The 288358-nt window shown below is 36.1% G+C and overlaps 1 protein-coding gene, 1 long non-coding RNA gene, 1 other non-coding gene and 2 pseudogenes across 3 annotated transcripts; 2 read left to right on the top strand and 3 right to left on the bottom strand.

The window, feature by feature from the left end:
* Positions 1-71162: 71162 nt before the first annotated feature.
* Positions 71163-85257, bottom strand: LOC120879480. The gene is made up of 3 exons (XR_005724798.1): positions 85247-85257; positions 82172-82182; positions 71163-71245 (listed from the first exon to the last, which is right to left on the bottom strand). It is a non-coding gene; the product is annotated as an uncharacterized LOC120879480 (long non-coding RNA).
* A 7110-nt stretch (positions 85258-92367) lies between these two features.
* Positions 92368-204775, top strand: LOC120879479 (cadherin-10). Its single transcript, XM_040262496.1, has 11 exons — positions 92368-92720; positions 151818-152112; positions 153621-153740; positions 154164-154331; positions 176107-176294; positions 177591-177844; positions 182672-182808; positions 188104-188225; positions 192566-192674; positions 196478-196729; positions 203716-204775. The coding sequence occupies exons 1-11, from the start codon at positions 92490-92492 to the stop codon at positions 204204-204206; spliced, it is 2367 nt and encodes a 788-aa protein (XP_040118430.1). The 5' UTR covers positions 92368-92489; the 3' UTR covers positions 204207-204775.
* TRNAR-ACG lies at positions 193388-193459 on the bottom strand. Its single transcript has one exon. It is a non-coding gene; the product is annotated as a tRNA-Arg (tRNA).
* A 59610-nt stretch (positions 204776-264385) lies between the features above and the next one.
* Positions 264386-271807, bottom strand: LOC120879256 (annotated as a pseudogene).
* A 9787-nt stretch (positions 271808-281594) lies between these two features.
* Positions 281595-282763, top strand: LOC120879478 (annotated as a pseudogene).
* The last annotated feature ends 5595 nt before the right edge of the window (positions 282764-288358 follow it).

The raw sequence follows: 288358 nt of genomic DNA, 5'->3' as shown, positions 1-288358 counted from the left end.
AAGAATTATCTTAGAAGAAATTTTTCCTGAGGACATGCATATGGAGCATTTTCCAAACTGCTTTAGTTAAAATTTTATTGAAAGAAAATTATTTTAAAAGTTTATTAGTATTAACCCTTCAGAAAATGAGTAGTACTTTTATTATGATAATAATATTGAGTATACAAACATCTGAAAATAACTCTATGCTTAAATACAGGTCTGCTATAAGAATATTGTACTGAAAAATAGTTTCATGTAAGTCTCTCTAATTCTTAACTCTGTGTGGATTAAAAAAAAAAAAAACTGAAACATAGGGAAAACAACAAACAAACAAATCCCCAAATTTGAACTAATAATCTCCCACAGGTCTTCATTATAGCTTCTAGCTTCTTCATTCAGTCCAACACATTAGAAACTTTCAGAACCTAGATTTGGGTGAGTTTTCTTAGACAAGCCATGAAAGTAAAGAAACTCGGATCAACCACCATTGGCTGCATTCCAGTTTATATATGAAAAATAAAGGCCAGTGTCCTCTTAAATTCTTCATTTGTTACTGTTGTTTCTTGTGTGTTTGCTTTTTTTGGGCGGGGCGGGGGGGAAGATGCATTACCTTAAGATAAAACTCCGTATTATTTTTGTTTCTTTATGGACTTATTATTCTATGTTTAATGATAAAAACTTCTTTAGGGAATTGAAAATATCCTGCACAAAAAATAATACTTCAAAATGCTATTTCAGGGGAAAATTATCGTGATGAACACTACTTTCTAGTACGTTGACCCATGTACCTTAACCTTTGCCAAATAAGTTACAGCTTACAGAGCCACAATAATTCTGCATAGTACATAAACACTGGTTTTTCAGTTGGCGAGGTCACATTAAATCAAAGCTAAACAGCCGAGGTCATTGGTTTGATTTCTACTCTCCCATTAATTTCACCCATCAGCTATGGAGCAGTACCCTAACATTGGAAACTGAGCTTGAAAGTGTGAAATACTTTTTCTTCTTAAATTTGGGGAATGAGGTAAGAGAGTATAAATGAAAATGTACAAATAGATCATCAGTCTTTCATTGAAAAAAAAGAGAGAGCTAAAACTGCAAAGTCTACAAAGGGGGTTGATGAGTATCACTTCAAGGACTCTACAAAAGTGTGCATTATTTGCACACACACATGGTCTTGAAGACTTAATCCTATACTTCAAACAGATGACTCCAAGTTGGCTTGTGCTTTAGACCCAGAGGACGTGTGATTTAGTGTGCTTTTAAATAATTCTGTGGTAGCATGCACAAGAATAAATAAATCCTAAAGTATCTGGTTGTTTGGTAGGTCTTGATTTTATTAAAAATCAGCGTTTTAATATCAGGCAAGGAGTAATACTTTGCTGACTCTGCTTATTCAACTTTCAAACAATAATTTTGGAGAGGCTATCTCTCAAGGTTCCCACTCAACCTAAGATTTTATGGTTTAGTGAGTTAGTTAACAGTTAATATGATACAAAGGAGGTCATATAATGTAGTCAAAGAATAAAATTAGAAAAAAAAGTAATCATGTAGGAACCAGAGAATATTTAAGTAGCACAATTAGTCCTTTCTCAAAAGACATCAGGAAAATTTTGAGTTAAAGTGATAGACAGATGCTAATATAAAAACTAATGATTTAATCTATAACTAAAAGGCCTGTCACAAATATATGGAATAAATTAAAATTAGTAACTTCATGATTTAGTTTGGTGGAAAAAGACCTATACAGAACAATTATTAATTAAATATTTAGAGAGCAAAATTGACCATTTTAATTTTGATATCACTAAATTTTATTTACAGGGAAAGAAAAGAAAAAACCTTGTTGACTAATGATAATCTTAACGTGGGTAAAATTTTGGTCTCCCTCTCATGGTTATTGATCACTTTTCACATTAATTTTTAAAACAAAATAAGGTAAAGAGAAGCTATTCTGGGTTATTATATTTTTAGATGAGTTCAACAAATTAGCAGAATGATAATTTAATTCTATTATTGAATTATTGTTTTAAAAGTTCTGAATTTTGTAGAATATCGATGTTTTGTGGTGAAACAGAATGAATTATTTTTTGGTATAAATTATAGTTTTATACTTAGACATAAATTAGTGAGCATATTTTACTATTATGTTATTAATTCAGTACTTAGATAATGATTCAACCGCTCAGTTCAGTTCAGTCGCTCAGTCGTGTCTGACTCTTTGCGACACCATGAATTGCAGCACCATCACCATCTCCCAGAGTTCACTCAGACTCACGTCCATCGAGTCCGTGATGCCATCCAGCCATCTCATCCTTGGTCGTCCCTTTCTCCTCCTGTCCCCAATCCCTCCCAGCATCAGAGTCTTTTCCAATGAGTCAACTCTTCGTATGAGGTGGCCAAAGTACCAGAGTTTCAGCTTTAGCATTATTCCTTCCAAAGAAATCCTAGGGCTGATCTCCTTCAGAATGGACTGGTTGGATCTCCTTGCAGTCCAAGGGACTCTCAAGAGTCTTCTCCAACACCATAGTTCAAAAGCATCAATTCTTCAGTGCTCAGCCTTCTTCACAGTCCAACTCTCACATCCATACATGACCACAGGAAAAATCATAGCCTTGACTAGACGGACCTTAGTCAGCAAAGTAATGTCTCTGCTTTTGAATATACTATCTAGGTTGGCCATAACTTTTCTTCCAAGGAGTAATCGTCTTTTAATTTCATGGCTGCAGTCACCATCTGCAGTGATTTTGGAGCCCCATAATGTAAAGTCTGACACTGTTTCTACTGTTTCCCCATCTATTTCCCATGCAGTGATGGGACCCGATGCCATGATCTTCATTTTCTGAATGTTGAGCTTTAAGCCAACATTTTCGTTCTCCTCTTTCACTTTCATCAAGAGGCTTTTTAGTTCCTCTTCACTTTCTTCCATAAGGGTGGTGTCATCTGCATATCTGAGGTTATTGTTATTTCTCCCGTCAATCTTGATTCCAGCTTGTGTTTCTTCCAGTCCAACGTTTCTCATGATGTACTCTGCATATAAGTTACATAAGCAGGATGACAATATACCACCTTGACACACTCCTTTTCCTATTTGGAACCAGTCTGTTGTTCCCTGTCCAGTTCTAACTGTTGCTTCCTGACCTGCATACAGATTTCTCAAGAGGCAGGTTAGGTGGTCTGGTATTCCCATCTCTTTCAGAATTTTCCACTGATAGTAATATTTATTATAAACTGTTTATTGTTTAATAGAATATTCTTTTTTTTCCATCTATATGTTGCTCTTCTTATTATATACTTATAAGAATTCACCCAGATGTATATGCTTACATGACATCATCAAAGGTCAGTGAATCTTATACAAATACACATGAGCCTACAGAAGGCTCACATGCCCAAGTAAGGAGAATATTATTGTTTTTCTTTCCTATAAGAACTTCTGCACTCTAGATACTACTTAGGATATTTGATGATAATCTACAAAATATACAATCAAAATAATTTCTTATGTCATTAAAAATATTTTCTCAATTGATGAGGCAATGAGTATTTATGTTGATCAGTAAATGTTTAAAAATACTAGTTTACTAAAATATAGTAAGAAATATTCACATTTCAGTTACATTAAAATAAATCTTATTTCATGCATAATTTTTAAATTTATGTCTATGTGATTAGGTACTACTATGTCTACGTGATATGGGTCTGGAGAGAGTTTACTATTGAGATCTGTTTTTCAACAATTGACAATTCTTGTAGCTGTTTTACTTAACTACAAATTACTTGTGACTTTATTCTGGTTAATTTACTATTTAATAGTAACTTTGCAAATCTGAGGGCTTTGCAGATGGCTCAGCTGGTAAAGAACCCACCTGCCAATTCAGGAGATGCAAGAGATGCAGGTTTGATCCCTGGATCAGGATGATCCCCTGGAGAAGGAAACTGCAACCCACTCCAGTATTCTTGTCTAGAAAATTCCATGGACACAAGAACCTGATGGACTACAGTGCTTGGGGTCACAAAGAGTTAGACAAGACTAAACACATATGCCCACATGCATGCATGCAAATCTATGCCAACCACTCCTAGTACAATATTTTTGTAACATATTAATATAATGCTGACATTTTAACCCATGAAAACAATAATAATTATTTTCAATGTTTGAAACCTATCTATCACCTAATAGGACAAAAATGCTCATTCTCACCTGGTAACCAATTGCCATGGCTAACAAAATCAAAGAGAAGAATTTTGTAAATCTGTAATTTTTCCCAATGAATGTTCATATACCTTCAAGTATCATCTTTATTTAGACTTTCAAATTAGTTTTTGTCTAAAAAAGCTTTGACTGCAAACTAATCAAATGAAAAATGTATAATTTGCAGGGTGGTTAGGAAGACAAGGTCAGCCGAAAATGAACGAACTTATGAATTTCCAGGTGAGCAGTGCAGAAAGGGTGCATGCATGCATGCTCATTCGCAGAGGAAAAGACAGATAAATGCAATATATGTGAGGTATGGAAAAGAATCATGTAAAAATAACAAAACAGGCATTTTCAAATATTTTGAAAGGCCCCAAATCAATTTTTCCCTCAGTTCTCATCTCAGTATGGCAATTCTATTCTTCAGCCAGAGTCATCTCTCTTTTATTTTTCCTAACACTAGCATATAATTCATCAGCAAGTCATATTATATTTATATTGATAGTCTATGTAAAATATAGCTGTTCCTTCACGATATTGTCATCTTCTACTTGAATATCATCAAAGTCTTTATTTGTCTCTCAGTTTGACCAGTTCTACTGTTTTCTTTCCTACAGTCTGTTCTCCATGGAATGATCAGAATGACTCATTTTAAAATCTAATCCAAATGGTGTTTTTTCTCTGCCCCAAATCTTCAAAATCTCCCTATCTCAGTTAAAATAAAATGCCTGGATGTAACCAGCCCCAGAAAACCTGACTCCTTGATGTCAGCAGTTGTCTCATCACAGAGTTCTTTACTTTCAACTTACTGCTTTTCAGGCCTGATGGTCTCCTTGCTATTCCTCAAACAGCTGAGCAAGTTTCTGCTTCTGGGCATTTGCACTGGCTGTTCCCACCTGGAGAGTTCTTCCCACATGTGGTCAGATGGCTGGCTTCACTTCATTCAGCACTGCTCAAGCATCACATCATCAAAGACTCCTTCTCTAACAGTTATGCAAAAAGTCTCTCTTGATTGCCTGTATTAGTTTGCTATCACTCCTAGAGCAAAGTACCTCAGATCTGATGACTTAAACAACAGAAGCTTATTATCTCATATTTTCCATAGGTAGGAATTTCCACATGAGTCTCACTAGACTGAAATCAAGGCATCAGCAAGGGTTGTGTTTCTTACTCTCTAGGAGAGAATCTCTTCTCCTGTGTCTTCTGGTTTCCAGAGGCTGACCACCTTCCTTGGCTTATGCATCTTCTCATACCACCATCACACTGGTTCGCTTATTCTATTTTCACATTGCTTTTTGAGCTGTAAAATAGTCTCTGCTTTTAAAGGCTCATGTAACTATATTGTCTGCCAGAAACATTCAGGATAAACTCTGCATTTCAAGATCTTTTAATATAAGGTAACATATTCACAGATTTCAAATGAAATGTAGACATCTTTGAGTGTCATTCTTCTGGGTGTCTTATTTTTACCTATGGTACTTATCACTATCTTTGGCATTTTTATATTCTAGTTTATTTGTTTACTTTCTTTTTCCCCTTACCTGAATGCAATTTTTTCTTTTTTTTGAGAATAAACCTTTCTATATTTTCTTTACTGCTCTATCTCCAAGTCCTAGAAGAGTCCCTGGGATACTGGAGGCATTAAAGAAATACTTGTTTAATGAATAACTAACATAGATATTTATAAGCAGGAATAGAATATTTGATTTTGAAATTAAGAAATATTACTCAAGAAATCTGTGATTTATTTGAATCTAAGAACAGAATTCCAAGGTAAAGTTAAATAATATATATTATATATATTTCACTATAACAATCTGCCTGCAAACCACCACTCCTCCCATATCTATTCAAGGAATGGTAGGCTAAATACAGAAAAATGAACAAATCTCATATTGAAAGTCAGCAATCAAATGACACTTTCATTATGTAAGAAGAACAAAACACACAATAGCATATTAACCACTAAGCTAGATGGTACAACAAAGATACTCAATTATAAATGGATAGGTAGTAGGGTCACTGGAGAACAAAAAATGAAGTCTAAACATTTCATACTACGAGCATAGAACCTCACTGTCTTCTCATTGAAAAGTGTTAACACTTAGTAAAATAATTATCATCTGAACTTTTCCACTTTGGCTGTAATTATAAATCTATTTCAGATTTTATCATTTAACTCTTGATTATATTTTATTTTTTGAGAAATTGCATATAAGCAACATTATATTCTTGAGAGATTGAATGTAAATAAACAAAAATATACATATTTATTTCTATTGGTTTAAAAAATGGGCATTTATCTTACTTGTGCTGTACATTGTAAGCTAAGAACATAGACTAAAAGGTAATAATATTATGGGAAAAATTTTCAAAGCTCTAGTATTAATATTTGGAATGTATTTCCCTTTATGACAGCAAATGGCCATTTATATGTGACTGTACATTGTGCTAAATTTAAAAACATTCATATATTATATACAGTTCACCTAGCTGTGTCAATACTACTAAAATAATAAAGATTTAAATTTTCTAATCTGTATGTGGTTACCAATTGCATAACTGTTTTAGTGGCTTCTATTTGTGTATAATTTTCTCCCTTCACAGAAAAAGAAAATTAACTAAATGACAGAGTATATTGATCAGAGAGACAGAGATATTTAAGAATGTATGTAGAATGTTAAGATTAAATGCTAGGATTAAATCCTTATTTTAACTTAGTCCACTTTTATCCTATATCTTGGTTTAATGAGGGGAAACAGCCCACTGTTGTGGTGACAACCACCAGTCCCAAGCCAGGACCAGAAGCCTCCATTGATGATGCCAAGTTTGGACGCCTCCTTATCCTAGGACTTTGATTCAAGCAGTTCTCTCCCATTTCTAGGCCCCTGCTTATGCTCCTCAATTCACGCCTTCTCACATCACTACAGTCCTCTCTTAACCCCAGTGCAAGATATAGGAGCTGAAAACATCTAGATTAATTAATATGGCAGCAATCGGGAACTTATTCAAAAATATATCAAACAGATCTGGAAGACATGAAGGGAGGTCTTTGGGAGAGAGAGAAAGGCAGGATTAAAAGAGAGGAAGGAATTCTTTTTGATAAATAAAAATTAAAGATAATAAAGTTTAAACATACTTTGATGATTCAGTTCAGTTCAGTCACTCAGTCATGTCCGACTCATTGCAACCCCATGAATCGCAGCACGCCAGGCTTCCCTGTCCATCACCAACTCCTGGAGTTCACTCAAACTCATGTCCATCAAGTCGGTGATGCCATCCAGCCATCTCATCCTCTGTCATCCCCTTCTCCTCCTGCCCCCAAACTCTTCCAGCATCAGAGGCTTTTCCAATGAGTCAACTCTTCACATGAGGTGGCCAAAGTACTGAAGTGTCAGCTTTAGCATCATTCCTTTCAAAGAAACCCAGGACCAATCTCCTTTAGAATGGACTGGTTGTATCTCCTTGCAGTCCAAGGGACTCTCAAGAGTCTTCTCCAACATCACAGTTCAAAAGCATCAATTCTAAATATAAATTTATTTATTTGAATTGGAGTTTAATTACTTTACAATATTGTATTGGTTTTGCCTATATTAAAAAAAAAAAGTATCAATTCTTTGGTACCCAGCTTTCTTCACAGTCCAACTCTCACACCCATACATGACTACTGGAAAAACCATAGCCTTGACTAGATGGACCTTAGTCGGCAAAGTAATCTTTGCTTTTCAATATGCTATCTAGGTTGGTCATAACTTTCCTTCCAAGGAGTAAGTGTCTTTTAATTTCATGGCTGCAGTCACCATCTGCAGTGATTTTTGGAGGCTCAAAATATAAAGTCTGACACTGTTTCCACTGTTTCCCCATCTATTTCCCGTGAAGCGATGGGACCAGATGCCGTGATCGTCGTTTTCTGAATTTTGAGCTTTAAGCCAACTTTTTTCACTCTCCTCTTTCACTTTCATCAAGAGCCTCTTTAGTTCCTCTTCACTTTCTGCCATAAGGGTGGTGTCATCTGCATATCTGAGGTGATTGATATTTCTCCCGGCGATCTTCATTCCAGCTTGTGCTTCTTCCAGCACAGTGTTTCTCATGATGTACTCTGCATATAAGTTAAGTAAGCAAGGTGACAATATACAGCCTTGACATACTCCTTTTCCTATTTGGAACCAGTTTGTTGTTCCATGTCCAGTTCTAACTGTTGCTTCCTGACCTGCATATAGGTTTCTCAAGAGGCAGGTCAGGTGGTCTGGTGTTCCCGTCTCTTTCAGAATTTTCCACAGTTTATTGTGATCCATACAGTTAAAGGCTTTGGCATAGTCAATAAAGCAGAAATAGATGTTTTTCTGGAACTCTCTTGCTTTTTTCCATGATCCAGCAGATGTTGGCAATTTGATCTCTGGTTCCTCTGCCTTTTCTAAAACCAGCTTGAACATCCAGAAGTTCACGGTTCACATATTGCTGAGGCCTGGCTTGGAGAATTTTGAGCATTACTTTACTAGCGTGTGCTGCCGCTGCTGCTAAGTCGCTTCAGTCGTGTCCGACTTTGTGTGACCCCATAGACGGTAGCCCACCAGGCTCCCCTGTCCCTGGGATTCTCTGAGATGAGTGCAATTGTGTGGTAGTTATGATGCTGTAATTCTCACTCGTGTACAAACACTTTAAAAGCATTAGGGCTATTATGATCCCATTTAATATGAGTTCATGCTAAAAGTCACAAATAAATCGGCATTTTAAATCATTCCTATTGTTTCGGAATTCTATGTGTAGCACTACTTATTTTATTAAATGGTGTCATTCTCTCATTTTTCTCAAATATTGATTATTTTGTTTGTACTTCATTTTACTTTATGAAAGAGACCATTTTACTTTATGAAAATGATGACAAATAACAAAAATAAAGTGGATGTAGAATACACATAAAAAATATCCACTCCTGTAGCAGTATTTACAGAAACAATTAGGAATTTCACAAGTAGTCATTCTTATGCTTTGATTTATTTTGTTTCTTAAATTTGAATTTAATACTTAAAGTAGGCAGTAATTGAATTGCTATTAATTTTAACAAATCACGTAGAAATTGCTTTTGATTTTGTATTCTTTTGCAATGACATTGAACCATTTGCATTAATTGAGCTAGGATAAGAAATGCAAAATGTTAAGCAAATGTACTTAGCTTGAAATCTTGTATCTAGTTGAATAGTTGCTGTATCAATTAAATGAAGAGATTTATGAAATATAAGTCTCTATCTAAAAATAAAACTCTTCTAATCAGGGTGCATTTATTTTGCTTCTTGGTCTAACCGTAGGCTGAATGAGATTGTGTTTTTAAAAATCTAAATACTTGATAAATCTTGGTGATTTTTTCAGCCAAAGGATATTTTGATACACAGATCATGGTATCAAAAGTAAAAAAAATCTTCACATAAAATTAAACAATGGTATAGTCACTAGATGAATGAATTGCCCCAACACAGATTTTTTTTTCCTCCATGATTTTCATAATATATGATCTGACACCCAAGAATTAACAAATGGTTCAATAGATGTTTTGCTTTTGTTTTTGTGTGTTGTTTTGCTTGTGCTCAAAAGTGGTTGAAAAGCTGGCAAAGATTAAAGTACTCCTTTGGCACGTTGCAGGAGCTGAATATGTTTTGTTCTATTTCAATGACCTATATTCCTGGCTTCCTTGGTGGCTCAGATGGTAAAGAATCTGCCTGCAGTGCAGAAGATCCTGGTTCAATCCCTTGGTAGGAAGATCCCTTGGAGAAGGGAATAACTACCCACTCCAGTATTCTTGCCTGGAGAATTCCATGAACAGAGGAGCCTGGTTTGCTGCAGTGCATTGAGTCACAGAGTCAGACACAACTTAGCCAATGAACTTTTTTTTTTTTTTTTTTACTTTACAATTCTGTATTGGTTTTGCCATACATTGACATGAATCCACCACGGCAAGGGCATGAGAGTGTCCCCTTCTGGCCTCCTGACTATTTTGACCTAATGACTCCTAACATGATGTTCTTAGGTCAACAAAAGGGACACATATATGCTTAAAATGTCTGGTAAATTGGGAATCCTTTGTCGCTGTAGTGGTTACATATATCTGCAGTAAGGAAATTACTGATACTTGGCCAGTTAGGCACTAGAAGGGGGTGATTTTTAAGTGTCACCAGGCGGCCCATACAATGCTTTCTTCTAACAGTCAGTATAGTAAAGGACATCCCCTCATGTTTCTAATTTCACCTCAAGCCTCAACCTCATCTAAGAAATGTCTCTGACCGTCTTTCTAGCCCTTGCCATTTAAGATCCTTATAAGATGCAATAGAACTCTGTCTTCTTTCATAACACTTATCACAGTGAATAGTAATATAATCATTTGTGAGATTAAACAATGATTCTTTTTTATACTAGAGAGTGAGCTCTGTGTAGTTGAGAACTGAATGAGCAATTGACTGTTTCACCAGTGATAGGAAAAATATATGACACCTTGTAGTAGCTCCATAAGTAGCTGGAGAATGAAGAGCTGCATACAGGGAGGAATGAAATTTCCCTACTGATATCTTTGAGGCTTGATGCCGGTGACTTGACACTAGAGAGCAAATGTCAAGCCCAGCTTAACAGGAGTCAAGTACACTTTATTGTCCTTGTTTACTAGTGGCAAATAGATTTATTGATGTGTTTGTCTGTTAAATGTCAACACTGATTACTGTTCAAACACTCACCTATGATGGGAACTTCTCAGTCATGAATGACATCATAATGCATTAGAATTATAAGTAGTTCAGCTGCAAAATCATGGACCACAGAGCAAAATGAAAATGTGGAACCTTTTGTTCAGCAATTATCAAGGAACTCAAGACTGTACTGGCAGGGCATTAAACCAAGTGTGTACTTCTTCTAAGCATAACTACACAGGATACATACCCACAAAACCAGCCCTCTGTATAAGGAAGAAGATATTTTCAGTTTTCTTTAGTTTTGGAATCTGACTTTATGAAACTCCTCTTCCTTCCCCTGTTTCCTCTCCTTGTTTCCTTCCCTCTTCTTCTTCCATATTTTCACAAGAAGGATTACTCAGGGCTGAGTGTAATCACAAAAGGGACTGAAGTAAGAACAGACATTTGTATGTGGAGCAAGCTACCATCATCACTGGAGAGTGTAAGAAGAGAGCCCAGAACCCCTCTTCCTCTGTTTGTTCCCCTGGCAATTCTGGTGGGACTCTGTTTAATCAACACGCTGCCAGGATGGAACATCATCACCATGCATTTTCACCACCATCCTCACCCTAGCATGTTGATTGCTGAAATTAAAACCAAAACTGACATTTATCAGAGTTGTAATACTATATTTTGAAACCTCGAGAGGAACTACTTCCACATTCATCACACACTCGGCAAAGTTCCCCCTTTCTTCCCCTTCATTTACTTTCCTGTATCACTTGTCTTCATTTCTGTCTCTCTCATTAGATGGTTAAATCCTTATTTAGCCAGGATCATGATTATAGCTCTTCCCCACACTCTCATAAATAGCACAATGTTTTGCAGTGCTTCTGCATATAATATATATGTGTTAAAAATAATAAGTGATTGCATAAACAATTCTCTCATTTGTAAATCATGAGTTTTAAACTGGGGTTTCTTTCTTTCCTAGACTGCTTTATAGCAACACTAAGTCAGTGATTCTCAAATTTCAGCTTTCAGAATCACTTTAAGACATTTGAAAACATGGAGTATTGACCACCCCCATAGTTTCTGAGTCAGTAGGTCTGAGACAATTAGAATCTGCCTTTATAACAAGGTTCTAGGTGATACTGATATTGTTGGTCCATAGACTATATTTTATGAACTGTTGTTCTAGACATTTAAAGAAAAGAAAATTGCTACTTTTCCTCCAGTTCTATTGATGTGTAATTGGCATACAGCACTGACTAAGGTGTATTATGGCATAATGATGTGATTTGCATATATCATGAAATGATTACCATATTAAGGTTAATGAAACTTCATCATCTCATACAGATGCAAAATTAAAGAAAGAGAAAAAAAGTATTTTCTCCTGTGATGAGAACTCTTAGAATTTACTATCTTAACTTTCAGATGTAATCTACAGCAGTCTTCATTATATTTATCATGCTGTACATGACAACCCTACAACTTATTTATCTTACAAAGTTTTAACAGAAAAAGGTATCCAATGATACTTGATAAAGTACAGTAAAGAAGTCTTTATTCAAGGAGGCCATCAAGATGGATGTAGGGACCACTGCAATGGAGTCTGCTGTGGAGAAGAAAAGTTGGGCTTAACTCTGAATATAACATGTCTCAGTGTGTTCTTGCCTTCAGAATCCCAGGGATGGGGGAGCCTGGTGGGCTGTCGTCTATGGGGTCACACAGAGTCAGACATGACTGAAGTGACTTAGCAGAAGCAGCAGTGGGAATTATAGCCAATGAGCAGGATGAGGCTGGGAGATGGAAGATTTTAGGAAAGAAACATCAGGGATAAGTTGGAATTTGGGCTAAACTGACCTAGTGGGATTCTTACTGAACGTAGAAAAGACTAATCAGACATCACCTGAGGGATGATGGAGCATGAAGAATGGAATAAAAAATTGAGGGCGATCAGGAAATGAGGGTGGAGATTTTGATTAAGCTGACTCAGCAGGATTCTTGCTAAAATGGAATAATGCAGAGATGAAATCAGAAGTCCAAAAGGCAGGGCTGGTTGTAAGAGTTCAGGGGAGCTGAGTAAAGTCTGATGAGTGATGGTCTTTGTCACAGGCCACATTGTTGATTCTATAGGAAGAATACCCGGTCATGTGCATAAATTTCCTAAAGACTAGGGTGACCACATTCTCATACAGGTGAGCTTCCAGCTGATATTTCTCATTGAATCAACAAATACTAATTTTGGAGACAATTTTCCATATGTCTCTCTCACATTTTAGAATAAACTCCCTTTTCTTTATCTTCAAAAGACATTTGTACAGAAATATCCTTGAATCATGAGTTAATGTTCCCACCAGCGTAGAGGGATTTGCATGCTGTATAGCAACATAAAGGCAGTATCTCCCTTTGGAGTTCAGGCAGTTTTGCTCACAGTGCTTTATATAAAAAGCAGGGTTCCCTATACTTGGTGTCCCTCAGCTATAATGTCAACCCACTGCCTGTGCAACATCCACCTGCCCATCTTAGGCATTGCCCAAATGAGATGTGGGATAAAAACAATTGACACAGATAAGTTGGCTATGCTGTTCCTTGTGCCTTTTGTCTCTAACTTAGGAGTCTTGTTCTTCTGTCAATATCCATCAAGCTCACAAGCTAATTTGATAACTTACATATAGGGTGAAATATCACAAAATTAACATTTATTGACAAATAATAAGGAAAGGAAGAGGAAGAATGAAATATTTTGAAAGAAGAAATAAAAAAGTAGTTGTGATTTTTCTAGGCTTTTATAACAGATATTTATTTTAAAATAATACCTTTTCTTCAAAAGATTCTAAGAATTCTTAGAATGGCTTTGCAGAGTGAAAATATTAATTATTAAAATGTAGTTTTAACCACTCAGACCTAGTGTCTGTATTAACTACACAACATAAAATCTAAACATATGAGATATTTTTGTTCATTAAAAACAATTGCAAACATATAAGAATTGATTATTGTTTTCCACTTTTTTATTTGAAAGATTTTTCCTTTATTTACTTTCTCAGGCATGAACTGAAATCACAACTAAACAATGGATAATTCAGTCGTGGTACTTCCATTTTACCAATAATTCAAAATGTAAATAAGCCACTATCCTTATTCAGGTAGAGATGGAAGCAGTCAGATTAAGTAAGAATTTACTTTTCAATCAACATGAAAATTATTCAATCTATTTTTTTTCTGCTTTGCAAAGATGATAAGATTCAATTTATTTGTAAACCTCTTCATATGTAACCAAAATTTTTTTCACTAAAAATACTTGAAAGAAAATCAAGTAATGCAGTTCAGATTTGATCTAAGAAAGAAAATCAGCCCTGACCTTTATACCTAAAGCACAGAACACAGAGGCTTATAAACAGAAGAGGTTAGGAGGGTCAAAATAAATTTTAAAGTAGATGTTCTTTCCTTAACTCTTAATTGTTTTTCAAAATAATTACATTTTTGGAAACATAATTGGCTATGTAATACCTTATTTGTCCCACTCCCAAATTAAACAATTTAAGAAATGTTGACACATGGTTAAAGAGTAGTAACAGAAGTTGTCATTACCAATGGCTGTTAGTAACAGTTCAGTTGCAAATAACAGAATCCATTCAAGTGAAATGCCTACTTCAGGCAAACTAACTAAATAAAATAGTAATAACAATTTTATTATTATTTCATTTTGAGTGATAGATGGTAGTTTACAACATGAACAGAGAGGACTAGGTGAATATGAAGAGCACTTCTAGCTCCCAAATCACACATCCATTGCTATGGTTCAAATCGTTGCCTACACTGCCTCAGGAAGGGTGACTGCAAAACCATGCTTCTTCAGTTATTATCTGCGGTGGCTGAATCAGTGCCTCTCACCTTACTTTTCTCTTTATTCACTTCAATTTCTAACTCAAAGATAATTAAGGACATTTGAGTAAACAGAATATGAATCACCCTAGACCACTCATTGCAGGACACTGTGCTTTAAAATTTTCCAGCCTCTAAAGTCCAATAAGCCAGACTGGTAAGAGATAAGAAAAAATGTGTCAAACATACTGTGCCAAATTATTTTTCTGCCAATGTATTTGTGGAGAGTGAAGCAGTGTAGACAATCTCTATTCTCATTTCATAGCTGTAGAGAGAGAACCAGGTTTGATTAACCTCCTGTTATAGTGGCTGCTGATGCCGCTGCTAAGTCGCTTCAGTCGTGTACGACTCTGTGCGACCCCATAGACGGCAGCCCACCAGGCTCTCCCGTCCCTGGGATTCTCCAGGCAAGAACACTGGAGTGGGCTGCCATTTCCTTCTCCAATGCATGAAAGTGAAAAGTGAAAGTGAAGTCGCTCAGTCGTGTGTTATAGTGGAAATTGATATAATCTCTAACTCATTAAAATAAACCTGGAAAAGGTGACTGAGAAGCTATTGTTGTAAAAACAAGTATGTAGCTGTTTAGCAAGTGGCACTTTAAGGATTGATGCTTATTGTTTAGTAACACTGAGACAATTTTTAGGCATATAATTCCACATGGAATGGAAGGTTGTTTTATTTAATTGGTTTTAACCAAAATGTGTCTTTTACATTTGCACTGAAAGGGATCAGCCTTCAGAGGGTCCCTTATTGTAACGGGGGTAGCATGCTCTTCACTTTCTTGAGATTTTACAGGTATGTAAGGAAGTAAGGAATTTTCTGTGTAATTTAACATTTAGCTTTAAAAGTATGGAAAAATATATATTTTTAAGTTTTCGTCAGCTCATTTGCTTATAATGGTCATGTGGCCTTTCCTCACATTGAGGGATACTTTTGTGAGGTATTGACTGATTTGTCCCATTTATACAGAGTTTACTATTCCTTTTTCTGACTTTCTATGGGGTAACATTTCTAAGGTTGGTGACCATAGGGAAGCTTTACCCAATTCACAGGACTATGTTACATAACATTTCCAGAGATAACAAAAGAAAGAAATTTGCAAAATCCCAAGTGAAACCACTTATAAAAAGACACAAAGAAAGGGAACTGAAAATGATATTGCTTAATAAAACAAAAACTATCAGAAGTTTTAATTTTTAGCCAGTTTTGTTTATGCTTTATTTTAATTTTTATTACTAAAGTTTTATTCAATAGGATAGCTTAAGAGTCTCTCCTGCACAAGGAAGGCATTAAAAAAAAAAAGGATAAGTTTTAAAATACTCATTGTTCAAATTCTCTCTCTTTCTCTCTCATATCTGCTTCTGTACATCCTGAATTTTAGGATATGTGGATGTTGTGTTTATTATTTATTTATTACAGTGAAATGTGAAAGTGAAGTTATTCAGTCATGTCTGACTCTTTGGGATCCTATGGACTGTAGGCTCCTCTGTCCATGGGATTCTCTAGGCAATAATACTGGAGTGAGTTGCCATTTCCTTCTCCATTTAATACAGTAACTGACCATAAAGTGGAAATGCAATAACTGGCAATATCATTGTTTCAAATGACAACCCACTCCAGTATTACTGTCCACAGAGTTGCCAAGAGTCAGACATGATTGAAGTGACTTCACACACACACCATTGTTTCATACTTCAAAGTTCTTAAATGTTAGTAAAATGCATATTGCAGTGGATACCATTCTGTAACATCATGACCAGATTTTCATTTTAAACCAAATTTTGTTTTACTTCTCTAAATACTTTAAAAATATGCTGCCATATGATACATAGATATGGTGGCACTGCTGCTATTTTATCCAATTCTGTCATCTTCTCTAATAGTATGAGTGACTTTTAGCTGATCAAATAGCTTTCCAGAGTAAATACTGTATTTCCAAGCCTCCCTTGAAACAATTTCTCATTTCCAGCAAATGAAACCGTAGAAAATTCCAATGAAGAGGGCATCTTTTCCTTCTTTATTTTAGTCCTCTTTCTAGAAAGCAGATGTGGGTGTGATTGCTATTGTATCAAATATATGAGTTCAAAAGAGTAGTTGAGCATTAAGAGAAAAGTAACACAAATTTCTGATGACTTCACAGAGCACAGAAATCATAAGGACCCAGAAATTTATGTAAGAGAAGAATAAACTTCTATCTTGTTTAAATAAAACAAAACAAAAAGACTCTTATTGGGGGAATACATCATTTCAATATGTATTTTCATTAATAAATGAAATGGTTATTTTTCTCAACTGGACCAATTAAAATGTAATGTAAGCAGCTCCTCATACTATGCAGTCATTTATTATGAAACTAAAAACAAATATACAAAAAATAGTTAATCTAGTAAGAGACCATCATGGATGCACCTGACCTGTTGCATTTAATTAAACACTATAAAAATTTATATATGGACTAAGAGATTCTATAGTTTCTCTTGACAACCAATTTTAATATGTCAAAGGCAGTATTAGATTGAACAAACACATACATCATATTAACACAAATATATTACAGAAAAAAAATGAAATCTTTATCTGACTCTAAGTTTAGCTGGTGGTGGTGGTTCAGTCACAAATCTATGTCTAAATCCATTCCATGGACTGTAGCACCGCCCCCCACCCCCACCCCCCGACCCAGGCTCCTCTGTCCATGGGATTTCCCAGGAAAGAATACTTGACTTGCCATTTCCGTCTCCAAAGGATCTTCCCAACCGAGGGATCAAACATGAGTCTCTCATCACAGGCAGATTCTTTACCCCTGAACCACCAGGGTAACCTCAAAAAACTAGCTGGCTACATTAAGTGAAGTTGCTCAGTCATGTCCGACTCTTTGTGACCCCATGGACTGTAGCCTACCAGGCTCCTCTGTTCATGGGATTTTCCAGGCAATAGTACTGAAGTGGATTGCCATTTCCTTCTCCAGTGGATCTTCCCGACCCAGGGATAGAACCCAGGTCTCCCGTATTGTAGACAGACCATTTACCTTCTGAGCCACCAGGGAAGTCGTAGCAGGCAACACTGGTCCTATCATAACCTTGTAGTATACTAAACCTTCTTTGAAATCTTATTTATTAATAGTATCCCCATACCCTCTTTCTCCCTCAGATTGGGTTGCTTTCCTTTCCCATTATGCTAATTTTCTAAGGGGCCTGCAGCTTCCCAGATGACTCAATGGTAAAGAATCCTATCAAAGTAGGAGATACAAGAGACACAGGTTCAATCCCTGGGTCAGGAAGATCCCCTGGATTCTAAAATGGCAACCCGCTTCAGAATTCTTGCCTGGAGAATTCCATGGACAGAGGAGCCTGGCGAACTGCACAGTCCAAGGAGTTGTAAAGAGTCCGATGTGGCTGAGCATCCACACGCACACCTACAGATGTTGGAATAATAAAATATGTACCCAGGCGGTAGTATGACATTTCAGAAACAGCACTAAACTGAAATTCTAAATACACATAAGTATCTATGTTTATGTTTAATATGTCTATATAGATATAAAATATGTACTGTCATTCTAGTTTTTACTCTGTCACGAGTTAGCTCTGTGTCCTTAAGTATATCATTTACTATTTCTGAGCAGTAGTATGTATTCTAAAAAGTTATCTTCATAATCTTCCCTCAGCTTTACAGTTATTTTTATATTATATTATTATTTTATAGTATGTTAATGTAATTTGCTTATTTAAAAAGGAACCTACATGAAGCCAGAAAAATATAAAAACGCTCATTATTTTGTGGAGTTATACTGACATCCTTTGGTAAGGTTTTGGTTGATCCCAATTTAATGTCGAGATAAATAAATAGAGCGATAAACAGTTAGATGGTTAAGTAAACAGAACCACCCAAATGTATATCTGCCTTCCTCCCCCAACGTTTGGGCATGACACTCGTTTCTGAGAAAAAAAAAAAAAAAAAAGTTTTTTTTTTTTTTTAAAAAGAAGAAGAACAAGAAAGGAGACGATGTCCAGCCCCAAATCTAAATATTTTAATAGCGTTAATTGCATATTTACATCATGAATAAAATATTCTATCTATAAAATCAAAAGGCAAAGCAGGTAAGATTAAGCAGACAAGACTAGCTCACGAACATCCCCAAACGACGAGCAATGTATGTTCTCCTATGACCATAAGCGATTAAAAAAAATAAGATATTTGGAGAACCAAGGAAAAGAAAGTTCACTGAAAGCAAAAATAAATAATAATTCAAACCGCAACCAAAATCACTCCGGTAACGATTCAGATCTGGTTGCAATCTGACTTGGCACTCGCTTCATGGATTTCGGCGATCTGGAGTTAAGGATGGTGCAGGGATATATGTGTCAGATGAAGAAGAAGTATCTATTAAAAAAGAATTGCGAGAAGCAGTCCTGTTCTTGAGATTGCATTGCGGACACAGCCGGATTAGATCGGGCTGATTACCTTAGCCTTGAAACAGAGAGTCTTTCTGCCCTGCGGGGGAGGGGACGCCTTTCATCCGAAGCCCTCCTCTCGGATGCGCCCTCCCCTCGCATTCACTTGCAAATCGCTGTGTGCGAGCAAAAGCCAGCACTTCCCCAGTCTCTAACCTTCCCATGGCGAGTGCTGCAGCTCTATCAGCAGAACCTTTCTCTCCGAGTGAGGAAGGGTTTTTCCCCCCTCCTTCCTTTTCTTTTCTTTTTTTCCCCCCCTTAATCAGAAGCACTGAATGAAAGCCAATCAGAGAGAACTCGCCCCCCGGTTTCTTCGGTTCCCTGCCGTCCAGAGTTAAAAGTGATGCTGAGAGAAAGCTTGAGTTAGATTGAAGTAGAATCAGTAATAGGAAATAACAGCCGAAAACAAACAAAAAGGGGATATAGTGACAATTTCTCCAGGGTTATTTTGGCTGGAACCAACTTCCGTTATCCAGAAGCTGATAAAAAAAAAGGTAGGAAGACTTCATCTCTCTCTCTCTCTCTTTTTTTCTAACTCCCTTAAGGTCTGTTATTTTCTCTCCCTGGGGGAAAATGTTTGTTTTTAAGTTGTATTCGGCAGTTATTTTCAAATAATTATCTTTAATATGTTAAGAAATTACTAAGCATAAAACTATATATTGTATTCTAGAAACCACTGCTTTGAATAGCTGAAGAGGTAATGTGAAACTGGATAAATTACATATTTATGCTCAACAGTGGGTTATGTTGTTAGAGTTTGTGAATTCATTCACTCTGATCAAATGCTAAAAATATATTATGGAGGGTAATTTGTTATGTTCATGCTTGTTCATCTTAATGTTAAAAATCCCTTGAAGAGAAGATTGTTGCTTTGAACTCTTATCATTGAACATTACTTTGCATTCCATATGAATGGATCCCCTCTGCACTTATTTATAGTCATAGTTCATTGTAGGTTCAATATAAGGAGAAATGACAGGCAGAAGACAGATTCCTTGAACCTGTCAATGGTCACTAAGCATCTACATAAATAAGAAAGATTGGCATTTATCAGAAATAGAATAGGCATAATTCCTAGATTCGCATTTTGTGTCTGAGTCAGAAGTATGAAAGAGGAAAGATGAAGAGGGGAGATGAAATGCATATAGTCAGCAGTTGCAGCATTTATTGTCTCTGCTGCAATAAAATCCATATTTTATGTGGTGTTAAATTAATGCAGCACATTGCAAGACTAAATGCATGTCCCCAACAAGTAACTATTGATAGCACTGTAAGTATGGGCAAAAGCAGTAGTCCGAAAGTGTTTTCCTGCCAATGCAATAAAAACCACCATCTCCTTATCATTAAAAAGAGGAGTCTACAGGTGCAAAGACAAACATCAATTTAAAATTGACCTCTCATCTTTTGCTTCCAAAAAACAGATCTATTTCCTGTAATTGTGGTTCTTTATTCCAGTAAAAGCTTCTATTATCCGAAACTGCACATGTCTTACGCTCAGCTGTTCGGAGATGCATGTTTTCTTTCTTTCTTTTTTTTTTTTTTTTTCTTGTTGTTGTTGTTTTCTTGAAGGATCTCTATTAAAAACAGTCTGTCCCTCTGATGCTGGTAAACCTCCATGTATATGTTAGTAGACTTTCTCCCTCCACAGCATCTTCCTCTGGGTCCTCCTTTAAAATGTAACTACAAGAGCTTCTCTGTGGTGAATAACACTTGGCAAGAGTGTGCTCATTTTTTAGGTCTGGTATGGTGAGGATTTTTAATTAGTAGAACTTTCATGAAAACATTATGTCACTGACAAGAGCTCTAGATTCATTTTTAGTTAAAGTGATGAAAATAGGAAGAGGGCTATATCACAGAGAAAGAGGTAAATTTCAAGTTGTATAGCTAATCTTCTTGCCTCTCTCCCTACAGCATAGTAAAGGTGGCACGTTTGTATTCAATGTGTAATGCATAAGGAAATAGTGATTTATTGGGAGTGGGGTGGGCTGTGGAGTGAAGGCATTGGAGTGTGCTCCGATCTAAGCAGAGTGTGTTTGTGTCTTAGGAACGTAACAAATACAGATCCATTCTGATCATGAAAACATAAAGAAATGCTTCTTTAACTTGCTTTCACTTTAAAAAAAATTATGTGTTTTTAAAGTATTAGTCAATGTCTGCTTTCATTAAATCAGATACTTCTTTGGTTTCAAATACTTGCTGCTAACAAATTGACTTCCCTAGTGAATGCATATATCTTTTCTGACTCCAATCAAAGAATAGAATTCCATACACTTAGATGCCTGAAAAGGGGGAGAAAAGAGAGAGAGAGAAATCCCAGGGACTTAAGAAAGGAACACATAATCTGTATGGCATCCACATAGGCATGTATATGTGTGAAGTCAGTGGTCAAATTGCTTGATTCCTGATTAATACTTCAGGTGATAGACCTAGATGTTTATAAAACCTAGCTGTTTATTGATAAGAATGGTACTATACAGGTATCGAATTTAGTATTATACTGTTATATTTCCACTTACACTAAGATTTTCTAAAGGAAGAAAAAGGATAGAAAATTGACTTTCTATCTAGAGAGATATACATTACTGGCACAATATTAAGAAAGTTAGTGTATTGGAAAGAGGCTTTTTTTTTTTCTTGAAAAAAAGACTGTTTGAGACTGAAAAGGTTAATTCCAGCTGTGTGAACTCTGTTCAGAGTCTAGAATACATCTTTTGATCTTCATTTAATAACACATGTAAACAAATGACTGAGGCAAAGTATGTATTATCTGGGGGATACTGGATATATGACTTATTTCATGTTTCTTAACCTACTTTGCAGCAAGTGATAAGCCAGTGCTCCTAGAATATGTCATTTTTATACCAAATCATTCCGCTAGGCTGCAGCACAGGAACAGCCTTCGCCCTAATGATGCTGAATCAGCAGCAAAGTGAACCATATTTTTAAGTGTTATTATCAGTAATAGCGTTGCATCGTAAGCAATTAATACAAAGCAGGGCTGTAAAACCAACTACCTCTAGTCTAGCCCTTGGGTTTCGAAAGCATTGTCCATAATTTAGTCTTTTTTCTGCCATGCAAATTACGTTCTAATACTGTTGCCACATTAAGAAGTATTCATAAAATACTGAAACAACAAAGTATTAAGTAGAGAAATATACAACTGATTTATGCCAATCATAAGTTATTATATGCAGCTATTTGGTCTCCAGGTTCCAAGTCTATTTTTGAAAACTCTACTTTTGATTAACCCAAAATCGTATCTGGAATAGGGCTTCAGAAAAGTGACTTCACTCACCATATTATGTTTAAAAGCCGTGTCTGAAACAGGCTGAAGTTAAAACCCAAGTAGCAAGAAAGGTGCCCTTATTCTAGTTAGGCTTATACTGAGCAATGGTAGACTCAATTAGGCCTTGTATTAAGTGTGTGGTCCTTATTATGAATATTTTGGAAAAAAATCTGAGTCCAAAGAATAGCTTATGAATTTATAATTGAGAAATGCAAGTTAGCATAAAAATGATTTTCCTTTTCTCCACAAAGTGAGTTCATGAAGAAAATTTTATTTTTTCATAATTACAATAACCTATAACAGGCACATAGAAAAGCCCTGAATTTAAGCATTTTAAAGTCTGACCCCCCCCCCATTAAAGCATTTGAATTATGTCTACAGAGTAGTGGTATAACAGCCCATGCTTTTACATCTGATAATATTCAACACTCAAAATTACAGATTTTTTTTATCACACATCTGAATGAAAAAAATTTCAATCAACAAGGAGTGTCTGTTTTCTAAGATAACGGTATCAGCTCGGGGTCACCTCCTTCCTCTTCTAGTCTTATCCTACAGCAGCTTTTCACCTTACTTGATGTTTCAGTATGAGACCTCGAGCCTTGTTATAATCCAGTTGTGCTGTCTTTCGTAAGGGTATCTAAAACCAATGAGGCCATTTTTGCCTTTGCCACACCTTCTTTGTCCAAGGAACTCAAGAGGCAGGCATTGTAAGACAATCACATCTATCACATTAAAAGATATATATTTCTGGGAATGCATTATTTTAACGTCATATTAGCACTGATTGGTTAAAATTATGTTTCAGCATAACTTTGGCTTAACTCTTTATTATCAGTGCAACTTCTCACAAAAAAGTAACTTGATTTCTTTTTTTTAAAGAATAAAGGTGCTTTGTTTTCACCAAAGTCTTTTTACTTTTATCCTACGTCTCTCTTGCCATACATGTGATTTTCTCTATATCACTAAGAGACATTTGTTAAATATCACCATACTGGTGATGGATTTAAAGAGAGGGAAAGCTGAAAATTGAATAAGAATGAGTAACATAGCATTACATTTTATGATATCAAGTGTAACATTCCTTGAGAATAATGACTGTGGGAGGCTGAAGTACCTTCATATAGCAGTCCCTTATAATAGAGGGAATATATCCTTAGAGAGTTTGTCAGTAGCAGTATAAGCACTTCATCAAACCATGTGATCTCAGTGTTAAGCACCCCCTGCTTTTGTTGTTTTAGGAAGCAGCCTTGATACTACATACTCTACATGATGCAGAAATATAGTTTAACAACACTTTCAGTTTCAGGACAGGATTAAGCAATAGGCTATCTGGGATAATATAACAACATTGCTTCACAACAGGAAATTTAGTATTAAAGGATGTGTCAAAGCATTTCAGAGCCCTGCTGGTTTCTCTTCTCCATTCCCGCCCCCATCACCTCCTTCTCCCTCTCCCATTTCTTCTCCCTTCCTGCCTTCTCCTCTTCCTCAATTTATGACAATTACAAACATCTTTGAATGAGTTTTCTCTTGAGCTTTTTTTTTTTAATATCCTATTGGAAATACAATTTCTGTAAATCTTGTGATTTTTATGGTCAGTATTCTATCATCTGCCACATTATACATTGGATTTATTATATTATCCTTTGCATTATACCATAAAGTATATGACAGTTCAGTTGACTAGAGCGTGTCCTTTCAAATGAAAGCAATTTTTATAAACATTATAACACCTAGACACTTAAGGAATTGAAATTGGCACCAATGTAGTTTACTGCAGTAGCAAGCAAACTATGGGAATTCAACGTTTATTAATGAAATGACTTCTCCAATGTATCAGAATGTGGAATGCATAGGCCTGAGTTATTATACTCAGTGCATCACTTATTGATTGGTAATCTTTGTTGATTTACTGGAACGGAAGATATTGAAACAGTTTGAAACAGACTTGATTTTAAATGTAAATTAAACATCAATTGCATTCATTAGATGTTGGTTCTTCTTTGTTGCAAAATAAAGATATTACCAAGGTGGAATGTGAAAAAGTGTAAGCTGATTTAAAAATGAGCAAATGTCTAATCTAGACATTGTAAAGAATTATCATTGTTCCTACTTCTTTCCAGTTGAAAGTCTCGGAAACAAAAACCATAACAATAATCAAGGTCTTCCCTGTTAGCTCAGCTGGTAAAGAATCAGCCTGCAATTCAGGAGACCCTGGTTTGGTTTCTGGGTCGGGAAGATCTGCTGGAGAAGGGATAAACTACCGACTCCAGTATCCTTGGGCTTCCTTGGGCTCAGCTGGTAAAGAATCTGCCTGTAATGCGAGAGACCTGGATTTGATCCCTGGGTTGGGTAGATACCCTGGAGAAGAGAATGGCTACCCACTTCAGTATTCTAGCCTGGAGAATTCCATGGGCCAGTCCATGGGATTGCACAGTTGGACACAACTGAGTGACTGATCAAATTAAGCCTATCATGTAGGGGATTTAAATAGTAAACTGAATAAAATAAGTGTTTTGACTTGGGTTATTCTAGTAATTCTCTGCTATGTTCACATGGTATTTATAAACACAAGAATTGAAGTTGAATTTTGACATAGTTATTTAAGTAGATCAAAGGCTATCAGTGTATTTGCCTAGGCTACTGAGTGCATTTTTGCATAATGTTAGTATCATAAGTTTAAAAAATGTGATTGATTCTCCTCTTTTTTGCGACTCATCTCCTAATAAAATCAGGTTAAGTCAACTCCATTTGATACCCATTGTAACTTCTGGGATTTTTAAAAGGAAATGTAAAGAATGTTTCCATAACTCTTGGATCAGACTTCAAATTTAGGTGAAGTACCATAGTGTTTCTTGATAATTTGACTTCTTAGCACTAGGTTGAAATTAATAGCCTCATATATAGATTGACTTGAAAGCATTTGAATTATCTAAGGGCCTTTAATGGTTTTGTGTATACCATGTAAATCTAAGTGTGCTGCTCAGTGGCATTTGACTCTTTACGGCCCCATGGACTGTAGCCCGCCAGGATCGTTTGTCCATGGGATTTTCCAGGCAAAAATACTGGAGTAGGTTGCCATTTCCTTCTTCAAATCTGAGTGTATAGTATATTAATTAATTATTTTATTTAAAATATTTGCTTTAATTTTAAATATTTAAATATAAAATTATTTACATATAATTTAATATAAATATTTAAATATGAAAATATTTTTTAAAATAGACCAGAGGTTAAGATTTATGACCTCAAATTTACTGGTTTCAATCTAATACTAATAAAATAAAGACTATGAATTGCATATTCTTTTCATACTAACAGTGATATTTATTTGCTTTAGCAGTGACACAAAGAAAAGGTACCATTGGGATAAAATCAGGTGTATATCAACTTATTTCATCAAATTGAGTACACAATGATTATTAGCCTAGTCAAATATAATATTTTGTTTTACTTCTTTCTGAAGCATTCTAAATTGGAGGTTGTTCCTGTTCTGTAGCCTTGGTGCCAGAGTGACTTTTTAATGTGTAGTCTCAGAGAGTGAAAACCAGAAAGGTTCACATTTATTCTGTCTGCATCTAGCTTCTTAAATTTGAATAAAATCCTTTCCCAGTGAATAAGTACCTATGGAAAGTCTTTATTGCTTTATCCACTCCCTTCAACAAGGCTTCAGTTAGTCTTTTGGAGATTTGTTGAAAATTGAATGCCAGCTCCAGGCAAAGAATACTTAGAAGTACCCTTTTCTATTTCCTTTTTTTTTTTTTCTTTTATTTATTTTTTCCTGATTGAGTGAAGAATGGAGATTTTCTATAGAATTTCTATATTTTAACCTACGTACCAAGTTTTTGGATACATTCATTTTAAAGAGAACTATGTTTTTCTAAAATTCTCTTCTGTCTTTTAAAATATGCTCTAATTTTTCAGTTATTACTAACTAGATCATTCTACATAAAATACAAGTATTCATTTTAATATTTAAAAAAAATTACTTACTGGGGAAATGAAATGTCCCTAATATCTAAGTTAAGAAACATGATTTCTTGGCTAGACTTAAAGTTGGATTGTCCTTCATAATTGAGTATCTGAACAAAGTAGGTAAAAAAACATGTTTTCTTTTTTAAGACAAAGCTATGCCGGAGAAGGCAATGGCACCCCACTCCAGTACTCTTGCCTGGAAAATCCCATGGATGGTGGAGCCTGGTAGGCTGCAGTTCATGGGGTTGCTAAGAGTTGGACACAACTGAGTGACTTCACTTTCACTTTTCACTTTCTGCAGTGGAGAAGGAAATGGTAACCCTCTCCAGTGTTCTTGCCTGGAGAATCCCAAAGATGGGGGAGCCTGATTGGCTGCCATCTATGGGGCCACACAGAGTCGGACATGACTGAAGTGACTTAGCAGCAGCAGCAGCATGTCAGTGTTAAGTATATGACCTCTCCTGGACATCCAGTCTAGTGGAGATGTGAAGTCAGAGAAATGGCAACCAGAACCTTGACCTCAGAGCAAAGACATTAATTTACCATTTTATAGGTAAAGTTTGGATCCAACCAGATTCTAGGTTTCAAGATGAAAAAAGTGTGAATTATAAAAGCCTTATCTCCTCTAGAAGCAAACTGAAGCACACATATAAACCACTACCCCCAAAAAAATTCTTAAGAGAAATGTTAAATTGTTAATAGTGTTAACAAACTAAATTATTATAATGAAAAATTCACAATCATTATTATTATAATGAAAAATTCACAATCATTAATTTAACTGTTTTGATTTTAAGCTATCATATATACTTAAAATATGACTTTCTTGTACATGTATAACATTTTTATTTTGCCTTTTACTCAATAAATCTAAATGATCTCCTGGGTATGTAAACAATCACTTGCTCAATCTTTTTCTTAGCTTCTAAGTAACTATATTCATTTGGGGGGAAGTTCTATCAGCCATTCCCTTAGTGCCACACCCAGAGGCTAAATCTAATATAAATTTTGTGCCTGAGGAAAAGAGGTTTTAATGTGAGATGTTCACAATAAATATCTTAGGATTTATAATAGAAATATTAGTATTTATGTTCTCAATGTGTCAATTATTGTGGAAAAGTGGTAAATTAGCAGAATGTCATTGGGCAGGTTACCTATTCCTCCACCTAACAGATTCTCTAGTTTTTATTTTCTTTAATACAAACTACCTAATAAACTTCTCAGTATCTTATTTAATTATTTAATTTTTATGTTCACTATTCTTTAAGTGCCTACCATGAGCCAGACTGTGCCAGCAGCCAGAGATACAAGATTGAAGAGAGAGAAAGACAAAACAAAACCTTTTTTGCAGTGAGGTGGGTTGTGCTGGTGGTTCAGATGGTAAAGACTCCATCTGTAATGCTAGGAGACCTAAGTTTGATCCCTGGGTAGGGAAGATCCCCTGGAGGAGGGCATCTCAATCCACTCCAGTATTCTTACCTGGAGAATCCCAGAGACAGAGGAACCTCACAGGCTATAGTCCATGGGGTGGCAAAGAGTCAGACATGACGGAGTGAGTGACACTTTCACTTTCATTGACTAATTACATTATTTGGTATTATATTCTAGATTTGATTAATATAAGAATGATAAGTATCAATTACTTTTCAGATGATAATATGAGGCTCTAATCTCATTTACTTTTTTAAGCCATATTATTGTATTCAAGGCCACATGACATCATTCAGGAAACTATCAAAATGAGTAAGTAGATTAGTCCAAGATACATTTTTGTGGTTTGACAGAAAACAGAAAAATTCTGTAAAGCAATTATCCTTCAATAAAAAGTAAATTAATTTTAAAAAAAGATGCATTTTTGTGTAGCCTCAGGTTCAGTCACTGGAGGCCTGAGGGTGGGTTCTGAGTTGGAGCTTCAGTTAGGGGCAGCCATGGTAGTTGGTGATCCATGTTTGAGCTTTATGTGTACAATAGCCAATTGTTGTCTTGCAGCAAGGCCTCAAATTTGAGACTAACATTCCAATCCCAAGCAAGAAGCCTAAATGAAAAGCCAGTATATCTGAAAACTGGGTAAATCCTCAGATTATATTGCTAAAAATTCTTAGGAACAAAAGTTTCCACACCCCCACAAGCAATTAAAATATTCACTACATAGAAGCCATTGAGTTTCAAAGTTGGTCACTGTCAAAAAGTTTGTTCCATATAATATTGTTTAATAGAGAGATAACACAATCATAAGGCTATATGCCAGAAGCACTGAGATTGCGTTTCTTAATAAATATAGTAACTCTTACCTAAATATACTCACAAAAACTTTTGATGGATAAAAACATGAAAGGTGGCACCCAACTGGATTCAAATCCTCTGTCACTTACCCTGTATTCCTGGTAGTTTTTCAGCTGTAAAGTGGGGTTAATAATTGAACTTCTGTGATAGTACAGTTGCCATGATGGTAAGAAACAATAACTCTAATGTACTAACAATTCGTGTCACATATAGGTGTTCTAGTGCTATGTATTATTATTACCTATTGTTCTATTGGCATTGTTATGACTTATCTGTAAATTTATGTGAAAATTTTGTTTTTCATTGAGTATGTTTTATTTTAACCATAGCATATGATGCAACTTGTATTTAACATGTATCATGTAATGATAATTTTGTGTTTATGTTGAGGTGAAAGCTACATAGCATTTTAAGTCTGATTTCATCACTAATTCTGCCGCCAATATCATAAATTTCTCATTTCAGTTTTTTGTTTGTTTATGAAATGGGAGTTTGAACCATATAATTTCCAAGGACACAGTTTATCTGTTGTTCCAACTGGAAAGGGCTAATACAATCTATTGTTGAAACTGGAAAGGACTCAATATATTACTGTTAAAATGCTGACATGCCCTAATGATTGTGAAAGTGTCGAGAGAACATAACCTGAAAACTTAAGCTCATACATTCTTAGAGTCACATTCAGTTAACTTTGTGAACTAGGGAATTAATGGATACACATTTTGAAAATGATGTGAAGGACCTAAAAAGGGGACAGAGGAGGGAGAAAACAGAAAGATGGACACTAAGTGTTGTGAGTTCCATAAGCCACATAAACTCACTCAGGTGAAACATGAACCGTTTCTGAATATACTGCAGTAATGGTTCCTTTCACAAATTCTCCTTCTTGAGGTCAGAGTAATGAAAATTAGAACGAGAATGATGAACAAAGTCAGTGCATTGCAGAAATAATCCCATTAAAGATTTGATACCTATAAATCTCAAGAATAGTTCTGCAGTCTGTATTACAAGCTGAAAGGTCAGTGGGTCAGAAAGACTATATTACAAGCTGAAAGACTAGGTTCAAGAAACCTTGTGATAGAGACAGCATCTGCTGTAAAATGTGAAAATTTTATTTTACTTATATAATTCATTTTTTTTAATTCTTCACATTTAAGGATATATAAGAATCAAAAGTAACTTTTTTAGGCCTTTTTGTGATTCTATTTAATATGGCTATTAAAAAGTCTCTGGAATTACATAAAGAAATCAGGATATTAAGATTACAAATTACACACCTCTGTAAGGCCATAAATTCATCTTTCTTTAAAAATTCATTTTAAAAATCAAGAATTACATCACATTTTTTTTCAGTTTTATTTATATTTCAAGATCAATTATGTTTAATTTAGAAATTAACATATTTAAAGAATAAACTTAGCACTTTAATCCATCCACATGTAGAGGTTAGGTGAGTCATAATAGAGACTACTAAACCTAGCCAACAAATACAATTTTGTGAACAAAGTAAAGATAATTCTCATTTTTTATCTTAGCCATATATATAAATTTATTACATATTTCTTTACTATTTAATCAAAGTCACAGTTTTCATATCATCTTTAATGCTATGGTCACTTAATTGTTTTGTCATGGCTTCACTATAATATTTGACTAAATGATTTAACTTATGGCTGATTAATTAGAATGGCTAATTTAAAATATTCTATTAATAAGATATATTTTATTTTACTAAAGGGGGGAATATTAGACCCAAGGGCTAAATATTAGGCATTATTTTCCTTTAGTTGTAAAATTCTTTATGCAAGAGAAAAAGTTTATTAACTTGCATATGTATTTCTTTTTACTTAATTGGGAATCAAGTGAGAATAGAAGCGTGCAAAACTATAGCATAAATTAATTTTAAAACCTAAGAAATGAAATGTCATACATGTCTATAGACTAAATCGTTTCCTTTCAAAATCCATCAAATTCTTCAAGGTTTTCAGCCATTTAATGTGTTTTGAAAGACTTCATTTGAAAATAATATAAATTCTACCTAAAAATTTAATCAAAATGTTGAAATGAGTTTATTTTTCTGAAGTATTGACCCATTTTTAGGGTAAATTGCTGCTTATTATTTCTGGTAAAATTCTGTTCGCCTTACAAGAGGTAAAACATACTTAGGTGTTTGGAGCCACCTTGTGGCTGTCTCATAGTATATTAGGGAAAGTTCCCTTTCCAGATTCTCTCCAACTGAAGGTTGCACTTGGGAGCATTGAAATCAACATTGTGAACTTATATTACGGTCTTTACAATAGCATTACAAATGGTTCTTGTTTAGGCTGATGCAACTTCATATTTACATGTCTACATGAATTACAAAAATATTGTTTTTCAAAAGTCTAATGAAAATATTTTAACCAACCCTTTTGAGGCAATATATAATTTTTAAACTAAAACATATTTACTGTGCAGCTGCAAGTCGACTCTAATGACTCCTTACACATTTCACATTCTCAAAGGAAAATTCCATCCAGCATCCCTTGGTGCCCAACACAAAGAAACCAGGGGCTATGTTATTGTGAATTTTGCATTTTGTATAACTTAAATGTAAATATTCAGCCTGCATGAGAAGCATGGGACTGCTGCCAGTAACCCCTGGGCATTGAACGTGTTTTTCAGGAGGCTCACTGGAAATTCAGAGGGGCAAATTGTTTGCTCTCATTTTACATAAATATTAGGATAATTTATAATTTATATGGTGCAATGTACATATTCACCAAATGTATCTTTTTATAGGTTTTTTTTGTAACCTAACACAGGAGAGCAGGGGCCATGGTTACTGCTTCTCTTATAATTTTACAAGGAAGTGCCTGAATTTAGAAATAAAACAATACTATTATTTGCTTGAAATTCAGAATAGTCACTTTTAGAGTTTTAAATCCAGAACTTTCATTGATTTCTTACATGGTCTTACTCTTCACTATGTAATTTATTATCTGAGGGTAAAAATTAAAAAAAAAAATTGATCACCCATAGCAGTAGATGAGCAGAAGAAGTTCTCTGATTTATTGCTAAGTCTATAGCTGTTTCTCCCTCTCTCCCTCCCTCACTCCCTCCCTCTCTCTCTTTCCATCTATCTCTCTAGACATAGTTTACAGTTACCATCGTAAACTATTACTGTTCATCATCATCATCATCATTAAAACCTCAGTAAGACTTCAGTTCCAAGACTGGACAAGAAAGAGTCTAGTCACATTTACAGGCTCCAGTGTGAACAGCTCCTAAATTGCCTCTCTTTGGGGGCATGGAGATGATTAACTGATTAACTTTAAATGGAGGGAGATTAATGGAAACTGAAGACAAGCTGATAAAATAGCAAAACTCTTCTGAATATTATCTGTATGTTCTGCATTAAAGCCATGAGTTGTCCATCTTTATAAAGGAAATCATTTTCTCTATTTTGAACATGCTAGACTGCCTCTTAATGTAAAACAAGTGGTCAGAGCACATCATTTCTCATGCACAGCCCAACAGTCTGACTGAAAGCAAAGATTACTTTGCTTCCCAGTAACCACATTCCCTCTGTCAACAAATGTGCTTCTACTCTTAGAGAAGAGATATTGCTGTTGATTTGCTTTATTCTCAAAAGACTGATAAGGTTTTCATTCTATGCAATGGTTCACACTGTGTAATTTAAAAATATTAATATATAAAGTATACATTTCAATTCAAAAGGGAGACAGAAATTGAAACGGATATATTTGAGAGATTAGAAATGTTTAAAATTTAGAAGAATTCTTGTGATGATGTCATATTCATTCACATTTGATTTCTAGGTTGGGAGGATTCCCTGGAGGAAGAAATGGCAACTCACTCCAGTATTCTTGCCTGTAAAATCCCATGGATAGAGGAGCCTAGTCGGCTACAGTCCATGCGGTCGCAAAGAGTCAGACGTGACTTAGCGACTGACCACAGTTATTGCTTATGGCAAAGTCTTTTTTGCAAAATGAATAGTAAATGGACAATCATAGATATCAAAAGAAACATATAGAACTCTCTCTGTTGAGTAAGAACCAAGAATTAATCCAAGACACTTTAGCCACATTTCTAAATTCCTTCTCATTTTTAGTCTAAAACATAGCATATCTATTTACCCAAGATAATTTAGCCTCAAGTGATAAGGGAGATTTCCGTAATTAACCATCATCCTGAGATGATTTTTAAACCTCTTAAAATTTTCTTCACTGTCCTAGAGCTAAAAATTCATTGTCAATGATCTTGTCTCCTCCACCCCCAATATACTTACTTGATAAATCTATTTAATTCTAACCATATAACAAATATAAAGTTGGTGTTTTTAAAATTTCAACTCAATACTACAAGAGAGGTTAAAATTACATCTTTCCTTCACAATTCAACCATATTTTAGATTTCTTAATACATATTCCAGGGTTTGCTAGGAACTTTGAGAAACAGTTGTAAATCACATGATCCCTTCCTCAATGAGATGAAAATATTGTAGGAAAGAGCAACATTTAAAGGTTAATATGTTGTAAATTGCTTCCTTGGTGGCTCAACTGTAAAAATTCACCTGCATTGCAGGAGACACAGGAGAGACAGATTCAATCCTTGGGTCCGGAAGATCTCCTGGAAGAGAAAATGTCAACCCACTCCAGGATTCTTGCCTGGAGAATTCCATGGACAGAGGAGCCTGGTGGACTGTAAATTAGTGTTTTGCTTGTAGGATGGGTGAAATTTTAGGGGAATGTAGACAGGGGAACATGGAAATTTAATCCTAGGGGAGGCTTGAAAGGTGAAATTATTTCATTGCTTATTAAGAGATGAAATTAATGAAACAAGAAACATAACTTTCTGCATATCCAGAGACCTCTTAACCGTTCTTCTCTTTTTCCTCTCTGAAAGTCAAAGTATCAGTTGCTCAGTTGTGTCCAACTCTTTGCAAACCCATGGACTGTAGCCCACCAGGCTCCTCTGTCCATGGAATTTTCCAGGCAAGAATACTGGAGTGGGTAGCCATTCCCAGCTCCAGGGATCTTCCTAAAATATATTTTTATTAATTTATTTTTCATATAATTGTTAATTCAATAATACTTATCAGTTTTCCATTGTGGAGAAGGAAGCATGTTTACAACCAAGAAGTGATGGAAAATAAGTCATGTTCAGACGTTTTGACTTCTTTCTTCTTCTCTACAGAGCGACAATCAAAACAGAAGCTACAATATAACCTGGTACTGGCAAGGAACAGTGTCAGCACAGGGCACTATGACATTAAAGATGTGGGCATATGCCATTGTTTGAGTACAAGAAAGGGCTCTTTCAGGGATGAGATTAAAACTAAGCCCTTAGAGCTTTAACATTCTGTGTATGTGATCAATAGCTCAAAAATTCTTCTGCACAAGTTCATTTTGAAAGATATTGTTACCTACTGGTAAATTGTTCTCACTCCAGAGTTGGGCGGATGTATGTATTCTGTCCTACTTGAGAATCTTGGCCAAGATATTTAATCTAGCTAAGCCTCAGTTTCCTTGTCTAAAGGATGGGATCAAGTGGCTACTTCTTAAATCTGCTGAAAGTATTAAATGTAACTATACTCATAAAGCACTTACTAGGATTAACAAAGAAAAGAAAAGAACACTTATGGAATGAGAGAAACTGTTTGCAAATGATGTGACTGTCAAGGGGTTAATCTCTAAAATATACAAAAGTTCATACAACTCAGTATCAAAACAACAACAAGAAAACCAAATCAAAAAAAAGAGAGAAGATCTAAATAGAAGTTTCTTCAAAGAAGACATATAAATTGCCAAAAGGCACATGAAAAGATGCTCAACATACTACTTATTAGAGGAATAGCCATATATATTTTTAAATTTTTGCTGAATGATTTGAATGTGCACACCAGAAAAGTAATTTCAACTAGAAATTGCTATACTATTTTTTATGTCTGAATCCATACACTAATTCTAAAATCAATTTTTAAAAAGTTTTCATAAATACATTTTAAATATATTCTTGAAGGCAGGTGCATTAAAGGGGACATTACTCATTTTGAAATATGCAGATTCTTATTTCATTCCTTTTGACTCATTTTTAGTTTTATAGTCACTTATTGGAGAAATGGTAACCCACTCCAGTATTCTAGCCTGGAGAATTCCAGGGACGGAAGAGCCTGGTGGGCTGTCGTCTATGGGGTCACACAGACTTGGACGTGAGGGAAGCGACTTAGCAGCAGTAGCAGCATAGTCACATACTGGTTTAAGCACATATGTACAGAGTTTTATGTTGTACACTGAAATAAATATAATCAGCTCAGTTCAGTCGCTCAGTCGTGTCCGACTCTGCAACCCCATGAATTGCAGCATGCCAGGCCTCCCTGTCCATCACCAACTTCTGGAGTTCACTCAGACTCAACGTCCATCAGGTCAGTGATGCCATCCAGCCATCTCATCCTCTGTCATCCCCTTCTCCTCCTGCCCCCAATCCCTCCCAGCATCAGAGTCTTTTCCAATGAGTCAACTCTTCACATGAGGTGGCCAAAGTACTGGAGTTTCAGCTTTAGCATCATTCTTTCCAAAGAAATGCCAGGGTTGATCTCCTTCAGAATGGACTGGTTGGATCTCCTTGCAGTCCAAGGGACTCTCAAGAGTCTCCTCCAACACCACAGTTCAAAAGCATCAATTCTTCAGCGCTCAGCCTTCTTCACAGTCCAAATCTCACATCCATACATGACTACTGGAAAAATCATAGCCTTGACTAGACGGACCTTAGTTGACCAAAGTAATGTCTCTGCTTTTGAATATGCTATCTCGGTTGGTCATAACTTTTATTCCAAGGAGTAAGCGTCTTTTAATTTCATGGCTGCAGTCACCATCTGCAGTGATTTTGGAGCCCCCAAAATAAAGTCTGACACTGTTTCCACTGTTTCCCCATTTATTTTCCATGAAGTGATAGGACTGAATGCCATGATCTTCATTTGCTGAATGTTGAGCTTTAAGCCAACTTTTTCACTCTCCACTTTCACGTTCATCAAGAGGCTTTTTAGTTCCTCTTCACTTTCTGCCATAAGGGTGGTGTCATCTGCATATCTTAGGTTATTGATATTTCTCCCGGCAATCTTGAGTCCAGCTTGTGCTTCTTCCAGTCCAGCGTTTCTCATGATGTACTCTGCATATAAGTTAAATAAGCAGGGTGACAATATACAGCCTTGATGTACTCCTTTTCCTATTTGGAACCAGTCTGTTGTTCCATGTCCAGTTCTAACTGTTGCTTCCTGACCCGCATACAGATTTCTCAAGAGGCAGATCAGGTGGTCTGGTATTCCCATCTCTTTCAGAATTTTCCACAGTTTATTGTGATCCACACAGTCAAAGGCTTTGGCATAGTCAAGAAAGCAGAAATAGATGTTTTTCTGGAACTCTCTTCCTTTTTCCATAATCCAGCGGATGTCGGCAGTTTGATCTCTGGTTCCTCTGCCTTTTCTAAAACCAGCTTGAACATCAGGGGGTTCACGGTTCACGTATTGCTGAAGCCTGGCTTGGAGAATTTTGAGCGTTACTTTATTAGCATGTGAGATGAGTGCAATTGTGCAGTAGTTTGAGCATTCTTTGGCATTGCCTTTCTTTGGAATTGGAATGAACACTGACTTTTTCCAGTCCTGTGGCCACTGCTGAGTTTTCCAAATTTGCTGGCATATTGAGTGCAGCACTTTCACAGCATCATCTCTCAGGATTTGAAATAGCTCAACTGGAATTCCATCACCTCCACTAACTTTGTTCGTAGTGATGCTTTCTAAGGCCCACTTGACTTCACATTCCAGGATGTCTGGCTCTAGGTGAGTGATAACACCATCGTGATTATCCGGGTCATGAAGATCTTTTTTGTACGGTTCTTCTGTGTATTCTTACCACCTCTTATAGACTAAGTAAAAAGCATCGTTATTGATAAACACAATAGCACAGGCTGTGAAATCTAAGCATTAAAATGACTCTAAACCAGTCAGTATTAGGATTCATTAGTATAAGTCAGAAAGCTGAAGTAATGGGGGAGAGGAAATTGTTATTTTGACCTTGTCTTGGAAGATGTATAGAGTGTGTGTAAAGGGCAGGCATTATAGAACTTATACCTCTATGAGCAATGGTAGGAACAAACATGGGGGTATGATTCACTGAAGAACCAAAGTGGGTCTATGCTGAAGAACTATATTTATGAAGAAACATATATTGGGTTAAGGAGTTTACATATGATTTAAAAGTTCGTTAAAAGACCCTCTTAAAAGTTCATTTCAAAAGATATTCTTTTACCGTTAGCTCATTGGGATGAATAAAATTCAAAAAAAGAAAAAAAAAAACTCAACCATTATTCTTAGCATTTTATATGTCTCAAATGGTGGGGTTGATATATATCCAAACGTTTCAGAGTTAAGCAAAAAAAGTTGTCTTCCCAAGGAAAGCCAACCTGAGAGTGCCAGGATAATTGTGCTAATAATACCATATCTGATTCTGCCCATTCTCCATTCCTAACAATAGTGCTCAGTTGCTCAATCATGTCTGACTCTTTGCAATGCCATAGACTGTAGCCTGCCAGGCTCCTCTGTTCATGGAATTTTCTAGGCAAGAATACTGGAGTGGTTACCATTTCCTCCTCCAGGGGATCTTCCCAACCCAAGAATCATACTCACATCTCTTGCATCTTCTGAATTGGCAGGCAGATTCTTTTACCACTGAGCTAATTTTCTCATGCTGCTACTGCTGCTGCTAAGTCGCTTCAGTCGTGTCTGACTCTGTGCGACCCCATAGACGGCTGCCCACCAGGCTCCCCTGTCCCTGGCATTCTCCAGGCAAGAACACTGGAGTGGGTTGCCATTTCCTTCTCCAACGCATGAAAGTGAAAAGTGAAAGTGAAATCGCTCAGCAGGCTCCTCTGTCCATGGGGTCTTCCAGGCAAGAGTACTGGAATGAGGTGCCATTGCCTTCTCCGAATTTTCTTAGATGTGCTCTCAAATACATATATGCTGTGAGTTATCATTTGATGTCTGCTATTGTCCTCCACTTTGTATATAGTTCCTCAAGTTTGATTGCTCTCTAGCATTTTCTCCTACTGATAAAAATGTAATTTTCTCTGGTCTATGCTTGCTTATAATATTCCGATGTCTAAAGCTGATGGTCACGCTAATGAATTAGCATCTCTGATGTATCAGATAGTTTTGTTTAAATATAAGCTTATTTGTGTGATGGGATTATTTATATCAAACTCCATTTTGTTTTGTTTTATTTCCTGAGAAAACTTGTTCTTAGTCTCATAACTAGTTATTGGCAAAATATAAAATAGAACTTTGTTATCATTAAAAGGTTATGGGAATAATCAAATATTTCCTTACTTCAGAATGAAAGCTCAGACAATATTAATGTCATAATCTTACCTTTTTTTTATAATTAACTAAGGTAATACATGCAATACAGTGTTATATGGTATACAGTACATACTCAATATAATAATTAAAGCTATCATTGTAACTTCACTATAATGATTATTTGTAAAAGATGATATGTTATTACAAAGTTTTAAAGCAAATGATTAAATATTGATAATACCTGTAATATAGATAACTGTCATTTATTGAGAACTTAATAAATGCTATACACTGTACAGAATGGTTTACATCTATTATTTCTTTAAATGACATGATAAAGGAAACAGGTAATCTTATAACCTCCATTTTATAAATGAGAGAACTGAGGCACAGAAAGTTTATATAACTTTCACAAATTGCAAAGCTAGTGAGAGACCGAGTGCAGACTCTGAAAATATGGTCCCTGCTCTTCTATTCTTCACCTCTACCCCATATTTATGTAAGTCATGTGTGCATTCCTTCAAGGAGATGTATCATCTTATTTCTACTTCTATTTTACTTTTTATAAAATTTCTATTTATTAATAACTTAATTCTATTACTTCAAAAATATGTTTTCAATAAGATAAGGTGGCACTCAGTAGTGTCCAGTTATTTACCCCAGTTCAATTCCTGGGTCAGAAAGATCTGCTGGAGAAGGGATAAGCTACCCACTCCAGTATTCTTGGGCTTCCCTGGTGGCTCAGCAGGTAAAGAATCTACCCACAATGCAGGAGAGCTGGGTTCGATCCCTGAGTTGGGAAGATTCTCTGTAGAAGGGAAAGGCTACCCACTCTGGTATTTTGGCCTGGAGAATTCCACCGACTATATAGTCCACGGGGTTGCAAAGAGTCAGACACAATTAAGAGACTTTCACTTCACTTCACTTCAAGGTGGCACTAGTGGTAAAGAAGCTGCCTGCCAATACAGGAGACATAAGAGATACAGGAGATGTGAGTGCGATCCCTGGGTTGGGAAGATCCCCTGGAGAAGGGAATGGCATCCCACTCTACTACTCTTGCCTGGAGAATCCCATGGACAGTTAGAGCCTGGAAGGTAGCAAAGAGTGGGACACGACTGAAGTGATTTAGCATGCACACGGCCTAAAAATAAGTAGGGTTTAGGATGTAAAATATTGATACAACAGATGTGCTGTATTTTAAGCACTATTCTAATAACATGTGTAATTCAGTTGTCAAAATTTGTGGATAATAAAAACTTGCCTTCTAGGTCGGAAAAAGTTCACTGAAACAACTTAATTACTTAAAATAACCATAGCTTACAATGTAGCCATAAATTTCTTACTGGATTTTTACAACATTCTCTTAGCATTATTTAGTAGTTTTTTTTAAATGCTCCCACTTGGAGAAATAAGGCATATAGTGATGGTTTTTAATTACATAAGGTATTTTTTCAAGTATACATAGGAAATAGTCACAGCAATTGCTTCTGTGAAGAGAGGTAAGGGATTCATATGTTGATAGAGAACCATTTTTATTGTATACACATAATTTCATTAGAAAATATTATCATAAAAGTGGAATAATTTTGGAAAAAAATAATTTTAAAAAACCTTGTCACTTATCATGAATTGTATTGAGTATATGAAAAATGAAAGATTCCAAACTCTAAAAATTGTTTTTATAGCATGTTAATCTATTCATTGTCTCTATATAAAGCAAAATAAAATAATAAAAAACTAGCAAGTGCTTGTATATGCAGATACTAGTCACTGAGTTTTAGTAACTGAATAGAATAGTTATTATGATAAAAGCATTCGGTAATATTTGTTATTCACATGGCTTAATCATAAGATTTTATGTAGTTATTTTAAATCACTCTGATAAAATCATGTTAAAGTTGTGACATGAACCAGTTTTTCTCAAACCTGATTCAGGCTATATGAATTTGAAAGCTGTGAGATTTGTATGATAATTGAATATAGTTCATATAATAATATATTTAAGGTGAATAGCTATCTTATAAGAAATACTCATGTTATTTCAGTGTCCAGTTTTCTGTTGTGATCATTGTTGCTTTCATATCATTATTTTCTAAAAAAAGCAGGTAAAAATATTTTATATCTTATAGACTTTTGCCAAATGGACTTCAAACAATATTGCAGTGAATTATATGAAATTTATTTGAAAATTTTGCCACCTAAAGAAAACTGAACCAAGAGGTTACTTCACTGTATGTGTATTATTCTCTAAATAATTTTTGTTTTAATTCTGGTGCCATATCCACTTATCAAGCACTTAGTTTTGGTGAACCAAAAGTATTTGTTACCCAAAAATAATATTAATTTGAATGCTATTAGTTTTGAGAGTTTTGACAGTTATTTATTTTTTATGTTGTATTGTAGACACAAATATTTATCATTTTATGAAAAATGTGTATAAGCTCTTATGGTTAGTTTGCACATGTTCCAGTATCAGTATTCCTCAAATCATCACATCAGTGAAGCAGCAAGTATCATGATACAAGAACAAGATTCAACATAAATGCCCTTGATAAATTTGAGGTGATCTTTCAAACTTGGAAAATGTTTCCATTAAAAGATCACTGAGATAAAGTAATACATAAGGATGGTATTTTATTCTGCACATGAAATTTAACATTTAAAAATGTGTTGGAATGCATGGTATAAGAGAACTTGATAGATTCCTAACAGCAAGAGACTAAGATGCTTCAAAACAAACCTCTCTGTGTACCAAAATCTAGAATGTCTCTTTGGTTGAGATAGCCTTTAGTACATTTTCATGTCTGTGAAATTTGTGAATATATGTATATATATATGTGTGTGTGTGTGTGTGTGTGTGTGTGTGTGTGTGTATACACATACACACATCACATGTTCATAATGCTTATTTGGAAATTTTACCTTGGCTGCAGAAAATTAATTTCTTCAACAGCCAATGGGTCCTTGTTATATGTAGAACATGGTGCCCATCAACTCTTACTATTTAGCCCATGTTACTAAGACACTTGGTTCTTTAATTTTAGGGTGAAAATGTTCAAGCTCAATCACTTAAAATATAACTATGGAACAAGGATAACCCTGTACTGTGGCAAAGATAAAAGCCATATTAATGGCATATTGGGCCACTTCCCTTGAATAGTCTAGAATTGATTTATTGTATGTTTTTTATCTAAAGCTTTTATGAGCTTATTATATTCTCAGCCTGTGTTACTTCCATGAGCACTCCACCTAATAAATAAAGTAGTATGGCACTTTCCATTATTTGTCCTAAATTTATCTCTTTTAAACTTCAAAGAGTGCCCTCAGACCTAGTATAACTGAAGTGTGTAGAGAGCTTTGTGTTCGCACTATCCACCTTCTTCATGATTTAATAGATGTCAGAGTTTCCACATTGAAGATTCTAATCGTTGCACTCTTCCTATACAGAGTGGTTCCACTTCTTTAATGATAGTTCAGTTGTCTTTCTATGAGCATTTTCTAGTTTATTTGTATTTCCTTAAAGTAATGCAGTCAGCATTGTGTGAGAACATTTAAGCAAGTGTTCATAGCAGCTCATAATAGAAGGAGTAAACTTTTCAAAGTATGTGTCCTAATTCTGCCCTTGTCATCAATCAAGGACTCTTTAACATTTATCTTAATAACTCTTGAGTTTATTTTGCTTTCAACAAAAATTGGGCATTTAGAAGAGATAACTTCTAAGTTCCTTTCCAAATCTGAAATCTCAGAAATGAAATTACAAAATTATTATTTATTAAAAAGAATAAATAATTTTTGGATGTAGATAATACAACAAAGAATACAATGAACTGATTTAGACTTTGCCTTCCTTTAGTGGATAATATGGAAATACTAACACAAGTTCGTGTACTGACATAAGAACTTCATACCTCAAACTATCACCATGGTGGTGGTGTTATTTAGTCACCAAGTTGTGACTGACTCTTAAGTGAAAGAGGAGAGTGAAAATGTTGGCTTAAGGCTTAACATTCGGAAAACAATTATCATGGCATCCAGTTCCATCACTTCATGAAAAACAGATGGGGAAACAATGGAGACAGTGGCAGACTTTATTTTTTTGGGTTCCAAAATCACTGCAGACAGTGACTGCAGCCACCAAAATTAAAAGACATTTACTCCTTGGGGGAAAAGTTATGACCAACCTAGACAGCATATTAAAAAGCAGAGACATTACTTTGCCAACAAAGGTCTGGCTAGTCAAGGATATGGTTTTTCCAGTGGTCATGTATGGATGTGAGAGTTGTACTATAAAGAAAGCTGAGCCCTGAAGAATTGATGCTTTTGAACTGTGGTATTGGAGAAGACTCTTAAAAGTTCCCTTGGACTGCAAGGAAATCCAACCAGTCCATCCTAAAGGAGATCAGTCCTGGGTGTTCATTGGAAGGACTGATGTTGAAGCTGAAACTCCAATGTTTTGGCCACCTGATGTGAAGAGCTGACTCATTGGAAAAGACCTGATGCTGGGAAAGATTGCAGGAGGAAGGAGAAGGGGACAACAAAGGATGAGATGGTTGGATGGCATCACCAACTCAATGGACATGAGTTAGGGTAGACTCTGGGAGTTGGTGATGAACAGGAAGGTCTGTCATGCTGCAGTGCATGGGGTTGCAAAGAGTTGGACACGACTGAGTGACTGAACTGAACTGAACTGTGTCCTACTCGTTTGTGACCCCATAGACTGTAGCCCACCAGGCTCTTCTGTCTATGGGATTTCCTAGACAAGAATACTGGAGTGGGTTGCTATCTCCTTCTCCAGGGGATCTTCCTGACCCTGGGATCGAACCCATATCTCCTGCATTGGCAGGCAGATCCTTTACCACTGAGCCACCAGGGAAGCCCAGTTACTATTGTAACTTGTACTTAATGTGTCACCTCATCATAGCTGTCTTTAAATGCCTCCAATAATTTATGTTTTCCTTCCCCATTGCTTATGTTGTTTTCTCACTATTTGATTAAATAATCTTAGCAATATTTGATATTTTCATTGATCCATTTAAATATTGATTGAAGCAATGGAAAAAAATCCATATATAAAATAAACTAAAATCTATAATTCTACAGACTTTACATTCCAAAATGGGGTTTAGACTATCAAAACCTGAATAACAAAATATTTATTATGGCTGATTATAATAAATGCTGTGGCAGAAACAATGCAGAGAAGCTGGTATTATTTGATCAGAACTGATTTATTTCTTATGATAGGATGCTGCTTCTTTATGACTGGGTTTTTGTCTCTTACTATACCTTGGAGGACCTAGTGAGTTCTTTAAAAAAAAAAAAAAAAGGTTGCTGTATCATTGTCTCTCTACATCCTGTTTTTTTCCTTCTAGTTGCTCCTGTACTTTGATAGTGAAGAAATCTTACAGAAATGTATTTCTGAGAAAAAAAAGAAAGAAAGAGGACTTTCATTCTCACTAGATAAGGTACAATTCAGAAAATGCAAACAAAAAATAGTTTTGAGTGATACATTTTTCATTTTCATCACTGATATAGTTGACAGTTGGGTGAAGGGAAAAAAAAAAAGACATGAGCCGTGAGACAAATCTCTAAAAACACATATGTGGTTATTTAAAAGTACAGCTCACCCTGCAATTGCATTTGGAATTCAGCGTTGCCTTCTGCTTGCTTTGTTGTTGATAGCTTTCCTTTTCCGCAAGGTAAGAGATACTCTGACCAGAGGGTTGTTTGCTCTCATAAATATTTTTGTTCATATGATGCTTAAACATTGTTGAAAAGCTCCTGTCAGACCTGTAAATCTCTCTGTTTGGGATTTTCTGATTCTCTGTTGCTAACTTTGCATCATTTTCCATTCATGTAGCTCCGAGGAGATTGAAAAGAGAGCGTTTGTCTGATTGTTTAAATTATTTCTGATTTGAAAGAAATATCTTACTAGAAGCATGCTCAACGATGGTTCTCTTTCAAAATTTGTTATGCAATTTACACGTTTTGAACTGTCACTGCACATTTGTTCTGTTGTATATTGTTATTACCTTTGCTCCTCATTGCATGACATATTTTATATGCAATCATCAGACACTTTCATGCTCAAGTGGTCGTTAGCTGTGTGCTCTCCAGCTGTTCAAAACTGTTAAATAAAACTAGTCCTCCTGTCAGGAGTGTACGTGACTGCCTTCGCTGCGTCTTTAGGAACCACTGGCTGGGAACTGGCTGGGAGTGAACACATGCTGCCCGGAGCCAGTAGCTCTCTTTCTCAGTCCTGAACCTGCTTCCTGTGTGACGCAAAGGAAAGGTGAAATAATACTCACTTCTGGCAGAGGCATATCATTTTCTTTCTTTCTTTCTTCTTTTCCATACACTTGACATTATAAGCACTGCACACTTTGAAGCTATCTCTCATTTTTTTATGTCCTCAAACATGCCAGAGCTAAGGTCAAATAGGCAAGTCACTTAAATTTATTTGGCTCAGAATCCTCTCTTTGAACTCAAATAATTAAACTGGATGATTTCTGTGTGTTTTTTTTTTTCTTTTCTTTTCTGAGTTTTACAAAATGAAATGATTGGAAGCAGATATTTTATTTGAAAAATATGAAGGTAAAATACAAACCTGACGTTAGAGGGATTTGTTTTTCCCCAACTACCTGTTTGTTTGTTTGTTTTGTCATTAAAATACAGGAAGCTGTGTTTGGTATCTCGTGAATATTGAGAGATGCCATACTCTCACTTCCAATAAATGCCTCTTCTGTCCTAAAATTTAAAGACCTGGGAACCTGAAGAAGAGTTATATACAGTCTGTGTCCAAAAGTTGATGTTGCCAAATTTAAAGTTCATCATGATTATCACTGTCAAACTGGCAAAGATTTGGGATGATAATCCATAGTATATTCAAAAGCAGAGACATTACTTTGCCAACTAAGGTCCATCTAGTCAAGGCTATGGTTTTTCCTGTGGTTATTATGGATGTGAGAGTTGGACTGTGAAGAAGGCTGAGTGCCGAAGAATTGATGTGTTTGAACTGTGGTGTTGGAGAAGATTCTTGAGGGTCCCTTGGACTGCAAGGAGATCCAACCAGTCCATTCTGAAGGAGATCAACCCTGGGATTTCTTTGGAAGGAATGATGCTAAAGCTGAAGCTCCAGTACTTTGGGCCCCTCATGCAAACAGTTGACTCATTGGAAAAGACTCTGATGCTGGGAGGGATTAGGGGCAGGAAGAGAAGGGGATGACAGAGGATGAGATGGCTGGATGGCATCACAGACTCGATGGACTTGAGTCTGGGTGAGCTCCGGGAGATGGTGATGGACAGGGAGGCCTGGCGTGCTGCGATTCATGGGGTTGCAAAGAGTCAGACACAACTTAGCGACTGAACTGAACTGAAATGAATCCATTCTCTAATCAGAAACTAGAGTTATTTGGCTAAAGCACATTTCTGATTCTGCACATTCTCATCCATCCTAATGTATCCCAAATTTTGCACCTGACTAGAACACGTCCTTTGGTATCAACAGAGCTAATGAATCTGATGTAGCTTATCTAGGAGAATGTTCCTTCTTTCTTCATACTCCTATCCACTCCCTCCTGGAAAATTCTCACAGCCTTCTTATGATTAGGATCTTTTTAACCCACTATGTGTACTCTTGCCAACAACTTTCAGAAGCAGGATAAATTTGGTCATCAGTCATTCACCAAATCCCTGGAGGAGGGTATGGCAACCCTCAGGCTCAAGAATGTATGTAAGGCTAATCTTTACCTTTGAAACAGAAGTAGGAGTCTTTGTGACTAATGTATTGGATCCCTCTATGCTATAGTTGGGAGTTCCCTGGTGACTCAGACTGTAAAATATCTGCCTGCAATGCAGGAGATTGGGGTTCAATCCCTGAGTCTGGAAGATCCCCTGGAGAAGGAAATGGCACTCCAGTATTCTTGCCTGGAAAAGAATGAACAGAGGAGTGCTGGGCTTCAGTCCATAGCATTGTGAAGAGCTGAGCATGACTGAAGTGACTGAGCATGCATACATGCATTCACCAAATCAAGAGAAATGTTTTGTCAAAGGTCAGCTGTTGACTCCTGATTTTGAGTTTGTGCTGACAATTTCTGGAGTCTTTGTCCTGACTCAGTCAGTCAATTCAGTTGCTCAGTTGTGTCCGACTCTTTGTGAACCCATGGACTGCAGCACGCCAGGCCTCCCTGTCCACCACCAAGTCCCAGAGTTGATTCAAACTCATGTCCATTGAGTCAGTGATGCCATCCAACCATCTCATCCTCTGTTGTCCCATTCTCCTCCCACCTTTAATCTTTCCCAGAATCAGGATCATTTCAAATGAGTCAAATCTTCGTGTCAGGTAGACAAAGTATTGGAGTTTCAGCTTCAACATCAGTCCTTCCAATGAATATTCAGGAACTGATTTCCTTTAGGATGGACTGGTTCAATCTCCTTGCAGTCCAAGGGACTCTTAAGAGTCTTCTCTAACACCACAGTTCAAAAGCATCAATTCCTCGGCACTCAGCTTTCTTTATAGTCCAACTCTCACATCCATACATGACTAGTGGAAAAACCATATCCTTGACCACACAGAACTTTGTTGGAAAAGTAATATCTCTGCCTTTTTATATGCTTTCTAGGTTGGTCATAACTTTTTTCCAAGGAGTAAGCATCTTTTAATTTCATGGCTGCAGTCACCATCTGCAGTGAGTTGGAGCCCCAGAATATAAAGTCTGCCACTGTCTCCACTATTTCCCAATCGATTTGCTATGAAGTGATGGGACCAGATGCCATGATCTTAGTTTTCTGACTGTTGAGCTTTAAGCCAACTTTTTCACTCTCGTCTTTCACTTTCATCAAGAGGCTCTTTAGTTCTTCTTCACTTTCTGCCATAAGGGTGGTGTCCATGTCCAGTTCTAACTGTTGCTTCCTGAGCTGCATGCAGATTTCTCAAGAGGCATGCAGGTGGTCTGGTATTCCCATCTCTTTAAAAATTTTCCACAGTTTGTTGTGATCCACATAGTCAAAGGCTTTGACATGGTCAATAAAGCAGAAATTGATGTTTTTCTGGAACTCTCTTGCTTTTTTGAGGATCCTGCGGATGTTGGCAATTTGATCTCTGGTTCCTCTGCCTTTTCTAAAACCAGCTTGAACATCTGGAAGTTCATGGTTCATGTACTGTTGAAGCCTGGCATGAATTTTGAGCATTTCTTGACTAGCGTGTGAGATGAGTGTAATTGTACGGTAGGTTGAGAATTCTCTAGCATTGCCTTTCTTTAGGATTGGAATGAAAACTGACCTTTTCCTGTCCTGTGGCCACTGCTGAGTTTTCCAAATTTGCTGGCATATTGAGTGCAGCACTTTCACAGCATCATCTCTCAGGATTTGAAATAGCTCAACTGGAATTCTATCACCTCCACTAGCTTTGTTCATAGTGTTGCTTCCTAAGGCCCACTTGACTTCACATTCCAGCATGTCTGGCTCTAGGTGAGTGATCATACCATCGTAATTATCTGGGTTGTGAAGATCTTTTTTGTATAGTTTTTTTGCATATTCTTGCATCTCTTCTTAATATCTTCTGCTACTGTTAGGTCCATATCATTTCTGTCATTTATTGAGTCCATCTTTGAATAAAATGTTCCCTTGATATCTTTAATTTTGATGAGATCTCTAGTCTTCCCCATTCTATTGTTTCCCTCCATTTCTTTGCACTGAGGAAGGTTTTCTTATCTCTCCTTGCTATCATTGTTACTGAATAACCTCAAATTGATCTAACCAACCACCAGATAGTTTCTGTTGGACTTCTAGATGGTGACCAATCTTGGAGATTTCAAGGGGATCAGATCACTTCAGTGGGTTTCTTTCTCCTCACTACTGCTCTAACACTTTTCAGTTTTCTGGGTGAGGGGTGAGTGGCCAGGGCACTTATGGACCCCCTAAGGAGTGGCTCCCCTGACCTGGAACTTCTTAGTTTCCTAGAGTAGACAGCTGATATTGGAGGCTCATTCCTGAACTGCATTCATCAGAGCTACCAATATTTGCTACATGCTGGCAGATATATCCTAGTTTCAACCTCAGACTATTAAGTCAAATGCTGATAGGTCCAAATGTCTTGTATATTATGCTGGCAGCTAGACCTTGATGATAGGATGAAACTAAAAAAGAGTTTTCCATAAGCCTTCAAAAGTTAAAGCAAACTGTCCAGAGCTAGTCAGACAGTGGAATTGATTGCTGCTTTATGGGGTTTGTATATTTTTTCTGTGCCTCTTCTGTCAACATTCTTTATGTCTAATATGAATACAGACTGCTACAGGGACCATTTACAAAACCATGGCAATGAGAGAGAAAAAAAAACTTTTTCTTTGTTTCTTAGCTCTGATAATATAAAACTGGCATACTCATAGTTGATTACTGAGAGTAATTCTAAATAATATATAAAGGTCAGAAAAGTCCAACTTTGACAACTTTTTGTACTGTCCTTTCTACTCACCTTAAAAAATAGTTGGATTTATATGATTTTAAATGAAATGCAGTGTTAATGTGCTTCTGCATTTTAGAGACTGTCCCTCATTCAAAGGTCAGATTTTAAGAAGAATACCTTTTATATATTATGCAAGGTGTTTTCCTATCATAACTGGTTTATAAATAAAGCTTCCTCATTTTAGACAAAATGAAGAAATTTGCTTTTTAATACTATTATTTCTCTGTGTATTTGGAGGCTTGATTATTAAAAAAAAAGATTATTCATAGCTTATAGGAGTGTGGAATCTTCTTGTAATGTACATAAATCTGTTAAAAGGTAATAGATGTAAATAACTAAATACCACATTTTGAACTGTCTGACAGAAAGACAATAGGAAAAAAATCTAAATTCAGGAAAATTAGAAAACCTATTGCTATGTATACAGTGGGGAAAATTTAGTGCTAGCATCTGTGAGAAATAAGGGCTTTATGTTTGTGACAGTAAGGTAAGATTGAAAAGAAAAGAAATTACAGTGTATTTATGGAGAAATGTCTGTATCGATACGTTAGTATACTTTATTTATTTTACTGCTGCAAGTGTAGTGCTAATGAACAAACATCAATGTCCATTCCTCAACAAAGATTTAATCTCAACAAAGACTTAGAAAATAATAATAGTAATCCCAGTATGGTATTATTTAATTGGAATGAATACAATATTAAATTACATAATTTTGGATATACAGAGTTTGGTAAAAATAGAAAAAGATGCGTATAAACACATGCAACTTAATGATGCTGGTTATTTGTAGGAGAAGAAAAATAAGGCTTGGAATAAGGTTTATTTTGATTTATTAGAAAGAGACTTCTAAAGCAAATATGCTGCTTTCCTAGCATGTCTAGTAAAACATTGTTTTTGGTTATTTGAAGTTTTGTTGCAGCATTTGCTATATTTAAAATATAGTCATTAGCATAACCATACTTGAATGAATGAACAATATCATATTATATTTTTAGAAGTTGTTTCAAAATTTTTACTATTAAGCATTCCAGATATGTATAATTTCCTCTCCATGTATATTATTGAGAAGAAATTTCAGATTTTCCTTTTTCCAAAGTATTTATGCTCACATATACAAGTATATTATAAAATTGTATTTCTACTTAAAACATAATTTGCTTTCTAGATACCAATGCACATCCCATATTTTAACATAAAATATTACCAATATTATAACCACTTATACTCTGGTATAAATTCTAATATTGATATATATTTTTTCTTTTTAAAGGCATAAAAGGAGAAATATTTATAGCTTTTAAAGTTGCCTTCTTTTTAATTAATTAATTTATTTACTTTTTATTTTACTTTACAATTCTGTATTGGTTTTGCCATACATTGACATGAATCCACCACGGGTGTAAAAAAAAAAAAAGATGTCTATTAAATATAATTGGTTTATAAAAAAAATAATAAATAAAGTTGCCTTCAATTTTTATCTGAGAAGAATTCCAGATGCTTAAAGATATTAAAACTTTTAGTGATTTGTGTGTGTGTGTGTGAGTGTAGGGGTTAAAGTCATTGACAGTAAAAGATTATATCCTTTGTACCTTTATTTCACTTTGTACTATTATTATTTTTCCAGATTTTTTATTCATAAATTTTTACCACTTGTTTTAAAATCCTTTCAATTAACATGATATTTAATTAATAATTTAAATATCACTATTAAAACTCTTATGACTATACTGTTTTTATGTGCATGTATTAAGTGGATAAGCAAGAAATCATTAGCGTTTTTTTTTTAACTTTATATTTTCATTAAAATTCTAAAATTTTATTAACTTTATCTTTTAAACCCTGGCCTTATTTTGTTCTGACATAGTAATTTCAAGGGGATACTGGTCCACCTAACTGATAATCATCTAACTTATTAAACAAGTGGTCAGTTAACTAGTCTGGCCACTACATAGAATCACAAAGGAGAACAATTATATTGTTTAATTATCTAAATAATATTTGAGTATTTCAGCAGTTAAATCAAATGTTTGTCCATGGTCTTGGAACTTAGTGTCTACAGGAACATACCCTTTTCTTCAGTTGGATTTCTTGTTCCTTTGTAGAGGTTATTTTATATGGAAATTAAGTGATATATTTATAAGTATTTAGAGGCATTTTGTCATGCCAGTGATAAATTCCCTATCATCTTAATCATCCTCAATATGTATTTGATAAAATAGTTACTTGATTTTCAGTTATTTGCAAACTTCAAAGGCCTCTGTCAAAAGTGTGTTGTTGTTGTTGTTGTTCAGTCACTAAGTTGTGTCTTACTCTTTAATTATAACTTTCGTAATTGTTATTCTTTGTTTTAGTATAGGATTGTTCAAACTTAAAAATAACTCAAAGCATGAGTTTATTTTTGAATTGATGAGATCAGTTATATAAAATAATAATGCTAATGTTCTAATCCTTAAATATTTATTTGTTAACTTACATCTTTAAATTGAAAGGGCAGGAACGCAGGAAAATATCTAAGCACCATTTGCACATTTTAGCAAGATGTGCATTACACTCTCTTCTATGAAATTGAATATAAATTATATGTGAGCATGTAAGTTTTAGGAAGAAAACATAAGCATAAATTATTTAACTTAAAATAGCTGTCACTGTGTATTAAAAATATGAATTTTATTAATGAACTTGTAGGATTTAAACTGCTGGCTGGATAAAAGTTGTGGTTTAAACTTAGTATTCAAATATCCAAAGTTTCAAGTCCTCACTTATGCCTTTTTAAAATTATTTTTTAAATCTTCAAATAACAGGTTAAAACTAGGACAAAATGTTAATAAGTCCACCAATAAATTTAAAAACTTTCACAGAATGTCCTGGGAATAAATCTTAATACTACTGGTTCTAATGAGGTAGATATTACCTGTATTGAAACACATCCTCAGAGATTCAAATGGCAAATTCTTAGAAAGTATTAATCCCACTGAAGTGAACATTAAATGTCATTGTGGCTGGAAATTTATTTAGAAAAATCTTACACTTGCCAAGTAATTAATGATATTAAGATTTTTTTTTTCAAAGTATTATGTTAAGATGGCCAGCATTCTTTTTACTTAATGAGAAAATTGCTTTCTTGTGAACAGAACTTTAGGAATTTTTTGAGAACAAAGGAAAACATTCAGAAATTAAAAAAAAATAATAACTATTTTATATGGAGCTAAACTAACAAAGATTGTTTTCTTTCCAGTTATACATCTGTAGCTTGTCACGGGAAGTTAAAATGATTTGTTTTCAAGTTTTAGTCATTCTCCAGGTATTGAATGTAGTTAGATTCTTAAGAAACCCTATTGGATCTGTAAAGTAGAAGGCCAGAAATAGGTTAACTGTACAGTTGCTGAGAGTAAGGATTCTGTGCTAGTCAAGGAGAGGAGTTCTTCTGGCTCTGCTCTCTTCCACTCACAATTCTGAATTCCTCCAGTGATAAGACCCTGGGATCTATTAACCAGAGATATCACTAAGAACAGCTAAGATCCTTTCAGAATCCTATGCTTAAATCAGTCAGGATCTAAGGACATGAAATTATAGGAATCTATAGATTTCAATGTGGTGAAGTCTCTGCCTGTGAGACAGGAGCTGATGTGGTGTAATAGACAAAAACCTAAATATGAGATTAAGAAAGTGGTAAAAGAATGAATGCTATCTAGCTGTTGGAAACTTTCTTCTAGTTTTTGAGCATGTTTATTCCAATTAACATTCCTAGAAACTGTCACCATTGCTCTTGGATTGGGTTTGAGGCCTCACTAAGTTGACCATGAAGTGAAATTTAGATAAAAAGACCACTTTAACATATTGATCCGTGTTGGGAAGATCCCCTGGAAAAGGAAATGACAACCCGTTCCAGTATTTTTGCCTGGGATATCTCATGGAGTTAGACTTGTGGGCTACAGTCCATGGGGTTGCAAAGATTCAGACATGACTGAGCAACTAACACTTTCAGCTAATGCATCCAAAAATCTTTTAGGTACCAAGATATTATCACTAACTTGAAACTTTTATTAACATTCTCAAAATGTCCAGTTTTTTCTGTCTCCCTAGTTCATAGTTAGCCTGGAAAATGTCCACAGTATCATTTAGAAATCTAGGGAGCAGATATTTGTACTGTTACCATGTTTATCACTCAGATGTACATAAATAGTGAATCATTCCCTGGACTCTCAATATTTGAAATGACTCAGGTCCACAATTTGGCTGAAGAGCTATACATCTTTGTTTTAGTTGGAGCATCATTTTTTCTGCCTGACCAACCACAAGGTTTTCTTGTTATATAAATCATGTGAATTTTAGAATTCTGCACATAGATTTCAGTTCTAGAGACTCTATGGTCAACCAGCCATTGAAAAATGCACTCTCGTGGCACCACTATTAATTACAGAGATTACATTTTGCATCTGATGGTTTATTGATATTATTTGGTCTCAACACCCAAGAATCTCATTCTGCCATGGAATAAGTGAGCCTATTTACTGCAGAATCTCTTAGCAGCAGTTGTAGCTAGGAGAACAACCTCTACAATACTTTTAAAAGATATTGATGTGCCATCATCCGTGTATTTCTAAATACACAGGATAGAAAGCATTTGACATCTTCTCTTAAGAGATTTAAAGAATAGGTTAAATGAATTACACACAAGAAATCCACTCTACCATTCTTACTTCTGTAATTAAATGACATTTTTAATATACAAAATGTCAGAGTTTGGGGTTATCTCAGAGTCTTCATTAAATCCATATTTTAATTAGCTAACTAAACAACAAAGCAAACCTATTTATGTGCTGAGGTTAGCACACCAATTCTAAATTTCTGGGAAAGACAACCATATTAATAAATGTTGCATTCTAAAATGATGTACGGCAGTCTTTGCTTTAGTACATTCAAAATGTATTCCTGTATATATTTTCTAGATTTCTGTTGATACAAATCCAAAATTATTACAATGTTTTCATGCTTCATCATCTCTTCTAGAATTTGAGTTTGTAATTGGTTCCCTGCGGCATGTTGAGTTCTGATTCTAATTTAGATCAGGAGATAATTAGAAGTGGTGGAGGATGGGAATAATAAGAATAGTTTTCCCTGTTTAGGTAACTCTTTCAGATTAGGTTGTTATTGGATTTTAAGCAAAAGAGGCCTTCTTGGACTTGGAAAGAAAGGCTGTTTCTGCTAATAGGGAAGACTCAGAGACGTTTGGGATTTTGGGGGACACTGAGTCATCTAGATCCTACCACATTTTTCTGCTCCAGTATTCAGAATCTCTCTTAGTCTATATCAGTCCATTAGCTTTCCTATACTGTGGTGGTAGGGGCATCCCAGGGGGTGCTAGTGGTACAGAGCCCACCTTCCAATGCAGGAATCTTGAATTCCAGCCCTGGGTCAGGAAGATCCCTGGAGGAAGGCATGGCAGCCCACTCCACTATTCTTGCCTGGGAAATCTCATGGATAGAGGAGCCTGGGGGGCTACAGTCCATAGGCTTGCAGAGTGGGACACAACTGAAGTGACTTAGCACTTAGCATGCACGCATACTGCGGTAGTAATGAGACTGTGTATGCAGCAAACTTTTAAATTTTATAATTGGTAGGATTAAACATTTGAGTTTGGAGTTCTGAGTTAAGTCTACAGTTATAGGTGATACAAGATTATTTTATCAGTCGTAAAATTCCCATGGTTTCTCTGTCTTCAGCTAAGACTTAGGGCTTCATACTTGTGAATTGTTTCCTTCAAGCTGTCAGTATAGCTTGAAACAACAAATTCACCTTCACAGTTTACGCATCCCTTCTGCCCTTTAATATTGTTCTCTGAGAACAGCCACCTGATCCCTCAAAGTTCTGTGGCTCAATGGGCATTTTACTCTAGGTCATAATTTAATTAACTATTTTGCTACTGCAAACCATAGGATGATTACAATTTTATTTTTAATTTCAGCCAATTTTTTGTTTTGTTTTGAGCCATCAGCTGTGTCTTGCCTTGTAATAAAGTGGACATTTCTTCTATTGCCCTGAAGTTCTGTTGCTGGCAACCATTCCTACCAGTGTGTGTATCACTGAGAATTTTGATGCATCAAGTTTGTAGAGACGAATTCACGTATGAGTTTCCAAACTGTAAAAGAAGCTAAAGAATCTATTGTTTGGAATTCTTCATTGGGAGTCAGGAACTATAAAGCAGGATATTCAGCCTACATTGGAAGGCTATTTGAAATAAACTTGTCAGCAAAAATAATGACAAACATATAATACTCTGATTCTTAGCTTTCCATTGGGCATTGTCTATTTATTTTTTACTTATTTTTTCATTGTGATCCTTATTGTTTTTTTCTTATTAATTTGTCAAAGTTCATTGAATGAATTACAAAGTCCCTTAGAGATATGATCTCCTTTATCATATATTTTGCATGTATTTTTTCCCAGTATGCACATTGTTTTTAAAATGTGTAGGCTTGTTATTATTAAAACTTTCATATTTACTATCTCCTCAGTTAATGTATTAAATTTTTCTTTAAGACCTTTTAAAACTCCCTTAACTGTATTTGTGGTATGCTATTTTCATAATTATCTTTTGATTTATTTTGATTTAGATTCCATTAAGATCCTAAGTTGTGTTATGTTCTTTTCTCCAAATGTCTCTTAAAAAGTACCAGTCATCTTTTTTCTACTGATATGAAATTAATATATATTTGGAAATATAGCCAAAGCTTATTTTAAGTTATTTCTTTGTTGTTTTTGTGTAAACAAGACAAAATCCTAGTAGTTTTCTTGCTCCTTGTTCTTAAAGGCAACTGACCCAAACAAGTTGCATGGCCAAGATGAAAGTGAGTGGCGTGAGGATGTGGGTGTTATTAACCCAACAACTTCTCTTTGGAGGTAAATGGCAAAAGGTAGAGATATATAATCCTAATAGAAGAAGCAAATGAAGACTTAGAAATGCTTATTTCTTTATTCCTTTGTACCATCTTCCTTTAATTTATAGCTAGATGTTTCTCTATTCTTTTGTTCCATTTTCATTCTGCTATTTGAAAAATATTAAACAATATTTTCCTTTTACTCTTTTTTTCTACCATTTTATTTAATCCTACCATTTTATTAAAATGTAATTGACACAGCACTGTGTAAATTTTAGATGTACAGCATAATGATTCAGATGTACATCATGAAATGATTATCACAGTAAGTTAGAGAATGTCCATTATCTCATATGTATACAAAATAAAAGAAAAAAAATTATTTTGCAATACTCTCAAAATATTTCATGTACATTTACTCTTTAAGTCATTTGGATGTTGTTGACATTCCTAGGTGATGAAGATCTAATTTTACTTCAAATTATCAACTAATTTTATCAGCCAACTTTGCGTGTATGCATTTTTCATGCTTTAAATTAGTATCAACTGTTTCTTTTTGAATTTGGGAAGGCATTTGTGAGTATTGAAAAATATCAAATAAACCAAGATCACTTAGTCATCAAAAATACCACAAAAGATATTTTAATGTCATTATTCGCCAACACCAAAATTCAATAATTTTTTACTTGTTGAGTAAATGCATTTCAGTGAAAATCAAGATGAAAATAAGGATAGAGACTGAGTCAGGATAAAACCTCTAATAAACGTATTCTGTATGCTGTTGCTTACTGAAGGTCACTGAAAGAGACTTTTTGGACCCCTCCTAACCTAAAGCATTCTTGACTCTGCCTTCTCCCACATAAAACTTCCTGTCAATTTTTGCAGCTTGTGTCTCTGCCAGTTAGAATAGAGCCTTACTGAGCCTTAACAACCACACACTGTAGTGTAAAGAAACTTTTTAGTATTTTTCTGAGTTTTGGTTCATTGTATTCCTGGAGAGATCCTATGTGTAAGCTTGAGAGTATACAGAATGTTTCAAGGATTTCAGTGTGAGACTGGTGTCTTGAGTTTTGGATGATTGGATTAGCCATGCTAGTATGAGCCTTTGGGGAATGATGGCTCATATTTTGCATTTGTACAATTACTGATATGGATTAGATTAACCCTGAGGTCATTTTGAATTACAAGCTTTTATGAAAATAGCTTAGAAATGGAAAAATAGAAAAATATGCTATAAAAATATTGGCTTCTCTTGTAAGATTGCATACAAATTAATTAGCAAACGTATGCTTAAGGCCTATTTCTTTTTAGGACTTTAGCCAGGTGCTGATTTCAGTCTTCTTTTTCCTTTAAATGTGCACATTTTGCTTAGAATTTGCTTTCAGTGCTTAATTAAATTATCCATCTAAATATAAATATTCTAGGCAACTTTGCAATCTTGTGGTTCTTAATGGGGGCAGTTTTCCTCCTCCTCCCCCAGAGAATGCTTGGCAGTATGTAGAGAAGGCAATGGCAACCCACTCCAGTACTCTTGCCTGGAAAATCCCATGGACAGAGGAGCCTGGTAGGCTGCACTCCATGCGGTCGCACAGAATGGGACATGACTGAAGCGACTTAGCAACAGTAGCAGCAGACATTTTTGTCTGTCACAGCTAAGCAGGGGGCATTGCCACTGTCCTTAGGGTTTGAAGGCCAGGGATGCATTCCATAGAATGGCCTCCAACAACCAAGAATTACTCAGTTCAAAATATCACCAGTGCTGTTGTTGAAAAACTGCTATAAGTTCTCTAGGCATACACAACTTGGCATTTGCAAGGAGCTGGATTTGCCATTCTTTTCAAGAATGGCCTTGCACAAAAGGGATATGGGTTTTAAAAGGATGAGATCCCTTGGAGAGATGGGATGGGGAGCAGAAGGAGGCTATCGAGAGAGCAGATGTACATATAATTATAGCTGATTTGCATTATTGTTTGGGCTTCCCTGATGGCTCAGACAGTAAAGAAACTGCCTGCAATGCAGGAGACCCCAGTTCAATCCCTGGGTTGGGAAGATCTCCTGGAGAAGGAAATGGCAACCCACTCCAGTATTCTTGTCTGGAGAATTCCATGGACAGAGGAGCCTAATGGGCTACAGTCCATGGAGGTGCAAAAAGTCATACACAACTGAGCAACTAAGCATGGAAAGGTATGGCCGAAACCAACACAACATTGTAAACATTTGAAAACTATATATATGTGTGTGTATATATATATGTGTGTGTATGTGTGTGTGTATACTGCATGGCATTTAAAAAGAGAAAGACATTGCAATTAAACTACTTTTTTTTTTTTAATAAAGAAACTCAGAAAAAAATAAAAGGAGATGTTAAATTAAATGGAATCATAATATAAGAGATTTGTGTTTTTCTAAAATCACTGTCTTGCTTAGACATTCTTGAAAAAGAAAGCATTCTCATAAGAGAGATGCTAGAGGAAAGAAAGATGCATGTACTCAGCATCAGTGTAATCTGTGGTCATAGCATAGAGTAAATTTAGCTGACATACAAATAGGTAAACACAGGTTTTGGCCTTAGTCCAGTGGTCTATTTGATATATAAATTTGATACTTTTGTTTATCTGGAATCAATTAAAGCATCTGAATGCCTACCAAAACATTCTGAAGAACAAATTTCATTTTGTTTCACACCAAATTCTCACAAAATAATAATTGATCATATAATGCTTTTTTATTAACATGGAAAATATTAGTTAAGTTTAGATTTTCCAAAACAATTCCAACCTAGTAATCAGTCTTACACTCTAGTGACTTCATTGATATTTATCAGTGCTAGACTGGTTTTTATATTGATTTATTGTGTACTTTCTTCTCCTTTGTTTTATCATCTTTCATCTTTAAGAAATTCTCAAGTGTAGAACATGTATTCAGTGTGCTTCCCCTAAAATGCAAAAAAAAAAAAAAAAAAAAAAACCTCTTGAAAACCATAATACTAACCACAATACAAATGTAGTGCTGAAGAAACGAATTTCTGATGCTCATTATCCTCAGAAAACACATAAAATCATTCTCCTTTCAGTAACTTAGTCAAGTAGTCAGTCACTCAGTCATGTCTGACTGTTGCGACCCCATGGACTGTAGCCCGCAAGGTTCCTCTGTCCATAGGATTCTCCAGGCAAGAATACTGGAGTGGGTTGCCATTTTCAGTAACTTAGTGAACATTTAAATATTGCTTGCAGCAGAAAAATGAGATGACTAAAGTCTACCTTTTTACTCAACCTGGATAACTATTAAAAATTACTAAAACTAGACCCTCCCTCTTTTTTTAACTTGCCAAAGAAAGCTTAAGTCAATGCATTGTAATGGAATACATACTTTTTTTTTTGAAAAAGTATAACAGATAATTATAAGCAACATTTGTATTAAAAAGTATAGTTGCCATGGATATAATCTGGAGTATTTAAAACAGAAAGTGTGCTTGTACCTTGGCAATGTGAAAAGATAAATTAAAAACTCTATGCTGCTAAGTCACTTCAGTCGTGTCCGACTCTGTGCAATCCCATAGATGGCAGCTCACCAGGCTCCACCATCCCTGGGACTCTCCAGGCAAGAACACTGGAGTGGGTTGCCATTTCCTTCTCCAATGCATGAAAGTGAAAAGTGAAAGGAAAGTCGCTCAGTTGTGTCTGACTCTTAGCGACCCCATGGACTGCAGCCTACCAGGCTCCTCCATCCATGGGATTTTCCAGGCAAGAGTACTGGAGTGGGTTGCCATTGCCTTCTCTGAAAAAAAAAAAAAACCTCTATAGTCAAATCATAATCTGTATTTGCCAAACATTTGGGTAGTGAATATCTGCTATGCCCGATCACAGTAAGAACCACTTATTGCTTCAAGCCATAATTTCCAAAAGATATGGCATACTCAAACTTGACCACTAAGCTTAATTACATAATGAATCAATTTATCACATAAACAGTATAAAAAGAATCAGTCTAATGGGTAGACTTGAAAGTGAATCCACACTTAATCGGAAATCAAATGAAGACTGAGGCCTCAGAAAGCACCATCCATAATAAATATAGAAAGTTTCAGGGAAGCTCCCAGGCCTTAGAAAATAATTAAATTTATTCTTCCTTTGGTCTTATTTGATTTGTTGCTAACAGACATTGTTCTGCAAACGTGCCAAGACTGCTCTGTGCCTTGTGGCTGAAACAAAACATAATAAATATTAGTTTCTTGTATTTGTGTAGAATATATTTTAGGGACAGATAATACATAAACAGTAGACCAAATTAACAATAATATTACCCTGTGATGAAAAATATAAAAGTAATGAATGATATGAAGTGAAGGAAAATGTTTCTGAGGGCTAGTTTTAAGTAGAATCATCAGACATTTTTGAGAAGGTGATATTTAAGTTGAGATGAGAAATGTGAAATGTGAGGTGTGTGAAATGTGAGTAGAAGAACTCTCAGTACAGAGGGAACAGCAAGCGTAAAGATCCTGATACGAAAATGGACTTGAAGTATTGGGTGAAATGAATGGAGTCCACTGTACTAGAAGAAGATCAGTCAGTACAAATACATGAGAAATGAATACAGAGAAATAGGCAGGAACTGTATTATAATGCATTGTGAGTACTTGACTATTCTGAGAAGATGGGGCAGGGGAAGAAATGAGGAGCTGTTTAATGGGTATAAAGTTACATTTATACAAGATGAGTAACTTCTAAAAATGTGCTATACAGCATAGCGCCAACAGTTAACAATGCTGTGTTGTGTACTTAAAAACTTGCTAAGGAGGCAGAGAGCATGCTCTAACCACTTACACACAAGAAAAGCAAGGAGACTAGAAATCTTTTGGAGGTGAAGGATAGGTTTATTATCTTATTTACAGTAAGGATTTCATAGATGTATGCATATGTCCAAACTCATCAAAATGCATGCATTAGATATATGACATTTTCTGTCTAATGTGTCCTCAATAAAATTAGTTTAAAAAGAAAGCAAGCAGAGTTAAGAATGAATGTTAATGAGTTGTGGAGGTGGTCACATGTACATGACATCAGAAGGTGCAAATACCTGCAGATTTGATCCTACAGTTGAAGGTGACCTGACGGTTGACGCCAAAGACCACATCTTCCTCAGCTATATTTCTAGGCAGTAGGAAAATGAGGGAGAACGCTACAGAAAATGAGCCCTATTATTTTCGATTTTCACAGAACCAGCCAGTGGTGAAATGAAAAAATGAGAATGAAGGTAAACATAAGCTTTGTGCTACACCTCAGTTTAAACAAGTTCCCAGGATCCATCTGCATATACAACCTTTTAGTCTATTAGGCAGAGAGAATTAATGTAGACATCATTAGACTTCTCAGGTGGCTCAATGGTAAAGAATCTGCCTGCCAATACAGGCGACACAGGAGGTGTGGGTTCGATCCCTGAATGGGGAAGATCGCCGGAGAAGGACATGGCAATCTGCTCCAGTATTCTTGCCTGGAAATCCCATGGACAGAGGAGCTTGGCTACAGTCCATACGACTGCAAAGGGTCGGACATGACTCAGCTACTGAGCACACATGTGCCTGGTTCTCTATTTATGTTGTCTGAAAAACAAAACTGAATTCTTGCTTCCTCAGATGGTGACCCCAACAATGAGAAGGTTGTGAAAGGCAACAGCAGAGAAAATATGGTGAGATTGATCCTGACCCATTTCATAGGCTTCTGTAACTGTCAAAAAAAAAAATGGTGAAAAAAAAGTTCATCTGTGCTGTGTATTGTATCTTCATAAAAGACTGACTCATGAATGCCATTAAATAATATGCCTCCAAATTAATTTATTTAAAGCTTGAGATAATCACCAGGATACCATAGGTAACAACATTGCCTAATTCCTAAATACCAAGAATGTCTTCACCACCTACCCCCGATATTTCCAAAGATATTCTTTCATTTTTTTGTGGTAGATTAAAGCTATCAATCCTTTTTTTCAGTGAAGAGGATGCTTGCAAACCAAACAATAGAAGAATACAATGAAAAAAATTTTGAAAACTGAAGAAAAGAAAGCACATAGAAAATAAAGATGATTTAGTCTTTCTCTTTGCAAGAAAGGCTATAAAAGTGAATCATACTGCAATGAAAATGAATCTTATCTAACCACCCATTTTTTTATACTTGCTCATAGATGTATTAACAGCAGCAAGTACAAATGTATTATTTCTCCTGTGTTATTCCAAGGTACTTTCACTAACTGCATAGTCAAACAAAACAAGTAGTAAAGATTTGGTGATGATACCTAAGCAACTCTCCACACATTTTCTACTGCTGATTTGCACTTCAATTATCCATTTTAATTTTGAGAAACAAACATCTCCAGTAAGAGTAGAGTGAAAATCACTGTATTGCACTCTTTAGCATTTTGTCTCTATGGAAAAGCTGCAGGATTATCCTAGATGAGGACAGTGAGTTCCACCATCAGTTACTTGCAGTTTGTCTCAGAGCAGTAGATTTGAGTTATATCTCTCAGGGGTGTGTCTTCAGGCTTTGCAAATAGGTACTGCACAGTCCTGATAAAGAAATCCAATCATCCTTTTAAAAAGACTCAAACATATAAGAGTAGTATTCCATCAGAAGGTGTTATTACTGCATGTGTTTTTGATGGACTACAAAACTATCTTATTATTCCCAAAGTTCAATTTGTGTCACATCAGTTTCATTATATTGATTAAATGGGACCACACCAATATACCTTAACAAAGGCAAAAAATTACTATTTAAACTGCTATAAGAAATATGTGTATAAAGTTGAGGGCTATATAGTTTCAGGAATTGATTTCTTAATTTCTAAATGCCATTGTTTCCATGAACCTTTTTTTTTACACTAATATTATACAACTACAAAGAATATTGAAAATGTATATTAACACATTTGTAAGTTATTATAATTCATCAGATGTGTGAGTACTGTTATTTTGTGTTAATTGAAAGAGATTTTCTGTGTTCAAAGATGGTAAAATGTGAAAAAAAAATGCATCTTTGAATTGACTGGATGAATCCATAAGAAATGGAATTTATACTCAAGGAATTTTTGTTTTTAAAAAATGGCACACGTTGCAATTGGAACCACAATAATTATAGCATTTATTGGGGTTTAGGAAACTATTGTTACTTCCAGTGGGCCACTAGGACACTTTGTCTCTTTCCTATTTTTGTATAATCATAAGCAACTGAATAGATAGTTGTTGGCAAGATTCAGTTCCTTACTGGTTATTGGACTGAGGGTCCCAGGTTTTTGATGGTTACTGGCCATTGGCTGGTGTCAGCTCCTTGCAAATGATTCTTCCCTTCATGGCAACTTAATGATGCAAACATGCAAGCAGAGGAGAGAGTAGAGAGAGCCTCTTGGTAAGACGTAAGAGACAATTTTTGAAATTAATATCCCGTCATTTTTCCTGTATTGTATTGATGAGAAGCAAGTCACTAGGCCAAATCACATTCAAGAGGAAGGAGCAACACATGTGTGTGAAGACCAAGAGGAAGAGATCTTCAGAAATCATTTAGATGCATACCTACCACTACTATTAACAAAAAAATGTACTCTGAAAAATAGACAGGAATTTAACAATTTGTCTAATGATCCTGTTTATTCTCTCTTTTATGTCTTTGTTGTTGTATAAGTAATAAACAGTCTAGTGTTAGAAGAGAGTATAATTAACAGGAGAGAATGACTTTTAAAATCTGAGTTTTGTTATTTACTAGCTGTATTGCATTAGATACATTAGTTAATTGGTCAGACTTCTTTATCATCCCTCAGACTTCTTTATCAAGTCAATGTGATTAATATTTAATATAACTTAGTTGTAAGTATTCTATTAGGGAAATACATAAAGTATTTTGTACGAATTTGTTGAGTGACTATGTATTCAAAGATCCATGCTAGATCTTAGGGATAAACATTAGAACAGTAAATAATCTAAGATAAAAACAGCATTTAAACTATGTAGAATTGTGTTTGGCATATGATAGCACTCAGTCAATGTTGGCTCTGAAGAAGCTTTTTTGTACTTTTTCTGCTTTCTTTTACTAAACACTAATTGTTGATCCTTCAGTGACAGCAGAGAAACAGTTAGCATACCTTGAGATCAGTTAAAGGCCCAGCACCCGCCCTCAATCTCACCTCTTAATTTACATTTCTTTACCTCTTTATCATTTCCCATCTTTCTTCCCTACCCTCTAAGTACAAGTAAGTACAAGGCACTTAAAATCTTGGGGTTTTGAACTGGGAAAAAAAAAAACCTTGAAAATGAGAATATTGCCAGGAAATATTATTGATGTTAGTGTGAAGACTTCACCAGAAATAAATTAAATCAATATAATTTTTATATTCAGGGATCCTAATTCCATTTGGTGGATCTATTTAACTTTGCCATTCAGAGGAAATGTAATGTTTTATTCATAAGTGTTTTTGAAATAGAGGCCAAGCATTCATATTTATAATATGAAAAAACATTAATATTTAAATATCTATCTCTAAATTTAATCAAATGCAATTAGCATAATGGAAGCAAAAATACAGATGACCCTGGTTAATATTTTCAGATGGACTATAAAACTACTGTTTATTGAAATTAAGATTATATAATTCAATTTATATTTAAGAAGCTATTTAATATGATGCTATTTTCTGTAGCCCAACTCATGTATCTTGAAGATTCTTTGCCTTATTTCTCTGATTTGTATAATTAGAAATTAATTTACAGTAGTTTAAGAATGAATTGAGACTTCCCTGGTGGCTCAGATGGTAAAAGCATTCTGCCTACAATGAAGGAGATCTGGGTTCCATCCCTGGGTTGGGAAGATCCCCTAGAGAAGGAAATGGCAACCCAGTCCAGTACTCTTGCCTGGAAAATCCCATGGATGGAGCCTGGTAGGCTACAGTCCATGGAGTCGCAAAGAGTCAGATACAATTGATAGCGATTTCACTTTCACTTTCTAGCACTTGTGAAAGTACCTTGCTCGATAGTTAGCGTATGATAGTTCAGTTCAGTTCATTCACTCAGTCGTATCCGACTCTTTGCGACCCCAGGAATCGCAGCACGCCAGGCCTCCCTGTCCATCACCATCTCCCAGAGTTCACTCAGACTCACGTCCATCGAGTCCGTGATGCCATCCAGCCATCTCATCCTCTGTTGTCCCCTTCTCCTCCTGCTCCCAATCCCTACCAGCATCAGAGTCTTTTCCAATGAGTCAACTCTTCACATGAGGTGGCCAAAGTACTGGAGTTTCAGCTTTAGCATCATCCCTTCCAAAGAAATCCCAGGGTTGATCTCCTTCAGAATGGACTGGTTGGATCTCCTTGCAGTCCAAGGGACTCTCAAGAGTCTTCTCCAACACCACAGTTCAAAAGCATCAGTTCTTCGGCGCTCAGCCTTCTTCACAGTCCAACTCTCACATCCATACATGACCACAGGAAAAACCATAGCCTTGACTAGATGGACCTTAGTTGGCAAAGTAATGTCTCTGCTTTTGAATATACTATCTAGGTTGGTCGTAACTTTTCTTCCAAGGAGCAAGCGTCTTTTAATTTCATGGCTGCAGTCACCATCTGCAGTGATTTTGGAGCCCAGAAAAATAAAGTCTGACACTGTTTCCACTGTTTCCCTGTCTATTTCCCATGAAGTGATGGGACCAGATGCCATGATCTTCGTTTTCTGAATGTTGAGCTTTAAGCCAACTTTTTCACTCTCCACTTTCACCTTCATCAAGAGGCTTTTTAGTTCTTCTTCATTTTCTGCCATAAGGGTGGTGTCATCTGCATATCTGAGGTTATTGATATTTCTCCCGGCAATAATTTGTCATATAAAAATTGGTTTTCTAGAACTGTCTCAAGACAAAACTAGTTCTGGAGTTTCTTCCTCACAATATGCTGTTATTTACAGCTCTCTGAGGCTAGATACATTCTTCATTTTTTTTTTTTTGTTTTTTCTACCACCCAGTCTGTGCTTTTAACTTTTCCTCCATCAAGCCTCAAGGATGTTGACTTAGTCATGGAAAAGGATGAAGGTGCCAGGGGCCAGAAGACTGACACTATTTGACCACTGGCCATTATACATTCTATTTCTTATCATGGGAGCCATTTTTCAGAATCTATAGTGATCTCTCCCTTTCCAGTGATGTGGGAATTATCCTACATTTTATCATTAGTTCTCTCTACACTGAGGTAATTAAGAAAGCTTTGCAAATACAATAATTACTGACTTTCAAGGCACTTATTTTGCAAATACTGATGTTTTTGCTGAGGAAAAGACAATTTAAAATTCCATGCTAAGTATTCACAATCTTATTCTTTCCACACTCTCAGAGCCTGATACCTGAAATCTCTAGCCCAAAGAATAATGTTAAATCATTTGGGGTGTGGTAACAAGGACATGTAATGGGAATTTTTTAAATGCTCAAAGTTTAATAACTTTAAAAATGCTGCTTACTCATTTTCCTCTATTTTCCCTAATGAATTTTAAACATAGATAAAAAAGTATCATTATACCTTTTAAATCCTGATTACTTATCACAGTATCTGGTTTTTACAAGATATGCTATTAAAGAATTATTCATTAAAATGTTTAAGTAACAGAATGATGAAACTGTTAATGGTTTCTTTTCACTGAAAAATCAGAATAGTAAAATTTGCACTATTTTGAACTTGTTTGCTAAAAAAAAAAAAAAAAAACACACACACAAAATAAAATAAGTAAATTAAAACATTAGAGAGCAACATGTATTGATGATAAAGAAAGTCAAGAGAGATGGCTCAGTTTCCTAACAAATCAATTATCATTCCATACCTTTTCTCATTAGCACTCTTTTCTCATTAGCCTTGGTTTAGAATGGGATCATGCTGGGGATTTCCATGGCAGTCCAGTGGTTAAGACTCCACATTTCCAATGCAGGGGACACAGGTTCAGTCTCTGATCAGGGAACAATATTTACCATGTGGTACAGCCAAAAATTTTAAAAAATAAAAGGAATGCCTTTTTAAAAACAGGATAATTCTGTCTACAATTTACTTTCTTTTGTAAGAATATGTCCAGGTTAGTATTACAAAAATACAAAACATTACCTCATACACACTGTTTAGTAGTTTCCTGTCTTCTAATAGTAGCATTTCTTTATTTTTTATTGATTTTATTTTTAAATTTTATTTATTTATTATTATTATTTTTTTAACTTTACAATATTGTATTGGTTTTGCCACACATCAACATGAATCCGCCACCGGTGTACATGTGTTCCCAGTCCCGAACCCCCCTCCCACCTCCCTCCCCATACCATCTCTCTGGGTCATCCCAGTGCACCAGCCCCAAGCATCTTGCACCCTGCATAGAACCTAAACTGGCGATTTCTTTCTTTTATGATATTATACATGTTTCAATGCCATTCTCCCAAATCATCCCACCTTCTCCCTCTCCCACAGAGTCCAAAAGACTGTTCTATACATCTATGTCTCTTTTGCTGTCTTGCATACAGGGTTATCATTACCATGTTTCTAAATTCCATATATATGCGTTAGTATGTTGCTGCTGCTGCTGTCACTTCAGTCGTGTCCGACTCTGTGCGACCCCATAAAGGGCAGCCCACCAGGGTCTGCCGTCCCTGGGATTCTCCAGGCAAGAACACTGGAGTGGGTTGCCATTTCCTTCTCCAATGCATGAAAGTGAAAAGTGAAAGTGAAGTCACTGAGTCGTGTCCAACTCTCAGCGACCCCATGGACTGCAGCCTACCAAGCTCCTCCATCCATGGGATTTTCCAAGCAAGAGTGCTGGAGTGGGGTGCCACTACTGTATTGGTATTTTTCTTTCTGGCTTACTTCACTTTTGTCAGAGTATTTCATAGCAAACTGAGGGTTCAAACATTATCAAGCAACTAAAGTTTCCATTTGATGTTATCAAATACAAAACAAATGAATAAAAATTGAGGGCTTGCTTTAAAAATATAAAATCATCTTTACAATAATACTGAGTAAATAATTTTTATCACCAGATAATCTTTAATATTTAGGTCAGGTTATGAGATAAAATATTTAAAGTATTACAACCCTTTAATGAAAATTATCACAGAGATTTTCTTTTGCTTCAGTATAAGCAAAGCTTTCATTTGTATGATCTTAGGTGAAAAGCCTCTCCTAACTCTGTGACTGATATATAATTCAACATCTTTTGAGATATCATTCATTTGACTTTTTTGAACATAATTATAAAAGATAAAACTAACAGATGTCCTGAGATAACAAAGTGTAAAGTCCAACATATGGATTTCAACTCAGAGGTCTTGAATTTTTCTAGGATTTACAAGGAGTTGTTAAAAAGCTTAGCACATAAGCCATAAAAATATTATTCCTTCTTCATAATTTATGTTAGAAATTTATGTGGGAATAAAGTAGGAACAATAGAAGCCTGGTGGTGTCTTTTATAACTTTCGTTCTTGTAAATAATGCAACTGTGTCGAGTTCATTTCCCTAGTTGGCCGCCCCTACAGTGTGCCTGTTCCTATTTTGGTTCTGTCCCATCAAATACTTGTAAATTGAAAATACCTTTGAGAATAACTCTCTCGCCTTTATGTCTATCTCCAAGGGAAATATAATCTTGCTTCAGTCATCTAATTAGCAGTAGGAGTCTCTGTGCTGCAGGCTGCAACATCAACACAAGTGTGATGAGTCAGTGTGCTGACATCAATGAACACTTTATTAAATTACACACTCCCCTAAGCAGGCATGGGCTTTCAGAGCCCTCATATTTTATGCACTATTGCACTGACTCCCTCATTTTGGAAACTGTGAGTGTCCAGGTCAAGCTGAGGAAATAAAGTCCTGAAGAGATTATGGAGGTTTCTTTCCAAAAGAGATTTGGCACAGTTAGGTGCTAGGTTTAAACTGTTGTTTTGACAACTGATAACTAGCTAGAGTAAAATAGTAACAGGAAGAGAAATGGGGCATAGAATTTAGGACTTTTTTTTTTTTCATAATGCCAGCCTCTCAAAGTAAAATAAAGGATCCATTGATAAGAATAAAATTTCAGAAATTATATACCTTTCCTAAAAATTGAATATTTAGATGTATAAATATTATGCAGCACTTTTTTGTCTCCTGAATAATTTATACAAGTGTACATTCTTAAATGCTTAATTATTAAAATATTTAATAGCCCATAAAGGAAAGTGCAATAAAGGTGAATATCCTTTTTAAAAACTGGCATTTATAAAGGTATTTATCCTTTTAGATAATAGGCCTCTTGACAGGTGTGAGGTGAGATTTCAATAGTGGTCTTGATTTGCATTTCCCTGATATTTAGTGATGTTGAGCACATTTTCATTTGTTGGTCATTTGTACAAAGATATAATTTGCAAACAGTAAAAACCATCCTTTGTAATATAAAATTCTATAAAATTTGACAAGTATGTAGAGACTTACAACAAACATAACAGAATAGAGAATGTTGCCATCATCATCAAAAGTTTCCTGATGTCAACTTGTGGTGACTATACTCTAGAAACCATTATTAATCTGTGGTGTTATGTATCTCTAGACTTTCACTTCTTCAAGAATGTTATGTAAATGATTTCATGTACTATATATGTATTTTGAGGCTGATTTACTCTACATAAGTCAGTTCAGTCACACAGTCATGTTGGATTCTTTGTGATCCCATGGACTGCAGCACGCCAGGCTTCACTGTCCGTCACCAACTTCAGGAGCTTGCTCAAAACCAGGTCCATCAAGTTGGTGATGCCATCCAATCATCTCATCCTCTGTTGTCCCACCCTCCTCTTGCCTTCCATCTTTCCCATCATCAGGGTCTTTTCTAATGAGTCAGCTTTTCACATCAGGTGGTCAAAAGTATTGGAGCTTCAGCTTTAGCATCAGTCCTTCCAATTAATTTTCAGGATTGATTTCCTTTAGGATTGACTTATTTAATCTCCTGGCAGTCCAAGGGACTTTCAAGAATCACCACAGCTCAAAAGCAGATTCTTCACTGCTCAGCTTTCTTTATGGTCCAACTCTCACATCCATACATGACTACTGAAAAAAACATTGCTTTGACTAGACAGACTTTGTTGGCAAAGTAATGTCTCTGATTTTTAATATGTTGTGTGTGTTTGTCATAGCTTTTCTTCCAAGGAGCAAGCATCTTTTAATTTCATCACTGTAGTCACCATCTGCAGTGATTTTGGAGCCCAAGAAAATAAAGTCTGTCACTATTTCCATTGTTTCTCCTACTATTTGCCATGAAGTGATGGGACTGGATGCCATGATCTTCATTTTTTGAACGTTGAGTTTTAAGCCAGCTTTTTCACTCTCCTCTTTCACTTTTATTAAGAGACTCTAATTCCTCTTTGCTTTCTACCATAATGGCAGTGTCATCTACAGATCTGAGATTATTGATATTTCTCCTCACAATCTTAATTCCAGCTTGTGCTTCATCCAGCTTGGCATTTCAAATGATGTATATAAGTTAAATAGGCAAGGTGACATATGTCCTTGATATACTCCTTTCCCATTTTGGAACCAGTCCATTGCTCCATATCCAGTTCTACTTGTTATTTGAACTACATACAGATACCAGGGTGGTCTGGTATTCCCATCTCTTTGAAAATTGTTCCGCAGTTTGCTGTTATCCACATGGCCAAAGGCTTTAGCGTAGTCAATGAAGCACGAGTAGATGTTTTTCAAAATTCCCTTGCTTTTTCTATGTTCCAGCAGATGTTGGCAGTTTGATTTCTGGTTCCTCTTCCTTATTTTAAATCCAGCTGGAGCATCTGGAAGTTTTCAGTTCATGTACTGTTGAAGCCTGGCTTGGAGAATTTTGAGCATTTCTTTGCTAGTGTGTGAGATAAGTGCAATTGTGTGGTAGTTTGAGCATTCTTTGGCATTGCCTTTTTTCATGATTGGAATGAAACCTGACCTTTTCTGCGGGGGGCACTCCGCAGAAAGAGAGAGGCAGTGGAACTTCTCTCAGCAAAGCCGAGAGGTCCCGAGGAGAGGTGAGCCTGCTGTCCGCCAACCCAGCCCCTCGGTGAGCGAGAGACAATCAGACGCAACAGGGGTTCCGTCTAAGCAGTTCCGCTTTATTGCTGCAAGCTCTTGGTTTATAAAGGCAAGCAGGGAGGGGTTTGCGAGGGACTTTCCATAGTTGCACCAATCACATTAAAGGTCAAATCGTCATGTGCCATCATTATAACAGAAGTCTATGGTGATCACATGCTGTCTACGTGCACAGAAGTCAAGAGAGCCAATCAAAAGTTTTGACAGACAACTTAGGCCGCGCCCTCATCTCTTCCGCCAGGCGCCATCTTAGCTCTAAACCGCAAAGCTAGCCCTTCTTTTTTAAGGTTTCCCATTTAGGGCCCCACCCTTTTCCAGTCCTGTGGCCACTGCTGAGTTTTCCAAATGTGCTGCCATATTGACTGCAGCACTTTAATAGCATCATTGTTTAAGATTTGAAATAGCTTAGCAAGAATAGCTCACCTCCACTACCTTTGTTATTAGTGATGCTTCCTAAGGCCCCCTTGACTTTCCACTCCAAGATGTCAGGCTCTAGGTGTGTGATCACACCATCATGATTGTCTGGGTTATTAAGATCTTTTTGTATAGTTCTTCTGTGTATTCTTGCCACCTCTTCTTAATCTCTCTGCTTCTGTTAGATCCATACCATTTCTGTCCTTTATTGTGCCAATCTTCCCCTTTGTATCTCTAATTTTCTTGAAGAGATCTCTGGTCTTTCCCATTCTATTGTTTTTCTCTATTTATATGCATAGACCACTTAGAAAAGCTTTGCTCACCACTGGCTACGCAATATTAGGAAGCCCTGTCCATAGTTCTTCAGGTACTCTGTCTATCAGATCTAATTCCTTGAATCTCTTTTTCACTTCAACTGTATAATCATAAGTGATTTGATTTAGGTCATACTTCAATGTGGAGAAGGCAATGGCACCCCACTCCAGTACTCTTGCTTGGAAAATCCCATAGATGGAGGAGCCCCATAGGCTGTGGTCCATGGGGTTGCTAAGAGTCGGACATGACTGAACGACTTCACTTTCACTTTTCACTTTCATGCATTGGAGAAGGAAATGACAACCCACTCCAGTATTCTTGCCTGGAGAATCCCAGTGACGAGGGAGCCTGGTGGGCCACCATCTATGGGGTCGCATAGAGTTGGACTTGACTGAAGCGACTTAGCAGAAACAGCAGCAGCAGCAGAATACCTCAATGTTCTAGGGGTTTTCACTACTTTCTTCAATTTAAATCTGAATTTTGCAATAAGGAGTTCATGATCTGAGTCACAGTCAGCTCCCAGTCTTATTTTTGCTGACTGTATAGAGCTTCTCCATTTTTGGCTGCAAAGAATATAATCAATCTGATGATGGTATTGACCATCTGGTGATGTCCATGTGTAGAGTTATCTCTTGTGTTGTTGGAAGAGGGTGTTTCTCTGAGCAGTGGGTTCTCTTGTCTAAACTCTTGTAGCCTTTGCCATGCTTCATTTTGTACCCCCAAAGCCAAACTTGCCTGTTACTCCAAGTATCTCTTGACTTCCTACTTTTGTATTCCAGTCACCTATGATGAAAAGGACATCTTTTTTTGGTGTTAGTTGAAGTAGGTCTTCATAGAACCATTCAGCTTCTGCTTCTTCAGCATTAGTGATTGGGGCATAGACTTGGATTACTGTGATATTGAATGGTTTGCTTTGGAAACAAACAGAAATCATTCTGTCATTTTTGAGATTCCACTCAAGAACTGAATTTCAGATTAATTTGTTGACTATGAGGGCTACTCCATTTCTGCAAGGGGTTCTTGCCCACAGTAGTGGATATAATGGTGATAGCTTATGGTGAATGTTGTCAGATTTGTGATTTCCAAAGGAAAGAATTTTGCTTGAAGACCAGGGACTCAGCTTCAGTCACTCAGAGCTTTGTGTGGCAAAAGTTATATTACAGTGTATGATACAGAAAACTTCTGACAAAGACATCAGAAGGGGGTGGAGACTGACTCACTTACTAGTTTGGGTGGGGCTTTCTATACTTTTTCAATGGGTTACTAGCAATAGAAAGGTCTTACCAGACCCACTCTCACATATACATCTTAAGATAACAGGATTATTCTGAAGTATCTTGTTAAGAACAAGAAACATGTCCTCCAGTGAGATACATTGTTGTTATATAATCATTGTGAGTGAAAATCACTCAGTCGTGTCCAGCTGTTTGTCAGACCCATGGACTGTAGCCCACCAGCCTCCTCTGTCCATGGAATTTTCCAGGGAAAAATACTAGAGTGAGTTGCCATTGCCTCTTCCAGGGAATCTTCCTGTCCCAGGAACTGAACCTGTGTTTCTTGCATCTCCTGTACTGGCAAGCAGATTCTTTACCACTTTCACTATCTAGGAAGCCATGTGGTGATAGAAGTTAGGAAAATAAAATGGCTCCAAATGGAAATGCATGGTATATAGTATTGATACTTCTTTTGATTAACTTAGTCTATCAGGGGCCATTTACGGCACACAGACACACACACACACAGACACACACACACAGAAAACAGTAGGAAAATGCGTTTCCTCAAGATGCAGAATACCTATTTAGAGGAATGATTTGAATGTCAGGATATGTGAAATAGAAAGCCAGTGGGAATTTGCTATATGACACAAGGAGCTCAAACCTGGCACTCTATGACAATCTAGAGGGGTGGGATGGGGAGGGAAGTAGGTTCAGATGGGAGGAGACATATGTATACCTATGACTGATTCATGTTGATGTATGGCAGAGAATAGCACAATATTGTAAAGCAATTATTATCTAATTAATAATTTTTTTAAATCAGGCTATAATGCCATATAATAAGTAACTTCATGCAAAAATTCAAATTTTTCATGTCCACGTGGATGTAGTATACATAGAAGTTATACCAACTATCCCAGGGACCTAGGAAAGGTTGAGTAGCACTCTGCCTTAAAATAATATTTTGCAATTAACTGAATAGACGGCATTTTATAGATTGAGTCCTAATGGTCCAGTTCTGATGTACTGCCTCTTTTCTGACACTAGTCTTAACCCGCTGAGTTCTTATTGAAATGATGAATCCTTCTGGTTCCCACAATGATTGTGACTGAATGTATGTCAAGTATATAATTGTTTCAGGGGCCAGTGCATAACCTTTTTTAATGTCTAAGAGCTTATGGCTTTAGTACCTTCAATAAATATAGGGATTTTTGTTATACTGATTTTTTTGCATTGGATTTGGATATCAAATGATTCAGTGAAGCTACTGTAAAGGTTAAAAATAATTGCAGGTAATAATTTCCCCATTGATGTTTCCACTACCAAAAAAGTGATATATACATATGCAGACACCAAAATTTTCAAAACTGGGTAATCATAAAACTTATTATGTGAAATATTGCAAGTTGTATTTCATTTGGAATTCCAAGAGACCTAGGAGGGGATTGGTGGTAAGGCCAGGACCTGAATATGAGTTAGTGAGGACAGGGGATACCAACCTCTGAGTGTAATGGTGCTCTTAAGGGAAAATTTCAAAATTCTGCCCTTTTTTGTTAATTTTTATTGGGATATAGTTGCTTTACAGTGTTGTGTTAGTTTCTATCGTGCAGTAAAGTGAAACAGTTATATGTAAAAAATCCCCTTTTTATAACTACTTTACAGTCTTAACCAATTCCAACTTGCTTTCCAGAGACATATTCCTTAGAAAAGAAAAATTATCTGTTGAATCTTTGTTCTCAAGGGGACTTGAATAATAAATTTATACATAAAATTCAACATGTCAGTGATGTATTTCAAGTTAAAAGCAATCTGTAGAATTTATAAGTCTTAACACAATATTATAGTAACATTTTAACTAAATATTCTTTAGGCATGGCAACCCAATCCATTATTCTTTCCTGGCAAATCCCATAGACAGAGGAGCCTGGCAGGCTACAGTCCATAGGGTCACAAACAGTTGAACATAACTGAAACCACTGAGTATGCATGCACTCACCCAGAATCTTACTGTATGTGTCCCGATACATCCACGGTCTGTAGTTCCCACACCTCCTGCGGTGACAGAAATCTCCCATTCCCAGTGGATCTGTCTTACTTGTGCTCAGCACACTGGAAACTAGCCAGGGTGTCTTCTAGATAAGAGCATTAAAAGTGTAAGTTTTAATCATAATAACATCTATTCATTATTAAATGATGCAGGACATTTCAGAACAGTGCAAGGGAAATCTGGTGACCTGAGTTATATCTCTGGTTATGACAGTAACTCTTGGAGACTGAGCACATCACATAGCATTACTCTTGAAATTGTTTCCCTATCCATCAGCTTAAGTTCTAAGAGAAGAAAATTATCTCTGAAGTTCAGTTTAAAAGTACTTGATCATATATTTGCTGCTAAGGTCAGGGTTGATTTCTCCATTAGGTAGAATAGGAGGGCTACAGTCCATAGGGTGGTAAGAAGTTGGACATGACTGAGTGACTAAGCACACTACGCTGGTGCACTGGAATGACCCAGAGGGATGGATGGGGAGGGGGATTCAGGATTGGGAACACGTGTACACTCGTGGCGGATTCATGTTGATGTATGGCAAAACTGATACAATATTGTAAAGTAAAAAAAATAATAATAATAAGCACAGAGTAGGCACAGAGCTTAGGATCCTCATTATTTTGGGGGAAGGGGACCTTGAAAAATGCTTGTATTTTTTAAGTCAAACGAAAAATTAAATTTTAAGTCAAAGATAATACTTCAATAAATAATATTAATATGTGTGTCTTTATTTGAATGCTGTTGAAAAATAAATTTTCTAATATTATTTTATCAACAAAGAAGCCCTTGAAGGCAAACTGTCCAGAGAAGTCATAACACAGTCCTAGCTATGGTGGAGAAAATTGTGGCTGAAAGGTTAGAAGATTTGGAATTCACATTGTACTAGACCTGGGCTTAAATTTAGATTTGAATTTAGTCGTCTTAGAATTGTGTCAAAGAAAGTGAAATCGTTTCCTTTCATCAGTGCACAGTCTTCTTTTTTCCTCTGAGCTTTGCACATTTTCCCCTTATTCATGACCCGTCATGTACTTATGACCCATTTTTCTAATTCCTGGAACACAATTCCATCCCGTTGTGTTCCCACAACTCAGTTTAATTCCTGCACTTATCTGCAAACTTGTGTGTATGTGTGCTCACACAACATGCAAACCCATACACACACAATGACACCCTGCTTCCTTTTCCCGATGTCAGCTAAACCATGTTTTCCTCCAAAAAGATGTCTCAGACCACCTGTTTTTAGATTAGATGTTCCTTTCACCCATCCACACTGTTCTTTCTTGGATACTGAGAACCATCTAGCTTCTCACTGAAATGTAACAATTTTCATATTGCAAAATATAAGACACAGAGACAATATTCCATAAACACTGCCAAGAGAATAATTCTGAACCTCAGTAGCCTCATTTATAGAATGAAAATTCTAAACCTACTCCACTCAGATGGGTAAAATCACATACATACCAATTTCTGTGACTAGTTCATTGACGAGTTCATCATAATATCACCTACTATTCCAAGGATTTAAAAAAACCAATAGTATGCTTTAGTCTAGAGACTATACTTAGGCACTGATAGCTTTTTAAAAAGTTCAATAAGTATGAGAAGATAAATCTTATATTCTCTTTTTGGTTCAGTTGAAAACTATGATGAAATTACTACTTAGGATTGAGCCAAACATTATGAAAAATGGACATAAATGACGACTAGTCTCTTTATGTCCTCAGAAGTTGAAATATAACTGATACAATGCTATGCCAGTTGTATATTTCAGCTACAGATATATAATTTTGGAGTTAATCCTTTTTATGTAATGGGCCTCCATGTAGAGGTAATGTAGGCTATCTACAATGGCCTTTCTGCTGCTGCTGCTGCTGCTGCTGCTGCTGCTGCTGCTGCTAAGTCGCTTCAGTCATGTCTGACTCTGCGCGACCCCATAGACGGCAGTCCACCAGGATCCACCGTCCCTGGGATTCTCCAGGCAAGAACACTGGAGTGGAGTGCCATTTCCTTCTCCAATGCATGAAAGTGAAAAGTCAAAGTGAAGTCGCTCAGTCGTGTCTGACTCAGCGACCCCATGGACTGCAGCCCACCAGGCTCCTCCGTCCATGGGATTTTCCAGGCAAGAGTACTGGAGTGGGCTGTCGTTGCCTTCTCCAATGGCCTTTCTGGTAATGTGCAAATACTGAAGCATGTTCATGGTTAAAAAGTACTGTTGATAAAATTTACTGCTTCTTTTATTTAAGCCTGACCATCTATCTCATCAGTGCCACCAAGATCTATCTTTTATCAATGTGCTTATACTCATGTAATAACTATACTTTTATGTTAAGTATATTTTATTAATTCTTAGTATATCTCCATGTGTGCACTAATTTGGACTATTTTTCACAAATGAGTATCAGGTATAGTTTTTTCACTTTCAAGTATAACAATAAGAACTCATTTTGCATTACTCAGTGAAGTACCTGTGTCACACATTCACATAGTAAAGTAAGCTGAAGTAAGCAGGGCCTGTTTATACAGTATTGGTGCATGCACAGAAGGTCTTTATAGAAACAAATTTGAATGGGAATGATGCTTAATGGGTTCTATTTTCCAGCTATGGATATTTTTTCTTACATTCTATTAATAATATGAAAATGAGAAATGACACCCATCGTGGGTAGGAATTCCTAATCAAACTCCCAAACTCTCTCTCCCTAACTCTTCACTCACTGATTTTTAGAAACAGTTCAAGTCCTGGATCAGAGAAAATTGGGTACCAGATGGCTTTTATCCTAACATCTTCAAGTTACCCTGAAAGCATTCTTGCTACCAATTGCCACATAATGAAATAAATCCTACTACAGCAGAATAAGACTTCCAGGAAGCAGCAGGTGTAATGTCACAGCTGTATTAGCAGTGCTAACTTGTTCGTGGATCAGGTTACGTCTGGGACTGTCATGCTGGCTGTTGAAGTTAAAAAGACTGCTGAGAAGATAGCAAAAACTCTTGGGTGCTATTCTTTACCTTATTAGCAAGAATGTTAGAGAAAAGTGGCCTCACCAAGTTACGTGTTTCACTCGGCAGTGCTTCTCTTTACCCCAGCATGAGCTTTATCCAGCCATTGCCTAGGATTTATATGGGTTATATCTACTGTTGCAAATTATCTTGTTAAGATGTTAGCATGTATAGCTAGAGAAGTGTATTGGTGGTTTATGTGCAAGCCATATGCCTGGAGAATAAAATTAATTTGGAAAGATCTTGCTTGAGTGGGGAATCTGTGAAGATTTTGAATCGGAGAAGTATAGCAAGGATCAAGCTTCTTGGAATTCTGTGTTGACGATAATCCTCACAATGTTTGGTAATTTATCTGAGACTAGCAAATCTCAGAGTTTATTTTTCATTCAACAATGATATGTCGATTGTCTATTTGACTAATGTCTTGTGTGAGGGCTGTGGTGTTATATATAAAGAGAATATAAGCATAAAATGGTATGGTCCTCGACATGTGGTTGTGATTTTTTTTTTTTTTTTAGAGGGAGGAACCACGTTTCCCTCTCATTGAAATATTCTAGAAAAACAATAATATTCAACCCAGTTCAAAAAAATTTACTGAATCCTTGTGCAATCTCTGGGCTTCTCTGGGTGGCTCAGTGGCAAAGAATCCACCTGCTAATGCAAGAGACACAGGTTCCTTCACTAGGTCAGGAAGATCCCCTGGAGAAGGATTTGTCAACCCACACCAGTATTCTTGCCTGGGAAATCTCATGGACAGAGGAGCCTGGTGGGCTGCAGTCCATGGGGTCACAAGAGAGAGGGACACAACTAAATAGCAATTGTGCAATCCCCATATTAGCAACTATGAATGCAAGACATAGATTCTGCTTTAAACTTACAATCTAAACAGAGACACATATGCAAATACATACTTAAAATAGAGTGATAAATATTCAATGTAGAATTATGTATTTTCTATGACATTAGAGCACAGTAGGTAATGTGTAATGAACTCTTGGAAAATATGATCAAGCATATGGACTCATATTATTTGAGTCCTTAGTGTAATGCTTTGATTCAATTATCTCACAAAATGCTTCATACTAGATGCATAAAATGGTATCAGCTGCATAAAAAGGAAGTATTTAGTATGCACTGGCTCATTTTAATTGTATAAACACACCTGAAAAATGTTCCTTTATTTCTCAGTGCTGAAATTTCATTAGATTGTATTGGTGCTATGAAACTCTAAAAGGATTAAAATTGTTCATCCATGGAGGCTTGGGTTCGGTCTCAATAATCTTTAGCACTTTCTATTACGATTATAAATGGTAAAATTAAAGGGAATAAAAACCAGAACATTAAGATTCTAATCAACATAATCAACTGACTTGAAGAATGACTAATTCCCTTTATTAAGGATGGATTGCAGTTTAATTGATCACCTGTTATGTGTGGAGACCTAATTAATAATTGAGATAAGTCAAAATGCCTATTTTATTTTGTGATCTGATGTTCTTGGCTTCCTATGTAATAAAATTAACATTCTATAGAGAAAATAATGGTAATGATAAATATTTCAGAAGAATAATAAAGGCTGTGATTACAGAGATGAAATACTATTCAATAGGACAAATGCTTTAAAATGTACATATAGAGGAAAGCATAGTTTGTAGTATGAGAATAATTGCTGTAATGTGTGTAATGTGTCTGGTTTGAATCAAACAGATTTTTCTAGTTAAACATATCCAAAAAATGATTGATTATTTAGAAAACGTGTTCTGATCTTCCTACAATTGAAAAACAACATCTTATGTGTTATTTTTATTTTTCCATCAGTGTAATAAGCAGCACACCAGGCCTATAAAGCATTAAATAGGAAAAAGTCAAATGTTTTGATGATGAACTTCCAAGCAGGTTCAGCTGTATTGACATTACAAGGGGATTGTTAGAAATGCAAAATCTATGCCTCACCCAAGACATGCTGAATGAGATCATGGATATTTAATAAAAGCCCCAGGAGATATGAATATGTATTAAAGTTTGAAATTGTGGGAAGGCAGAATGCTAAGGGATGCTAATGTATTGATCTTAAACTTCATGTGGTATTTGTATTAAATTAGTTTTGAGAGTAAATAAATGTAGTTTTATAAGAAGTTCTTCAAAATAAAATATGTTAACTAAATATGAATCTATAGAATTTCATTAATTTTTAGCATTTTTTAACACCAAGCAATATTTCAACTGCAGTCACAACCCAATTGATTCCTTCTGATTATAACTGTTTAAAATTTCAAACAAGTACAGCTTCTTTATATAATATTTTTATACTCTAAATTTAGCTTTAGTTTTTTACTGTGAGTAGCCCAACTTATTCAGAAAGGCTATTTTATAAACATATGAATTACTTAATTCAAGAAATGTTTAAACACACACACACATACATATATATATATGTACAACAACATCCTATTCACCAGTGAGGGAAATTCAATAAAGTATAATTACCTCAGCAAAATTTAGAATTGTGTATTAGTGGAAGAGTAGTTTATATACATAAAACTTAGATGTCAGGCTTGAAATTAAACAATTGAAAATAATGTGAAATAAAATTTAAAACTCATCTGGTTCAAGATATTGCTACTAATTAATGAATTATCAAGTACAGGTATTATCTTCCCAGTAGCAGACTCATTTTAAAAATGTTGATTTGGGTCTTGATGAAGTGGGTTTTTGAAAATTAATTTAGCTAATATCTTGTATGATATGTTTTAAATAAGATAAGATTAAGGTTAAGAAATCTGTTACTAGATGTTCATTCATTTGTATGAAATGATAATTTAAAGCAGTGCTGTTGTTCAGTAGCTCAGTCCTGTCCGACTCTTTGAGACTCCATGCACTACAACACATTAGGCTTCCCTGTCCATCACCAACTCACAGAACTTGCTCAAACTCATGACCATGCAATTATCTCATTCTCTGTCATCCCCTTCTCCTCCTACCTTCAGTCTTTCCCAGAATCAGGGTCTTTTCCAATAAGTCAGTTCTTCACATCAGGTGGTCAAAGTATTGTAGCTTCAGGTTTAGCATCAGTCCTCCCAATAAATATTCAGAATTGATTTCCTTTAGGGTTGACTGGTTTGATCTCCTTGCTGTCCAATGGACTCTTAAGAGTCTTCTCCAACACCACAGTTCAAAAGTATCAGTTCTTTGGTGCTCAGCCTTCTTTATGGTCCACCTCTCACATCCATACATAACTATTGGAAAAACCATAGCTTTGATCATATGGAAATTTGTTGGCAAAGGACTTTGTTGAAAAGTACTTACTCTTCTTTTTCATATGCTGTATAAGTTTGTCATAGCTTTTCTTCCAAGGAGCAAGCGTCTTTTAATTTCATTTCTACAGACACCATCTGCGGTGATTTTGGAGCTCAAGAAATTAAAGTCCGTCCCTGTTTCCATTGTTTCCCCATCTATTTGCCATGAAGTGATGGGACTGGATGCTACGATCTTCATTTTCTGAATGTTGAGTTTTAAGCCAACTTTTTCACTTTCCTCTTTTACCTTCATCACAAGGCTCTTTAGTTCCTCTTTGATTTCTTCCATAAGGGTGGTGTCATCTGCCTATCTGAGGTTACTGATATTTCTCCTGGCAATTTTGATTCCAGCTTGTGCTTCATCCAGTCCAGCATTTCACATGAGGTAATTTGCCTATAAGTTAAATAAGCAAAGTGACAATATATGACCTAGACCTACTCCTTTCCCAATTTGAAACCAGTCTGTTGTTCCATGTCCAGTTCTCACTGTTGCTTCTTGATCTGCATACAGATTTCTCAGGAGGCAAGTAATGTGGTCTGGTATTCCCATCTCTTTTAAGCATTTTCCACAGTTTGTTGTGATCCACACAGTCAAAGGCTTTTGCATAGTCAATGAAGGAGAAGGAAAAGTTTTTCTCTGAAATTCTCTTGCTTTTTCAATGATCCACAGATCTTGGCAATTTGACTTCTTGTTCCTGTGCCTTTTCTAAATCCAGCTTGAACATCTGGAAGTTCTCAGTTCACATACTGTTAAGCCTAGCTTGGAGAATTTTGAGCATTACTTTGATAGTGTGTGAGATGAGTGTAATTGTGCAGTAGTATGAACATTCTTTGTCATTGCCTTTCTTTGGGATTGCAGTGAAAACTATCTTTTTCAAGTCCTGTGGCCACTGCTGAGTTTTCCAAATTTCCTGACATATTGAGTACAGCACTTTCACAGCATCATCTTTTAGGATTTGAGATAGCTCAGCTGGAATTCCATCATCTCCACTAGCTTTGTTTGTAGTGATGCTTCCTAAGGCCCACTTGACTTCACACTCCAAAATGTCTGGCTTTAAGTGAGCTTCACATCATTGTGGTTATCTGGGTCATGAATATCTCTTTTGTATAGTTCCTCTGTGTATTCTTGCCACCTCTTCTTAATATCTTCTGCTTCTTTTAGGTCCATATCATTTCTATCCTTATTGTGTCCATCTTTGCATGAAATGTTCCCTTGGTATCTCTAATTTTCTTGAAGAGATCTCTAATCTTTCCCATCCTATTGTTTTCCTCTATTTCTTTGCATTGATCACATGGGAAGCCTTTCTTATATCTCCTTGCTATTCCACATTCATATGGATATATCCTTCCTTTTCTCCTTTACTTTTCACTTCTCTTCTTTTCTCAGCTATTTATAGGGTCTCATCAGAGAACCATTTTGCCTTTTTGTATTTCTTTTTCTTGGGGATGGTTTTGATCACTGCCTCTGGTACAATGTAATGACCTTCTGCCCATAGTTCTTTAGGCACTCTATCAGATCTAATCTCTTGAATCTATTTGTCATTCCCACTTATAATTGTAAGGAATTTTATTTAGGTCATACCTGAATGGCCTAGTGGTTTTCCCTACTTTCTTCAATTTAAGACTGAATTTGGCAATAAGGAGTTCATAATCTGAACCACAGTCACTTCCGGGTCTTTTTTACTTTTTTGCTGACTGTACAGAGCTTCTCCATCTTCGGTTGCAAAGACTATAATCAATCTGATTTCAGTATTGACCATCTGGTGATGTCTATATGTAGAGTTTTCTCTTGTGTTATTGGAAGAGGGTTTTTACTATGATCAGTGCCTTCTCTTGGCTAAACTCTGTTAGACTTTGCCCTGCTTCATTTTATACTCCAAAGCCAAACTTACCTGTTACTCCAGGTATCTCTTGACTTTTTACTTTTGCATTCTAGTCCCCTATGATTAAAATGACATCCTTTCTTTGGTATGTGTTAGTTTTAAAGGTCATGTAGGTGTGGTGGCACATTAAGTGGGAGATTGGGGTGGGAAGAACTTAGAGCCATGGAGGGAAAAAAAAAAGCAAGGAACTATATTGACTGACCATGTAATAGGTGTACTTGGTGAAATGGAAGCATCAGTGTGTGTGTGTGTGTTATTCCATCAGTCGTGTCTGACTCTTTGAGACCCCATGGAGTATAGCCCTCCAGGCTCCTGTGTCCATTGGATTCTCCAGGCAAGGATACTGGAGTGGGTAGTCATTTCCTTCTCCAGAGGATCTTCCCAACCCAGGGATTGAACCTGCATCTCCTGCATTGGGAAATCAACTCTAAATATTCATTGCAAGGACTGTTCTTTTGGCCAACAGATGTGAAGAGCCCACTTATTAGGAAAGACTTGGATGATGGGAAAGATTGAAGGCAAAAAGAGAAGGGGACAGAAGAGGATGAGTTTGATAGATAGCATCACTGACTCAATGGACATGAATTTGAGCAAACTCCAAGAGATAGTGGAGGACAGAGGAGTCTGGCATGGGGTTGCAAACAGTTGGATGTCACTTAGCAACTGAACAACAACGAACTGGAATAATTATTATTTGTAACATTTATAATGAAGGAATAAGGTTTTGAAAAATTTAATAAGTAGGTTTCTAGCAACATAGAACATAACTGGGAAAAATTAACATTAAGCAAATTAACCTGGTTTGTTTTGCTTAATTTCCTATTTCTATTTCATTTTGTGTGTGTTTATGAACTGCTGATATTTTTTGGAGTAGTTTTGTGTTTCCAAGAAAATTGAGAAGATGCAGAGTCTTCCCATATACCCACTGCCTCCACAACTGCATGTCCTCTCTCATTATCAATATCTCTCTCCAAAATGCAACATTTTTTTTTACTGAGGAGGGACCTACTCTAAACTATCCTCAAGGTCCTTAGAGTTCACTCTTGGGTCCTGTGCATTCTGTGGATCTGAACAAATGTTTAAGGACAAATGTATAAGCTTTTTGAAGATCCTGTGGATACATCCTTTTGTTCAGAGATTCTTTCCTCAGCCAAACTGAGTCTACCAATAAGCCCATCAGATGTTCTCTTTACTTATAGTGTTTTTTGTCTCTCATGTTTATTTTTAGGATTTCCATGACTCTGCTTATATTGATCATCTGTTCTTACATGCTGTTTATTTTGTTCTTTAGAGTCCTTAGAATATTAATCAAAGTTGCTTTAGATTTCTAGTTTGATAATCCCAACACTCCTGCTATGTCTCATTCGGATGCTTGCTCTTATCTCTCCAATTTGCACTTTTTTGCCTTTTGGCATGCTTTGTAATTTTTTGGATAACAGGATATGATGCACTCAGAGATGGAGCTGCTGTAAATAATCCTTTAGTAATGCTAGTGGAGGTGATGGAATTCCAGATGAGCTATTTAAAATCCTAAAATATGATCCTATTAAAATGTTGCTCTCAATATGTCAGCAAATTTGAAAACCATAGCAATGGCCACAGGACTGGAAAAGGTCAGTTTTCATTCCAATCCCAAATAAAGGTGATGGTAAGGAAATTTCCAACCACTGTACATTTGCACTCGTTTCACACACTAGCAAAATAATGCTCAAAGTCTTTCAAGCTGGGCATCGACAGTACATGAACCAAGAAATTAAGATGTTCAAGTTGGATGGAGAAAAGGCAGAGAAACTAGAGATCAAATTGCCAGCATCTGTTGGACCATTAAAAAGGCAAGGGGATTCCAGAAAAGCATCTACTTCTGCTTCATTGACTATGCTAAAACCTTTGACTGTGTGGATCACAACAAACTGTGAAAAATTATTAAAAGAGATGGAAATACCAGACGACCTTACCACATCCTGTGAAACCTGTATGCAGGTCAAGAAGCAACAGTTAGAACTGGGCATGAAACAAACGACTGGTTCACAGTTGGGAAAGGAGTAGGTCAAAGCTGTGTATTGTCACCCTGCTTATTTAACTTATATGCAGAGTATATCATGTAAAATGTTGGGCTGGAAGAATCACTAGCTGGAGTCAAGATTGGGCAGAGAAACAGCAAAACCTCAGATATGCAGATGACGCCACCCTTATGGCAGAAAGTGAAGAGGAACTAAAAAGATTCTTGATGAAGGTAAAAGAGGAGTAAAACAGCTGGCTTAAAACTCAACATTCAAAAAAAAAAAATGACTATGGCATCTGGTCCCATCACTTCATTGCAAATAGATGGGGAAAGAATGGAAACAGTAACAGACTTTTGTTTCTTGGGCTCTAAAATCACTGCAGATAGTGACTGTAGCCATGAAATTAAAAGATATGACAATCCTAGACAGCATAGTAAAAGGAAAAGATATCAGTTTGAAGACAATGGTTGATATAGTCTAAGCTGTGGTTTTTCTACTAGTCATCTATGGATATGAGAGTTGGACCATAAAGAAGTCAGAGAGCCAAAGAACTGATATGCTTTTGAACTGTGGTTTGAAGAAGACTCTTGAGACTCCCTTGGACTGGAAGCAGATCAAACCAATCAGTCTTTTAGGAAATCAACTCTGACTATTCTTGGGAAGGACTGATGTTGAAGCTGAAACTCCAATACTTTGGCCACCTGATGCAAAGAACCAATTCTTTGGAAAAGACTCTGATGCTGGGAAAGATGGAGGGCAGGAGGAGCAGGGGTCAACAGATGAGAGGGTTGGATGGCATCCCTGACTGAATGGGCATGAGTTGAGCAAACTCTGGGGGATAGTAGAGAACAGGGAAGCCTGGCATGCTGCAGTCCATGGGGTCATGAATAGTCAGAGACAACTGAGCGACAACGTGATAGATCTTCCCAACCCAGGGTTTGAACCGGGATCTCCTGCTTTGCAGGCAGAATCTTTACCAGTTGAACTGTCAGGGAAGCCTAGGGGTGGGGCAGGAGAAGCATTCTATAGTCTGTGACTAGTTCTTAGTCTTTCAGTGATTCTGTGCCTCACTCCTTAGGTGGGCCAGAATGTATTTCCTCTTTCCCTATGTAAGGTGGTACTAGTGGTAGAGAACTTGCCTGCTAGTTCAGGAGACATAAGAGACATGGGTTCGATCCCTAGGTTGTGAAGATCCCCTGGAAGAGGGCCTTCCAACCCACTCCAGTATTCTTGCCTGGAGAATCCCATGGACGGAGGAGCCTGGTGGGTTACAGTCCATAGGGTCGAAAAGTCACTACTGAAGCGACTTTGTACACGGGCAGTACTCCAGCAGGTTAGGCTCTGGTTGACTAGTTTCCCCTGAGGGCTGGCCTTATTAAGAGCAGAATGATTTGATGGATGTAAAAATGTTTCCTTTACCCTCTCCCTGGAAAAACACAAGGGGATTTTTCTCAGATATTTACTGTGGAAACTTGGAGGTGTTCTTGACGGTAAATTGCACCGTGTTGAGGACTTTCCTCTCGGAGTTTTTAAATCTCCGAGTTATACTCACTGAACCTTCATCAGTTTATCAATTATAGTTCAGGTTTGCCACTCCATTACTGGTTCTGACTGATTTCTGCTCATGAGTCTCTGGTCAGTTAAGCCACTTCCTTCTGTTCATTTATCTATCTTCAATCTTGGAGGCAGTAGTCCCTGAGTCCCCCTCCATTGTTATGAATCCAAGAAGAGTTGTTAATTTTTTAAGTCTGTTCAGGCTATCTTTGTTTTTAGGATGGAGTGGTATTTTTTAAGCTCCTTCCTTGCTTATGAACTTAAAATGTCATTCTTTTTTAATCGCTTAGTAACATTCCATTGTGTGCATATAATACAATTTGTTCATCTATTCACCTGTGACATTGACTTTTCTCTAGCCTTTCCCTATGCACATTTTAGATGAATATCCTTTATTCCACTTGCATAAATGTCTAAATCTGCTTGTCTTACTGGTACTGTAACAACTCACAAACTGAATGACTTAAAATATTACAGATTTATCTATTAGATCTCTAGAGGTCAAAAGGGCTTCCCAGTGGCTCAGTAGTAAAGAATCTGCCTGCCAATGCAGAAGACATGCACTTGATCCCTGGATAGGAGAGATCCCCTGGAGAAGGAAATGGCAACCCACTCCATTATTCTTGCCTGGAGAATTCCATGGATAGAGGGGATTGGCGGGCTACAGTTCACAGGGTCACAAAGGAGCTGGACAAAACTTAGCAGCTGAACAGCAAGAGGTCAAAAGTCTAAAATCAAGATTTCTGACTGGGTGAAGGGGAAGATGATGCTCCAGGGGAGTATCCATTGTTTGGCTTCTTAACCTTCCAGGGTGGCCTGTAATCCTTAGCTACTGCACTCTTACTTGGGACACTCTAACCTCCAGCATCTGTGATCATCTCTTTTACTGACTGATCCTCCTGCCTTGATTACCTTGTATGTGTGTGTTCAGTTGCTTAGTCATGTCCACAGTCGTGTTCAACTCTCGCAACCGCATGAACTGTAGCCCGTCAGGCTCCTCTGTCTATGGAATGTTTCCAGGCAAGAATAATGGAGCAGGTTGTCATTTCCTACTGCAGTGTATCTTCCTGACCTAGGGATTGAAACTGTGTCCCTTAAATCTCCTGAATTGGCAGGCAGATTCTTTAGCACTGCACCACCTAGGAAACACCTGTGATCATATTGAAAGAAAATGAAAGTGCTAGTCACTCAGTCGTGTCACAAAGTGACTCTTTGTGACCCCGTGAACTGTAGCCCCAACAAGCTCCTCTGCCCATGGGATTTCCCAGGCGAGAATACTGGAGTGGGCTGCCATTCCCTTCTCCAGGGGATCTTCCCAACCCAGGGACTGAACCCAAGTCTCCTGCATTACAGGCAGTTTCTTTACTGTCTGAGCCACCACTGATTTTGTCTAAATGATCCAGGATAATTTCCTAGATCCCCAATATTTTCAGTGAATCATATCTCTAAAATTTCCTTACCCTGTAAAGTAGCATATATATAGATCCATATTTTAGAATTCAGGATATAAACATCTTTGAGGGGCCATTTTTCAACTTACTACACTGTTTCAAAGAGTTTATCTTATTTGACAATCCCATCAAAGGTGTAAAAGAGTTCTCATTCCTCCACATCCTCACTGACATATGCTTGTCATCAGTCATTTTAGTTTACATTTCTCAAATGATGAATGATGTTGAATATCTTTTCATATATTTTTTGCCCTCTGTCTTCTTAGATGAAGTGTCAATTCAAATCTTCTTCCAATTTTTATTGGGTTTTGTGTTTTTTGATGGTTGATTTTGAGAACTCTTTATATATCTGGATACAAGTCTATAATCAGATGATTTACAATCTGTTATCATATACTCATGCCAGACTAGGATGTGTCTGTATTTCTGCTTAACAATGTCCAAACTCATCAAGTTGTATACAATGAATATTTCAGCTCTTTGTATTTCAATCTCACCTAAAAAAAGTGGTTAAAAACAAAAATGTGATAAAGTGATAGCATGAAAAAAATGAAAATACTCGGGTTATATTTGACAAAGGTGGACAAAGCTTATGTACTGAAATCTGCAAAACATGGCTGAGAGATACATATAGTGTTCATAGTTCAGGAGAGTCAATGTCGTTATGATGTTCATTTTTCTCAAATTTATCTATAGATTCAATGCAATCTCCATTAATATCCCCACAGATTTTTATATATAAAATGCAAGGTAACTATAAAATTTAATGGAAAATGCAAGAAGTTCTATAATATCCAAAAAAAAGAAAATTAAAAAACTAAAGTTGGAGGACTAAGATTATTTGATTTCCAGACTTACTAATTATAGTGATTAAGACAGTGCTCTATGGGTATAAAGACGAACAAACAAGCAAATATATATGAGTCCAAAAATATATAAACACACATAGATATACAACTGATTTTTGACAAAGTGACAAAAGCAATTCAGTGGAGAAAGGATGCACTTTTCAGCAAATGGTGCTAGAAAAATTGGATATTCATAAGCAAAACATCAAACTGCAGTCCATATCTTGAGCCATATACAAAGTTTGATTCAAACTGGACCATACATGCTAAGAACTTAAACTATAAAACTTCTAAAAGAAAATACAAGAGAAAATGTTTTGACCTTAAAGTTATGCAAAAATTTTTAGATGAGACCAAAAGCACAATCTATTAATGAAATAAATTCATATATCTAATTAGTCATGGTTAAATGTATTTTTATTTAAGCTTGTCATTGCTTGAGATGGTTTTATCAAATACATTTATGGAAAATATATTTAAATATATTTTATTTATTTTCAGTTCACTTCAGTCACTCAGTTGTGTCCGACTCTTTGCTACCCCATGAATTGCAGCATGCCAGGCCTCCCTGTCCATCATTAACTCCCGGAGTTCACTCAAACTCAATGTCCATCAAGTCAGTGATGCCATTCAGCTATCTCATCCTCTGTTGTCCCCTTCTCCTCCTGCCCTCAATCCCTCCCAGCATCAGAGTCTTTTCCAATGAGTCAACTCTTCTCATGAGGTGGCCAAAGTACTGGAGTTTCAGCTTTAGCATCATTCCTTCCAAAGAACACCCAGGCCTGATCTCCTTCAGAATGGACTGGATGAATCTCCTTGCAGTCCAAGGGACTCTCAAGAGTCTTCTCCAACACCACAGTTCAAAAGCATGAACTCTTCAGTGCTCAGCTTTCTTCACAGTCCAACTCTCACACATCTTAAATCAGTATTAAAATTCATTTAACTATATATTTTTCAGAAAATATTTTATGAAATAATAGAAACTAAAATAATAAGTGAAGTCGCTCAGTCGTGTCCGACTCTTTGCGACCCCGTGGACTGCAGTCCACCAGGCTCCTCCGTCCATGAGATTCTCCAGGCAAGAATACCAGAATGGGTTGCCATTTCCTTCTCCAGGGGATCTTCCCGACCCAGGAATCGAACCCAGGTCTCCCACATTGCAGGCAGACACTTTAACCTCTGAGCCACAAGGGAAGCCCCCAAAACAAAAATGGTATATATATGTATATATATATATATATCTCCAATTGTTTACTAACAACTTTTAAAAATGCAATGTCCTCATCCTCCTTCCTAAAAATATTGATAATTAAGCTTCTAAACCAATAAGTAAAGTTATATTGTATTGAAAATAATCAATATAGCAAGTGCTAGCAAATAGTTTTAAATTTAAAAAAAAGAGTTGAAATGAGAATCTTGCTTCAATAAGTTTTAAAGCTTTCATAGAAGATAAAAGAAAGCCTCAATTATACAAACTCTCCTCTAACTCTTAGGAACAGTACAAATTTCTGGAGAATACTGTCTAGAGTGTTCTGATGCATTTAAAAGGTCAAATATCATTTTGGTAAATGTTCCTATTACTTAGAATCCAATCAATCTGAGTTTCTGTAAAGTCAGTACTTTGTGATATAAAACCATTTTATGCATCAGATAATTTCTTTTCTCCCAAATATAGCATTACGTGACAGATTTTAATACAGGTTATATCTGTCATGTTGAATGCTTCATGTGCTGTAGAGAGTTCCACAGTCATTTAATACACTCTGGAGAAATACTGCTTCATCATTAATCTTACTTCTGAAGCATATTTACATTAACCTTTAAATCATCTGAATAGTAAAACAAACACACAAATAAGTAAATATATTGCTTAAAAATCTTTGTGAATGAAACCATACATGTAAATGCTGGAGCACTTTAGAATACATTGTCATATTAAAGAAATGAAACTCAATCCTCTTGGTCCTCCAACCACTTTTTATAACATTTTTGGTCTCCCAACCACTTTTTGTTGTATTTTATCATATCCTGAAATAAAATGCATACCTAACTGAAAATAAAAAGAAAATAGGAAATTTTAAATAAAAATAGCCTAAGAATAATATAAACAAAGAATAAAAGTAATTATGATTTGAAAATATTATTTTCATACATAAATATTTGGGCTTAACTTTATAGAGGAGTTAATGATGCTGAGATGTTTGAAACAATTTATAATTCATGCATTCATTCAATCAGATTGTTTAATGAACATCTACCATATACAAGATTCTGTTCTAGGTACTGTGAAAACAATAGCAAAGAGAAGAGGAAAGTTCCTTTTTTACATGGGATGATGTCAGGCAGAATATGTGCACAATAAATAATAAATAAAACACATGTATATTGAGATCTAGAAAATATTAGGGGAGGTTTCAAGAAAGATCCAAAGGAAGCAGGGACTCTACCTATGTGGATAACTACATGGAAAAACATTCCAGTTGGAGAGAAAAAGTAAAGAGGTCCTGGTTGAAGAGAGGGGTATATGAGATATATTGCAGGCTGAAGCAAGAGGGACACTTTGGCTGGAAAAGAGTCAATTTTGAGTAGTGACCTGAGGGACTGAAGTATAGCATGAGGTCAGAGAGGAGACCAGCAGTTATGAAAAGGAGTACTCAATTGTAGGTCTTTGTGAGATGCTGGGTTTTAATCAAAACAAGGTGCAAAGCCATCAGAGTGTTTTGTGCAAAGTTACACGATCTGATTTACATTGTAGTGGGATTACCTGAAGGACTTCTTGGGTAGCTCAAATGGTAAAACAAACGGTAAAGAATCTGCCTGAAATGCAGGAGACTTGGGTTCGATCCCTGGGTTGAGAAGATCCCTTGGTTAAAGGAATGGCAGTCCACTCCAGTATTCTTGCCTGGAGAATAACATGGACAGAGGAGCCTGGTGGGCTACAGTCCATTCGTTCACACACAGTCAGACATGACTGAATAAGTAACACACACACACACACACACACACACACAGGATTTACCGGAGATACACTGCTGAGAAAAAATAATTGCAGTGGAGAGCAGTGAGAAGGCTGGGGCATCATGGAATTTCAGATTAGCATAGGGGCAAGTCTGTGGTGATACATTGTGCAAATGTATCAAAGCTGGAACTTTCAGCATGATTAAATCCTTATACACAGTAGTGTAAATTATGTCACATGTTGATTTACTGTAATTGTGATTTTTATTGTCTGCTCTAGGAAGCTCTATTTGTTTCACAGATCTACCTAAGAGAGGAGAGAAGAAAAGTCTTCAGCTGAAGACACTCAGATTTTTTTTATTTTGGCTTTACTTTTGTCTTTGAGGTGGATGAAAATTGAAGAAATTGTGCTCCTGTTTAAAAAAAATTATTTAAATATCATTGCATTGTATGATAAGTGCCTATTTCCTGTAGTTATTAAAATCACTATTTTGTTTTCAAAATTTTAATTTATGTTAAATTACTCTGGGAAAGTTGACATGTAAAATTAACGACATCTCCACTCTATACAAGGGTTATAATTCCTAAAAACTAGTAAAGTTCCAAAAGGAAAAATTAATAATAAGGCTTAATATGTCCTTTCTTTGGAATTTGTTTGAAATTATTTGCAATCATCTATTCTTATAGACATCTTACTAGACAAGTCATGTCTCCAAAACTAGCAATTACTCTATGTAAGAGAGGGAAGGTAAATATTTTGGTTGCTATCATTAATTAATCTTTGTCACAAATTTAAAGTGACAGGTAACATTCATAATGTTGTTAACTGACTTTTTTTTATTTGTTTGTTTGTTTGAAGCTTTTGGAAACATGTCCAAAACATTGATGAAATGTTGGAAACCAGTTGAAATATAGTAAAATTCGACCGAATAAAATAAGACTGCTTTTTCTTCATCCACGTTGGAAATTGTCAAGAAGTGAACTATGACAATATATCAATTTTTGCTACTATTTCTACTCTGGGTATGCCTGCCACATTTCTGTTCTCCAGAGATAATGTTCAGAAGGACTCCTGTGCCTCAGAAAAGAATTTTAGGTGCACGTGTACCAAGGAGTGATGGCAAAATACTTCATCGTCAAAAGCGTGGTTGGATGTGGAATCAATTTTTCTTACTGGAGGAATATACAGGATCTGATTACCAATATGTCGGCAAGGTAAGTCTGTATTGAAATTGCAAATATTTACATTCTTATATATATTATATATATATATCATAAGGAATACTTGAACTTTATAAAAATTACCATTCTTACAAATTTTATTCTTTAAACATTCCTAAAGCAATATTTGATTATGGAATACAAATTATAATTTTAAAACTATGTAATGAATATGGAATGATAAATATAGGAGTTCGCTTACTAGAATTAATTCTGCCTACTACCTCGTGAATTAGAGGTAACAAAATTGCAATTTCAAAATTTGTATTTAAAAATCAATGATTGGAAGAAAACTATATGTCAGTCTCGTCACTTAAATTGACAAGGCATGAATATTACACATATAGTCTCATTGCTGTTGACTTTAGTGAGGAAGAAAAGATGTATTTAGAAGTTCTTTGATATTTTGCAGAATGAGAAAGCAAATGTCATTAGAAACATGACCTAAGGCCAAAAAAATGCTTACTTATAAGAAAATGTATTCCAAATATTAATGTTACTTATTTTTCTAAAGTCCTACCACAGGTACATTTATGTAAGGGAGAAACAAATGGAAAAAGTAGTTTTCTAATCAGGATATGATCATATGAGGAGATTTCATGCTGTTCAGTTATAAAAGTTTGGGAAGAAAATGATCTGTGGTTAGGAATGGAAGGATACATGTGACAAAAGTAATGATGAGTGTTTTTATACACTGGGTTGTATTAATTTCAGTTTTCTTTCTTGGCACTATCTGAATCTAATCAAAATTAGGTAATTTCTTAAAGAAAGAATTCTTTTAATAATGTTATTATTTTTATGGACAGTTTATGAAGCTATGTTATAAGGAAAAAAAAGTTAAACACACAAAAGGCAAATAGATATAATCACATGTTCTTATCGCTCAAGCGAAGACTATAAAATTATGATAGCTCCATGATTGTGTCAGCAGTTATTGCATCAACCTAATTAAAATCATGCTTGAAGTTTTTGTCTTCTAAGAAAAAGAATTTGAGAAAATATACATTCATTGATTTTTAAACATTTTGGTATGTTTTTTCATGTTCCAGTTATTTCAATCCTTTTAAAATTTCTGGCAATATAAGAATGATGGCATTAAAGGTTAAGTGTCATATTGACTGCAAGGAGAAAAACAGAAATGGCAACCCAAGCAATTTTACCAGAAAGCAAGCAGTAGTGGACTTATCACGGGTGTCATTGGATCAGATGCCTGAGATCAGAAGGTGAAGGCAAATTTTATGGTTGCTGCAATAGGCAACTTTCAGTTTATGAAACCAAACACATGAAAATATAATAACTGAAATTTGATCTGTATAAATTATAAATGGTTTCATTTGGTTCTTCCTAGACATAGCAGCTATTTGCATAGATTTTCCTTCATCTAGTCCTTAATGAGTAATAAATGTTGCTAAATTGATTATTATTGCATTATGTGCTCTTGTGATAGTCAAGCTACTTTATGTGCTTTCATTTGTACTCTCTCCAAAAAATATCAATAACTTGAAATCAAGAACTTCATATCTCCTTTTCTAACTCTTAGATTTTAATATTTAGCTGATTGGATTAACCTGAGTTGTATTGGACTGAATTCTCAGAGTGGTGGTCTGGTACCACTTAGCTCTTTCGTGGGAAACACTAATGTAGAATTTACATTCCTATGGGGTATTAAAGCCGGTAAATACTTAAAATACATATGCATTTTGATAAACAACTCAAGTGCTGCTTCCATAGTCTGCTCTATAAAAGCAAGTCAGAAAACTCTTTAATAAGTAGAGTCATAAGGAAGTTAAAGAATGTGCTCACTAGTTTCTTCTATGTGTTCTGAGCTACCAGATCAACAGAAATAAATATATTCGATGCTGTAACTCTGACTTTACTTCTGATATTCAGAGCATCTGTTATTTAGCTTATATTTCAAGTCCATTTTGTATTTCTATCATTTATTCATGTAGTGACCTACAAGTATGTATGCTTGGTCTCAGTCCTGTCTGATTCCTGCAAGCCCATAGAGTGTAGCCTGCCAGACTCCCCCATCCATGGGCTTTTCCAGGGAAGAATACTGGAGTGGGTGGCCATTTCCCTCTCCAGAGGATCTTCCCGACCCAGAAATTGAACCCAGGTCTCCTGCATTTTAGGTGGATTCTCTAATGACTGAGCTACGAGGGAAGCCCAACCTGTGAGATATCTATCTTTAAATTTCCCTTGTCTATAGTATATATGTGTATTATATATACTTTATATATATATAATATATATATATTATATCACCTTATATAATATAATATATATAGTATATGTGTGTATTATCATTGAATGTTTATATTGCATTACTTACTTATATAAAGATCTTATTTTAGAGATAAACATATCAATGTGTGTATGCAAAAAAGAAAACATGCAATATAGAACATTATGTGCATTTTAATGAATATAATAGGGGCTAAGATATATTCTTTTCATGAGATATAAGTTTTTTTTGAAATTTCCTGGATAGTCTTTCCAACATTACTTATAATAAATGTATTACATATTCATTCTTTCAGAAATTCTGGTTCTAGTTTTTACTTTGTTTAAAGTAAATATGTGATATTGATGCTAAGTGATTCAACGAATAGTTTAGTTTAGAAGTAGAAGTTATAATTGTCCCAAATACTAGACACATGGGAAGACAATGACAGACACTCCATTGTTGTTGCAAACATAGTGGGAGCTCTGAGTAGAGCCAATGAAGAGACTTACAATGGGGAATTGAGGACAAAACTGAAAAGCACATGCATAAACAGGGGGAACCTTTAAATACTGAGCAGCAAATGTGAGAAAATGAGAAAGTGAAAGTCGCTCAATAGTGTCTGACTCTTTGAGACCCCATGGACTATGCAGTCCCTGGAATTCTCCAGTCAAAATACTGGAGTGGGAAGCCTTTCCCTTCTCCAGGGATCAAACCCAGGTCTCCTGAATTGCAGGGAAATTCTTTACCAGCTGAGTCACAAGGGAAGCCTGTAAAACAGCCAATAGATCCTGTAAAAAAATGGATGGCAAGTAATTTCTTAGATAAAAAACTCATTACTGCTTACAGAATTAAAGCAAGAGAAAGAACCCCTTGTCCTTATTGGGTTAAAGCAGAAGAAAGCTTAGGAAAAACATGTAACTGCCAGTCTAAACACTCATATATATCCTTGCTACTGCCACTATTTTTCTCTCTCAGTGCTTAAATCAGTTAACTTCTTCTGGCCTTCATTTTCTCATCTATTGTATGATCATATCAGTGGTTTTGCCTTATGTATAAATGTATATTTATATTTATATATTTACCACTGAGCCACCAGGGTAGCCTATAATGTACATTATATATACATCAGTTCAGTTCAGTTCAGTTCAGTCGCTCAGTCCTGTCCGACTCTTTGCAACCCCATGAATTGCAGCATGCCAGGCCTCCCTGTCCATCAACAACTCCCAGAGTTCACTCACACTCACGTCCATCGAGTCGGTGATGCCATCCAGCCATCTCATCCTCGGTCGTCCCCTTCTCCTGCCCCCAATCCCTCCCAGCATCAGAGTCTTTTCCAATGAGTCAACTCTTCGCATGAGGTGGCCAAAGTATTGAGTTTCAGCTTTAGCATCATTCCTTCCAAAGAACACCCAGGGCTAATCTCCTTTAGAATGGACTGGTTGGATCTCCTTGCAGTCCAAGGGACTCTCAAGAGTCTTCTCCAACACCACAGTTCAAAAGCATCAATTCTTCCGCATTCAGCTTTCTTCACAATCCAAATCTCACATCCATACAAGATCACTGGGAAAACCATAGCCTTGACTAGACAGACCTTAATTGTCAAAGTAATGTCTCTGTTTTTGAGTGTGCTATCTAGGTTGGTCATAACTTTTGTTCCCAGGAGTAAGCGTCTTTTAATTTCATGGCTGCAGTCACCATCTGCAGTGATCTTGGAGCCCCAAAAAATAAAGTCTGACACTGTTTCCACTGTTTCCCTATCTATTTCCCATGAAGTGATGGGACCAGATGCCATGATCTTCGTTTTCTGAATGTTGAGCTTTAAGCCAAATTTTTCACTCTCCTATGTATATATAATGTACATATTATATTAATGTACAACATTATAGGCTACCCTGGTGCCTCAGTGAGAATCTGCCTGCTAATGCAGGAGATGCAGGTTCAATCCCTGGGTCTGGAAGATCCCCTGCAGAAGGAAATGGCAACTCTAGTGTTCTTGCCTGGGAAATACTATGTACAGATGACCCTGGTGGGCTACAGTCCATGGAATCACAAGAGTTGGATAGAACTTAGCAACTAAACAACAACACATGTACATTATATTTTTAATTTTATATGATTACATTATAAATATGAAGTATATAAGCATTTAAAAGCCCATTTATTAAGAAAAAATAAAAAGAATAAGAAGAAATAAAGGAAGACAGAAAAAGAAGAAGAAAGCCAGTGGCGGAATTGCCACTGCCATGGCTTTTATTAAGAAACTAGCTAAACCCATGATGAACTCAAAGCATTTCTTTGTTCACCTCTCAATAAGCAAAAAAATATTTTCCTCTAAATAATTTAATCAAATGTATTCTAAACCAAAATACATTTCTCATAAGTTTTTTTTTTCCTTTTTCAGTGAAATAATCACAATATTGACCTTTAAGATGAGATAGTGTCTGCTAACCTTTCTTTACCTTCCAAAACAAGGGTTTTAGAACTTGAACTTCAAATATCTAGTTTGCTCTATGCTGCTTTCATATCTCAACTTCCTATGAACATTTTTAAATTCCCCAATTTAAGATTTGAGAAACATTGTGTTTATCAACTATTTTTATTAGTTTAATTTTTTTTATACATAGCTTATCACAGATTTCCGTTGCCTGTTTCAGTTGCTCTTAATAATTTCAAATTTCTAGGCTTCCAAAAATTCAAATAAATAATGACATTAAGCTAGATATGCTTGAATTTACTTTGAGCTGTAATAAACACCCAGTTCTAAGTGAACTACTAATTCTATACTGTCCAAATTTTGCACAGTATATAATAATGATTCTGAAGTTGAGAAAAACATGTTAAAAATAGATTTTTAATCAAAAGCAGAGAATGAGAAAGATTCTCAAACACTAAAAACTTAATAACATAATTGAGCAACAATAAATCTGATTCTGAGTCAGCATAGTATCAATAAAATAATTCATTCTAGGAAGTAAAAACATAATAATTTTAATAAATAATTAGGGCAACTGTCTTAACTTATTGACTTAATGTAAAAACACACCATCTGGACACATGAAAGAGATTCTTGGGGCCTCCAAGTGATTCAGATCTGATAGTCTCATTGATGTCATCATTCTCTAAATATAAAATACATTTAACACATAGATTCTTTTTTTTTCCCCAGTGATAGATTATTATTATTGTTATTATTATTATTATTATTGAACTATAGTTGATTTACAATGTTGTGTTAGATTCAGGTGTTTAGCAAAGTGAATATATATATACGTGCACATATATATTCTTTTTCAGATTCTTTTCCCTTATAGGTTATTATAAAATATTGGTGTGTGTCCTACATCTCCTACATAGAAACCGCACAGACCCCAAAAGCCTGAAACGCAGCAATATTTGGCACTTGCTGTTTTGTCTGAGGCTTTTGGGATTTGTGCTCTGTCTGAGATGAAAAGAGTCTCATAACTTTTTGTTATCCTGACTTAATTTGAGATTTGCATTACACTAATCTATGCTACTAAATGACGAGCCTGGAGAGGCAAGTTATTTTTATTTGTCTGTTTATTTCTTTGGAAGGGGCTTTTAATGTGCAGCAGTTTATAATTAAGTTATTACTGGAAATTTCTAGAAGAAAAGTCTTCCAAAATCTGGAAAAAAAAAAGTGTTATTCATAAGAGAATCACCCAACTTTAAACATTCACAAAGTCAGAAAGTACCAACTGCATTCACCAAATTAGATTGAATGTGTTTTGTCCTTAATAATATGGGTACAATCAAATCAAACCTAGTTGCAACCAGAGAAGGACTAGTTGGAACTAAGGTAGAAGAGACTGTGCTGACCTCCCCACTGCAATCTTCCTATGGAGGAAGAAGTTCTCAGGTGAACTTGTGGAAGAACTTTATATCGGAGTTTAGAGAGTTAGAAGCACTCACTTTGACATTTTAAAAACTGTGATGTTGAGGCCAAAAGTTCCCAGGTGATTTTTCTTTTTCTTTTTTTTTTTCTTTTTTTTAAATACAAGCATGATGAAGAGAACCTACATAACACACACACACATTTAGCTGTTCCATACATATAGGCTTGCTTTAGTGCTGAGATGGGAGAAGGAACGGTCTTGTGATAGAGTTATTTTCTATCTGAACCCTAGTAATGAACACCATAAAAGGATTGAGCACAAAACAAATTAATACAGTGAGTGATTTTAGTTGGAAAATATCCTGGAAGAAAATAAATCAGAATGACTTGATAGACATCAACAGAAAATCCTTTAGATTAAATGATTAATGAAAACCTTCCTGATGAGATTTGGATTTTTGAGGTGAATATAGATGTCCCTGGGTTGGGAAGATCCCCTGGAGAAGGAAATGGCAACCCACTCCAGTATTCTTGCCTGGGAATCCCATGGAGGGAAGAGCCTGGTAGGCTACACTCCACGGGGTCTCAAAGAGTAGGACATGACTGAGCTACTTCACTTTCACTTTCACGTAGACATTATTTCCTTAACATAGGTAAGGGGAATTTGCTCAATCATGCCTGGCTCTCTGTGACCCCCATGGGCTGTAACCTACCAGGCTCCTCTGTCCATGGAATTTTCCAGGCAAGAGTACTGGAGTGGGTTGCCATTTTCTTCTCCAAGGGATTTTCCCAACCCAGGGATCAAACCCAGGTCTCCTGCGTTGTAGGCAGACACTTTATCATCTGAGCCACCAGGGAGTTTAATATAGGTAAAGACCACAATAAAAAAAAGATGAACCTGAATTAGAATTTATAAAGACTCTACTAATCCTCAAGTATTTTTAAATAAAGATATGTCCTGCAAAACCCTGATACTGTTTTCCAGGCAGACCACCTTTGGTTTTTCATTTTCAGAATTCATCCAATGTCATTATCTCTCAATATTTCAGCTAGAAGTTACATTGGAAAATTATGATCACATCCTTAAAGCTCACTATAACATTTTAACAAAGTAGTTAAATTCAGGAAGATCTTAAGCTATGTTCCAGATATGCGTGGTAGAAGTTCAAAACCACCCATAAGTGGTTTAAAGATGAGAGGCTGTAAAATAGAATGTGCACCTAAAATTTTGTAAGCTTTTTTGGGAAGCCATACTAATTCATGTTAACTCATAAGTGATCAGGTAACACTGATTTAAGCATTTTATGTATTAATGTTATAGCATGTTATTCTTACATAGAGATTTTACTATGTTTTATTTACATTTTTAAGAAATTGGTTTTGAATTTGGGTTTAATGTGTAAACATTCTATTTTTTCCCATTTGAACTAAGGGGGAATAGACTTCTTATTAGCACTTTCCAATAAAATATCCAATGCCAAATATTGAATTTAAAAAAAGATAAATGGAATTAAGTATGGGATACTCATATATAAAAAACAACTTCAATCATTCTTTTACTTAAAAGTTCTTACTGGTAGTAGTGACAGTATACAATTACTAAACTCTTCCATGAACTTACTTACATAACATGCTATATCTGTATAACCCTCCCAAAACAACAGTACATCCACATCACCTCAATAATTTACCACGCTCACTGCCCTTACTGTACTCTAGTGATTTGTGGGAAGTCTATCTTTCCACTCATCTTTATACCCTTGATTTAGTAACCCAGAGAAGCTATATTTCCATCTTTTGTTTCCCACCAGCCTTATTTTTATATACCCCTCTCTTGGACTTACCATTTTATAATCCCCTCCACACAGAAGCTCTCTTGTCTCTTTTTTCTGCTTCTTCAGTTTGTCACCCAGCATCTTTTAAAATCTACATCTCTATGCTGTGTCCCCTGAATTTATTTTTATTGGAGTATGTCTTACATAATAGATAATTATAGTTTTTTTATAAAAATATTATTTCTATGCTTTTAGACCAATTAATTCACAAATATTAGTAACAGTTGGAAGTAGATAGAAGTACTTTGATAATAATAATAGATGTGTAATAATTTTTTTTTAAATGACTCAATTTCTCTGTGCCAAATAAACTTTTAAAAACATTAGCTATTATTTAAAAAAATTAAAGTTAAGAAAATTTAGATCTACAATTTAACCCATCATTTTTCAAATACAGAACTTTAAGAAATATAATAATCTTCTAATGAAGACTGTGTGAAAATTGACTCAGACATTTGGCTAAAGTTTGAGAGAAATCTCTGTAAATGAAAAATGTATTGAAATCTCACTTAAATTTGTTCTGTAGAAAGCCTCTTAGTACAATTAAGCAGTAAGAGGTGAGTGTATAATGGCCATGAAGCTAGAAAATTATTATTATGGCATTATGAATTTCTACCAAAGCCCTCTCATTTTCTTTCTTGGAGACAATGTACAATTATATAGTCAATTAAATTTTTGTCCCCTTTGTACTAAACAATAATGTTCTTTTCAGTAAAGAAAATGAAAAAAGGGGATGCATGTTATTATGCTTGCTCATCAATGTCTCATACTTGGAATATGTTCAAATATTCAAATTCTCAGTTGCTTCTTATGAAAACCTGAATAGAAAAGGACAGTACACTTCAATAAATTTTCTGAAATGAATTCTTATATATTTACAGAATATAGTTATGTCTGACTCTTTGCAACCCCATGGACTATACGTTCCATGGAATTCTCCAAGCCAGAATACTGGAGTGGGTAGCCTTTCCCTTTCCAGGGGATTTTCCCAACCCGGGGATCAGACCCAAGTCTCCCGCATTGCAGGCGAATTCTTTACCAGCTGAGCCACAAGGGGCATCCAATATAGTGAAAATTCTACTTTCATTTTTATCAAAGAATATGATTTAATCTGAATTTTATTATCATTATTAATATTGTTGGTGGTTGTATTACTGTGTTGCTAATTGAGTAACTGCATTTCATGGGCTCCTGGTAATTATAAATAGAAGTTAAAGAAAAGCATATTCGTTTGCAGGTAGATGAACTAAGTTTAGAAAAGGGAACAATGATTTTGCTGGGATATAATATACAAATCTTTGGTTTTCTCCCTAGAACTCTAATCTACAGGAAGCAAAAACACTTTATGCAAATTTCAGATTGTCTCTGGTAAAATTCTTTCACTAACCTCACTTTTAAAGCTATACTTTATGCATTTATAGATTACGTAAAGTTATTAAATTTAGAATTTTAAGTTAAGATATTAAATCTCAATCCAGGATTATAGTTATTTTATCAATAGGAAATTAAGCTATAAGAATGTGTACTACTATAGCATTTATCTCAAGGAACATCTCCTATTCTGACTGCTGTTTAGCTTAAATTCCCTCAGTGAACTCCTCAGTTCAGTGTTGTATCTCCCAAATACCCCCCAAAAACTCTAAGAAAATTGAATTCTTCAATTTTCCCTGATACTAGTTCTGCCACTATGTACAAAAACATCATCAGCTTAGCACCAAATCTAGTTTGTAAATGTTGGGTTATCCTGAGATCAGAGGAGCAGAGGGATACTGTTGTGAATCATGCACTGAGTGTATGCATTCCTGAGAGCTGAGCTCCAGGAGTGCAGTGATGAATAGGTTACCTGACTTTCTTTTCTGAATAATATCAGCACAAAACTAAAATTGCATTGGTAACAGGAATATTTCTACTGCTTCATAGAAAAGTCAATTTATTTCTGTAGTTGTTATATGTTTGTTATTTAATTTATATGTGGAATTGATAATGCATGCATTTTGCATAAAATTTAAAAGGCAAAATAGGGTGTATATCACACGTAAAACTACCACTACGACTCCCACCAGGATCCATAGTTCTCTTCCTCAGAAACTGCATTGATCAGTTCTGGGTTTTGTTTTGTTTTGTTTTGTTTACATATATACTCCAAAAGATATTATAGAACTACTTTAAAAGTATTTACTGTTCTGTTTTTATATAAATGGTGGTGTACTTTATACAATGTTATAAAACATGATTTGTTTTTTACTTAAAAATGTAACTTGACATATTCCATTTCAGGGCCAAAAGATACACTTCATTTTTTAAAGCGTTTAGTAGCTTTATAGTATTATTTCCAGTGAATATATTGTAATTTATGTTACCATTTCCTTCCGAAGGACTTTTATTCTTTAAAAAATAATTAAGTAATATAACAATATGTTATTTCACACAGTGCTGGTATAGCTTTAAGAATATGACTAGACTTGAAATGTTAAAGCAAAGTTTGGAAACTTTAAACTTTCAGAGGTATTGCTAAATTGCTCTCCATTAATGTTGTTTGAATTTATCATGCCAACAGCAAGGTATGTAAGCAACTTTTATTGTTCAGTTGCTAAGTCATGTCCGGCTCTTTGTGACCCCATGGGCTGCAACACACCAGGCTTCCCTGTCCTTCACTATCTCCTGAGTTTGCTCAAATTCATATCTATGTAACTATTTAATTGTTTAAATCTCTGTACTATCAACATTTGTAATAGTTTTTCAATCTTGTAAATTAAAACACTTCTCATTTTAAGTGAGAGTGAACATTTCTTGACGTGTTTAAAACATTTTCTATTTAAATTAGTGTTTATGTCCTTCACCAAATTTTCTACTGTTAAACTAGTTTTTTTTTGACCTGTAAGTTCTCTTTATTAATTGACCCTTAATTCTTTTTTTATTTTCAATGTAATACATGCTGAAATTTGAATAAAACATACATATAAACTTTAACAAATAATTGTATGACCTCAACCCCAGTCAAGAAATGGAGAATTAGTGGTCCCTAAGAACCTCTGTGTGTCAGTCTATTAGCAACAACATCATTTCTCCTTTATAAAAGTGGCAATTACATTCATTTGGGGTTAATAATGCCTTGTGTTTCTTTATAGTGTGAGCCAGTCATAAAGAACATGCTGAGTTTTAAATGTTTCTGAAATTTAAGGTAATCATTGCTCACATATTCTTTTGTGTCTTTTGCCCAAATGGGGTTATGAAATTAAATCATATTTTGTGCAGAGGATCTCTGTGTTTGGATTAATTTTACATTATTATAATAATGGAGATACAGTGTTGTCCCTTCACCTGAGTTTGGTTCTTGCTCACAGTACTTCTGTGAATGTTTCTGTTCACGCACTCTCTTGCTTATGTACATTGAAAGAGTATATAATTAGGAGTAAATTTGCTGATCTTTACTGTGTGCCTAGCTTCAATTTTTCCAAGTATTGCCATTTTAGTTTCCTCGATTTTAACCAGTGCATACTCCCACTGTCAGTATACAATGGTTTCTTTTATTCTAATTAAAGATTCAATTTTGTTATTTTTAGACTTTTCTTTTTTTAAAATCTGATGTTTTACTTGGCATTTTCCTAAATAACAATGAACTTTGTGTGTGTGTCAACAAGTTTTTCAAGTGTTCTATCAACCATTTCTTCAGGTCATCTATTCCTTGCTTATTGGTTGTTTCATTCTGAAATCCATAATAGGTGTGGAGCACTTATTATTTTTAGATACACTCTAGGTTACCAGGTTACATCTCTGAATAAAAGACAACACATCCTGCGTCATGAAGCTCACTTTTTTTTTTTTTCTGGTGGGAAATACAGGAAATTAAAAATAAATATAATAAATATAGTAGTCTTATGATATGCTACATGATAAAAGTTGCTATCAGAAAAGAAGAGAGAGGTACTTCTCTGGTGGTCCAGTGACTAAGACTCCATGCTCTCAATGCAGGGGACCTGGGTTCAATCCCTGGTCAGGGAACTAGATTCTATATTCCACAGCATAGATAGGGAAACAGCGGAAACAGTGTCAGACTTTAATTTTTGGGATCCAAAATCACTGCAGATGGTGACTGCAGCCATGAAATTAAAAGACGCTTACTCCTTGGAAGAAAAGTTATGAGCAACCTAGATAGCATATTTAAAAGCAGAGACATTACTTTGCCGACTAAGGTCTGTCTTGTCAAGGCTATGGTTTTTCCAGTAGTCAGGTATGGTTGTGAGAGTTGGACTCTGAAGAAGGCTGAGCGCCGAAGAACTGATGCTTTTGAACTGTGGTGTTGGAGAAGACTCTTGAGAGTCCCTTGGACTGCAAAGAGATCCAAACAGTCCATTCTGAAGGAGATCAACCCTGGGATTTCTTTGGAAGGAATGATGCTAAAGCTGAAGCTCCAGTACTTTGGCCACCTCATGTGAACAGTTGACTCACTGGAAGACTTTGATGCTGGGAGGGATTGGGGAAAGGAGGAGAAGGGGACGACCGAGGATGAGATGGCTGGATGGCATCACTGACTCGATAGGCATGAGTCTGAGTGAACTCTGGGAGTTGGTGATGGACAGGGAGGCCTGGCGTGCTGCGTTTATGGGGTCGCTAAGAGTCGGACACGACTGAGCGACTGAACTGAACTGAACTGCAGAGTTCACATGCTGCAACTATGAGATCCCACATGCTGCAGCAAAGACCCAGTGTAGCCAAGTAAAGAAAATATTTTTAAAAAAAAAGAAAAGAGAGAAAGCAAGGTAATAAATATTGAGGGGTGGAACAGAGCAGGTGATGTTGGTCAATACTTCATCACTAAAAAGGTGATATTTAAGCAAAGGATTTGGAGGAAGTGAAAGGGGTAACTAATAGCTATTAATGGAATACAGTTTTCTTTCTTTCTTTTTTTTTTTTTTTGCATCAAGATGAAATAGTTACTACAAACATTCTAAATCAAGAGATTCCCCATGAATATTCAAGGAAAGGCAAAGAGGTATGTGTGCCTGGGGCAAAAGAGGCAATAACAACAATAACAACAGAAGGGGAAGGCAGAAAGTTTAACAGTATGCACAGATCACAGAATGTGGTAGACAGAATAATTCCCTCAAAGACTTGTTATTGTTCAGTCACCCATTTATGTCCAACTCTTTATGACCCCATGGACTGCAGCACGTCATGCCTCCCTGTCCCTCACCATCTCACAGAGTTTGCCCAAGTTCATGCCAATTGCTTTGGTGATGCCATCCAGCCAACTCATCCTCTGACATCCAAAGATATCCACATCCTGAGTCTCAGAATTTGTGTATATGTTATTTTAAATTGCAAACAGAGACTTATAGCTGTAGTAAATTTGAAGCTTTGAGATAGGAGAGATTATATCCTGGATTTCCTATGTGATCCCCATGTCGTCCCATGGTTCCCTGTAGGAATAAGGCAAGAAGGTTAAAATCAAAGGAAAGCGATGCCACAATGGAACCAGAGATTACAGTAACAAGCTTTGAATGTGGAAGAAAACAGGGGCCAAGGAATGCATAGACCCTCCAACAGCTGGAGATGGCAAAGAAACAGAGTCTCATCTGGAGCCTCCAGAATGAGCAGAGCCCTGCCAACACCTTGCTTTAGACTTCTGACCTCCAGAATTGTAAGAGGATAAATTTGTGGTGGTTTAAGTAACTAAAGTTTGTGATTTTACAGCAGCTATAGGAAGCAAAGACATAAGATACTGTATTTTGTCTTTGACTATGAGTTGAAATGGGATGATATTGCAGAATTTTTAGCAGAAGATTGACATTGGATGAAATAATTTGTTAAAATATCAGTCTGACTTCTGGCTTTAAAGTTGGCACAGTAGAAATTGGTGTAGTTTCATGCATAGATGTTAGGGAGCATTGTTACAGATGACTCAAAACATTTTGGGCTGAGCAACTGAAAATTGACTTGCTTTTATTTGCAGTGGTAGGGCATTAAGAGTAAAACCTCGAGTTCATCTTTGGATATGTTAAAATAAATGGAATTTTGTGATTATGTGAGTTCAGGAAAGATTTCTAAACTGGTCTCTAAAAAGTCATCAGCATATAGATGGGAGATAGGACTGTAAGACATCAAGAAAGTAAGTGTAGTCATAAGTGAAATAAAGCTGCTTTCAAGAACAAACCCACATTAAGATGTGTGTGTGAGAAGGAGGAAGATGTGGGACAAAAGAACAGAAAATAACAAATACAACCAAGAAAGAGTATTCTTTGAACTGTGAGGAAAACTAAGAGCTTGGAGTGTCTTAGAAGACTGGCAAAGAACATATTTGGAGAGGAGTCAACAGCAGCTAAGTCAAATACGTGGAGAGTCCTATTGACTTTAGTTTCATGGAGATTCTAGGTGAACTTACCTTTATGGTTCCAATGATGTGGGTTCAGAATTCTTACCATAGTGGATCTTAAAGGGGATAGAGAGAGAGAAATTGTAAAAGTCACACACAGGGAACATTAGAGTCTTGCTATGAAGCAGAGGGAATTTTTGTAGCACTCTCTGATGGGGAGAGTGTGAGTTGGATCAAAGAAAAAAAAAGGAACAACTTTTTTTTGACTTGTCTTTCTGCATTGAAAAAAACTCCAATAGAATATTGAATAGATGATATGAGAGGGACTATATTTTGTTCTTAATTTTAAAAAGTGCTCAACAGTTCAGTTCAGTCACTCAGTCGTCTCCAACTCTTTGTGACCCCATGGATGATGGCACACCAGGCTTCTCTGTCCATCACCAGCTCCCGGAGTTTACTCAAACTCATGTCCATTGAGTTGGTGATGCCATCCAACCATCTCATCCTCTGTCGTCCCCTTCTTCTCCTGCCTTCAATCTTTCCCAGTATCAGGGTCTTTGCACATGAGTCAGCTCTTCACAGGAGATGGCTAAAGTAATAAAGTTTCAGCTTAAGCCTCAGTCCTTCCAATGAATATTCAGGAACGATTTCCTTTAGGAAGGACTGGTTGGATCTCCTTGCAGTCCAAGGCACTCTCAAGAGTCTTCCCCAACACCACAATTCAAAAGCACAGTGCTCAACATGTTATCATCAATTGTGAAGTTTCTTAAGGTTGTTTTAAAAGATATTTTTATAGGACTAAAGAATTTTCTTTTAATCCTAGTTTGCTATGCTTTTAAATCATAAATGAGTATGAAATATTGTCAAATATATGTATCCATCTGTTGAATTGTTTATTTTTCCTTCAGTATGTTACCAAAGGATTACCTTATTTTTCTTATTTGAACTAAACTTGAAGATTTGGAAATAGGCCACACTGGTAATGATATAAAGCTTTATATTGTCAAATTCCATTTGCTCTTTCTTCATTTAAAATTTCTACTTTTATAAAATCATTCATTTTCTTTTTTTTTAATTTAAATTTATTTATTTATTTACTTTACAATATTGTGTTGGTTTTGCCATACATCAACATGAATCCACCTCTGGTGTACACGTGTTCCCTATCCTGAACCCCCCTCCCACCTCTCTCCCCATACCATCCCTCTGGGTCATCCCTGTGCACCAGCCCCAAGCATCCTGTATCATGCATCGAACCTGGACTGGTGATTCATTTCTTATATGATATTATACATGTTTCAGTACCATTCTCCCAAATCATCCCACCCTTTCCCTCTCCCACAGAGTCTAAAAGACTGTTCTATACATCTGTGTCTCTTTTGCTGTCTTGCATACAGGGTTATTGTTACCATCTTTCTAAATTCCATGTATATGTATTAGTATAGGGAAATGGCAACCCACTCCAGTATTCTTGCCTGGAGAATCCCATGGATGGAGGAGCTTGGTGGGCTGCAGTCCACGAGGTTGCAAAGAGTTGGACACGACTGAGCGTCTTCACTCTCACTTTCATACTGTATTGGTGTTTTTCTTTCTGGCTTATTTCACTCTGTATAATAGGCTCCAGTTTCATCCACCTCATTAGAACTGATTCAAATGTATTCTTTTTAATGGCTGAGTAATACTCCATTGTGTATATGTACCACAGCTTTCTTATCCATTCATCTGCTGATGGACATCTAGGTTGCTTCCATGTCCTGGCTATTATAAACAGTGCTGCGATGAACACTGGGGTACACGTGTCTCTTTCAACTCTGGTTTCCTCAGTGTCTACGCCCAGCAGATTTCTGGATCATACTGGAAATAAAATCATTCATTTTCATACAAGATATCACTCAGTAAAATTATTGTTCCTATTATACTTAGACATCAAAGTTACGACAGTCACATAAAATGAGGCAGAAAGTATTACCACTTTTTCTGCTACCTTATATATTAATAATTTGTGTATGCAGTATTAATATTTTCATGAATAATATCTAGAGTTCATTTAGAAATTTCTTCTGTACAATTGTTTTATTATAGGGAAATGTGGGCTATTGACTTATTTTCTTTAATGGTTATAGGACTTCTCAGGCTCTTTCCTTCTTGACTTAGTTTTTTCTAAATTTCATTTTTGGCATCTGTTAAATATTTTGACATATATGCTGATGGGCTAAATCTAGAAGGCTTCTTAGCTCATGGTCTAAAAAGAATTTATATGTTTTTAAGGCTAGATATTTTTTTAAGAGGAAAAAGAGAAAGGCTATGGTGCAGATATTGTGTGTAGCCCTCAAAGTTAAAATATTTATTTTCTGCTTCTTCACACAAACACAAAAGTATGTGGAGCCTGTGTTAGAGGCTTTTTAAGGAGGAACAGCACAGAAAGTTCTCTTTTTCTATGGTCATATGGGACTATAAAAAGGTTTGTGTAAGCGAAACCATGCAATATCATTTTAATAATGAGGAAAATTAAAACTGTTCTGTTACCTTAGAATTTTTTTTCAAATCTTCAAAACCTATCTAATATTTGCTATTAATGTACAGGAAATAAAAAATATATAAAACCCATATTATTTAGTATGCTATAATTTAAAAGAAATTACACTATAATTTAAAAACATTGATAATTAAATAATTTTATTTTCTAAAGAAAGAGTAGCTTGAATAGTGCTTACATTCTTTTCCTTATATACATGAACTTTTTTTTTGTGCCTTGACCAGATTCTCATATTCCTTCCTAAGTGTTTTTCTTGTGAAACATCTTTAGAGTTCCTTTAATATATAATGTTATCTGGAGGCTGAATTGTAAAAATACCACAGAATATTTTATCACTGTTTACTTCCTGTCCACCTGACTTATACTGTCATTGACTTTTATGTTCCTTATTTGTTTGGATTTATTCACACATTTTACATTTGCTTCACTATTTCCCCCTTATATATTAGACTTTCAGTGAGAGATCATCTGACTTTGCTATGAAATAAGTATATTCATTAGTATATATGCTAGTGATGGTATCTTCAACTTTATTTTATCTGAGGGTATTTTTAGCTTTGTGTTAAAAAGTTAATTTTTGTGGTTACAGAATTTGAAAGAGATAGCCATATCAAGTAGCATTTCTCTGCTCCCTGGATTATGAATGGATTGCTGTTTCTGAGAAATCAGCTGAACCTCTGCTTCTTCTTTGAAGATAATTCACATGTTTCTTTCTGACTTCTTTCAAGTTTTATCTTTAAGGTTCTCTGGTTTACTTAAAAAAATTAATATGGCTCAAAATATTGTTGAGGCTCATCTTGTCATGATCAGTTTTTTTTTTTTTTTTTTTTTTACCTTTAATTATTTATGCCTTTTCCCCTCTATTCCTCCAGGTTTGCTTACAGTAAGGTAATTTTCTTTCTAATTCTATAGCATGAGCAACTGGTTTTAACTGTTAAGTGTTTGATTGTTGAGTCTACATCTTTGGCCTTGAATTGTGTACCTGTTACACAAGAAGTGCAACAAACGTGAAAACCAAGTTTTCTCTTATAAACATATTCACATAGTAAAAGCAGCTTTATGATTTGCTATTCTACTTACAGACATACGTGACCTAGGTTGTTGATTTCCCATTACGCATGGTTCTGTCATCTCGTCTTATCTTTATTACTTTAAAAGAACTGTTGTTTATATTCTCTCCAGCATTTCAAATTGTTTTTAACATAATTTTTCCAACTAATTTCTCTACCATTTCTGAAAATGAAGGTCTCTTCCTATGAGTTTTATTAGGAATTGCAAATATATATTCCCTAGTATAAGCAGTGTTTTACCATTTGAATGTGTATCTGTAAATAAATTATTCAGTTACTTTTATGGAGTTAAATTATTTATTTCTTTTGTTTTCTAAGTTGTTTCCCTCGTTCTGATCTCTTCTTGGAAGCAACTTCTTTCATTCTTTTCATTTCTCTCTAAATCATGTTTTTCCAAACTCAAGTAATTTAGTGTTTATTTCCTATATAACCGCAATATACCATCAAAATCAGGAAATTAACACTGGTGCATTATAGACATTACTTCAGACTCCATTCAAATTTTGCCACTTTTTCCAGTATCATTCTTTATGGAAAATGGAGGCAGTTCACAATCATACATGGTGTTTAGTTGTCATGCCTCTTTTGTTTATTTCTGTTTTCTGACATAGTTCTCAATGATTCTTTGATTTCTTGATCCTGACACTTTTGAAGATTACGAGCCACTTATCTTCTGAAATGTTCTTCAGTTTGTGTGTGCCTGATGGTTTCTCATGATTAGATTTGGGTTATGCCTCTTTAGCGGGAAATCACGCAAATGATTCTGTTCTCATTGCCTCTTATCAGGGGGTGCAAGGTTTCAAATTGTGCCATTCTTGGTGATCACTATGATTATTGGATTAAAATGGCATCTTCACTATAAAATTATTCTCATAAATTATTTCCTTTTTATTTAAATTTGCTTTTTTAAGCCTTTTCTAAGAGCAGGTATAGGTTCACAAAAAGAGAGGGAAGGTGCAGATATTTTACATATATCCCTTGCCTTGACTTGTGCATACCCTCCCAGTTATTAAGATCCCCCACCAGAGCGGTGCATTTGTGATGACTGATGAACTTACAGTGACGCATCATAATCACTCCGAGTCCATAGTTTACTTTGTAGTTGACTTTCCATGCTGTACATGCTGCTATGAGTCTGGGCAACATATGATGACACATATCATTGTGATGAAATCATAGGGACAATACTCTCCTTATTCATCCCTCCCAATCCCCTAAATATGACAACCAGTAACCTTTCACTCTCTCCAGTTCTGTCTTTTCCAGAATGTTATATAGTTGGAGTCACACAGTATTTAACCTTTTCAAATTAGCTTACTTCATTTAGTAATATGAATTTAAGGGTCTTCCTTGTGTTTTCATGGTTTCATAGCTCTTTTTTTTTGTGTGTGTGCTGAATGATATTTCTTTGTCTGGATGTGTCATAGTTTTATCCATTCACCTACTGAGAGGTATCTTGGTTGCTTCTGAGATTTGACATTTATAGAGAGAACTGCTTCTAGGTGTTTTGTGAACATAAGTTTTCCATGTCTAAGTGTTTTGTGAACATCCATGTGTACATGTTTTGTGAACATAAGTTTTCAACTCCTTCCTTGAAATAGTGAGTTGGATCAAAATGGTTAAACTTTGCTTAATTTTGTAGGAAATCAACAAAGTGTCTTCCAAATTGGCTGTACTATTTTGCTTTCCCACTATCAAAATATGAGGCTTCCTGTTGTTCCACATCCTCACCAAAATTGGGTATTGTCAGTGTTCTAGATTTTGGCCAGTCTAACAGATAGTGGTATCTCATTGTCATTTAGCTTTGTATTTTCCAGATAACATATGATATGGGAAATCATTTCATATATTTATTTCCTATCTGTGTATCTTCTTCAGTGAGGTGTCTCTTAAGATTTTTGACCTATTTTATGCTTGAGTTCCTTGCTTTACTGTTGATGTTTAAGTGTTCTTCATGTGTTCTGGTCCTTTATCAAAAACAGCATTTTCTCAAATATTTCCCTCTGGTCTGTGGCCTGGGTTCTCATTCAATTGCCTTTCTCTTTCACAGAACAGACATTTTTAATTTTGATGGAGTCCAGCTTGTCATTTATTTATTTCATGGATGTGCCTTTGGTATTATATCCAAAATATATCACCATATCCGAGGTCATTGAGGTTTTCTTGCATGTTATTTTCTAGGAGATGGATGGTTTTGCAATTAGGTCTGTGGTCCATTTTGAGTTTGGTTTTGTGTTGGATATATGTCTGTGTCCAGATTAATTTTTGCATGTAGATGCCTGGTTATTCTAACACCAATTTGTTGTAAAGACTATCTTTATTGTATTGCTTTTGCTCCATATCACTGACCAGTTAAATATATATGTAAGTCTATTTGTGGGATCTTTATTCTGCTCCACTGATCTATTTGTCTCTTCTTGCACAAATACTTCCCTATCTTGATTACTATAGTTTTATAATAAGTCTTAAAGTCAGATAGTGTCTGTCCTTCAATCTCATTCTTTCCCTTAAGTTTTGTTTTGGCCCCAAGGCTTTTGCCCCTCTATATAAACATTGTCATTATCCATAAAATAACTTGCTGAAATTTTAATTGAGATTGCATTGAATCTCTAGATCAAGTTGGGAAGAACCAATATCTTGATGATATTGATTCTATCCATGAACATACAATTTCTCTTCATTTCTTTAGTTCTTATTTGATTTCAGGCTTCAGAATGTTTTTAGTTTTTATTCTGTGGATTTTGTACGTCCTTTTGAGATTTATATATAGGTTTTTAATTTTGGTAATGATACTGGGGCTTCCCTTGGGTCTCGGTCAGAGGTAAAGAATCTGCCTGCCAATGCAGGAGATGTGAGCTTGATCCCTGCATCAAGATCCCCTGAAGAAGGAAGTGGCAATCCACTCCAGTATTTTTGCCTGGGAAATCTCTTGGACAGAGGAACCTGGAAAGCTACAGTTCCTGGAGTCCCAAAAAGTCAGACACAACTTAACAATTCAACAACAACAACAACAACAAATATAATGATATCAGTGTCCTTACTTTCAGATTTTACTTACACATTGCTGGTGTATAGGAAAATTATTGACTTTTGTATGTTAACCTTGTATCCTGCAACCTTGCTATGATCACTTATCAGTTTTAACAACATTTTGTTAATTCTTTCAGATTTTCTATATAGTTGGTTTTGTCATCTATGAATAATGCTATTTTTTTCCCTCAATATGTACACCTTGTATTGCTTTCTCTTGTCTTATTGCACTAGCTAAAATTTCTAGTATCATGTCAAAAGGAGTGGTGAGAGGAGTCATCATCTCACTGTACCTGATCCTAGTAGGAAAGCTTCAAGTTTTCCACCTTTAAGTATGATGTAAACTGTAGGCTTTTGTAGATAGTCTTTATTAGGTTGAAGTTCCCCTCTACTCTTTATGTACTTAAAGTTTTTAACATGAATGGGTGTTGTATTTTGTCAAAAGATTTTGTTCATATATTGATATGGTCATATGATTTTTGTTTTTCAGCTTATTCTTGCTAAATCTTTTTTACTTTTTCTAATTCACTTTGCTTTCTTTCCAGATATAGTCTTCTCTTTTATCTACTATGTTTATAGCAAGTTCTACTGTCTATTTTATTTCCTTTATTGTTGTCCCATTTTGCTCTCTTCATTCTTTTTGCATGAATTCTATTTATATTTTAATCCCTTTCTCTGTTCTTAGATTATATAATATCAACTTTTATGTCAATATTTGGACTCTTGTTTCTTGAAACTGATTTTCTGTTACTTTTTCAAAAATAATTAATTCCTGCTATCCTGAATGTTGTGCTCATCATTCTTATATGGTTTAAAATAATTTATTATGTAAATCATTATCTGTATGGTATTTTGGAATTTCACATAAATTGCTTTATACTTTGAATTGTTTTCATAAAACAAAATACATGCTTGTTGCACCATAATATCCTGATAACCACTTTTTGTATTTGTCCATTGATCCTATTTTTTGCTCTTTTTTTCTTATTCTAGTGCAATTATTCAGATTTAAAGCTGGTCTATTTCTACTAATCAATTATTATAATGTTTGTCCTAGTCCAGTTATTTACAGGCAGTATGTGAAGCAGAGATAAGAGTGCAAGTCAGTAATTCTGTGTACATGTGAGTATGATGTGAACAAAATGTGAGTGTGGTGTGAATAAGAGACAAGGCTTTCATTTGTTTAATTTTACTTCATTGTAGCCAGCTCAAATTAGTGGCTCTCAGACTTTTCAAAATATAATTTCTTTTCCTTCATCAGTCTCATGCTAACATAGTTTCCTCCAAATTATGACTTTCTTGTTTGATTCATCTTACCTGCCATTTATGTGTCAAGACTAATCCTCTTTACTCTTGTCATTAGTCCATATAGCCATTCCCTTTTTGCTAAATAAGAGGGTCTTGATTTTTTTTTTTGTCATGTAATATCAAATATTTTGTCAACTTGAATTCTGCCAAAATTTTCTTAGATCCTCAGCTCCAAGTATTCTTTCTTAGTGTCTTTTCCTCCTGTCAGTTAAAAATTTACCACATATGGGTAACTTTAGGGCATTCTTTGGTTTCTTTAAACATGAGGCTGGCATTTTTCCTTCTTGATCTCCTAGATTTCTTTATGTGTTTTATTTTATTATTATTATTATTATTTTTACTTTACAATACTCTATTGGAGGGAAATCCTCTCTACATATTGTTCTTTTTAAACTAAGAGTTGTGAAGCAAGTTTCAAAAGCTTCATTCTGGATGTCCAGGGGGTAGTGGATTTTATTCTTCTAACTCCATTTCTTGGGTTTCTCAGGTGATTTTAAGCCTTTAATTAATTTTAACTTCTAGCCCAGCCAGAGTACTAGGAATATATGATTTCTCTACCCCATTCTAGCAATTTTTTGTTTTTTATTTTGGTTTTCCTAAAGACTGGTTTAGTAAAAATATCATGGAGTTTTGAATCAGAAAAGCTTTACATAAAGTCCACCCTTGTCTGCCTGGATTTATAATTCGTATTTATGTTTTTCACTTTTAAACTAGACATAGAAGTAGTAGTATGCTGGAGTTAATTCATGCCTACTAGATCCCATGCCTGCTAATGTCTTGGTGGTAGTTTTAAACTGAGCATGGTATGGTATTTACAGCATGGAAATTGGCAGACTGTAACAATCAGGCCTCCTTCCTCCAGAGAGTTAGTTGCTAAAGATTACCACTCAGCAGCAACATTCTTTTCATGAACATAGTATTGAATATATTAATTTATGGAATATATTAAGTGTTTTCTGTCATGATATAAATACTCAATAAACATTAGTCATTTCTTGCTTGCTTGCTTTCCTATTTCTGTACTCTAACCAGTGTCTTAACTTCAGTTCTTATGGATCTCATGGAATTTCCTCTTAAGTTTTTCATTGTTCTTATACTGACTTTGACTCAAAGCTGAATAATAATGCTTGCCTGACCTCTGACTTAGTTTATTCTCCTTTCATATCATTGTTCACTCTTTCCTTTCTCTGAAGTGTTTTCTTAATGCTGACCCCTATGGCTTTTAGCATTAATCAAATTTTTTTTTTTAGTTTAATTAAAGCTGTTTCTGTTACTTCTCACATCTTTTTGTCCAACTTCTTAAAATCTTTCCCTTCATCAAGGTTTGTCAAGGTTCATCATGAATTTCACTGTAAAATGTAGTGGAGCATATAGCTTATTAATATACTTACCCTATATATGCAACCCACAACTGACCACTGAAATGCTAATTATGATGAACGCCACAATAAAATGAAATAAGATTGAATAGTGATTCTCCTCCCAGACTCTTAAACTGGGTCTTTTCTGATGCAAAATTCCTCTTCCAGTAATTTGCAACCTCTAGGAGATGGAATGAGCTAATGGACACTGCTTCTTTTCTTCTTCTCAGAACACATTTTGAAAAAGGCTAGATCAGAAATAGATCTTTATTAAAATAGGTAATAAGCTAGTAGGATTTCAAAATCAGCAGCTATGAATAAATTCTTCATCTCACACTACCATGAGTCTGGCCAGATCATAACTTCCTTTTGCAAAATCAATATTATTTCAAACCTTTCAAAAGAGTAGTATTGTTCCTTATTGGAAAAACTTAAATGGTTCCAAAGCAAATTAGATGAAAAACGTATCCCAAGCAGATATTTTCTAGATATTCTCTAGAAATGGTCTTTAAATTTTGGGTATGATTAGATAAAAATGCAGAGAACAGTTTACTGTGTCAATTTTAGCGGTAATCAGATAACAGTCAACAATAGTATGTATTTTACATGTTGCATGAGATAACCTTTCAAAACATGTGTGAGGAGTTTCTTAGGCATAAACACTTGTGGAAGAGAGATGTGAGAATGAGGAGAATGAAGAGAATTAGTAAGTGATGCAGGCCCTATCACCTCAGTCCACATCTTGGGATCTCTGGAGTTTAAATATCCCATCAGCTGTAGGATTGAAATGGCTAGGCCCTTACACCTCTGTCTCCATCAGATTAGGGATGTGAACTTCCCTCACAAACGTAACTTTGGGTGAGATAGCTCTCTGAAGTTGAGACAGTTCTTGAAGGTGATTTCACACAGTTGGAGCAACATTCCCTTCTTCCAGGCAGAACTGGGCTGATGACTCTACACAAACCCCACATAAATATTTTTAGCCTTATTGTTTTCAGTGAAAACAAAATTGAATACAATGACTTCTGTCACTGTTAAAAACATAGGCAAAAATTTCTGCAGATTAATAGTTCTAGGAAAATAATGGATTCACAGTGCAACAGAAATTTGGATCTTTTTCAGGCAAAAATATATTTCAAAGAAAGCAGACATCTGCCCACATAAACATACACAAATGACAATAGCCTCACAATAAAGAATAACAATTTGGGGGGGAAAAAAAAAGGTAGGCATTTGAAATATGTTTAGTAAGTCTACTAAAATTTTGTAACAATAAGTAATTGAAATTAGGAAAAGGATGGAGTCATTTGAAATAATATAAATGTGCACAAATTATTTTAGAAATTACTCTAATGGTTCTGAGGCAAAGCTGTGTTTCTGACAATAAAAGTTAATTTCAAAATATCTCAATAAAACTTTAGAAGCATACATTTATTACATTTCTTTTCACATAAGTATAAGCAGCATTACATATCAGCTATAATAAAATTAGTATACTAATAAAAAGTTTCTAAAATAATTTATTTTATTATTGTGGTAAAATATATAACATAAAATTTACCATCTAAATATTTTTAAGTATACAAAACAGTGGCCCTAGAAACATTCATAGTTTTGAACAACCATCATCAGTACCCATCCAGAGAATTTCCATCAACCTGGACTGAAACTCTGTATCTATGAAACAATAATTTTCCTTTACCCTCTACCTGAGCCCCTAGTAATCACTATTCTATTTTCTCCCCGTGAATTTGCCCATTCCAGGCAACTCATATGAGTCACACAATATTTGTCCTTTGGTGTTTGGCTTATTTCACTTAACATAATGTTTTAAGGTTCATCATATTGTAACATGTTTTGGGAAGCCATTCCTTTGTAAGGTTGAATAATATCCTGTTGTACGTACAAACCATATTTTATTTATCCATTCCTCTGTCAGTGAACATTTGGGTTGTTACCGCTTTTGACTATTGTGAATAATTATTTTATAGAAATAAATATTTGAGACTCAGCTGTCAGTACTCCTGTATATATACCCAGATGTGGACTTTCTAGATCATGTGATGAATCTGTATTTAATTTTTTGAGGAAGCAACATATTGTTTCCACAGGGACTGTATCATTTATACTCCCAGCAACAATGGAAAGTGGTTCAAATCTCTCCACACTGTGCCAACAGTTGTTGCGTTCTTTCCTGTTTTGTTGATAATAAGCATCCTAATGAGATCTCAGATGTTTTGATTTGAATTCCCCTAAGGACTCCCAGGTGTTTGTTGTTGCTTAGTTGGTAAGTCCTGTCTGACTCTGCAACCCCATGGACCTTAGCCCACTAGGCTCTTCTGTTCATAGTATTTCCCAGGTAAGAATACCAGAGTGGGTTACCATTTCCTTCTCCAGGGAATCTTCCTGACCCAGAGATCAAACCCACATCTCCTACACTGCAGGCGGATTCTTTACCCCTGAATTCCCAGGTGGTGCACTGGTAAAGAATCCACCTGCCGGTGCAGGAGACAGAGAGATATGGCTTGATCTCTGGGTTAGGAAGATACCCTGAAGTAGGAAATGGCTACCCACTCCAGTATTCTTGCCTGGAAAATTTCATGGACAGAGGGCCCTGGCCGTCTACACAGAGTTTAGGTTGGGTTGCACAGAGTCAAACATGACTGTGCACAACACAACACAGCACAGGATTTAGTAATGTTAAACATTATCTCATGAACTTATTGGCTCTTTGCATATATTCTTTGGAGAAATGTCTATTCAATTTATTTCCCCCATTTTTAACTGGAATGATTAAAATGATTTCATTTTGAATTATTTTTATTTTCAATTAAGAATATATTCTCTATGCTCAAATATTAATATTTTTACCTTTGATTTATATTCTATATTCTTTATTTTTATAATATACCTACTTTTTAAAAAGGTTTTTGAAATTGCTTATGCTAAACACAAGGGACTTCCTTTGTAGCTCAGTTGGTAAAGAGTCTGCTACAGTTCAGAACACCTGGGATCGATGCCTGGGTCAGGAAGATCTCATGGAGAAGGAAATGGCAACCCACTCAGGTATTCTGGCCTGGAGAATCCCATGGACAGAGGAGCCTGGCAGGCTATGGTCCATGGGATCACGAGAGTCAGACAAGATTTAGCGACTAAACCACCACCATGCTAAACACAAAATTAAAAAATACACAGTTAAGACAAACAACCTTGTAGGTATTTTTAGGGAGAGTAGATCACAAGAACTATGTTGAAATCCATCTTCTATAACTAATTCCCTGTATGATTATGGGAAAATAATTTAATTCCCTGGGTTTCTGGTTTTATTATCACTAAAATTGCATTATTTGGCTTAGAACAAATTTCAGATACCATTACATTCTATAATTCTATATTAACATAACTGATAAAAAGCAAAGGAAGAAACATATATACATAATAACATGATTATAGGAATGGGGAGATAATATTTGTTGGCATATTAGACTTTATCAATAAATCTTAAGAAAAGCATTTTTTAATTTTAAAGTATTATTTACTTACTTATAGCAAAACACATTGACCTTAAATATGATTTGATGAATTTTGACAAATGCACCTACCTCTGCAATCATATGAAGATGTAAAATATCCATCACCCTGGAAAATTTCTGTGTTACTTCTTAGTCAACCTCCTACCCACAGGCAACCACTGTTCTAACTTCTTTCAACAGAAAATTGATATTTCCTCATTTAGAATTTTATGTAAGTGAATTTATAAAGCAAATATTCCTTTGGATGTGATTTTTCTCAGCATAATATTTTTTGAGTTTCTGCATGCTAATCAGTGGTCTGTTCTTTGTTACTGCTGAGTGGTGTTCATTGTACTAGTATGCCACATCTTGTTTATCCAGTCACCTTCTAATCAGTGTTTGGGTCATTTTGTGTGTACATGTTTGAGTGTGTCTCTGTGTGTGTGTGTGTGTGTGTGTCTGTTTATGGGTTTGGCAAATGCATAGAAGTGAGGTTCCTGGCCATGGATTAGGTATATGGTTAACTTAGTGAAAAAAATTCTAATTTTCTGAACTGATTGTATATACTATTTTAAACGCTTAGCACTAAGAGAGGAGAAGGCAATGTCATCCCACTCCAGTACTCTTGCCTGGAAAATCCCATGGATGGAGGAGCCTGGTGGGCTGCAGTCTATGGGGTCTCGAAGAGTCGGACACAACTGAGCGACTTCACTTTCACTTTTCACTTTCGTGCATTGGAGAAGGAAATGGCAACCCACTCCAGTGTTTTTGCCTGGAGAATCCCAGGGATGGGGGAGCCTGGTGGGCTGCCATCTATGGAGTCGCACAGAGTTGAACACGACTGAAGCGACTTAGCAGCAGCAGCAGCAGCAGCACTAAGAGAGGTTCTATTGTTCAATGTTCTGGATGACATTCGTGTTGGCAATGTCATTGCCAATTGAGCCATTCTGTAGAGTGTGCAGTGAAATTGCAGTATGGGCCTTTATTTCCATTTCTCTCATTTCCCTCAGGACAAAGAATGTTGAGCATCTTTACTGGGGCTGCACAAAATGGTTAATGATTATATAACATACATATAATCCCTTTATGCAGTTCTTTTCTACTTTTGCCCACTATTTTATTAGGTTGTTGAGATTTTATAATTGAGCCTTGAGTTGTTTATATTTGCATGTAAGTTTTTTCTCAGATATATAGTTATTGAAAATAATTTTCTGCCAGTTTCTGGTTGGCTCATTCATTTTCTTTATGTTAAGTTTCTAATTTTAATGAAGTCAGTTTTATCTTTTTGTTTTTCTTTTTTTATGGTTAGTGCTTTCTGAGTCTAACAAAATACTGATTACATTAAGGTCATAAGATTATTCTTCCCCCATATTTTCTTCTGGTAAATGTATGGTTTTATATTTTCCATCTCAATCATTTATACATTTTTGTGTATATCATAACACATAAAATGTAGTTTTTTATTGTTTTTCTTTTCCATATGGAAATCTATGTAATGAACCAGTTGTTCTAGCATAATTTATGAAAATACTTTTCTGTTTGAAATGTCATCAGTTCAATCAGTTCAGTTCAATCACTTAGTCATGTCCAACTCTTTGCTACCCCATAACTGCAGCACGCCAGGCCTCTCTGTCCATCACCAACTCCTCGAATTCACTTAAACTCACATCCATCGAGTCAGTGATGCCATCCAGCCATCTCATCCTCTGTTGTCCCCTTCTCCTCTTGCCCCCAATCCCTCCCAGCATCAGAGTCTTTTTCAATGAGTCAACTCTTCACATGAGGTGGTCAAAGTACTGGAGTTTCAGCTTTAGCATCATTCCTTCCAAAGAACACCCAGGACTGATCTCCTTTAGAATAGACTGGTTGGATCTATATATCCTTGTCATATGCCTTAGTTAAAACTCAGCTGACCATATTTAGTAGCCTGTTTATGATCTATTTGTATATTATTGATCTATTTGTATATTATTTGATCTATTGTATATTATTGATCTATTGTATATTATTTATGTTATCTCACTTATTGTGCCTTTAAGGTAAGTTTGAAGTCAAGTGCACCAACTTTGAGATGTGTAAGAGAATTCACTTGTTGATAAGTTAACAACTTAACACTCAAATAGCTAAGAAAAAAATAATTTTTTTATACTGTAGTTCCAACTTTCTATATTTCTGTGTTTAAAATGTTTTAACAAGTATTTCTTTTGCAGTTAGTACACCTGTGACTGTATTTTTATTTATGATTTGTGATGGTTAAGATCTTCAGTATGATATTAAATGGAGATGATGAGAATGGAAAATTTCCTGTTTTGATCTTACAGTTAAATCATTATGCATTTTCATATCTTATGAGATATTAACCACAGGAATTTTGTAGAATAAGTAGAAATTAAGGTTTTGAAGCTGCTTATAATGAAAGAATAAAGTAAAAACACACAGTTAAGGATAAGAGTTTTATAGCTATTTTTCTGGAGAGTGTACTATGAGACATGTTGTACCCATGCTCTTCCATAATTATTATGATTATGGGAAAATCATTTAATCCATTGAGTTTCTGGTTGCATCTTGACTAAAAGCAAAATAAGTAGGTGAGGTTAAATTTGAGACATGCTTGCATTTTGTAATTCTATATTAACATGCTAATAAAATAAGAAAACCTACATTCATAAGAAGAAAAGATAATAGCTCCACTTATTTTACCTTTCTCTATAAATCTTTCCCAGAGAAGGCAGTGGCACCCCACTCTAGCACTCTTGCCTGGAAAATCCCATGGACGGAGGAGCCTGGAAGGCTGCAGTCCACGGGGTCGCTGAGGGTTGGACACGACTGAGTGACTTCACTTCACTTTTCACTTTCATGCATTGGAGAAGGAAATGGCAACCCACTCCAATGTTCTTGCCTGGAGAATCCCAGGGACGGGGGAGCCTGCTGGGCTGCCGTCTATGGGCTCGCACAGAGTCGGACATGACTGTAGCGACTTAGCAGCAACATAAATCTTTCCAATAAAATTATTTCCAAATTATTGAGGTGTAATTTGCATATTCCATGTTCCTAATAAAAATCAATATGTATTTTAAAAATATGTGTTATTTTTAAATATACTATATTAAAATATGAATTAAAACATATGAATGATATTTTGTTAAACTAATTACACTTATTTTTTCTTTTAATATATTTTTATTTTTAATACGCAATGTATTTTAACCATTTATAATATTATAAGGTAATATATAATATATAATTATAGTATTGAATTTAACTGTTTAACAGTTGCACATTATTTCATTGTATGCATCTACTAAAATGTAAACAAAAATGACAAACAATCAGCTATGCTCAGAAAGATTTATATTCAGTTGGTCAACATTCAGTCAGATGTGCTTTATGTTTGCACTTTTTTTGGTTTTGTTTTTTAAATTCCTATGCAACATTCTGTGCATGGAAATAGAAACATGAGCCTGGCCTTCCCTAAAGTTCTGAATCTCTATTTTTAATTACTTATTGTGGTCATTGTTTCATGCCTTTAAAATACTATGATTTGTTGCTTCAAGCTTAAGCTTCTTCAGGATTTGTTAGGGATGAATTAATCTTAATGTCATTTTATGCTGTGGTATTAACTTGCTTTAATTTCCCATCATAGTTTGGCCACCTAATATAAACAGCTGACTCATTTCCTAATGCTAGGAAAGACTGAGGGCAAGAGAAGGGGGTGGCAGAGGAAGAGATGATTAGATAACATTACTGACTCAGTGGACATGAGTTTGAGCAAACTCTGGGAGATGATGAAGGACATTGAAGCCTGGCTTACTTCAGTCCGTGGGGTCGCAGAGTCAGGCATATCTTAGAGACTGAACAACAACCTAGCAAGGATATCTTGGTTGCTTCCAAGTTTTTTCAATTACAATTGAAGGTTCCATGAACTTCCACATGCAGGTATTGTGCGGACATAATTTTTCAGCTCCTTTGGGTAAGTACCAAGGAGCATAATTACTGGATCGCATGGTGAAAGTATGTGTAGTATTGTCAGAAACCTTCAACTGTCTTTCAAGTGGCCGCACTATTTTGTAATCCCAGCTGCAAAGAGGTGGAGTTGCTCTACATCTTCACCAGCAAGGTTGTTGTTAGTGTTCCAGATTTGGGGCATTCGAATAGGTGTGTAGTGGTATCTCAAAGTTATTTTAATTTGCATTCCCTGATAACATATGAAGTAGGGGATCTTTTCATGTGCTTATTTGTTGTTTGCTTCCTTACTGTTGATTTTAAGATATCTTTTATCAGATGTGTCTTTGCAAATTTTTTCTTCCAGTCTGCATTCTGGCATCTAATTCCCTTGACATTGTCTTTTGCAGAGCAGAAGCGTTCGATTTTAATGAAGTCCAGCTTATTAATGTATTCTTTCATGGATCATTCTTTAGATATTGTACCTTAATGTTATTAACTAACATACCCAAACTTCTTTACAATTTCTCCAATACTATATTCTAAATGTTTTGTGTTTACACTTAGATCTGTGATCCATCAAATCAAATGCAGATTTATATAAAATACATATCTCTGAAGTGACTATAGTCATTTCAGAAATTTATCTTAATCCGCCTGAGATTTTATTTTTTACTTTAAAATGACATGAATTTTCTGTTCTATTCATATTTTACTATTTGTATAAATACAATGTGTGCTGTGTGTGTGTGCTGAGTCCCTTCAGTCATATCTAACTCTTTGCAAACCTGTGGACTGTAGTCTGCCAGGCTCCTCTGTCCATGGGGTTCTCCAGGCAAGAATACTGGAGTGGGTTGCCATGCCCTCCTCCAGGGGATCTTCCCAACCCAGGGATTGAACCCAAGTCTCTTATGTCTCCTGCATTGGTAGGTGGGATCTTTACCTCTTGCACCACCTGGGAAGCCCATAAACACAATATTAGCACTATAGTTACACAAATGAAATATATGTAATATGTTTAAGCATTAAATAATAAAAATAGTACTAATTTCTGTTTATTATAGCTTCTTGACCTTTTAGCTAAGATTATGATTAATATCTGTTCTTATGAGTTTAATACCATTTATTGAGGACATAATGTATGCTAGTTATTGCTAGACAACTTACATACTGTAATTTATAAACAATTGCAATACAAAAGATTGCTGTTCCTACTTTATCAAGAGGAAACTGAAGCTTTGAGAGGTGAGTTATTATATCTAGTTACTAATAAATTTCCCAGCTAGGATTCAAATCTGGTACTATCTTATTCTTTACCATGTGAGCCACCTGGGAAGCCCATCTTATCAAGAAACTTGGATTAATTCACTCTAGTACAATAACAAATCAGTAAATAGATGTAAAACATCAGAAAGAAAATACAACTTCATTGTATTTTATTTTTGCAGGTAGACTTCTTATTGAATACATAAATCTGTCAGCAATAAATTTCAACCTGAAATTGCTTTACTCTTAAAATAGTGATAACCATTTATAGAAGAAAGAACCCTGGAGTGTCTACTTCAGGGCACATTATCAGCCAAGATTCCTTGAAAATATGACCTAATCTCCCAGAGTCTCAGTTACTCTATTTTTAAAGGAAATAATAACATCTATTTATGTGAGTTATAATTTTGGAAATCAAAATTGGGAGATGAATATGCAAATTCTTTTAAATCTGTCAAGCTCCTTTCAAATGCATAGTATTATTGCAATTTAGGACACACATTAATGAAAAAGCACATCAACTTCTAATGAAAGCATATTTAATTCAGTGCAGTTTTAATTACAAAATGAAAAGAGGAAGCGAAAGGAAACACCCAGAAATGGAAGCGGCAGCATAAGTAGTAATTACATGTTGACCATGTGCTGTGTTGCTTGTTGGGTATTCTTCCCAACATACTTTCCTACTGGCCTGTTTAATATGCTGGAAACATGGAAACCAGAAGAAATGTGAAGAGTATTGAAATACACGCAGATACAGAATTGGAAATATTTCCAAATGAAGCATCATCTTGTTTTTAATTTAATCAACAGAAAGTAAAGAAAATCTTGTCTTTAGTTAAGCAGCTGGAATCTTAGATTACTAAAGTAAAATCATACACAAATGTTACATTAAAGGCAAGACAGAAATAGTTAGACGGTCATAAATTTGGAGATAAAGCAATGAAAACTGGTAAGCCCTTTAACAGCAACCAAATGAAATTAACAGAATAGTAAAAAGTCATATTTTACCACATGAGTTTAAACATATGTTAAAATACTTTAGAAGCATGAAATAAATGTGTGACTGTAAATTTAATTTGTTCTCTGGCCAAAAGCAGTATAGCAAGTGAAATCTGGCCTATAAAATGAACTGTGGTGTTTTGTTTTTTTTTTTTTCATTTTTAAACAGTTCCAAATGGAAATTTTGATTCTCCATTTTTTGAACAGCAATTTAAAACAAGACTGTAATAGTTCTCTCTTAGGAAATTCAGACCTTGTTCTCAAAGCCTCACTTGCAATCATTTTTTTGTTTCTTAAATTTACTGTTTTGTTTTCAGATGCGTCCATATTTTGTAATATTGTACCCAAAATTTTAAGAACACACTCTCTTTCCTGCCCCTGATATATTTTTAGTCAACCAGAAACCTTTAGAGTTTTCTTTTCCAATAAACACATTTCTTAAAGTAAAGTACTAAGGTCTGATTCAACTCAGTACTGAATTGTTTGAAGGAAGTGTTGTTTGCTGATTAAATATTGATCTAAGGTCAATCTATACATGTTGTAGCCCTATGTTTTTTTTTTTTTTTTAAGGGTAATTCATTAAGATACTTTAAGTGCCCAGATATATATTTATGTACACAGATTAATAGCTAAGAAATGTCACAATCAAATAATTAATTTCAACAGCTGTCTATTACTAAAATTGGATGCGGTATATACCTTGGTTAAGTAAGTTTATAGGATGAATTGCCTGAAGAGTCAAATGACCTCAGCTTTCTTTCTTTGCCAGTTTATTTCTACTAAACAAGAGAAAAATAATTCCATTAATACCTAACAGCATGTTTATTTGTGTGCCCTAGTAAAACAAAATAAGGAATCAAATGTATGTTTTTATGAGAACCGTCTTGCTAAAAAAGACCAGTTAAAACAAATGTTTCATACTAGGTAAACCCTCCCAACTACACACCTTAAGCAAAATGTTTGCTTATAAAGGATAAGATTAAAAAAAAAAAACAATAAATAAATAAAAGAAAAGTGCTAGGATGCTGAATGAGGTAGAACTAAGCTCATGAGAAAATACACTGTATCTTATAAAACATAAATGCAAAATATTTTGATAACTAATATATGTTATCTTTCATATTGACAGATCCCCACAGGGTAAAAATGAAGTCTTCTCTATCATTGAACACCTGAATTCTAACATTGCACACATGAGTTTACTGAACCAAACTGATATAAATTTTAATAATTGGGATATCACTTCTTATAATATTTCTTTGATTTCTTTTCTTCTCTGCTCCTTTTTCTATTCTACTTTTTATGCTCACATCTTTATTTCTTGACTCTGATTTGTTTTCATTGTTCAATCTCAGAAGCACACCCTGTGAAGGGTCATGGATTTTAATATCTCTTAAAATATACACTATTCCTTTGGAGGATTAAATAGTGTTGTCCATATAAGTGTGGTCATCTAAAATAAAAATATATTTTTCTAAATTAGTCCTCTAGACTAACTATGATTTTTAAGTTTTTCATCCCAATAGATTTTATTACTTTACTTAAATTATTATAATTATTTTGTAATAGTGAGCTTACTTGCTAAATATAAGTAATAATTTGGAAGAATATTTGAAATTGTGAACATTCTAGAAAATTCAGAATTCCAACCATAGCTTATAACAGTGAAGTTTCAAACAAAATTAGTGATGTAAATTGTACATTATTTTTCTATAAACAATATCCTGAAATGATAAAATATATTAACATTGTATTAAACAGTTTCAGTTACAAAAAAATTTGTCCAGGAATGTAAGTAATTCTCAACCTTATTTATTGAAAGTCTTACAGATTTTTAACATTTAAATAATCTGGTAGCTCAGTGCTTAAGCAGTGCTTCTGCCAAACAGAAGACTCAAGTTCAATCCCTGGGTCAGGAAGATCCCCTGGAAAAGGAAATGGCAGCCCACTCCAGCATTCTTGCTTGGGAAATTCTGTGGACAGAGGCACTTGGTGGTCTGTAACCAATATGGTCTCAAAGAGTTGATAGACTTTCCTTTTTTTTTTTCTTTTCAATCTTTGGTTACACTGTACATTACTTTCAGTTTAAAAATTATAATTTGTCTTGTTTTTCCTTTTACTAGCTTATTTTGCTTGGCTTCCCTGTGGCTCAGCTGATAAAGAATCTGCCAGCAATGTTAGAGACCTGGGTTCGATTCCTGGGTTGGGAAGATCCCGTGGAGAAGGGAAAGGCTACCCACTCCAGTATTCTGGCCTGGAAAATTCCATGGACTGTATAGTCCATGGGGTTGCAAAGTGTCTGGCAGGATTGGGTGACTTTCACTTTCCTTTCCCATGCTTAGTTTGCTGAATATCACATACAAGTCTAATAGGCACAAAAGTATTTTATTTGCATACTTTCCCTCTTGTTTTTTAAAAAAAGAATCTTGAATTCTAGGGTTGGTTAAGTTTTAGCAAAATATAAAATTTATGTAATGATTTCTCATAGGAGTTAAAAACAAGTTAAATTCCTGCTTGAGAAAATCGCTAATCATCATTAGTTACATGTTCAATCCATTCCATTCATCTTATTTTGTTTAGTGACTGTAACAATTTTTAAGTAATTGTTCAATTCATTTGGGAATGTTTAGTTGGGACGTCATCCAGTTGCTGCAGAAGCTGAAGTAGTTATTTTTTCTTAGAGACAACCTCAGGTCTTTTTTTAACTGACTAGAAATAAGCTCTGTAAATTTATCTCATTACCTTTTCCCTTGACTAATGACTAAAGGATGCAAGCAAATAAGTTAGCTGAATAATGAAATTAAACTATGGAATTTTAATGATGTGTTGCTTTTATTTTAAGGTGAAAAGGATCACAAATGAGATTAAACACAAAATTACACAGATATATATTGAACCCTTTATTCAAGCAGCATTCAGTTCTATTTTACTAATAACAGAATGGCTATAAATTGAAAACAGTGCAGTGGAAATAGGAATGATAATTTAATATATAAAAATAAGAGAACAAATAGTGAGCCTTTTGTAAGTGGCAATAAAATCAAATTACAAGTAATGCCAAAAAAGCAAAAAATTTCAACTTAAACTTTTTTTAGAATATTAGTGGTAAATAGAAAGCATATCTAAATTGAAATATAGAAAATAAAGTATTAAATGCAAAATAAAAAAGGAATGCTCCTGCTATGTGCATGCTCAGTCGTGGCTGACTCTTTGCAACTCCATGGACTCTACCCCTCCAGGCTCCTTTTTCCATGAGGAATAGATTTTAATAACTCCATTCTGGTCTGTGTTCAAAGCTGTACTATACAGTACTAACACCCAAAGGCCATCCACTCTGTCACCATATCACCACCACAACTATGCATTAACATTTTCACAGGATTCAGGCAAAGGAAATGATTTAGGCAAACTTGAAAAGAAGAATACCTTCAAATATAGCTTATAGTTATGATTTTAAAAATAAAAACATGAAAATATATTGAGATTAAAAATTTATCACCTTGGTTTTAAATCATTTCAGATATGTGAGAGCATATATAAAAATATGTTTGTGATTAACTCTAGAAAACAAGTGAATGTGAAATAATTATGAATATGTAGCAATAAAAATAATATTCAATTAATAAGAGATTGTCACATGTACTTTCATATGTTGATCTCTATTATAGACCAATGAGCTTCTCTGTAATAAAGATTTATTAAATATTCTATTAAATTGTATTAATATTTTAAATCTATTCCTTATAATTTTTATTCATTAAATTTTTAGAAATCTTTCAAGTAATTATTATTTAATAAACAGTTCATCAAAAATTTTGTTAACCATTAGTGTTAAAGGGAACTTTAAGAGATTTTTCAGTAAAGATGGAACATAATAGTTTCAATTAAACCTTATGAGAAAGACCTCTTGAACTAATCATACAAAACAACTACATTTTGTATTTTAAATATCCTTCAAATTTGGAAATTCTACAGCAAAAAATAAAAATTAACACAACCTTCACAGTTATACTTTACTCAATAATATAAAGTAAACCACAATTATTTGTGGAGCAATTAGAGCCTACAGTTTTCATTTGACTCAGTATAATGCACTATTTTTTCAAGGTAAGTTTCCTTCAACATGATATCCTCAACACTCTTGGTTATTTCCTTTCCCATATAAAGAAGAAGAAAGTGAAATGATGTGTGTATGTAAGAAACACAAGGAATAAACTGATGAGATTTCAGATGAACAAAAATTACTAAACGTGTAGTGTGTCACTGCGATAGGCCCACCTTATCACCAGAACAGAATGTCCAGAATGGACACCATTAATGTCCACACATTAATGAGAGCACTAGGGAGAAATCTGAGATGGAAGTATTATTTGAAAGTATTATGCTTTCAACTTTAATTTGGACTCATTGGTTAGTTTACTTCTTTCTGAACAATCTGCTGCCTTGGTGTCTTCTCCTTCCTACCCCTTCACCTCCCACCTCTACTAAACAGAAGCAAGGCATCCAATAAGATATCTTTCGAGAAGTGATTATGGCTCTCAAATTGGGCATTACTAATGCCTAATATTTATGTACAGTAGTGGAGATGGGAGCTCCTCACCTACATGCTTCCCATTTGCACAGTTTTAAATTTCTCATTCCAGATAGATTGTATCCTTGTTGGAAGACCTTTTTTTTTTTTTCTTCCATAAATCCCTCATGTTTCTTCACTTCCCCATATTAACAGTCAATTTGCTTAATTTGTACAAACAGAATAGTACATTCTAGAACAAAATAGAAAATAGCTCACTCCCCAGTGATGTTCCAGGAGAGTAGTTAAAAACCTCTGCCTTTCATTCCTGATGAGGATTTTCTGACATCCCAAGGAAATAAAGGTAGTGCTAGAAATCGGGGATTTCCTGTGACACAGACCCACTATATGCACAGTGGGTCTGTGATGCACCATCAGCCCTTGGGACCCGGTAAGCCAGGGGAACTGTATAAGCCTGAAGTCTAAGCTGTCTGCTCTACTTACAATAGTAAACTGTCTAAGTCGATTTGGGCTCATCATGTCCTTAGTGGCCAAATTTATAGAAGTGTGGCAAGGCAACCTAGCAGCTGCCACCATGCACAGCTTGCAAACAGTTTGGCTGTCTGACAGTCCTATTTGGACAGCGTGTAGTCCTCATGGTCAAGCTTGTAAGGAAGAAGAAAAGTCATTTAAGCCTCTAATGAATCTTTTACAGAAATGTAAAAGAATAACAAAATGTCACCAACACTTTAGAAAATCCCACAACACAAAGAAAAGAAGAACCTCATTTAATAAATAGAGCATCAATCTCTGGGGGAACAAGAAATAAGTCAGAGAAAAGTAAAGAACTTTAGAATAATCAAATTATCTTCTAAGAAAGTGGGAAAATGTAAGATGTTTTTATAAAATGACTTATTTGAAACAAAAAATGTATTTCAAATTGTAAATAGTCAAACCAAATTTAAAATTTATTATTTGAATAAAACACTCAAGGATTAATCCAGAATGTCTGATAAGGTTCTAACAGAAAACCTAGAACAAGAAGAGAGAAAAGGACAGAGAGAGAGAAGAAGACAGAGGTCAGAAAATATAGAGATAATGAAATATTAGGCAATGTAGTATTTTTTCACAAAGCTGAGGAAAAATATCAATGATCAGACTGAAAAGACCCCATAAAACATTAAAGTGAAGGACCTTAATTTCTCGAATTATTATCACATGATTTTAAAACTACATGGACAAGATCTTCAGTGTAAATACCATATAACCAGATCATTTTTTTTCTATAACTAAATTAAAATCAGGTCCTGAGTAAACTTTTCATTAACAGTATTGAGTGTTAAAAGAAAATGTCACAATTTCTAAACTTTTCTGAGAGAAAGATTATTTGGAACATAACATTATATATTTAGTTAAATTATCCATCAAAACATTTGAAGAAAGTTGTTACTGTAAATCATAGAAAAATAAAAAGAGAGAGGAAAAGCAACTTGAAGTTAGAGAATGTGTAAAGAAAAAGCTCATAAATAAGCACCAGTTTCCAGGTATGCAGACTTATTATATATTAATTAACATGTTTCACTCATAAAATAGATTACCTTTCTGGCTAGCCATTGCTGCCTGATACTAGAAAACTTAATTACCATGGCAACAGCAATTTTATGATTTGGCACATGGTTTCTATAGTTCAGGATGTTAGGAAGGACTTGACTGGGTGTGTCCGGCTTTGAGCATCTTGTGAGGTTTCAGGCAAATGATAGGTGAAGAGTAGAGTACCTGGGGTGGTCTGGGGCTGTCTGGCTCCCAGACTTTGTATTTTTCCATGTGGTCTCTCCATGCCCAGTTGGGGTTCCTCAGTGTCTGGTAGCTTCAGGACAACAGAACTGCATACACAGTGACTCACTGGCTCAAGTGTTATAGCTCACAAAGTAGAAGTCTCTTCACTTTTTCTGACTCAGCCTTAAAAGTCATGCATCATCACCCTGACTACATTCTGTCTATTACAAGATTCAAAAGGCGAGAAACTTGATTACACCTCTTGTTAGGGATTCATGAGGAGGGCTTTGGGCATTTCCTCTTGATGGGGGAGAAGTTAAGTTCTTGGAAGAGAATATAGAATAGAAATATTGTTGCAATCACCTGTGGGAAATACTGTCTGCTACATATACATGATATTTTTTTAAATAAATGAATTTACAGAGAAGAAAAATATATGCTTGGAATTCAAAGATATGATAACAATATAAAAATCTCATTAGATGATATGGAGAGTAACATTCAGAACACAAATTGAAAGAAAAGCAAGAAGACAAAAAGATGGAAGATCAAAGCTAAAGAACAATTAAAGGGGAAAACGATGAGGGCCAGAACAAAAAGAATGGAAGAGAGGGCATATCAATAAAAAATTCACTAGAATAAACAGAATGGTATAGGAGTGAAGAATGAAAGAGCCTGGTGTGTATCCTACAATTTTAATAGAAATGTACAAACAACATAAAAGAACAATACCATGAATTTTCAGAAATCTGGACAGACAAAAGATTCTACAAGCCCCCAGAGAAACACAGAATCATGAGTCTTATACAAAGATCAGGCATCAGAAATACTGCAGATTTCAGAACAGCGATACTAGTATGAAGATGACAGAGTGTTGTAGTCTATATTGTCAAGAAAAAAAAAAGAACTCAGCCTTGATTTCCTTGTCCAACAAAAAAGTGCATGTGTATTCAGTATTGGATTTCACATCAAAATCAGAGTGAAAAACAATGAAAAATAGAAAACATACTAAAGATTGTGATGAAAAAAAAATCAGAGGCTAACATCTATTTAATATAAGTAAACTTTTAATCTCAAACAGTCCCTTTCAAAACATGTAAGAAGGGTCTGGGAAATTGTCTTCAGAAAGATGAAACCTATTTAGCCTTTGCAGCTTGAGAGGAAATTAAGGAAGTGGTGGAAGAGTTTATGGTTGAATTTAAGGGATAAAAAGTACAGAAAGTAAAGAATTTAAACAATTTATATTTGTGAAGAAAGGAGAAAGTAGAATGGTGTCAAAGACATTGTGTTGGAAAGGAAAATTAACCACTGTGGGACTGAAGGATTAGAACCAAAATCAACTCTGTGTTTTTAAGAATCTACCTTAATCATATTTACAAAAGTTGAAAATAAGATTCAAGGTAAGAAAATATTTTTCTCCTAGGTTATTTGGCCTAATTACTCAATTGACATTTAACAGGTTAACAAGAGAAAAACAAATTTAATTTTGGATGTACCAGGGAGTCCTAAAGATACAAGGTTCAAAGAAATGACTGAAGCAAGCTGTTTTTATACCTTTTAGACAAACAAACAATACTTTTTCAAGAACTGGCAAAAACAAAGGGGCTTGGGCTCTGGGTAGTACAGTAATGAAGAAGTAGCAAGATTTGTGTATAAAGTCTTCTTAGTCCTGAATATATAAAGCCGAGCTGATGACTGTGGAAAACAACATTGGTTTAGTAGCTGAGTGGTAAGAGATCAGCAAAGGGAGAAAAGAACTTAAATTAGAATGAGAATGAAAAAAACAAAAAGGATCAAATTGAAGCACATTTCCCCACACTCCATTAGCCCAGCCTCCTAATGCTAGGAATAGATCAGTCCAATAAAATTGGCTCTGCTTCATTTATCTGATGGGAAGTGTTAATCTTCTCTTTGAATAGATATAAGTTAGACAGTATTTGTTTCGTATTCTTTAATAGAAGCAGCATTTTTCCCAATGATTGTATACTCTCCTCCTTGCTGGGAAGTCAGTGTTTCTATTAAGTTTGTGCTCAGTTGCTCAGTCATGTCTGAATCTTTGTGACCCCATAGATGGTAACCTGCTAGGCTCCTCTGTCTATGGGATTTCCCAGGCAAGAATACTGGAGCAGGTTACCATTTCCTACTTCAAAGGATCCTCCCAACTTAGGAGTCCAATCTGCATCTCCTGAGTTTCCTGCATTGGCAGACAGATTCTTTACCACTGTGCTGCCTGTGAAGCCTATATCTTAAGGGTATACCATAATATTTGGAGTTCAACAGAGGCTAACCTGTTTATTACTCACTGGAGTAGTGCTTAGGTAGACATAGCACCGGTTCTGTTACCATAGAAAGGTTTAAGATGGCCTTTTTCAATTCATGAGTTCCAAAGTTTGAGACTTAAGTGCTCAACACTGAAAACAACTTGGGGTGTTGATATAGAAGCTGATTTTTTTTTTTTTTTTATGACTTCTCATCCAATTCTACCACTTTTGTGATAGACCTTTATGGACAAAGGAGCTCAAGTTTGTAATTTGGTTAGTATTTAAAGTAGAGTTTTCTGGTGGCAGAAGAAGTAAGTATCTGAGTCCAGAACATCCTGATCACTTAGGTGGGAAACTTTTATATATCTTGCCGCTGCATAATAAAGACATTGTGTGTGTGCTCAGTCTCTCAGTCGTGTCCAATCTGTGATGCAATGGACTGTAACCTGCCAGTCTTCTCTGTCCATGGGATTTCCCAGGCAAGAATACTGGAACGGTTGGCATTTCCTCCCACAGGGGATTTTCCCGACCCAGGAATCCAAACTGTGTCTCTTGTGTCTTCTGCACTGTCAGACAGATTGAAAGACAGTGTGATTCAAAAGCAAGGTCAGAAAAGAAACTATAATTTCCTAGACCTGAGAATTCAATGTTACTAGTAATATTTGTATCCAAGTAATTATCTCTACTTTTTATATACTCCTTTCACTTAGTAAAAGTAGAACAGATTGTAAAATATCTGATACAGGTCTGAAGTTTGGCTTTGGCAACAATAAAGCTTAGTTTTATCATCTGACCAAGTTTGTGCATATTTTGAGGTCATCTGTGTAGAGTTTGGGGTATTGGACAGTCTAATCAAGAGAGCAGTTGAGAAACCCCACGTTGTACAAGGGTGACTTGGCATTTAGTGATTTGGCAAACATCTGTGCCATACAAAGTAGTACTGGAGTCACTTTTCAACTCCTTGGCAGGTTGGAAGATACCATCTATATAACTAAGCCGCAGAGTCTGACTGTTGTGCTGCCCTGATATGTCACCCAGGAAAGGTCCAGTGGCAGCTCTGTTTTCAACACCAAGCAAAAAGTTTTCACCTATTGTCTTTATCAGGGCAAGGAACAGCCTTGAGTATCTGTAGAGGTTTTTCTGAGTCCAGATAACTCACTAGAAAGAGGCAGACTGCTGTTTTTCTAGCCATGGAGAGTACACCCTGTTGTTCCCCATTTTCCATACTTATTCCACTACATATTCACATTGGCAGGAATTAAAACTAGTTCAGCTTCTTTTGTACTATAGATGTTGATATCAGATTGATTATTTAACATGACCAGTAAACTGACATAAAGGGGCATTTGGTTTGCCCCTGACCTGTTGAAAAAGAATTAATAAGAGCAAGGTACAGGTTGAAAGAGAGCCCATAATAGAAGTGTAGAGGGGGAATAGATGGAAACAAGCAACCTCTAGCCAGCCTTCTAAAAAATGATTCATTAATGTGGGGGGGATAGTGTTCATTAATAAGAAAAGGTACTTTTGCTTTGTTATGTTGTATTTATTTTTTGATTTGTTTATGCGGAGACTTTAAAGGCAGGGAATAGCTGCAAGTGAAGTTTTTTCATCCCTGGATCTAGGGGAAAGTTGTCTGCTTCACCACACCAGCTGCTTCTGGAGACTGGGAACTGGATCTGGAAAAGCTAACTTTAAGGTTGCCTGTAGAGATTTTCTCCATGCTGTCCTGGTGATGATGACCTGGCTGTATTTTTTTTTTTTTTACTTTACAATTCTGTATTGGTTTTGCCATACATTGACATGAATCCACCATGGGTGTACATGCGTTCCCAAGACGTGGCTGTATTTTGGTGTGGCTTGTATAAATCCAGGGGGATTTTTCTTGTTTTAATAGCAGAGTAGGTGATTAGCAGTACCCCTTAAGGTGCTTCCCAGCTGGCTGACAGTGCGTGCTTTCCTCTAAAGACCTTGATGTACACCTGGTCTCCTAGCTGAAAGTAATGGCAAAGCTTGTCTATAGATGAAAATCATGCCCCTTTCACCTGTTGGCAACATGCTTCAAGTTACTAGTTAGTTCTTGTATTGAGCTAGTCCTAGAATCAGAATGTTCATGTAAATTCCCACAGTGTTTCCTTAACCTAACAATAGAAGGTTTAGTGATGCCAGTAGGCATAAAAAGGACTTTAGGAAAAATCTGTTAAGAAACTGGACAAATGACCAGAAGCATTACCCCTGACCCTTATAAAGTTCCAAAATGTTCCAAATAGGTGACATGGATTAACCCTTTTGGAAATAATGTTTGGACACCAGATGCCACAGGGTCTAATTGAAATGAAAAATATCTTATAGGGTGTATTTGAGAGGCAGAAGGTTGTACTAAAATACCTGCCGCAATTCCATTATTTTCATGGCAGTAAAGATGAAAAGGTTTGTCAAAATTAGGTAAGCTGAGAGTAAGGGGTATGGATAATTTTAATTTTAAGGCTTCAAAGGGGATTAATACCTCTGATACTCAGGAAATTGGCTCCATGTGGGATGAGAGCATTGGAGGTTTAGCAAGGGCAGCAAAATGAAGAATCCATTGGCTATGGGGAACTCTGCTTAATATTATGTGGCAGCTTGGATAGGAGGGGAGTTTGGGGGAGAATGGACACACATATATGTATAACTGAGTCCCTTTGCTATCCACCAGAAACTGTCACAACACTGTTAATTGGCTATACTGCAATATAAAATAAAAACTTTTTAAAAAAATTGGCTGCAGTAACCAATTACTCCTAAAAATTTATGCAACTTATTTCATTTGGGATAGAGGGACAGACAAAATTGATCAAGGAGTCTTGGAGTGAGCATCTAAATGCCCCATATCTCAATCTCATGTCTGTCCTTCATGGATAACAGTATTACACCCATCGAAGTTTAGTTCAGAAGGCTTTATGAATTCGTTCAACTAGTGCCCTTAGATCACTAGAGATCAAACAGAGTTCCACAAATTCAGATGGAAAAAGTGAGCTAGATATCACAACAAAATATAAAATTATACTGACGAGCAGCTATATGTCCTTAGTAAATGCAGATATATATCTGTATATATATGTATATTCTTTTCTTTAAGGGAGTAATGGAATTGTGTGTTAGTTTTTGTTATTTTGATGGAACCGAAGGGAAGCAAGAATGTAATTTTGGATCTGTTAAATGTGAAATGTCAATGAGACATCCCATTGAAGACAGATGCATATTTAGAGCTGAAGTTGAGAGGAGAGGATTGAGTTAAATATATACATTTGAAGGTCAATGTCACATACATTTCATTTAAAGGAAATGAAAGTTGAGTTTTAGAAGGGTACTGAATAGGAACAAAATACACCACCCCAAAATATGCCTCCTTGGCATATTATTTTAAGCCGATTGTTTTTAATAAACAGCAGACATAAGTGAAGCTCCAAAAGCTGAGTACAATTCACCCCCACTCAGCATATTTAAGAAGCTGGGAAAATTCTGAGGGGCTGCATGTGTGCACGCTCAGTCACTCAGTCGTGTCCGACTCTTTGCGACCCCACGGACTATAGCTCACCAGCCTCCTCTGTCCATGGAATTTTCCAGGCAAGAATACTGGAATGGGTTGCTATTTCCTATTCCAGGGGATCTTCCCCACCCAGGGATCAAACCTGTATCCTTTGCATCTCCTTCACTGCCAGGTAGATTCTTTACCACTGAGGCTGAGGTGGGTCCATTTTTCCTAGTTTGTTATGGTGGGAGTAAGGAGTTCTCTTATATACTAGCTGAGGAATGATTTATTCAGATGTTTGATAGAATTTATGCTTCAGGGTTTCTGCATAGAATATGTCATTATAAAATACCTAAATCTTTCCAAAGTATGCAATATGTCAACATGAAACCACTGTGAATATGCACTTATAGTTTCCTTAAGGTATTAAAACACTTAAAACATCAGCAATCAGAGATTAGGATGCTAATTATAGGCCCCCAGGTATCTAAAGAAGTTGAAGTACACTATATTACCTTCAGGACCCGTGGGAAGGTCCCAGAAAATTTTATTTAATTGACTTAGGTTATGGTATAGACATTTGGGCTTTTTAAAATCTCACTAGGTATTTTTAAGATTAAGCTAAGGCTTTGGAGATGCATGCAGTTTTTGAGACTAGGAAGAGTTCATGTTTAAAGTGATACTTTCTTCAATTTAATCTGTAAATTCACTGAAATACCAATAAATTTTTTAGCAAGATTTTGGTTCTTTATTATTTATTCTGCTTTTTAAAAGAAAGTAACCTGCTGATGTAAAACTACATATGGTTAAGGACCAAGAACCTCCAAGACAATTTTTTAAAAGACAGATAAGGCAGGGTACTTATTTGAACTGATATTAGCAGTCATTTGCAAAGCTTCAGAAATTGAGTGAATACTCAATTAATAGTAATAATATTATATTGGTGCCAGATGAAACAAGATAGAGGGATAAAATACATACCCTTGGTTATATAGAAAATTTTGTTTCTTGTCCTCCTGGAAATGTCCTGAGACGCAGGCAAGCTGTGACCTCTAGACCCATCCTTGGGCCGGCAGCATGTCTGTGGGTGGCTACAACCCTTCCTGGGGGCTCTCCAGTCCTGCCCCTGGGCCTCACTGCCTCACAGTCTAGAAGGAACAGCCAAGGTGTGGAGTGGGCCTGTGCTGCCTGACGTGGGTGTCCATGTGTAGCTCATCCTGGGAGGTAGTCCAGTAGGGATCTGCCTGGTTCTGGCGGTTTGAAGAGAGTCAGAGGAAGTGGGCCTCAGGGGCAAGGGAGCTCCTTGGGCTGGATGTCTGCGGTCCAGAATGATTCAGGGGCACCACGTCCATCACTGGCTTCTGGGTGCCAAAGGCCATGAAGGAGAGTTGACTAGGATGATGCTGAAGATCAGACTGGTGGCCAGGTTGCTGAGAAAGTCCAGCTTGGCATGCTTGGGGGGTTGTGTTGTTGAGGTCGTACTTGAGGAGGAAGATGAGCACCTAGCCCATGCAAGTCTGTAGCATCAGGTAACTGGAGGAGGTGAGCTGGGACCCTGCTCTATGATGGTCTTCAGCTGGCTGTTTACATAATAGTTAAGATTAAAAAAAAATAATAATAAGATAAAGCATACCTGTGCTTATACAGAAGGGCTTCCCTGTTGGCTAAGATGGTAAAGAATATACCTGCAATGCAGGAGACCCAGGTTCAATCCCTGGGTTGGGAAGGTCTTCTGGAGAAGGGAATGGCAACGTACTCCAGTATTCTTGCCTGGGGAATCCCATGAACAGAGAAGCCTGGAGGGCTATAGTCCATGGGGTCACAAAATGTCAGACACAACTAAGTGACTAAGCACACAGAAAAATTTTTGATGAGTTGGAATTAAAGTCAGTGGTTTAATAAATATGTATTGTAAATCCTTAAAAAAAAAATTAGATCTATTCCTAACACCACACAAACACACACACAACATAATATCCAGATGGTAAAAGTGAGGTACATGTCAAATTAAAAGCTTTAAAAATATTAAAAGCAGAGATTACATGAAAACATAAGTATGAGTTTTTGTTAGGAAATATTTCTTGAATAAGATGCAAAAAGGAATAACTATAAAATAAATTATTGATAAATTTAAGTATGTTGCAATTAAGTACTCTCTAAGACAAAAGGAACTACTGCCAGTGTTAAAAGAAACTTCCCAGACTAAAAGAAGAAACTTGCAATTATATAACCAAGAAGCTATTAATATTCAGGTATATAAAGGATTTGTTACAAATTGAGAAGAAAATGACAGAACAAGAGGAACAAAGGGATTTAAAAAAGATATGAAAGCACAAAAGAGATACATGAAATCACCTATTAAAATTAGGTGAGAAAGTTTGTCTCATTCAAAGGAATAGCAAGTGTTAAAACAGGAGATGGAATAAACTCAGCATGTTCAAGAAACAGGAAGGTCAATGTGATTTCAAGTAGTTAAAGGGAAAAATGGAAAGAGTTGAGGCCCGCATGGCAGGACAGGACTACGTCACGATGAATCTTGTGAATCATGGTAAGGTGTTTAGACTGTGTTCTAAGCCTTCCCTGGTGGCTCAGAGGTTAAAGCATCTGCCTGCAATCCAGTAGACCTGGATTCAATCCCTGGGTTGGGAAGATCCCCTGGAGAAGGAAATGGCAACCCACTCCAGTATTCTTGCCTGGAAAATCCCATGGACGGACGAGCCTGGTAGGCTACAGTCCATGAGGTCGCAAAGAGTCGGACATTACTGAGCAACTTCATTTTCACTTTCACTTTCAAGTGTGATGAGAAACCATGGGTGGATTTTGAGCAAAGTTAGGGCATGTACTGACTTGTATTTTTAAATGATGGCCTCTCGTTAGTGGATGGAGAGTAACCATAGAAAGATGGAGCTAGAGCTGTGGAGGCTAGGTGAACAATTTAATGACAGGTTATAGTGACTTGTATTGGAATGGCTGTGTGGGGGGCTGTGAGAAGCAGTTGGAGATATATTTGCAGTCCAAAAAGATTTGCTTATGGAATAAATGGGTAGAATTGGGGGAAATCAATGGTTTCTAGGATTTTAGTTTGAAAACCTGGCTAGATAATTATGCCGTTTACTAAAATGAGAAGAATTGATTAGTGGGAAAGGTTGAGATTAAACATTCAGTTTGGGACAAGTACTATTACTCACTTTGCAAACATATAAAATATGGAAAGAAAGGATGCACATAAACTTCAAGATGATTATATGTATGAAGGTGTGAGGAAAGGAATGGAAGAACAGAGAAGGCTTCAACTGATGAATTACAGTTTATTTTAATTTTATTTTCTTTCTTAAAGCAAAAAGAATCCGACATAAATTTGCAAAATATTGACATTTATGGAACCCTGGTGCTCACTTTTTGCTTCATTATTCTCTGTGTTTTTCTTTATATTCCATTATAATGGCATCCATTTCCTTTGGGAGTTATAGCGAGACATAAAAGCCAAGTGTTTTTGGTGGGTGAAGATGGTGGGGTCAGAGGGAAAGTAGGAAGATATCAAGATAAATTATGCTAACTTTGAACTGAGGAATAATAATCATATGAAAACATGCATATCAATACTGCACATTTCAATGTATTTTCACAAGCCAGTTTAAACTTAGAATTCTTTGAATTTTTATTCCCTCTTCTTCATTTCTATTACGTTACCATCATATACTTTATTCCAGTATCCAAGGATAGTATTATTGTTTTGTATATTCAGTAGTCATTTATATTTACCACATAATTGCAGTTCTGATGTTGTCATTCCCTTCACAAGTTTTATTTGATGTTGTTTTCTTCTGTAGAAACTTCAGTTTAACATTCCTTTAACTGAATACCTATTGGGGTCCTATTCGGGTAAATACCCTTAGTTTTTGTCCAAAAACACATTTATTTTACCTTTCTTTAAGAAGCCTGTTTCTGCACAGTGTAGAATTTTAGGTAGCTTGTTATTTTTGGTAAGATGTTGTTCTATCATGTTTTGGCTTCCATCATATCTTTTTGGAAACAGGCAATTAGACTAATACTTGCTGCTTTGAAGTTAATGTATCTTTCTTGCTCTTGAAAACTTTTAGTTTTTTTATGTTATCAAATTGCAAAAATGTGACTATAATGGGATTATTTGTTGTTTTACTTTTATTTGAGCTTCCCTGGTGGCTCAGTCAGTAAAGAATCTGCCTGCAATGCAGGAGACCCGGGTTCAGTCCCTGGGTTGGAAAGATCCCCTGGAGAAGGGAATGGCAACCCACTCTAGTATTCTTGCCTGGAGAATTCTACAGAAGAGGAGTCTGGCAGCTATAGACATGGGGTCGCAAAGATTCAGACATGACTTAGCAACTAACACTTTACTTTTATTTACTCTTTCAGAGTTTCTCAGATCTTACTGAATCTGCTTCTCGGTATCTTTCACCAGTTTTTAGAACTTCTTACCCATTTTTTCCTTCAAATATAATTTCATTTCATTCTCCTTTCTTTTTTCCTGGATATCCAGTTTCATGTGTGTTGCACATTTTGAGTTTATTTCACAAGCATCCAATGATCCTAATTTTTTCTCCTGATTATTTCTTTCTTCATCTCAGGTTTGCATTATCTATATACTTAACTCTAAGCTGACAATCTCTTTTTACCTTCCAAAACATGAATCTTATGTTTTACTAACCCAATCTGCTGTAAAAACTCTATAGATATATGAATGTCAGATATTGTATTTTTGGTTTAGATAGCTCTTTTTTTTTATTCTTTTCTCAATTTCCATTTTTCATCTGTTCTTTCCATCTTTTCCTTACTTCAATACCTAGAATTTAAGGTTTTAATTTAGTGGTCTAGGGCCATATTCATAACCCCTGATTCTGCACATCACATGGCTTTTATATTTTATGTACACACACACACACACACACAGAGACATGAACAAACGAATTTGTGAGGGAGGGGGATTACGATAGCATTCATAGCCCTTTTTCCGGATTTCTATTTCAGTCATTTCAGTCAGTACTTTAAAAAATGCAATGACTGTAAAGATCCAAACCCCTTTTCATTTTCCCCTCCTTACCCATAGCCCATAGAGACAGCAGGCAGTTGCCTGGTCCTTCTCCTTTGGGCATCCAATTATGTACTTATCACTCTATAATTTTCAAGATAAAAGCAGCTTTACAAGCCTTACAAATCCAACAGCTTCAAATACTGCCTCTGTTGCAAAGTCTCCAAAACTTGTAAGTCCTAAAATGGCACACGGAGAGTTCTCATTAGTCTCTTTAATTTAGTTTAGTTCAATCCAATTCAAGAAATAATTATTTAAATAAACTCCTTCTGTGAATATGTATCTCTAGCCCTCTCCTTCCCTTCATATCATTGTATCTTTCTTGATTAAGAGGAGGAAGGAAAGATTGTCAGCTGCCTGTGTCACTCATTAAGAAGAGATGATCACTCTTCATTATTTCTTCTCTGATTTCTGTAGACCTTATTAATCAAAAATGGATCTCTTGGTTTTAAGTATTTTGCACATACTTAATCTTTTTAGACATGTATTTGTGCTCACTGTGTGTGCTCAGTCTGACTCTTTGTGGCCCCATGGACTGTAACCCTCCAGGCTCCTCTGCCCATGAAATTTTCAAGTTAAGAATTCTAGAGTGAGTTGCCATTTCCTACTTCAGTGGATCTTCTTGACCCAGGGATCCAACCCGCATCTCCTGTGTCTCCTGCACTGGTAGGCAGATTCTTTACCACTAGCCCCACTTGGTTAGACATTATTTACATATATTCCTTTATTACAAATCTAAGATGCTTAAGAAGACTTCAAGTTGTGGAGAGAAATATGGTGAGAAATGTTCAATGTCATTTTCACACCACAAGGGAATACTTTGCATAATTTAGTGATTTTCAAAACTGTAAGACAGACAATGCCAGGCTTCTGAAAGAATATAAACTTTCTCTGAAATATTTCCCCAATAACTCTCTTTGGAGAGGAAAACTAATACATAATTAGGAAAGAACATGTCTACAGTGGGTTATGCATACTATTTAAGATTGTGAAGCAGCTAATGCCCTAGAAAAGTATGTTTATATAAAACTTAAATAAATGCCTTCAATGAAATCTTAGTATCTTCACAGTACTGAGAAAGAAATGTATGAGTTGAGACACCGTGTGACCGTGAATTGGCAGCATTCCTTGCAGGAGATGTCTTCTAGAATTTAATAGCACTCTCTGCTAAGAAATCCGACCTGCTGTAGGATCTTGAGTAATTCCCAGCAACTTCTAAAAAAGACCCCCAAAATGCAAGATAATCCTAAACTGAGCTCACCAGTTAAGGTGGCCCAAAAGCACAAAGCCAACTTTCAGTAGGCTGAACTCTCAAAAGACAAAATGGAAGAGGAATCTCTGGTTTTTAAATGTGGGTACCCCCTGGAGTTTGTACACTTGAAGGCGCTCTCTAGAGACTCTGTCAAATTCGGGTGACAACCACTTAAGTTTTTTCTGGATCCTAAATTATTTAGACAACATTGTCTATCAATCACTTAATCCTCTATTCTTGCTTCTGGTCCCAGAGAGAAATTGTTCAGAAAATTGTTTATTAATCTGAGTCATCTGTATGGGGTATTTTTAAACTATCATCTTTGGTTTTGCAATCCATTCCATTGATAAGCTTTATTTCTCATCCCTATTTCTATTTTTTTGGAGGAAAAATTGTTTCATTGGGATTCATAAATAGAAAAATAATGTTCAATTTTACTCTGTAAACTTTGCACACTCAGGATTTGCAACCCCTCTCACCCTTTTTTCCCCTACTTTCAACAAAATGAGTAACTACTTATTTATTTCTGGCCAAATTCTATTTGCAGTAGTATGCTTTCAGCTGCATTCTGATGTGAGAGCATCTTCACTATCTTTTTTAATTGGATGCAAATTTAAAGTTACTTGATTCAATGCCTTGACTTCCATTTGATATTATAATATCAAATGTTTTATTATGTTAGTCACTAGAGCAATTAGAGCAAAATGCTAATGATGATGGTACCAGAATAGCATAGCATATTTGCCACATGCTGAATTTTTTAAAAAACAAATATAGAATATATTGGCTGTTTGAAAGAACAGCAGGCATAAAATTATCATTGTATGTTAGAAAATCTATTCAACAGTTTCTGATATTTTGAAGTTAATGAACACACACAAATGAGAAATTGTTAAATGCAGATAGTGCTTCTTATAGTCCTTTTGATTCATTTACCAAAATGTGTCCTTCAATAACTAGTCCATCTGTGTATGCTCAGCCATGTCCAACTATTGGCAACCCCATAATTGTAGCCTTCTAGGTTTCTCTGTCCATGGGATTTCCCATGCAAGAGTACTGGAGTGGGCTGTCATTTCCTTCCCCAGGGACCCAACCCAGGTATCTAACCTTCATTTCTTGCATCTCCTGGCAGGCAGATTCTTTACCACTGTGCCACCTGCGAAGCCACTTCAATAACTATTAATAATCTAACCATTATAAATATAATCATAATATAATTCCACAAGTATAATTCTAATTTTCTCAAACCAAATACCAATGATAACCAGTATCCAAAAATCTATCAATATTCTGAATGAGGAAGAATCCCACCTAACAATATAAATTCCTCAGACTTTTACTGGCAGATTGATAGATACAATTTTGTACATTTTAAAACTTGGTCATTTTTCTTCTAGCTAGGGAGGAAAATACAAGATAAATTTTTTATATTAGTTATCCTTTTGGTGACAAATTAAATTCCCTGTACTTCATAGACCAATATTTTGACTGCTTTTATATTTCCAAATGTATGTGAAAAACTGAAAAATAAAAATGACTGATATTAAGAAATAAAATTTCTACCAACAAAGAACTCATCCTGAAGTGTAATCTTAAATTAACTCCTATGTGACAAAAATTGACTGGATCTCAGTTTCTTCCTCTTAATGGTAAAGGTGGTCTTAATCTATATAAGCCACAAGACCCTTTTTAGCATACAAACTTTGTTTTAGACAAGTATCTTAAAACGAACATGAAGCTTTACATGAAATGTTTTAAAATTATCAGAAATCTTCCACATTGAAAATTACTAGCCTTTAATTAAATAATTTGTTGCTAAAATATTTGTTTAAATTCAATGGATTGTTTAGTTTTAATTATTAAACTAATCAATATAAGCAAATGAGTTATAATAACCACATCCAAATTTAGAAAGTTAAATAATAGGAAAATGACTTATAAATGTGCAGCAGAGTATCAGTTGTTCTATTTTCATTAATTGTCATGTATCTTGCCATGTCCTTTATCTACTTGTGAATTTACAAGTAACACAGCAGGTTGTGAATTTTTAATAGGCTTTCCTCAAGGAAAGAAAAGGTCGGTATTAACATAAAATTCTTCTTGAAGATTTGTGGCACAAATGTTTCACACTGGAGAACAGGTGTTACTGAAGAACTAAAGCTTCAATAATCTGACATTTTTTTCTATGTTTAAAGAAACTTTAATATCTCACATAATAAAATAGCTCAAGGTCAAATCAATATAAAATTTATTTCAGGGTAGATGATATAAGTTCTTTGGCACTTTTTCCATAATCTTTCTTCTCAATAACACAAACAACTGATTTTGTTCAATTAAATGTTTAATAAATCCAAGTACTGATAACTAATATCTAAACCGAAAAATGTAAGAGTATTGAGAAAACTACAGTTATAAAAGATTAAATCTTCTCTGATCTTTGCTTATTATAATAAGTGAATTGAATGTAAAATAAAATTTCTATCATACACACAAGAAATGAGGGAGATAAACAATAGCAGGGTAAGAAGAGAAGTGAATGCAAAAAAGAAATAATTATGGTAATAAAGAGAAGCTTAAAAAATAGAGCTTAAAAAATAGAAGCCTAAAAAATAGTTTAGGCAGAGGACTATAATTAAACAACTTTGTCCATTGGTCTTTTTCTGTAACTTTTAGAAAATCAACATCATCGTCATACCCTTTATTAGTTAACTCTCATCTCCCATCAGGTTTATCTAGAGTAAAAAGCAACTTGCCAAGTCTCAGGACATGTAGAAATGCATCTTTCTGCCTTATAGTATGTATCTGTTTTATTTCTTTACTTTTCCAATTCTCACATATGTCTATTTAAATAATATTTCAATAAACATAGATAGACTAATGCAAAGCCCTCAAATATGGTAATTTTGTCCTTTTATTCTAGTGTCAGTGTTCTATTGTTTCCCTCTGAAAAAACATTTTTTTCTTTACTTTTATGCAAGTTCTTAGAGTTCAAGAAAAGTATATTATGTCTGGTTTCTTAAAACCAACACTTATAAATCCATAGATCTAATTTGTTTCTTTTACATTTGAGAGGGAAGAACTCTTTTCATTTCTGAATCACGAAACCAGCAGTCCAGCTTCCAACTGACATCTCTGATTCCCAGCTATCATGTTCAATTTTCTAATCCAACAGAAACTCCCCCAGTATGTGGTCCAATTACAAGATTTAATTTTCACTCTCTGTAGTATAAGTGAAGGTAAGAATCCTGCTGAGATTCATATTCCAAAACTGAACTTTCTAAAAATTAAAATCTCACCATACTAGCAACTTCTTTTTTGTATGCCTAACTGATTAGAAGAGCAGAACTGGTCTTAATGATTCCCATCTTGCCTTATTTCCATCTCCACTCTGAATCTACAGGTTTAAACCTCTACTCCTTCTTTGCCACAAGACTTGTGTGATATATATTTAAGGAACTCCACTCTTTCCCATAAGGAAAAGTTTAGGGACTCTCCTGTGAATTTCTATTACTGTATTTGAATCTCCCATAGCGTTAGGATGAAACTGTTGATTTCCTTTTAGAAAGACTTGATTCTTATGAGAGTAACTAAATATTTCTCAGTTAAAATTGTTGAATGAATAGACAGTAAACACTGTAAATGTCTAAAAGATATCACAAAGTTATCTGATGAGATGATTGATAATATCAATAATCTTTTATTGAAGTATATGTTTCCCACATAGAACAAGAAATATGCAATGCTTATATCTGTCATTTAGAAAATTGAAGCTGTACTGCACATTCATATAATTGGAAAGTTTCCCAGCAACTATGTGCATTTTCAATTACTAAAATGCTTCAATCTCATGACTTTTTTTCCCCTGGACAACACAGTCATATGTTACTTCTGAGAGCTGTTTTGTTAAACAGATATTTCTTATTTTTCAAGCTTACTTTGTTGTTTATGAATAGCTAAAAATGCAGTAAAAAAGTATTTGTTACCTGACTTCTCGATCTTTTTCTCCAAAGTACCTATCCATTTGAGATTTTCTTTTTTTCTGTTATATCTGTAATAATGAGGTTTTTTATCCAGAAATCAGGAAAATGAAGTTTGATCCAAATTTAATGGCTAAATGATGATTGCTACAAATAACTAACTGAAAAATAAAATGCTTTTATAGACCAAGCAGTAACCAGTAATGCAATATATTGGGGGGGGGATTAAATATTTGTTTAATTTAAACAATTTTGATGTCCACTTAAAAATACTTTCACAGGCAAGTTCGTTGACACAAGCTCCTGTAAAGCAAAATTAACTTTCAAATAAGGGAAAATATTCTACTTTAAAGAGAATATAATCAGTGCAATATTTCTACAGGTAATTAGATAAAAAATTTTGCTGGTTTAAGTAAAGAGCAAAAAAATCAAACCTATTTAGGTAAATATCTAATTCTATATATTTTGCATAATTGAAGGATATTGTCTCCAATTTTTATTTCTCTAGGCTACAGGTAAGTATGCCTATTCTTATTAATGACTACATTTTATATGAGTGTAAAGAAATATGTAACCAATAAACTTATTTACAAAGCAGAAACAGACTCACAGACATAGAAAAAAAAAAAAAAAACAACTTATTGTAACCAAAGAGGAAGGAGGGAGAGGAATAAATTAAATATATGGGATTAATAGATACATACTACTATATATAAAATAAAACAACGACTTACTGTCTAATACAGGAAACTATATTCAATATCATAATAACCTATAATAGAAAACAATAAAAAGAATGTATAACCAAATTAATTTGCTGTATACCTGAAACTAAACTATATTGTAAATTAACTTTGAAAGTGAAAGGGAAAGTCACTCAGGGTGTCTGACTCTTTGTCACCCCATGGACTATAGTCAATAGAATTCTCCAGGCCAGAATACTGGAGTGGGTAGCCTGTCTTTTCTCCAGGGGATTTTCTCAACTCAGGGATTGAACCTGGGTCTCCCACATTACAGACGGATTCTTTACCAGCTGAGCCACAAGAGAAGCCCAAGAATACTGGAGTGGGTAGCCTATCCCTCTTCCAACAGATCTTCCCAACCGAGAAATTCAACTGGGGTTTCCTGCATTGCAGGCAGATTCTTTACCAACTAGGCTATCAGGGAAGTCCAAAACTATACTTCAATTTTAAAAAAAGACAACATGGACATGATGATGTCTAAGTAATAATACATGCTTTACCAAAACTTCAAAAATCTACACACTGTTTTTCTATTTCTTACCAGATAAAAAGCAAAATAAAAAATTTGAATGATAATCTCTTACTATAAATAATCAAACCATGATCATAGCATTAAAAAAATGGTTATTGGTTGGGTGATACAGTTAGAGAAAAACTTACAATCCTTGTGTTTTACAGAGCCATGCTCTGTTTATCTTATGGCTAAGTCTCTACCTTCAGGGGAAGAATTATGGGACAAGCAAGGGAGTTTTCATATCTGAAACTGGCACATCCACTTCCAGACCATGCTCAAAGTACTTGGGACTCATTATTCCCTGCCCAAACATCCTTAAATTGCTTCTAGATCTTGAAGAGTCCCTTCTCCAGGTCAGGCTACCAAAGGCCAGATTTACCCATTATTATGAAGCTTTAATCCTGAGGCCGGTCTAGTGTGAATTTGTTAAAAACAATATACAGTCACCCCTCCACAACTGTGAGCTCAGTGTCTGTGAAAAGTGAAAGTGTCAATCGTTTCTGACTTTTTACGGCCTCATGGACTGTATCCTACCAGATTCCTCTGTCCACAGAACTCTCCAGGCAAGACTACTGGAGTGGGTAGCCATTCCCTTCTCCTGGGGACCTTCCCAATCCAGGGGTGGAATCCAGGTCTCTTGCATTCCAGACAGATTCTTTACCATCTGAGCCACCAGGGAGATTCAACCAATCGCAGGTGGTAAAAATGGTGCACAATCCACAGGTGGTAGAACCCACGGATGCTCAACCTATAGCTACTGAGGGCTGAGGGCTTCCCTGGTGGCTCAGATGGTAAAGAATCTGCCTTCAATGAAAGTGACCCAGGTTCAATCCCTGGGTCGGGAAGATCCCCTAGAGGAGGGCATGGCAACCCACTGCAGTATTCTTGCCTGGAGAACTCCATGGACAGGGAAGCATGATGAGCTATAGTCCATGGGGTCACAAAGAAATGGACATGACTGAGTGACTGATACACACACACAGGACTTCACTGCGCCATTTTATGTCAGGATTCAAGAAACTTCAGAGTTTAGCATCCACTGGGATCCTGGAATCAATCCTCCATGGATACTACAGGGCAATTGTTGGGCTGCTGTTGCTTCACTTGTGTCCAACTCTGTGTGACCCCATAGACGGCAGCCCACCAGGCTTCACCGTCTCTGGGATTCTTCAGGCAAAAACACTGGAATGAGTTGCCATTCCCTTCTCCAATGCATGAAAGTGAAAAGTGAAAGGAAAGGGAAGTGGCTCAGTCGTGTCTGACTCTTCACGACCCCATGGACTGCAGCCTACCAGGCTCCTCCGTCCATGGGATTTTCCAGGCGAGAGTACTGGAGTGGGGTGCCATTGCCTTCTCCAGGGCAATCGCCAAACGATACATGGGCTCCTGGACAATATTAGGACTGGAATGGGATGTGCACAGGGCTGAAGCCGCATGAATGCATGTGATGACTAGATTCTAGAAGATTAGTGTTGTTGCTCTGTATTGCGTTGTTTCTGCATAAAACTTGTTTATGCTTGTTAAGAAGATAGATTTGACAAGGTAGGAAGCTAGATAGAGCATATATTATTTAAGTGTTTATTAGCTTGGTTTATATATATCAAATATATAGACTGGTCTTATATAGATATCTATTCATACTCTTGCTCTGAACTCTACAAATATTTCTTGGGGCAGCTGCTGTTTTTTGTATGAATTAAAGAATGATAGGTAAGTTTTCTAATGTAGGAGCTGTGTCATGCAACTTTGCCTGTCCTACAATCCTTAAGATCCTGTGAATTCCCCAACAGAAATGCAGTAATTAATAATAAGTTTATAGGAGATAAATGCTGTGTGTAATATGAGAGTAAAAGGATTTTCCATTCACAGCAAGAGATGAGAGCAGCAGAGTTTACATCAGCATATCAAGACTGATGACTTATGTCTTTGTCAGGAGTTATTTGCGTACAGAAATGGTTATTTACCAAGCTAAGCAAAGAAAGGAGCTGTGTTTGGTCTATTTTATTACTTTTTTCCATTTAGAATAAAAATCACACTGATATGGAAATGGCTAGTCCTATTGTTTAAAGTATATAGATGACTGTGATCATACTTATTCAGCTCTCATTTCAAGAACTAAGATAACTGACCCCATTATTCAAAGATGGGGCTTGAGAGACCTTCTTTGAATTCTTTCTGCATTATGTACCTTTAGACATTATCATGGATATGCTCATTTTTTTTCCCCTAGCTTCATTCAGACCAAGATAAAGGAGATGGATCCCTCAAATATATTTTATCTGGAGATGGAGCTGGTACTCTTTTTATTATTGATGAAAAAACAGGTGACATTCATGCCACAAGAAGAATTGATAGGGAAGAAAAGGCCTTTTATACTCTACGTGCACAAGCTATTAACAGAAGAACTTTGAGGCCAGTAGAACCAGAGTCTGAGTTTGTGATCAAAATCCATGATATCAATGACAATGAGCCAACGTTCCCAGAGGAAATTTATACAGCGAGTGTTCCTGAAATGTCGGTTGTAGGTGAGTTCATTTACAATGTTTATGGTGGCATTCAAAAAATATAAAAAATAGTTATCAAGAAATTCTTAGAATATTGCAGTCAATTAACTGAAGTCATCTTTGATTTCCTAAGAGTACATACTTAATTTTATGAATAAAAAATGAGTCAGAAAAAAGATTAATGCATTTTTCACCCCCATGGGTTTGTAAATTTCTACAATATAAAAAATAGACACTTCCCTCAAAAATCCAAGAAAATACCATTGAACTTCAGTAGAAAACTATGAAAACACAAATGTTTGTCACATGTATTTGGAGAATAGTTGTGTAAAATTCTGACTTCTAATATATTATAAGTACACTTAGAACACTATAAATGTAATCTGGAGTCTTTATATGTGTACTCTCATTGTAATTTGTCTAAAGAGTTTGTATTACCTAGATGACATGAACAATGAAATTAATTAGATTATTTTACTACTTCACATTAATTTTTAAAAACTATTTCCCTATAGCCATTATATATAAAATTTTCCTGATATAAATCTCTTATTCAAATGAACCAGTTAAAAATCAAAAGCTAAAGACAAATGAATACAGAATTACAAAATTAAGTTGCAAAAGCTGTGAAACAGAATGTGTGAAAAACCTGGAAGTATAACATTCAAGAAAATAGAATTTGCTTTTCAATAAATAAATAGAAGTTGTGGTAGGCAAAGAAAATTAAGACTGATTTCATATTTTTGTTAAATAAAGAACTACAGAAAAGTAAATATCAGGAAATGATAACATTTATAGAGATGTGTATTCAGATTTCGTAAAATATATTCATTTCTCAAATGTAAGAGAAGTAAACTGATGAAGTAATTCTGATATCTTTTCCTTGTAACAAATATAATAAAAAATGTCATACTACTTTTCTCAAAAGCATTGTTCAGGGATTATTATTTAATATTTACTTCACTAAATCCCAAAGACTTTTGGCAATCACCTTAATATAAAGCCCTTTTATATATTTTGAACTTTATTAAATAGCTTTTAATAGTTCATGGGACTTGGAATAATCTTGGACTGTTTCTAAATTTAGAATTTAATCTATTCATAAAACTGTATTCTGGAGCAGATGTTAATTATTTTATAGTTAATTAGTGGAGAGAGGGAAAGAAAAGCATACTTACTCCTTTGTGATTAGATATGCCCTTTACACGAAACAAATCTATTATGTGAAAGTGAATTTAAATATCAAATCGGAGCATTTGTAAAGTGTCTGCCTTTACTATAATCTGATACACTATCAGCATTATCTATTACCTGAATGAAATGCACTTGTTAGCTAAATAAAATACCTTGTTGAATTCAAAGTTTACCTATAATAACTCTCTCTATATTTTTTCATATAAATTATATACAAAAGTTTCTTTAAGAGGTCATTATTAAAGCCAAAAATCATTCAAGTCTTCCATGAAAACCAGTGCTTTTGCTCCTCCTTCTGGTACTGTGCAGAACTAAGCTGAATTTGGATACTTCAGGTACTTCTGTGGTGCAAGTCACAGCTACAGATGCCGATGACCCATCCTATGGAAACAGCGCCAGAGTCATTTACAGCATACTTCAAGGGCAGCCATATTTCTCTGTGGAGCCTGAAACAGGTCAGGAATCATGAAATCAGTGTTTATTTATTTAATAAACTCCATGATCGTTTTATGTTTTAAAAAAAGGAACATCACCTTAACATTAATACTCACAGAAGAGTGATGATGCCACAATTAAAAATATAAGAACTCAAAGTTGAATGATTGTGCAAACTAATGGGAATATACCTGCTTTTATATTTTTCCATTTGGGTTTAGGGCACTAGATAGCATAAATGACATTCTTTAGAAAATAGAAGAGCCTCACAAATTGGAAAATTTTTACTAAGAATCATTTTTACAATCTAGACACTAAAAAGCAATGGAGAAAACATTTTGTCTTTCAAAAATCACTACTTTGGATTTGCAATTTGTGAGCTTAATCAAATAACAATTGAGATTTTAATGACCATAATAAAAGTTTTCTTTTTTTTCTTCAAGGTATCATAAGGACTGCTTTACCTAACATGAACAGAGAAAATAGGGAGCAATATCAGGTGGTAATCCAGGCCAAAGACATGGGCGGCCAGATGGGAGGCTTATCAGGGACCACCACGGTCAACATCACGCTAACAGACGTCAATGACAATCCCCCGCGCTTCCCCCAGAGTAAGCTTTCTTTAACGGCCTTTCTGCAGGGCAAAAGCTTTAAAGTGAAAAGAGAAAAGAGAAAAAGCAACTGTCAATCATTTCTTTTAAAACAGATTGAAATGTGCTACAAGGATGAAGAAAATAGATGTATATGCTGGTGAATTCATTGTGTTTAAAAGATAAAAATTAAACATTTCAAACATAGTTCTTTCAGAGACAGAGGGCTCTATGATCACAAACTCTCTCCATATATATTTATATGTACCTATATGTTCTACGTCTATGATTATCATCTAAGAACTATTTCTATCAGTTAGCAAAGGAAATATTTTATTAAAAAAAAAAACTAAGTTATACTTTCACAATGAATTTATTTCTACTTAGAATTTAATAAGGAGGATTTTAATTTGAGGATAAAATTTTTCAGTAAAATATCTAATTTTTCATGTTATAAAGACTTAGCAAAAAAAAAAAAAAGACCTAGGCAAAAAGAACGACATAGGGAGAAACTTATAACTAATCAGACTTCCATTTGCTAGCACTGTGCTAGGCTTACATGTGTTTGGAATAACAATCTTACTAAAACAGTTTGTATTTCTGATCTATTTATAGATTTATTTTGTGGTATAAAATGAATCCTTCAAATTCTCGAAACAGGTCAGGAATAGGTTAAGAACCATTAGCATCTGACCATATAATTACATTTGTTTATTCTTTTTTATACAAATTTTTTAAAAAACATGCAGCTAGAACAGATGATATTGGGGCTTAGAGAACATTGCCAAGACTCAGTCAATTTCCTGTTAATCTAAAAGACCCTTTATTTCAAGATGGATTCTCACATTGCTAGGAAATGTGGTATAAAACAGAGGCTTTGGGATGATTTATGTTTTTAATTTTTAACATTTGCTGCATATTAACTTCTAAATTGATCTCCTAATTTTAGCTTTTTTTTTTTCTTTTGCCTTATGTAATTTTGTGTTTAGGTATCAAAATGTAAAAAGCAATAGCTTTACATGATATTTATATGTTTACACTAAAAAGATCATTACACAGAAAGAATTATAGGCTAAGAATTACTGTGTTGTTTTGACTCTTTAGAAGCATTTCACCTTTCTTCTTATACCAGTTTTATCTAACTTTGATTATTAATAGTGCATGATTTTAATCAAATTGTTTAAAATCATGTGTGTTGAAAGATTATAAAATTCATATAAAATAATCTTGAGTGGACTAATCATATACTCATGTATTTTTGATGATATTTTGTTAGATATTTAATTTACATGTCCTTCAGCCATTGCTATTGTGGTATTTGACCCAAAACACAGAGAGAAGGGTGTCTGCTTATCCTGTTTTCCAATTATCAGGCTTCAGCTTCAGGGTAATTTTAGTACTGGCAGGGAAAAGAAAATCAAGAATAAATCTTTATAGTTCTTTCAGAACAACTGTAAAGACATGCCTGTACACTAAAACTTAAATTTCACATTTTACATTTCTGACCACCTTTTAGCATGAGCCTCTTACCAAGAGAACTTCCTGGTGGCTCAGACGGTAAAACATCTGTCTACAATGCGGGAGACCCGGGTTCGACCCCTGGGTCAGGAAGATCCGCTGGAGAAGGAAATGACAATCCACTCCAGTACTATTGCCTGGAAAATCCCATGGACAGAGGAGCCTGGTAGGCTACAGTCCATGGGGCCACAAACAGTCAGACACAACTGAGTGACGTTCCTGTCATTCCTGTCTTACCAAGAGAATAGAATGCAAATCCAGAAAAACAAGCTGTAACTAGCTGCACAGTCCACAATGAGCAGAAGTATTTGTGAGAAAAGTATTTTGAGTACAAATGACCCTTAAGAGGATTATTACATTTTATTATTTTTTTATATTTTATTTTTAGTGTTAATTAATTGATTTATTTGGCTGCATTGGGTCTTAGTGGCCACATGTAGGCTATTTCATCTTGGCATGCAGGCTCCTCTCTAGTTGTGGCCCATGGGCTTAGTTGCCCTGTGTCATGCAGGATTTCAGTCCCCTGACCAAGGATTGAACCCATGCCACCTGCACTGGAAGGTGGATTCTTAACCACTGGACCAGCAGGGAAGTTCCAGGATTATTAGAGTTTCAGTTCTCAAGAACATATATGCACATGTGTCCAAAATACACAGCCTATTTAAAATTTATGCATTTGATAACAAATTAATAGATTCTAATTAAATGGAAAAAAGAGACGTTTGAACAGATGAAAATATCCAGTAAAATTCATTGTATCATTTTTCTTCTACTACAATACCTTTATTTATTCATTCACTGATTACATTGTTTCCTTTTGTTAAGTCAGATTTTGTGGTTGGTATCTGGTAGGCACATTACACAAGCCAGGATATAATAGTAATAGTAATAATAATAAAATAATAATAAGAAGAAAGAGCATAGTATGTTTTCTGAATAGAGTTTTCATTTCACCATGCATCAAGTTGCTTATTGACCTGCTTTATTTTGTCATAACCCATTGAAGTTAGTATCTGAACTCCATTCTACAAATGAGAAAATGAATGTTATAGACATTAAGGATGAACTGCAAGTAATGGCAGAATTGGTTTGAAATCCATGCCCAACTCCAGATGTGAATATGTTAGAAGAAGTTTTAGAGCATCCTGTATCCTGTCTCATTATTTTAAAATTATAAATAGAAATATAATTTATGGATTTTTATTTTCTCAATTATCTTTTCTCCTATGAATATTTGCAACCATATCTTACTATTGGGAACACTCAGTCATGGCAATTAGAATGTTACTTGATAGTCTAAGTTAACTAATATGCAGAAAACTAGTTTTTAATTTCTCGTCTCACTTCATTAAATAGCCAGTGTTTGGTGAGAGTTCCACAGGTTATGAAGACCTTCATATGTAGCATATCACTGACACTCACAAGTTACTTGTATACACACATTGCTATTATTATCATACCCAATATGCAGAAAAAGTAAAGGAGGTTCAGAGTGGAAATAATAAAGTGAACAAACAAGTACTGCCTAATAAAAATAGAATGCAAACCAAGAATGTGTGCCACAAATGTAATTTTAAATTTTCTATCAGCCATACTTAAAAAATTAAAATAAGCAGGGCATATTAATTTTAATAATATATTTTAACCCAATATTATCCTTTAAACATATCATTAATATAAAACTTATACAGATGTTTTACATTCTTTTGTCACATAAATCTTTGAAATATCCTCTTTCATCAAGTATTTTCCAGTTATATCAAACTCAAGTCAGACATTTGCAATCAATAATTGCATGAAGGTTAGTGACCTAACTGGTGTCTGCCATATGAGGCAGTTTAAGACAGACTATGGAGTCATTCTCATGAGCCCAACTCCGTCTTCTTCATTTGCAAGCTTTCTCATGTTGGTCTTTTGGAATGACCTCTTAATAGAAAGGTGCCATTCCAGTGCCATTCAGTAAAACTGGATGGCAGTGCATACCCCGTGGAGTGGTAAGACCAAATAATTTTAAGTATATGAAGTACTTGACTCAATAGTTTGCTACTAATGTATTTATGTGCTCAATTATGTTAATGTGTGCAAGTACTGCTCTATTTTTATTATTGTTTAATATTATAAAACTAGGGTTAAAACTTAAGCTTCCATGCAAGTTAATCCAAGTTCAACATTTTCTAATATGATACATCTGTAGGAGATAAAAATCTCAGTCATTTGGAAGGAATAGAAACAGATGAAAGCCCACATGTCCTTCATTGCTTATCTTATTTATTATGTAGATCTGTAAAAATTGTTCTCAATCAGAGACACTTTTGTCCCCCAAAATATATTTAACAATATCTTAAGACATGTTTGTCTGTCTCAACTGGCCACTACTACTGGGATCCATTGGATGTAAGCTAGAAATGCTGCTCACCATCCCTACAAGTCACTTGACAAAAAATTATCTGACCCAAAATGTCATCAATAGTGAGGTTGAGAAACTTTGATATTATTTGAGGATCTCTTCAAGTGAAATCAGAAATTCTTTCATTTAAAAATATTTATCGAGACGCTCTTTTTCCAAACACTATTGTATATATGCTTTTTGTCCCTATGATCATTCATTAAAATGGGAGAGGCAGATGATACAAAAGAAAAAAAAAAAAAAAACAATTATACAGACACCGTATTCACTCAGTTCTGGGTAAAAAGAGAAACATGAGTGTTCCAAGGGGGACGATAAGGGAAGATCTTGCTCATGAGATGATATTTCATCTAAACACTGCAAAATGTAATAGTTCACAGTGGAAAAGGATTTGTCTGCCAATGCAGGAGATGCAAGAGACGGGTTCAATCTCTGGGTAAGGAGGATCCCCTGAAGTAAGAAATAGCAACCTGCTCCAGTATTCTGGCCTAGGAAATGCCATGGACAGAGAGGCCTGATGAGCTACAGCCTATGGGGTCACAAAGAGTCAGACATGACTGAGTGACTGAGCACACACACACACAAAGGTGGGAAAGTCCTTCAAGCAAAGGAAACAGCACATGGGCAACTCTGAATAGGAAGCTGAGTGATGTTGAATGGAAGTTGATGGTCAAGAAATGAAGACCAAGGTGGTTGGATCATACCAAACAACAAGAAGGTTGCTGGGGGAACAGATCAGCGAGCCCTGCACTCACAGAAACATTAGCAATAGTAAATTATTATTGAAATTAAAAAAGAAAATAAACACAGCTATATGTGTGATCTAAGTTCCCATTATGGTCTTGTGACTTTACAGGTACAAGCATGTGAACATTGGTAAGACATGTGCACCTCAGCATGATTCTAAAAGAGAAGCAATAGATTAGAAGGTTGAGATGCACCTAAAAACTGAGTTCCAAAAGGATTTTAGGGTTTTTCTCCAGATAGTAAATTGCATTTTCACTACCAAAACAATGTATCTGTTGAAATTATTTCAGAATCCTAGGTTGTTTCAAGTGACTTTGATTTTAAAAACAATTAGTGAAATATATATATATATATATATATATATATATATATATATATTGCTTTCCTTCCGATGATAGGCATGGTGCTTGCAGTTTTGTTACCAGAAAGAGGACTTTTTTCAGGGCCTGAGAGTGGGCTCTTGACTAACACTTGGAAATGAATTGTCTGCGGAGACAAACATACTGACAAAACAAAAGTCTATTGGGAAGGAGCCCCAGGTGGAGAGCAGCAGGGAAAAAGGAACCCAGGAGAACCAGAACCGCTCTGCCATATGGCACGGTCTCAGGTGTTACGATAATGGGGTTAGCTTTCCAGGTTGTCTCTGACCAGTCATCTTGCTTGTCCCTGGTGGCGCACACATCTCAGAAAAGATGAATTTTAGCTTCAGGGTTTCTGGTGGGTTGACAGGACATATTAGGAGCTGGCATCTCTCCATCCTTTGGCTCCTCCCAAATTCTCTCAGTTTTCCACAGCAGCACTCCAATTTCTTATTGGGATCGCCCATTGTGAGGCAGCTCATGCAAGCAGTTATTATTGTACCTGGCCAAGGCAGGCATTTTTGTATGTTAACTGTTCTCTAACATCTTGAATCCTGATTACAAATGGCTTACTGTCTAGCAGGGGAGAGAATATTTCAATATTAAATGATACATGTGATCAGGGAACTTGAGACAGAATTTAATGAGCGAACAGAGAAGCAACACTTTTCCAAACAGAGGGGAGGAGAACTGAGTGCATCCTTTACAATGGAAAACATTTTTGAAAGAATTTATATTTTGATATAAACCCTTTCTTCGAACTACTACAAGCCATAAGGGCAGGGAAAGAAGGAGAATTCATGAAGTTGGAAATTAGCAAAATTAGCAATGTAAGGTATTAGCAAAGGACATATTTTGTGCAAGTAGAAAAAGAAAATGGTAAAAGATTGCTTCAAAGTGGTGTTGAGAATTATCTTCGGTGATGCTTTTAATGTTTACTTTTCTGTATTATCTATTTTGTATCTATTATTATAACTTGATACAAGAAAACCAGAATAACAAAGGATAGAAAAGAACAAGAGTGACAACTGCTTCAAAGTCAGATAAAATAAGTTTTGAGTAGCAGCTATTGGAATTTACATAATGGAGGTAATTGTGGATGATCTTCTCCAACTGGTTTTAGTAGAAATCATTTAAAGAAGCTGTAAGGTTGTAAATTGAGGAATAAAAGATAGTCAGAAAGAGGATAAAGAAATAATGCCTGCACTTTAAAAAGCTTAGGTGAACAAGAAAATAAAATAGAGAAGGACTATATTGTCATAGTTAAAAATAAATCCTAGATTAAGGGTGGTTCAGTAGATAATTTTGGGGAGCATCCTTTATCCAGACTCAAAGCAAGAATTAGGGCTACAGTTAACCAAGGACATGAGCTACTGGTGGAAGGTGTAGAAAATTAAGTGATAATTGCATTAAAATACAATATGATGTCTGGCCATGGGGTAAGTACATGAAGAACAGAAGGAAGAATAAAGGACTAGTTATTTTCAGCATGAATAGGAGACGCTTCTCTCTAAGGAGACCTGAATAATTTTGAAAATAGAAAATGCATACAATTAGACAATTTTGCTTCTCTAATTGTCGGTTCCTGCATATATAGTACTTGAAATGAAGTGAAGTGAAGTCGCTCAGTCGTGTCCGACTCTTTGCAACCCTATGGACTAAAGCCTACAAGGCTCCTCTGTCCACGGAATTTTCCAGGCAAGAGTATTGGAGTGGATTGCCATTTCCTTCTCCAATATAGTACTTAGAGTGCTGCAATTAACAAATAAGGTCACTTATAGTAAATGTTTTCAGTAGTAACTGTAACATATAGTTTCTCCCCTTGTTAGTGCCTGCTAAGTTGCTTTAGTTGTGTCTGACTCTTTGCAACCCCATAGACTGTAGCCCTCTAGGTTCCTCTGTCCATGCGATTTTCCAGGCCAGAATACTGGAATGGGTCACATGCCCTCTTCCAGGGGATCTTCCTGACCCAGGGATCGATCCACGTCTCAAGCTTCCTGCTTTTCCTTACATAATGATTTGCCTCCTTTTCTTATTCCCTCTCTACGAGAATGTACAATGTTTCTAATTTTGCTTTTCTTGCTCTGACGATGTGCTGTTACTCACTGATGGCCAAAAAGTAAATAAAAGTGCCTTAAGTCTAAAGTACCTATAACTTCAGCAAAATGAATGAACTTACCTTATATGAATAAAATAACATCCATGGATGAGGACTTCAGAGCAAATGTTTCTGCTCTTCAGGCAGTCAAACATTCAATGGTCCTTGAATTTTACTATGTTTCATTGTGCTAGGATAGACAGACGTCACACTCCATCACCTGTATTCTATCCACCTGGTATTTTCAATTGAGTATTTTAGTTTCTTTTACCCCACGTACTTCCTTCTTTCCCTAAAAATCAGAAAACAAAATAGGCTTTGTGGAAAAGGACTATGAAGAGATTAAAGTGCTGGAACCTGATCATTGTAGCCTTGGCAAAAACACCTAGGACAGTGGGATTTGTGCCCAAATGGTCTTTTTAAAAAGCGCCTCTGGAATAATGCTAGGATACTGTTTCTTCTTGAATCAGAATCAGTGATTAAGGAATAGATGATCTGCAGAGGCGAGGCTAGTCTCATTGCCTTAATACAGAAGAAGATATTGTATGGTAAGACTATCTCAAATACATTCCAAAAAGAGAAAAATAGAAACAAAATGACAAAAAAATAGACATCAGAAAGGAAGGTCCACGCCTAGAGAAAGTTTACAAAAGCAGTTATGTGGATGGTCAAGGTTCTAGTCAACCAGCTGATATCTGGAAGACTTGGCTCTAGTACTTGGATGGGACAGTATTTCACTAGAACTCAAGAAGGAGGGGCTTCCCAGATCGTGCTAGTGGTCAAAAAATCCCACCTGCAATTGCAGGAGATGAAAGAGATCTGAGTGTGATCCCTGGGTCGGAAAGATCCCCTGGAGGAGAGCATGGCAACCCACTCTAGTATTCTTGCCTGGAGAATCCCATGGACAGAGGAGCATGGCAGGCTGCAGACCACAGGGTCACACAGAGTCAGACACAAATGAAGTGACATAGCAAGCACACACTCAAGAATAAAAAAGAAACTAAACATCCGACTGAGATCCGGAAAAAAAAAAAAAAGAAAGAAAACAACTTTAGAACATAGTTTGAGAAGACCACAGCTTGTTATTCATATGTGGCTGATTTTCCACACATTGCAACACAGAGAAAAGAAAGGAGATTATTTTATTATCTACTTAGTAATGCATATGGCCTCCAGAAAAATCCAGTTGTCTTAGGACCACGCCCCTGGTCTATTTAAGACACAGACCTCTTTGCAGACAGCTTAGATGGACAAGTGGAAGTCAGGAATCAGTATTAAATAAATTTATGTAGTAGTTGAGCTGGGAATTTATGACGAGAGAGAATTTATAAGCTCCAAAAATGTATGATTGAGTAATGGGCTTCTTTGTATTTATTTATTTTTGATCTCTTAATATATTTCAGAATATTATGTATCAGTTCAGTTCAGTTCAGTCACTCAGTTGTGTGTCTCTTTGTGACCCATGAACTGCAGCATTCCAGGCCTCCCTGTCCATCACCAACTCCCGGAGTCTACTCAAACTCATGTCCATCGAGTAGGTGATGCCATCCAGCCATCTCATCCTCTGTCATCCCCTTCTCTTCCTGCCCCTAATCCTTCCCAGCATCAAGGTCTTTTCCAATGAGTCAACTCTTCATAGATAATTAATATCAAATTTGTGACAATGTGACATATTTATTATGCAAGCTTACAGATCTATCCCAAGTGCCCTCCAAAGAGTAAATTTATTGCTGCTTACTTTTTTTTTTTGCGGGGGGGCGGGTTGTGACATTGAGAATGGAACAAAAATCAGTTTTTCATCATTTGGTTGTTGGTTCTGAAAACTAGCAGAGAATTTTTACTTATAGGAAAGTTTTTTTTTTTTTTTAAGATGATGGGACATTGGATGTACATATAAACTTAATGAGACTAGTTTTCTGAGTATTTTGATGCTAACACTTTTCCATAAAATTATATTTAAAGATTATACAAAAATACAGACAATTCAGATACCATAGCATGCAATTCTAGAATCACTCAGAGCCTGGAAGAGGTTTCATAACTATGTTTGTTTGTTTTAACTGAATGACCTTTATTGGCTACATTTATTTAGCTCATTAAATAACATAAATATGGATTGTCTGGTTTGCCTACACTTAAATAAAATACAGGAACAGTATGAAAATAATAGTAATAGGCACAATGTTATAACGTGGATTAAACACTGTACAATATAATGTAAAAGTAACTCACTTAATCTTCATATCTGTATAATTATAATAATGTAACATTTATCTCCCCTTTTATTAGTTCAATAAAAACATGAAACTTAAGTCACTTGCTCATTGTTTTACAGCTGGAAAAGAAATAACAGTTTCGATGGCTCAAAAATCTGTGCTTCTAACCATTATACTCAAAAAGAAATTGCCACATCAAAGATTCTCTTTATCTTCCCTGATGAATCTTTCTTTAGTTAATTCAGTGGTTCATTAGTTGCCTGTAAAAGGGAACAACTTCATATGGGACATAAAGAATTCATAAAATGTCCATGTATTTTGATACAAACCCAGGTAAATCAAAACTTTGTCAGTTGTTGTTCATTTGCTAACTCTTGTCTGAATCTTCACGACTCCATGGACTGCAGCACAGCAGGCTTCCCTGTCCTTCCCTATCTCTCAGAGTTTGCTCAAACTCATGTCCATTGAGTTGATGATGCCAGCCAACCATCTTATCCTCTGTTGCCCCCTTCTCCTCCTGTCCTCAGTCTTTCCCAGTGTCAGGGTCTTTTCCAGTGAGTTGGCTCTTCCCATCAGGTGACCAAAGTGTTGGAGCTTCAGCTTCAGCATTACAGTGAATATTCAGGACTGATTTCCTTTAGGATTGATTGTTTTGATTTCCTTACTATACAAAGGACTCTCAAGAATCTTCTCCCGCACGATAGGTTCAAAACTGTCAATTTTTTTGGCTCTCAACATACTTTGTGATCCAACTCTCACATCTCTACATGACTACTGGAAAAATCATAGCTTTGATTATATGAACTTTTTTGGCAAAGTGATATCTCTGCTTTTTAATACACTGTGTAGGTTGATGATAGCTTTTTTACCAAGGAGCAAGTGTCTTTTAATTTCATGGCTGTAGTCACCACCTATAGTGATTTTGGAGGCCAAGAAAATGAAATCTCCTGCTATTTCCATTTTTTCCCATCTATTTGTCATAAAGTGATGAGACTGGATGCCATGATCTTAGTATTTTGATTGTTGAGTTTTAAGCCAGCTTTTTTACTTTCATCTTCATGAAGAGGCTCTTTAGTTTCTCTTTGCTATTTGGTATCATCTGCATATCTGAGGTGCCTTTGCAGTATCTAAGGACCAAACACAAGTGAATACTTTATTGGATCCTTCTACTGTTTGGTGGGTAAATAAACAAGTTTTCATGAGACAAGGTCTTTCAAGGAAATGTCTATATGATACACACAGAGATTTTAATCATGTACTTTCAGTGAGTTGTGAGACTACTGTAATCCCTGCTTGGTACCAGGGAGGTGTGATTTAATAAGTGCTGATTTTCACTTTGTAAATAGACTCAGCTTCTCCTCTACTGAGGATTCTAAGGTAATGTAGACCCCAGGCTGATCTGCATATTTTAAAATTATCAAACACATTTCAAGTAGAGCAATAGTCAAGTGTGTCCCAAGGAAGATGCTTTAGCCTGAGAAAGGATGGAAAGAAATTAAAAATGTCTCTTTCCCCCCTTTTTTAATGTAGAAAAAAAGGATATTCTTATAGTCAAAAGCACTCTACTATTAATATAGGTTAGATAATGGCTCTGATTTTTACTATGATCACAAAAATATCCTCATATATTTGTAGGATTTTTCCCTATGGACCTAGTACCTATAATTTGGAAGAATTACAATGAAGTCATGCTATTAAAGCATTCTTTGATTTATTAAACACTTACTACTATGTGGAAGGAAGTATGATAAAAATAATAACTAATAATATTATAGTGATAAACAGAAAACATTAATAAATCATTTGCATTTTGAATGATTATAAATTCATAACACTTTTTCTTTTTCTCACACACATATACATGCAGTTTTATTTTACTACATTGTAGATTCTCTCACACGCATTGTCTCCCTCAATCTTTTGTTTGCTTTTGTCTATAGATGTAAGTTATACATAAGTTGCATAAATATAAGTATAATATACATGTACATTTAGGTACATATGCATGTAAGCTTATTTACAGAAATATAAGTGGAGAATGATACAAAAACATTTATGCTATAAATATATTTAATGCCCAAATAATAAAATGATCAATGCTTCAGATGTAAGGAGACCAGGAAAGAGAAAAATATTTAAGTATTTTCCAGGAAAGAAGACAGGCATTGAGAGGGAGAGCATATTTGTTAGGGAGGACAGAATAAACAAAGGTGACATTTGGAAAAATGTGTGTGATTTGGTATGGCCGGATCCCAGGATTTGTAGCAGAGGTTGTGCAAAATGAGAGTGGAAATATAGCAGAGTCAGCATCATGAAGAGGGTTGATACAAAAATAAAATGCTACCTGTATTATCTAAGGGAGCATTTTTTAAGAAAGCACCAGCTACATACAGTTCTTCATTTTGTCTAATTATTCTGGCAGCAATGGAGCACATTGCTTGGATCGGAAGAGCAGGGGTTGATGAGTGTCTGAACTGAATCAGAGGAGAGGAGGGATTTGAGATACAGTTAAGTGGGTGAGCCATAGGATTTAGTAATTAGGTCGACAAAAGGTTTGAGGGATAAAAAGAGCAAAAGATACAGTCTCATTTTCTACCAGAAGAGCTTGTGTGAAGAGAGAGGCAGGGATTCAATTTGATTTGAATATTTTAAATTAAGATGCCTGCGAAAAGATGGTGGATTTTAAATACCTAATACATAGTGAACAATATATACAGTGGATTTTTAAGTATCTAGTAGATTGTGAACTATATACACATGTGAAATATACATGAGAATAGACACCTGTAATCTCAGCTAAGCTCAACATTTAGTCTGACAGAACTGAGGAAATGGGCGTCCGAGGTGGGGCTAGTGGTAAAGAACTCACCTGCCAATCCAGAATATGCAAGAAATGCAGGTTAGATCCCTGGATCTGGAAGATCCCCTGGAGGGGGGCATGCAACCCACTCCAGTGTTTTTGCCTGGAGAATCCTATGGACAGAGAAGCCTGGCTACAGTCCATAGACAAACAGGGTTGAACATGACTGAAGTGTCTTAGCATGCACACAGCAGGTACTCACACAACTGAGGAAATATACAATTTCCAAATATGTTGAAATATATAATTTTCTAGAAAAACATAGTGTGTAGAAATTATGCAAAAATCCACCTGGAACTCTCCAGTGAATCCTGTTGAAAGTTTCCTTAGACTAAATGATTTAGCATTTTGTTAAATGGGATTCAAAGTCCCTCTGTGTTATTGTGTCCTCTAGAACACACTTGAAAAATACCCCTAGGTATAGATAAAGATCTATAGAAATAAAGCTAGCTGTACAAATTTGTTCAGGCTCAAATGCTGTTAACAATTTTTAGTAAGCCTATAATTTCAAGGGAGACCTATTGCAGAGAGACTGAGTACCTAGTACAATGCAATACGTTTATGAATGACTCATTTAAGGTTATCTTAACCTTCCCGATTCTATATACTTTTTATGTTCCTACAAATTGCAGTTGTATGTATCTATTGATGCCAATTAACTTGGAGACAATTTCAAAGAAATGAATCAAGATGGATTCCCTAGTCTCTGGGGATCAATGACAGTGTCTCTGAAAGATTTGTCCCATTGCTTTCTTCAATGGCATGAACAGGAAACTAAGACTCTTTGCAGCATCTTGTTTTGCTCTAATTTAACTTAAATGCCTTAAGTTAAGTTGGTGATCATGTCTCCGGTGTTCACAGATTTAGGTTTCTGCCTTTCCTCTGGTGAGTGTCTTCAGTTCCACAGCCTCAGTCCCTTGTCAGTCTCTGGTGTGACTTTGAGCTCTCCTCTGCTTTTCCTAAATGCCCATTTAGCATTGCATAATTTCCTTAACTACTCTGCAGTTTCCTCTCAGGAGCTTTATCTTGTTTTTAATTTCTTCCTGTTAAGCTCATTAGAAAACATCTTTTAAACATTATACAACAGAATGGTTTATAAACGTGCATAATTGTGTCATTTTTCTTAGAGCAAGTATTGTTTGAGATTATTATGCGGCATAGAGATGTTACAATAAGATTATATGCAAAACAAATAAAAAAATTAAACTAATGTTAAATTATTTTGTTGATTCACGTGTGTGGTGCTTTATTCTCACCACTCTGGAAAAGTAGAGAGGTTCTTAATGTAAATGTGAAAAGAAATAAGGGCAGGAAACAAAGGAAAGAGTCAAATTATATCTCTTTGAAACTTATTGTCTTTTTATTTTTAATCAACAAACGGCAGCTATTTGCTGCCACGATTCAAAACCTGTGTTTGCCCCCTTTGCTCTCCCATTCGTTTTCTGGCATCTAATTTGTTGTTTCTGAGGAAGTCACCCTGTCACAGCTCTAACTGTGCCCATTTTCTGCCTTTTCTCCCAAATCTCTTATATTGAGCTGTCAGTTGTTTCTAATTCTAGTACACAAATCTGCAGTGTTTTTCATACTCAGTGCAGAGGTCCTACTGATTAAATTTTAGTAGAACAAGTGACCTGGAATATTTAGTCATAAATCAAAAAAAAAAAAAAAAACAGAAGTACACCAAAATTGTTTAAAATCATTAATAAATGAAAATTTGGATGTTGTATGAGGGTGTTGACAATAACCTCAGTATACACTTATTTAAGTAGCCTTATCTTTTGGCCAGTCCTTAAGAAGTATTCTTTGCAATATCACCATTTAGGTTTTTATTTCTAAATGCAAATTTGCACAGGCAAATTGGAAATGGCAATTGCCTTTCTCCTCTTTGCATTCGTGTCTTTGTGCTTAAGTCGATAACCAAACTAAGAACATACTCACCGGGAAGAAATATTTATCTGCCCTAAACATTAAAAGAAAAGCAAATGATTCAATCTGACACCTGGGAATGAATTGGAAATAACTATAAATTGGAATTGATAAGAAAGCGTACCACATAATTAAAGCTTCATCAACTGTAAGGTAAAAAATAAGAAGCATGCAAATAGATGCCTTTAAGGAAACATGAAATGTAAGATGGATGGCAGGTGCTGCTTTGCCTTTGACAGTGAGTGCAGCACAGTCTGTCTCCTTTCTGGATCCTCTCCTGCGGCTTGCCTTACACGGTAGACACCTTTGCAAGCTCTTCATTAAAGCAATTTCAGTTTGCTTGACAAACTAGCATACCTGTGTTCAACAGACAAGTTTTGGAAATAAATTTAAGAGTATGAATGAATAGCTCTCTCATACCTTTAATATATAGAAATGCACTTTTTAAACTTTGAAGTAGACCCAGTAAATCTCATCCTTGAATAAGTTTCTTAGCATAAACACAGTTCCAGAGAAAGCGTTATCTAACTATACATCGTGAGCACTGAGTAAAGATTTATTGAATAAATAAATTACTGAAGTGGCCATATAATCAAAACAATTATGAATGTATATGTTCTATATGTGGATACAACATATATGTTTTTTATAGTATGACTATCTGAATTATTTAAGAGAGGAACTAAATCTATGGTATTTTAATGAATGAGCTCAATCTTAGTCATTGCTTTTCTGGAAAGAATAGAACTCCTTGAAAACAATTTGACTAGTGTTTCAAAAAAATAAATATATTTTTGTGCATGTATAGAGGAGCCTGGCAGGCTACAGTCCATAGGGTCACAAAGAGTCCCTGATGCTGGGAGAGACTGAGGAGAAGAAGGCAACAGAGGACGAGATGGTTGGATGACATCATCGACTCAGTGGACATGAGTTTGAGCAAACTTCAGGGGATAGGAAATTACAGGGAAGCCTGACGTGCTGCAGTCTATGGGGTCACAAAGAGTAGGACTCTACTAAGTGACTGAACAACAACATAATATGAATCAATGGAAAATGATTACTTCCTACTAAACCTCAGAAAGTACTGAAAATTAACATGGATAATGCTTACTCTCATGAAAATGAAATAACCTTCTGATGGAAACAGTCTCTGCACCTGCTGCTGCTGCTGCTAAGTCGCTTCAGTTGTGTCCGGCTCTGTGCAACCCCATAGACGCCAGCCCACTAGGCTCCTCTGTCCCTAGGATTCTCCAGGCAAGAATACTGGAGTGGGGTGCCGTTTCCTTCTCCAATGCATGAAAGTGAAAAGTGAAAGGGAAGTAGCTCAGTCGTGCCTGACTCTTAGTGACCCCATGGACTGCAGCCTACCAGGCTCCTCCGGTCCATGGGATTTTCTAGGCAAGAGTACTGGAGTGGGGTGCCATTGCCTTCTCTGCACCTACCAAAGAATAAAACAAAGAAATAAAAGGTTTTGGATCCTTGACCAGAACTATACTAATGACAAGTTCAAAGCAGACAGATTTTCAGAATCTAAGCCTGTGCCTGAAACTACAACAATCTCAAAGAAAGTCCAAACTAAAAACAAAAAGTGGGAGAACAAGTTTGCAGAAACAATACTCCCAGTGAAATCTATGATACAGTAAAATTAATCAAACAAACAAAAAAACCACTTTTTTTCTTTTTATCTATCTCCCTGCTAAAAGATCCATGATGCAGAAACTTTCTACCATAACCTGATAATCTCCAATTTCATCAGGATAATTTTCTATTTAATTTAAAAAATAATAATAATAATTCACTTCAGGAAATTTTCTGGCAGTCCACTGGTTAGGATTACATTTTCAGTGCCAAGGTCGTGGCTCAGTCCCTGGGCAGGGAACTAAAATCCCACAGGCCACAAGGTGTTGCCAATGATAATAATAATAATAATTTGCTCCAAAGTATTACATTCATAGATAAAATTTTAAAATAGAAGATAAGCCACCCATTCCATTCTTCCTCCCCATAGCTCTAATCATCACAGAAAACAATGATAAAGTTACTCTTTTTAGTTCACCTAGGTTAACTGTAATTAAGTAATATTTTCTTGTTATTTAAAAAATTTTGTAGATTGCCTTTTGACTTCTTTTCATGATTCTTGAAAATGGAGCTCAGTGGCATCTCAATCTATTCTCCCCTTAATATAATTATAACACATTTCAAAATTTCTCTATTGGTTATATCACCAAGTTTAACTGTTATGAAATTTCTTTTATATCCACCATTCTCAGCCTTCCTCTCTTTCTATCCCAATAGCATTTTCACTGAAGCAGTAAATATATCTAATAAATTTTTAACCATATCTTAAAAAAATCTTTATAATTTTTAAAATGCACTTTTCAAAGTATTATGCATGTAAACATAATTATTAAATTTAATACAAAGTATTAAACATGTAAAACATGTTTTACATTCAACGTTAATGTTGACTATTTAGTTCAAAACTGTAAACTAAAGCATACACCAGCTCTTAAAAGTCTTAAGAGAAAATAAGCCAGATATTTTATTTTCCATGGAATGATTTCCACTATTGACAGAGATCCTCTTTAGTAAAGTTGTATTTTCAGAGATGTTACAGATTTGCACTTTAGAGGTGCTATTCAAAATTTATTAGTGAAAAAACATGATAGCACTTAGCTCAATTCTAGCAACATTCAGAGTTATAAACCTAGGTTCATCAGTATTCTCCCTTCAGCATGGGCTGGCTAATCTCTGGAGTTCAGGAAAGTCTGCCATCCCAGACATTTCTTTTTCATTTTCTTAATTCGGATGCATAGTTCTCTAGATCTTCTGTATTCCTGTTTCTTGATTTAACTTCTTGTTTTTTTGGAATATATTCTTCATTAGGTTATTTTAAAAGGGCTAAAGTGAAAGAAATTTGCTGAGTCTAAAACTATCTTTATTGGGCTATCATACTTGATTAATACTGTGGCTATAGTGAAAATTCAAGGTTCAAAATAACTTTATCATCAAATTTTGATGACATTTCTCAGTATCTTTCTAGGATCAGGGGTTACCTTGAAATGTCCACTGACATTTTGATCCATGTCTTTTATTTTTCCCAACCTCACAATTATATATTAATTTTTAATCATGTGGACTTCCTTCCACTGTCCTCTAACTCACCAGATCTGTCCTTTGTGATTTTAATTTTCCCTTTAACCCATCCATTATTTTTTAACTGCTTCAACCCTGACTACTTCTAGATGTTGTATTTAGCTTCAATCAGTATAGGGAGCCACTTTTCATTCTCTAGTAAAAATTTTATAACTTTCATTCCTTAAAACATAATGAGTATATTTTAAAAATATGCTCCACCTGATGACTCTACGTTACTTGTTTGTTGATGTGATCCAGCTAAAGTGTTTTACTTGTCTTGATTTTGCTTTTGAATTTTATGTTATTGCTGCTTTTCACTGTTTTTTTTTTTTTCTTTTCCTACTGACTCTACTTGTGATTCTTTTTGTGTTATTATGTATGTGGGATCGAACCCACGTCTTCTGTACTGCAGGTGGATTATAAACCACTGAGCCACCGGGGAAGCCCTGAATTTTAAATGGAAGATATTTATTTCCATCAAGTGCCAGTAAAGATTAATAACACTATTAAACAAAGCTGTATTTGACAATTATTTATGATGTATATGGGTTTGCTTGTTTGTTTTATGTTTTCATATAGCATGCAGTAGCTATAAGAGAACATAAGTAATCACTACTTTAAAGCATTACAAGGACTTTAAAAATAGTTTTCATTCACATGCAAGATACTCAAATTGTGTGTGTGTGTGTGTGTGTTTGAGGGAGATTATTCACACACACACACACACACACACACGTAGTATTTATGGTTTTCCAAACAGAATAGTGTTGAGGTCTTATTTACGTTTTGTAAAAATAATGTCCCACTGTGTATAATTTTCTGAAATTTGCCTTTTTCCACTTAATATGATGCAACTAAGATTCATCCATATTTTTGATGTAACTATAGCTCATATTTTTCAATTTTATATTATGTTAGGATGTATGATAATGTAACAGTTTATTTACCTATTTTCAGGCTGTTTGACATTTGGATTCTTTTCCTATTTTTTTTTGCTTTATAAACAATAATTCCATATGGCATTTCTGCAGCTATTCTTCTCAGAACATTGGTGGATTTTATTTATGATAATATTTAACTTCACATCATAGTATCCTATTATGGGTTGAAATATGTTCCATAAAAATACAGCTTTAAGTCTTTATGTGAAAATAGGGTCTTTATAGAGGTGATCAAGTTAAAAGGAGGTATTTAAGTTTGGGGCCCTTTTCTAATATGACTGGTATCCTTAAAGAGGGGACAATTAGAATACACAGAGGGACATGCACAGAGGGAAGACAATGTGAAATTACAGGGAAAAGATGGCCACGTGGTTGGAATGATGCATGGACAAATCAAGGAACGCCAGTGACTGCTGGCAAGCACTAGAAGCTAGAAAAGGCAAAGAGGAATCTTCTCTAGAGCTGTGGAGAAAAGAATGGCCCTGCCAGATACTTAGGTTTCATAATTCTAGCTTTCAAAACTGTAAGACAATAAATTTTTATTGTTTGAAGCCACCTAGATTTCTTTAAGCTTTTTTATTTTATATTGAAATCAGCTGATTAATAATGTTGTGCTAGCTTCAGGTGGATATCAAAGGGACTCAGCCATACACATATGTGTATCCAAAGGGAGAGACAGAGGTGGCCAGGCAAAGAATTGTGTAGAAAATCTTTCATAAGGAAGAAAACTGCATTACATTGAAGAGGAAAAATGTATTTGAGAAACCTAAAGAAGACCAGTGTATGGAGACTATTAATTAAGGGTGAAAATGACAGGAAATAAGAATCTATGGCGGGCCAACCTATCTATGTTTTAAGTACAAATTGAGTTGTCAAATAATTTCAAAGCTCTGAATAATTATTGATTAAATTATTGTTTTCAAAAGGGTGATATGGCTGCAGTGTGCACTCAGAGTATAAAAGATTTAATTGGATTTGGCCAATTATAGGACCTGGCAGATGAGTTAGGTAGTTTCTCAGATATCCAATAAAAGAAAAAGTACATAGTGGCTATTACATTCAAAGAAATACAATGGGAATATGGCGGTGAAAAATTGCAAAGTTTTCCCTGTCTTGTGTAACATCCTCATGGTACATACAAATAAACAAGTAAATCATAAAATACCTAGCAGTGGTAAGTGATAGGAAGAGTGATGCCTTCTCAAAAAGGTTCTTTTCAGTAAAATATTAAGCTTCTGAGGGGTCATAGATGAGTGAGTAGTCACCTGAAGAAGAAAGAGGATGAACCATCTGATTATCCAGGAATAGGTGTTTCTAAGAGAAGAAATAGCAAAGGCAAAGAAAGCCAACAAGACAGTAACTAAAGAATGAATTGAGAGTTGCTGTCAACATTGTGTAACCAGAAATTAATGGAGAGAAAAAAATGTAGAAAAAGAATTGAAAAGTACACATTAAGTGACCAACTAGTGTGTGGTAGAAACAGAGTCCTAATGGTGTCTCCTAGGAAAGGACTTTTCAAACTGAGATGTTATTGGCCTCTGTATTAGTTTGTTAGGGCTGCCCTGCAAGGCACCACAGAATGTATGACATTTGTCTTCTCATGGTTATTGAAGCTGGGAGTCCAAGATCAAGGTGGTTTCTCCTGAGGTTTCTCACTGACTTGCAGATGGCCATCTTCTTCCAGGCTTCACATGGGCTTTCCTCTTGTGCCTGATTGTGTCTAAACACTTGTCATGTTAGACTAGGGCTCAACCTAACCTCCTCATTTAACCTTAATTACCTCTGTGAAGATGTTATATTCTAGTACAGTCATATTCTGAGATCCTGAATAGGGTTTAGGAGTTCAACATATGAATTTTAAGGGCCCTACCCCCCCCAAACACTCAACACATAAGAGAGCCATTTTCTCAGATTTGGTAAATTGTGTTATAACTATTTGAGGACAATGGGGGAAGAAGTTTATGTGAGGGAAATAGTATGTGAAAATATAGAGATGTAGGAAATTAATTTTTGACAAGAAAGACTTTGAAAAGTCCAGTTTGGTATAAATCTTTCCTGGAAGTGACAGAAGGAAAGACACATTCAGTGCTGTTCAGTTCAGTTCAGTCACTCAGTCATGTCCGACTCTTTGCGACCCCATGAATTGCAGCACGCCAGGCCTCCCTGTCCATCACCAACTCCCGGAGTTCACTCAGACTCATGTCCATCAAGTCAGTGATGCCATCCAGCCACCTCATCCTCTGTTGTCCCCTTCTCCTCCTGCCCCCAATCCCTCCCTGCATCAGAGTCTTTTCCAATGAGTCAACTCTTGGCATGAGGTGGCCAAAGTACTGGAGCTTCAGCTTTAGCATCATTCCTTCCAAAAAATCCCAGGGTTGATCTTCTTCAGAATGGACTGGTTGGATCTCCTTGCAGTCCAAGGGACTCTCAAGAGTCTTCTCCAAAACCACAGTTCAAAAGCATCAATTCTTCGGCGCTCAGCTTTCTTCACAAGTCCAACTCTCACATCCATACATGACCACTGGATAAACCATAGCCTTGACTAGATGGTCTTTTGTTGGCAAACTAAGTCTGCTTTTAAATATGCTATCTAGGTTGGTCATAACTTTTCTTCCAAGGGGTAAGCATCTTTTAATTTCATGGCTGCAGTCACCATCTGCAGTGATTTTGGAGCTCAAAAAAATAAAGTCTGACACTGTTTGCACTGTTTCCCCATCTATTTTACATTAGGAAAGATATAGTCAGGCCAGGGTATGACTAGCTAAGAGGTCTGGACTTTATTATGTATATTAAGGAGAATTACTTAAGGTTTATGAGCGAGAATCTGCTCTAATCAGAAGTGTGCTTTGGCTCAATTAATCTGTCAGTAGCATGTAGTTTATGATCAGGTGCTAAAACATAAATCTCATTTAGCAGGAGAGCTGGTTCATGCTGGAAGCACAACTAGAGTCAGGGGCTTAGATAAATTCTTGTTTTGCTCTGAATGGAAGGGAGTTTGTCAGAATTTAGTGTTTTCACACTGACACTGTGAAGGACATCTTTGTATTCCTCACAGATTATCCTTTGTGTCTCCTGTCACAAACAGAAGTGGGGTTCCTTCCCACTATGGCTGATTGCATGGAATTTTGTAATGTTCTGCTCTGCAGCTGCAATAAACTGAGTAGTAAATAACTGAAAACAAGAAAGGAAAAACAATTTAAAAATATGTTCATTCACTGTAATATAGAAATATTTGTGGTATATTCTGTGATGTGCTGTGATTGTATAAACACATACAGGTACATATTTGTACTCAAAGCTAATCTCTAGTTACTTATGCAAATGCCAAAGAAGACAACATGCTCTTTTTAAAACCAGAATTCTTGGTATAGATTGTTTCACTAGTAAGCACAGATCAAGCACCCTATATTTCTACTTTTTCTGTCCCAAAACTATATATTATACATATTATGTGTATTCAACTTATTAGTAAACATCTAATGTAAAGTTTAAGATTTATAATATTTGCTCACACACATTTTACCTTTAAATACTCTATTGAGGAAATCTCTCTTTCTCTCTCTCTTTTCTTCTGTAATCTATACAGACACCATCCATCTTCGAGTTCTTGAATCCTCCCCAGTTGGCACAGCCATTGGAAGTGTAAAAGCAACTGATGCTGACACTGGGAAAAATGCTGAAGTAGAATACCGAATTATTGATGGTGATGGGACTGATATGTTTGACATTATAACTGAGAAGGACACACAGGAGGGCATCATTACTGTGAAAAAGGTGCAGAACAGCCGTGGAAATAATCATCTGTTTAGAAAGTAGATATTTTGCTATGTGTTATCCACTCAAGCATTGTCCATTAAGAAATATCCCTATCATGTTCCACTGTAAATGCATAAGTATGAGGGACATAAAGCCAAAGATCACCTTGGATGTTCTGACCCAGTGCTTTTGTTAATTAAAACATGAAACCTGAGATTTTACAAAATTTAGAAGGCAAGGTAATATATGTGTGATTGTATTTCTGAGTCACATTAATTAAAGCCCCTTATTAACATTGTTTCCTTAAAAATAGTTAACAGCTAATAATAGCAATATATCATCACAGTTGGAGGCATAAAAAGTAACATGCCATCTATCCAGATGTATGAAGCAATAATTAGAGTTGCTAATGAAAAGAGACAGCATGGATTGGAAGATAATTTCATTGTTCACATTTTCCCTTCTGCTACATAAATTAAGCTTTTCTGCTCACATATGCTCAGTGATACAATTTAAAGGTAACTAGTTTTTTATTGTAGCATCAGTACCATCATTATAAGAAAAAGTAAGGCCCAGTAGAATTTAGGTCCTAATAAACTGTCCTGCATACTACGTGCATAAAGTAACCACTAGTTAATCACAAAACTCTCCTCAGGTTCTATTACAAAGTTCAAAGTACGCAAAGACAATGACCGGCAAAGGAGGGGCCAACTCAATATTTAAGTTTCTTTTTGTTTCATAATGTAACCTAATTACCAGTTACTATCAGAATTTTTCTCTTTACCTAAGGTTGTTCTTATTTTCAGTGTTTCACATGACTGCTGAAAGGTTTTGTATTAGTCTTCAAACTTTCATCACATTTATGTAGTACCATGGGCCTGTTAAACGGAATGGAAATATCACAGCAAATATTTTTAAAGATTACTGAATTTTTTGCTTTGAAAAATTTAGCTGTAGCCAGCAACTCAGCACACACATATATACACACAAACCACCAACCCATGTTTTGTAATGGGTTGCCATCATATAAGATAGATATTAATATCCATTTCAATTTTTCTAAGATTTAGATTCTCATTTTCTTATGTTCTGATGTACTACATTTCAAGTACATGAAAATAAAACTGAATTCCACCTGATATGTAAAAGTAGTTTTATTTTATATTTTTATTACTTTAATTATTTACAGTTAATGAACAACTTGACAGAACTCAATTAGGCTTTAAAAGTCACACTGTAACTTGGAAAGGACATATGATTCAATTTTGTTCTATCTAATTTGATGATTTATTTACTTATTTATTCTTAATGCAGCCACTTGACTATGAGAGCCGAAGGCTTTACACTCTGAAGGTTGAAGCAGAAAATACCCATGTGGATCCACGTTTTTATTACCTAGGACCTTTTAAAGATACAACAATTGTGAAAATCTCTATTGAAGATGTGGATGAACCCCCTGTTTTCAGCAGATCCTCCTATCTGTTTGAGGTTCATGAAGATATTGAAGTGGGTACAATCATTGGTACTGTAATGGCAAGAGACCCAGATTCTACTTCTAGCCCCGTTAGGTAAGTATGCTTATGCTTACAATGAAAAGAAAGGGAACTGAAGTAAATGGAGAGATGATGAAATTTTATTTAAAGCACTAAAGGCATTGAAAGAGCTGTGCATACATTTGCTAAGCACACGTATTTAAAATAAATTGTTTATGTTCTGGGGTAGGGTAGGCATAAGGTTCACAGTTTGCTTCAGTTTTAATCATGCCTGTTACTGAAAACTGACTTGCATCTTCCTATCTCTTTAAAGTATTTATTGTTCTGACTGATGCCTGACACAGGTAAAAGAGATGTTTTTCAGCTGTGCATTTGCAGTGTAACTAAATCAATTTATTTGTATTTTTGGGTTCTTAAATAAAATGTGAGGTTGAGAGAAGCTTTAGTAATTAAAATGAATATAATCATAACAATGTCATAAGGCACTATGATTTTAGAAACTCTTCTTTATTCCTATCAGCAAAGGGGAGAGTTTTTGGTTGTTCTTTTGGTTATATCAGACAACTTAGAACATTCTAGAAAGATCAGAATCATTTCAAATTTTTCCTTTGCTTTGTTTTCTTATGGCCCCTAAAACATATAAGATCTGATAAACACATACAAATGAGAAAGACAAAGTTTTCATTGACATTTGTTCTCTCATTTTAAAAAATGTACCAAGTACCTATATATACAATATTAAGCATCAAAATGACTACTCACTTTAAGCTGTTAGTCCATCAGTTGTTTTGGATTTCATTTGCTTCCTTAATCCTGAGCAGACTGGTTTTGCTTATCCTTTTTATAATGTGGGCCAGTCAAGAAGAAGTTCAAATGGTTGTACAGTTTTCAAGTACACACCTCTCTGACTCCTAACTATGCAGCAACAGAATTCTGGGAATATCTAATTTTATGTACCATGTGACTCTAGCTCAAAGTTTAAATTCTCTAAGTCCTGTCATATCTTAAGTGCAGTCATTCATATATATATATATATATAATTTAATTTATGTAATTTTACCTAAACATTTTCTTATAGTCACATACAGCATGACAGGTTACATATTGGCAGCCAAAACTTGCATATGGTACTCAAGTATAGCTCCCACCTGCCACCATGACTTTCTCATAAATGTCTTTTCTCCCATCCATTTGTCTTCACTATTGCTACATTCCTTGGATTTTTTTTTCAAATTTTTTTTTGTCATTTATTTGGTAAACATTTACTGAATATACACTTTTATTTTTTCCCTATTAAATACCTAACAAGCATTCCCTTGACATAGCTCCTAACTGACTTTAACAGCCTGTGTTCTGTGTTTCTAGTTTTCAAAGAGCCTTTTTAAAATAAAAAATAGTATTTTTTAAAAGTTCAGTTCACATCTAATGACATTATAAAGTGATGATATAAAGATCTATTTCCACTTAATGAAATAGATTCTGACTGCATGGACTGTCGCCTGCCAGGTTCCTCTGTCCGAGGGATTCTCCAAGCAAGAATTCTGGAGTGGGTTGCTATTTCCTTCTGAATCCAGGGATCAAACCCACATCTGTTATATCTCCTGCATTGGGAGGCGAGTTTTTCACCACTAGCACCATCTGGGAAGCCCCATCTTATAGACTAATGGTTATTATATGTTAAAATATGTCTGTGGATTCTTTTTTAATTAAATTTTTCATCAGGATGCAAATCTATGGACCAGGAGAAAAAAAAAATCCATTTATATCTACTAAGCAACAGAATTAATGACTTCATTGCTTGTTAATGACAAAGTCTAGCCACGTTTTTTGTTATATATTTGAATTTATACTAACAAGGCAGAAAATGAACATGAATATTTTTGGATGTTAATCTTGATATACCATGCAGATTTTATAAAGTATATAATCAAAGAAATAACGTAAATTTACTAAACCAATGCATTTAGAGATGGATAACCCACTCCAGTACTCTTACCTGGAAAATCTATGGGCAGAGGAGCCTGGTGGGCTGCAGTCCATGGGGTCGCTAAGAGTTGGACACAACCAAGCGATTTCACTTTCAGTTTTCACTTTCATGCCTTGGAGAAGGAAATGGCAACCCATTCCAGTATTCTTGCCTGGAGAATCCCAGGGACGGTGGAGCCTGGTGGGCTGCTGTCTATGGGGTCGCACAGAGTCAGACACGACTGAAGCGACTTAGCAACAGCAGCAGCAGCAGCAGCAGCAGCAGCAGCAGCAGCAGCAATGGGGCTTCCCAAGTGGCGCTAGTGGTAAAGAACCTGCCTGCCAATACAGGAGGCATAAGAGACCCAGGTTTGATCCCTGGGTTGGGAAGATCCCCTGGAGCAGGAACTGGAAACCCACTCTAGTATTGTTGCCTGGAAAATTTCATGGACAGATGAGCCAAAGGGCTACAGTTTATGGGGTCACAAAGAGTCGGACACTACTGAATGTGCACACACACATACAATAGGATAATACTGGTCATATTATAAACTGTCCATGTCATATATCATGGATGCTAATGCAATAATCAAAAGGACTTACCTAAAATATATCTCTGGAACTGATTTCTAAAATGAAAATGTTAGATAACATGTAGAATTTATCAACAGAGAATTGAAAAATATACAGTTGACCCTTGATCAACTTGAGGATTAGGGGTATAGATCTCCCCTGCGCCTATGCAGTCAAATATCTGAGTATAACTTCATAGCTGGCCCTTGCATCCATGGCTCTGCATCTGAAGAGTCAACCTCAGATTTATTTATTTTAATAAATGCATACTGTAATTTATATTTGTAGTAAAAATGGACCCATAGAATTCAAACCCATGTTGTGCAAGAGTCAGCAATAATTACGTCAACTGTGAAAAAGAACTAGGATCTCTCTGCATCTTCCAGATAATTTCACATAATCATTTAAATTTATCATTGTTTTCTAAACTGAACTACAAAAAAAAAAAAAGACAAAACACATATAAAATGGCTTTGACAAAGAAAATGATACTTTATATTGATTTACAGCCTTCAATTTCCTGCCATAATTTTATAGAAATAAGGATATTTATTTGCCAAAATGCCAACGGAGTCATTATTTCTTTTATTCAACAAATATTTGTGGGTGACCATATCAGTTACTAATATGTTTCTCAAGAAATTTTCAGTTTGTTAAGAAAGTAGATTCAGTGTGAGAAGTAATATTCATTGAGTATGTACTAGACACTAAGTATGATGCTTGCTGTTTTCATGTTTGATTTCCTGTTTGAGATGTGAGATGAACTCCTAACACAATATGGTAAATGGCAAGGTGCTTTAGGATGAAAGGGGACAAATAGCTTCTACTTCAGGTAATAATGGAATACTTCAAGGAGGAGGTAAAATTTATGTTGGATTTTTCAGTAGTGTAAAAATTTTGTCAACTTGAAATGTAATTTATGAATTATTTCAGATATAATATTTTGCTTTATTTGTGAATGGCTAAAACATGTAGTTTGAATAGAAAACTAAATTCATGTTATGTTGTTAGAAAGGGCTGGGGTTTATTAAGGAAATTTGTAAATTACTACTCTATTCCACTTAGAACAGACTTAAAATAAAAATCTAAAATAAGCCATCCTCAAACATAAAATCACATTAACTCTATTGGTTTGTTAAATTATTTTTCTAATGCAATTTATTCAAAATCCAGCATAAAGATCGTATATTTCAACTGCTTTTTGGAAACATTATACAAGTTTGGAACAGGAAAAGAATAAAAAGTTTTATGGAACTTTCAAAATTATTTTGTATTATTACTTATAAAATATAATTTAAAATACTATTTCATATATTTTCCTTAAATAAATGACCGTTGTGGCTTAGGAAAATATGTGCCATAACATATTACTCCAGTTTTGTCATGTTTATCTTGCTTTATTTTTAAAATGTTTTAATAGGGAACATTAAAGATAACTTGGGGGATTATGCTTGCTGCCTCCAGAATTTCAAGATATTCATAAACCACTAGGAGTGTGAAGTGGCAGGAACCACCAATGAGAGTTACTCTTTTAAACCTTGAGTGACAATCTCCAAAATAATGGGATTTATACCAACTACATCATCCTAATGCATAAACCTGTTGTTAGGCTTTAGAATAACACTCAATACTATGCCTTTAATCAATTTGCAGAATAGTTGCCTTTTAAATACATACACTAAGATTTTATTTGATAAAATATCTAGAAACTCCTATCCCAAACTTTTTTTACTCAAAATATCTCTGGTTAAAATGTATACATTTTATAGTGATACATGTAGGTAAAAATCTGAAGCAAACCAGTAAATCATATTGAAACTTTGAAACTTTGGAACACTGTCATAATTTGATAACCTACTACTCTGAGGAAACTAACATCTCCAATATTCTTACTCCAAAACTTTGCTTCTGGGAATGATCTTTTGTATTTGACCCATGTAATAATTCTTTAATAGGATTAACAATCACTAGGTAAATTCAGTTGGTAGGGTAAAACTTGTAATTCTAAGCTTTGTGGAAAAAATACATCAAGGCCAGTTAAATATGCAATACATAATGACTTAATAACATAAAACATTGAGAACACCAGCATTTAAATGCACAGTAAAAGTCAATTCAGCCTTAGGAAGAGGTTTTGGGGAGATGATAGAGGGTCAATGTGTATAAGTGTGTGTATGTGTGTGTGTGTGTGTGTGTGTGTGTGTGTATGATAAATCCATGACAACAGTCTGCATTCTGGATCAGTACTTTGCACTTTCCTAAAATTATTAAATATCACTATATGTGTGTCTCTGCATTTCACCATTTTCTCCTGCAAGCCATCAATAATACTGCCATGTATTTTTCTCTGCCTTCTATGTTCAGATTTTCCTTGGATCGCCATACTGACCTTGACAGGATCTTTAACATACATTCTGGAAATGGATCCCTTTATACATCAAAGCCACTTGACCGTGAACTATCTCAGTGGCACAATCTTACTGTTATAGCTGCTGAAATCAGTAAGATGAATTTTATGTATATCATATTTAGCATAATTTTAGGTTTTATTTTATATTAAGAATAATTCCATCTCATTGCACAAATGAATCGTAATTTCAATCTAAGGTTTGAAAAGGCTCCTTAACACCTATAATTTTTTTAAATAGTTTCTATATATACTGAGCAATAGCTGTGGGCATCCACCAATCTACATTCAGTATTAACTAATAAAAATGATCTAGAATTAGAAACTAAAGATATTCTCTTTGGGGGAAAGGGAAGTGCATTAAATTCATCACATGGACACTATGAATTAAAATTTATGCTGAAATGCTAGAAGTCCATTTTTTAACAATAAACACAGAGATAGATATGATTACTTCTTTTTAACAGGTGAAGAAACAAAGGTAGCCATAATAATAGCTAACATTAAGCACTCTAAACAGGTATTCTAAGAAATTTAAATCAATTTTTTCTTCCTAATATTTGTATTGACCTTATTTAACAGAGAATGAAGTAAGACTCCAGAGATTTTAGTAACTTGTCCAAAGTCACAATGCCAGAAGTAATAAAATTGGGATTTGAAACTAGTCATTCTATTTTTAGATCTAATAATTAATTCTATACTTAATTTATAAAAGTTCACCCAACTAGTATCAGACAGAGCCAGCATTCAAAGTCATGTGTGCATGCTAAGTCACTTCAGCCATGTCCAGCTCTCTGTGAACTTACGGACTGTTGCCCACCAGGCTCCTCTGTCCATGGGACGCTCCAGGCAAGAATACTGGTGTGGGTTACTATGCTCTCCTCCAGGGGATCTTCGCAGCACAGGAACAGAGCCCGTGCGTCTCTTGTGTCCCTTGCACTGGCAGGCAGGTTCTTCACCCTAGCACCACCTGGGAGGCCCATTCAAAGTCTTATTTGTCTCCAATTGCAAATGTTCTTGCCCATATACAGGACTGGGATACATAATCTTTAGAGCTCATTGTAAAATGAAAATCTCAGGCCTCATGTTAAAATATGATGAAGAAATTTAAGATGGCAACAGTAGAGCATTAAATAAGGGTGGGGCCTTCTGAGTGTGAGGCCCTGCTCCATTGTACATGCCCCTGAAGCAAGCCCTGTCCACACATGCAAACCTGTTCATGGTTTCTGATTCCTGTATTATGACATGTGCGTGGAATAGAGCAACTCTGTCTTAAATAGAAGCATTAATTAGGGACTAAATCATGGAGTTTTAAAAAAAAAAGACTATACCTTTCAGATCTGAAAAAGTAAGCTGAATCCACAAACACATATCAAGGTCAAGTTATTTGAAGTAATCATCCCAAGATTTGGAAGGCAGGGCACTGGGGCTGAAATATCAAGCCCCAGAAGGATGGAGCTGGGCCAGACTCATCATCAGCAATGAACCTAATGCCTCAAGAGAAAGTACTAGACTTAATTTTTTTCTTATATCTGGCTCTGAAATATAGATGAACTCTACCATCCAAAAGATCCAGGTTTTCCATAATGAAATATAAATGGCTGTACCTCTCAGGGTGAACTGAAGAGTTGTTGAGGTTTCCTTAAGGAAAGCTTTTATTTCTGTTTCTGTATCCATATCACAATGTTAAATGTGCTTGACAGGATCCAGTCTGATTATTCCAAAAATCACGATTGTTTGTGCTCTCTGCTCTAGTCAAGCTCCTTATTCAAGCCTAATGAGCTAGGAATTGCATTTTCCGTTTCAGATACTTTGAGAAATTTAACTTCTAAAGCTAGTTGAAATAATTACAATTCTGTAAAAAGCTAAGTCAATTATGTTCTTCGTTTTAAGAACTAAACCTACTTTTTGCCCTTAAACAAAACCAGTCTATGGAGTAACTGCTGGAAATGCCTACCTGCCAAACCACACACAGTGAGGGGCCCATCACGCTGTTCTGATTATTAAATGGAATGAGGGTGAGAGGGAAACAGCATATAGGGCATTGTTTTTGCTAGATTTTGAACACTGGTAAGTGTGCCATTCATCCAGAACGGTGCAGAATGACCTAGAAATGTACATCTTATCAATGTTTTTCCAGATCCTGCCTCTAACAGTTTAATTCTACATTCCTTAGCAGTGTATCCTATCATATGGCAAGTTCTATTCTAGGCAATCATTTAGTGCATTATACCATGGAGTAATTTATTCTTCTTGGGGAAAAAAATTAAATGCCATGTGGAGAATATAAAATCTAAAACTAAGGTCACCACCAGGGATTGTAAAACACATGGTTGTAGAAATCAATGAGTTCCTATAACCATATCTGAGAATTAAACTATAACCGTTGCAATACATTCTGAGAACAGTAGAGCAAAGTTTCTGACTAAGGGCTCCATTTTCTATACCTGCTTCCTTATTAGTGGAAACTCTTGCCCTAAGGAGGTGCAAAAGATACTTCTTTCTAAAACTTGGGATTTCTAGATGGCGATTTATATTTTCTTCTTCCTGGAGGTATACAAAAGCCCGTGAATATGTGGCATGGTTTTACCTTAGGACACAGATTTTAAGATCCTAGATTGCTCACAAGTTCTCACTACACTAGAGTTTGCCGGACGGCCGAGAGGCTCAGGTGGTAAAAATAAGCCGGCTCCTATTCAGTATGATGCTTCCTGGGAAGGCTTTATATTTTTATTTATACATAAGCTGCCACATCTGCCAGTAAAAAGATTAGTGTAAGCACTGTTTTTTTTTGAATAGATGACTCCAGGCCTGATGCTTTACAAAGCATGTTTATCCCTGTGGATTTAGCTTTGATTTGAAGAGCCTTGAGTTATGTGTAAAGAGGCTGGAGAATCTCTGTATTGTGTTAGAGAAGGGACTGACAGTGCAATTTTTTTAGATGTGAAACTTTTCTGTCTTTCTTGGCTTCTGTGGCACAGTTAGAAAGTGAATTGCTACCAACAAAAGAGTTATTTTTATGTCAAGACTTTGTATTGAAAGAAAACATTTTGCTTATGTCCACTAACTATAAAAGTAGGTTAAAGAGCACATTCTAGAAAATATGAATCATACCTCCCCACTCTTCCCCATAGCAACAAGTAACTCTGGGTAGCTGAGGATTCATTTATAGGTGAATCACTATGCCTCTGGGTATTATCAAATGGTTTAGGAGTAAGACAGGTAGAAAAATAGTGGAATAGCATTTTTCTCTTTTTTCTCTTCTCTCCACTTTTCCCCAAAAGTACTCCTCTTGACACCCACATGAACTCTAAGAAAACTAGTTGATATATTTTTATAGTGTAGATGCTTCGTATGGAGAAAGAAAGATTAAGCTTTTAAACAATGTAAGGAAATGAAGATATGACAGTGATAATAAAGACAATCTTAGTAACAATAGTCAATATGTATTGAAAGTGAAAGTCACTCAGTCGCGTCTGACTCTTTGCAAATCCATGGACTATACAATCCATGGAATTCTCCAGGCCAGAATACTGGAATCTGTAGCTCTTCCCTTCTCTAGGGGATCTTCCCAACCCAGGAATCAACCCAGGGTCTCCTGCATAGCAGCCGGATTCTTTACCAACTGAGCTATCAAGGAAGCCCCTGATAACAACGTGTATTAGTGTTGAGTGTTTACCAACGAACTGATACTTTGTTAAGAAATTTTCTTGTATTCACTCACCTAGTTATTCAAATAACTTCATAAGATCAGAAGTTCTATTTTGATTCATGTTGAGTAAACTGAGGCATTAGAGAAAGAGTGTAAACTGGACAAAGTTAAACACTGAATGAATGGTGAACCTGGGAATCAAGTCTGACTCCAGAGTCTAAACTCTAAAAACCACGTGACATACTAAGAAGTGAAAAACTTGTAGCAGTAGATGAGCAAATATGAAATTAGAGCCTGAGAGCTGAATATTTTTGGGTTAAGGTTGAAGGAGGACTGACCAATAGTGTTAAAGAAGGGAAGTGTTTTAAATTTTCTCTTGAAAAGAAGAAAGAAAGGTAAATCCATTTCAAATGGATTTAGAATTCTGTCTGCCTCCCTGCCAAACAATTAGTTCTTAGATGTCATTTTTTGAAACTGCTGATTTCATTATTTTAGTTACATTATAATTATATTAAAAAAGGAAGCAGAAATAAATTATTTTGTGTACTTCCTGTTTGTACCTGAGAAGTTTTTTTAACCCTTGTATCTGAAAACTATTTAGATAAAATTAGAAATTCAAATAAATTTCACAAAGGGAAAATCATTATTCATAACTCATGTAGATAGAGGCCATTTAATAAGATGGTTACTATCCCCCAGCTCACCTACTTTTCTTTTTTCTTTGCTTTATTTTTAGCTAATTACTGCTTTCTTCTTTTATATTGATCTTGAGTTTGATTTTGCCAGAGTTCACAAAGAACTTGAACTATATCCAGAGACTGAGATTTTGAGATCATGAAGGCTGATGACTATAACCTTAATTTAAGATGCTCAAACACTCTCAGGATATCAGTGCAAGTTCCTGGAAAAATCCTTAGAGGGCAAAATACAGTTATGATTAATATGAGTTTGTTACCCAAGGATAAGCTAAACAGACATGTTTGGAAATTACATTTTAACATTTACAAAAAATGCATGTTTTATGTGAAAATTTTGATGATCTTGATTTTGGCAAAAAGACTAATGATTATTATTATACTACATGTAACTATTGAACTAATATTGTTATACAAAATTGAGCTTGTATTGATGAAATGGTACAATTAGCAATTTTATTAATGAAACATTTACAATCTTGTGTTTCATTGTAAATTTCCATTCAATTTGATAGTAGGTATATAGTAAAATTTCCAAAAGGATAGTTGACAGTAGCTGTTGAAATATATTTTAGTGATAAAAGTAGTCAGAAGGGTAGGTTGTAATTAACAACTACCACATAGAAGAGGACCTCAGGCAAGTTACTGATTTATCTAATACTACTCTTCATCCAAAAAAAAACCTTGGTATAAATTATGAAATCTAATGATGTATAATAAAGATTTAATAAATATTTGTTCTTATGTTGTATATCTGGAGAGTGAAGACACAAATATTACATGAAATCAATTACACAGGATTGTGCTTTTTAAAAGATTTTTCAAATATTAATAGTACTCTTGAGCTCAATAATAGCTGAATTCATGACTATTTAATTAGGCTCTGTAGTAATTTTCTTTATTGCATTTGTTCATTACGATAGTAGAATGAAGTTGATGCTTATTTGAATATGAGTGCTTAATATCTATAAGATGCTTATATAAAATAAATCTGGTGTACAAATGTGTCTTCCTAAACAAACTTTTCCTTTCCTTTTTCTAGACAATCCCAAAGAGATGACTCGAGTGGCTGTTTTCGTGAGAATTTTGGATGTTAATGACAATGCTCCACAATTTGCTGTGTTCTATGATACCTTTGTCTGTGAAAATGCCAGACCAGGACAAGTAAGCACCCATAGGATTTAAAAGCATAGGAAGATTTTTAATGGACACTTCAAATATTTTTCTTTTCCTAATCTTGAGAGGAATGAGCAAACAGAGATAAAATCATTCATTGAAAGTCCCAGAAATATAATTAGAACAAACAAATAGCAAAGCCAAATTAGTTAGTGAGTGTTAGTCACTCAGTTGTGTCCTGCTCTTTGAGACACCATGGACTGTAGCCCTCCAGGCTTATCTATCCAATGAATTCTCCAGGCAAGAATACTGGAGTGAATAGCCATTCCTATCTCCAGGGGATCTTCCTGACCCAGGAATCTAACCTGAGTCTCCTGCATTGCAGGCAGATATGAAATAGTAGCTGCAAAACTTAAGGTGTAAGAGGAAATAACTTTTTAGCTTTCAAAAACAAAGACAAATGAATAAACAAAAGGGAAAAAAATGCTGATGTGTCATTAGATAAATATTGGTAACTGCTTGCAAGACAGGAAATGAAACTTGGGAAAACACAAATACTTGAGATCATCAAAACATTCCATCACTATTCCAACATATGCAAATACAATTTTGGAGCAGGGCAAAAGAACTCGCTCCTAAGGCTTAGACTTGTGTTTCATCATTACAACACATAAAGTGCTTAATGACTTGGTTTTCATCCTTTAAAACATTCTTCCTATACCAGCTTTGTTTATAACTGTTCAAATCTTTTCCTCAGTGGGCTCATTCTGTTGTTTGAAAAGTGCCAGCCTGTATGGTTGAAAGAAATGCTCTTAATTGGTTTGAGTGCCGTTTTCACAGAAGGGAGCTGCATGTTATAAATAATAATTGGAAATCAAACGTGTTTTATTAAAGAAAGAGAAGCCATTACGAAACTGTATTGTGTTTAGACTTCGTTTGATGCTCTTTATAAACATCAATGTCATTGTTACATTTTTATGCAAATTATATTGTGAAATAAATTCTTCCTTAGGAAGATTCTAACAGGAATTCAATAGCCTGTCTATTGTCTGAAATGGTAAAATTGCTGCAATTGGATTCTTTTTTTTTTTTTAGTTGAAAATGTTATGGAAATGTTTAATTTGGAATATTTAAAGGACTTAGCTACTTCCGACCTACTTCTTCATGAAACAGTATGCCCTAAAAATACCATTCCAAATAGTTCTGTGCTTGGCAGGCTCAGCATGATATAAGTTGAAGCCTTTTCTGTAGGAGATGAATTACCCACTTTGAAACTGCTGCATACATTGCTCCCTCTATGGTTATTCTATTTGATTTTCAAGAGATATCTTTTCAGAGCATTTGAGTCATTATAAATATGTATTCCCAAATGTATTCAAAATACACAAAATAAGGAATTGTGTTTGTTTATTTTCCTTATGCCTTTTTTCTTTTTTTGAACCTATATCTGGCTCAGTAATTTTATATTCTTTGAACTTTTAAAAACAAGTTGGTATATTGAGGGAAAATAATCAAATCAAAGATGATGTTAATTTTAAAAAGTAATTAGTCTATTTTGACAAACTTGACAGGAAGAATATGATTATTAATTTTTGTCTAATTGGCTGCATGTGCAAAACCTTCCCATATTAGTTACTTTTAATAAGACCAGCTTGTTAGATGTCATTTTGGTCTCACAGGCAGAAACATGTTTGCTTGAATTAAACTATTAAATACTCACTGATGGAATTCTAGCTTACATCATCCTAGCAGGCAAAATCAAAATAGTTATTTGATAAAGTCTTTCCTTACTGAATCTTTCTTGAAATTAGTTTATTAAGTCTGTCTTCCCTCCTTCCAGGGAAGTAGGAGCTTTTGGGGGACTTCTGGATTTGCTTTAGTTATTTATACAGTAGTTCACTCCACCCAGAACTTCTCTGAATTAAGTGCTCTTTAAAAGCAGCATTTAATCAATATGGAACATCATTCCATTCATTTGGGGTATGGACACAGTGAGAGTATGTTTTGTGTGTTAAGTTGCTCAGTCATGTCTGACTCTTTGCGGTCTCATGGACTGAAGCCTCCAGGCTCCTCTGTTCATGGAATTTTCCAGGGAAGAATACTGGAGTGGGTTCCCACTTCCTACTCCAGGGCATCTTCCCTATACAGGGATCAAACCCACATTTCTTGCATTGGCAAGTGGATTCTTTATCACTCGTGTCACCTGGGATGCCCCAATGAGATAGAAGTAAAACTAAGTGTCACCCCTCCTCCTTTCTTGGGGCTTCCCAGATGGTGCTAGTGCTAAAGAACCACCTGCCATTGAAGGAAACATAAGAGACATGGGTTCAATCCCTGATCTCTGGGTAGGAGAGATTCCCTGGGAGAAAGAAATGGCAACCCACTTCATTATTCTTGCCTGAAGAATCCCATGGCCAGAGGAACCTGGCAGGCTACAGTCCAGAGGGCTGCACAGAGTCAGACACAACAGAAGCTATTTAGCACGCACCACACTCTTTTCTTGTCTATTCCCCATCTGAAGGGTAGAAGACTTTCCCCCTGGGAAAAGGGTGTAATTCACATGTATGAATAGTCCCTTCTTATGCCTGAACAATTGAAGGCAAAAGAAGAAGAGGGCAGCAGAGGATGAGATGGTTGGATAGCATTACAGATTCAATGGCCATGAACTTGGGCAAACTCCAGGAGATAGTGAGGACAGAGAGGTCTGGTGTACTGCAGTCCATGAGGTCACAGAGTCGGACAAGACTTAGCAACTGGACAACAACAATGCTTGAATGAGGCAACCAGACTCCCAGAATTTCCATTTCACAGTCAGAGGACCTTGGGAAAGGGCAGAAGAGAGGACTGGCTATTTCTCTTTCTTCCATTTTCTCTCAGGCATGCCTTGTTCCTTTAGTTAATAAAATATATTTTAATAATATTTAATATCATTGGCTCAATAACATTAGTTTGAGCAAACTCTGAAAGATTGTATTAACTGCTTTATATATGTACCATCTTTTGTTTTTTATTAAATGGATAAGCCATTAGCCATAAATTCTTGCTTTAGTTAATCTTAAATTACCACTAAAAATCATAAAATGATGTTATATTTTTAAATAAATATTTTGAATTATTCCAAGTTTTAAATTATTTTTCTGCTACTTATTTCTAATGATAAATATTTATCTTTGTTTGGTCCAGTTATATTTCTTGCATCACTTTGAAGTAAATAATTAGGGAGTACTTCCATTTTTAATTTTATAGAACAGTATAAGAGAAAAAATAATTTAATATGGAATAGTTAAAATAATTTATTTTTCTAATTATTTTACAGTTTTAAACTTTATTTCAGTTCAGTCACTCAGTCATGTCCGACTCTTTGCGACCCCATGGACTGCAGCACAGCAGGCTTCCCTGTCTGTCCACCAACTCCCAGAGCTTATGAGTCCCTTTTTAATCAACAAAACACCAGTAACAAACATTTCCATCAAATATCTATGTAATATTAAATTAAGTTAATGCAGTAAAAAGTATATTCCTTTAAGAATAAATTTGACCATTTTTATAAGCATTGACATATTTAACAACTTTTGAAGCCTTCTTGAAAAACATGCAAAAAAACACATAAAATGTTATTATACATATAAGTTAAGGAAAATTTGATATATATGCAACAATATATAGCTGTTATATATGTATAATATTAATTCTTATACAATATGTTCAAAGTAGTGATATGATCATTGGATAAGGTGTTATATTTTCTTTGTTACTAGATAGCCTCTTATATTCTCTTATCCTAAAATAAATCAGAGCTAACCCTTAAAAAGTAACCATTCTCCATAGTATGTATATGTTGAATTAAATATGTAATTCTATTGAGAGTGCAAATGAATGACTACTCTAAAAATAGATAATGTTTTTCTTTCCTTTATAAAGTTATGCATAATGATTCTATAAAATTTCCACATCCTTTGAATAGTTTTCACTTTATTTTTGATGAAGAAGGAAGCTATAATTATAATAACTTTCTAAATTTTCCTACATTAAATAACTCCTCTAGATAAATGTTTAAACATATATGAAATACCTACTTATTTCAAATGCTACATCTAAATTCTTAAAACTATAAAAAAATACTATGTTATTGCTCATTATTTTAATTAAAAAACAGATAGTATTTAGGAGAAATTGATAGAAAAAAGAAACAAAATTGAGAGAGTGAGAGAATGTTTCTATTGTGTAATAAAAGGATAGAATAACTGAAATAAAGATGCATGCTTTTAAGGAAGAAAATAATTGTCTTTAAAAATGTTGGACAAATTGGATACTAAAAATTAAATATTATAAAGAAGATTCTAGCCAGGGAAGCTTGATAAATGTACATTTTTTTTTCTCTTCTGCAGCTAATACAGACTATAAGTGCAGTAGACAAAGATGATCCTTTAGGTGGACAGAAATTTTTCTTCAGTTTAGCTGCTGTCAATCCAAACTTCACAGTACAAGACAATGAAGGTAAATTTTGAAATGTGTTCATTATAATTTAAGGTGACTTAACAAGAAATTTTCTCCAAATTAACAGCTACATATACATGATATATTAATTTATAGATCTGATTGCAAAGGTTTGTTTTCATTAGATTTTTAATAAGATATTTTGGTAATTTCTTGCTTAACAGAGTTTACACTGTTGAATTTTAAATAACAAAATACATGAAAGAACACAGTATGTGGATATTAACAAAAACACTGGATCTTGTAAACTTCAGAAAGGCCAGAAATAATCAGTTCTTATAACAAAATAGTAAGCTCCACAGGGAAATGAATGCTTGGTGAGACTCTTGTGCAAACTTCAATGAGATTTAGCAACGACAGATTCACCATAGTCAAAAGGCCTAGAAGAGACGAAAAAAAAGAAAAGAAAAAAGTAGCCACATTAGCCTGTGAGGGGACTGAGAGCAAAAACATAGTTGGCAAAGACGAGATACACTATTTTCCTATATAACATATGAATTTTATATGTGATCAAAAATACTAAACATATTTATTGAATTTTTTTTTTTTAAGGCAGAAACAAAACAGGTATGCTTGTTTTGAGTGAGTGAAGTTGCTCAGTCGTGTCTGACTCTTTGCGACCCCATGGACTGTAGCCTACCAGGCTCCTCTGTCCATGGGATTTTCCAGGCAATAGTATTGGAGTGGATTGCCATTTCCTTCTCCAGGGGATCTTCCCCACCCAGGGATTGAACCCGGGTCTCCTGCATCGTAGACAGACGCTTTACCGTCTGAGCCACCAGGGAAAGTCCTATAGATATAATTACATACTCACAAGAAATCTAATAACTACATTGGCATATGTACAATACTTTCCATGTATGTATACTGGCAGAGCGAGGTTGCTATAGTGCATCTGGTTGGCTTTCAGAATGTCTGAAAGCAGTTTAGGATAATGGGTAGTTTTACACTGAGCAACTACTCATTTTTAATATCATAGGATTTTTGCACAAATCAGTTGAAGGGATTGCATCAGTTGGTAACATCTGTTTACTAAATCTGAGCTTTTGAAATGTATATGTTTTCTATCCCTCTGTGTGTGTTAGTCACTCAGTTGTGTCTGACTCTTTGAGACCGCATGGACTACTTTATCTGCCAGTCTCCTCTGTCCATGGGATTCCCCAGGCAAGAATACTGAAGCCAGTTCCTATTCCCTTCTTCAGGGGATATCCCTTCCTGACCCAGGAATGGAACCTGGGTCACCTGCATTGCAGCCAGATTCTTTACTGCCTGAGCCATCAGGGAAGCCATTCTACTCCTTCGGACACCTAAAATAATTGTGATTTGAAAAATTAACATAGAATAGGTAGATAATATGCAAAATGCCAAATTACATCTGAATATCAGGGAAACAATACCCATCATTTTAATTTGCTGAATCTGGTAACTTAAACATAGTATTTAGACATGGCATTCTTTGTACTGAGTTGACAATATTGAACCTCTTTCTAATTGTATTTTAACTTGTTTTATATTCTTGTTAAACTGAGCCCTGGATCTCAACAAGCCACCTTTCAATTTTAAAAAGATAAAGAGACTTGAAATAGTACTGTCTTATCACAGCATTTCACAGTTACTTGGGAAACAATTCAAAACTAATCTTAATTAATTTTTGATAAATAGTACCATTTTCCTATATTAGGTATAGTTCCTGATCCTATGGCTGAAGCTATATAAATACAAACCTGAACATAACTAACTAGAATACCAGAAAAGTCTGGCACCCTACTCCAGAACTCTTGCCTGGAAAATTCCATGGATGGAGGAGCCTGGTAGGCTGCAGTCCATGGGGTCGCAAAGAGTTGGACACGACTGTGCGACTTCACTTTCACTTTTCACTTTCATGCATTGGAGAAGGAAATGGCAACCCACTCCAGTGTTCTTTCCTGGAGAATCCCAGAGGCAGGGGAGCCTGGTGGGCTGCCGTCTATGGAGCCGCACAGAGTTGGACACGACTGAAGTGATTTAGCAGCAGCTGATGGAATATTTGATCTAATCTTGCATAAATTCACTACTTTCTATTAATGGGTGAATTTTGAAAGAAATTCCAATGACAGACATGACCTTAAAGTTGATTTTCTTGAAAAAATACCCTTGCATGTATCTATAGCCTCATCTTAAAAAACTTTTAATTCTTCATCTTTTTAAAAATACATTTCCTGCCTCTGTGATACTACATTTGGTATCCCATGCTTAAGAATCCCTCACTTTTCACTAATTTACAGATCAAAACTTTATTATATGATGATTTTTCTGAATACTTAATAAAATGATTTGTATAGAATAGTTAAACTGAAAGCCACTCAGTCATGTTTGACTCTTTGTGACCCCATGGACTGTACAGTCCATGGAATTCTCCAGGCCAGAATACTGGAGTGGGTAGCCTTTCCCTTCTCCAGGGGATCTTCCTAATTCAGGGATCGAAGCCAGGTCTCTTGCATTGCAGGTGGATTGTAAAACTTCTGTTGATTCTTTAATGTATCAAAGCTATTGTAGGCAAAATTAAGATTTTAAAATTTTTGAAAAGTTAAAAAAGTCTAAGCAAGAAGATTATAAAAATACTTACATGCATATAAATGATTTATTTTAGTGTAGGTTTGTGAAAGGAAGAGCTGTATCCTAACACTTATTGGAAGAGAAGTCAAAATGGCAAAATTATCAGGGTTACAGTTGATTTATTAAATTTGCTTGTGCACATCTGATTTGCTAGTCTACTTTCCTAGCTTATATAGTAATCTACTGATGTAGTAAGATTTAACTTCTTGCTAAAATTTTGGAAATGATTATGTTCAACCAATATATTGCAAATATATTGTCACCCCTCTTCTTTTACAATTTTGCTAACCTGCTTCTTTGATTTAGCAATTGCCTAATACTCCCTTACCTACACTGGCATCTTAAACAGCCCTGTGGGGTGGCTAAAAAAGACCCAGCACATTGGACAGAGTGTGAAATTATCATCCATGTATATTTATTTTTCAGTATTTGTTATATAAAGCTAGAAGAAATATTATTAACTCACAACCCAGATTTGAGGATACTGAATAAGTTATCAGATAAAGGAAATATCAGTAGCCATGTACTAGGTAGTAGGGGCTAGATTAAGTCTCTACTTCTTCCAGTATGTCTGTCAGGCACTCTTACATTAGTGTCGTCCACCAGCTATTTAAGTTATGCACTAAATTAATTTTAATGGGTGGAAATCTAAGTTCAAAAATATTAAGTAATTAGCTCACTGTTCTTCATATATTGGGACTTTTGAAAGTTTTTGACTATATTATTGATTCTAAAAGTGCTACTGCCTAATATTTTTCTTCATGAATATTAAGATTAATGTGTGTTTTGTGTGTGGACACATATATTTGTAAACAAACATGTATTAAGATTTTTTCTTTGGTATGCATAATATTTTATGTTTTTTGAAAACTCTGAAAAATCGTATGGTACCATCTCTATAGTCTTCATAAATGATCTGCTTATAAAAATCCACCATTTTGAACAGTGTGAGAATTAGTTAAAACTTTAATAAATAATCATGCTATTAGATTCCTCAAACTATCTTATTTATTTTATGTATATTGCCTTGACTCCTTAAACTAGCTTATTTATCTTATCTATATCCAAATGGCCATGCATACATTTGATAACAATTTTGTGTTTTAAAAAGACACCTTTTTATCATATTTATGTGTTAAACCATGGTGATCAGGATAAGACAAATCATTTGTCTCCAGCTATTTTTAATATGTTAAAATTTATTTTAGATAATACTGCCAGAATTTTAACCAGAAAAAATGGATTCAATAGACATGAAATAAGCACTTATCTCTTGCCCGTGGTGATTTCGGACAACGATTACCCGATTCAGAGCAGCACGGGCACACTCACCATCCGCGTGTGCGCCTGCGATAGCCAAGGCAACATGCAGTCCTGCAGCGCCGAGGCCCTGCTCCTGCCTGCTGGGCTCAGCACAGGCGCTTTGATCGCCATTCTCCTCTGCATCATCATTCTGCTGGGTAAGAAAGGTTGGGGAAAATGTGCTTATTTCCTAGATGGCTTACTTCACTGTGTCTGTAAGAAATGTTTCTGTTAAAATTGCTGTTGTTGTTTAGTTGCTAAGTCCTAAGTTCCTCTTGGTTGGGGGAAATAACCAAGATGGACACCTCTAAAGCTTTTGTAGTGAAGAAAGTAAAAGTGGTAGTGTCTCAGTTGTGTCTGACTCTTTGTGACCCTAGGAATGTAGCCCGCCAGGCTCTTCTGTCCCTGGAATTTCCCAAGCAAGAATACTGGAGTGGGCTGCCATTTCCTTCTCCAGGGGACCTTCCCAACCCAGGGGTCGAACCCCAGTCTCTCGCACTGTAGGCGGATTCTTTGCTGCTGAGCCACCAGGGAAGCCCGTCTATTAAAATATTTCCCCCCAAACTAACCCCCCCACACAAATGTAAGTTAGATATCAATTAACCAGGACTGTTGTTTATATTAAAATACATCTGATCAGATAGAGTCATGACCTGTCTTTCTTAAATAATGAAACTGAAACTTGGAGATATTTAACACATTTTGCAAGATTTCTGAGTGGCTAAGCCAAGGCCAGGCACCTCACTGTTGTCATTGTGTACATAGTTTTTCAGTAAAGTGTATTTCCACTTTTTTTTCTTATTATAGTTGGATGAAGGTCTCACTATGATACCTCTTTACTGTTTAATGTTAACAAAACCCTTTATCTGGTTCACTTGTCCCTAAAACGACAATATTTTATTCTATAACCCAGAGCGAATTGCTTTATAACTGCTTTTGAATCAAAAATCAGATTGCTTACTCTCTAGTTGCATTATCTTAAAGCTATTGTGAGTATTCCTATGACCCTAATCAAAAAATACTGTACCTGACATTTTAAGAAGCAGTGAAATGAACTGGGATTTTGAAGCCAGTCTTAGTAAGTTTAATTATTCTCATTATTAGATACTTTTTTATTGTGTAAGATCATTTAGTTGATAAGCTGTCTGAGGTTTTAAATCATTAGATCGCAAGTATATGTATGGGCACAAATTATGAATTTAGCCCAAATAAAAGGTCATATTTCCTCAAAAACTTGTAGAATAAACAGTTTCTTTCTCTTGGTGGTGGCCTATTTATTTTTTAATCACTTTGAAGGTCAAGAACAGTTGTCAATGGATTAAAACTTTCTTTTTTGTTGCATTTAAAAAAGCCCCTTGTTTGCTCTCTTAGACCAGCTTGAGGGCTAGAAGTCTTACAGTTCTAAGTAATAAAAGAGAAAAACATAACTTAATGCCACTTTACATAATAATATAATTGCCTTCATTCAGGCTGCTACACCAGAATGCCTTAGACTGGTAGCTTGAACCACATAAATTTCTCAGAGTCTGGAGACAGGGAAGTTCAAGATCAAGTCCAAGATCTTATGTTTGGTGAGGGCATACTTCCTCTTTCATGGATGGCTGTCTCGTCTTATATCCTCACATGGAAGATAAAATCATCTCTTTTGTGCCTCATTTGTTCTATTAAGTTTTAAAATTTCATTTATTTATTTTTAAAATTACTTCATTTATTTATTTTATTTTTGATTATGCTGGGTCTTCATTGCTGTACGGGGACTTTCTCTAGTTGCAGAAAGTGGTGGCTGCTCTCTAGCTGCGGTGTTTGGGCTTTGCATTGTGGTGGCTTCTCATTGTGGAGCACAAACTCTAGGGAGAGCAGGTTCATTAGCTGTGGTACACACGCCTAGTTGCTCCATGGTATGTGGAATCCTCCCAGACCAGGAACTGAATTCATGTCCCTGGCACTAGCAGGCAGATTCCCATTCACTAACCCACTGGGGAAGTCCTTGCGTCTCTTTTTATAAGAACACCAATCCCACTCACTCATGAGGGTTTTACCTCCATGACCTAACTACCTCCCAAAGACTGCACCTCTATGTACCATCACATTGAGAATATATTTAGGCTTTAAGATATGAATTTGTGGGGGACACATTACATCCCTGATACCTCATTTGGTAGAGAATCCACCTGCAATGCAGGAGATCCTGCTTCGATCCCTGGGTTGGGAAGATCCCCTGGAGAAAGGAAAGTCTACCCACACTAGTATTCTGGCCTAGAGAATCCTATGGACTATATATTTGCAAAGAGTTGGACACAACTGAGTATCTTTCACTTCACTCACTTCATTAAGTCTCAGTTTAGTTCAGTTCAGTAGCTCAGTTGTGTCCGACTCTTTGTGACCCCATGAAGTGCAGCATGCCAGGCCTCCCTGTCCATCACCAACTCCCGGAGTTCACCCCAACTCATGTTCATCGAGTCAGTGATGCCGTTCAGCCATCTCATCCTCTGTTGTCCCCTTCTTCTCCTGCCCCCAAACCCTCCCAGCATCAGAGTCTTTTCCAATGAGTCAACTCTTCGCATGAGGTGGCCAAAGTATTGGAGTTTCAGCTTTAGCATCAGTCCTTCCAAAGAACACCCAGGACTGATCTCTTTTAGAATGGACTGGTTGGATCTCCTTGTAGTCCAAGGGACACTCAAAAGTCTTCTCCAACACCACAGTTCAAAAGCATCAATTCTTCGGCGCTCAACTTTCTTCACAGTCCAACTCTCACATCCATACGTGACCACTGGAAAAACCATAGCCTTGACTAGATGGACCTTAGTTGGCAAAGTAATGTACCTGCTTTTGAATATGCTGTCTAGGTTGGTCATAACTTTCCTTCCAAGGAGTAAGCGTCTTTTAATTTCATGGCTGCAATCACCATCTGCAGTGATTTTGGAGCCCCCCAAAATAAAGTCTGACACTGTTTCCAGTGTTTCCCTATGTGTGATGGGACGGGATGCCATGATCTTCATTTTCTGAATGTTGAGCTTTAAGCCAACTTTTTCACTCTCCTTTTTCACTTTCATCAAAAGGCTTTTTAGTTCCTCTTCACTTTCTGCCATAAGGGTGGTATCATCTGCATATCTGAAGTGATTGATTTTTCTCCCGGCAATCTTGATTCCAGCTTGTGCTTCTTCCAGCCCAGTGTTTCTCATGATGTGCTCTGCCTATAAGTTAAATACGCAGGGTGACAATATACAGCCTTGAAGTACTCCTTTTCCTATTTGGAACCAGTCTGTTGTTCCATGTCCAGTTCTGATTGTTGCTTCCTGACCTGCAAACAGGTTTCTCAAGAGGCAGGTCAAGTGGTCTGGTATTCCCACCTCTTTCAGAATTTTCCACAGTTTATTGTGATCCACAGAGCCAAAGGCTTTGGCATAGTCAATAAAGCAGAAATAGATGTTTTTCTCAAACTCTCTTGCTTTTTCCATGATCCAGCAGATGTTGGCAATTTTATCTCTGGTTCCTCTGCCTTTTCTAAAACCAGCTTGAACATCTGGAAGTTCGTGGTTCAGGTATTGCTCCAAGCCTGGCTTGGAGAATTTTGAGCATTACTTTACTAGTGTGTGAGATGAGTTCAATAGTGCAGTAGTTTGAGCATTCTTTCTAGACCTGTAATAAATTCAATATCCTTTAAATGTTTGTTCTAATGAGGTTAAGAATATATATATATTCATATATGTACCTGGTATGATCTTTTCCCTTACTTTCCTCATCTAATTGAATTCACATCTGTTTCTTCAAATCATAATTTTTAAAGGATTATGATCAAAATGTTTGGGAATAGGGAATGAGGTTGGGAAACTAACACAACCAGCGGGAAATTGATTTTAACTTTCTCCTTTTATCTCTTACCATTATTATGATACTAAAGTAATAAATTTATTATTATTGATACCTTCCCACAGGAGTAGGGAAATAACCTGTGTGAGTGATACACATTTCTACTTGTGGATCTATACTTATTATTAAGATACATCTAGTTGAGATTCATTTTCTATTGATGGGTGGAGCTGTGTTCCCTCCCTGTTATTTACCTCCAGCCAAACAGTGGTGGAGGAAATGAAGATAATGGCGACCTCCGTCAAAAGGTCCCATGTAGGCACTGCTACACTCAGTGCCCCCAACCCTGCATCAGGCCACTGCCAACCCACTCCTCTGCCAGAGACTCCTGGCCAGTTAAAGGCAAGTCTGGATCAGTCTCTTGTGGGGTCACTTCTCCTTTCTCCTGTAACCTGGTGTGCACAAGGTTCTGTTTGTGCCCTCCAAGACTCTCTTTCCCCAGTCCTGTGTAAGTTCTGGTGGCTCTGTGGTGGGGTTAATGATGACCTCCTTTAAGAGGGCTTATGCCATACCCAGTTATGCTGAAACTAAAGCCCCTTTCCCTGCAGCAGTCCACTGCTGACCTATACCTCCTGGGGAGACACTCAAACACAGGTCTGTCTCAGTCTTTGTGAGGTCTCTGGGTCTCTGGGTCATGGTGTGTACAATGTTTGAACCCTCCAAGCAAAAGGCAAGGGAGAAAAGGAAAGACATACCCATTTGAATGCAGAGGTCCAAAGAATAGCAAAGAGAAATAAGAAAGCCTTTCTCAGTGATCAATGCAAAGAAATAGAGGAAACAATAGAATGGGAAAGACTAGCGATCTCTTCAAGAAAACTAGAGATACCAAGGGAACATTTCATGTGAAGGTGGGCACAATAAAGGACAGCAGTGGTATGGACCTAACAGAAGCAGAAGATATTAAGAAGAGGCGGCAAGAATACACAGAAGAACTATACAAAAAAGATCTTCACAATCCAGATAATCACAGTGGTGTGGTCACTCACCCTGAGCCAGACATACTGGAATGTGAAGTCAAGTGGGCCTTAGGAAACAGCACTATGAACAAAGCTTGTGGAGGTGATGGAATTCCAGTTGAGCTATTTCAAATCCTGAAAGATGATGCTGTGAAAGTGCTGCACTCAATATGCCAGCAAACTTGGAAAACTCAGCAGTGGCCACAGGAATGAAAAAGGTTGGTTTTCATTCTAATTCCAAAGAAAAGCAAGGCTAGAGAATGTTCAAACTACCACACAATTGCATTTATCTCACAATCTAGCAAAGTATTGCTCAAAATTCTTCAAGCCAGGCTTCAACAGAACATGAACCATGAACTTCCACATTTTGAAACTTGATTTAGAAAAGGCAGAGGAACAAGAGATTAAATTGTCAACATATGTTGGGTCATCAAAAAAGCAAGAGAGTTCCAAGAAAACATCTACTTCTACTTTATTGGCTATGCCAAAACCTTTGACTGTGTGGATCCCAACAAACTGGAAAATTCTGAGAGAGATGGGAATACCAGACCACCTGACCTGCCTCCTGAGAAATCTGTATGCAAGTCAGGAAGCAACAGTTAGAATTGGACATGGAACAATAGACTGTTTCCAAATCGGGAAAGGAGTATGTCAAAGCTGTATATTGTCACCCTGATTATTTATCTTATATGCAGAGTACATCATGAGAAACTCTGGGCTGGATGAAGTACAAGCTCGAGTCAAGATTGCCAGGAGAAATATCGATAACCTCAAATATGAAGATGACACCACCCTTATGGCAGAAAGTGAAGAAGAACTGAAGAGCCTCTTGATGAAAGAGGAGAGTGGAAAAAGTTGGCTTAAAGCTCGACATTCAGAAAACTAAGATTATGGCATCTGGTCCCATCACTTCATGGCAAATAGATGGGGAAGCAATGGAAACAGTGAGAGATTTTATTTTGGGGGGGCTCCAAAATCACTGCAGATAGTGACTGCAGCCATGAAATTAAAAGATGCTTACTCCTTGAAGAAATGTTATGACCAACCTAGACAGCATATTAAAAAGCAGAGACATTACTTTGCTGACTGAGGTCCATCTAATCAAGGCTATGGTTTTTCTAGTAGTCTTGTATAGATGTGAGAGCTGGTCTGTAAAGAAACCTGAGCACCAAAGAATTGATGCTTTTGAACCGTGGCGCTGGAGAAGATTCTTGAGAGTCCCTTGCAGTACAAGGAGTTCCAACCAGTCCATCCTAAAGGAAATCAGTCCTGACTATTCATTGGAAGGACTGATGCTGGAGTTGAAACTCCAATACTTTGGCTACCTGATGCAAAGAGCTGACTCATTTGAAAAGACCCTGATGCTGGGAAAGATTGAAGTCAGGAGGAGAAGGGGATGAAAGAGGATGAGATGGTAGGATGGCATCAATGACTCAATGGACATGAATTTGAATAAACTCTGGGAGTTGGTGATAGAAAGGGAGACTGGGGTGCTGCAGTCCTTGGGGCTGAAAAGTTTGGACAGGATTGAGAGACTGAGCGAGCAGGTGAGTTGAGATTCATATGTGTTTTTGTAGTTAATTCATTGTAGTAATTTGAATTCACTCTTTGCCATCATGTGACTCAGCATTTCCTTTAATCTCATGAGTCGTATATATTTCCATGGAAAATCTGGTGAATTTATAAGCCAATAATGTTTAAATAATGTGGTCTTTCCCCCACCAGTAATTAAAGTGCTCCAGGAACAGCATAAGAAAAAAAAAATACGTAAATCCATCATCAAAGCTATTTAACAGATATGAATACTTTATATCTTGTGAAGAAAGCTGCCTTTTTAACATTGCATACAAATGTAAAACTATGGGCGTATGTTTGCCCTTCTTAGTTGTTTTATTTGAAACTGAATTTGATTTGGGTCTTTTTTATGCAACATCTTATGTCACTATTTAATGCAGAATAGAAATGATATCTACTATCAGGAACTATCTTTAAACAGTTCTTAGAAAAATAGGCAAGTCACAATATTTCAAAAACTCTTACACATTGCTTTAAAAATAATTCAGAATCACTGTTCTTAAACTTTAACCATTTCAGTAAATCCTTCAACATTCCCCTTTTCTCTCACCATCGCCCCCTCCAACCCTGCAAAAAAAAAAAAAAAAAAAATTAAGGAAGTGCAAAATTAATCCTAAATTCTAACCTGTTCCAGAAAAACCTAAATAACTTAAACTGGTTTATAGTACCTCCCCTTGTTATTTATAGAGTGTTTCAGACGAATCTCTAATGCATCTTTTTTTTTCCCTTTTTCTTTTCTGAAGTTATAGTAGTACTGTTCGCGGCTCTGAAAAGACAGCGGAAAAAAGAGCCTCTGATCTTGTCTAAAGAAGACATCAGAGACAACATCGTGAGCTATAATGATGAAGGTGGCGGAGAGGAGGACACTCAGGCCTTTGATATCGGCACCTTGAGGAATCCGGCCGCTATTGAGGAAAAAAAGCTACGGCGAGATATTATTCCAGAAACCTTATTTATCCCCCGGAGGACTCCGACGGCCCCGGATAACGCGGACGTCCGGGATTTCATCAATGAAAGGCTCAAGGAGCACGACCTGGATCCCACGGCGCCTCCCTACGACTCGCTCGCTACCTACGCCTACGAAGGGAACGACTCCATCGCCGAGTCTCTGAGTTCCTTGGAATCAGGTACCACTGATGGAGACCAAAACTACGATTACCTCCGAGAGTGGGGCCCTCGGTTTAACAAGCTGGCGGAGATGTACGGCGGCGGGGAAAGCGACAAAGACGCTTAACCAAGGATATCTGTTCTGCTCCGGCGAAAGGAAGTTAACTTGACCCACACCGTCTCCACTTCACAATGTTTGGTATTCCAGGAGAATTTTCCTGCCACTCAGCACAATTTTCTTTCCCCATTTCCTTTTTAATTTGTTCAGTAATTACATTAATTCTTCCCTGTAGGATGTCTCATGGAATATATACGACATTTTATTTAATCACTTCCAAGAGCCAAAGCTATGGAAATTTAGTGTTGTTCATCTTAGGAAATAAAAGATAATTTCAGAATCATGAACAGGATAGTCCTCCCTTAAACAACCTCACAGACAAGCCGCTTCTGTTAGGTACATGCCCTGCCCTTGCAAATGAAACTTTTAAAAAGATGAAGAAAAATTTTAAAGTATATCCTGTTCTGTACATTAAATTAAAAAAAACAAAAACATGTACATGTGGTGTTAGTAGATGTGATATGCAACCTGGTATACAAACGTTTGTGCAATTTCATTTCATCAAATTCTATCTGCTAATGTTTTATATTTATATTTTTGTATTTATTTTTAAAAAAATAAACCAGTTTTTACAACTACCTTGTCTCTAGCTTCTTTTTTTCCCACCGTAGGAAGAAAGCATTCTCCAGGGACTAAATATTTGGTACAAAATTACACTGAATGCAGGTAAGAACACAGTCGTTATAATTACTATTGAGTAACCAAATCCATATGATTTGCATAAGAATTATTTTTCCAGTCAGTCTTGCTATTTTGTGATATGTGAAAACACCTTCACATTAAAAATGATCATCATTTACAGATCACCTAAAAATTGCTACTATCTTGCTACTATCCCCAAACACCAGCAATGCAGTCATTTCATTTTGTTTTTAACTCACTAAAATAATATCTGAAAGAATGAAACGTTTTCTTATTTTTGTATGACATTTGTGCTATGCAGGTTTATGGGCAATAATAGTTCAGACAGATTTCATACTGAAATAATCTTTTAATGGAAAATATGCTTACCTCCCACAGTGAATTTGAAATTCTAGTAATGACAGTAATAATGCTGAGTATTCCATTAAGATACAGCAATGTAATTATGTAAAGTTTCCAGAAATCCATTACATATTACATATTTGTAACAAAGTCTGTTTTTCTGTCAATGAATGATTAAATAGAAAGGGAAAGAAGTACTGACTGTTAATTATCCAGAGTTCCTGAGATTCAGGGAAGCCAACTACCATTAACTGATGCTTCTTTTCTCAAGATCCAAACATGATTTATTCATAAATGTTGTTGGGTCTCCACTAGGAAGTCACATTCCCTGCCGAGTTTATCATAAACAATACCAAAGATCTCTGTGCTTTTCAATTAGTGAAAATGGTATGCTTTTGGAGTGAGTCAGAGGGCAATATTGACATATCCTTAATGCAGAATTAATTTTTTCAATCTTCTTGAATGATATTTTCCCCCCAGCTTCCAGACTAAAAGACGTACATCCCTCTGGCCACAGAGGTTTTAGTTTTCATAGTAATATAATCATGAAAGAAAAACAACCCATGTGTTTTAATTAAAATTACAGTCGTATTAGAAAGCTAAGTCACATATCAGACCAAAGGAAAGCCTAAGTTGGTCAGCTTCCTATATTCCAAGAACCCATTCTCACACTCAGAAAGTTGACTGTCAGAAAGTCAAAATATAAGGGAAAAAGTACGTTTCATCATATATGCTGAACTAAAGAGAAAACTCTTCATTCAAATAAAATCAGCAAAAAATGGAAAAGATGAAAGTATATCTCATGAGCATTTTGTGTTATTTTATGTTCAAACTATAGTGTTCATCTGATTGAAAATTAGTTTAAAGAGTTCCAGCATTAGTTATTTTTATTAGTATTAGATGTCAGTAATTAGAATTTGAATATTTATAATTACCCTCATTCAGATAATTTCAGACATTAACTTGCTCTGCCATTTACTTTGTCATCCAATTTTTTTATATATTTTAAGAATCAGTTAGCTCTAGCATCATTCAAACCAGGCTTACAAAAATTCTTTTATAAAGAGATTGATTAATAGGCTTCTTTGGCAATATAAAATCTATATTGCACAGAAATCATTTTCAAAAGTATTGAGACAGTCCTTGGTATCAGATACTCTAAATTTTTTGATAATGAAGGTGATGTGTTATATAATTAATTTCTTAGAGACTCTGAAACTAAAAAGTATACCTATAATGATGGGCTCAGACTAAGTTTCTCTTACACTATGCTCTCCCAAAGGCATGCCCAATATATAGATCATTCTATGTCCACAATTTCTTTTATATGGGCAGTGGGGAAAAATGTCTCTCAGTGACATGCTGATTTTATGAGACAACTATGCACCTATTTCTTCATTCATCTATTATTTTGATCACTTATTATAAAAATCAGAATATTCCAGATACTAGAGATGTAATATTAATAATCAAATGTAATTTTTATATATGCATGTAATTCCTCTACTAACGCAAATGAGGGGGGTAAAATAGTTACCCAAACAGAATTTGTAACAAAATACCTATTACTAACTTTTTAAAGCACGACGAAAAGTAATTATTTTGTTGTCCTTTTTCATGTTTTAAATATTCAGATAACAGAAATAAAATGGTTTACAAACCTTTGGTGATTAGAAATGGTGATTAAATTAATCAGTTCCCCTTTTTCTATTTTCAACAGAATATCAAAGAAAATTTATGTAATGATAAAGTCATACTCTTAGTCTGAGTTTTTCTCTGTATAAGTAGATATTGTCACACAACTTCAAGAGTTCCAGACACTTTTCGGTAGACTCAAACATACAAAACATGAGAAATTAGATGTTTGGGCTTCCCTGGTGGCTCAGATGGTGAAGAATCTGCCTGCAATGTGGGAGACCTGGGTTAGATTCCTGGGTTGGGAAGATCCCCTGGAGGAGGGCATGGAAGCCCACTACAGTATTCTTGCCTGGAGAATCCCAATGGACTGTAGTCCACCAGGCTCCTCTGTCCATGGGGTCGCAGAGACGGACATGACTGAGTGACTAAGCACAGCACAATTAGATGTTTAGGATGGTCTAAAATAAGTAAACTTAAGATTAAGAATTGAGAATTAGGGATGTCTACATATCCAGGTTCATTTATCAACACATCTACTAGGAATCTACAAATAATGACTTCACCATGCCTTCACCAGCTACAGCCCTCCCTGTGGGCACTGGCTTCCCCTGTACTGTACCTCCCTACCCAGTGGCCTTGCTCCTGGATGGGCACCACTGGGGCCTCTGAAGAACTAGGCAAGCTGTAGTTGCTGGTGGTAGTGAAGGGAACCTCCCTGACTCACATGTTGCCCTTCCAGACCTACTACAAGTGCCCTCTGTTCCTGAGCTTGAGGTAAAATAGACCCTTGGCGTCCTTTTTCACCTTCCTATTGCTCTGTAAGAGTGCAGGACTGGCCTAGAGAGAGGGTGCTCCAGCTTGGACATCCTGTCAGTTCAGTTCAGTTCAGTCACTCAGTTGTGTCTGACTCTTTGCAACCCTATGAATCGCAGACATCCTGTAGGTTGAAATAATGTTAAGATAGTAGCATCTGGTTAATTTTGCTTAGCTGCTGGAGACAGCTGAGTCTTTCCGTCTTCACTCAAATGCTTCATTCAACACCAAGACTTTTTAGTTGTTGTGGACCATACCTTTTTGGGAAAATTCCCCATCTAAGAAGTTGGATACCTTTCATCTTCAAAGCATACACAGAATCCCACCATGTTTCACCATTTCCATTGCTCACCTGAACCATCTACATCTGCTTTCTTGATTATTAGCAGCACTTAACTTCCCTAACTATTCTCTCTCCGGTCACCGTGTCCCACTCACACTCCACCATCAGCACTGAGATCAAAGAAATATTTTTAAAAATGAATTTCCCATTTGATTATTCCCTGGTTCTAAACTCTCTCCTTCCTCATTTTATTCAAGAATAGAAGGCAAGCTCCTTATAACGTCCTAAAGTCCTCTCCAGAACCATTGACCTCATCTCCCTTTTATTTACTCCAGCTCCCATTTATTTACTCTCACTCTTTGCTGTTCCCCTCTGCCTTCATGTATGTGACCATTCCTTCTATCTCCCACCGTGTCCTTACTTTCCTCAGGTTCTTTATGAAATGCTATCTTAATTCAGGTCTGCCCTGCCCACCTTACTTAATGGAAACTCCCTCAGTCATGTTGGACTCTTCGCGATCCCATGAACTATACAATCCATGGAATTCTTCAGGCCATAATACTGGAGTGGGTAGCCTTTCCCTTTAGGGATCTTCGCAACTCAAGGATTAAACCCAGGTCTCCCACAATGCAGGTGGATTCTTTACCAACTGAGCTATCAGGGAAGCCCTGAGCTATAAGGGAAGCCCAAAGTCGCTCAGTCGTGTCCAACTCTTTGTGACCCTTACTTAGAGTTATAGAATTCCCTAGGCTGACCCATTGTTCTTACTGCAATGGTTTTCTCCCTAACACTACTACCATTTTAATGTGTTATATGACTGATTTGTTACTCTGATTATTTTCTGTCTCTCTCAAATAGAATGTGAAATTCACGACAGCATGGATTTTGTGTTTTGTTCTTCATGCTGTCCGATAAACAAAATATATCTGTCTGTGTAGGTATTAAATAAACACTTGGAAGAATTCATAAATATTGTGCTATTTATCACACCTTATTATATTAAAAATGTAAATGTATATGTATACATATTATGCTTACGATATTTCTGTCTCCTCCTTTTTAGATAGTGAACTACTCAAGGTTATAGGAGGTGTCTCTTTGTTCATTTACCAAGAACCATTTTACTTCAAGACTGATACAATACTTAGTACTTGAGTATTGTTTTAGGATAAATGTTGATTAGCCAATGATTATCTTGGCTAATTATTCTAGGAAACTAGAGGTGCATCTTTTTTAAAAAAAATTTAATATGAAAATTTTATGCCATATATTTACTTTTGATATGATTTCAGATTCAACATTGTAGCTAACCTTTAAGAAATTACCACTTACTGATTTTTTGTATAGTATTATAGCAAAGAATTTCCACAATTATCTGAAGAGATATTTAAGATACTTCTGTCTTTTCCAATTACTTATCTGGGTGAGGCCAGATATTCATTATATCAACCAAAACAACATATCACATCAAATTAAAGATAGAAGCAGAGAAGGACACACAAATCTGAGAAAGTCAAAACAATGTTTTAAATGAAGTTATATGGTTAATGTGTTTGGAATATTTACAAAGTGCTAAAAACTATAATAGTGGGAATTGACATAAAATAAATTAAGTGCTAAAGGAAGAAACTGACAACTTTTCAGGTTCTGTTCTGATGTCGCTGGAGTCTGGGACATGACTTTCAGGAAATTAAGATTGCAAAAAACTCAAGTAAAGGGATAGTTGATCAGGGAAAGTTTTGACAAAGATTATAATGAAAGGGAACAAGAGACCACAGCCCCGAGGAAGCCTATCTTGCTTCTTTGCCAAAGGCACTGGCATTCAATGTTTGAATTGATCTGCTTCTTGTATTCTTTTCTTGTTTGTTTACTACAGGCTGTGATTACTAACATAGAGTTCCATTTGCATATTCTTGATTACTTTTAAATGTCTCACTTGTTGAAACTGCCAAAATATACTAAGCTACTGATATGCAAAGAGAACAGCCTGTAAATTGACCTAGGCATGGATGCTTCCTCCATGGCTCAGCGGTAAAGAATCCGCCTGCATTGCAGGAGATGCTGGTTCAGTCCCTGGGTCAGCAAGATCCCCTGGAGGAGGGCATGGTAACCAACTCCAGTATTCTTGCCTGGAGAATCCCATGGACCGAGGAGCCTGATGGTCTACAGTAGGGCCCCAAAGAGTGGGACATGACTGAAGATACTGAGCATGCAAGCATAAACTCAGGAGACAACCGTGAATAAAGAACTCACACAAAAAAAGAAAATGATCTGAGGGAATTAATGTGAATGAGCAAAGATACCTGGAGTCAAAGGTACACTGATGGTTAAAGGCAAAAATACAAATATAAACAAATATGAACTCAAAACAAATAAATGAAACAAGCCAGAAAAACTCTATAATTTTTCATCCACTCAAACATTTTTTAATACATGTTATACTCCTCATCCACTTTCCATAATAATTTTTATTTCTTTAAGGTTACAAATATTGTATTTACTTCCATGCTGAACTGGCTAAGTCATTTTCAGATGCGGAAACCAGCTAAGCAAAAGAAGAGGAGAAAAGGCTCATTTCACAACTCAAATTAGTAAGAGCAAAAACAAACAAACAAAGGCAAATAAAGTTACTTGGTTTAACCTTACTTTCTACTACTATTATAGATGGGATTCTTTTAGAATATGCATAAATTAGTAGTGAAGTAGACATTTTTAAAATTAAACTAAAGGATTCACATAGGAGAGAATTAATAAGAACATAAAAGAACACTGGTAGACAACCCGTCAAAGTTCTTTTCCAGCTGTGGAACTATCCTGAATTTGGAACATGACATTTACAACTCCACAGGAAGAATAGCACAGCAACTTCATTCCCAAATTTATCTGAACAAACCTCCTACACAATGTGAAATATTTAGAATCTTTCCTAAGACTCTTGCCATGATCTTTGCCTTTCTCCTTTTACAATCAAGAGGATTTTAAATGAGTTTTTAATCAATATGTAAAATCTATACCACTATGTTACAGTTTACATTTATTTCCATTATCCCCACTATTAATATAGCTTATAATAAATCTTTCCTAAAGAATCATTGATTTTGTCAATGTCAATGAAACGTTGTGAAAAACAGTGAGACAGTGATTGATTGTACTTCTGGCATATTCTACTTTTCTTTTAGAAGAGCAGGGCTTTAGCACTACAAAGTTATTTATTTGAAATTATTATTTACCTTTTCTCATCTTTATTGAGATATAATTGATATATAACATTGTGTAAGCTTAAGTGTACAGCATAATGATGATATATGTATACATCTTAACTACATCACTTTCATATTTGTTTATTCAAAGAGTTAAACCTTTTTACAGGTAGAATTTATCTCTGCCTTTGTAATGACTCTGAGCAAAGAAAACAGTCTTTCAAAAAGGAGTAGACACTTTAGTAGTGCCAACATATGGAACATTCTATTGCTAGACCTTTCTAATTTAGATTAAAGCAACTCCTTAATTTTTAGGTTGCATTTGGTTAAACACTTAAACCTGATAAAATGTTAGTTCCAACCAATGCATTGGACATTTAAGTAGGTATTACATTAATACTTGTTGAGTGATTGATTAATCTTGGCATTCTAATACTTTGTTTTCTAATTTTGGCACTGTGGAAAATGTCAGGTTCCATGCCTTCTCTACCCTCAACCAAAAAGGCAACATGTTTCATTCATATTTGAAAAAGCATATTCTAGAAATGTCACAGTAACCTTTTAAGATGACAGTCTCTGCCTAGGAATTCTTGACAGCAGCTATGCACAATTATGCCAGCTATATATCGAAAATTTTTTACATCATCTTCCAAAAGTGATAGTCTGAGCAGACAGCATTTAGATGATGGAAGAAAATGCAAACTTGATGCACACTTTTATAAGCTTAGAGATAAGAATAGAATAAGTAAAGTTCCATTTCTTGTTTATTCTTGTTGTAAAGAGTAATTTATTTAAAGATAATCATAATAGGTTTTCATTCCTTTGTGAAGTTTATCTCAATACCTTATTAATATAAAACATTGAACACAATTAATTTTTGTGCCTTGATGCTTTCATGGATGTATTTTTTTCAATTTTATTGAAAAGTAAGAAAAATAAAGACAAATGCCAGAATTGTTCTCCAAATCATTTAAAATATAGTGATGCATCGCTTAAGTAATAAACATAAGGACCTAAAATATCGATGATTAAGAATATCTTTAATGTGTGTTTTTATACATAGAATATTAAGGTTATGTCTGATTGATGATAATAGTAATGAACCTTCCTGCCAATGCATCAGGAAGATCCCCTGGGGCAGGAAATGACAAGCCAATCCAGTTTTGTTACCTGGGAAATCCCATGGACAAAGGAGCCTGGTGGGCTACAGTCCATGGGGTCGCAAAGAATCTGACATGACTGAATCGACTTAGCACAAATGCAGTGATTAATATGATAGAGATGATGATGATAAGGATAATTTTAAGTAACATTTATGTGCCTAATATTCCAGAGTTTGTTCAAAGTCTTACATATAACATTAAGTGTCACAATGTCTCTGTAAGGTAAGTACTACTATCATCTCCATTTTATATATGAGGAAATACAAGTGAGGATTAAATAAAATTGCCCAAGTTTCAACTCTTTTTATACAGTGGAGCTGGGAAACACAATTGGCTCAGTTCTAAGGTTGGTGCTCTTTAACCCAAGCTTTTATTCTTGGTAAGGATAAAATAATAAAATCTTTATATCTCAGGGTAGTAATAATAATGAGGAGATTTCTATCAAGTGTTGTTTATAGACAATGAAGTTTTTAATTAAACAATAGGTCTTTGCATTTAAAACACACAATTGGCTTTAGCTTCATGGCTGGGACTGGGCTATCATCTAGGCCAGTAAAATTTCTATAATTCTGAACTCTCAGTTTAGTTGGGGTTTTTCCCCTTGGGCTCTCTAACATAGGAGGGATTCTATATTCCACTCCTCAACTGGGCCGCAAGTGTGTGGAGAGACAATTGAAAAATTGAAATAGAAAAGAGAGTATTTCTCTGGTAAGTGGACATGAATGATATCCTTTTTAATGTTAAAGGGATGGGAGTTTCCTGTAAGCACAAGTAAGGGAGTCCTTGGAGAAGACTAGTAATAGGTGTGTGTTGAGGGGTGCAGACCCCAGGGCCAGAAATTAAGCAATACTGGAGCTGGGAAATCAACCCTGAGTACTTGTTGGAAGGACTGATGCTGAAGTTGAAATTCCAGTATTTCGGTCATCTGAAGAAGGCTGAGCGCCGAAGAATTGATGCTTTTGAACTGTGGTGTTGGAGAAGACTCTTGAGAGTCCCTTGGACTGCAAGGAGATCCAACCAGTCCATTCTGAAGGAGATCAACTCTGGGATTTCTTTGGAAGGAATGATGCTAAAGCTGAAGCTCCAGTACTTTGGCCACCTCATGCGAAGAGCTGACTCACTGGAAAAGACTCTGATGCTGGGAGGGATTGGGGGCAGGAGGAGAAGGGGACGACCGAGGATGAGATGGCTGGATGGCATCACGGACTCGATGGACGTGAGTCTGAGTGAACTCTGGGAGATGGTGATGGACAGGGAGGCCTGGCGTGCTGCAATTCATGGGGTCGCAAAGAGTTGGACACGACTGAGCGACTGAACTGAACTGAGCTGATGCAAACAGCTGACTCATTGGAAAAGTCCCTGATGCTGGAAAAGATTGAGGGCAGAGGGAGAAGAGGACATCTGAGGATAAGATGGTTAGACGCATCAATGATGCAATTAACTTCAACTTGGGCAAACTTCGGGAGATAATGAGGGACAGAGAGGCCTGGCCTGCTGTGGTCCATGGGGTCGCAAAGAGTTAAACATGACTGGGCGACTAAACAACAACAGCAACAGAGCTTAGGATAAATATATCCACTGGGCGGGGGTGGGGGGTGGGGGTGGGGCACTTACGGTTTAAAAGCTTGAAGAGTATATATTTGAATAAACCATTGTGCTTCTCTGTAAGTTTGGTAAGCTAGATGGCAGTTCCACAAAAGACCATGGGCTAGAGCCCGGTGACTGCACTGTGGGAGAAGAAATGAGACCTTGATATGAATCTACGATTCTGGTGGCCCCACGGGGATGAGCACATACCTGGCTCAGGAGATCTCGTGATGAGATAGAGCATTTTGAGGGAAATCGATCAGCAAAGTCTAGCGCCAGGATCCAGTGATGGTGGTCGCACACCTATTAGCTCCAGCAGAGGGCACCATGCCTATTCTCTCCGTGGCCTCCAGAATGCTATAGGAAGTCCCCACAAAGGGGAAGAGTACAAACTCTATAAGAATTCTCTGGATTCAGAGTTCACTGGGACATCCTCATCATTGGAGATGAAATCTGATTCATCTGGGTGGCTCTCTCAAAAAGAGTGAAAGATCCTCTAGACCTATCAACCTAAGGAGAGTTACGCTTCATCCAATCTCTTCCTTGGGCTTTAAGCCTTTGATATAATAACTGTAATAGAAGGGTGAGCTTCCTGCAAGTCATAAAAATCCTTGTAAGCAGGGGAAGGGATTTTTCTCTCTTATAGGGCTTGTGCCTTTGGTTTGGACTCTTCCTCCTCATTTGAAGACTTGGTGATGGCATTGGGATCCTTGGTGGCAGCTGCCTTGGCTTTAATTTTCATAGACCTGGTCCTGGGGTGGCCCCTTATGAGTGGGTGGAGTGAGGATCATCAGTATCACTCAATAATTTGGCCCTCACACTCTGGGAGTCTTTTAGAAGGTTATGTATATTGGGGTCAGCTTTCCTGGTGGCTCAGCAGTAAAGAATCTGCTTGCAATGCAGACTCAGGAGACACTGGTTCAATCCCTGGGTCTGGAAGACCTCCTGAAGGAGGGCATGGCAATGCATTCCAGTATTCTTACCTGGAAAATCCCATGGACAGAGAAGCCTAGTGGGTTACAGTCCATAAGGTCGCAAAGAAACGTGACTGAAGCGACTGAGCACAGCACAGCACATTATGGGGTCCTTGGAAAAACCAGACTATTGCCTCATTTCTGGGGAAGTGAGTAACAGTTCAGAGTTAGTATTAAACACTATCCTACCAACTGTCAATCAGCCCCCTAGCTTTTTTTTTTCTCCCCTCTCCTACTGTACCAGGTCTTTTAAAATATTTTGCATCTGAAGACAGATGGTCCCTGAAAAGATCTGCAGTGGACATCCCTTGGTGGGGGAGGAGGTAGTCACTTCCCTCTCCAGGATGTTTCAATAGATCTCACAGAGATGTGGTCAGCCTTCCCTAGAGTGACAGCATCAGGATCATTCAGACCTACCTAGACTTGGAGAGTGAAGAATTAGGGTTTTGAGATGTGGGTATGCCCTGGCTGCTTTTATGGGCATTTCCCATTTGGTTAGGAGTTTGATGTGCTTTCTTGGTAGCTCAGACAGTAAAGAATCTGCATGCAATATAGGAGATCTGGGTTTGATTCTTGGGTTGAGAAGATCCCCTGGAGAAAGGAATGGCTACCCATTTCAATATCCTTACCTGGAGAATTCCATAGACAGAGGAGCCTGGCAGGGTATAGAGCTCAGTGTTCTGGTACAGCCTGAAAACACAACAGCCAGGGAAAGATAACCTCCTCCTCCTCTTTCTAGGGTCACTTCCTGGCACATTTATACAGTACCCCACACTTGAGAGGGAGGAAATTGCCACTTTCCTCTCTTGGCCACTAACTAGCATCATTGGACCTTGTGAAAACTTAGCCAATTGTCCTAAGAATTGGTAGTTGGGTTCTTGTGTACCTTTGGGAAACACACCTAAGTCTAACACCTGCGGAGGAACATTACTCCTTTTCCTGTAGGTAGAAAATACATCTGTAGCACCTGAAACCAGCTCTAGTTATCAATGCTCTGAGGTTCAGGAGGATTCTGGTTGCTTTTTTCAGAATTTTCATTTTTGCATTTTGGAATGGGAATTTGAGATAAAACTCAGCAGAATCAGTACAATGCAGTGAAAAATAGCACGTGTAGGCCAGTAAGAGTGGACCTTTTCAAGACAGAGTTACCCACCTGGGAGAGCCCCTCAGTAAGACATGTGTAGCTAAAGAGCATTCCTCATGGTAATAGCAAGCCTGATTGGATCCACTCTACTCATAAAACCAATTGGTCTGGGTTTGCTAAGGTAACATTTGTAACATAAAGTCCTAAAGTGTTGGGTGGTGAGTCTTGGTTCAACATGGGAAGTGAAATAGAGAAATCCGTTACTCATAGGTCCTGGGAAAAAGTACAGAGTCTGCCCTGAGAGGAAACATGAAGCTCAATGCAGGGGATAAGTAGAGAGAGTAGGGCAGGACATGGGCCCATGATTTTATTAGGGTCACAGGTGGAGTACTTGGTTCCTAGGCTAAGGAAGGGTTGGTCAATTCAAGCTACAAGGAACAGGGTTTTAATATGCTACTGTTACAAATTATCACAAATTTAGTGCCATAAAAACAGCAAATGTTTATTAACTTGCAGTTCAGAACTTCAGTACTTCAGTGATCTGATGGTTGTTGTTCAGATCACTGAACAACAGATCACTGTTGTTGATCTGATGGCTAAGTCATGTCTGACTATTTGCGACTTCATGGACTGCAACAAACCAGGCTTCACTGTCCTTCACTATCTCCCAGAGTTTGCTGAAACTCGTGTCCATTGAGTTAGTGATGCCATCCAAACATCTTATCCTCTGTTGCCTCTTCCTCCTCTTGCCCTAATTTCTTTCCCAGTATCAGAGTCTTTTCCAGTGAGTCAGCTCTTCCCATCAGGTGACCAAAGTATTGGAGCTTCAGTTTCAGCATCAATCCTTTCAATGAATATTCAGAGTTGATTTTCTTTAGGATGGACTGGTTTGATCTCCTTGCAGTCCAAGGGACTCTCAAGAGTCTGCTCCAGCAACATAATTCTAAAATATCAATTCTTCCTCACTCAGCCTTCTTTATGGACCAATTCTTACATCCATAGTTAAAAAGTTAAAATCAAGGTGTCCATCAAGTTCAGTTCATTAATGGCCTCTGTAGGGGAGAATCTATTTCCTTGAATTTTTAAACTTCTGAAGTCACTTGCAGTCCTTAGTTATGGTTCCTTTTCTCTATCTTAAAATCCCTCAGTGATGGCTTGAGTCTTTGCATTACATGACTCTGACTTTCCATGGGGTCGCACAGAGTCGGACACGACTGAAGCGACTTAGCCGCAGCATTATCCATTGCTAACATCTGCTGGATCATTTAGAAAGCAAGACAGTTCCAGAAAAACATCTATTTCTGCTTTATTAACTATGCCAAAGCCTTGACTCTGTGGATCATAATAAACTGTGGAAAATTCTGAAAGAGATGGGAATACCAGACCACCTGACTTCCCTCTTTAGAAACCTGTATGCAGGTTCAGGAAGTAACAGTCAGAACTGGACATGGAACAACAGACTGGTTCCAAATAGGAAAAGGAGTACATTAAGGCTGTATATTGTCACCCTGCTTATTTAAGATATATGCAGAGTACATCATGAGAAACACTGGGCTGGAAGAAGCACAAGCTGGAATGAAGATTGCCGGGAGAAATATCAATAACCTCAGATATGCAGATGACACCACCCTTATGGCAGAAAGTGTAGAAGAACTAAAAAGCCTTTTGATGAAAGTGAAAGAGGAGAGTGAAAATTTTGGCTTAAAGCTCAACATTCAGAAAACAAAGATCATGGCATCCAGTCCCATCACTTCATGGGAAATAGATGGGGAAACAGTGTCAGACTTTATTTTTTGGGGCTCCAGAATCACTGCAGATGGTGATTGCAGCCATGAAATTAAAAGATGCTTACTCTTTGGAAGCAAAGTTATGACCAACCTAGACAGCACATTAAAAGCAGAGATATTACTTTACCAACAAATGTCAGTCTGATCAAGGCTAAGGTTTTTCCAGTGGTCATGTATGGATGTGAGAGTTGGACTATGAAGAAAGCTGAGCACCAAAGAATTGATGCTTTTGAACTGTGGTGTTGGAGAAGACTCTTGAGAGTCCCTTGGACTGCAAGGAGATCCAACCAGTCCATCCTAAATGAGATCAGTCCTGGGTATTCATTGGAAGGACTGATGTTGAATCTGAAACTCCAATACTTTGTCCAACTGATGCAAAGAGCTGACTCATTTGAAAAGATCCTGATTCTGGGAAAGATTGAGGGCAGGAGAAGGGGATGACAGAGGATGAGATGGTTGGATGGCATCACCGACTCAATGGACATGGGTTTGGGTGGACTCCGGGAGTTAGGGAGTCCTGGATGGACAGGGAGGCCTGGTGTCCTGTGGTTCATGGGGTCGTAAAGGTTCAGACATGACTGAGTGACTGAACTGAATTGAAGGACCTTATGATTACATTGAGCTCAACTAGAAAATCTGGGATAACCTCTTATTTTAAGGTCAACTGATTTGTAACCACATTTCCATTTGCATCCTGAACTTCTTGTCAGGTAAAGAAACATGCAAGATTAGGATGTTTTTACCTTAAGGGAGCCATTATTCTGCATATATATATATATATATATATATATATATATATATATTTCCCTTTGGCTCTGCTGGGTCTTTGTTGCTTTGAGGTCTTTACTCAGGTGAGGGATGGCCGCTCTCCAGTTGAGGTGCATGATCTTCACCTTGCAGGGGCCTTTCTTGTTACTGAGCAGGGGCTCTAGGGCACACAGCCTTGAGGTGGGCTCAGTAGGTGCAGCACATGAGGTGGGTTCAGTAGTTGTGGCTCCCAGGCTCTAGAACACAGGCTCAATAGCTGTGGCACATTGGTTTACACTGCTTTGCAACATGTGGAATCCTACTGGATCAGGTATCAAACCCAAGTCTTCTGCATTGGCAGGTGGATTCTTTACCACTGAGCCACCAGGGAAGTCCCCTACACAGGTTTGAAGTTCAAAAACATCCACTTCTGTTACTTTGTATGTGTGTATGCATACTCAGCTATGCAATTGTGTCCAACTCTTTGTAACCCCAAGGATTATAGCCCACCAGGCTTCTCTATCCATGGAATTTTTTCAGACAAGAATACTGGAGTGGGCTGCCATTTCTTCCTCCAGATCTTCCCGATCCAGGTTTTAAACCCACGTCTCCAGTGTCTCCTGCTTTGGCAAATGGATTCCTTACCACTGAGCCACCTGGGAAACCAGTTTAGTTTATATTAATCAAGTGATGACCTCTCAGTGTTGGATGTAAGCAGGGGAAGGTGAACAGCTGGTGAGTTTTGTTTCTACCTAATTTCTGTAGGATCCTTAATCCTCCACCCTTCATTCCTTTTATCCTCTTCTTGATCTATTATCTTCTCTAGAGAAGTGTTTCCACATTTCTCTCACTTTTGGTCCTTTTCTCTTTTAAGCATCCTTCCTATAACTGGTGTTGTGAAAACTATCAAATCCCAGATATGTGTTCAGTATTTTGGCTTTTAGTACTGGAATTTCTCTAACTGAAGGTAATTTAGTTTATGATTTTGAAATTTTCCTCTTTCCCTTGTGCTTTCTCAGGAAATCTCTTAAATTTCCTCTCTTGCATAACTGCCTTTGCTCTCTTTACCTTCAGGCTGCAGCACTATGGAATGTTAGTGTTTATGTCTCTACTCACAAGTAATGAAAATTTTATCGTATGGTCTGTTTCTTAGTAAATCTGAAGGTGTGGCAGATGTGTGCATTTGTGTGTTTTACCACTCATTGGTCTTAAGATTTTGGTGGGGAGAATATATAGAGAAAATGTGATTCAAACAAACATTATTATCTTTTAGAGTCCAAGTTTTCTTGTATATTTATTCTTTACAGCTAAAGAGCTGATATTCTTTCTGATGAAGATGCATCTCTTTGCTTAAAACTAAAATATACTAGTAAAGACAAAGCTTTTAACAGGGATTTTAATGTTTTTCTAAGTGGCAAATCCTTCTATGCCATCTTTTTTTTCTGTTTTTTTTTTTTTTTTCTGTAACTTGTTGAGACATGACTGGCTAAAATTGAAATCATTTAGTAAAGCAAAAATATGGTTCTTTAGAACTAAATAAAATTGTTATTCCTAGAATATCTCAGAAACAGCAAAAAAGGCAAAACAAAATATGTCATATGCAAATTCAAATGTTCATATATTAATTGAAAAATCATGCAGAGATATGAAACAATTAATTCCTATCTCAGTTTCTAGTCCCAAATTATCTTTGAATAAAAGGAATTTGAACTAGATGATTTCTGTTTCAGTAATTATAGCTTTATACCTAATAGCTCTGTTTGCTTTCTATTACTAAAATTACTTTTTATTCCTATTTCATGTCTTCAATATGTTCTTTTTTTCTTTTTCTTTCCCATATTAACACATATACCCACACATTAGCTCTGATTCTCTTTGATGGTGATTTATATTCCTCATGGTATTTAACTGTGGTTGTCTTTCTCATATGTCATGTTTTCATTTTGAATGCTCATGGAGTTTTGCTTTATTCCAGCTAATTATAGCCAACTGGAGCCAATGGAAGGATTAGTTTCTAAGCTCTGTCTTATTCTCTTTTAGTTAAAATTACAACATATTATTTCAAACTTTTGTTTTATTGCAAACAATCATGGAAATATATTTTTCATAGTGTATTTAATAAAGTGACATATACTTGTATTTATTAAAAAATATTTATTGAATGTCTACTGACTATCAGGTATTCGATTAACACTGAATAATAATAATACATTGTATTGTGCGACGATACAGTCTGACTTTAGGTGTCAGGACTAAATAAAACAGACTAATAATGGATATGTCTTCAGGGAGCTAACATTAGACAAGAAAATAAATATATGATAACTATATACATACAGAGAGACACATATAGATATACAGCTAGAAATAGATACAGATACACACACAAGGAGATCAAATCAGTCCCTAAAGAAAATCCACCCTGAACATTCATTGGAAGGACTGATACTGAAGTTGAAACTCCAATGCGTTGGCTGCCTGTTGCTCAGAGCCAACTCACTGAGAAAGACCCTGATGCTGGGAAAGATTGAAGGCAAAAGGAGAAGGGAACAGCAGAGGATAAAATAGTTAGATAGCATCACTGACTCAATGGACATGAATCTGAGCCAACTCCAGGAGACTGTGGAGGACAGAGGAGCCTGGTGTGCTGCAGTTCATGAGGTCACAGACAGTCAGATACAACTTAGCGACTGAACAGCAGCAACACACACACACATTGAAAAATTTAACTTATATTTTAGGAAAATATACTTAGTGCCACTCATGTGATACACCTAAGTGTTTCCATTCACTTTCATTTCATTTACACACTTTTGTTGTGGCCCACTAAGATGGTTTTCTGCAAACAAGTATTTCTCCAACCTGCTCTAACCTTAATGTGGGCCTTTTGTCCTGTCCCTCTTCAGGGCAGTGATTTCTCCAGTGCTGAGTTCCACATAGGTCACTATATATTCCCACAGAGTTTTCAGAGTCCAGCTGTAATTGTGAACAGATCCTTCAATCCTGCTTCTCATGAGTTCAGGACGGAGCCTGGGAGCAGATTCTTGTTTTTCATTTGGTCAAAATCGTCAATGCTAGCTTAAGTATTTCATGACTTTAATGATTTGAGAAAATTGGATTTAAGTTAAAGGGAAGGGACTTCCCTGGCAGTCCAGGGGTTAAGACTTCATTTTCCAATGTAGGGGGTGTGGGTTTGATCCCTTGTCTGGCAGCTAAGATCCCACATCTCAAGGCCAAAAAAAAAAAAAGAACAGAAGAAATATTGTAACAAATTCAATAAAGACTTTAAAATAGAAGATGGTATTCTAATATTTTAAAAGTATAGAAAAATAGAAAGATTAAAGGAAATATTAGTCAGTCACTGATTCTTTTTGCAAAAGAAGAGAAACAAGAAGCAATGGCATATTTACCTACCAAGTTTTTAGGTATGTTTTGGACACGACTGAAGTGACTTAGCAGCAGCAGCAGCAAGACCATAATTACCAAGAATATTTTAGGATTGTCTTATAAGTGAGGAAAAGATTATCATTCTGTTATTATGATACAAAGCAAAAAATAAATAAACTACTTCTTAAAAAATATTAAATTAAGAGTAAAACCCAAATCTATCTTATCTATATAAACAACATTACCAAGATATTAAAAATATGCTTTAAATTATATAATTAGATAGGGCTGACCTAGCTGTGGAAGAATAATGACCATAATATTTAAATATGTAAACATCATGCTTTTTAAGATGTAGTTGAATATACTGATATTTAAATTAACATGTGATTGAAATACTGGAGAATAAATATCCAGACTGTAAAATATATTAAAATATGTATTGAATTTTCTTATTTATTCTTGGAAATCTTCTTATAGTTATTGGTTTATCTTAACAAATATATAGGTTACACACACACCTTTATATATGTACATGCATTTAGATACTGTTAAAGAGTTATAAACACACATTTAATGCCATTATATGTATACTATAAAATTGTTATATACACTCATGTAATTTTATATATCTATATAATTACACAGGTAATTATGTATGTATCTTTACACATAATACTTCTTTGTAGTGGTTTTGTTGTAGATCAGTATTCATAGATTAAATCCATTATTTTGCTTTGAGGTATGCTATTTTTTAATGTATAATTTATGTATCAAGGTTTTAGGGTTTTGCCATATATGTGTACAGTATAATCTTCACCTCAATTAACCTATAGAATATTTTCATCATTGCTCTAGGTTTCTCATCCTGTTTTAGTAAATCTATACTCCCAAGCCCTCCAGGGCAAAACAGTTTTCTGATTCCTATGACCATCAGTTAGTTCTGCCAGTCTAAAACTTAATCTGGTGAGACTACTGGGAAAACCATAGCTATGACTAGATGGACCTTTGTTGGTAAAGTAATGTCTCTGCTTTTTAATATGCTGTCTATGTTGGTCATAGCTTTTCTTCCAAAGAGTAAGCATCTTTTAATTTCATGGCTGCAGTCACCATCTGCAGTGATTTTGGAGCCCAAGAAAATAAAGTCTCTTACTGTTTTGTTTCCCCTTCTATTTGCCATGAAGTGATTGGACTAGATGCCACGGTCTTAGTTTTCTGAATGTTGAGCTTTAAGTCAACTTTTTCATTCTCCTCTTTAACTTTTATCAAGAGGCACTTTAGTTCTCCTTCACTTTCTGCCATATGGGTGGTATCACCTGCATATCTGAGGTTATTGATATTTCTCCCAGTAATCTTGATTCCAGCTTGTGCTTCATCCAGCCCAGCATTTCTCATGATGTACACTGCACGTGAGTTAAATAAGCAGGGTGATAATATACAGCCTTGACATACTCCTTTCCCTGTTTGGAACTAGTCTATTGTTCCATGTCCAGTTCTAACTGTTGCTTCCTGACCTGCATACAGATTTCTCAAGAGGCTGGTTGGGTGATCTGGTATTCCCATCTCTCTCAAAATTTTCCACAGTTTGTTGTGATTCACATAGTCAAAGGCTTTGGCATAGATGATAGGGCAGAAATAGATGTTTTTCTGGAACTCTCTTCCTTTTTCAATGATCCAGCGGATGTTGGCAATTTGATCTCTGGTTCCTCTGTCTTTTCTAAATCCAGCTTGAACATCTGGAAGTTCACTGTTCAGGTACTGTTGAAACCTGGCTTGGAGAATTTTGAGCATTACTAGCGTGTGAGATGCATGCAATTGTGCTGCAGTTTGAACATTCTTTGTCTTTTAGACAGCTTTACATTTATTAAATCTTTTCTGCAAAATTGTGACTTGCTCTATCATTTTCTCAATATTTATTTTGAGGAGTTGAAATGTATAATTTGATAAAGTCTAACATATCCATTTCTTTCTACATTTAAAGATTTTAGTGATTTTTATAAGAAATCTTGACCTCAAGGTCACAAAGATAAAATCCTAAATCTTCTTCCAAGACATTCTAGTTTGAATATTTAATCCTCAGTTTGATTATCCATTTCAATTTAATGTTTGTGAATCATTTGAGTTAAAAATATTAATCCTCATTTTCCCTTGTACAAACACCAAGGTGTTTTAGAACATTTCTTGAAGGGAAAAGCCTTTCCCTGGTTAATTACTTTAATGTTTAATCAACATTTAATTGCTCATATATGGTTATGTGTCTACTTCTAGACTCTTTATTCTGTCCCATTGATCTTTCATGTATCCTACATTCTCCTAATTTAATAGATTTCTAGTAACCATGGGGCTCCCTTGGTAGTTCGGACAGCAAAGAATCTGCCTGCAATGCAAGAATCTGGGTTTGATCCCTGGGTTGGGAAGATCCCCTGGAGAAGGGAATGGCAACCCACTCTAGTATTCCTGCCTAGAGAATCCCACAGACAGAGGAGCCTGGTGGGCTACAGTCCATGGGGTTGCAAAGAGTCAGATACAACCGAGAAACTGACACTTTATAGTAATTGTGGTATTAAAATCAAGTAGTTTACACATTCTGTGTCCCTTCTGTATTTTTATGTTCATTTTAGAATAAACTTAACAGTTTCTATTAAGAAAACCTGTTGGATTACTCCACGGTTGACTTTGAATTTGCATATTATTTTTGGAAGGATTTACATAATATGTTTAAATTCTTTAAATTTATGACATGATCTATGCTTCCATTTATTCAAATCTTTCTTTCTCTCTGTTCTGCTTTATAGTTTTCATTGTAGTAGGCTTGCCATATTTATTCCAAGTATTTTTTATTTGAAGTTGCTATGAATAGTATTATTTTTTAAATGGCTTTAATTTTCAATAGTTTGTTTCTAGTATAGTAAAATACGATTAATTCTTTCATGTTGATTTGGGTCTTACAATGTTGCTAAATTTATGTGTTAGAGTATTTTTTCCTGATTAGTCTTTTATACAAAAAGCAATTGAATTTTCTGAAAACAAAATAATTTCTTCTTTCCATATTTACTAAACAAATTTATTTGTTTTCTGTTTGCATTGGCTAAGAACTCCAACAAAATGTTGAATAATACTGAGAGCAGGTGTCCTTGCCTTGTTCCCATCATAGGAAATGTGTGGTCCATACACTAAGTATTAGGTTAGGTGTTGGTTTTCATGGACATCTTTTATTATATTAAAGATGTTCCCTTTGATACCTAAGTCACTGAAACTGTTTCTCACAATTGGGTATTGAATTTTGTCAGATGATTTCTGTGCATTTCTTAAAATGGTTATATTGATCTTATTTTTTATTCTGTTAATGCTGTTAATTACATTGATTGATTTTGAATGTCAAATGCATCATTCTAAGTCATTTACAGATGTCAACTCTTTAAATCGTTAGAATATTTCAGTGAGAGAGCTCTTATTAATTTACCCAAGGTCGCTCAGATAAAATTTGTCAAAATAAGATTTGACACTGAAAGTTTAATACCTGAGTCAATGTACTTGCTGCTGCTAAGTCGCTTTAGTCAGGTCTGACTCTGTGCGACCCCACTGACATAGCCCACCAGGCTCCCCCGTCCCTGGGATTCTCCAGGCAAGAACACTGGAGTGGGTTGCCATTTCCTTCTCCAATGCATGGAAGTGAAAAGTGAAAGGGAAGTCGCTCAGTCATGTCCAACTCTTTGTGACCCCATGGACTGCAGCCTACCAGGTTCCTCTATCCATGGGGTTTTCCAGGCAAGAGTACTGGAGTGGGGTGCCATAGCCTTCTCCACAATGTTCTTAGGCAGTCCTATATTTAATGATAGTCTTTTGTCATCAGCAACATGAATGAAATCACTTAACACTCTTATAGCAAATATAAATGATACAAATCTATATTACAAAAAAAACAATATATGCATTTTGAACCTGTCAGATGATACAAAAATGTACTAAAGGTAAAAAATCTTTGTAAAATCTCCCAGAAATTTTAGTATTTATGGAATTAGGTGTCTAATCTCTATCACCTAATTCTTAAGGAAGAAAAAACAAATGTTTCTTCTTGGCAGAAGCCCTCATTCCTGTCAGCTTCACTTGCTTTAATGATGAAAAAAACAATAAATGTTTGGCAAGCATTTAAACATGTGACTACAGTTTTAAAAGCTGGTGATAAACATTTTTTCAACATGAAAAGTTAAAATTATAACAGCTCAGCCCTCTTGAGGGCTTTCATTGAATTCTTTAGTTTGCGAACAAAGTCCTTCTGCATAACAACACCAGAATATTACAAAAAATACAAAATTAAAATTAGTACATTGTATTTTCATACTAAATAAAATAATTTTGAGGATTTTTCTCATATCAATCTTACCCAATAAAGAATATTAACAGAATTAGAATGCAGTTATTTAAATTTTTTCACAGGAGAGCTAAAAGATACTTATTTCTATGATAAATAATATTTTGCCTTATATAACATGTTATTCAAAGTACAATAATATGCATTATTTTATTTTGATCTTTAATAATTCCTATGGGGCTTTCCTGGTAACTCAGTGGTAAAGGATACACCTGCCAATGCAGGGGCTGTGAGTTTGATCCCTGGGATGGGAAGATCCTCTGGAGCAGGAAAGGACAACCCACTCCAGTACTCTTGCCTGAGAAATCCCATGGGTAGAGGAGCCTGATGGGCTACAGTCCACAGGGTTGAAAAATACTTAGTGGCTAAACAACTACAACAAGTGTTTCTATAACTGGTAGATCCTGTTTCATATTTACTAGTCATATTTCAATGGCATTTGCTTTCTGCTGATTTTGAGGTGTTTATTCCCCTACCAATTACCTTTCCTAAGTAATTGTTGTCAATTCTTAACCCTTAAGAATTATGTATAAATCGGCTGATTTCTAGACGTCACTATGTTCTCCTCAAATTTCCTGAAGAATTTTGTTTATAGGTCATAATTTCAAAGGATAAAATTGAGATGAGGGGTCCCTTCTTCCCTCAAAATCTTGACCCCTGCTGATTATGTCAGCTCTGTGTCCAGTCTGACAGGAAACACCATGTGTTAGAACATTCTGCTGTCCTAATCTGCCAAATCCTGCTTCAGTGTCAAAAGGAAGAAGTCTCTCTTCCCAGTGTGGTGCTCAGACAGGAGCTTCATTCCAAAGTATGTCAAGGTTACCACAGTAGAAGCGCTAAGCAATCTGTAATTAAGCTCATTTCATGTGACCATAGATGAATGTGGCAGAGTCTAAAAAGACACCAGCCATATCCACATTTTTTCTGCCCTAAAACATGTCATTCTCAATTACTCAGCTCTGGTGTTTGATGTGAGTCACCATGACATACCATAACATTTTGAAAGGTGACCCTTGAAAGGGCATCTTCCTTTCCTAGATTTGGACCCATTTAGGGTCTACTTACCCTGGAGAAGGGAATGGGAACCCACTCCAGTATTCTTGCTTGAAGATTCTCATGGACAAAGGAGCCTGATGGGCTACAGTCCCAGGGGTGGCAAAAAGTTGGACATGACTGAAGCAACTTAGCACAGTACAGGGTCTACTTAGGACTTCCCTGGTAGCTCAGCTAGTAAAGAATCCACCTTGAAGGCAGGAGACCTAGGTTTGACTCCTGGCTTGGGAAGTTCCCTGGGAGAAGAGATAGGCTATTCACTTCATTATTCTTGGGCTTCCCTGGTGGCTCAGATGGTAAAGAATCCACCATGCAGGAGACCTGAGTTTGATCCCTGGGTTAGGAAGATCCCTTGGAGGAGGGTATGGCAACCCTCTCCAGTATTCTTGCCTGGAGATTCCTCACGGACAGAGGAGCCTGGCAGGCTACGTCCATGTCCATGAGGTCATAAAGAGTTGGACATGACTGAATGACTAAGCACAGCACAGCAAAATGTCTACTTAACCTATGCTTTAAAACATCAAGACTTATGGTGAAGTGGAGAACAAAATTTCTAATTTTAAAGGCGATGATGAGGGTTTCTTAAAGAAATGAGAACTGACTTATATCTGAATGGTAGACAAGAGTCCTCTCAGCAATCAGAAGTGGTAAAGCCTGGTGGGGATGCAAAATGGCACCACCACTTTGGAAGACAGTTGGTATTTTCGTATAAAACTAAATGTGGTACTACTACCATATGATTCTACAATCATGCCTTTGATATTTATCCAAGTGAGTTGAAAATTTAAGTGTATACAAAAACCTGCACATGCAACTTAAAAACAGCTTTATTTACAATTACCAAAGCTTGAAAGCAACAAAGATGTCCTTCAGCATGTAAACGATAAAGAAATTGTGGTACATCTGAACAATGGAATATTAAGAAGCATTAAAAATAAATGAGCTACAAAGTCATGATAAAGACATAGAGAAGCCTGAAATGCTTATTATAATTGAAAGAAGCCAACCTGGAAAAGCTATATACTGTATGATTCTAAATATATGACAAAAGGTGAAAGCTAATGAGAGAGTAGAAAAAATAAACAATTGCCAGGGCTTGGGATAAGGGAGGGAGAGGTGAATAGGTGGAGCACAGACCATCTTTAGGACAGTGAAATTATTCTGTATGTTACAATGTGAAGTGAAAATCAATCACGTCTGACTCTTTGCAACCCCATGGACTATACAGTCCATGGAATACTACAGGCCAGAATACTGGGTAGCCATTTCCTTCTCCAAGGGATCTTTCCAACCCAGGGATTGAACCTAGGTCTCCCACATTGCAGGCAGACTCTTTACTGTCTGAAATCACCAGGGAGCCCAAGAATACTGGAGGGGGTAGCCTATCCCTTCAGTAGATCTTCCCAATTGAGGATAGAACTGGAATCTCCTGTATTGTAGGTGGATTCTTTACCAACATTAATTTGCTGATATTAGATTGAGCCATATAAAATAAAAAGTTTAAAATTTTTTCCTGGTCAAAAAAGTCAGATTTGGGAAACTTTATGTAATTTATGTAATTATATACATGATTTATTATATAATACTGTACATAGTAAGTTAAATCACATAAAGTTGCCCATCTCTGACTTTTTTGACCAAGAAAAAAGTTTTAAACTTTTAATTTTGCATGGATCAATCTAACATCATCAATTTAATGTTAATTTGTATTTATATAAGGGGGTGAAGCACCAAGGTGATTTTTCTAGGTTGGTGGTCAATATAAAGCTTCAAAGAAGGGTGAGCCCGATGTACTACTTACATTTTGCTGAGGGAGTCTTCTGGTTTTGTTTTTGGTTTTGCTTACTGAGAAGCATATGGAAGGGAAAAAACAAAAACAGGGGGAGACTTTAGATAATGGCATCAAGAATCCATTGGTTCAACATTTGGTTTCTGTATTCAATATGTATTCAAGAAATATTTAGAAATATCTTTCAGAAGAGGTATCCTTTTACACACTAGGGTTACAAGATTTCTCAGTTGAGACAGTCAGGATACAAGAAAGAGCATCGAAAACCAGAGGAGGGGGAAAAAAAAAAGACTCCAAATTTAATGGATTCCAAAAATCAGAGAGATGAGCAGAAAATCATGAAGAATCTTTTGCTCCATTTGGGATGACAGGTCATTCTCCCGATCCATTGAAGATTTGTGGGAAAACACATCTGATTTATACTTTAGAAGTAATTTTATTTGCTGTGAAATAAGCTGATTAGTTAGGCATGTTAAAAAGGCAATGGCCATTGAGGTGAATGCAGCAGGCCAGTCAAGAAATGATGGATGTGAAATCAAAAGTGAAAGTGGGAATAAGGAGGGAAATTTGAAAATATTTAACATAAAAATATCAGGAAAAAAGGGACTTCCCTTGTGGCTCAGCAGTAAAGAATCTATTTGCAAGTGCAGGAGACACAGGAGACACTGTTTCGATCCCTGGGTCAGGAAGATCCTCTGGAGGAGGAAATGGCAACCCACTCCAGTATTCTTGCCTGGAGAATCCCAAGGACAGAGCAGCCTGGTGGGCTACAGTCCATGGGGGCACAAAAAGTCAGATAAGACTGAAGTGACTGAGCACTCACACATGCACATCAGGAAGAAAAGAACAGTTACACAGATTATGAATCTCAGGTGGGGACTTCCCACAGTGGCTAAGACTCTGTGCTCGCAAGGCAGGGGACCTGGATTTGATCTCTGGCCCTGGAACTAGATCTCCTGTGCTGCAACTAAAGATCCCACATACGATGGATGATCCCACGTGCTGAAACTAAGACCGAGGGCATGAAATGAATAAATAAATACTTTTTTTTTTTTCTTTAAAAAGGGAAAATCTCAGTGGTTAGTTAACATGGAAGGAATAGGTTTCAAAGAGAAAACAAGGACTTTGTAGTTTGGTGTAAGGAATGGGGGAATGTTGCTGTCATTTCCTGAGAAAAAGAAAGAATCAAGGAAAGCAGCACATTTTCAAATAAAAGTCTCTGTATTAAAGGTAAAAATCATATAAAAAAGTACAATATTTAACGTATTGAAAAAAATACAAACCTACAACACAGACAATAGCAAAGTAGAGATTGTTAAAATATTGGGGCAAAATAATGAAGTGAGAAAAAATACACTCTGTCTTTCATTTACCATGTATGGACCAAAAAGATTATTTCACAAAAAGAGAATAAATCTATAGAAATTCAGCACAACAAGAAAATTGATATCCCTTGACAAAAATACTGATGGGAACCCTAGAATTTAGAAAATAAACAGCCTCAGATCCCAAGCCTGAAGAAACTTGTACAATACTTCCACTTTCCAGAACTTATACAACAGATAATTGCTTCGAAAGTGGTAGGAGAAGCATCTGTGTGCCAAGCTGAGTCAATGCATGCAAGATGCAGAAATGGACTTGGAAACATTTGTTGTCAAGGTGACTAATGGGAAAAATAGATTTGGAAGAACTAGACTGTTAAAGTCCCTCCTGTTTCTGGTCAGAATTAGCAGTAGCGGCACTTGATCTTGTGCTGGAGTAGTGAGTGTCAGCCCTGAGAATAAAGAGACAGAGAAACTTTCTTGGGAGCCCATTACACCCAGGAGATAGGGTAAAGCTCATATCCAAAAGAAATGACCCCGGCATATCTTCTCAGTAGTAGCAGTACATAATGTCTATTTTATATGGCACCTAGGAACAATCACAGAAAATCACAACAGAAGTAGGATTTCCAAATAGTCAATACTGATAATAATAATAAAATATATTAAATGAGTCAGCAAATATGGGGAACAACTTTCACAATGAGACTAAAGAAACAAGATAAACTAATAGAATTAAACAGAATGGAGATAGGAAATTGGAGATTTTAGGATGAATATAATAAAAAAGCCTTCAGAGAGATGTCTTTAGATATGAAGTTGGAGATTAAATTTTTCTTTTCAAAATAATGTAAATTCTCATATGTGTAGGATTTTGTATCAGTTTAAAATATTCACCTTCTTTTAATGGACAACATTTATAAATTGGGTTTTCCATGTGGCTCAGCTGGTAAAGAATCTGCCTGCAATGCAGGAGACCTGGATTCAATCTTTGAGTTGGGAAGATCCCCTGGAGAAGGGAATGGCTACTCACTCCAGTATTCTGGCCTGGAGAATTTAATGGACTGTATAGAATTTATAAATTATTTTATAAAGTAATTGCTTTTATTTTACAGTTTATTTTCAGTTAAGAGCATGCCAAAGTATTTTCAAAATAGTATTGCATAAGGGAAAGAAAAATAGAACTCTTTTATAATACATTGTCAAGACACCCAACAGTATTTTTTTAATCTGAATTTTTATTTTTGTTTTAAGATTGCATCAGTTCAGTTCAGTCGCTCAGTTGTGTCCAACTCTTTGCGACCCCATGAATCGCAGCATGCCAAGGCCTCCCTGTCCATCACCAACTCCCGGAATTCACCCAAACTCATGTGCATCAAGTCGGTGATGCCATCCAGCCATCTCATTCTTTGCCGTCCCCTTCCCCTCCTGCCCCCAATCCCTCCCAGCATCAGAGTCTTTTCCAATGAGTCAACTCTTCGCATGAGGTGGCCAAAGTGTTGGAGTTTCAGCCTCAGTCCTTCCAATGAACACCCAGGACTGATTTCCTTTAGGATGGACTAGTTGGATTTCCTTAGGATTGCATATGCTTAGTTAAATAAACAGAATCTTATAGTCCATGCTATTTATCTTTTTGATGTGAAAATTGTCCAAAAGTGTAAAAATTGATTATCAAACTTTATACTGTCACCTGGAGAAGCCAATGGCACCCCACTCTGGTACTCTTGCCTGGGAAATCCCATGGATGGAGGAGCCTGGTGGGCTACAGTCCGTGGGGTCAGTAGGAGTCGGACACGACTGAGTGACTTCACTTTCACTTTTCACTTTGATGCATTGGAGAAGGAAATGGCAACCCACTCCAGTGTTCTTGCCTGGAGAATCCCAGGGACGACGGAGCCTGGTGGGCTGCCGTCTATGGGGCTGCACAGAGTCGGACACGACTGAAGTGACTTAGCAGCAGCAGCATACTGTCACCGAAGTTCTGGCTTCGCTGATTGAGTATGTAGAGTTCACATTCCAATTTATATTTCTGAATGTGATTATGATGTTAATTTACTTTCCCTCAGTATAAATTCCTTGAGGATAGGAATAATATTTTTATTTGCCTTTTTTTTTTTCAAAGAAATCGTGCCCAGAAATCTCCCTTTATGTGTATATTCCAACAATGTTTTATGAATGACTAAAACAAGATTATTTACAAACTTCTTTATATTTTCTTTTGTGTGAACAATGTGACATCGTCTACAAATGAGTCTTTAAGAGAATCATTACCTTGTGCATTACTTTGTTACTCAAAATCACTTTTTAAAGAAATAGTGTTATAATTAAATCAATTGTGAAGTCAGCTTCAGTTGTGAAATGTTTATGAAGTAGGCTACTTGAACATTTTCAAAGAAAAAAATAGCAGAAATCACCTCTTTCTCATACTATCTTCTTTCTTGTCTCATTCTTTTCACAAATGTGAAGATAGTTTCTTGCAATGATTAGGAGATTGTCTGACACCTAGTGGACACTCACTAAATGCTTGTTAAATTATGCTGTGAAAATACAGGAGAGAAAGAAATGAGGCCAGTATCAGGCAGAGTATGTAAAGCACCTTAAAATGCCTAAAGATACAGCTGAGAAGAGAGAAGAGGCTGGTTTCTTAGAAGCTTCCAGAAGGCACTCTTTAAGAGCATCCTCCTAGAGGTTAATACAAATGTCTTGACTCGTTAAAACTAAAAGGATATTAAGAATAAGACCTCCTAATCCAAATATGCACATTCATTTAAGAAGTGGATATAATAATCTAATTATAATTTGTAATTTATCCACATAATTGAATGATTTAACATAACAGAGAAAATGTGAGGTTTTGATACGAATAGAAAATATTTTGTATTACTATTTCACAGATTGTTATTAAGTTAGCAATTTAGTTTATTTAGAGGCTTAAAATCAACCACACATGTTACTCAAGGAATCAGTGAAAGAATAAAAGGATATAGACACAAATATTTCACCTACATCAGTTTAGGTCAAATGTGACTAATTCAATAACCTTAGAATACTCTGCCTACTATTTTAAATAAAAAGCATTCTTCTATCTAAAAAGGTTTTTTATATATACTTTTTAAAATTAAGTTGTCATAAATGAAAATACCTGTGCATTTTTATTTAAAATGATTCTTTAATGAAAGTTAGTGAATATTTTATTTCTCTTTCTTGGATTTTATATGCTGACATTAGTCAAATTTAAGATAATATAAAACATAATCCTATCTATATACCAGTGTGTCTTCATTAGTCAAAGTCTCTGCTTATCTATTTATTTTTGGCCGCAAACCATATACAGATGCAAACACGAATCAGAAATTGGCTTTAGCTGAGAGAAGAGACCTGTGTTCAGTCACTGATGTGTGTAACAGGTGTGCAACCTGCCAGGCACAATATTACTAAACACCTATGTGCCTTGAAAGAGTCTGACCTACTTGTGATGGGGCCCAATGGTGCACAGGCAGATGGAATTTCAGAGCCTCAGAAGTGAATGTAAAAATCAGCATTCACATGGACTTGCTCTTCCTTCAAAACAGATTCAGGTTCTTTATAGTCTGAGCAGAGTCTAGACTTCTAAAGTGAAAAGAAAGTGTTAGCGGCTCAGTCATGTCTGACTCTTTGTGATCCCATGAACTATAGCCCACCAGGTTCCTCTGTTAATGGAATTCTCCAGGCAAGAATACTGGAGTGGATTACCATCCCCTTCTCCTGGGTTTCTTCCCAACCCAGGAATCGAACCTGGGTCTCCTGAATTTCAAGAAGCTTCCTGTCTGTTTGAGCCATCGGGGAAGCAGGATATACTTCTAAAGTCGCCGTCATTAACTAAATTGCAATGATTAGAATTGGCATCAATTATATGATTATGAAATTTTGTAACCTCTCAATGAAATAACTTGATCCCCTCCACCCCACTCAAAAATAAGAAACAAAATACAATGAAAGAACACATGGGTTACAAGCCAGAAAAACGAAAATATTGTACATAAGGCTAATTTGCTTGCCTGTTTCAATATGAGAGAAATTGAAACCTTTTTAAATGCTGATATAGTAAGGTGGTACATACTGTTTCTTTTAGCCCTTTGATTGTTTTTAGGTTTAGTTCAAGTTACACCATAATCAACACTGACATGTATCAATGGTATTTTTTTCTAGCACAGCTAATCACATAAATATATAGGCATAAGAATGATACATAATTTGGAGTCAATGCTGAGACTAGCCAAACAGTCAGTCACTTCAGTCGCTCAGTCGGGTCCGACTCTATGATTGAGTCCAGGAACAACATTTTACAAAGTCAATTGTACTTTACAGGACAGTCCACCTGTTAGTTCATATTTAAAGCTGGATATTTAAGAGTTTCTCTAAAGCTGTCATAGTATCTTGCACTCCAGAACAACCATAGGCATATTGATATAAATAAAATGAGAAGATTAATCTATATTCATTCAGCAGTGATTCATTGCCTGGTGATGGAGTTCTAGTATTTTGTTAGTTTCTGGGTATTCAAAGCTGGGTCAGACAAGGGTCCTCACCTCAAGGTCACTGTAGAGGGTGTCAGCATTAACAGAGATATGTCCTATAAAAGCGCAGGGTACCATGACTATGTGTGCCCAGAAATTCACAGAAGGCTTCACAAAGAAGACTCTAGTCCATCTAAAATTTGGAGGAGTTGTGTGTTGTGCGTGGATAAATGTGGAAAGATATTTCATGCAGCATGGATGACATTTGAAAAGGAAGGAGGCAAGGAACAATGATGATTTTTTTTTCATGGAAAATTTTTACTTAGAGAAGTATCATGTTGATCTTAAGGTCTTGTAAGACTAAAACTTACCTGATTTAAAATAGACCATTTCTTCATCCTCCACAATCATTTCTTAACAGATTCTCTCTACCAACCATTTAATGATTTAAAATACACTATAGAAAACAATTGTTTCCTATTGTTTCCTCTTCTTCCTCATTTTCCACATATAGACATGGCTCACACATGTTTTCTCTCGTTCATATCTTCTTCTATTAGGAGATGGTACCACATATGGGTAACTCATGCTGAGTATGAAATCAGACATACTGGGGCTTGAATGTCAACTTCAAATTTCCACAAACTCTTGGCTATTTCACATATTATCATTCAGCACATTTCAGTCGTTCAGTAGTGTTTGGCTCTTTGTGATCGCATGGCCTTCTGCATGGCAGGCTTCCCTTCCCTATCACCAACTCCTGGAGCTTGCTCAAATTCATGTCCATCTAGCCATTAATGCCATCAAACCATCTCATCCTCTGCCATCCCCCTTCTCCTCCTGCCTTTTAGTCTTTCCCAGCATCAGGTCTTGCCAAGACTGGGCATCACAAATTATAAATTAAACATAATAATATTGGTTTCATCAGCCCTATCGTGATGGTTAATTTTACATGTCAACTTGAGCAGATTGTGCTGTCCAGTTGTTTGGACAAACACCAGTCTGGATGTTGCTATGAAGTCATGTCTTTAGATGTGATCAACATTTCTAATCAGTGGATATTGAATAAAGCAGAATCTTGCATAATGTGAAGGCCAATCATTTAAAGGCCTTGGGAGCCAAAACAGGCTTTCTGAAGGAGAAGGAATTCTGCCAGAAACTGTAACAGAAATTCTTCCTGCATTTCTAGCCTGCTTGCTACCCTACAGATTGCAGGCTTTCTAGCCCCCACAATCAAGACAGCCAATTCCTTAAAATAAATCTGTCTTTCCCTCCCTCTCTGTCTGTCTCTGTCCTCTATTTGTCCCTTTCTGTCTGTCTTTCTCTGCTTTTATGTTTCTCTGGCTCTATCTCTCCGTATATGTGTGTGTGTGTTTGTGTGTGTGTGTGTGTGTGTTTGTGTGTGAATGTGTGCATACTCAGCCACTCAGTCAATATTATCTGAATTTATTTAGGTCCTGCTATGAGGCACTAAATAAATTAAGATAATGTTTCTCTTTTTGTTATAAATATTGTTGTTTTGCTAACTTTGTTCTATACAGTGGATGATTGTACTATATGAAGAGATTCTATGAAGAGATTCCACAGCTTGCAGCATCTTCCTGTCCCAGCAAGTCCTCTACACAGCTGCTGGAAAGATGGAAAAAGCCTAATAATATTAAAGCAAAACAAGGAACAATAACATTGAAAACTGAGTACAATTAGGCACTGTGTTCATCACATAAATTTTATTATTTTACTTAAACCTGAAAAAGCCATTAAGTTATTTGAATATATTAGTTTAAGCCCATATTTCAATATGGAAACCAAGTCTTTGAGCTGTCAAGTAATTTGTCCAAGGTGAAACAGTTATTACAGGCTAGAAGCAGGATTAAAGCCAAGTTCTGCCCTACTCCATTGCCCACAGTTCATCCATACCTCAATGTCCCTTTCAAATTTAACATTTAAAAGTTCTTCTCCAGCTAAGCCACCTAGCCCATAACCTTTACTTTCCTTTTCTTTAAATAATGTTTTACTCACTCTGCATGAAAAATCCTTGCACTTTAAAATATCTGATTTTTTGTGCCATTTCCCTATTTCCTGTCTGGTCCATCTGGCGAACTGTTTCAAACACTATAGAGTTCTGATTGAAAGCAACCTTCTCTGGGAAAACTCCTCTGACAACCAATCCATCTGAAGATGGAGTGTGTCCTCTTCATCCTCTGTGTTATGGAAGTACCACATATACCCCTCTATTATGGCATTATTATATTCTACTGTGGCTATTTTTCCTGCTCATTTAGAATCTGTAATGTAGAGAGGCAAAACAAGGATATGCCCTATTTATTTTCCTATTCAATTACATAGTGGAATAGAATGAATATTTGATAAATGAATGCAAGAATGAAGTGAGGTTGGGAACAAAAGTTGTAAAATTGTTTAAAATAGGTCTTGCTTTTTAAAATGCCAGCAATGTAGCAATTAAAATAAAATTTTAATTAATTTTTTACTATAGGCTAAGAATGTTGATAATAAGAACTTGGTTAGGTAGAGTGAAATAAAAGAAGATTTTCTGATTGAATTATGTTGAAAGGATTTTATATTTTCCTGAATTTACAGATTTTGAAGAAAGAGAAAAAACTATTTCATGACTTAAATTGATTAGACATTCTAGAACTTTTGAAACACACAGAATAATTATATAAATTTCTTCTTAATTTTATATCTCTGACCCAAGAGTCAAAAAGGAAGAAAAATGAAATGTCTAACTTTAGGCAAAAATAAGCATCCTGCTAATTACAGTGAGGCAATTATATTACATAAGCATAAAAATCAGATACTAATGAACTACTTTATATAAGCCTTAGTTCAGTTCAGTTCAGTCGCTCAGTCATGCCTGGCTCTTTGCGACCCCGTGAATCGCAGCACGCCAGGCCTCCCTGTCCATCACCAACTCTCGGAGATCACTCAAACTCATCTCCATCGAGTTGGTGATACCATCCAGCCATCTCATCCTCTGTTGTCCCTTTCTCCTCCTGCCCCCAATCCCTCCCAGTATCAGAGTCTTTTCCAATGAATCAACTCTTTGCATGAGGTGGCCAAAGTACTGGAGTTTAAGCTTTAGCATCACTGATCCTTCCAAAGAAATCCCAGGGCTGATCTCCTTCAGAATGGACTGGTTGGATCTCCTTGCAGTCCAAGGGACTCTCAAGAGTCTTCTCCAACACCACAGTTCAAAAGCATCAATTCTTCAGCGCTCAGCATTCTTCACAGTCCAATTCTCACATCCATACATGACCACTGGAAAAACCATAGCCTTGACTAGATGGACCTTAGTCGGCAAAGTAATGTCTCTGCTTTTTAATATGCTGTCTAGGTTGATCATAACTTTCTTTCCAAGGAGTAAGCGTCTTTCAATTTCATGGCTGCAATCACCATCTGTAGTGATTTTGGAGCCCCCCAAAATAAAGTCTGACACTGTTTCCACTGTTTCCCCATCTATTTTCTATGAAGTGATGGGACCAGATGCCTATAGAAGCCTAGTTATTCCAAAAAGTGGAAATGGCTTTGTGAAAATACAAGAACTCCATGGTTATTATAAAAAAAATGCAGACATTTTGGGGGTTTGATTGTACATAGTGATTTCAAATTCTCCAGGAAAATATATTTCTAATTTTCTTTTAATTTCAATAAAAAATAGCAAAATATTACATTTATATTGCTAATGTTCTTAATCAAGTTACTTTTATAATTTTTGTTTAAAAAAGGAAGATATTATCCCAGTGATATAACCACCAAAAAGTGAACTATAATGGGTAAAAAAATAATTACATTTTTTTTTGTATAGCATAGGGAACTCTACCCAATTATCTGTAATGGCCTATAAGATAAAAGGATCTTAAAAAAGAGTGGGTAAAGGTAGATGTATAACTGATTTACTTTGCTGTACATGTGAAACAGAGCATTGTAAATCAACTATACTCCAACATAGATTTTTTAAAAAAAGGACAAATATTGAATTTTCCTGGAAACTGTGTATGTGTGTTTTAACTCGGGCTTAGAAGTATATGCTATGCTAGATTTTAAGAATGGTACTGTGACAAATGTGCTTGGAGGAAAGACTTCTTTGAGGGAGGAGAATAAGTCATAAATTCTTCAGATTAGCTGACTTAATCCAAATATTAAAAGTCTCTGTAGAAGGCTGAAGCGTTGCATTTTTAAAAAACTATTATTGAAATATAGTTGATTTACAATGTTGCGTTAGTTTCAGGCATAACAGGAAAGTGATTCAGTATATATATATATATATATATATTCCTTTTTATATTCTTTTCCATTATAAGTTATTATAAGATGTTGAGTATAGTTCCTTGTACTCTACAATAGGTCCTTGTTGCTTATCTATGTATATATGCTGTGCTGTACTAAGTTGCTCTAATCATGTCTGACTCTTTGTGACCCTATAGACTATAACCTGCCAGGCTTCCCTCCCTGTCCATGCAATTCTCCAAGCAAGAATATTGGAGTGGGTTGTCATGCCTTCATCCAGGGGATCTTTCTAACCCAAGGATTGAACCCTCATCTATTATGTCTGCTGCATTGGCAGATGGGTTCTTTACCATTAGTGCTAATTGAGAAGCCTCTATTTGTATATAGTAGTGAATATATTTTACCCCCCAAACTGATAATTTATACCTTTCTTCCCCTTCAATGGCTCAATCCGTAAAGAACCTGCCTGCATTACAGGAGACCTGAGTTCAATCCCTGGGTTGGGAATATCCTCTGGAGAAGGGAATGGCTACCCATTCCACTATTTGTACCTGGAGAATTCCATGAACAGAGGAGCCTGGGTCCATGGGGTTGCAAAGAGTCAGACACGACTGAGTGACTAACACTTTCCCCTTTGGTAGCCATAAATTTGTTTTCTATGTCTGTGAGTCTATTTCCATTTTGTAAATACATTCATTTGTATCATTTAAAAAAATACAGTTTAAAGGACTTCTGATAAGGTAATAAGTTGCAGATAGAGTGCAAGTCATTTGTGCTATAGAAAGGTGATGTCTCAACTCAAGCCTTCTTGCCAACTTCAGAGACAAAATACAGGATTGAGTTTGGCATTTCCAATGATTGTTGAATAAATCTGAAGAATAAAGGCAAAGGAACACTTTTCCTGATATGCTCATTCAAATTCTTAAACTAGAAAATGAGAAAATGAAGAAAGGAGCAGTACCTCCAAGTAATCCTCTGCCCATTTCTCCACACTTTTTCTTTGAACATTTGATTCTTAACAGTCAAATCTTCCAACTTGGTATGCAGGTAGCTCATGATATGTGTTGGCAGTGGCTACTCCTGTACCACAGGGTCACTGCCTTTGTACTACCCACTAGAGGTGTCTGGATGGATGGGAACTTGATTTTCAGCTGGATGATCGGAAGTAGCAGGATGCTATGGCCTAAATTGTGCCCTTCCTTCCCCAAATTCCTACGTTGAAGCCTGATTCCCAAAGTGATAGCTTTTGGAGATGGGAATTTGGGCACGTAATTAGGTTTAGAGCAATCATGAGGGTGGCATACACTTGATGGGATTTGTGTCCTAATAAGGAGAGACCAGAAAGCTGTTTTCAATCTCTCCCTCTCTTTTTTTCTGCCATGTGAGGACACAGGGAGAATGTGGGCATCTTCAAGCCAGGAAGAGAGCTCTCACCAGAACCCAACCATGCTGGTACCCTGATCTTGGACTTCCAAACTCCATAACTGTGAGAAATAAATTTCAGTTGTGCAATCCATCCAATCTTTGGTATTTTGTAATGGCAGCCCAAACTAAGATAAAGAATATCCAGTGATGTAGTCCCAGACTGGATCTAGATTTCAGAGTATCTAGATTAATATTTCTGACCTGATATCTCAGAACCAGAGATTATCTCTTTAGATGTCTCTTTTCCTTCAGCTTATTGTATAAGAAGGGCTTCCCTGGTAGCTCAGCTGGTAAAGAATCCACCTTCGATGCAGGAGACCCTGGTTTGGTTCCTGGGTCAGGAAGATCCCCTGAAGAAGGGATAGGCTACCCACTCCAGTATTCTTGGGCTTTGCTGGTGGCTCAGATTGTAAAGAATCCAACTGCAATGTGGGAGACCTGGGTTTGATCCCTGGCTTGGGAAGATCCCCTGGAGAAGGGCACAGCAAGCCTCTCCAGTATTCTTGCCTGGAGAATCCCCATGCTCAGAGGAGCCTCACAGGCTACAGCTCATGGGGTCACAAAGGGTTGGAGATGACTGAGTGACTAAGTACATTGTATAAGAAGTGGTGGTGTCACTCTTAATTGATTAATTCAACTACAATTTTAACTCATCAGAAATAAAATTATTTTCATTAGTTTAAATACTTGATTAGAAAAAGTGAAAGCAAAATAGGATTAAAAATAAAATATTTAAAACTGAGACCTTTGGATATATCATATAGTTTAAGTTTTCTCCTTTATCTCATTAACCAATCTGAAGAACGTATCATAACAAAATGAACGAGTCACGTTAAAACATTTAATGAAGTAACATTTATAAAGAGAATTGTTAAAAATAAAATCTTTGCAGTGTATGAAATTATTTACTAATTTTATAGAAAAATTCCTTGAGTGAAATACTATACAACTATTAAGTTTATTATGGAAAAGTTGCATAAGTGTCATATGTAAATTATCTGTGTGTTAAGTTAAGTCGCATCAGTCGTGTCTGACTCTGTGGGACCCCATAGACGAAAGCCCACCAGGCTCCTCTGCCCTTGGGATTCTCCAGGCAAGAACACTGGAGTGTGTTGCCATTTCCTTCTCCAATGCATGAAAGTGAAAAGTAAAAGTGAAGTCGCTCAGTTGTGTCTGATTCTTAGCGACCCCATGGACTGTAGCCTACGAGGCTCCTCCGTCCATGGGATTTTCCAGGCAAGAGTACTGGAGTGGGGTGCCGTTGCCTTCTCTGTATATATACACATATATATTCATGCATGCTAAGTTGCTTCAGTTGTGTCTAACTCTCTGTGACCCTAGGACTGTATACCAGGGTCCTCTGTCCACTGATTTCTCCATGGAGTGGGTTGCTATGCCCTCTTTCAGAGGATCTTCCCAACCTGGAGATCAAACCCATGTCTCTTATGTCTCCTGCATTGACAGGTGGGTTCTTTACTAGTAGTGCCACCTGGGAAAGCATAAATAAATAAATAAATAAATATGCACATATATATATATATATATATGCTCATATATACACACAAATTTACATATAAGCATACATATATCCATTATAAACTAACTACAACTGTAAAATATCAAACTATCTATAGTTTTTTCTGGCAAGGATACTTTTTTGTAATATATTTCAAACTCTAGCTTCAAAACTTTTATGATAAGCATCTAGTGCTTACCTAATAGAAAAGTTATTCTTATAAATAAGGTTATATGGAGAGAGGTATTAGATGACTATGAAGTATGTTATCAAATGAAAAGCCAGTTTCCCTTGATATTTATGGCAAAGAATTCCTTTGTTACCCAAATGTTGAAACATTAAAAATTGCTTGTATGTATTTGTATCCAGTTAGTATATATGAATTAAATATTTGCAGTATCCACCCTGAAAAATGCTCTAAAAGAAAATTTTAAGTAATTTCTATTATTATTTTAAAACTAATCACAGATTAAGAATTGCATGCTTTGAGTTTTTCTGAAAGTCTCAGGAGTTTGGTGATTATGAAATAAGACTCGAATAAATATATTTAAATCAAACAACAATTGTAGTTGTTTCCCAAAGAAAAACAAATCCAAGAAGGCAAAGTGGTTGTCTAAGCAGGCTTTAAAAATAACTGAAGAAAGAAGAGGAACAAAAAGCAAGGGAGAAAGGAAAATGTACACACAACTAAATGCAGAATTCCAGAGAACAGCAAGGAGAGACAAGAAGGCCTTCTTCAATGAAAAAAAGCAAACAAATAGAGGAAAACAACAGAAAGGGTAAGACTAAAGATATCATCAAGAAAAGTAGAAATATCAAAGGAACATTTCATCCAAAGATGGGCACAATAAAAGACAAAAATGGTAAAGTCTGTATAGAAGCAGAAGAGATCAAGAAGAGATGGAAAGACTATACAGAAGAATTGTACAAAAAATATCTTAATGACCCAGATAACCACCATGGTGTGATCACTCACCTAGAGCCAGACATCCTAGAATGTGAAGTCTAGTGGGCCTTAAGAAGCACTGCTGCCAATAAAGCTAGAGAATTCGCATTCCAGCAGAGCTATTTAAAATCCTGAAAGATGATGCTATTAAAGTGCTGCACTCAATATGTCAGCAAATTTGGAAAACCCAGCAGTGGCCACAGGACTGGAAAAGGTCAACCCTCATTCCAATTCTTAAGAAAGGCACTAATAAAGATTATTCAAACCACCAGACAACTGAACTCATCTTCCATACTAGTAAGGTTATGCTCAAAATCCTCCAAGCTAGGCTTCAACATTCCATGAATGGAGAACTTGCAGATGTTCAAGAACCAGAGATCAAATTGTCAAGAGAGAATTCCAGAAAAAGAGAATCCAGAAAAAACAATCTACCATAGTTTCATTGACTATGTTAAAGCCTTTGACCACGTGGATAATAACAAACTGGAAAACTCTTAAAGAAATGGGAATACCAGACCATCTTACCTGCCTACTGAAAAATGTGTATGCAGGTCAAGAAGCAATAGTTACAACCCTGTATGGAACAACTAACTTGTTCAGGATTGAGAAATGAGTACGGCAAGGCTGTTTATTTTCACCCTGTTTATTTAACTTATATGCAAAGCACATCATGCAAAATGCTGGGCTGGATGGAATCAAACTGGAATCAAGATTTCTGGGAGAAATATCAAGAACTTCAGATACACAAATGATATCACTCTAATGGCAGAAAATGAAGAGAAATGTGAGAGCCTCTTGATGAGGGTGAAGGAGGAAAGTGAAAAAGCCAGTTTAAAACTCAATATTAAAGAAAACTAAGATCATGGCATCCAGTCCCATCACTTCATGGCAAATAGAAGAAGAAAAGGTGGAAGCAGTGACAGATTTCCTCTTCTTTGGCTCTAAAATTGCTGCAGATGGTCAGCACAGCCATGAAATTAGTAGACGATTGCTTCTTGGCAGGAAAGTTATGACAAACTTACACAGTGTGTGCAAAAGCAAAGACATCACTTTGCTGACAGAAGTTCATATAGTCATGTATGGATATGAGAGCTGAACAATAAACAAGGCAGACCTCTGAAGAATTGATGGTTTCAAACTGTGGTGCTGGAGAAGACTCTTGAGAGTCCCTCAGAAAGTAAGATCAAATCAGTTAATCTTAAAGGAAATAAACCCTGAAAACTCTTTGGAAGGACTGATGCTGAAGCTGAGGCTCCAACACTTTGGCTACCTGATGCAACCAGCTGATGCATTGCAAAAGATCCTGATGCTGAGAAAGATTGAAGACAGAAGGAGAAAAGGGCAACAGAAGATGAGATGGTTGGATGGCATCGCCGATTAATTGCACATGAACTTGGGCAAACTCTGAGGGATGGTGAGGGACAGGGAAGTCTATTGTGCTGCAGTCCATGGGGTTGTGAGCATTCAACTATGGCTTGGTAACTGAACAACAACAATAATAAAATAATGATCACTGTTGCTCAGCCACTAAGTCATATCCAATTCTTTGCAACCCCATGGACTGTAGCACACCAGCCTTCCCTGTCCTTCACTGTCTCCTGGAGTTTGCCCAAATTTACATCCATTGAGTCAGTGATGCTATCTAACCATCTCATATTCTGTTGCCCCCTTCTCCCTTCACCCTCAATCTTTCTCAGCATTAGGGTTTTTTTCCAATGAGTCAGATCTTCACATCAGGTGACCAAAGTATCAGAGCTTCAGCATCAGTCTTTACAATGAATATTTAGGGTTGATTTCCTTTAGGATTGATGGTTTGATCTCCTGTAGTCCAGGGGATTCTCAAGAGTCTTCTCCAGCACTACAATTCAAAAGCATCGCTCAGGTTTCTTTATGGTCCAACTCTCAGACCTGTACATGACTACTGGAAAAGCCATAGCTTTAACTATATGGATCTCTGTAGGCAAAGTACAAAGTTTCTGCTTTTGAATATGCTGTCTAGATTTGCCATAGGTTACGGTGGCTCCGACGGTAAAGCGTCTGCCTGCAATGCGGGAGACCTGGGTTTGATTCCTGGGTCCAGAAGATCCCCTGGAGAAGGAAATGGCAATCCACTGCAGCACTCTTGCCTGGAAAATCCCATGGAAGGAGGAGCCTGATAGGCTACAGTGCATTGGGGTCGCAAAGAGTTGGACACAACTGAGCGACTTCACTCACTCACTCACCTTCCAAGAAGCAAGCCTTTTTTTTTTTTAATTTCATGGCTGTAGTCACTGTCCACAGTGATTTTGGAGCCCAAGAAAATAAAATCTGTCACGCATAATTGCATTGTAGAGACTCAAATATAGCCTTATGTCAATGGTAATAGTATTAAAAAGGAGGATTATGTGATGATAAAGGAGAAAGAGAGGTGAGTGGGACACTGAATTTTTCAGTCTTCAAGTCTTTGTCTAGATTTCTTTTTCCTGACCTTATGAAAACTAGTATACACTGCTATAGAACCTCTAGAACATGCTTTCTTGCATTGTATTTGTTTATTTTGTTATTTTTTCCCCTCCATTGTAGTGTAAGCTAGAAGAAGGAAAGGATCATGTCTTTATTGCCCAGATCATATGCTCACTATGTATCACATTGTCTAATGTATTGGAAGTAATCAATCAATATTTTGAAATCAATTATTGACAAAGAATGCACAAATCAAACAAAATGAAGTAGGCAGAAAACAGGGAATAAGACAAAAAGGAAAACATCTATATTGTTGACATTGGTTTCAAATAGAATTACCGACTAATAAGTTGGGTTCCTTTATTTTTCTATTTTATCTTTAATCTAAAACAGTGTAGATATAGACATGTGATATATCTGTAAGAGGTTTTCAAGGGTTATTGGTAAAGTCTCTTAAAATCAGATTGAGAAAACAGAAAGCAAGATCTATTACCTTGTGAATTAATACTATTAGATAATATAGCTATTTTAGCAATGTAGAAATCAATCCACCAAAAATTATATCAATGTTTATTTTCAGAAATTGAAACACAAATACTTAGGTATTCAAATTCCTGATGAGTCAAGAGACCAAAGAGCAAGAAGACATAAAGATCAATTAACTACAAAGGGGAAACAAACAAACACACTTAGAGAAATAAGAGTGGTGCGTGGAATTTACTGAATGTGATAGCTTGCCATTTAAGGGCAAATTACCCTTGTGCCAAATGTTAATACAAATGAAATATTATAAAATCTCCATCAGAACCTCTGAAGACATAGAAAGCAAATATTCTTCTTTTGTTTATTGTAAAGTCAGTTACAAATAAAACTGAGAATATTGTTACAAATCGCTGGCCATGGTGGGAGAAACACAAAGCCACAGGAACTTTCAATTAGTCATGAGCTGCCTAAGAGGTCATGCTCGACTGGGACAATGGATTTGTTTCACTTTAGGTCTGTACTGTTAGGTAAAAGGAATTACTGCTTGAGATATTGTACACTGTGCCAGTTTCAATACACCAAGAACAGAGTGGCTGTAAATTTTAGAAAATCTATTCTGGGGCACCATGGGGAAAAGTTGCAATAAGGCTGATGAAGGTTAAATAGACCATATATTTTAGCTGGGGCTACACATCTATAGCAAACTCAAGCCAAGAGAAACAGGTAATGTCTCCATTTGAAACAAAAAAACCTTATTTTGGATTATTGTAAAAGAAACATTCTCTGAAAAAAAAAGCAATAATTTATGACTTAATGAGAACTTATTTTCTATGGCTTCTATTTTATCTGAATTCATTTTTTTCTGTGTATATTCTATAATATTTATGTCTATCTTCCTGTAACTGTATTTTTTTTTAAGGAAAATAAATGTTAGTCACTCAGTCATGTCTGACTCCTTTGCAATCGCATGGACTGTAGACCACCAGACTCCTTTGTCCATGGAATTCTCCAGGCAAGAATACTGAAGTGAGTTGACATTTGAGTCCTTTGAAAAATGATTGAGACTTGAATTATTTTGGTTTACAACATCTACACCATTTAGTGTGCAAGTATTAGTCACAAAATACTTCAATGGTGATAAATGGCATCTGTTGATACTTTTAGTATGACTAATAATTAAATAAAAGATCAACAGAGCAGAAGATTCCCTCAGCTATTCTGGCAATGTAGAAGAAGTAACAGAACTTTAAAAAGCCACAGGAAGAAAGCTGCTACTGAGAAGCTAGATAATGACTATCACTCAGTGTTGACTGGCACACGCAGTGTTGAAGAGGGATTAGCTTTCTTCTTCTACCTGATTTCACATTTTTATCTGGAAAGTCCTCTTTACTGCTTTATTTCTTAGTTAATTTTCAAATATTTTGATTTTTGCTTATTTCAAAGGCAATTCTCAATGGTGTGTTTACATGTTCTGTGATAGCTTTGATTGTCAGCTCTACTTTCAAGGATGTTTGTACAGCAAAGAGCCTTGAAAGATAGAAATATAAATATCCTTTGTGGATAGAATGCAGCTGTGTTTCCTGATGAGTCTGATAAAGATAACGGCTCTATCTGTGGCAAAGTTTGGGCAGCTTCGCTAGGAACCTTCTCATAAAATGGGGATTTTCTTAAGCTTGGAGTTCCTCAGCTTGGGTACAAATCCACTTATCCACTCTAAGTGCAATGTACAACTGGGCCTACTTCCAGGTTGCTGTAATGGGTTTTGGGAGGCAAGTAGAAACAAATGTACATATAAAATCAGGCTGCCTATTGTTCAGGGAATAATAAACTCCCTTATTTGTGGCCCAGGAATTACCTGTTCTCTGCTAGAATCTGTGAGACTGTGGCAGATTCACTTCACAGTTCTTTATATCTGTAATGACAAATTCTTTTTGTGATTATTCATTTTGAGGAATGACAAAAGTAGAACACATATAGGATGAATTTATGATCTGCAAACCTGATGACAGAAAGCAGAAGTAATAGCCTTTTGAGTGTGACTAGAAGAATGTTACATTAAATATTTCAAAAATATCTTCTTTGTGTAAGAAAAGTCCTTGTTTCTAAATAAGAGGTGTTTTAGGTCAATGAGAACAAAATTTTTTTTTCAAAAGTATCTGCTTTTGATGGGAAAATATTTTTCAATGGCCAGAGATGATAGACCTATATTTTTCTAATTAGGTGAGGGGTGTTCTTTACTATAGGAAACCTTAGTTAAAATTAAACTGATCATTTTCAGGAATTGCTGCAGACTCTACTGTTTTAGTTAACATCTTAAATAAAAAATTCTCCCTAATTTCCCATTTCAAACAAACAACTGAGAAAGAGTCCACAGTCAAAACTACTGCTGAGTATTGGTCATTATCATCTCCTCCGTCTCTTAGCCACATTTATCGTGAAGGTCAATGTCCAGACATGAAAGCCTTCTGTCCTGTGAAAGAAGTTAGTTAGATATTACCTGTAAGTCCTTCCTTAGGTGTTGTGCATAATTAAAAAAACTCCACCTGAACTATTTTTTTTATTGTTTAAAATTATTTTTAGAAACTAATATGGAGTAATAATTTCTAATGCACACTTTTGGGTTTGGGAAAATTCCTCAAGATTCTCAATAGCCAACTAAAATGTTCCATCAGTATGATTATTTCTTGTTTCATTGGTCTGCTTTTTTCTGACATACCTATTAAAGGATAGTGGTGATATTTTATATGAAAGGAGAACATTCATAATTTAAAAATGCATTTTTTTGCAAAGTCTAAATTTGCAGTGGTTTATGATAAGCAAAAGCTTATATTTTGGTATAGATTATGTTCAGAAGGATTCAGTAGGTTTTTTTTTTTTTTTAATTATCACAGTGTTCTATCTACTCTATGTGTTGTGTGATTTATATTGACTAGACCTAGAACACTATGCATACTTCTTTATGATCATGGACCCCCTTCTTGATTGTCTCTCATAATTAAACAATCAAACAACTGCCCTTTATCTTCACGTGTTAATCTTCCATCAGTCCATAATCAAAGAAGTCTTCTATTTAACTAACTACAACTATATGAGGCAATCATCAACTATTTTTCCATAGTGAAGCTACGTGAAGATTCTCTCAGAGAATTTTTAACTCTGTTCAACTCATCTTAAGTATTTAAATTTGTTTCTCAGCCCTAAATATATTCCTTTCCTCTCCAACCAAAATGAGGTAAATGTCAGGCTTTGGATTTGATTTAAATTTACACCCAGCTCTTTCATCTCAAATGCACACATCTCATCTGTGACTGCTTATCACTGAGATGACTGAAAGCAATTGCTTTAAGTGCCTGACTCTATATATCTGAATCCATCTGTAGAACTTTGGTGCCACACTCACATATATCACCATGCCCCAAGCTTCTGTGAGTCTCTCCATGGAGAATATAAGTTTCATAAGACACACACTTGGCATTTGTCTTGAATCACTGTGTTAACCTAACTCCTTTGGCATTCTCTTACAAAACTGGATGAAGAAATTATAGTCAAGTGTCAAAAATTGAAGACTTGGGAAACGAATAATGAAACACTGAATATTTGTTATACATCTGAATAAAAGTTAATACATACTACTGAAGAAAAGATGTTGTTTGAGCAGAATTTATTCCTTTAAGTATTAAAATATTTTCCTTGTCCACTAATTACATTTGCTATTTGTTAACCAGAGCTGACTCAGTATAAATTATACATTTAATGTTTATCTATATTTTTAAAAAAATATAAGACAGGGAGATTGAACAAAACAAAAAATCCCAAATTCTCTTAGACTAATAAATAAATTTCAACATGTGAAACCTAAATATGAATGTCAAAGATCATATTCACCTCAACAATATTGTGGATTATTATCATCACAGCAATCTGAAAGCATTTTGTGAATGGTAACTGTATGGAATTTAAACTTGTCAAATTCCTTGCCATACACAAAAAAATCCATCATATAACACTCTCAGTGGTCTGTGAGATAATTATAGATTCTGATTCAACCTAGAAGTAAGCAAAGTGGATTATTTTTAAAAATTGCTAGTCTGTTTTTCTCAATAAATTCCGGTACTCTGGCATTTTAAAGAAATGCTCGGTAGTCTAAAAAGACTATAGAATATGCTTGTGCTTAGAGAATATAATTATCATCTATTATTTTGTTAAAATTGGATTAGCTTAATATTCATTACAGGAAACCAAATACTAATTACTTTCAAATTTGGAGAGTTCTCTCATAAAGTTTCAACCTTTAAAAAATTGTTCTATATGGTTGAATTAAGTGTGAACATATGTCACTAAATCTTCCTGTAAATCAATTCCAAGTAAGGTGGCATTTACTGTTATGTTACTTGTTGATCTATTTCCAAACATGATCTATTACCAAGTAATCTTTAAACCAGCTCCTGGCTCTGATGTCTTAGTTGAAGGTAGCAATATTTCTTACCCTGAAGGTAACAAGATAAGAATACACTGGTGGTGGGAGGAGGGGAGGCTGAGAATCCAGGGACCCCACACACGTTCAAGTCTAGGAGCAGTTCTGCCTTGTGTCCTGGGAAGGATAGACAGAGAACCTGTCCTCTCTGAGAGAGGCCACTCTGGTCTCCAGTCCAGGACCTGGCTTCTTGAGCTCTGGAGAGGCCAGTTTAAAAGTCTCTTTTCCCAATTTGGGAGTTAGGGTGGGACCATAAGCACCTGCCAGGGTTGGGCGGGGCAGCTTCAGTTCACCTGCAGAGAACTCCCTTCCTTGCTCCTTTTATTCCAGCCAGACAGTGTTTTCATCAGTAAAATGCAGAGAAGTTATTCTTAGATCACCTGTCCTGTTAATACTGCTTTTTAACAGTTAGTCAGTGTACCTACAACAGCCTGAAAGGGAATGCAGATTCATTTTCTGTTACTTTGTAAAAATTAAGTCATTTACAAATAATTAAATCATTTATTTTTGAGTGTTTTTATGAATGGTAGATTCCTGGATGCAGTGTTATTCATAATATATGGAAGAAAATATTCTTGCATGAGTGAGCAATGGACACAAAAAAACACAGTACATGGCAGTGTGTGATGAGAATTATCAGTTATGGAAGGGAAAAGTTGGTGTCCTTCAGGCCTTTGACAGAGGCTGGATTTTGAGCAGGGATGGGATTCAGCTAGCATTCTAGGGAGAGGAAACAGTAAAAGCAAATGTTTCCAGCAGAAACATACACAGCACATTTAGGGTTAAAGAGCAGTCTGGATGTTCCCTTGTGGTTCAGGTGGTAGAGAATCTGTCAGCAATGCAGGAGACCCAGGTTAGATCCCTGGGTCAGGAAGATCCCCTGGAGGAGGCATGGCAATCCACACTAGTGTTCTTGGTCGAAGAATTCTATGGACAGGGGAGCTTGGTGGGCTACAGTCCATGGCGTCACAAAAATTTTGAAGAGGCAAGTAAATTAGTGCTTAACTAGAAGCTTATTGTTATAAATGCATATATTAAGAGGGGGAAATGAAAAATCAGTGAGCTAACATTCTATTTTCATAAAAGTAGTAGAAGAAAAATAAACCTAACTCAAGCACAGTGAAAAGAAATAAAGATTTAAAAAGCTCATCAAATAAATAAAAACATATAGTGGAGAAAAATCACTTCTTTTGAAAAATTTAAAAAATACTTGGTAAATCTTTATAGTTATAAATCTCATAAATCTCCATTGGCAGTATCTCATAAAGCTGAATATATTGATTCAATAATTCTAATTACTGCATATGGTGACTGCAGCCGTGAAATTAAAAGACACTTACTCCTTGGAAGAAAAGTTATGACCAACCTAGACAGCAGATTAAAAAACAAAGTCATTATTTTGTCCACAAAGATCCATCTAGTCAAGGCTATGGTTTTTCCAGTGGTCATGTATGGATGTGAGAGTTGGACTATACAGAAAGCTGAGTGCTGAAGAATTGATGCTTTTGAACTGTGGTGTTGGAGAAGACTCTTGAGAGTCCCTTGGACTGCAAGGAGATCCAACCAGTCCATCCTAAAGGAGATCAGTCCTGGGTGTTCATTGGTAAGACTGATTTTGAAGCTGCAACTCGAATACTTTGGCCACCTCATGCAAAGATATGACTCATTTGAAAAGACCCTGATGCTGGGAGGGATTGGGGGCAGGAGGAGAAGGGGACTAGAGGGGATGAGATGGTTGGATGGCATCATCGACTCCATGGACATGGGTTTCGGTGGACTCCGGGAGTTGGTGATGGACAGGGAGGCCTGGTGTGCTGCAGTTCGTGGGGGTGGCAAAGAGTCAGACATGACTGAGTGACTGAACTGAGCTGAACTGAATTCTTGGTTTATATCCCCAAATTTAAATATGTGTTCACTAAAAACTTGAACCTAAGTGTCACAAGAACTTATTTTTAATTGCTCTAACAGGAAGGTAATAGATGTCCATAACTATTGAATGGATAAATAAATTGTAGTTATTTACATAACTAAATACCTACCAGAGATGCAAATAAATAACATATGACTATACACAATGACTTGGATAAATTTCACAGGCATAATGTTGAGTAAATAACCTACACAAAGGACTACATCATGCACTATTTCATTTATATGAAGTTGAAAAGCCATGCAAGACTAAACAATATTGTTTAAGACAAATTTTGTTGAGCTAGGGGGTGACCAGGATGAGGAAGTAAGGGTTCCTGGAAGACTGGAAATGTTTTTATGTCTGAGTTCGGCTTACAATGTTGAGCTCACTTTGTGAAACCTGAAAAAAGAAGATATGTTGTTGTTGTTTTTTTTCTTCTGTAGACTCTGTATAATTTAATAAATGTACTGAAAAATAAATAAGTCACACAATTATAAAAAACATCTATTTATGCACTCTAAAATATATGGTAGCATTTATATTCAATTGAAACCCATAATATTCAATTTTCTAAATATGCCTTTTTATCTTTTTGAATTTGGAAATGTTGCCTTTAGAATGAAAGCAAATGCAATATTTAAAAGTGATTTAATATGAAGATCCTAGCATGATTTTATATTGTAGATCACAGTTCTTTACTAAATAAGCACTGCTGCTGCTGCTTAGTCGCTTCAGTCGTGTCTGTGTGACCATACAGACGGCAACCCACCAGGCTCCCCCATCCCTGGGATTCTCCAGGCAAGAACACTGGAGTGGGTTGCCATTTCCTTCTCCAAATAAGCACTAACAAAGACTACTTTGTGCAAAAAAAAAAAAAAATGCTATGGATAATTTGGTTTAGATAAAATATTGAGAGGAAAAAAAAAAAAAAACAGAAAAGACTAACATTTTAAAAGTGGTTTATTTCCAAAAGACTGCACTTTTATTTTTGAAGTCTCTTTATCTTTAAGTGCTGATATGGATACACACCTCCAATAACATTTTACTAAGTTATTTTTTAGCACTGCTGAATTTATTAGGCTAAAACTAATTGAGGAAAATGTTTATTTGAGGGTATATGTATATACCATCACTGTGAAATAAAAAAAAACTCCAAAAATGAAAGCAGTACCTCTTTAAAACAGGAGAGACCAATCAGCCACTTTCTGCAAGTTGACTGCTTTGGGCTCCGTCTGACCTTGACAAGACAAAGGTTTATCCTTACAAACTTACATTTTGTGTATCTTGGTTGCAGAGCCTGCAATAGTTGACTACTTAGGGGCTTAGCAATTGCCTGATCCATGCTCATATAATTCAACACACTGGAGCATCTGAGATGAGGGACTACTTGACAGCAAAGAAGTGATGGAAATTGCCTCCACTGGTCAATACATACATAGAACTGTTCATAAGAGAGGGAGAAGATGGGATGATTTGGGAGAATGGCATTAAAACATGTATACTATCATATAAGAAATGAATCACCAGTCTATGTTTGATGCAGGATACAGGATGCTTGGGGCTGGTGCACGGGGAAGATCCAGAGAGATGATATAGGGTGGGATGTGGGAGGGGGGTTCATGTTTGGGAACTCATGTACACCCGTGGTGGATTCATGTCAATGTATGGCAAAACCAATACAGTATTGTAAAGTAAAATAAAGTAAAAAAAAAAAAAAAAAAAAAAAAAGAAGAAGAAGCCCGCCTCATAGAGTGCTAGAGCAACTTTCTAAAGCTAAAACTTCATACTATAGAAAGACATTGTCTTCCTAGGTGGCGCTGTGGTAAGAACCTACCTGCCCATGTAGATGTAAGATCATCAACCCAGGTGATCCCTGGGTTGAGAAGATCCCCTGGAGAAGGGAATGACAATCCACTCCAGCATTCTTGCTTGGAGAATCCCATGGACAGAAAACCTGATGGGCTACACTCCGTGGGGTCACAAAGAGTCAGACACAACTGAAGCAATTTAGCATGCATGCATGGAAAGATGTGCTACTATCCTTTGGAGTGTAGTGAATGCATTGAAATTGAGAACTTAATGTGTTATGGAAACAGTGTCAGACTTTATTTTTGGGGGCTCCAAAATCACTGCAGATGGTGACTGCAGCCATGAAATTAAAAGATGCTTACTCCTTGGAAGAAAAGTTATGACCAACCTAGGTAGCATATTCAAAAGCAGAGACATTACTTTGCCAACTAAGGTCCATCTAGTCAAGGCTATGGTTTTTCCTGTGGTCATGTATGGATGTGAGAGTTGGACTGTGAAGAAGGCTGAGCACCGAAGAATTGATGCTTTTGAACTGTGGTGTTAGAGAAGACTCTTGAGAGTCCCTTGGACTGCAAGGAGATCCAACCAATTCATTCCTGGGATTTCTTTGGAGGGAATGATGCTAAAGCTGAAGCTCCAGTACTTTGGCCACCTCATGTGAAGAGTTGACTCATTGGAAAAGACTCTGATGCTGGGAGGGATTGGGGGCAGGAGAAGAAGGGGACAACAGAGGATGAGATGGCTGGATGGCATCACCGACTCGATGGACGTGAGTCTGAGTGAACTCTGGGAGATGGTGATGGACAGGGAGGTCTGGCGTACTGCGATTCATGGGGTCACAAAGAGTTGGACACGACTGAGTGACTGAGATGCTGTGAAAGTGCTGCACTCAATAAGCCAGCAAGTTTGGAAAACTCAGCAGTGGCCACAGGACTGGAAAAGGTCAGTTTTCATTCCAATTCCAAAGAAAGGCAATGCAAAAGAATGCTCAAACTACCGCACAATTGCACTCATCTCACATGCTAGTAAAGTAATGCTCAAAATTCTCCAAGCCAGGCTTCAGCAATACGTGAACCATGAACTCCCTAATTTTCAAGCTGGTTTTAGAAAAGGCAGAGGAACCAGAGATCAAATTGCCAACATCTGCTTGATCATGGAAAAAGCAAGAGAGTTCCAGAAAAACATCTATTTCTGCTTTATTGACTATGCCAAAGCCTTTGACTGTGTGGATCACAAGAAACTGTGGAAAATTCTGAAAGAGATGGGAATACCAGACCACCTAACCTGCCTCTTGAGAAATCTGTATGCAGGTCAGGAAGCAACAGTTAGAACTGGACATGGAACAACAGACTGGTTCCAAATAGGAAAAGGAGTACTTCAAGGCTGTATATTGTCACCCTGCTTATTTAACTTATATGCAGAGGACATCATGAGAAATGCTGGACTGGAAGAAATACAAGCTGGAATGAAGATTGCCGGGAGAAATATCAATAACCTCAGATATGCAGATGACATCACCCTTATGGCAGAAAGTGAAGAAGAGCTAAAAAGCCTCTTGATGAAAGTGAAAGAGGAGAGCGAAAAAGTTGGCTTAAAGCTCAACATTCAGAAAACAAAGATCATGGTATCTAGTCCCCATCACTTCATGGGAAATAGATGGGGAAACAGTAGAAACAGTGTCAGACTTTATTTTGGGGGGCTCCAAAAATCACTGCAGATGGTGACTGCAGCCATGAAATTAAAAGATGCTTACTCCTTGGAAGAAAATTTATGAGCAACCTAGATCATATATTCAAAAGCAGACATTACTTTGCCGACTAAGGTCTGTCTAGTCAAGGCTATGGTTTTTCCTGTGGTCACGTATGGATGTGAGAGTTGGACTGTGAAGAAGGCTGAGCACCAAAGAATTGATGCGTTTGAACTGTGGTGTTGGAGAAGATTCTTGAGGGTCCCTTGGACTGCAAGGAGATCCAACCAGTCCATTCTGAAGGAGATCAACTCTGGGATTTCTTTGGAAGAAATGATGCTAAAGCTGAAACTCTAGTACTTTGGCCACCTCATGTGAAGAGTTGACTCATTGGAAAAGACTCTGATGCTGGGAGGGATTGGGGGCAGGAGGAGAAGGGGACGACGGAGGATGAGATGGCTGGATGGCATCACGGAGCGATGGATGTGAGTCTGTGTGAACTCCAGGAGTTGGTGATGAACAGGGAGGCCTGGTGTGCTGCAGTTCATGGGGTCGCAAAGAGTCAGACACGACTGAGCGACTGAACTGAACTGAACTGAACTGAGCGACTGAACTGAACTGAACTGAACTGAAATGTGTTATCAGCAGGAAGAATGCTTGGATCTTAGAAACAAAGGGGAGAAACAATAGTGGTTCCATTCACCAAAACTCTGGAGTGTTTTGTGCTCTGTGTACTTGGAATTGTCTTCTCCATAAGGTTGGAGTCTCTGGTCCCCCAAAAAAGGCATGATGTTAGGAAAGGAGTAAGTGTCTCGTTAGACTATAAACTTTGGCTGCTGCTTGAACATCCTGGACTCCTTGTGTCCAGGGACAGCAAGTAAAAACAGGAGTCACTGTCATTTGTTGTTCAGCCCCCCAGTCACGTCTGACCCTTTGTGCATCCTGGGACTGCAGCATGCCAGGCCTCTGTGTCCCCCACATCTCCGGGAGTTTGTCCAAGTTCTTGGCCAGTGACTCAGTGATGCTGTCCAACCATCTCATTTTTCTGTTGCCCTTTTCTCCTTCTGCCTTCAATTTTTCCCCACATCAGGGTCTTTTCCAATGAGTCAACTATTGGCATCAGGTGACCAAAGTGTTGGAGCTTCAGCTTCAGTCCTTCCAATGGAGGGGTGACAAATTCTGACTAGCAGGAGGGGGAGGCTACATGTAACAGGGTCTGACAGCAATATGCAGGAATGAGCTTGGTGAACATTTCGGTTCCCACTGGTCCTCTCACCCTGGAGCCCTTACTTAGAACAATAAATCAGTAGCTTCAGTTATTACTGTTATCTCCATTACCATCGTTCCATGCTTCTTATCTGTCAGTTGCAATGGTCTTGTATTCAAAGTTTATTCTTATCTTCCTACTGGAAACACATATGCACACACACAGGCTTAAGAATCCTCTTTTAAAAGAGTTACATGCATCCTCTTAAAGTTCCTGTGAAAACAAAGGTGATTCTAAAGGTAAATACCACATTTACCAGAAAAACAGGTGTTACAAGAAAGTAGATATATACTTTATTGACTGTATATTACCATGTGACTAATATAGGAATGAACAATGATAACTTCTTTCAGTATTTGTATCAGTTTGCAGACTTTATTTTCAGGAACTTCATTTAACGCATGAGGATATTAATGAGACTTATAAGAACTGCTAAAACCTTTAGTTAATTATTGGTATGCTTTCAATTATTTGAACATATTGGACATGAATAATTAATTTTTTTAGTTCTCATTTTAATATTTTTCATTATCCAGCTTGAAGAAATTTCTGCTCCCTCCATGAGACACACACACATACACACACACACATGAACAGAAGCAGAGGTTTTGCTATCATACTTTCTATTCCCTCTCACTATATTCTGTAATGTTAAGGGAAATTTGAAAGGAACTCATTTTATTTGGAGCCTAAAATATGTTGTAACCATCATCTCATTTAGTCCTACCACCACACTGAGTGGTTGGCATCACCATCCACAGTGGTAAAGAGATTAATCAATAAATCTAAGGAAAAAAAAAAAGAGTTCTCAATTACAGAACTGTAGAGTCAGGAATTAAGTTCGGGCCTGACTCCAAAGGTCACGCCTTTCTCTCTATAACTTATCTCCTTTTCCATTATACTATTAGAGTCATCAACCAATGAATGTGTATGAACTTAGCAGTGTATATTACAGTGACATGTTTATACATTTTATTAGCATTAAAAAGCTAATGGTTATTGCTATATTACTGAAATATATGTTGCATAGTCTTAATGGTTATTGCAATATTAATAAGGTATAAAAGAATATTCTTAGTGGTGATTGCCATTTTAAGAAGATATATGAAGAAGTTTATAGGCTACAAAAGAAATAAATATGCTAAAGGAAAACACTGTCATAATGCATATTCCAAGAGTAACACAGCTTGAATGGTTATAGATTACAAAAGTCATTTCACTGGAAAATAATTTTAATGTCTAATAAACTTAAAATGATAGAGAAGAAAGATATACTTTAAAGGGCTCCCTGTCATCAGGCTAGCCCTGCTTCAATCCATCTACTAGAATTTTCTTCTTCCTAAAACATAGCTTGGAAAGTATTAAATCAGTCTTCCAAGTCGCTGAAGTTCCATTTCATTCAGTAGTGAAAAAAAAAATAAGGTCCATTTCCGGTAACTTGATGTAACAAGCCAATCATTACTTGACTCATCTAAATTTCTAATTTCTAAACTGATTTTCTTTTTCAGAATAAATTTTATTGACTCACTGCACATGTAAATTTTAGTTACATATTATCTCTTCTGCTAGATTGCCATTGTCTGCATGTACACAGAATAGTTCTTCTATCTGTGAAGATTGTTAATACCCTGTTCCTATCTTATTTTGTCAACAAGCTTGCATTAGTTCTGTTTAGGCACTCAGTCATGCCCGACTCTCTGCGACCCCACACCAGGACTCCCTGTCCATCACCAACTCCTGGAGCTTGTTCAGACTCATGTCCTTTGAGTCAGAGATGCCAACCAACCATCTCATCCTCTGTCATCCCCTTCTCCTTCTGCCTTCAATCTTTCCCAGCATCAGGGTCTTTTCAAATGAGTCAGTTCTTCGCATCAGATGGTCAAAGTATTGGAGCTTCAACTTCAGCATCAGTCCTTCCAATGAATATTTCGGATTGATTTCCTATTATGATTGATTGCTTTGATCTCCTTGCCGTCCAAGGAACTCTCAAGAGTCATCTCCAATATCACAGTTCAAAAGCATCAATTCTTTAGTGTTCAGCTTTCTTTATGGTCCAACTCTCACACCCATACATGACTACTGGCAAAATCATAGCTTTGACTAGATGGATCTTTGTCGGCAAAGTAATATCTCTGCTTTTTAATATGCTGTCTAGATTGGCCATAGCTTTTCTTCCAAGGAGCAAGCATCTTTTAATTTCATGGCTGCACTCAACATCTGCAGTGATTTTGGAGCCAAGAAAATAAAATCCCTCAGTGTTTCCATTGTTTCCCCATCTATTTGCCATGAAGTGATGGGACCAGATGCCATGATCTTAGTTTTTTGAATATTGAGTTTTAAGCTTTATCACTCTCCTCTTTTACTTTCATCAAGAGGCTCTTCAGTTCCTCTTTGCTTTCTGCCATAAGGGTGGTGTCATCTGCATATCTGAGGTTATTGATATTTTTCCCAGCAATCTTGATTCCAGCTTGTGTTTCATCCAGCTCAGCATTTCACATGATGTACTCTGCATATAAGTTAAATAAGCAAGGTGGCAATATGCAGCCTTGACATACTCATTTTCCAATTTGGTGCCAGTCCATTGTTCCATGTATTGGTCTAATTGTTGCCTCTTGAACTGCATACATATTTCTCAGTTCACATTAGAAACATTTCTAAATATTGTTTGAAATGGAATTTTTCAGTATACATTTTAATTGTGTATTACTGATATGTAGGAATACAATTAAGAAAAGATGCCATTAGACTGAAGTGGTTTCAATCCACTGGTAGTTTATGTAAACAAAATCTAAGCTAGAGTCAATACGCTCAAATCCCAGGGAAAAAACTTAGGAGAAACAAGTACAGACAGCCAACTAGGCTTTCCTAAATAAGGCAACTGCTTAAGCAATAGTGACTCAAATAATTTATTAATATTTGCTTTGCCTTCTAGTCTTCTTTTTAAAAGACTTTCATCTCATTTCTGTCTGCGGAGTTCGCCTAAACAATTTCGGTTTGCTTTGCCTGGTTGGAATTATATTTGCTCAAATAAAATCTTAGGAATTCTAATATGGTTCAGTTTATCTTTTAATAGATTTTTTATTTAAAGTTGCTTTTTCTAATGATATTATAACAACAGGAAATGTCCTTTACTTAGAATTTTCCTGGTATAATATTTTAAAAATACCTCTACCTCCTATGGGGCAATTTAGACCATTTTACTGATTATACTTTTCAGTATATTAAGGACTAATTTCTACTATTATAATTTGTGTCTTCCTATACTCCATCATTTATGGTTTTTTCTCCCTGATATCTTTGGAATTTGGATGTTTCTTTAGTTCCCTACCCATTCACATACTGGTTTAAAATTTATACACTCTTGTTCTTTTTTCAAAAAAGTCTAATTTTGAAATTGCTTCCCCAATGGCTCATCATGTAAAAAAATCCACTTGATGTGAGTTTGATCCCTGAATTGAGAAGATCCCTTGGAGTAGGAAATGGAAACCCACTACAGTATTCTTGTCTGAAAATTTTCATGGAGAGAGGAACCATGGATTGTAGGACAATGGGCTACAACCCATGGGACTGCAGAGAGTTGAACAAACATAGACTGAACAGAATGCAGCAGAGTCCTAGAGCTAACAAATTTTAAAAATGATGTGTGCAATCCTAAAATAATCTACTCCAGGGCAGCACAAATTTGGATACAGTACAATAGGTAACCAATTTCTTTCCTCACCAATCCCTATGATTGGTTAATGTTTCAACAACTAGCCTACATATTGATATACCAGGATCTGACAGCTTTTAAAAACTTCTCATTGTATTTAGTTACCTGCAGTTTCACTAAGATATGCCCACATGAAGATTTAACTTATTGAATTCTTGTGCCTTTTGAATCTGAGAAGTCATTTCTTTCAACAAATTATTCCTTTGCCTTCTCTCCAGTCTTTCTATTTCCTCCTGCTTTCAATAACACTGGGTAGGCTATCCCCTAGTTCATTATAGTCTCTTTTCTATTTTTCCTTGTATTGTAATATGCATCAGTCTCGGGTCTTTCTATTTTTTTCACCTGAATTGAATCCACTGATTTAAATGTAATAAGCTTATAAGTTTTACTCTATAACATGCTTAGATATATCACAAATGAATTTAAAATGATCTTTTCTCTTTTTGTTTCTATGTTTGATTTTCTTGTATGTTTAGTTAATTTCTTTGTTTTAAATAGATTAAACATTGTTACTTATTTTATTTACTAATAAATGACTCATGATATATTTTCATTTTTTTACCTTTGGCCTAGATAACAATCCTTTCTCAGTACTATATATGTTGCAAATTATTTCTTCCTATATAGATTTTTAAACCTTTGAATATGTAAGTCCTTTGTTCTATACTGTTGCTTTCTGTATTGATATAGTTAAATCTGGGTGTGTTCAACAACACTTTTTTTCCAGTACTTTTTGAGTTTTTCTATTTATGATTGTTAGCTTTGTAATTTCAATTAACTTTTGTGTATTCAAAGTCAAAATCTAAATTTCATTTTCTATATGCAGAAGCTATTACACAACATGAATTTCTGAATGACTAATATTTATTCCACAGATTAAAGCTCAACATTCAGAAAACTAAGATCATGGCATCTGGTCCCATCACTTCATGGGGAATGGATGGGGAAACAGTGTCAGACTTTATTTTTTGGGCTCAAAAATCACTGCAGATGGAGATTGCAGCCATGAAATTAAAAGACGCTTACTCCTTGGAAGGAAAGTTATGACCAACCTAGATAGTATATTCAAAAGCAGAGACATTACTTTGCCAACAAAGGTCCATCTAGCCAAGGCTATGGTTTTTCCAGTGGTCATGTATGGATATGAGAGTTGGACTGTGAAGAAAGCTGAGTGCCGAAGAATTGATGTTTTTGAACTGTGGTGTTGGAGAAGATTCTTGAGGGTCCCTTGGACTGCGAGGAGATCCAACCAGTCCATCCTAAAGAAGATCAGTCCTGGGTGTTCATTGGAAGGACTGATGCTAAAGCTGAAACTCCAGTACTTTGGCCACCTCATGCAAAGAGTTGACTCATTGGAAAAGACTTTGATGCTGGGAGGGATTGGGGGCAGGAGGAGAAGGGGACGACAGAGGATGAGATGGCCGGATGGCATCACTGACTCGATGGATGTGAGTTTGTGTGAATTCCAGCAGTTGGCGATGGACAGGGAGGCCTGGCATGCTGCGATTCATGGGGTTGCAAAGAGTCGGACACGACTGAGTGACTGAACTGAACTGAACTGATCTCACAGATATGAAGTGTCAAATTTATGATATAATAAATTTCCATGTGGGTGGGAAAAAAATAACTAGTATGAGTTGCTGGCTTTCCCCCAAAATGGGAATACTTCAGGCTTGAGACAACAGAGAAATATGTGGATCTGGAAAACTGACACAAAAATCTGTGTGAAAGCTCTTTAGAAATAGGAGGCATTTAAGAAAAAAATGTCATCCCAGGATACAGTGTGCATGTTTGAGGGGCTGACAAAAGAAGATAACAGATAATGGAAAATCTTTCCATGCACTTTAAAAATTTTGGACTGTTCTATTACCACTTGCAATACGTTATATATTTTGTTACATATATGAAATATTGAAGTGATAATAATTCAATACATTAAGAAAATATCTTGATAAATTTTGTTTCATATTTGTGACTTTAAAAATATATTTGATCAGAAGGAATGCAAAGGAACATTCTATTAATACCTTAAGATGCCTATATTACACATACTGAAAACAATCATCAAAATTCACAGTTACTAAAATTCATTTCTCTTAAACTTGAAAAAAATTTATAAAAGCATGTCTTTCACTACTGCTATTGTTTTTAGTTAAGCCCTATGAATATTTTAAACCAAGAAAAAAATGCTGTAAGAGAATGTTGTAATATCTGTTAGAAAGAGAAGAGAATTAACTTTTTTATTATTTTTAGACTTTATCAGCCACATTATAAATCCATCAGGTGCAGAAAGTCATTTTATGGATATTGATAAACTGATTCTAAAGTTTACATGGAGAAGTAAAAGACCCTGAATAGCTAATAGTATATTGAAGGATAAGAATGGACTTGTAGGACAGATGCAACCATACTTCAAGTCCTACTACAAAGCTGTAGTAATTAACAAGATGTAGTACTGGCGAGGGCTCACCTGGTGGCTCAGACAGTAAAGAATCCGCCTCCAATGTGGGAGACGTGGGTTCAGTCCCTGGATTGGGAAGATCCCCTGGAGGAGGGCATGGCACCTCAATCCAGAATTCTTGCCTGGAGAATCCCCATGGACAGAGGAGCCTGGTCCCAAGAGTCAGACATGCCTGAGTGACTAAATACAGTACTGATGAAAGAACAGGCAAATATGTCACAAGTGTCACAAACTAGAGATCCCAGAAGTAGATCTACATAAATATAATGAACTGATTTTTGTTAAATAGCAAAGGCAATGCAATGGAGCAAAGATAGTCTCTTCATCTTTGCAAAAAATGGTGCTGGAACGACTGGTCATTCACATGAGACAAAAATGAACGTAGAAAGACCTTATAACCTTCACAAATTAACTCAAAAGGGAGCACAGACGTAAATGTAAAATACAAAACTGTAAAACTCCTAGAAGTAATAACAAGAGAAAGCCTACATGATTTTAGGTATGGGGATGCCTTTTTATTTTTATTTATTTATTTTTTAATATTAATTTATTTGGCTGTGCCAGGTCTTAGTTGCAGCCTGCGGGATCTTTTGTTCCCTTTCATTGCGCCATGCTGGCTTCTCTCTAGTTGTGGCAGGGGCTTAGTTACCGCACAGGATGTGGGATCTTACTTCCCCAGCCAGGGATCTAACCTGTGCTCCCTGCATTGGAAAGTGTATTTTTTTTTTTCAAATCCAATATTATTTTCCTTTTTCTCCTCTCATACAGAACTTTTACACATACTGAATTTCTTGCATCTGTAAAATCCTTTGATGTTGGTCAGGTACCATTTTAACCCCTAAAACTTTGCTGGTATCAAAATATGACAGTTAACCAGTGTTAAATCTATAAAATATTTACATAGCACAGTACATTAAGTTTTAGACACTTGGCGATTAAATCACATAAAAATTGGACAAGACCCCCAACCTACATGTTCAGAATCAGGTGTTCACAGTCCGTATCTGGTGACTGTACATGTTCAAAAGGCAGCAGAGGCAACAGGCAGTCACCTCAAAGGACATGGACCACTGTTATCTGGAAGCACATTATGTTATCCCACAGTCATGTCCCACTCCACCTTTCTCTAAGGCGGTCTCATAATTCTGGAATGGCAGGTCTGGCTGATACAAAATGAAGACAGACAACAAAACATTTACTTTGTGGAGACATCCTAACTCCTACTATGCATGCATGGTGATCTTGAATGCAACTCGTCCTAAAAACTTGTCATGATCATTCTGGGTTTTTAGGTCAGGTGAACCATCAATCTTGCACTCAACTATTACATCACCATCACTACCAAAGTTGAGCTGGACAGCAACTAGTGACTGCACATAGCTCCCATGCAGTTTTGTTTTGTTTTGTTTTCCATAGTATGGAAATATTTTAAATCTATCTTTCCATTGGGAGGATAAATTGATAGAACTGCTGGGCATTCACTTTTTGCAATACAGTCTATCTTTGATTCTCCTTGAGGCTTTAATACAATTATTCTGCTAATTTTCACAAGAATACAAGGGTTTCCTGATTGCCAAATGTGGGATCATCCACACCACAGTATGCTTCAAGTAAGGAAAGAGGAAACTGACATGCTGTGAATTCTGGACCCTTCTGCTCAAAATAGTTTCTATTGGTACAATCTGTGAGATTCTTCTGTTCTTCTAAGCCAAACGGCTTTAAAAATTTCTTAAGGTCATCAATGTACCCTTGATAGGATACTGAATCAGACAGGCTGAATGAAAAATCCAATGCTGGCACTGGTTTTGGAAAAACCTCAAGTCCAGGACTGGGAATCTGGTAACGATATTTTGGAATCATCTTCCTTCAGAGTCTGAAGCATGGCCCACATCGTGAATGGAAAGAGTGCAGCCAGGAACCCATAAAAGACTGGAGAGAAGAGTAAGATCAAACCCCAGCTCTTGGCGGTGCGCCCCAGGAAATCTCCGGTGGTCTGGTTGTGATTGAAGAGCTTCCACTCGGCCAGACTCCGGTTGAAGGACTTCTCTGTCTCTCTTCTTCATGATGTGTGCGCCTACTGCCAGGGGAGTGGCGGGGCGGAAGCTGTGAGGAGGGTGGAAGCACATCCCTGTTAGAGCAGAGCAACCCTGAAACGTTGGCAGAACGCGCATCGGCGGAGGAAACCTCCTCAATGCAGTGAGCGTTCAAGCAGGAAAGTGTATTCTTTATTTTTTATTTTTTTAAGTGTATTCTTTATTATTATTATTTTATTGAAGGATAATTGCTTTACAAAACTTCATTGTTTTCTGTCAAACTTCAACATGAATCAGCCATATCCCCTCCCTTTTGAGCCTCCCTCCCATCTCCCTTCCCATCCCACCCCTCTAGGAAAGTTATTTTTAACTGCTGGTGTTTGTTGTTCAGTCGCTAAGGTGTGTCCGAGTTTTTGCAACCCTGTGGACTGCAGCATGCTAGAATTCCCTGTCCTTCACTCTAACCCAGGGTTTGCTCAAACTCATGTCCATTGAGTCAGTGATGTCATCCAAGCATCACATCCTCTGTCGTCCCCTTCTCCTCCTGCCCTCACTCTTTCCCAATATCAGGGTCTTTTCCAATGAATTGGCTCTAGGGATCAGGGGACCAAAGTATTGGAATTTTAACTTCAGCATTTGTTCTCCCAATGAATATTCAGGGTTGATTTCCTTTAGGATTATCTGGTTTGATCTCCTTGCTGTCCAAAGGGCTCTCACTAGGGAAGTTCTGATGATTCCTTTTTAGATATAGAATCAAAGGCACCATCCATGAAAGAAATAATAACATTTGCTTCATTGAAATTAAAAACTTCTAACCTGTAAAAGATAATATCAAAAGACAAGTCAAGACTTGAGAAAATATTTACAGAAGACACATCTGAACAAACTAAGCATACCCTTGTCATACTATTGAGCAGTCAAGCTCCTTCATATGTACGCAAAGGAGTTACAAATTATGTCTATACAAAAACATGCACTTGGATATTTATAGCAGCCTTATTTTTAACTCCTCAAACTTGGAAGCAACCAAGATGTCCATCAGTAGTTGAGTGTATAAACTGTGGTATATCCAGACAATGGAATATTACTCAGCACTAAAAATAAATGAGCTATGAGTTTTGGAACAACATGGAGAAATCTTAGGTGTATATTACTTAGTGAAAGAAGTATACCTAAAAAGGCCATATATGGTTTGATACCAAATGTACAACACTGGAAAGGGCAAAGCTTGGAGATATTAAAAAGACCAATGGTTAGTATGGTTGGAGGAGTGGGGAAAGGAATTGGTAGAGCACAAAATATGTTTAATACAGTGAAAACACTCTGTCTTATATTATCATGATGGATATATGTCCTTATACATTTATCTAAGCAGTGAGAGTTGTTGTATGATAGATTTTACAACACCAAGAGTGAACCCTAATGTTTTTTGGATGATAATGATATATCAATGTATGTTCATCCTTAGTAAAAATTAGCACTGAGGTGAGTGATGTTGATAATTGAGAAGAATATGTATGTAGGTGCAGAAATTATATGGGGAATTTCATTATCTTCCTCCCAATTTTGCTTAAAACTTATCTTTTATAAAAGTCTTAAAAGTGCACCAGAGTTTGAAACTAAAAACTGATGAAACTTCATCACAATTGCTAAATATAATATCCACTTATAAAATTTAATGATTTTTGTTTAGAATATTACTTAGTATAAAAACTGAAAGCAAGATTAATATAATTAAAAATCAAGAAAGTATTTTTTAAGAATTAATACAAAAACAAGTCACAAGAAACTATGAAAAATTGTCAATAAGTAACATAAAGAAAATCTAAATAAAAATAGAGATAAATCAGCTCATGATTAACAAATTTTAGCATTGTAAAGTTTGTAATAACTTTTTCAAGTAATAGGTAAATATGTTTATGTTCAAGAGAAAAATTTAACTGTGTATATTTGAAACTCTATACATTTGTAATTTTAAAAGAGTAAAAGTTCATTGTTAATTAATTTCTTATGGGAACAGAAACAGAAATCAGCTTAGCAGATACACAGATATACTACAGAACCACATATTTTAAAACATTTTCTTTTCTTTTTTTTTCCCCCAAAATCAGGAAAATAAGACTGATGGAACACACTAGAAAGCTCAGAAAGAGATGTACCCAGGAAGATACAGCAATAATGGTACCTGAAATAAATAAGGAGGGGTGGCATATCTAGGATTTGATTTAGAACAATCTGGCACACCACATGCAAGAAAAAAATGGCCCATATTTTGTTATTAAAAAAATGTAAAAAGAATTAAGATTGTGGGGTTAATTATAGAAAATTCCAGATGATAAATTGACAAATAATTGCAATCTTGAGTCAGGAAAACAGATCTTTAGAAAGCTAAAAAGGATAATTCATAAGAAGAAAATATAATGATTAGAGTGTATAAAAACCAGTGACTGTATTCAATGTAAAATTCTATAGTATGTTAATTAAAGCCAGATAGTCACACAATTTAAATGATATGTAAAGCATCTGTACAATGTCTAAAATAATTGGAATGCAGTACAAAATGGCACAGATTATAGGTCATTGCCTGTTTTCAAATATTGGCACATATCTGATTTTTGTTGTTATCTCTGTTTTTGTAATTGGCATATTTCTTAATGTCTTTGTGTATTAGATTTTTTTTTATGTTCCAGTGTTATTTTGATCACTGCATTTTTATGGAAATTAATCAAGTTCAGGCATGGAATAAGATTAGAACAGTGCATGGGATATAAACATCTAAATAAATACAGTTATTAATATGCATTAAAATATAAGCTATTATTTTGTCTTATTACTTATCATCTTTTACCAACAAAGGCATATAATTTAGATCACAAAGGGATATTTAAATTTAATAAGATAAATACAAGACAACAAATAGAAATATGGCCACAGATATAATTAGGCAATTCATAGATGGGGAAACAGATAATTAATAAGTAAAGCATATCAAACTTAAAGGATATGCAATTATTGTTTTCACTTTCTATCATCCTGCAATTTGCATGTAGTTTAAATTTATTGTTTCATGTGATTTAATTGGCAGATTTTTAAACTGTACATAATTAATGGAGAAGTGGATCTTAAATTATTTGCTGTCTCATCATTTATGAACAGAGTATAAAAACTCCTTAGTCTCAGAAGTAATCAGAGAAATGCAAATTTGAGAAAAGAGAAAACTTTACACTCATGAAATTGACCCAAATACTAAAAAAGCTAAGTTATACAAAAGTCTGGTGAAGATTTGGAACACAGAAAGCATCCTGTGGGCTTCCCTTGTGCCTCAGTGCTGAAGATACTGCCTGCCTGCCAATGCAGGAGATTTGGATTTGACCCCTGGTCCAGGAGGATCCCACATGAGTAACTAAGCCCATGCACTACAGCTGCTGAGCCTGTGCTCTAGAGCCCGAGAGCCACAAATACTGAGGCCTGCACACCCTAGAGTCCATGCTTCACAACAGGAGAAGCCACCACCGTGAGAAGCCTGCACACCCCAACTAAAGAGCAGCCCTGCTCACTGCAACTAGAGAAAAGCCCTCAAAGTCAAAAATAAACAAATAAATACATTTTAAAAAAAGAAAAAGAAAGCATCTTGTATCTCTGATGGGAGTATAAGTTTGTCAACAACCCTGAAAAGTCATCTGGGATTAGGCAATGAAAGTGGTTATTTGTATACCACAAGACTCACCTAGATTTCTTTTTTTTTTTAATATAAATTTATTTATTTTAATTGGAGGTTAATTACTTTACAATATTGTATTGGTTTTGCCATACATCAACATGAATCCGCCACAGGTATACATGTGTTCTCTATCCTGAACCCCCCTCCCTCTTCCCTCCCCGTACCATCCCTCTGGCTCATCTCAGTGCACCAGCCCCAAGCATATCTGTCTAATCTCCACTGTATACATCCCAGAGAAGTTATTACAAAAGTACTTTAAAACACTTCACATTGGTAACTATAATGTATTTGGGGGTTTCAAGATCATTTAGCAATAACCTAGGATTTCATCCTATTCAAATATCAGACATACAGTATGGAATATAGTCAACAACAAACTAGATATATACACAGCAGCATAGGTTGATACATACATAATGATGAATGAGAAAAATCAAGAAGGGAAAAATATATTCATGTAAATTAAACATTACATACAGGCTAAAACACACAACTAAATATATGTGTTCAAATGCCTATACAGACAGACATACAACATTTTTTACTAGAACTTCTAAATGGGAAGATCCCTTGGAGAGGGACATGGTGGGACACTTCAATATTCTTGGCTGGAAAATCCCCATGGATGAAGGAGACTTTCAGGCTATAGGCCATAGGGTTGCAAAGACTGAAGAGACTTACTTAGTGTTCCTGGAGTTAGGGAAATAACAGTGGGGATTCAGGAATAGAGTGGAAAAAAGTAAAAGAAAGAAATTGTCCATTTTTGGCCCACTGATGATAACATATTACCAATAAGAGAACAAGTTTGACATTTTAAGTTAGACAATTAATGAATGAATATTATACTGGTTTGGGGCTCTAGATTCTGTTTCCTTTGTGTTTGGCTTATTCCTCACCAATTGCACATATTAGGTGCTGCTAGCGGTAAAGAACCCGCCTGATGATGTAGGAGACACGAGACATGGATTTGATCCCTGGATCAGGAAGATCCCCTTGGAGAAGGGGATTGTGACCCACTCCACTATTGTCTGGAGAATCCAATGGATAGAGGAGGTTAGTGGGCTACAGTCAATAGCGTTGCAAAGAGTTGGCCACAACCTAATTGACCTAGCATGTAGCAAGCACATGTTCACTTTAAATCTGATCTTCTGAAGTTCTTACTCCCTCAGTGTGTTCATCATTTCCAAAACTTCTTGTTGGAGAAGGTCATGGAGAGGACTTGACTGCTTGTTGACCTGCAAGCTGGACCCAGACAATCAGAGATTCTTCCCCTATCCCCCACCCCAGAATGTATGTTTCCACCCATCATTCCAATGCTAAGAGCTATTTAAAAGACACAGCTTTGAGAGAGTAAAGTGTTGTTGAGACCATCTGGACTGAATATGTGACCAAATCCAATTAAGGTCTCTGTATAAACTTTTAAGATCCTGATAGGCAGATGCTGAGAACTACTTGTCTTGTGGCTGCCAAGACAAGTCTCATGTGTAAAGTTCCCTTGCTTATTAAACCTGGCACTTATTAACTGAGAATGGTCTGCCTCTTCTATGTTTTTGTTTGGTCTCTTCTTACCCTTTTTGTACAGGGACCAGTTTCAAATTTAACCCAGGTGCCAAACCAGCAATAGTGGAGTAAGCCAGGAGACTAAAGAAATGGATCTTGGGAAAAAGGCATCCACAAGGGAAATCCCAACCGTGGTGCTCAGTCACTCAGGCATGTCTAACTCTTTGCAGCCCTATGCACGGTAGCCCTCCAGGCTTCTCTGACCATGGGATTGTCCAGGCAAGAATGCTGGACTGGGTTGCCATTTTCTACTCCAGGGGATCTTCCCAACCCAGGAATCAAACCCAGATCTCTCGTGTCTCAAGCATTCGCAGGCAGATTCTTTACCACTAAAGCCACCTGGGAAGCCCAAATAGGTCATGAACCTCTACATGGGGAGTTGTGGCCCCTAGGATAGATGTCTGTAGACTATGTGGATGCTCTAAAAATGTTGGCTGATTTGATGCCCGTGTGTGAGGAACTGTGCACTGTGGAAAAGAGAGGAAATAAAGTCCTGTGCAAGGGGCTGGCCTCTGCTACGGGCTATTCAGCTGGGCACAGATCCTAAAATAGAGGTTGCAGCCTGAGTTAGAAAGTTGGAAGAAGAGCTAAGATTAGAGGGGAATGTATGATGGTGCATTACTCTGCAAGCTTTGGGGTTGGCAAACAAGATGGGAGAGTAGGATATTATGTCTGAGACCCCAGCTTGCCATTTTGCAAGGCTTGGCTGTGCTTAGGCACTCAGTCATGTCCTACTCTTTGTGACCCCATAAACTGTAGCCTACCAGGCTCCTCTGTCCATAGGGAGTCTCCAGGCAAGAATCCTGGAGTGGGTTGCCATGCCTTCCTCCAGTGGATCTTCCCAAGCCAAGGACTGAGTCCAGGTCTCCAGATTTGCAGGCAGATTCCTTACCATCTGAGCCACCAGGGAAGCCCAAGAATACTGGAGTGGGAAGTATATGGAGAGTACAGTCTGCATTGGATTAAGGTTTGGGCATTGGGCAGCCTGTGGGACCTGGAGAGGAGGGATTTTTTGGAAAGTGAGAAAAGCAAGAATGAATATATGGTGATGACTGACAATGAAATGGACTGTCTGATCCCCAGTACAAAAGAAACTAAGACACAGCAGCAACAATCCCAGTCAATGGGGCAACTCCCAATTCAGGAAATGGTGATGATGAGAGAACGTACTCCCACTGAACTTGTTGGTATAGCTGCCGTGTTCCAGCAAAAGGCCAGGAAAAGCATGAAGGCATCGTTAGCAAGGCTATGGGACACCTGACGGGGGTGGGGATGGTATGGTAACAGCTGACTTGGGGCAGAAAGCACAGAAAATGAGCAGTATTACTGTGCACTCTGCTCTCAGGCAGCACCTGCATAATGCTCAGGGCTTCAAGGTCTTCACTTCCTTATAAATTGCATTCTTCTAGCCTGCAGGAGGTTTGGCCCAATGAAGGGGATCTCCCTGGGCACATGGGGCCCTGTAAGTCCGTAAAGGAGGTGCAAAAAACTCATAGGGAGTTGGCAATGAGATGGTCTGTCTAAGTCCCTGTGTTTGAAGGCCCTTAAAGAACCGACCTGTCAATGCATGGGACATAAGAGATGGAGGTTCAATCCCTGGGTAGGGAAGCTCCCCTGAAGGAGGGCATCTCAGTCCACTCCAGTATTCTTGCCTGGAGAATCCTATAGACAGAGGAGCCTTGTTGGTTACAGTCCATGGGATTGCAGAGTTGGACGCAACTGAAGTGACTTAGCATACACAATCAGACCACATTCATTTCAAGAATAAAAGCCAAGATAAGCCAGTTCACCCCCAACACCTGGTACAAATGCCAATATCCACAGTGAATCCAGATATGGGACAAAACATATGATGTTGAGCAATCCATTGCTGATCTGAGGGGAAAATGACAGATCCTGGGAATGGGTAAAGGCTGTGGGGAAGCTATAAGATAGAGGGGAAGCCATAAGATAGAGAAGAAGCTAAAAGCTAAAACACCACCTTGATTAGATTTTCACTATGGGACAATCTACTATTTTTGTAATTATTTTATAAGTTTCTGTTATTCATATATTTTTTATTTCTGCAAGAAATTTGTCACAGTTTTGGGGAGATTCTTATATCTTGTCATTTTATTGATAAGAAATTATAATTTTTCTAGCTATATTCCTTTATGTATGTTTTTTAAATGTATGCCTAAACATTTTCTTGATTTTAATTGCCCTAAGTTTTGTGCATGTTATATTAAAAAATTGCACTATTTTTCCAATTATATAATTCATACTTTAATTCTTGGTAATTTATTTTTTTCATTTTTAAAATAGCTTCCAGAAGAGAAAACTTAGTTGCTGTATTTTAAGTTTTGTACATATTTTGGCAAAATGGATTTTCTGGTTTTTCGATGTGATTCTTTCACTTTCATTCCATCATTATAAGAAGATATGTTTATAATTTAGCATTAGTTTTTGTAGATGTCTGCTTTTATTGCATTGTCTTTAGGGAGAATGATTTGTAAGAAGGTGGATTTTGAAATTTGTTGACCTTTATTTTGTGACCTAATATATCATCAGATTTTCTTTATGGTTTCTGTGAATTGGAAAGACAATCAGTTATAGCTTTGTTGATTATAAAGTTATTTATATAAGTATTATATTTCATTATTCCAATCCTCAGTATTTTGCTTATATTTTGACTTGGTTTCCTGGTGTCAAAAATCAGCCTATAAGAGAATTCTATATTAAAGTTTTGCAGATGCAACTTAGCTGCATAATTTTTCAGGTCTTTAAAAAATAAATAAAACATAGATGAATTTTGACATTTTAAACTTTCATGTTTAATCTTTTACTTGAAAGATGATTTCATCAATTCACAAAAATGATAGATAAATATGGTGCTTAGATTTGTCCTGTAATCTTAGTTTTTATTTTATCCTTGCCTTCCTTATCACATACTCATGTGGTTCCACATTTCAAAATTTAAAACTTTTACCAAAACATTTGATAAATGTTTATGCTAATATTTAGATTATTTTTTCTTTAAATAGTTGGCCATCTGTATCAACCTATGATTAGCATTTTATTTTTTTGCATTGCTTTTCAATGGGTATTTATATAATAATTATCCATTATATTTGTGTCTATTATTATTCAATCCTTGTATGTGCTCAGTCACTAAGACTAATTTGACCCTCTACAACTCCATGGACTATAGCCCACCAAGCTCCTCTGTTCATGGTATTTTCCAGGCAAGAATACTGGAGTGGGTTGTCATTTCCTCCTCCAGGATATCTTCCTGATGTGGGGATTGAACCCACATCTCCTGCACTGGCAGGTGGATTCTTTACCACTGAGCCACTGGGGAAGCCCTTTACTATTCACTAAATTTTATTAATCTGCATAATTTTAAACCAATGTCAAACATATCTAACTATTACAACTTTAATCATTTGTTATTAATTTTTAAATAATTTTCTCATCTATCCAGTTATAATTTACTGTTTATATAATATTTAAATTTTCCTTATTTAATGATTGTTATATGGATGCTTTGAGCTCAATTTGATAGATATAAGAACATTTTCTGTTTATAATATTTACAACATTGAGTATTTATCTTCAAGAAAAAATTATGTTTCCATTCTTCATAGTTTTCTTTTTTTTATTTCTAGTTCAATTCAATTATCTAACCTAATCTTGCATACCCTAAAGTGTCACCTTCTTAACTATCATTACTATAAATGTTTCTTTTCCATATTACATTCTTTTAAAAAGTGATTGCTGGTACTGAGTGCTAGTTAGAGTGTTTATTTTTCTTTTAAAATCAATATATTCATTCAATATAGTTGTGCAATTATTTCAGAAATTTCTCAAAGTTTATAGGCCCAGATTACAACATAGATTCAATTTAGATGATTTGTCAAATGAGTATGTTTAAAAAAAAAAAAGAAGGAAAAAGAGATTGAAAGTATTAATGTGACAAGTTTTCATTACAAGAAACAGAATTACAGAGATGGAGAAAGTTAGAACATGAAAGTGGATTTGAGTCTCAAAAAGACAGACAGAATTTCTGTGAATGTAATTGACCTAGAAGAAAAAGAAGGAGTGATTAGAGATTTCTGAGGAGAATTTAGTGTCACATCAGGAGACACTAAGGAAGTGGGCAGAATGTAAATAAGCAGAAAAGGGAACTGACTTTCCAGGAATTTGGTTGACTCATCTTTGTAAACAATGAAGTTACCAAGCATGATAGAACAGTTTGGAGGATATACGAAGGCTGTCTCATCAAGTTTCTGATTGTTACCTTGAATTATTCCCATGGGTTTTACAGATGCCAAATTAAATCTTGTAACAAAATCATATTACTGCATATTTCTTTCCAATTATCTTACATCTTTTGTATTTCTCTACTTTATTTTGGGGGGCTCCAAAATCACTGCAGATGGTGACTGCAGCCATGAAATTAAAAGACACTTACTCCTTGGAAGAAAAGTTATGACCAACCTAGATAGCATATTCAAAAGCAGAGACATTACTTTGCCAACAAAGGTCCGTCTAGTCAAGGCTATGGTTTTTCCAATGGTCATGTATGGATGTGAGAGTTGGACTGTGAAGAAGGCTGAGCACCAAAGAATTGATGCTTTTGAACTGTGGTGTTGGAGAAGACTCTTGAGAGTCCCTTGGACTGCAAGGAGATCCAACCAGTCCATTCTGAAGGAGATCAGCCCTGGGATTTCTTTGGAAGGAATGATGCTGAAGCTGAAACTCCAGTACTTTGGCCACCTCATGTGAAGAGTTGACTCATTGGAAAAGACTCTGATGCTGGGAGGGATTGGGGGCAGGAGGAGAAGGGGACGATAGAGGATGAGATGGCTGGATGGCATCACTGACTCGATGGACGTGAGTCTGAGTGAACTCCGGGAGTTGGTGATGGACAGGGTGGCCTGGCGTGCTGCGATTCATGGGGTCGTAAAGAGTCGGACACGACTGAGCGACTGAACTGAACTGAACTGAGGCTAATTGTACTGAAAAACCATGATCATCATCATTATATGCCCAGTGTTTTTAATAGAAATACATTTACTCTAATATTTCATGAATATTCCAAACACATTTCATTGTTTATTATTATTTTTAGTAAGGAGAAAATTTATTCAGACATTTATTTTATAACGTGTAATTGTGTCTGGGAACTGAATAGTCAGAAAAGACTTATGATGGGCTAGATTGAGGACTAATTTAAAGAATGAAAATAGTCTTTACATTTTCTCACTATATAAATTCTACATGTATAGGGGAACAGTATGGATTTACATTGCCACTCTTGAGTATATATCCAGAAAATGATCTGAAAGGATACACGCACCCCAGTGTTTATTGCAGCACTGTTCACAATAACCAAAACATTAAAACAATCTAAATGTCCATTGACAGAGGAATTGATAAAGAGCTGTGGTACATATATACAATGGAATAGAACTTAGTCATTATAGAGAATGAAATAATACCATTTTCAGCAATATGGATGGACCTACAGAGTCCATACTGAATGCATGAGATCAGACAGAGTAAGAGAGTTCATACTGAATGAAGTAAGTCTGACAGAAAAAGAGAAACATCACGTGACAGTCCTTATACGGGAAGTCTAAAAAGAAATGATACAATTGAATTTGTTTACAAAAGAGAACCAAACTCATAGACTTAGAGAGGGAACTTAAAGTTCCCAGGGAAGAAAGAGTAGGAGGAAGAGACAGTTTGGGATTGATATGTACACACTGCTATATTTAAAATGGATAACTAACAAGGGTCTACTTGTAGCTCAGGTTACTCTACTCAATGTTATGTAACAAATGGGAAAAGAATTTGAAAAAGAATAGATATGTGTATATGTATAAGTGAATCACTTGGCTGTACACCTGAAACTATCACATCATCGTTAATAATACTTCAATATAAAGTAAAAAATGAAAAATAAATTATATATAATTTTATACAGAAATACACATGTAAATATATATGTGTGTGTGTGTGAACTATGCAGTATGACCTCCTCTGCTTCATTGGAGAAATTACACAGACATACATGTTTGCATGTATACAGTTAAATCTATATACATATATATATATATAATTAACACAAAACTTGTATTTCTTATTTGTTTTGGCAACTGATGTTAAACTTCAAGACAAATAAAATGGTAGGTCAATTATGAAATAGTCTAACATAAATAATGACATAATTCACCAAATTGCTGTTCAATTAAAGAATCCATCACTTTGTGCAATTAATTTTATTAAATTGTCACTAAACTGTCCAATTTGCTTATTTCAGTTTATTTATTTGAACACTGTTAGATGAATGTTTTCTAAAATTCATAAAAATTGGAAACCAAGGTCAAATCACCATTATAACAAAATAGAAGACATTAGGTTTATAACTGGCAAAATGTCTCCTGTGCTATCCTAAAATGTACCTCCCTGTCACAGATTGTCAATTATGTCATTTAGAAATTATTGAAAAATAACACAAATATCAATAGGACAAATGTTAGAATGCCAAATTACATTAACAAGAAAATATTACACTGCATATATAAAGTTGAAATGTTTTCAAGTGGTGTAAATATATTTAATTTCAAATATTACTGGCTCAGATATAAAATAATAAAGTAAAAATGTATATAGTATTTAAGTATAGAGCATATCTTTGATAATTTATAAGCAACATTTTTCCATAATTTTCTTTTGAAATAACTTGAACTAAAAAGGATAAAGCATCATTCAGATCTGAATGAGGATAAACAACATATCCCTTCTCCCTTCAACTGCATCTGTTTATCCTGCAATGCTCTCAAATAAGAGTCTCAGGAATCCAAGAACTATCCCCTGATTTTGGCTCAGAAACATAGATTGTCTGAATGAAAGAGGATTCAGGTTTTAGCAAAATCGGCAGTGTACTTGAAGATTAGCCATTAGCTTCAAATACATGCCAACAGCAGCAGCTGTCCTTTAAAAGACTCACATGTTCATTTCATTTCTGCTCATTGATTTATCTAAAATGAGTGAAGAAGAATAAACAATAAGAAAAAGAGGACATGAGTATATTAGTGTTTTTCACTGTTCTAGAGTTAAATTTAATTATTTTTGTCATTTAAGGGTCAGTAAATTTTCATGTAATAGTGAATATTTGGGACCATATCTTAGAAACTTTCTCAAACAATAGTCTTCACATATTATGTACTATGTGTATGTATGTACATATGTGTGTATGTAAGTATATTGGTATATGCCATACAAGTATGTGAAAGGGGAGAAGGAAAAGGCAACCCACTCCAATAGTCTTGCCTGGAAAATCCCATGGACAGAGGAGCCTGATAGGCTACAGTCCATGGGTATCGCAAAGAGGCAGACACTACTGAGCAACTTTCACATATGTATATACATACACGTGCACATAGATATATGCATACACATACATACATATATATATATACACATGCATATATACACAAACATCATTGAAAGTTTACAATTAATATGAAAAGTAGAAGCAATGTATTAAAAAATACATAATTTGCTGTCTCTCTTGACTATATATCAAGATTACATAGCTACCTATATGTAGAGGTGCTGATAAGTAATTATGATAGCTGGCTGTCAGCATTATTTTAATACTATATATAAGAATCCAAGGTGGCACCATCAGTAAAGAATTTGCCTACCAATGCAGGAGACACAAGGGGTGTTGGTTCAATCCCTGGGTCAGGAAGATCCCCTAGAGGAGGAAATGGCAACCCATTCCAATATTCTTGACTGGAAAATCCCATGGACAAGGAGCCTGGCTGGCTACATTCAATGGGATCAAAAAAAGTCAGACACAAGTTAATGACTAAACAACAACAAAGATCACTCTAGCAATGATAGCTATCCAACAGTGGATGGAAGGGTTTGGGACATAAGCCTAGAGACCTAGAGATGCAGAAGGATGTGACTGGGGACTGTCCTGGGGCTTCAAAGAGACACCTCTGTAGCTAAGCATGTTTAGAGAAAATCTGTAAAACATATGTGGCATGTCATTTCTCAAGATGGGAAGGGTTTATAAGAGTGAGAGTTCACTCAATTGTTTGTAATAACCTAAACACCTTTTTTCCATCTCCCTTGACATTATACTTCCAAATGATATCATTCAATTTGCATAAAAGTTCTTCCAAATGGCAATGTGTTGTCTTAAGAAACAGAAAATATGGAAATTCAAGAAGATATCTACAGTGTGTTTTGCAAATCTGTGAGTTGAATAAATTTTGAAATCATTAAAAATAAAGTGAGAAAATTTCCTCTTCTCTCAGGATCTAGCATTATGGGAACATCTGGCATTTGGAAAACAGATATTAAAATAAAATTCATGAAATTTTCCAATATTGTGCACATTATATAATTGATCTTTTAAAGCAGATTTTTCAAGTTAGCTGTTCTTGTTTTCCTCTCAAAACATATTTTATATGACCAAAACTTTCTATGTTATATTAAAAATATTTTAATAAGAGAATTATAGTATGGTTTTTAAAGAAAATTAAAAGTATAATAACTTCATGGTTTGAGAAATTATTTAAGACAAATCAAAAATATATATCATATTCCCAGGAAGGAAATAAACTAAAATATCTCCACCAGATTACATCTTTTATCTTCTTGGAGAAGCAGCTGTGTGTTGTCATATATCTGTACTGTTTGAAAAACAAAATGCATAATTAGCAGTTATTAAGACAGTAAGGTTATTCCTGCACATGCCAGTCTTCTTGATGTCCCCATGCAAGGGAATTCTTGCCTCATAGTAAAAACAGAAGCAACGTTTTATTTTAACACCATGAAAGACCATGTCCAGTCATAGTTTAGAGTGAGTTTTCTTCAAAGTCCTTAATTACAGGTCACTTCAGTGGTGCAGCAGATGGTAGAATGTAAAGTGGATAACAAGACACAAAGACAGGTAGCAGCGAGTTTGAGGGAATTTCTTCTAAGATGTCAGTCTTAGCATTTGGTGACATTGGGACTCCCAGGGAAAGATCATGGGTGGAGTCAGTGCTAATCTTAAATCACTTCAGAACTGATAATTGCCTTCATTCTAACAATCAAGGGGTGTTAGTTATCACCTTCAGTAAAAAGTACACAGAGTTGTCTTTTGTAAACAAAGTACTATTTCTCATTTTTTCTAACTTTTTATTAGGAATCAACAACTTAAAATATATGTCTGGTGAACCAAAAATAAAGAAATGAAACAGAAAATATTTGGAGAACTTAATTTGTATTAGCCAGGACATTATTAAACATATCAGTGTAAACCAGTATATATATTTTTATAATTCATACAGGAAAATATCTCATGATCTCTTTAAAATCCATTTCTGTTGGTTTGACTATCCTTGGAGATGAAAGGAAGATAGAGGCTAGGTTGTCCCTACTTTGAATGAAAGGACCCAAGTGCCCCTGGGATCTAGTAATAGCTTATTTTAAAATTCTAGAACTCTTCTACACCAAGATCACCAAACCAGTTTAAATACAATAAAAAAGAATCTACAAGGAAAAAAACAATTAAAATAAAGTTAGATACTAGAATTGGGGGAAAAGATTCCTTAAGCAAAAGCAAAGCCAATAACAACCAGAGCAGAAATACAGCAGAACGCTCTTAAATTTTTCTTATTTGCTACAGTGGATTAAATGGAGCTCCATTAACTAACCATGTCTAAAACTTGGAGAGTGAACTACTGTCTGGCATGACTGAGGAATTTTGTAATGCTCCAAATTTGACTAGAGTATCAAAACTTCAGCACAATAGTATGTATAAATACAAAATTACAAAATAGGTAGTTCTTTTGTGTTTTAGAAATAAGAACCTAGATTCTGTAGCACATCCTTTTTATTTGGAATTGACTTTTTTCCCCCCAAAGTCAATGAGTAACATTATGTTCAAACAATAATGACAATACTAACAAACAAAATGTGTTTATAAGCTCAGGAAAAAAGCTACTAATAATTATTTAAATATTTTATCACTAAAGGTGGCATAATTGGGCTTAGAGAGGTAAGCAAATTAGATAGACCAAATAGATACCTTTAGGAAAAATACCTTAAACAAAAAAACAAACAAAAAAGACTCCATTTTCCTGCTTTAGTCATACATTAAATTGATTTTAAAACAATGGCATTATTGTGTTTTTATCTTTGATTAATATTCCTTTAAGAAAAGTACAGGACAAAGGACAAGGAAAACTTTTTTTTTCCCTTTAATTAGGAAGAAAAGTGAAGTTGGTTAGTTGTGTCCAACTCTTTGCGACCCCATGGACTGTAGCCTACCAGACTTCTCAGTCCATGGGATTTTCCAGGCAAGAGTACTGGAGTGGGTTGCTGTTCCCTTCTCCAGGGAATCTTCCCGACCCAGGGATTGAACCCGCGTCTCCTGCATTATAGGCAGATGCTTTACCCTCTAAGCCACCAGGGAAGCCCAATTAGGAAGAAAGTATTGCCTAAGTCTCACAGTTTATTGCTAAGTGTGAGGATATTTAGTAGACTTAGTAAGGACCAATCAAAGGAAAAAAAACTTACCTTGGCAAACTACAGTGCAACTGATCTAATACACACACACACACACACATATATATAATATACATATATAATAATTCGTTTTATATTCCAATTACAGATAATGCAAATTTCATTGAATGCATTAGACTTCGGTTAACTTAAAACATTATCCTGGTCTTATTATCTCAGAAAACTCAAGAATGCAATAGAGATAGAAAGAAGTGATGACTTTTTCCTTCTTCTCTTATAGATTCTTTGGCTAGTCTGATAAATGATGTAAGACAGATTAATGAAAGAAAAACACATTTAATTTAATTTGGTACATATAAGAAGCTCAAGGACAGCCAGGTTTATTTGGCATCCTCCGCTAAGGAGAAGGGGGCAGGGCCCGGGGCTTCAAAGGCAAGTCCATTGGCAGCAAAATAAAAATGTTTTTCCTGCTCTCTTCAGGTTATCCCAATGTCACCTATCATGAGCAACAAAGTCTCCAGAGACACCATCTAGGAAGTGGTGCAGAAAGTCGTGCAGGGGAACCAGTGTGGGAAGTGGAAGCTTTTGGAGACAGTGGAGCTTCAGGTCAGTCTGAAGAACTATGACCTTCAGAAGGACAAATGTTTTTGGGACATGCAAGGAAAGTTATGACCAACCTAGATAGCATATTGAAAAGCAGAGACAGTACTTTGCCAGCAATGGTCCGTCTAGTCAAGGCTATGGTTTTTCCAGTGGTCATGTATGGATGTGAGATTTCGACTTGAAGAAAGCTGAGTGCCAAAGAACTGATGCTTTTGAACTGTGGTGTTGGAGAAGACTCTTGAGAGTCCCTTGGACTGCAAGGAGATCCAACCAGTCCATCCTAAAGGAGATCAGTTCTGGGTGTTCATTGGAAGGACTGATGCTGAAGCTGAAACTCCAATACTTTGGCCAACTCATGCGAAGAGTTGACTCACTGGAAAAGACCCTGATGCTGGGAGGGATTAGGGGCAGAAGGAGAAGGGGACAACAGAGGATGAGATGACTGGATGGCATCATCAACTCGATGGATGTGAGTTTGGTGAACTCTGGGAGTTGGTGATGGACAGAGAGACCTGGCGTGCTGCAATTCATGAGGTCACAAAGATTCGGACACTACTGAGCGACTCAACTGGACTGAGCTGAAGATTAAGTCTTCTACATGCCTCAGGTTCTCTGCATGTGTTCTGGGGACCAGAACCACTATGACGAGGTCAAGGCTGTGGATATCCCCCACATGGACATGGTTAGACACTGAAGAAACACAACAAGAATAAGAAACTGGTCAAGAAGATGGCCAAGAAGTATGATAACTTTTTAGTTTCAGAGTCTGATCAAATAGATCCCACATATCCTCGGTAGAAACCTGAATAAGTCTGGCAAGTTTCCTTCCTTGCTGACCCACAATGAGAACATGGTGGCCAAAGCTGATTAAGTGAAGTCCACCATCAAGTTCTAGATAAAGAAGGTGCTGTGTCTGGCCATAGCTTTTGGCCACACAAAGATAACAGATGATGTAGAAAATCCACTTAGCTTTCAAATTCTTGGTGCCACTGCTCAAGAAAACTTGACAGAATGTGTGGGTTTTGAACATTAAGAGCACCATGGGAAAAGCCCAGTGCCTGTACTAAGGTACAAGCTTAATAAACCATACTCCCACCATTTATAAAACAACAACAATAACATGATTTTCCTGCCATGTAGACATAATGGGACACAGAGAAAGCTTTGAACAAAGATGTGTTCCTAAATTCTAACCAGACTATCAAAGTAAAGTAAGTAAAGTCACTCAGTCGTGTCCGACTCTTTGTGACCCCGTGAACTGCAGCCCACCAGGCTCCTTCTCCAGGCAAGAATACTGGAGTGGGTTGCCATTTCCTTCTCCAGGGGATCTTCCCGACCCAGGGATTGAACCCAGGTCTCCCGCATTGGAGGCAGACACTTTAACCTCTGAGCCACCAGGGAAGCCTTATAATCTTTGTAATTATCTCTGGTGATTACTCTCTTCTTGGTATAAACCCTCCCTCTAAATTCTTATAGACAGTTAAGTAAACTTCCAGACTCTTTAGTCTCTTAAAACTAATCAGCCTAAAATAATGCTCATAACAAAGAGACATATTTGGGGTGGCAGATTTTGCTCCCCTACAAGATTCATATGGTCCTAAATTTGTATGTGCCTCACAGTTACTATTTTATTAAGATAGTATAAAATTTCTATCAAATTAAAAACATCAAATAATGCAAACACTTTGAAAAAGAATCCACTAATCATGTCTCAAAACTAAAATTAAAATTTTACTAGATAGATTTTTGTGTTAATACTAATCTGGCAAAGAAATCTCTGTTACAGAAAAATGTTACATAAAGCCACAGAGATAACAATAAATAAATACAGTTGCTATCTGTATGCAGGCCAGGAAACAACAGTTAGAACTGGACATGGAACAACAGACTGGTTCCAAATAGGAAAAGGAGTACGTCAAGGCTGTATATTGTCACCATGATTATTTAACTTATATGCAGAGTACATCAAGAGAAATGCTGGACTGGAAGAAACACAAGCTGGAATCAAGATTGCCGGGAGAAATATCAATAACCTCAGATATGCAGATAACACCACCCTTATGGCAGAAAGTGAAGAGGAACTAAAAAGCCTCTTGATGAAAGTAAAAGAGGAGAGTGAAAAAGTTGGCTTAAAGCTCAACATTCAGAAAACGAAGATCATGGCATCTGGTCCCATCACTCCATGGGAAATAGATGGAGAAACAGTGGAAACAGTGTCAGACTTTATTTTGGGGGGTTCCAAAATCACTACAGATGGTGATTGCAACCATGAAATTAAAAGACACTTACTCCTTGGAAGAAAAGTTATGACCAACCTAGATAGTATATTCAAAAGCAGAGACATTACTTTGCCGACTAATGTCCGTCTAGTCAAGGCTATGGTTTTTCCTGTATGGATGTGAGAGTTGGACTGTGAAGAAGACAGAGCACCGAAGAATTGATGCTTTTGAACTGTGGTGTTGGAGAAGACTCTTGAGAGTCCCTTGGACTGCAAGGAGATCCAACCAGTCCATTCTGAAGGAGATCAGCCCTGGGATTTCTTTGGAAGGAATGATGCTAAAGCTGAAACTCCAGTACTTTGGCCACCTCATGAGAAGAGTTGACTCACTGGAAAAAACTCTGATTCTGGGAGGGATTGGGGGCAGGAGGAGAAGGGGACGACCGAGGATGAGATGGCTGGATGGCATCACTGACTCGATGGACGTGAGTCTGAGTGAACTCCGGGAGATGGTGATGGACAGGGAGGCCTGGCGTGCTGCCATTCATGTGGTCGCAAAGAGTCGGACATGACTGAGCGACTGAACTGAACTGAACTGAACTGAACTGAACTGAACTGCTGCCTAGGAGAGACATTCAGCATGTCTACATTGGTAAAGCTCTCCCACATACTACGAGGACTTCCCTGGTGGTCCAGTGGTTAAGAATCAATGCAATGCAGGGGATAAGGGTGTGTTTCCCTGGTAAGTGAACTAAGATCCCATATGCCATGGACCTAAGCCCGCATGTCACAACTGGAAACTATGTGAGCCGCAATGAAACAAACTGCATGAAGCAAAGAAGATCCCTCATGCAGTCAAAAATAAATAAATAAACAAATAGCCATTAAAAAGAAGACACACTGTTTATTTAAGAGCAGTATTTATTCTGATTGGCCTGTGCTTTTTCTGAAATAGTTGTTAGCTGTTTTGAATATCTTTGCTGATTTTGGCAAACTGTTAACATGGGTTGAATTTCAATGTGTAGGCTGCCATATCCTGCTAGTTCAAGAAGTTAGGCACTCAGTCTGTGAGTGGCTTTATACTGTGGTCAACTAGGGGGATAATCCTCTTGACCACATAAGGAGAGTTTATACTTGAATTAAGACGGGAATGTTCATGAAGCCATTCCATGTTCCATGTGGTAGAAAGCCATTGAGCTATCTCAGGTCCAAAAGAAGGCATAAGTTAAATCATTGTGTTTTAAAGGTTAGAAAGGAAAAGCAGAGTTCTTTCTCCTCCTCATAAAGTTCCAGCATCCACAGAGCTCATCCAAGTTTTCTTCAAGTAGCTTATACATCTCCCTAAATTTAGCCTATGAAATTACCTATCCCTATATCAGTTGTGTCCGACTCTTTGCGACCCCATGGACTGTAGCCTACCAGGCTCCACTGTCCATGGGATTTTCCAGGCAATAGTACTGGAGTGGATTGCCATTTCCTTCTCCATATAAAAACTGACAACTACCACAGCCTGGTGTCCCCTGCCTTCCAAGATGGCCCAACTCTTGTCTGTGGAGTGTGTGTCTCCTTGAATTAACCTTCTTTTGCTTTACTGTGGCCTGCTCTTGAATCCTTTCCTGTGTGAAGCCGAGAATCTACACTCAGCGGCTGTTTCAGGGACTTACCTAAGACCTGGAATGTGACCATTCTCTCAGAGTGCACATTTTTCCCTGTAACACTAGCCCCAAGACTTCTCATTTTATTTTGAAATAAGGACATTGAACATGTAGTTGGTTTAGGAATAAGGTGGTATGATATGATGATATAAGTGATCTGATACTTAATCTGGTATGATAAGTGTTTTATAAGCGGATGAGGATATGAAGACTGAGAAACCCTGGGAGAATGTTTAAAGGCAGAGATTGGAGTTATGCACCTACAGTAACGAACACCAATGATTCTGGCAAAACAACAGAAGCCAGAAAAGTCTCTACAGATTTCAGAGGGAGCATGGCCCTGCTGATACCAGAATTTCAGGCTTCTAGGCTTCAAAACTGACAGAACAATTTTACATTGCTTGAGCTTCTTAGTTTGTGGAATTTCATCATGGAAACCCCAAGAAACTATTATTTCTATCTAAGGAAATGTTCACCTAATTAAAACAAATGTTAAACTATTATATTTTACGCCAGTTACATTCCTAGGAAGATTGCTTTTTGTATTGATTCTTTTTCCACAATACTAAAAGCACAAGATTAGGATATAGAATCCATGTCTTCCTTTTTCTATGATGTTTCTATTTAGTTCAGTCTTTAAAATGCCCAAATTCATGTTCCTACACAAAAAGATTTCAGACAAAACCTCTACAGTACTCTTGAAAATATTTCAGGTCATGACATGCTTTATCACAAAGCCAAGTCTCCTACACTACTTCTTAAACAAAGATGAAGAGTCATATCTGAAATGGTCTACTTATAAATTATTTGTGTTAACAAAGACAAATGCAGTTTATTCCTTATTTTTCTATAAAATGGCCTGTTACCTAGTAGGTCTTTATTAAATATTTCTTGACTATGTGATTATATTAATATATGAATGGATGTAAAACAACAAATAACTCTGGTAAGTAGCAATGAAATTGTACTTAAGGTTTGCTTTATAAAGTTTATTTGCTTTATAAACTACATAAGGAAAAACTCAGACAGAGGTATTATGTTTTTAAGGTAATAGCATATTGCTTGGGATATAGAAAGGAGCAATTATTATTATTTTTCTTTTTGTCTCTTATTTTGCCATTGTAGTTATGTAAACAAATATACTTGGAGAAGGAAACAGTGATCATCTTCAAATGTTCTAGTACTTTTCTATCAAGAATGAGTGCAGATTCGGAAATGCCAAGCATTAAAGCACTAATAGAATCATCCATAGTTAGGAAATAGGAAATTTCCCTCTAAATTTGACTCATGATTATGGTCATAAAATAGTTTGACCCAGAAGCACTTAAGAAGTGCCACATAGTGAAAGGATTATGTTAATTTGGATTATATATGGATGCAACTCTGGGAAAGCTATGTATAGTGAAGGTTCTGTTGCTGAATTATAAGCTGTTGGGTGCCTAGGCTCCACAGACATTGAAAGATTTTCTATTTAAAGGTAGGCAGCTAAAATTATTTCATGCAAGTTTTGAGGAAACTATCAATGTTAGAACATATTTTTCTATTATATTAGAACATGTATCCCAAATTTCAAGAAATCAGCTTCTGTTGTTTTATGAACAGTACCAGAGATCATCTCTCTGGCATTCAAATAAATTGATGAGATTTATCCTTTTTAATTCAGTCAAAATATATTTAGATGTGGTAGAGGGGGAAACAACATAAAGGGTTTTAAAGAATATTTATGTATCCTTACATGCCTCTCAAACTATAATTCTGTTCCTCTTTATTTTTAAACTTTGAGTCATTTCTCACAGTTCTGATAAACCAAATTTCTTCCTGTTGCTTTTGAGTGTAGGTATATATTTTATATACTATCAAGACATGGTAATTCTTTGTAATTCTTAAATAGATGGGAATACCCTACCACCTGACCTGCTTCCTGAGAAATCTATATGTAGGTTAAGAATCAACACTTAGAACTGGACATGGAACAACAGATTGGTTCCAAATAGGGAAAGGAATACATCAAGGTTGTATATTGTCACCCTGCTTATTTAACTTATATGCAGAGTACATCATGCAAAATGCAAGGCTGGATGAAGCACAAGCTGGCATCAAGATTGTGGGGAGAAATATCAATAACCTCAGATATGCAGATGACACCACCCTTATGGCAGAAAGTGAAGAGGAACTAAAAAGCCTCTTGGTGAAAGTGAAAGAAGAAAATGAAAAAGTTGGCTTAAAGCTCAACATTCAGAAAACTAAGATCATGGTATCTGGTCCCATCACTTCATGGCAAATAGATGGAGAAATAATAGAAACAGTGAGAGATTTTATTTTCTTGGGCTCCAAAATCACTGCAGATGGTGACTGCAGCCATGAAATTAAAAGATGCTTGCTCCTTGAAAGAAAAGCTATGACCAACCTAGACAGCATATTAAAAAACAGAGACAAGAGTTTGTGGACAAAAGTCCATCTAGTCCAAGCTATGGTAGTAGCTCTGACTACTACTACTACCACTATTTTTCCAATAGTCATGTATGGATGTGAGAGGTGGACCATAAAGATTGCTGAGCACTGAAGAGCTGATGTTTTTGAACTGTGGTATTGGAGAAGACTCTTGAGAGTCCCTTGGACTGCAAGGGGATCAAAGCAGTCAATCCTAAAGGAAATCATTCCTAAATATTCATTGAAAGGACTGATGTTGAGGCTGAAACCTCAAAACTTTGGCCATGTGATGCAAAGAACTGATTCATTGGAAAAGACTCTGATGCTGGGAAAGATTGAAGGTGAGAGGAGAAGGGGAT

This window comes from Oryx dammah, unplaced genomic scaffold (assembly GCF_014754425.2).
Source record: "Oryx dammah isolate SB20612 unplaced genomic scaffold, SCBI_Odam_1.1 HiC_scaffold_20, whole genome shotgun sequence".
In the NCBI taxonomy this organism is placed as follows: Eukaryota; Metazoa; Chordata; class Mammalia; order Artiodactyla; family Bovidae; genus Oryx; species Oryx dammah.
The sequence above is the reverse complement of the archived record's forward strand: the minus strand, read 5'-3'. Positions and strand labels throughout refer to the sequence as shown.

What these genes read in the sequence shown, in the direction of transcription:
- LOC120879479 (XM_040262496.1), top strand. Translation starts at nt 92,490, where the DNA reads ATGACAATATATCAATTTTTGCTACTATTTCTACTCTGGGTATGCCTG. An exon ending in GCATCATTACTGTGAAAAAG is followed by an intron (nt 176,295 to 177,590) that starts GTGCAGAACAGC and finishes TTCTTAATGCAG; the next exon opens with CCACTTGACTATGAGAGCCG. An exon ending in CTGCATCATCATTCTGCTGG is followed by an intron (nt 196,730 to 203,715) that starts GTAAGAAAGGTT and finishes TCTTTTCTGAAG; the next exon opens with TTATAGTAGTACTGTTCGCG.